Raw genomic sequence first — 243,793 nt, 5'->3', positions numbered from 1 at the left:
TTGACCTTTGTGCTTTTTGTTTTCTTATTTGGATGTGTCAGGAATCTTATGACTATTAAGGATTTTAATACACTTACAAAAATATTTACTTTTTAATAGCAAAGTTCAGATATTTGTTACTTAGATGAGGTGACATTTCTGGGGAAAGAGAGTCTGCAAAGTTGTCTTCAAATTATAGTGTGTAGATAACTCTATTCTTCTTGAAAGGCCTAGCTGGACTTTGGTGTGGGTAAGGTCACCCATAGTCAGAGCTGGGTGTGGGGTGAGTAGACTATTCCTATCCTTCTCTTGGTTAGCATCACTCATCAAGAATTGGAATAAAAATCATTCTTCTTTGACTAATTAACAATGGGCATGGTAATTTCAATGTCTGACTACATTCTTCTCTATTTGACGGGGACACACCTTTCTCCACAGCTCTGGGAGAACACATCGTTCAAGTTTGTATCATTATAAACATTTATGAGATGATCAATTTTCAAAATTTACAAATGATAACTGTGTACACGTCTTCCCATCTCTGTGTGTCCAGGATTCCTTTACCATGAGGTCCTCCCTACAGGCGGTGGCACTCTGGGGAAGGAAGGCACCTCCTCACAGCATCACTGCCATCATGATCACTGATGACCAGCAAATGATTGTGACAGGAAGTCAAGAGGGTCAACTCTGCCTCTGGAATCTCTCATCTGAACTAAAGGTTAGTGAAAACTATTACTATTGAAGCAGACAGAGCTCATAAAATAAACACAGCGTGCTTTTTATACCTGCAATGACAGTGGAAGTTTTGCATGGTTGTTAAAAAGGTACTTACCAAAGTAATAAATGGGTTTTACTTTTGAATTTGGAAAAATGAAGTATTATATGATGGATCAAGATCATATGTGAAAATTATATTATGAATAGCACCAATCTTAGCTACCAGTTAAGTGTTATCATCCTTTAAGCTATGCTGGGTTTTACTATTTTATATCCTGAATTATATGTTTAAGTAACTGAACTACACACATGTAAGTACAATTCTAAAAATTATGGCTCATTAATCTAAACAAAGGGCACCCTTGAAAACCACTATTAACTAAATGAGTAATATTTTAATTATCTGGGTGTTTCTGCCAGTTTGGCCTTCTTGCCATTCTTTTTTTTTTTTTTTTTACGGGACGCGGGCCTCTCACTGCTGTGGCCTCTCCCGTTGCGGAGCACAGGCTCCGAACGCGCAGGCTCAGCGGCCAGGGCTCACGGGCCCAGCCGCTCCGCGGCATGTGCGATCTTCCCAGACCAGGGCACGAGCCCGTGTCCCCTGCATCGGCAGGCGGACTCCCAACTACTGCGCCACCAGGAAAGCCCCTTCTTGCCATTCTTTTAGTCTCTGCTTGCCTGTGATTTTTACAGGTCACATCGAAAAGCTCTAAATCCAATTTACTATTGTCGTCCTCCTATTTCAGAACCTGACCTCACCTAGGATTTGGCCCACTGATTAGCGATTAATTGTCCTTGTCCCAACTCATAAACATTTAACATATTGGAATAGATATTTGCTTAGCTCTAGGAGCCTCTAGACCTAATTTGAACACTTAAACTAATGATGTACTTAAAGTATACTGCCCTCATTAGGAAGCCTTTTAAAGATCAAAGACTATTTTTAGCCTTTAAAGTTTGTCACTTTAAAACCTAAATTAACAATTAATTGTAATTCTATTTTATAGTGTAATTAATTAACATCTGTCATCACTGAGCAGTTACACTACAGGACTGCCAAAAACTGCAAGCAGACCAGCTCAGCTCAATGTTTATGAACATTCCTAAAAGAAGGACTGGGTATTATTGCAACAGCTGAGCTTTGAAATTGGCCCTTGCCTTTATTATCTCTTACAGTCTAAACTTAAGATCCTAAATGGCTTAAACTATCTTGCTACTTTTTTTAATGTTGGAGTGTAGTGTTTCCTGGCTGAAGTAGTTGTCTTGTAATATGTAGGTTGCTATACGCTTAAGAAATTTGGAATCCTAGCATCTATATCTTTTTACGTATGTTCCTGGTATTTATTCAACATGCATTTATTGGGTGCATTTTATAAGTTAGGCAGTACGGTGGGAACCTGAGTTCAAACGTGAATGAGAAGACCTGGTACTGGCTGCCCAACTGGTTGCAGTGTCGTAGAGGAAGGACATAGGCTAGTAACTGCCGGTGCAGTTATGTTATAATACAGGGTGCTCTTTGTGGGGGTCAGTCTGTACTTCATCTTCAGTGGGAATAGTTATTTCATGCTTTTATTAGGAGCAAGTCTTCTGCTTGGGGTTAGAGCAATGGGAAGGGCGATGCTATTGGCATCTAGTGGGCAGAGGTCAGGGATGCTGTAAACATTCTGTAGTGCACATGACAGCCCCTCACAGCAAAAAATTATTCCACCCCAAATTCTAATAGTTGCTGATATTGAGAAATCACAGTTACAAATATGAGGTGGGAATGGGAATCAGATTGGCAGGGGTGTAAGGAATAGAAGAATCATTGAGAAGACTTAAGAAGGAGATTGGATTAGTTTTATGTTTTGGAAATTCACTGTGAGGACATTGTGAAAAAGTTAGTAACACAAGTAAGATATTGATTAGTATAGGTGTGAGATTTTCCACATAAGAGTTTTCCTTAAGATTCTCTATGGCTAGTCATAGGACCAGAAAGAATGAACACCTTCTCTTATTTTTCCTTTGAATCTTGCTCCTACATGACAATGGGTCAACTATTAGCAGGCAAGATTCTAGGCTTTTCAAAAATCAGGGCATTTTTGAGTTCTCAACAAATCCTCTTGGTATCTGTAAGATAGTCACGTGGGTGTTCCATCACTGATATTTTAATGCTTAGTAGTTTAATTTGATTTTTGTTTTAGAATATATAGATAAAGGAATAATTCACCCAGAGGAAGAAGAACAGAGGCCTTGAAGACAAGAGAGATTTTAAGAGAGGTTATGACCACGTGGTTGATTGAGTGGCTGTAGGGCAGCTTGGGGCCGATGGGCATAGCAGGGGAAGACGGTAGGAAGGGGAGAAGGACACTGCAGGGAGGTGGGGTGTAAAATGAACTGGGAGCTCTTTCTTTCTTCCTTGTACTAAATGTGGAAAGCTTCTTCCCCTCTCCAAAAGGGTTTAGGTAAGAGAATAATCACGGTCTGTGGTCTTAAACGCTCACTCATCACCAAATAAAGTGGGAAAACAAACCTAAGGACACTTACTTATGCAGTCATTAGACGAACTACACAGATGCTTTTTGTCACAGGTGTAGATTCCTCCTTCAGGTTTCTCAGAGTCTAGTGTAGGAGACAGACATGTAATTAGGAAGCTGTAAAGTGGTGGGATACACACTGTCTCTATGAATTCGACCTTACTATGTATCTTATATAAGTAGAATCATACAGTATTTATCCTTTTGCAACTGGCTTATTTCACTAAACACAATGTCCTCATACATGTTATAGGATAAGTCAGAATATCCTTCCCGTTTAAGGCTCAATAACATTCCATTGTATTTATATACCACATTTTGTTTATCCATTCCCCAGCGGACATTTGGATTGCTTCCAAACCTTTTGACCATTGTGAACGATGCTGCCATGAACCTGGGTGTATAAACATATGTTTGAGTCCCTGCTTTCACTTTTTTGGGCTGTACTCATGGACTGATGGATTATATGGTAGTTCTATTTTAACATTTTTGAGGAACTGCTAAACTGTTTTCTACAGTGGCTGCACCATTTTGTATTCCCACTAGCAGTGTGCAAGAGTTCCCATTTTCTCAACATCTTCACCAACACTTGTTATTTTCTATTGCTGTTGCTGTTTTCTTAATAGCCATCCTAATCAGTGAGAAGTGTGCTCTTCAAGGGAAAGACTTTCTGAGGGTGATGCCTGAGCTGAATTCTAAAGGATGTATCAGACATGAACAGGAAAAGCAGGTGGGAGGAGATTGCAGACAGAATGATAAGTGTGTGTGTGGAAGGCGGGACTATTTTGCCTTCAGGGAACTGGTGAAAGTAGTTGAGCAGACCTGGAACATAAAGGGCAAATTAGAGGTGATAGGCACATCTGGAAAGGACAGAGCAGACTCAACGTGGAATCTGACATGCTGAGGAGATTAGATTTTTTTTTTTTTTTAACTAGCAATCGCTAACACTTTGTGCTAATTAAAAGCAGTGGTAATATTAAGGGATTTTGAGGAGATGACATAATACTATTTTATTATATTTGTAATTTAGAATATCACTTGGTATTAAGGGCACATTGAAGGGAGAAGGAGATGAGGTAAGTCCCATACTACCAGGGACTTTGGGCAGAAGGCTTCTACAGTAATGTACTCAGGAAAGTTCTTGACTATGAACTAAATCAGTGGCAATGGGAATGAAGAGGAGATGAAACCGGGAATGATATTAAGAGGAGAGTATGGACAGAACTCAGAAACCAGTTGGTTGTGAGCTAAAGGCGCAGGAACAGCCAAAGATACCTTCCAGATTTGGGGTTTGGGTGATGGGTAGGACTGCTAGAATGAGAGTATCATGTTTCTGTATAAGAAATAGAGAGGATTAGAGAATAGGAATAGGGAGGGAAAGAAGCTGATTTAAGGTCTGTACATCTTGGAGTATCCAAGCATTCATTAAGGGATTGTGTACACATCTCAGACTTTCCCTGTCCATGGGTGGTGGGATGGCGGGGTGCAGGGGAGCTGGAGAATAAATGTCTCCCTGTCCTGGGCTGCTCATCACGTGTCTAGGTTAAGCATTCTGCTTCCAGGCTCAGGGTCTGACTCCCAAAGCCCTGTGCTTTCCCCAAAACTTTGTGAGGTCTGCCAATGGGGAGCTTCTCCAAGTCCCATGCTAGGAACTTCATCACTTGGGCCTTTCGGTATTGATTGCTGGCATTCATCATACCTGCGAGCATAGCAAAAGGTGAACTCTGAACATTCTCTCAGGTATATTCTCTTATAGTATCGGTATGTTCTATTTTTCTTCCTGTTTTATACTCAGAAGGAAACACAACAGTGACAAAATGAAGAATAGCAATGTTGAGTAGAGAAAAAGAATAAAGGTCTTGGTCAAAATCTAGGTCTGTTATTTACCAACTCTGTAGTGTTGGGCAAATGACTTCCATTCTTCAAGCCCTAATTTCCTCAACTGTGAAATGGGGATTAAACCCTGTTCATAGTTGCATGAGTGCCTGGAATATGGTATATGCTCATCAAGTTGTGTGTTCTTTTCCCTTTTATATTTGTGCTGTGGTGGGAGTGAGGGGGACCAATGCTTCATAAAGGTGGAGCCCATGAATAGAAGTAAAGTTTTCCTGGATTTCATCATGGCAACGACTAGGCGTGATTGTAGAGGTTTTTGTTATTCTTCACAGCAGAACGTGTGATAAAATGAGGAGGTTATAGTGAATTGTCACAGCTTAGTCAACTACATGTGAAGATTTAGTAGCAGAATGAAGACTTCATATAAAAGGCAATGGTGTTCTCTTCTGACATTTTGTCCATAGTGGATTTTCTCTGGAGGAGGAGTATCTTTGATTTGCCCTGATTCATTGCTTAATTTGGCCTGTAATATATAGGGCAAGGGTTAAATTCATAGAAGTACTCTTTCCCAAGTGTGATGATAGGGAAAGATAGTATGTTGTTTTCTGAAATGGAACCTGTATTTCCCAGGAGGAAGGTAGAGAACTTGGATTGTAAGTGATTAGAACCAACTGCAAAATGCTCTTTGTAGCACGAGAAATTTATTCTGATAACAGATCTTTTAAAGAAATAATTCTGATTAATATAGAAATAAGAGGAAGGCAGAGAACAATTATGTTATGAAATAATTTGTTCTTATTGTTATGGTTGGATTATGAGGAACAGATTTCTTTCACACATGAGATAATGGAAGAATTAGTCCTTGGTGTCATTTTTAAAATTCACACATAGGAGAAAAAGTTGGCATTTTGCAATGGCATTTTAACTAAGTTGGCTTAGTTAAAATTTTATTTCTAATGTTGATAAGTTAATTTTTACTATTTCTGAGGCAGGAATTCAAATAAGGCGTTATAATGGTTACAAAAAGGGTAATATTTTCTCTGCATTATTTTGTAAACTCATTTCTGAATTCTGAAATCTGCACATAAATATGCTACTATTGTTTGAGGCACATTTTGTGCGTAATAAATGTCAACACTGATTTATTTGTATTCAAAACCTAGATGTTGTAAAACAGGTCCAGCAGTCATCTAGGTTTCATGACAGATGCAAAACAAAAAACAAAAAAAATGTGTATAACACAGTTCCTTTACCTAGAAGTTTATTATCTTGGGGATTTTGATATGCCATATATCAGTTTTCCTGAAACTTATGTACAGCAAAAACATAATATAACAGCATTCCTAATTAGAATTATGAATAATTATATAATGTCATGTTATATTCTTCTACTAAAAAGTTTACAGCTATTTAAAAACTTACCCTCATCATTTTCAGATTTCGGCCAAAGAACTTCTTTTTGGTCATTCAGCTTCAGTGACGTGTTTGGCGAGAGCGAGAGACTTCTCTAAACATCCCTTCGTAGTTAGTGCTGCTGAAAATGGGTAGGTAAGATGTGTGGAACTGTGCACCTGTTTCTGTTCCTTTTCCCTTTTTAAAAACTCTGATGGGATACAGAATTCTAGGGCTGAAGGAAACTTTAGTGATTAACATATTCCTTTTACATATAGGAAAAGTTAGATCTTGAATGGTTGAATAACTTGTGTGACAGTCCCAAGGAAAGTAATCAGTACTATGACTCCCAATCTTTAAACATCCCAACGTGTATCAGGCCTTGTGGCTGCCTCATTGTGTAAAGGATGTTGGCAAATGCCACCTATTATAGAACTGAAAATGGAAAAGTCTGGGCGCTTGTCTTTTTTCATGTAGTAACTCACTTTGAGCTATTAAGCAAATCCCTGCAAGCCTTCATAGTTTCGTGGAACAATTCAGCAGTTACGATCTTTATGTTGTACACTTGTCTGATATCATTTTAAAACAGAGGAGAGGACTCACTTGTAAATGGGATGTGGGAGGGAGAAGGAGAAGGAACATAGTGATCTGGGTGTAGTTTCATGGAAGGAGGTTTGTTCCAATGAAACAGGACTTAGCTGTAGGAAAAAGCCCCACTGATGGAAGAGCTACTGTGAACTACTCTGCTGATGAGATGTTTGCCAAAGTATACTCAAGAATGCGGAATCCATTCAGCATGTGTCTGTGAATGAGGGATTGGGTTGCTGGTTGATACAAGAGAATCTCCTCCTTTTTTTATTTTTAACCCAAGGAGAAATTATATGGCTTAGAATTCTGAGACCCAAAAGAAGAATGAGGAATCAAGTGTCCAACTTTTAAAAATGGAACAGTTTAACAAAATGGCTAGTGGTACAGACATCAAAGAGATACCTATTCTCATAGCTTATAGCAAAGCCATAACTGTTATACTTAGAGAGATTGAACTTTGGATGAAGCTAAAATGAAATGTCCTAGTACATTCTTTTTAAACAACTGCTTAGCTTTCGTACACTAGGGCTGCCTCGAAGCCCGCTACATAGGCTGAGATATTTATTCCCAATCTAGAGAATTTGGGGGATGGTTAGTTTTTCTGAGACTACTGGCACAGTTGATAAAATTAATAGCTGAGTGAGAAATAGATCTGAAAAGTATAACTGAGTTCCACCTTGAGGTTTTTGTCCACAGTGGTCTAGCTCCAAAAAAGAAACTAGGAGTTAATGGACATATTCTTGATGATAGATGAATTCAGCTGTATAAGTCCTGTAAATATGATTGTTAAAGAGCCAAGGAGTCTGGTTGGTCTTCCTTTTCCAAGATGATTTGAATTTTCTAGAAGTCTATTTCTTTGGGGTCTGACACCTTGCATCTATGAGATTCTCCTTAGGCAGTACCTACACTTCAGCTACTGCATACTTAGCAAATCCTAATTCAATCTGCTGAAACTTGTTAAAATTACTAGGTTCGACCTATTACTTCCTAAGTAACAATGATTTTTTTTTTTTTTTTTTAGCTTTTAAAAGTCCCAGGAAGTGACCGTTGGCTTAGCATTTCTGCTTCCAACGTTGTCAGATTCATGCTGATCATGAATTGCTTCTTGACTTAGTTTTTCATTTTTTTCACTTAGTATTACTTCATCTATAGGCAAAAATCCTAATATTCAGGAACCCCAGTGAATTTCAGGATGAATGAAAGGAAATAAACACCTGGAACCTGATGTTGAAATGATGGAATGCCGAAGAAAAAGAGAAGAGCCTGAAAGTAGGCAATGAGGAAAAGCAGATTACTTTTAAAGGAAAGTTAATTAAACTGAGAGCTGACTTCTTAACAGTAAAATGAGAATTAGATAGCAGTGAAATATCTTTTAAAAGTTGAGAGAAAATATCTATCAATTTAGAGTTATATCTCTAGCAAAAACATCTTCAAAAAATTAGGGCAAAACAGTAATATTTAAGACAAATACTGACAGTGTTCACTGCCAACAGACCCTCTATATGTAAAGAAATTCTAAATTATGTTTTTCAGTAAGAATAATGATTTCAGAAGGAAGATGTGATGGAAAAAGGAATATTGAACAAAACCCAGCAAAGTTTTAGAAAATTTAAATAAGCACAGATTATATTACAATATGGTTTATATGCACCTCCCATCCACCTCCCCCTCACATACACAAAATCCTAATCAACAACTGCATATCATAAGCGTAGTGATCAGACTCCACATGTTCTGGTGTTCTAGAGGTGGGTAAAGATGGTGATTAACCTTAGACTTTAAGCTAGATATACATGCTGACATTTCCAGGGTAGCTGCTAAGAGAACAGACAAAAGAAATAAAAATGAAAGAAACAGAATATATAACTTCCAATTTAAAAAAAGAAAAAGAATGTTGTTTAATCTAAAGGGGACAACAATAAATGAGACAAATAGCACAAAATAAGGTAATTGAAATAAACCTGAATAAACCAGTAATCTCAATTGAGTAAAGGGACTAAGCCCATCAGTTAAATTACAAAGATTGTCAGACAATTTAAAAAATAAAAACAGCATAAGGATATATAAAAGTTAAAAGTAAATGGATGGAAAGAGATTTATTGGGCAAATACTAATGAAATTAATGTTAATATAGCCATTTTAGCATTATATTAATAAATATATATAGTTAATAAAACCTTAAGGCAAAAAAGGCTTGACATTGATAAAGAGAGTTATTACTATTAATAAAATTTCCAACTACCAGTAAGAGATGACACTAGAGAGATAGGCAGGCAGGCACCCAGCCTTAGAGTCTTCTAGGATAGTGTTCATCAAACCTAAGCCTGCATCAGGACCACTTTCAGAGCTTGTTTAAATACAGATTTCTCGGCCCCATTCCCCGTGATACAGGTTTAGTAGGTCTGGGCTGAGGTTCAAGAACTTGCATTTCTGACATGTTCCTGGAGAGTGCTATGCTGCTGGTTTAGAGGAAAATATTTGAAATAGTGGGTACCCCACGTTTGGGGCAGTGAGAGAATGTGTGAGTTCAAGAATGACTTGGGAAAATCATTGGTGATGACACCATTCACTGAGAATGAGAACAAAGGAGGGAAGGTGTTATGCCTCATTTTAAGTACGAGGAGTGTGAAGTCCTGCAAGTCATCCAGGTGGAAACATCTAATTACTAGTTGTATGTGGAAATCTAGAGTCCAGTGAATAGGTCTGGGCTTCCAACATCATATAGTTGGTGCCTGCAGTCATGGGAGTAGATGACTCGTCAAGAGAGAGTGTGAAATTTGAGAATGTAAGAAAGCCTAAGATACTAAGGAAAACCAACATTTAAGAAATGCGCGTAAGAAGATGGGAGCTTGAGAATGCCAAAGAAAACCCAAAAGTGTAACTGAAGACAAAAGTGAGTTTGAAGAATGTCATGGACTTGTAATTCAAGAGGGCAAACCAAACATTCATATGTATCTCCTTTCCCTCTAGATGCTTCATTAAAATTTGAGCAAAATGATAACAGTGTTATAAGCACACAAATATGAGAATAAGAATAGGGCCAAGAGAAAACAGTGTACTTTTTTTTTTTTTTTTTTTACGGTACGCGGGCCTCCCACTATTGTGGCCTCTCCCGTCGTGGAGCACAGGCTCTGGACGCGCAGGCCCAGCGGACATGGCCCACGGGCCCAGCCACTCCGCGGCATGTGGGATCCCCCCAGACCAGGGCACGAACCCGTGCCCCCTGCATCGGCAGGCGGACTCTCAACCACTGCGCCACCAGGGAAGCCCAAAACAGTGTATTTTTGAGAGCTAGAAAGTGGATGAAAGAGTAGTGACTGATTTATGTATCCATTGAACGAATTTTTATTGAAGCGCTCAAGTGGGGATGTACAGTTGAATAAGAAAGAAAGGCTCTTTCTCAAGGAGTTTTTAGGGGGAATATAATAATATTCTAATATTATATGTTATGGATTTTTTCCTGTGTGATTTTCTTTTCATTGAAATTTAAAAAAAATTTGGAAATTGTTAATTTTTTATAATTGAAGGTGATTTAATCTATGTACAAAGTTGGGGAACAGTATTTGAAAAGAAAAAGAAGAATGTTCATTTTAACAGTTAATTTTCATGTCTTCCTATTAGATACATAACTGAGCAGTTCCAGCTAAAATGCCAATGCTACTTTTGATATACAACACATTTGCTTTTCTTTCTTTAATAGAATTGATTGGCAAGGAGTCAATTTTTACTATGTGTTATTTTTGTATTTTTTTCCAATTTAAGGTAGAAAATAAGAAGATAAGCAAACAAACAGGGAAGGCATTAGAATCCAAGAGAGTTTAGAAACATTAGTATCACTGGGAGAGCTTTTATTGATGCCCAGGCTCCAACCTTAGAAACTGTGATTTAATTAGTCTGGCTTGATGTCTAGGTTGGGTCCCAGACATCAGTATTTTTAAAAACCTCCCCGATAAGTCTAACGTAGAGCCAGAGTTTTAGAACCACTGGTTTAGAGATAGAGTTATCTAGAAACAGGTTAACTGACCAGGAGCTTTGCAAAACCCCACATGCCAGGACCACAACACAGAGCCATGAAATTAGAATCTCTGAGGAGAAATTTTTATATATTCACAGGTGATTCCTGATGCACAGCTAGAGCTGAGAACCACACTGATAAACTCAGATATTTTGTAGAGCTAAAATTTTATATTGATGGCTGCTTAAAGTTCCATTTCTTTACATATATATATATATATATATATACATACACACACATATCCTTTCTTATTTTTCACACACACACACACACACACACACACACACACACACACTTTCCCCGTTTTATTGAGTTGCATGTCTTTTCAGATTACCTCAAATCCTTTCTGGCATACAGTTGGATATAAACAGAGAGAAATAAAATCACTATGAATATTTAGTTCTATATCTAGGACATGGTTTTTCAACCTCAGCACTAATGACATTGTGGACCATGGAAGAATTCTTTGCTGTGAGGGACTATCCTGTGTGTTGTAGGATGTTTGGCAGCATCCCTGGCCTTTCCCCACTAGATGCCAGTATCGTGTTCCTAGTTGTGACAACTAAAAATGTCTCTAAGCATTGTCAAATGTCCTTTGTGGGGGCAGAATCAGCCTAGGTTGAGAACCATTGATTTAAAGATTGATTTCCAGTGTTTGGCTAATAAAACCCCCAAAGCCTGCAAACACCAAATGCATATAGCATTTACCGTTATTGGTCCGTATCTTTTGCTTCTTAATAGCAGCTCTCCCTTAAAGCCAATAAAACTTTCATTTTTCTTCCTTGGAAAATTTTGCTTATGTGTTGAAACTGTCAAAACTGAAGAATATTACCAAACAACTCTGAAACAGCCATTCTGGTTTTTGTGAACTGAAATCATACAGATTTAAACTGCCCTATACTGGATGTATTTGTAACTGTATTTCATAACTGTATCTGTATCGTTGTAACATATATGTAACCAAGTCAGAGTTTTCTAAACAATGAGAATTTTCTAACAATTTAGTGGCAAGGATGGTTTCAGGATTTCAGGAGAAGCAAAGAAATAAAGCGTATCAATGATAGACCAAAGGTGGCCTCTTGGTGGCACTGTTTATTTTTATAAAAATGATACCTGAGCTCCAGAAGATGCAACACTTGATGTATTATGTTTTTCAGAATATGTAGTTTAAATTCAATAAAATAAATCATTTTCAAGAAGATGCAGTTTCCATAGAAAGATTGTTGTACTGTCACTCTCCCAGGCTGTGATAGCTGCATCCCCACAATTTTTTGTAGGTCAGGTTGGCACTCAAGTAAGGTTTGTAGGCTGGTGGCAGGGTGTAATTACCAAAACAAAAAGACATAGATACAGCATGTCATCCCTGCTAATGACCACAACATTTTCTTGCCCAGTAATCTGTAACAAAAAGCCACATAAACAATCAGACTGCCTTTAAGTGCAGCACTAAAGAAAAACTTGGTGGCACAAAAATTATTCCAGCCAATTGAGTGGAAATGACAGAGAATAATACAAAGTTATCTCTGCTAGGGAGATGTGTGTTTGGAATGTCACCAATGGACAGTGCGTGGAGAAGGCCACACTTCCTTACAGGCACACTGCAATCTGTGTAAGTATGTTCACTTCCTTGAGAACATCTCCAGATGCTACAGCTGCTTCAGAGCATTTGCTAAGCACACATTTAAAGACATGTCTTTAGAGGAATTATTTTCTTGAATTTTTTTTTATCATTAGAATAGAATACTGTCAGTTATCATCTGTTATTTTTGGCATTTTTCTTTTCCCAAAGTAACTATTCAACCAATTATTTTTTCTTATTCTTTCTCTTATTTCTGTATCTTTCTAACATAGACAAATCTGAAAAACAATTTCCTTATTTTTCCTTAGTTACACTCACAAAACACACACGTGAAATGATTCCATTTTATTGACATACAGTTTTATAAAGCAAAAAAGTTTTTTTTTTTCTGCTTCCAGTTTAAACCTTTTTTGGATGAATAGGTTCTGAATTTCTTATTTATGAAAACAGAGCAAGAGGCACAGCTTTAATCTTTACAATAACTTCCCAATATTTAAAAGAGATTTTGGCTTTTGGTATGTGGACTCCAAGCATACGTAAGGTAGTCGCATGATTCCATGGTACTGACGCTGTTCTTTATATTGTATGCATTGCTTTTAGCATTGATGACTTGCATTGAAACATTCATGAACTCCTTTCTGGGATCAAAACCTGAATAGCGAGAGAGCTTGTCAAGGGTAGATTATATTACTCAAACTTTAATAAAAGCCATTCTCAAAATTTATTTGGCACAAAAATTCCTCAAATGCTTTTCAAACATTTTTATTTCTTCCTAAGATGCAGCAGTGTTGCTAGGGTAAGAAACCTGTTTTTTGTTGTTCAGTTCTACATAGCATTTCAGAATTAATATAATTGTGAGCTTTCCATGATTTGGAATAAGATTAATTCTTCCCAAAAGAGTCCCCTTCTCCAGAAAAATGACCAAATGCAAGTCAGATAAACGGCAAAATTAACACTTCAGAAGTGTAGAATAATTGAACTAAAAGAAATTTTAGTTGTTATTTAGCCTAATACCTTAGTTGAATAGATGATAAAATTAAAATCCAGAGAAGTCTTCACCGCAGCCAAAATTATGTTAATTGCTAGTGATAATTAAACTTTTGCTTTGAATTCAATTTGCATAGTATTACCACTGCTCATTCCGGATGATAGGAGAAGGCTGGCTTCTGTGTTGTGGAGAATATCAAGATGTTCTTATAATTGATGCCAAAAGTTTGGTTATTATTCACACTTTCGTATCATCTCAGTCTCCGGATTGGATCAACTGCATGTGCATTGTTCACTCCATGAGAATTCAAGGTAAGAGTTAGGTATTATCTAACGCTAGAGATAGCGTATAAACATATCACCTTTGAATTATTTGTTAAATTACTGGGCAAGAGTTCAGAATGCTTCTTTATGTTTACCTACTGGTAGGGATAGCTCTCTAAGCCAGATCAAGAAAAACTGAGAACATCCATCCCAGTGGTTCAAATCACTGGAAAGTCAGCAAGAGGTCATGAGGAAGTGGAAAGAGGAGACACTGTTTCCATGACCCAGTTCTGCTTTGATACATTTTAAGAGTGACAAGCAGGTGTTTGTTGTGGATTAACAGGACTCTTGGATTTGCCATGCTGTATCTTCTGGACGTAGTAATGAAGAGAATTCAGTTCCTGTAATGAGGGAAGGCTGGCTCCTAACTTATTTCTGAAATAGGAAGGTGTAATTAGTATTGCCAGCGTGATGGTTTGCAATGTGGTTCTGCTTTTAGTGGTGCTCTCCTTTTACATGGGTGTCACTTTGAAATTGCAAAACAAATTTAGAATGTGATCTAAAATGTTTACTTTTTTAATTAAAAAAACAGCTGAGTATTTTCTACCCACATGCCCTGCATAATCCTTAAATGACTATGAAATGATCTTTAGAGTAACCAGTTATAACAGTGGTCAGCTTATATATGACCTTTGTTGTTTTTACAGAAGATTCTCTCTTGGTAGTGTCAGTAGCTGGTGAGCTCAAAGTATGGGATCTCTCTTCATCTATCAACAGCATTCAGGTTGGCTTGTGAAAATATCCTTTATTCTCCAATTTCAAGCATATGTATTGACATTTTTTAAATTATAAGAGTGTTACATTCTCATTGTTAAAAGTCCAAATAATGTAGAAGTATATAAGTTTTATGTCCATGTACTTTTTCCCTATCTCTCTTCTAAGTTGTGAGCATTGGTAACAATTGCATGGTATCTTTCCAACCTTTTCTCTGTATGTATACACATGTTTTTATCTACACGCACATGTGTGCGCGCACACACACACACACACACACACACACAAACATTGATTATAATTTAATATAAAAAATTCATCGTGGAATATTTCTCTGTCCCTTACAGCAGAAGACCCCATTTCTTCTGGCTCTTTGTGAGCTGTGGCAATGGGGGTAACATACACTGGGAGTCCAGTATATTCATCTGCTCCCTGGCATCAGGCTACAAGTCGAGGTGATGGACAAAAGAACAGTCATAGAATTTGTGCGGTTGACAGAACTGTTTCAACTGCCCCATACTCTGGACTATCCTTCAGAATTTCTTGGTTGGGAAAACCTGGGAATTGTGTTGGCATACTGAGCGCAAAAAACACACACCCAGCATTATCAGAAACTTATTAAGAACATAGTATTGTAGGTGTTCTGTGCTGGCTACGCTTTTGTCTTTTCAAAACATTTTGTTTGTTTTTCTATTTTAGCAATTAAGATACTGCAAAGGTTTTTTAAAAAATTATTTTCCTTTTTTTTGTTTTATCTTTCTGCCATATCTGAAAGTCAGTAACTTATTCATATCTTTACATTTTCAGTATCCTGCAGCAAATTTCCCGACAGAATGTTTGTTGAATGATTGTATATAATGAATTCTTGAATTCAAGTGGGTTTCCTTTTCATGGTTTCTTTTGCAAAGTAACTTTCTTAGTTCAGAAAACTCAAAAGGAAAGTTGGGTGCTTTTTTATAATAACAGTGTGATCTACTTCAGGTTTAGAGGGGAGCAGTCTTCTAATACAGTTTTATATAAATTAACTAGAACTAGTACTAAAACGTTTTTATCCCTTTTGAAGGAAAAGCAAGATGTTTATGAAAAGGAATCCAAATTTCTTGATTCCCTGAACTGCCGGACAATACGATTTTGCACGTATACAGAGAGACTTCTACTGGTGGTATTTTCTAAATGTTGGAAGGTATTATAAAATAACATAATAAGTACCAGTGATACACAAATGTAATTTGATTTTTATCTTGTTCAGTGCAACAACTATAAGAATGTGTTTTAAATATGATACAAACTTTTTATAATATTATTACCGCAGCAGGGAATTACTTGTCTTTTATGACTGAATTTTATCAGTTTTCCTCTCACTACACTGGGTAATTTTCCTTCCCAGGATATTGTATATATAAAGTATATCCTAATTTTATTAATAACAAACTATTATAATAGTGAGCATTTGTCTCAGATTATTTTAAAGAGTTGATGCCTGCACTTTATAGTTAGAAAGAAAACTAATACTTTTCACCTACATACATTGGTCTTATTTTTATATTTTTTTTCTTTTTCTGCTTTGTCACTACATTTGACTTTAGGGACTATATACATTCTTTTCTTGTGAATATATTCACTGACATCTCCAAGAAGAAAGGAAAGCTAAGTTACTATCATTTGATAGCATCCTTTTTTTCTCTAATGTTTCATATACTTGGCTCAGTTAACAAAACTATATTGTCTTACTTAAAGGCTTATATTTTTGAACTAAAATGTAAAGTAGATGGTTCAGCATGTACTTTAGGGTTTCTATTGTATCAACTTCTTTTGTGTATAATAAATTTTTCAAATGTTTAGGTTTGACTATACATATGGAAAGAATAAAATTGCATAGAAAATTTGGGATTTTTGGTCTCTGTGCATAATGGGCACATTCTGGAATGATACTGTCGGATGGTTTGTCCACTGAAACCTACCTAGGATAAATGTGAAAAAATAAGTACTAGTGAAATATTATCTTGGTCCATGAGTATAGTGTGGCCTGTTATGATACTTAATACTTAATATTAATAATTAATATGTTGTTGCATTAACACTGTTATCTAAATAGTCTTGATAAGCATAATTTATCTTTCTCCTCGGTAGATTAGATTGGAAGCTTCTGTTAATGGGCATCATTCATTCTGTATTTTAGGTTTACGATTATTGTGATTTTTCTCTTCTTTGGACTGAAGTTAGTGGGAGCGGGCAGTTCTTTGCTGGTGGAGAGGTGCTTGCTGCTCACAGAATCATCATTTGGACAGAAGATGGTCACAGTTATATCTATCAGCTGCTAAACAGGTGGGCTCAGATGGGAGCGGCATACAAAACATTCAGGTAGAAAATGAACTTTGGGAGGTTTATTATGGAAAAATCCCCACATGCTGCCCATGATCAAAAACCAGAACAAAACAACTTTGGCACTAGAAGATTTACTCTGGGCTTGGTAGGCTTCAGCCTTTGTATAAAACAGCAGGGGATGAAGGAATGAGATTAACCATGTATAACTTGTACAGCTGGTGCTGGGTTTTCAAAAAGTCACTTGTAATTATTAACCCAACAATTTCTAACTAGAGTTTAGAAACTTGAATGGTACCATCCGGCTTTTGAAAGTGGGAGGGGAAAAAAATGAATAAAGAACCCCAAAGTTCTAAACTTTGCTTTTTATTTTTCACTATGCAGTGGGCTTTCAAAAAGCATATACCCTGCTGATGGAAGAGTGCTTAAAGAGACCATTTATCCTCATTTACTGTGCTCTACTTCTGTGCAGGAAAATAAGGTAATGCAAGAAAAGAATGACTGCCTCAAAGCTGTTTCACTCCACTTCTCAGATAAGTGTTGCTTTGTCTGTAACAGAGTCTGTCTTGAAAAAATTGAATTGAAGAATCACATCAAGTTGTTAACGAGAAAATTAAATCTAATTGTTAATGGCTACTGAAGAAAACTTTGCCTTTAGAAAAGTTATTTTTTAAGTCTGCTTAACTAAACAATACATATTTCTTATGGAATAATTATAAATGATAAAAAAGGAAGAATTAAAATTTCTAATTTTACCACCATACATATTCACTATGAATATTTTTATTTTTTATATTTACTTATTTTAATTGGAAAATATTCAAATATTTGAAAGGTTGTAAGAATAGTACAATGACCAGACATATACCCTTTACCTAGATTCACCAATTGTCACCATTCGCCGTATTTATTTCCTCTCCCTCTCTCATTCTCTCTCTCTCTCTCTCCCCCACCATATATATATGCATACACATTTTTTCCACTGACCTTTCTAACAGATAGTTTGATACAAAGTTATTAACATTTTGATGTATCTACTTCATTTTTTAAAGTTTATCAAATGGCTTATATCCTGCTTTTTTTTATTCTTAAGGAAGCTGGATATTGAGATCATTTTCACATGCATTTAGCTATTCTTCTGAATAAATTTTCTTGTTAAAACAAATATAACTATGATTCCTGGCAGAGAGTTGAGGATGTAATTGTGGGTTTTCACTTGACTGAATTATATCTTTGACACTCTATGAAGCCTGAAAATTTAAGCAGTTAGTTTACTTTAGTGTCAATGAAAGTGTTTTTTTTTAACCTATTGGACTTAGTCATCAGTTAATTATCCAAAAAGGTATTTCATGGAGAATGGAGGAGTTTTGAATTATTGATGTGTCAAACAACGAAGCATGTTACGTTTTACAGTGATGGTTTGCTTAATTAGGCAGCATAGCTGCGGCAAATCCTATGGTTCAGTATCACCTCTTTAACATATCTGTGAGCTTTTGTTGCAAAAACTTGATTAAGACTGTCAGCCAAAAATTAGAACTCCAAGTGCCATTAGGGCATAGGCAAACTTTAGAGTTATGGTGTGGAACACTATTTCTAAAGTCATTCGTGGGTTGCAATAGAGCCTTGTTTTGCTGTTGATCACAAAAGCTTTATTGTGGTTTACTCAGAAAGGGATTTTAAGTTATTTTTTAAAGGACTTTCCCTTTTTTTCCTTTTTAGCTCCTGAATGCATTTTTACAAAGCACAGTTTGCCCTAAAAGCTAGATATAAGAAATGTCCTTTAGGAGCTTCTCGTCTACTGCAAATATCAATGCTATACATAACTATGAGGAAAAAGAACAGCGATTACAAATTAACTTAAAAAAATACTAATCTTATGGGAAGCCACCCTGCTTTGTGTCTCAAAAGATGAAGGCAGGGCTTCCCTGGTGGTGCAGTGGTTGAGAGTCCACCTGCCGATGCAGGGGACACGGGTTCGTGCCCCGGTCCGGGAAGATCCCACATGCCGCGGAGCGGCTGGGCCCGTGAGCCATGGCCGCTGAGCCTGCGCGTCCGGAGCCTGTGCTCCACAACGGGAGAGGCAACAATAGTGAGAGGCCCGCGTACCGCAAAAAAAAAAAAAAAAAAAAAAAAAAAAAAAAAAAAGGTGAAGGTATAGATTTGTGAGTCTTCTGTCGATGTATAATTCTTGTTTAGACAACCACAGCTGTTTCTGTATCTTAAAAGTGGGAAGTACTTGGAAGCCAGTGAAAATGAACAGAATAATCTGAAACAAAAAGAAGCTGGTCTACGCATCCGTAGACCTTTGCTTGCCCTTTATCCGGCCAAGAAACTAAATTCAGACCTTGTTCTCCCTATTCAAAACATCACCAATATTCACTAAATATAAGACTTCTTACTGTTTCATGCAGTTACAAGGTAATGAAGGCATTTTCATGGTGTAGGGAGGTGAGTTTGATAGACACAATGATCTTAGAGAATTATGCTCTGTAAACATGTTTTTTGGAGTGATGCCATAGAATTAAATCCCAGTGTGTGACAGTAACATGTTCTCATGTGATGCCAGGAACTTACCTGCTGATGGAGTTGTAGTAGCAAAAATGGGGACTCCTCCTTCATTCCAACAGCTTTAGGAAAGTCTCCCTGGCTTGAAATCATAGCTGATGATCACTGAAACTTGTGGTAAGGGTCCTGGCTGCTGAGGCGAGGAACTGGGCTTCCCAGGGTCTTAGCTGTGGAGTAAAATAGCAGTGTTGAGGTGGGAGTAGATGGGATAGAAACAGCCTGAGGATTGCAGATAAGGAATTTGGATGCGTGAACTAAGAGTAATGATAATGACGATGATGGGTAACTTCTTTTTTCAGTCCTTATTATCATTAAACATACGCACTGCCTTATTTACATGAGTTTCCACCATGACCCCATTTTGAAACTGATGTTCAGGAAGGTTAATTCCCAGGATTTGAACCTAGGCAGTTTGGCCCCAGAGTCTGGGAATGGACTTTCGAGTGAGTTTCTCATTTGTTTTGAGAATGGATAATAAGAATCGTTACTGCTTATTGAGTATGTCCCACATGCCTGGAACCATACTAAGCACGTTACCTTTATCAACTCATTAATCCTGACAGTAATCCCATATAGTAGGTGCTTTTATTTATTAGCCTTCTTTCACAGTTAGAGAAAATGTGATATAGAGATGTTAAGTAAATTGCCTAAATCAAGTAATTGGCTCTTTTAATAGAGTTAGTATGTGCTAAAACCAGGATTTGAATCCAGGCATTTACCACAAGATAATTGTTTTTGTTTTTTTGCTTTTTTTTTTAAGTCTTTTTTTTTTTTTTAACATCTTTACTGGAGTACAGTTGCCTTACAATGGTGTGTTAGTTTCTGCTGTATCACAAAGTGAATCAGCTGTACATATACATATATCCCCATATCTCCTCCCTCTTGCATCTCCCTCCCACCCTCCCTATCCCACCCCTCTAGGTGGTCACAAAGCACCGAGCTGATCTCCCTGTGCTATGCGGCTGCTTCCCACTAGCTATCTATTTTACATTTGGTAGTGTATATATGTCAATGCTACTCTCTCACTTCGTCCCAGCTTATCCTTCCCCCTCCCCATGTCCTCAAGTCCATTCTCTACGTCTGCATCTTTATTCCTGTCCTGCCCCTAGGTTCATCACCTTTTTTTTTTTTTTTTAGATTTCATATATATGTGTTAGCATACAGTATTTGTTTTCTCTTTCTGACTTACTTGACTCTGTATGATGGACTCTAGGTCCATCCACCTCACTATAAATAACTCAATTTCGTTTCTTTTTATGGCTGAGTAATATTCCATTGTATATATGTGCCACATCTTCTTTATCCATTCATCTGTTGATGGACACTTAGGTTGCTTCCATGTCCTGGCTATTGTAAACAGAGCGGCAGTGAACATTGTGGTACATGACTCTTTTTGAATTATGGTTTTCTCAGGGTATATGCCCAGTAGTGGGATTGCTGGGTTGTATGGTAGTTCTATTTTTACTTTTTAAGGAACCTCCATACTGTTCTCCAGAGTGGCTGTACCAATTTACATTCCCACCAACAGTGCAAGAGGGTTCCCTTTTCTCCACACCTCCTCCAGCATTTATTGTTTGTAGATTTTTTGATGATGACCATTCTGACTGGTGTGAGGTGATACCTCATTGTAGTTTTGATTTGCATTTCTTTAATGATTAGTGATGTTGAGTATCCTTTCATGTGTTTGTTGGCCATCTGTATATCTTCTTTGGAGAAATGTCTATTTAGGTCTTCTGCCCATTTTTGGATTGGGTTGTTTGTTTTTTTGATATTGAGCTGCATGAGCTGCTTATATATTTTGGAGATTAACCCTTTGTCAGTTTCTTCATTTGCAAATATTTTCTCCCATTCTGAGGTTTGTCTTTTCCTCTTGCTTATGACTTCCTTTGCTGTACAAAAGTTTTTAAGTTTCATTAGGTCTTGAGAAAGAAAAACAGAGCTGGAGGAATCAGGCTCCCTGACTTCAGACTGTACTACAAAGCTAAAGTAATCAAGACAGTATGGTACTGGCACAAAATCAGAAATATAGATCAATGGAACAGGATAGAAAGCCCAGAAATAAACCCACGCACATATGGTCACCTTATTTGATAAAGGAGGCAAGAATATACAATGGAGAAAAGACAGTCTCTTCAATAAGTGGTGCTGGGAAAACTGGACAGCTACATGTAAAAAAATGAAATTAGAACACTCCCTAACACCATACACAAAAATAAACCTAAAACGGATTAAAGACTTAAATGTAAGACCAGACACTATAAAACTCTCAGAGGAAACCATAGGCAGAACACTCTTTTACATAAATCACGGCAAGATCCTTTTTGACCCATCCCCTAGAGAAATGGAAATTAAAAAAAAGTAAACAAATGGGACCTAATGAAACTTAATTCACTGTTAATGACTATTTTAATACCTCTTGGAGGATGGGTACTTCTTGTGATGGGTACTGGGTACTGTGACGAAAAATCAGAATCACATGATAAGGGGCTTTGAGGGAGTTTTCATGTGAACTAGAGAGGAAACTACTGGAAAGGAGGAGGATTGAGGTGTCAAGGAGTGGGTGTGAGCAAGTGAGGAATGGTAGTACAGAAGTGAGCGTAGAGGGAGTAACAGCGTATGGGGAGCATGGGCTGTAGGGGCAGCACATTTTGCTGGGAGGGAGGAGATGTGCTGTGACCAACTTCAGTAACCACCCAGCCTCTCTGGAGCGTCATCCTCATATCAAAATCATGAGAGAGCTGGACTACTCAATTTTAAGGTTCCCAAAGGTTGAGAGAGTTTGAGAAGCCAATCTAACCAAGTTTTATTGTACCATTTCTAACACCTACAAAAATGGTGGCCTTGAGAAGTATAAGACCCCAAAGTGCCTTCTGAATCTTTAAAAAAAAAAATTATTCAGAGAACTCACTTCACTGGAACTGTTTTTCTTCAATGCTCTCATTTCTTGGGACTATAGAGGATTACATATCTTGGTCTTGAATTAGTTTCTTATTCTCCTCTCGTCTTAGTTTCCTTATCTCTATAACAGAAATAATAATAATGATTATTTACTATGTAGCTTTGTTGTAAGGATTAAATGTAGCAATATTTGGGCCCTTAATATTCTCTAGAGCTACATTATAGAATTTTTCCACTAAAATAACTAAGTCTGGACCTTCAAACATGTGTTTTCTGACTAGAAACTATCATTTTCTTAGGCTTCTTTAATTCTAGCACCAGCAGTTGGCTTTCTTTTCAGGGTGCCTTTTATTTGTACATCAAAAGAGGGTTTTGTTTTTGTTTTTCTAATCACTTAATCATTTTGATCCCTTGTGTGTAATCTCTATATACAGGTCTGCCCAAAGAACCTCTACACTGCACTGAGGTACTAGGGAGATTCTGAACCCATTCACTAGTGAAAGTGTATCTTTAAGAGCTCTGGTACCCAATATTCATACTGTGCCACAACAAAACTATATATTTATATATATAAATATATTTATGTTAATTATAACTTATACATTTATTTTTACTAGTATCTATCTATCTACCTATCTATCTATCTATATAAGTTATGAATTCATTTTTCTTTGTGGCCATTTGGGAAGTTTGAAATCAAGTATGTTAAATCTGAAAAATAGTCAAAAGAAAGTAGAAAGCATAATAATACCACAAAATTACCACACAAATATTAGTTGTTGCTATTTTAACTGACAATTGGAACTGAAGGGATCATAAAGAAATCAGACCTCCTCAGTGGACGGTACGGCACTGTCATCAGGACGTGGGCTCTTGAGTCAGAATTACTGGACTCAAAAGCCCACTGCCATCTATATCACCTTAAATAAATTAACCTCTTCCCTCTCAGATTATTCATCTGTAAAATGAAGACAATGATAGTACCAACTTCACGGGATTATTGTGAGGACTACTTAACTGAATACATGCAAAGACCCTAACAGTATACGTAATACATACACTGAACGTGTTCAATAAATGTTAACTATTCTTATTAACTCTCTGAAATCTAGCTGATGACTTTGCTTCTTATTTCATAAAAACTTTTTTGTTTTGAGTAAGAGGACCATTTCACTTAATTTACTTGAAATTTTTTAAACAGTGGGACATAAATGGAAATAATTTAGTTTATCTATGAAGTCTTGTTCCTTCATTTAAAAACAGTGGCTGCCATTATATAGATTTTTCTGAAGATATTTTTTCTACATAAATGCTAACTTTTTTATTTGGACCAGAGCCTTCCCTTTGTTATGGGCTACATGAATGAAAGGAAAGAGCCTTTTTATAAGGTACTTTTCTCTGGAGAAGTCTCAGGAAGAATTACTTTGTGGCACATCCCTGATGTTCCTGTATCCAAGTTTGATGGTTCTCCTAAAGGTAAGACAATTTCTATTTCTAATCACTTGTCTTCTGAGAACTACTTTATAATTAACTCAGTGTTTTTTTTTTTTTGAGTTGAGTAATATGAGTCAACAAACAAGAAAAAGTTCTCATGTACCACTATGCATTAGATGCTAACATAAAAGTAGTGTAAACATGACGCTTATAGATCTTATACAACAACGCAACAAGTGTAATTCAAATTAACATCAACTTAACATGAATGATGTTTTATAGACTTGAAATGAATGTTGACAATATGAATATAGGATAGACTGATAGACCATATTCATATTTTTGAATTTGTCATGTCCATATCCTGTACCCCTTTTCAACCAATTTCTCTATTCAAAAGAGTTTCTCCGTTCTTTTCAGTTGACTTAAGTCTAAAATGAATGCACTAATACACATCTATTCTTCCGAGGCTCCTTGAGGGAGAAAGAATCAATAAAATAGCATTTGGAGTGAAAGCAATGGATGGCAGAACTTTTCTGCCTATAACGTACAGTTAGGATGGCAAAAGAGTCTCTATGTTCCCCAAAGCATGGTGCCTTGATAATATTTTCTATATCTATGATGAATTTATAAACCAAATTTTCCCTTATGTGTTTTCCTTTTAGAGATACCAATAACTACCACCTGGACCCTTCAAGATAATTTTGATAAGCATCATACCATGTCACAAAGTATTATTGACTACTTCTCTGGGTTTAGAGATGAGAATGGAATTGTGGTTGTCACTTCATCAGAGTATGTTCCAAGTCTTGATAAACTAATATGTGGCTGTGAAGATGGGACAATTTTCATTACACAGGCTTTGAATGCTGCCAAAGCAGGACTTCTAGAAGGCGGTTCTTTACTAAAAGGTCATTGAATTTTATTTGACCCTATTTATTTAATTTACCTAAGCTTCAACTTTAATAAGCTATACTAAGAAGATCGCTGAAGCTTAAGAAAATTACAGGCATTTGCTAATAAATTTGTGCATGTTTTAATGTTAAAGTAAAACGCACATATAGGTTTTTTTAAAAAGTCAAACAGAAGGTTATACAATGAGAAATACATTTCTCTCCTTCTTTGATCTTCCAGGAAGATCACCGAAGGCAAGTGCTAATAAGTTTCTTTATACACTTTTTGAAATTTCCTATGCATATATAAGCATATAACAAAAGAGCAGTATACATTCTTTTAATTATATTATAAAAATAGAACCACATTCTACACACTTTACTAAAATGTCCTTAATAAAATATTTTGGAGCACATTCTTTATGACTTAATTTTAAATGATTAATAATGATTGAATTCTAATTTAAAAAATCTCCTATGATGAGTGTTCAAGTTTTTTCTTGTCTTTGGCTACTATAGACAATGCAGAATTAACTATCTTTGCACATATATGTAGGTATATGTATAGTATTAATTTCCAGGAGTAGAATTACTAGATCAACCTTTATGTGTATTTTTAATTTTGAAAATATATCTTAAAATGTTCTCCAAAGTACATCAATATACATGTGTGTCCACTAACACAGATGTATGAGAATACCTTTTCCCCCAAGCCTTAGCCAACTTACTGTGCTATTCAATTTTTTAATATTTGCCAATCAGGAGAAAGTGGTATCTTCCTGTTTTAATTTTTTTGGTAATGAAATGTAAATGTGTTCTTATATATCTTTGTGCACTGCAACAGTGAAAATCTCTTAAATAAAGACCATTATGCAATAAGTTGTCTTATGTAAAGGAAAGAAATATAGGAGGTGATTGAGATTTGGGGCTGTGTAGGTAAATTTGTATACCACTTTTCATTGTATGGACCCTACTAGACTACAAGGTCCTGACAGACCAAATATCAATTAAAAAAAAAAAACAAAACCGAAACTTGTTACATTGCCTATTGCTGTTCTCAGCTTACTTTGGCTACTTACTAAATGTTCTAACTTTTCAGTGATTCAGTGATTGACTGAAATAGAGGAGTGAGTAGCAATAAAGCAAGGAGAGGTAATACATCACTTTACATCTCAATGGCTGCTGTTAAAAGTTAGTAAAAAAGCTTAAGACCTTAGCATATTTTATCTAGGCTGATTTATCTTATCCTGAAAACAAGCAGAAACCTACATTTGATCTTTAGCATCTGAATTAATATTCATCTTGGTTTGCTAGTGGATATAAAGCGAGAAGGTACCTGACGGAATAGAAGTAATAATGATTCTTTGGGACTCATTTTCAATGTGAATAAAGAGAGTTTGTGGTCTGTGGTCCTCTCCAGTTTTTTTAGGTTTAGCTAATAATGAAGGAAGAAGCAGTGTGGAAACTGGGTGTCAGTAAGCCTGTGTTCTAATACAGCTATGGTATGAAACACCTAGGTTCCTACCAAGTGCCAGTGCTAAGAAATTATGGACATTATTTTATTTATTCCACACAGTAGTCTTGTGTGAAGTAAGTGCTGTTATTATCCCACTTTTTCAGATGCAGTACCTGTGGCTTAGAGGGAAAAGGCAAGTTGTCCACAGTGACACATCTAGTAAGTGATAGACCGAGAAAAACAAAGCCAGATTTGGTTAACAGCAAAGCTGTGCTCTTAAATATTATGCTGTGTTTCTTCACACTTGGATTCAAGCCACTTAACCTCTCTGAGCCTCAGATACTTTTATCTGTAAAACAAAATGGTGGAACTAGGTAATCTGTAATATCTTTTAAAGCAAAAATATTCCATGAAACTTTGCTTTTCTTTTATACTAGACTTGGTCATGCTGTTTTAAAGGACAGCAGTAGTGTTCTGAGATTACTTTTGTAGAGACAAAATGTATAAATTGTTCACTGTTTTAGAACAGAGTTTGCTATTTCATGGCAGTGGAATTGGTAACTTGCTAACATCCTTAAAGAATTAATAGACTTTGAACAACCAGATTTAGTGCTCCATCAAAAGCACAACCTGGCTTATAATGAGGCACTTGCCTTTTGAGAGAATCCAAGGGTTGTTCATTAATTTTCTTAGTCAACTGCCTACCTTTAATTATATGTAGTTTCCTTACATTAAAAATTTATAAAAGAATATCTCTGGACTATTTCTTGAACAAAAATAACTCTTTTTAATTATTTGGTGTTTGGTTGTTTTCCAGATTCCCTTCCTCAGAAAGTTCTCAAAGGCCATCACCACAGTGTTACTTCCTTGCTTTATCCACATGGTCTCTCTTCAAAATTAGACCAAAGTTGGCTGGTGTCTGGGGACCAGGACTCATGGGTCATCTTGTGGGATATCTTTACTGAAGAAATTTTGCATAAATTCTTTTTGCAAGCTGGTTTAGTAACGAGTCTTTTGATGTCACCAGAGAATTTCAAAGTAAGTTAAGATAAAGAGTGAAACATAACACATAAATTTAAGTTATACATATAACATTTCAGAATGTTTAAAAAATGTAAGGAAAAATAGCCCATATTTCCACAGGAAAGAAAAAACCATAATGTAACTGGATGATTTTTATGAATTCCTTTCTTATATTTTATGCATTTTATTATTTTTACAGCTTATACAGATAATTTGGTTCTAAAGCAAAGGTCTCATCAATTCGTGGCTTTACAAAAGTCAGTTAATTCTCTTTAAGTACTTATACGTTTGTTCTTTTTTTTTTCCTAGTTCTACATCTTAATTTTTAATGGAATTTTCTTTTTAAATAAAAGTAATGGACACTCAATGGAAAAATAAATATGTAGGAACTGTAAATTAAAATTAACTTTTGCCTTCAACAATTTAATAATAATAATGATAGTTACACTTTCTTTTTCTTAAATAGATTTTTGTTTACTCTTTCATTTATTTAACAAATGACGAGCTTTAACAAATTTACGAGCATCTACCTTGTGCTGAGCAAAGGAAATACTTTCAGGTATAATTTTCTCATGCAATGTCAGCTTAAATTCAGTTTTCATAAAGCTGATATCTTTGATAAAATATGGACAGCCAAGTTTTGAGTTTTCTGAGTTTATAAGCTAGTTGATTGACTTGTAAACATTATTTCTCCATAGTAATGTTATGAAAAATCAGTTCCAAAGTAAAATCAGAGAAAACTTGCACTGTATTTTTGTAGTAAGAAAAAATGAAAGCAGTATTTCAGGAACAGAAATGATTAACCAAAACAGTAAAACAAAGTTAAGTGACCCCTCCCCCCCCCCAAAAAAAAAACCTATGTGGTGATTTGGGATACCTTGATATATCTTTTATTCCTGAAGTTCTCCCTTTTTCAAAAAAAATTTTTTTTCTCTCAGCCCCAGGACCGTAGTCCAAGTCAGTTCCACTCCTGACCCCTTTTACTTCTGCCTCAGTCATAGATGATTTAACTCCAAGGATCAGGACGCATTCAAAGTCAAATAAAAAGGGAGTTTATTGAAAGGGCACAAGGGGCAATCCCTAGGCATCCAAGACAAAGCACTAGAGCAAGGACCTACAGTGGAACTTAAATTCAGAAACCAAGGTTACTCTTTGAATCCACTGCTCCAAAATGGTCTGCTTTTCTGTGATTGCTCCATTCTCTTGCCTCTTCCTATGATTTCTTTTAGCTTTACAATTTCAAACGCCTAGAAAAGAGAATCTGATTGGCCTAGTGTGGGTCTCTAGTATACGTCTACTCCTGGCCATAGGATCTGTGTTCACGTGTTATGTGTGTTCTCTTGTGTTGGAGGTGTGTGTGAGTTTCCTGAAGTACACTGGGCTGTCTATTCTAGAGACTGGGGGTCAGGAAGGTTCTCCAAGAGGTAATAGTTGGGCGGCAATGCCATCTGTGCCCCATTCTACAAGTCCAGGCTCCCCATATATCACACCTGCCATTTTGTGATCCCCCCTCCCCCCCCCAGAATATCTGTAGTCTCCTTTACAAGTATTAGGAAAAATAACAAGTTCTCCAGTGCCCCACAGAGAGAGGTCAGTGATGAGCACTGGGAGATTCTTCAGGAACCCTAGCTGAGGCTTTTAACATAGCAGACGAAAGTCTGGCCAGGTGCCTTAGTCAAAGTAGGAGCATCGACATAGCAAGATGGTTAGAAAAGAAAAAAATAGCAGAGGAACTACCCACTGCCCCTTCTCACCACACCCCAGCCATACCCACTGATGGGCTGATCAGTGCATGGACCTCGTGGTGAGGCACAAAGCTGCCCTGTAAACCTCTCCTAGATGAGCCTCAGCAGCACCCAGCAAGAATAGTCTTTGTCCTAAACTATGCTGAAGGTAACCACATGCTGACATTCTTGAAAGTATCTTAAGAATCTTTGTCCTGTGAGACTATTTTTGGTCCCTGTGTCTTTGAAGCTGTACATTCAGTTGGAACTATCTAATGCTTACCTCTTTTAGATTGTGTCTACACTGAGTTTCCTGTTTGGATTAGAATCTGTATAGTTCTGGGAACAGCACCAAATCACATTTTGAGGCTCTAAGTGGAAGATATCAGCTCATGATACCCTTGGGCCTAAGCTTGTGTCTACAAATAGCTTCTTTTTGTGGCAACAAATTAGTTCTGGGGTTTATTTTATTCTGCATTATTTCCGATGTCTGCCTCGCTGCCTGAATCTGCTGAGTGATGATCAAGTCCTTCATTTATCTTATAAGTAGATCTGGCCTGGAATTCTCCTCTTTACTTGTGTCTTTTGACCTTCCTAATAGGTCTTTGAATTTAAAATCTGCTTGGTTTGTAAAGCTCCCCTGTGCAGCGTTATGTGGAGAGGTGCTAGAGAAAGCAGAACTGTCATTTTGTAAATGGGATTTTAACAAAAACTTATGTTACTAGGGGGGAAAATCTGATTTAATTTTAAAGAAAGCATTTGACTATTAGCTTACAAAGAATGCCATTTTTTTTTCCATAGCTACGAAGTCATCAGGTAATTTGCTGTGTGTGCAGTGACCATTCCGTGGCTCTCCTTCACCTTGAGGGGAGGAGGTGCCTCCTGAGCGCCCGAAAGCACCTTTTCCCTGTGAAGATGATAAAATGGCATCCCGTCGAGAACTTTCTAATTGTTGGATGTGCAGATGACTCTGTATACATCTGGGAAATTGAGACAGGTAAATTGAAATTTTACCCCTTTTCATCCTTTATATCTTTATGCATCAAAGCATTTGGCTGGGTGGAGAGTTCCAGAAAAGGCACGGTGATGCCCTCACTTGCTTTTACCTTTGGTTGGGCTGCATTTAATGGCTTCGTTTGAAGGTATGTATGGAAAATAAACACAACGGCCCAAGTCAGATCCTAACCCACTGATGATTACCTGACAGAGCAGTGCGCAGGAATGAGCCGGATATTTCTGGAAGCTATAAATAAAAACATAAGTTATCTACTTTAATTATTAACAAGAGAGAAATTTAGTGTCCTACTACTAGTCTCAGTCATTGAATTCTGCTTTCTTCAGCATACTCACCATCTCAGCAACATTTTGAGCTAATTGTTGATCAGTAATAATGGAATATAATTAATTACAAAACTCCAAAATGTTGAGTCAGGGGAACTGAAAACTGAGTGGTTCCATTGAACTTTTGATGTCAGAGCATAGAGAATGTATAGTCTGAACTTTTAAGTTTTTCAAAAAGTTTTACTATATAACTTAAGATTGAGAGTAACACATTTCAGGCCAATGCTGGGAACAAATCAAATAAAGCGAGGTAACGAATGAATGTGAGTCAAGGGAGTGCCCTGGAGAGTACATTTTACTGAAACCATTGCATGATTTGTATTGATTAATCAGTGGTGGCTTTATGCTGGGTGTTGTGAACAGACTGGATAGCTTACAATAGTTTAGAGCCATACTTCACCAAAATAATTGCTATTTTCTTTACATTTGACTTTCATGTATTAATGACGATGGCACACGGAGGATGCAAGATAATACCACCTTACATTTGTGCTTTGCTTTACAGCTTTGATGGGCCTCATGCTTATTTCCCATTAGATTATCACAACTTCTAGGGTAGGTAGAAGCGGTATTATACCCCATTGCATGGATGAGGAATTTGTTGCTCTGATCTGTAAGTGTGCCAGGTTACACACTAGTAAGTGGTGAACCAATATGAGGCCCCCCTCCCCGTTGTTCTTTGCACATATTCACAAGATTAAGAGAGTTTAGAATTCTTAGGTAATCTATCAACCTGAGTGATGATTGAGTATGATGGATCAAATAGGTTCTAATGCCTGGACTTGCCTCGAGGACCTGCAAGCAAAAACTGTATGATCTTGGACAAATAACTTGGCTTTACTGCTTGTCAATCTGCTCACCTATGAAATAGGAATAATAATACTTGTCTTCCTATTAGGATTAAATTAACAAATACCTACAATTCTTGTAAACAGAGCCTGTAGATGCCAAGTCTTTAGTAAGAGTTAACTATTATTAATATTATTTAAAAATGCAGCAAAATCTTGATTTGTGCTAGTGAAATATGAATTTGTAAAACACATACACTTATAAATGTGGGCAACTGCATTTTTTAATGGTTATGATAGCATGTATGTATGTATTTATTTATTTTAACTTTTTATTTTATATTGGCATATAGTTGATTAACAACATTGTGTTAGTTTCAGGTGTACAACAGAGTGATTCAGTTATACATATACATGTATCTATTCTTTTTCAAATTCTTTTCCCAATTAGATTGTTACAGAATATTGAGCAGAGTTCCCTGTGCTACACAGTACATCCCTGTTGGTTATCCATTTTAAATATAGCGCAACTGCATTGTCTTTAATTGTGAAATTGTAAATACTTGCTAATCAAACATATTTTTTCCTAGAAAATGGAGTCTAGCAAGAATAAAAAAAATCTGGGCACTCATAAGTGTTTATGGTTCCATTGCCCCAGCAGGACACCTTTCAGGCTATGCAACTTTTAATTTATCTGTTCCTGATGGGGCAGGCGGTAAAGAAGGGAAGCCAAACCACTAGTACTTCTTGAAACCATATTATTCCCACGTCGTATTTTAATTGTATTATTTCTTTTATGCTCCCAAGATATATGACCAAATGTAGAACAGTTGAAAAATACAGAGAAACATAAAAAAATTCCAAATAATCCTATCCCACTGCCTAAAGATAGCTGCTATTTATATTTTGATCTACTTTCTGTCAGACATCTTTCTATGTCGATAAATAGATGTCTATATTATATTTCAGTCACAGTCCTGGCCAGAAATTGAAGTCAACCCAGCTGGGTTAAGTGAAGAGACTTTAAGGAAAGGACCCTTTATAGGGATGTGGATAGGGATTAAGGAACAGACAAGGAGTGGATAGTGAGGCCATCACCCAGACAGTAGCAGTATCAGGAAGCTCTTACCACCTCTAGGGCTGAAGTGAAAGACAAGAAAATAGTGGTACTGGAACCCAGTTAAGCTGAAGCCAAAGAGGAGTGGATACTCCCTGGGATCATGGAAGAGAAACAGCTCCCACCAGAAATGCAGTACTGATACAAAGAGAGAGTTGGAAGAAATTCTCTTCTCTCTCCTTCTGCAGTCACCATCTTCATTAGTTTAATCCAACTGGAAGTCAGAAGGATATTCAGTTCTAGGCATGAGCCAGGGGCATAGAACAGGACACAGAAGGGTATTGGAAGGATGGAGTGGGTTGTCAAATGGACAATAATTGCCATATTGGCCATTATGGACACACCATACTTAAACTCAGGAATCTCCTATAGTTGGTTATATATATTGTTTCCTATAAAAAAAAAAAAAGCTTGTTTTAAAATGGCCATATAAAATGATATGCACATGTTTAGTGCCCAGTTAACTTATAGGATATTTATTCCAAATGAAGCTATGAGGCTGTTTATCTCTTGGTGATCTACTGTAATAGGTTATAAACAACCATAACTCAACTTAAGCTTATTATTGGTGAAAATGTTACCAATGATTGTATCATTGCCTTCACATTCGTGATGTGCCTCTTCACTTTTTCAAAGCATCCTCCCCTTGATAATCTCATTTGAGCCCCATGACACTCTGGAGATGGCTGACAAATGAACTCCTTACCACACTCATTCCTTCTGAGTAAGTCTATGTTGTTCCTTTTAGTCTGTGTCTGGTATTGGCTTTGTTTTGAATTGCCTTTAACCTCAGCAATTCCAATTTTGTTTAAAATTTAATGAATGACTTTTTCTTTCTCAAGCTGTATTTCATCTGGCTAAGATACTTCCATTATGTTTGCTGTACTTGATATCTTTTTTATCCTTTTTCTGTAAAGGTGGGAAAATCCAGGATCAGGAAGACTTTCCATTTATAGTTTCATAAAGTGAGGAGAAAAAATGCCGGCTAAGACCAAAACAATTAGGCCGAAAAGAGGTCTATGAGAGTATAGAATATGCTCGTTCACTGACATGCCTGGCACATGAATAAATGAACCAACCCAAGTTTTCTTGGACTTCAGTAGACTGAGTACAAATGAGTTCATCTTACCATTGGCCGGTTGCAGTGGCTCTTAGAACGTGGCTGCCCAACTGTAGATAGACCCTTAGCTTTCTCTTCCAAGTCTCCCTTAGGGTTTCTGGAATTCACAGGCACATATCTCACTTCCTTGTGTAGAAGTCTGTGTATTTTCTACGCCAGCCAATTTTTCTTCTTTCTTTCCTTTTAGCTTTGCTGAAAGGTTCAGACTTGGTTCCATGTGTGAACAGACCTATTCTCTGCTCCATTTTTCCAGCCCTCTGCCTTCTCTAAATACATGGAGGAGAATAAATTGACACTCAGGCATTTATCAGATCTTTCAGCACTAGAGCAACTCCAGAGCTCCTAGAGAGAGAAATAGGAGGTGTCAGCGGGATAAGGATTTGGGGGCAAGAGACCTAGATATAAAAGGCAGGGGAAGGGGATTAAAGCCAAAGGTAATTAATTCTCAACTGTACCAAAAGCCCACCTTAGCAGAAGGTTGGGGGGTGGGGTATAGGTCAGTCCCTGTGCCACCTTCCTCCAGGTGTGGAAGATGGGATATGAGACTTTAGTTTATCACAAACACTTTACAACAACCTATTCTCACTTTATTCATGAGATGTATTTATTCATTTATTTTATTCTCTTTGGTACAATGCACAAGCATATTCTAGAGCCACGTACCCCCATGCCTGTCTTACCTTGAAATTGTCTGAGCTGTATCTTTTCAGTGACAGGTGGCATAGCCAGATATGTACCAGGGTAAAGTTTGGGATCATAGGTGGGCACGCTCATCTCATGGGAGAAGCAAACAATCAAAGCAGAGGAGTATTTATGCAGCAGTGGGGCCCCTTGTCTTCTGGCTAAAAGTGCAGTGCTGCCAGGTTGGGAGTGATGAGGGCATCTAGTTTTGCTTATTGATTTAGCAGATGTCCCATGATGTTTAGGCCTGATTAGGAAGGGAAAAAATTGGAGATGTCATTTTGATTAATATTTGAGCTCCCACAGTGTATTTGACACTGACAACTCTGGGCAGTTTTGTCACCCTCATTGCTATGAGACACAATAGAGATAATGTAATACTGATTTTTTCCCCTAAAATGCATACCAGAAATAAATCTCTGCTCTTAGTTCATTTTTCTTTTGAGAATTGAATTTAAATTAATTCTGAGGACTTTTCTGTTCACAGCAATGGATTTACATAGCAGAAAACTTGTATAATGAATTTCTTGTGTGTTATTAAATATAAATGATATTATTATTGAAGGTCTTCTGTTAAGCTTATGGCCTGTGTTGTGAAATATGCTATATTAAACAACTGAATTTTTTGTGGGAAAAATGAAGGCTTATTTGCTTGAAAATAAAACATTTATTGGTAAGATAGGTCAAAAAAACTTTTTCTGTAAAGGGTTGGAGAGTAAATATTTTCAGCTTTGTGGTCCATATGATCTCTTTTGCAGCTACTGAACTCTGCCCTTGTATGTAGCACAGAAGCCATTGACAATACATAAAGGAGTGGGTGAGGCTTTGTTCCAATAAAACTTATTTACAAAAGCAGACAACAGGCTGGATTTGCCTTGCAGCAGTAGTTTATAGACCCCTAAGAATGATGGTAGTTTTTTTTTTCTCTTTAATTTATTTATTTTGTTTATTTTATTTTTGGCTGTGTTGGGTCTTCGTTGCTGCGCGCGGGCTTTCTCTAGTTGTGGCAAGCGGGGGCTACTCTTCATTGAGGTGCGCGGGCTTCTCATTGCAGTGGCTTCTCTTTGTTGTGGAGCACGGGCTCTAGGCACGTGGGCTTCAGTAGTTGTGGCATGTGGGCTCAGTAGTTGTGGCTCGCGGGCTCTAGAGCACAGGCTCAGTAGTTGTGGTGCATGGGCTTAGTTGCTCCGCGGCATGTGGGATCTTCCCAGACCAGGGATTGAACCTGTGTCCCCTGCATTGGCAGGTGGATTCTTAACCACTACGCCACCAGGGAAGCCTGATGGTCATTCTTTTTAAAGATCACTATTTTGACACCTCATTCTAAAGCAGTTTGTAATTTTAATTCATTATACTTCACTGACTCTCTATGGTTATACCCATTTTGCAAAGGAGGAAATGGAGCACAGAGATTTTTTGAATCCGAAGGTCCCCAGGCTGAGTGTCGGGCACTTGCACTGGAATGTGTGTCTCTCTTTCGTTCTGGTGTGTTGTTCACTGTACCGTACAACAGGAGCACCTTCTGCAGATGGAGGTCAGCTTTTTGAGACTGTCAAGCAGGGAATTACATAAGAAAAACTCTGAGAAGAAAAGAAATGGCTACCAGGAACCCCCCCACCCCGCCACTGCTCCCTTGAAGGAGAGGGTCTCTGGCTATCTCTTGGCACCTGGCTCTCAATTTACATGCAGTTCTAACAGCCCTAGTCATCAGATTTCTCAGATGACAGATTAGAAACAGCAAATTGCAAGTGGGGAGACTGTTAGTGGCAGGCACTCTGGTAGCAGAAGCAACAGCTGACGGGAAGGGAGGATAGGCAAAACTATGTGTCACTGCTCAGGGCAGTCTTTCCTGTACTCAGGGGAAGACGGTCACCCAGAAAAATAAATGCTGAGATTGTTTCCCTTGTTCAGGAAGCTCTTAGATATGTTATGGGCAGCTGCCAGTCCCCTTCCTGTGGCTCCTGCTGGGGAGCTGGGCTTTCTCTTTCCCAGCACTAGCTTCAAGAAGAATATTTAAAGGCATTATATCCAAGGTGGATTCTAGACCTAAGAAAATCTCAGAAGTGGCTTGGGGCCTGGAGTTCAAGGCCAATGAGTGGGTAGAACTGAGAGTCCATGTGAATCTATTTTTGTTCATGTCTTCTTGTGTCTGCTCAGGTAATGTGAGCTGTGTGACCTTGAGCAGGAATCTTTACTGCTGCAGTGTGGCCTGAGGATCCAGCCTCTGGTTATGACATGGTTTCTGTGGGAAAACACATTCTGAGTTTTAAAACAACCATCTTATAAACAGACCATTGGAACAAAGCCTATGAATATGAAATGAAGGAAGTAAGGAAGAAGATAATACATTTTGGAGTTACTTTCACCACAGGTGTTAAATTTCCTCTCTCTTAATTTCTTTTTCTTAGTGAAATGAGTAGCAGTTAGCTATAAAATAATTCAATCTACTATGATGCCATGTAAATGAAGCATTTGTTCTTCCGTGGTTTCAAAGTACAAGAAAAAAAGAAAATTTAAAAACTAAAACTATTAAGAGAGATAAATGAAGTTTGTCAACTAATAGCTAATAGGCCATATTTTTAGAAAACATCCAGTGTTTAATCTACTCTAGATCTGAGTTTCCTTTAATTGTTTAGGGTGAGGTCTATATAGATATATGCAAGTTATGGTCTCCCAGATATATGTAGTCATATTTTCCCTAACAGAATAGAATCATGTGTCTAAATTCCTACTTTGCCACGCCAAAATATCACAGAAGGTCACTACTTGGAGGAGTAATTTTCCAGTCCACAAATATTAGTTGGTTTTCTTCTTTTGCAGTATATGTTGGGTTGGCCAAAAAGTTAGTTCGGATTTTTCCGTAAGGTGTAACAGAAAAACCTGAATGAACGTTTTGGCCAACTCAATAGTATATTTAGTATATAGTATATAAAATAAAAATTTTAAATTCCACTAGTTACCAACTATTCCATTCTGAGGGGCAGTTTTGCTTGGTTTTCTCATCAAGGAAGGTCACCCCTTTGTAGATACAGGGGTAAAGTTATGTTGTGTCGACTGCCTTGTCAGCACAAACCAAGTATGACTTTCATTATATGCGTTTTAAAGGTAGGTTTTGGGTATGCAGCATCCGACAGGCAGTAGTCTCGCCAGTGTGTCATTTTCTCAAAGTCACGTTATTTTGTTGTGGTAGATTATAGATGGAACTCTCTTGGGATGATTGTTTTTAGAAAACAAAAATAGGATGCATTAAAGCACAGGGTGGGCTTTTTTCCTATATCACCTTTTCTTCTTTATTATAATAATTACTGATGTTATTGCTCAACGTGTATTTTTAGTTTTACTGCCTATTTTTTGAATCTTTATTTTTTTGTCCTTTGTCCTAGTTATCACAGCTACACTATAATTTGAGATTTTGATTCACGCAGTATTGTGTGCACGTGCATGCAAGTTTTTACTGTACGCACTTGTGCATATGAGCTTTGTCTGCAGTTTAGCTACTGAATAGTTGCACAATTGTCAAAGTTCAACGTCTTGAGTAGAAATTAGCATCCAGAGGGGTTATGACCATGAGCCCTGAGATTCGTACTGCTGGGTTTGAATCTTGTTCTACTCTTTCCAATCTTTATTATCCCCAGTCAACTTTTAACTCCTCAAAGAATCACTATCTCTTAATGGCAATTAGCACTGAATAAACATTAACTATTACTTATATAAGTCCTTCATATGTTACCATACCAGTTTATACTGAAAATTTCACTGTTTCTCCCTCTTTACCTCCTGTCCCCACTCTAGTTGAGCTCAACAGTTATTTCTTATTCTGATGAAAGGCATACCACTCTGAGGTATACTAGAATTATCACATATGGCCTTCCAATAAAATCATGGAAAGTTTATCCCTTTGAAACAATTTGAAAAAATATAGGGCAACGTATAAGAATGTGGTATATGAATTATGCTAAAGTGCCCAAATGTACTGACAAGTATTCTAAGCGCTTAGCTGAAGGCAGGGATGAGGGCAAATTAGTGTAGTGGAGAGTTTTGTTACTAGTTCCCATAGCACAAGGTACTTATAATTTCATACTTAAAATTTCATACTTCAGTAGCCTAAAACACCATAAGGGCAAGAACTGTGTCTGTCACGTTCACTGTTCTATTCCCAGAAGCTAGCATAACACCTAACACATGGGAAGAAATTAACAAATATTTGTTGAATTTAATTAAAAATTTAAAAAATATTTAGCTTTTGTAAACAATATGCTACTAAACAACCAATGAATCACTGAAGAAATCAGAGAGGAAGTAAAAAGTACCTAGAGACAAATGAAAATGAAAACATTGATCCAAAAGCTATAGGATGCAGCAAAAGCAGTTGTAAGAGGTAGTAGTATAGCCATACAAGCTTACCTCAGGAAACAAGAAAAATCTCAAATAAACAACTTAAACTTACACCTAAAGGAAGCAGAGAAAGAACAAACAAAACTCAAAGTTAGTAGAAGGAAATATATCATAGAGATCAGAGCAGAAATAAATAAAATAGAGACTAAAAAAAAAAATAGAAAAGATAAATGAAGCTAAAAGCTGATTCTCTGAAAAGATAAACAAAATTGATAAACTTTTTACAAGAATCATTAAGAAAAAAGGGAAAGGGCCAAAATCAATAAAATCAGAAATTAAAAAGGAGAAGTTACAACCAACACCACAGAAATACAAAAGATTATAAGAGACTACTAAGAAAAACTGTATGCCAGTAAAATGGACAACCTAGAAGAAATGGACAAATTCTTAGAAAGGTACAATCTCCCAGGACTGAACCAAGAAGAAATGGAAAATTTGAACAGACCAATTACAAGTAATGGAATTTAATCAGTAATTAAAAAAATACCAACAAACAAAAGTCCAGGACCAGCTTTATAGGTGAATTCTACCAAACATTTAAAGAAGTGTTAACACCTATCCTTCTGAAAGTATTCCAAAAAATTGCAGAGGAAGGAACACCCCCAAACTCATTCTATGAGGCCAGCATCACCCTGATACCAAAACCAGACAAAGATATCTCAAAAAGGAAAATTACATATTACTGATGAACATACATGCAAAAATCCTGAACAAAATGTTAGCAAAGCAAATCCAACAATACATTCAAAGGATCATACACCATGATCAAGTGGGATTTATCCCAGGGTTGCAAGGATTTTTCAATATCTGCAAATCAGTCAATTTGATATACCACATTAACAAATAGAAGACTAAAAACCATATGATCATCTCAATAGAGGGAGAAAAAGCTTTTGACAAAATTCAACACCCATTTATAATAAAAACTCTCCAGAAAGTTGGCATAGAGGGAACATACCTCAACATAATAAAGGCCATATATGACAAACTCACAGCTAACATCATACTCAACAGTGAAAAGCTGAAAGCATTCCCTCTAAGATCAGGAACAAGGCAAGGATGTCCACTCTCACCACTTTTATTCAACATAGTATTGGAAGTCCTAACCATAATAATCAGAGAAGAAAAAGAAATAAAAGGAATCCTAATTGGAAAGGAATATGCAAAACTGTCACTATTTGCAGGTGACATGATACTATACATATAAAATCCTAAAGATGCCACCAGAAAACTACTAGAGCTCATCAATGAATTCAGTAAAGTTGCAGGATTCAAAATTAATGTACAGAAATCTGTTGCATTCTATACACTAACAATGAAATGCCAGAAAGAGAAATTAAGGAAACAATCCCACTTACCATCACATCAAAAAGAATAAGATACCTAGGAATAAACCTACCTAGGGAGGTAAAAGATCTGTACTTGGAAAACGATATGACACTGACAAAAGAAGTTAAAGGTGACACAAACAGATGGGAAGATATACCTTATTTTTGGATTGGAAGAACTGATATTGTAAAAATGGCCATACTACCCAAGACAGTCTACAGATTCAATGTGATCCCTATCAAAACACCAATGGCATTTTGGACAGAACTAGAACAAATAATCTTAAAATTTGTATGGAAACACAAAAGATCCCAAGTAGCCAAAAAAATCTTGAGAAAGAAGAACAGAGCTGGAGGAATCATGTGCCCTGACTTCAGACTATACTACAAAGCTACAGTAATCAAAACAGTATGGTATTGGTATGAAAAACGGAAATATAGATCAATGGAACAGGATAGGAAGCCCAGAGATAAACCCACACATTTATGGTCAATTAATCTATGACAGAGGAGGCAAGAATATACAGTGGAGAAAAGAGTCTCTTCGATAAGTGGCACTGGGAAACTGGATAGCTACATTTAAAAGAATGAAATTAGGAAATTCTCTAGTATCATATACAAAAGTAAACTCAAAATGGATTAAAGACCTAAATGTAAGACCAGAAACCATAAAATGCTAGAAGGAAACATAGGCAGAACTCTCTTTGACATAATTCATAGCAATAGTTTTTGGATCTGTCTCCTAAAGCAAAGGAAATAAGAGCAAAAATAAACAAATGGAACCTAATTAAACTTAAAAGCTTTTACAGCAAAGGAAACCATCAACAAAACAAAAAGACAGCCTACTGAATTGGAAAAAATATTTGCAAATGATATGACTGAAAAGGGGGTTAATGTCCAACATATACAAACAGCTCATACAACTCAACATCAAAAAAACAACCTGATTAAAAAATAAACATTTTTCCAAAGAGGACGTGCAGATGGCCAATAAGCACATGAAAAGATGCTCAACATTGCTATTCATCAGGGAAAATGAAAATCAAAACCACAATGAGATATCGCCTGTCAGATTGGCTATCATTAAAAAGAACACAAATAACAAATGTTGGTGAGGATGTGGAGAAAAGGCAACCCTCGTCCACTGTTGGTGGGAATGTAAATTGGTACAGCCACTGTGGAAAACAGTGAGGAGGTTTCTCAAAAGACTAAAAATATAACTACTATGTGACCCAGCCATTCCAATCCTGGGTATATATCTGAATAAACAAAAACACTAATTCGAAAAGATACATGCACCCCGAAGTTCATAGCAGCATTATTTACAGTTGCCATGCAACCTAAGTGTCCATTAACAGTTGAATGGATAAAGTAGATGTGGTATATATCAATATGTACAAAATGGAATACTACTCAGCTATAAAAAAGAATGAAATTTTGCCATTTGCAAAAACATGGATTTAGAGGATATTATGCTAAGTGAAATAAGTTAGAGAAAGAGAAATATTGTATGATACCACTTATATGTTGAATCTAAAAAATACAACAAACTAGTGAATATAACAATAAAGAAATAGACTCACAGATATAACAAACAAAACTGGTTACCAGTGGGGAGAGAGAAGGGGAGAGGGGCGACATAGGGGTTGAGGAGTATGAGGTAAAAACTATTATATGTAAAATAAACTAAACGATGTATTGTTCAACACAGGGACTATAGCCAACATTTTATAATAACTATAAATGAAGTATAACCTTTAAAAATTGTGAGTCACTATACTGTACACCTGTAACGTATATAATATTGTACATCAACTATACTTCAATAAAAATGCAAAATAATTTAATCTATGGCTACTAAAAAGGAATTTGGAAAAAGTTTGGATAAGACATAAAACCTCTTCTGGGAAAAAAATTTAAAAATATTTAGCTTCTGTAAGCATAAATCACTCCATATGACTCATTATTCACTCCTAATTTATCATACTAATGTTCCTGCCTAATATTTAGCTACAGAAAATTGTGCCACTGTTAATTTGTGCACTTTTTGGCAAATCACTAAATTGATCAAAGCCTTAGTTTCCTCATGGTGACGGTGATGATACTTAATACAATGCTGCAGAAGAGATGTGAGAAGTTAGTATGTGTGAGAATGCTGGCTTTATTTTATTAATTAACCACATATATGTGTGTGTATATTACACATATATTTATATACATAAATATCTATATATCTATTTCTATCTATCCACATACATATAAATAAATAAATAAATATATATATATCTCACATGATTGTGCTAATAAAAAAGAAACCAGAGCAACAAAAGAAAAATAAATGGAACTCCATAAAAATTAACAACTTTTGCCCATCAAAGGACATTATGAAGAATGTGAAAAGACAGACTACAGAATGGAAAAACTTATTTGCAAATTATATATCTCATAAATGTTTAATATCCAGAATGTATAAAGAACCCTTACAACACAACAAAAAGACAAGCCAATTTTTAAAAGGACAAAGACTTGAATAGATATTCCTTCAAATTAGATATGCAAACGGCCAACAAGCACATGAAAAGATTATCAACATGTTAGCCATCAGGGAAATGGAAATCAAAATCACAATGAAGTACCACATCACATTCACATTTATAATAAAAAAATGGAAAATAACAAATTTGCCAAGGATGCAGAGACATAGGAACACTTATAGATTGCCAGTGGGAATATGAAGTGGTGCAGCCACTGTAGGAAACAGTTTGGCAATTCCTCAGAATTTAACCAGAAATACCATATGAACCAGCAATTTCACTTCTAGGTATAGACCCAGAGAAATAAGAACATATATCTACACAGAAACTTGTATGTGAATGTTTGTACCAGCACTGTTTATAATAGCCCAAGGGTGGAAACAACCCAAATGTTCATCAGTGGATGAAGGGATACACAAATTATGGTGTATACAATGAAATTATCATTCTATCCAAATGAGGAACTGATACAAGCTACAATTTGGATGCACCTCAGAAACATTATGCTAAGTGAAAGAAGCCAGTCACAAAAGATCTTATATTTTGTGATTCTTTTTACATGATATATCAAGAATAAGCAAATCCATAGAGGTAGAAAGTAGATTAGTGGTTATCAGGAGATGGGGAATGATTGCTTAATGGGTATCGGGTTGTCCTTCAGGGGTGATGAAAAAAATGTGAAACTAGAGAGAGTTGGTGGTTGCACAACATTGTAAATGCACTAAATGCCACTGAATTGTACACTTTGAAATGGTTCATTTTATGTTATGTCAGTTTCACCTCAATAAAAATAAGAAAACGCAGAAATACAGATAGTATAAAGGAAACATTTTTAAAAGCAGTAGAATTATAAAATTTGTTGATAATCATTAATGGTTAGCATATTATAATTTTAATTTTTTTCCTTTTACATATTAATCTATACAGAGACATGCTTATATTTATTTTGGTTTGTGAAAGTGTTAAATAAGGCATTATCCAATTATTAGTTCATTATTTTCATTATTGATATAACAACCTGGGAGGTATAATGGGGGACTTTAGAGGGTTTTTTAAACCCTAAATGAAATCAAGTATTTCTTTCCATTTTGAATGTAGGGAACATTTCACAGCAGTATTAGCAATACCTGTGACTTTCTCAACAACAGACATCACAGATAATTTTCATATCACATTACAATTGTTGCCAGTATCTCAAAGTATCATTTATGTTTATCAGTGTCGTAAACTTTTAGGCCCACCACTAGGTCTTGCTATTTAAAGACATTAATAAAGAAGCATATAATTTAAAAAAAATTATTTTGATGATTATATTTCAATATAATTGATATCCTTTATTATCCTGTGTATTTTATTTCCAACATTTTTAAATATTAATTGTGAGAAAGGGTTCATTGGCATTCCCACTGCTAAAGGGGTTCATGGCACAAAAATGGTTAAGAATTCCCTGTTGGTCTAAATGATTTGTAATGTGGGATACGTCAGAATTACTCAATGGTAGCAGTACAGTTGGGGAGTATAAATCGATATCTGCCTTTTTAAAAAAGATCAGAGCAAAAATACAATAATAATAAAGAATTTAACCTTATTTTTCAACCAAATTAAATCCAACAATTAACAGTACATCACTGAAGAGAGGCATATGAGTCTCATTGTATATTTTCTTTTACTTCCATATTAAGCCTCGGTAGACTCCTTTTACATGCATGTGAATACACACACACACACACACACACACACACACACACGTGAATGTATTGCCCACCCTCCCACAGGAATCTTCTGTAATTCCATGTAGTGAACATGAACCTCTACTTTGGTGAAATTATATAAATCTTCATTTGATTTTATAATTTTACAAGCTTTCAAAGTAAAGAAATTCCAAGGATGTAGACAAATTCAAGAAAAAAATAATCTTCATGGGGTAGTTTCTGCTGTGCTCTTTAAAAATCCATATATCACATTGAAAATCTATTAACAAAAGAAGCCCAAATAATTTTCTTTTCCCAAATTTGGATTTGTTTCTTTCTCAATCCTCATTTGTTATAAACATTTGAACAATTTTCTACATTTCATTGAAAAATTATACTTTATGTGAATACGGCTCCATATTGTTTTTAGATACCCCAGATGACTTTTAAAATTCTACAGTATATGATTAATTTTTATCTGATAACACACATACAGGAATATGCGTGTGTGTGTATACATTTTAATTAATGTATTATTCAACTTCATCACTTTTTAATCTTCTGGCATCTTAATATGTATTAGTCATATTGTGGTATTTGTAGGTTGTCTTTGGAGCATTTTGTATGGTCAGAAAAAAATATGAACATCAATACAGTCTCATTCTAATCATAAAAATAAATACTTTTTGCTCTTAAAATTACTTTCACCAATTAAGTGCCACGCTTCACTGCTTTTATTATTTCCCTTGTCAGCTGCTATCTTTCTGGGTTTTATTTTAGTAAAGAAAATACTTGCAATAATCAGTTTTAGCTTATTCCTGCAGTCTGATTAAATTTTGGATCAAGTGCTGGCTGCATATGTTAGTTACAAATCTGCATTTAATGTTCTCAGGAGCTTATTCTATAGCAACAAAAAGAGGAACACATCAGGAAGGCTGCTCTGTGGCTCTTCCTTAACTTGGCCCCTTTTGCGAGCATTTTATATGAACACTTGGAACATTAGTGGGTCTCACAGCTGCCATGTTTGGTGAAATAAACCCAAAGGAGCCATCTGCCCCTCCCCATGCTGCCTCCTTTCAATTCCCTAACAACTTCACAGTAGCCAGCTGCCACAGAAACGATTGGAAAAGCAAGACTCAGTGGACTGTAATGATTGTTATTCTTTGGGAAAGTAGGTTCTCTGATTTGGCTGAGAGATAAAGGATATTGAACGCACTTGATTCATCTGAGGGTATCAATAATATCCAACTTCCACCATTAATTTACTTGTTAGGATTTGATGGGAAAGGTCTTTTGTGTTTCCAGGGTTGAATCAGGAGAAAACAAATCCAAAGGTCAAGTCCTTGGCTTGGGTGGTGAGCAGGGAATTTGACTATGGGAATGTTGTCAGATTTTATCTTGTGCCATACAAAAAGTTGGTTGCTAATCTCAGCCTTGTCAAAAGTCCTGTGCCAGGATTGGCCCACTATTTTTCCCCTTCACATTCAAATGCAGGTGAATTCCATCCACTCTAGGCCAAAGAAGACAACGGACTTGTTTCAGCCACTTGGAAGAGTCAGAGTAACAGAAGCTCCACTGAGGGACACAGGATGTCATCTTATAGTTTGTTCATTGTTTGAGGGGATAGCAAGTCGTTTTTGTAACGTTAGTTAAATGAATTGTACTTTATGCTGACAGGTCAAAATTGAGAACCAGGAAAATAACTGGAATAAGAAGATTTGATAAGACAGTTTACCTTTAACCCATGATTTGCACTGGAGGTTAACCTTCTTTGGTCATCACATTTTTCTTACTTCCAGAAGCATCAGTTTTAAGTCTAGTTAGGATTATCACATTTTACATGTTTCTTATTTTATGTCTGTTATCTTTAAAACATATTCTTATCTTCATTTTTCACATGCATGATTGCCTTCCCAAGTTTGGCCTGTTAATGAAACTATCCCTCATCAATGATTTTTATAAAGCGAGTTTTGCTTTCTTTAAATACTAGATTTAAAAGAATCTTTAATACATTATAATCTAATAATATATAAATAAAACAATCAGCAAAGCTGGAAGTTTAGAATTAGATGACTTAGCTTATCTGAATAGAGATAAGGAGAGGTCAAATGCATGATCCAATATCCTATACTATAGAAAACTGAGCACCCTACCAACTTATTTCAGAAAATATCCTTTTCGTTAGTTCTGGCCTCCTGGCTATCAGTTATTGTGAATTTATTTACAATATTGTAAATAAATATTGTCCATGTTCTTCTAGCCGCAATTTAAAACTTAAAAGCTGTGAAAACAAAAGTTTTTTGTTTTTTTTTTATTAGTTTGTGGTAAGGCAACAAAACCAAACCTTAATTCACATGAGGTTATTTATTCCACGAAGTGTGAGTATTCTCTTTTTACTGCACGTATATGACACGTTTGATTACTGTCTGCTCTTCCAGGCTCTGCTATAATTGTTTTACAATATGCATTTGTGCATTATCTTTTTTCTGCAAAATCTGAAAAATCCTGAATTCTAAAACACTGTGGTCCCAAATGTTTGTTTGTTTGTTTTTAAATAAATTTATTTTTTTATTTTTTATTTTGGCTGCGTTGAGTCTTCGTTGCTGTGCGCGGGCTTTCTCTAGTTGCGGCAAGCAGGGGCTACTCTTCGTTGCGGTGTGTGGGCTTCTCATTGCGGTGGCTTCTCTTGTTGAGGAGCACGGGCTCTAGGTGCGTGGGCTTCATTAGTTGTGGCACGCGGGCTCAGTAGTTGTGGCTCACGGGATCTAGAGCACAGGCTCAGTAGTTGTGGCACACCAGCTTCATTGCTCTGCGGCATGTGGGATCTTCCCGGACCAGGGCTCGAACCTGTGTCCCCTGCATTGGCAGGCAGATTCTTAACCACTGCGCCACCAGGGAAGTACCTCAAATGTTTTGAATAAGGAATTATGGGCTTCTGTTATCTTTCTCTGTTATTCTCCCCCAAGTATTTGATAGCTTTCTACAAAATGCCATGTATACTCTGTGTCTTTGTTTTCTTGCCTCCCATTTATTTAACACATTTTAATCTGGCTTCTGCCTCCACTATTCTAATAGAACTGTTCTTGAGGTCACCTCGTTGCCAAGTCCAGTTGTCATTCTCTGGATGGCAAGTACTTGACTTGTCTGCACTCTGTCATCAGTGTCCTTCTCTTCTCTCTCCACCCTCAGCCTCACATGATACTGCCTTCTCCTGATGGCCAATAGCCCCTCTTTCCCAGGTTGTCCTACTTGTGTATGCTCTTTCTCTATTGTTTCCTGAGTCTGTTCTCAGTGTCCTTCTCCTTTTGTTTGTATTTTCCTTGGGCTATTTTACCAACAAAGATGCTTTTTTTTGTATGGTAAGATATACATAACAGAAATTTTACAATTGTAACTATTTTTCAGTGCATAGTTCTGGGGAATTAAACACATTTACATTGTTGTGCAACCATCCTCACCATCTTGGGAACATTTCCATCTTCCAAAAATGAAACTCTGTACCTATTTAAAAAAAGTCTTCATTCCTCCCTCCCCTCAGCCCTTTGCAAACACCAATCTACTTTCTGTCTCTATGAATTTGAATCTGACTACGCTAGGTACCTCATAAAAATGGAATCAGTACAGTATTTGTCCTTTTGTAATTGACTTATCTCACTTAGCACAATGTCACCAAGGTTCATTCATGTTGTAGCATGTGTCAGAATATCCTCTCTTTTTAAGGCTGAATAATGCTTCATTAATGTTTTCTAATTCAGAACTGGGTAGGACAATGGTTGATGCCATATGTAACTACATACAAATCACTTAGAGGAAGTGGCAGTGGATTATAAACTATAGAAACAGTGATGGTGGTGAGAAGAGTAGGATAAAATGCTCTGGTTAAAGAATAAGAAAAAGGAAATGGTTCTATAGAGTTAAGAACACACCAAAGACCACTGGCTATGTAAGTAAACTAAATAGCCATTCCATGAAAGTCCTGATCAGTAATTCCAAAGGGCATTACTGCTTCTTAACCTCAATATTGTCAAGTGTCTAGTAATGAACTTGGATCACTTGAAAGATAAGCTATGTTCTACATTTATTTTGTAAGCCTCCAGTAAAACATGGAATTATATATTTCAGAAGTACCAAAACATTTAAAAATATACATTATGGCCAGATGGATTGGAATCTTTATCATCTTTTACATGACCTGTTGAAAATTTTCCTGACTACCTTGCCAGTCAAACACTTTCTTTAGTTCTCTTCTCCTTATTGTCAACCAAACATGATTTACTTTAAACTTAGCCCTGAAGATGCCAAGCCTCAAGGTCTGTGGTGGAAATGTACCTTACTGCACAGCATTCTTCTTGCCTTTTCCTAGCTTTTAGTCAAAATACCTTCCCTGACCACTTCCTCAACCACAGCACACACAAATCCCCTGAAACTTATCCTTTCTGAACCTCTGTTTTTTTGTATCTTCCTGCATTAAGAATTCAATAAGATGTGTATTAAGTGCTAAGCAAAGATTAAAGTGTACTTAATTAATGGTAGCTAATGGCAGTTTTGATGATGATGATGTTAAAAAGGAGGAGAAAAAACATATCTTACATATGATTCGTTCTGAAATAATTCAGAGTTTGTTTTTTTTTTTTTTTTTTGCGGTACACGGGCCTCTCACTGTTGTGGCCTCTCCTGTTGCGGAGCACAGGCTCTGGACGGGCAGGCTCAGCGGCCATGGCTCACAGGCCCAGCCGCTCCGCGGCATGTGGGATCTACCCAGACCAGGGCACGAACCCGTGTTCTCTGCATCAGCAGGCGGACTCTCAACCACTGCGCCACCAGGGAAGCCTAATTTAGAGTTTTAAAAAGGCATTTTTTTGATGTGGTATATTATTGCTCAATCCCAGCTATTTAGTGACTCTCCTCCTGGTTTCTAATATTCAGGGTATGAACGTAGGAGAAGGGGATTATTAAAAAGTATGGAATGTCTAGCCAGCCTTCACGTTTATTTATTTCTATGACTATGCATGTATATATTTAGTTATTTATTTTGCTTAAGAAGCAGGACTTTCACATGTAAAATAGTGAAAACAACAACAACAAAACTTGAGGTCTAAATCTGTGGTCCAAAGTAAAAGTACTGCCACAAGTCCTACCTGCATTAGTTTCTTATTGCTGCGTAACAGATCACCACAAATTTAGCAACTCAAAACAATACCCATTTATTAACTCACAGTTATGTAAGTCAGTCCAGGTGAGCTCAGCTAGGTTCTCTGCTTAGGGTTTCAGGAGGTCAAATTCAAGGTTCAGCTAACTGAGCTCTGAACTGGAGGCTTTGAGAAAGAATTCAATTCCAAGCTCATTCAGTCCTTGGCAGAATTTAGTTCTTTATGGTTGTAGGTCTGAGGTCCTTGCTGGCTGTTGGTGCTGTCACTCTCAGCTCCTCCAGGCTACTCCCTGATTCTTCTTTGTGGCTTCCTCTATCTTCAAAGCCAGCAATGGCACTTTGCATCCTTCTTATGCTTTAAATCTCTCTAGTCCCCCTCTTCCACCAGCTGGAGAAAACTCTTGCTAATTTGGCCTGGCCCACCTGAATAATCTCCCTATTTTAAGGGAGAAACCTTAATTATATCTGCAGTGTTAGTTTTTGCCATGTAACAACATAATCACTGAAGTGCTATCATCATATTCACAGGGGAAGGAATCACATAAAGATGAGGGTTATTGGGGGTTATTCGTAGAATTCTACCTATCATATTGGTGTTCAGGTAGGTTAGTGTCTTGAGGTCCCCATGGGTAAATGAACCCATAGAATGGAAGAATGAAGAAATAGGAGAAGCTTTTTGGGTAACTGGGTACAGAAACATGGCATGAAATTGTACAAGTGGCACTGGGGTGCCAGGATTATAGTGAAGGTACACTGAGAATTGGTGCTGACATGCCTGCTGGAGCTTTGGTCACCCATTCTTTGCCTAAAGGAAACCACTGCCATGTACCAAGGGGAAATTGATTGCAATCAAAAGGTTTTTGTCCTCCCGTGACCACCATATCCCTCCAGAAAAAAGGGACTTTCCATATGACTTCACCCCTCACCCAGCCAGCATCTTTATTCAGGAGACTGTTCTCTGATTTTTCCTTGTCCAATACTCTTCCTTTTTCCAGGAAAAATTCCAGATCAACTCAGCAAATAAATACCTAATTAAATTAACTGACAACAGAAGTGAATAAATGACAGAGTCAAATCTCTAGGAATATTGTATCCCCTAAGTAACTTAACCTTCAACCAAGAAAATGAAAGGAAAAAGTCTATTTTTGAAATATTTTAGAAGTAAAAAATAAGCATGTCTGGTGTAAAAGAATCAAAAATACAGAGTGAGTGGCCTTTTACAATACTTAGAGGCAGTCCAATTTTAATGTTTTGTATATAATAGGTAATTATAAACTTAATTAAATATATTTTTTGTCTCATAATATAGAAATACTTTTCCATAAACATTCACTTCTTAAATTTGTTTTAAAATTATATGAAGTCTTAGAATGAGGTTAAAAATTGAAATTTATTCATAGTAGCTTCTATGGTGTTAGCACATGTTTAAAAAGAAGGAATATTTAATAAGTAAATACCTTATCCAAAGAACTCTACTTTCATATTTGTTTACAATTAATGCATTATTTGTAATCCTTATATCTCAACAACTTTAAACCTCGATGTATTTTGGTCCTTTTTTTTCTTTCACCCCACCCCATCCCCACTCCTTTATTCAGTTTTTCTGGAGGTCAGTGATCAGAATTAGATGTGAGTGTTGAGGTGGCCCAGCTGATAAATCCCAGTGTTTCTTTGAATGTGCCAGAGGCAGTGGCAGAGCTGGGGTTAAGGTCGTGGTGGTCAGAGACTTTGTGAAAATGTATTCTACACACCCTTAAGGTACAGAAGGTTGACATGAAGCCAATCGTGAGTTTATCATATTAGGACTTTTATATAGAGCAAAATGAGCTGCCTCCTTGGCAATCTATTTTACAGCTGAATTTATTATATTCAAATACATTTAGGAGTGAAGGTACATGTCTTTATGCCTCGTTTAATGTTTTCAGATCCATCACCTAACCCCACCTTTTCCTTATTTTCTACTTAGCTAAGTTTGATACCTCCAGGGTCCCCTGTCCCTGATCAGAACCCCCATCAGTTATACATTTTCTGGAGTAAGATGCAGTAACTGTGAAATGGTTTTGTTAGGAAGGGGGCACCAGGTCGATCTCCATACACTTCTGCGAGCAAGGCAATGAACTTCATGTGTAACTGAAGATAAATGGTAAATCTTACAACAGACCCAGTGGTCAGATTCCTTGATATGTGGAATTGGATTACAGCTGTCAGTCAGCTGTTTTGTTGAAAGGTGATTTTATTAATTTGACTACAAGATTTGGTAGCGAGGCCATTATTTTGGCCTATTCTCTTTTAGAGAGAGTCACTTTCAAATATAACTGTCCTCTTAATTACTGCCCAATATTGTGGTGGATTCAGTTAGAAAATGCCTACCTGATGTAGAAAAAAGACTAACTCTATGATGTGTCCACTCACATATTCTTAATGTTAAGCTTTAGTCATATAAGTACAATTTATATTAATTACTAATCACATAATAGGAATTATTTACCAAATTCTGATTTTTTCACAATCCCATAATAAGCACAATATTTACTTGAGAAAACATTTTTGGTTAAGCAAATTGTTTAAAATTTGTTGGTTTATAATATACGTGATTTTACTGTGCTGGGTGGATTTTATGTTTCTGTAGTAATGCTATTTCTACAGAGTTCTTCTGAAGAAAAACACCATAAGTTATAACAAATCAATTACTGTCTCAAATTTATTTACATATAATTTTTAAGGAAATAAAATGTTTCTGTACAATGTGATAAAAAGTTAACCCATCTGCATATTGTTTTTGAATCTTAATTTACTCATTATTTGCAGATGTATTCATCAAGTGATTATGTTTTCTTTTTTAACCATTTCTGTCCATTATGAGATTATAGCTATTGCTTTTCCTACAGACTTAGTTGATCTAGATGTTAAGTTGTAGAGCAAAGTTTATCTGGCTGGGGCTTTTAAATATGTAATTTAAAGCTATTCATTAATTGGTAGCAGGCTATGATAATTTTGTTGATTTTGGAAAGCACATATTAGTGGGAGCTGAAAAACTGTTTAGATAGAAGATAGCAAGTATTTAAAATATGGGAAGATTATAAGAGAAATAAAATCAAGGGGGCAACTTCTGATCATGTGGAAGGGAATCAAGTGTAGAATATTACTACTCCTTCCTTTCTTTATGTAGATATTCAAGTCTATGACATATCAGGGATATTTTATCATCTAAATGCATTCTCTTTACCCTCTGCCTTGTTTTTCTATCACAATTGAAGGCAGCATCCTTCCTAGTACATGTCTTGCTTTAAAATATCTTGATACTTCAAAATCAGATTTCATTACAGGCACATTACAAAGTGATTATTTGCCCTATTTAAAAACAAAACAAAAAAGCTATAGATGCCTTATAAATAATTGACAATCCCAATGCACTTAAAATATGACTGTATTTTAGCAACATACTGATTTACAACAGTTTCTGAATTTTCCTTCTCTCCTTTCCTCTCTATGTGCAGAAACTGCTAAAGGTTTTATGCCGGTCTCTTGACAAATCTCCCTCCAAACTCTCTTGAAAATGACATTCTTTCATTGGGATTTAATCCTCACTCATCTGCTGATAATGCTTAAGCCTTTGTCTCTCTGCTCTGATTGCTATCTGGAACTGTACTTAACTTTTCATGTCTGTTTGGATGGAAACAGAAACATCTCCTCTGTGCCCTCTTTATTAGGACCATTTAGGTAGCTAGCAAGCGGCTACTCCACAGGTCAAATTAAAATATGTCATTCAGAGACTTACTTGTGTTTCCAGTTCCAGATTCTTGGGACATCAGGAAGGACCTGGCCACACTGCTGAGACCTGGGACAGGCGTCAGGCATGTGAATGCTGCTTTTCCCAGTGTTGGCTCCTCCTGGGCTCTAGGGTTGAAGTTTATAATGGGTATAATTTGGTGTTTTCTTCTGAGACCTTGGCATGCTCTGATGCTTTCATAGCCACCTCCTTCCACTGCTACAAGAAAAGGGTAAAATTTGTTTTATTCATTCAGTGAGCACATATTGAGCTCTGCTTTGTACCAAGCTCATAGAATACATACTTGCCAAAAAGAATTTAGCATCTAGTAGAGAGACAGCTCTGCATTTAAGTAAGCAGGTAAAATATACCAATTACAAATGTGTTAAATTCTGCAAAGTAAAGAAGCTGAGATAGAAAACAATGCATCAGAGGAGAATTTACTTTAGAAAAGCCTCTCTGAGGAGGTGAGGTTTTAAGCTAATTCTTAAGGAGAAAGATGGAGCTAGCAGGAGAGAATTTATTTTCAAAGATCTTTTCTCAAAAAAAAAAAATCTAATTTGTGAGCAAGGGGAGGATGACATGGGAGGAAGCAGGGGTGAGAATATGACTTGTGGGTCAAGGAGTTTGGATTTAATCCCAAGTGTAGCCACCGTGAAAAATCATTAGCCAGGTTGCTGATGTCATATAATCCATTAAGAAGTATTTATCTAGCCTTTAATTTAGGCCAGACTCCAGCCTGGTTCACTGAGGAGGATTAAAAAGTAAGGCAAATGTATAATCCCACTCTGATTTTGATTATAACCTACCCTGAGAGGCAAGGAGGAGTTTCGAGTCTCAGGTAGGAGGCGGGGGGACCACGCTGATCTTATGCTCAGTGAGCTCAGGCCTGGTGTCAGGCAGATCCCAGAGCCACAGAGCTAAACGGCTCACGAGGGGCTGAGTGAGAACCCACTGACGTCAGAGGAGGACTGTCATATGGCACAGCACCCACTGTGTGCCAGAACCTATTCTAAGACGTTTTACATGTCTACTCAATCGAATTCTCATAGTAACCCTGTGAGGTAAGAAGGATTAATATCACCATTGCACAGATGAGGAAACTGAGGCACAGAAATGAAATGACTTGCCCAAGACCACACAACAGGTAAGGGTAAAACCAAGATTCAAGTGCAAGGCAGGCTGGTGCTGAGCCTGCTCTTACCCACCATGCAGTGATGTCTCAGGGCTATCAGCCTTGGTGGTAGAGAGGACCACAGCTAGGCACACGGTTCCAAAGGGGGCCACAGAGAAAGTTCTGGTGTAAAAAAAGAAAATGTGATTAGGGATGCTGTGGGGTGCTTGAATTAGTGACGAAAGCAGGATATACAAATGGAAATATTGTCAATATGGACCTAGGCTCTGCAAAGGGGATCTTGGCTGCTTCTTAAGTTTCTGTGCACTGGCTTTTTGAGGAATACGTAATTTTGGATCCGTGAAAACTGCTTGGAATACTTGCCAGTGCCATCTTTCCTTCATTTTCCCATAGCATGTTAATTGTTCTAAGCTCTCTTATGGTTGTTTCCATTCTTTAATGTACTATTGTATAGTTAGGATTAAAACAAATTGTATAAAACCTCATATAAAAAATGCAAGATATTTATGATTTTTTAATGATATTTTATACAATGAATATTTTACTTGGGGTAGATTTTATGGTATTTTTTGCACATCTACTTTGAGGGAGGAAATGGTATTGTCACTTTCAATAATATTTAACTCACATATGTCTCTGCATATTTCCTTATCATGTTCAGATTGATCCAAATGAAGAGTAGGTGTGAGTTCAATCATATTCGTGATGTAGTACAGTGCAAAAGAAAAAAAAAAAAACCTAATTATCATTGAGTTCACTTTGGAAAGGAAAAGATCCCCTGAAATTAGAAGGTGAATTAAGCAGTTTTGTAAGCCTTCAGTTTCTGATATTTCTTTAATATCAGGCAGTAGTGACTATTCTGTCTCTTGCCAAAGGCAGCTTATTAGAGTTGAAAAAGGCATCCTGTGTTGGACCTCCTTGGGGCCTGCCCTGCCGCCTAGGTTACTATTTACATTAGGACTACTGTTCTTGCTATTGACCCTCTCTAACAATTTAAGTATATCTCTGAAGTCATGTAAATTCCATAATTTCAGGAATATATTTAAAGGAACATCCTGCATCAGAAGTGATTTACTGTGATATATTAATATTAATCAGGATATAATCAGGAGAGAGAAATGACATAGTAATTTGAACAGAGATCATTTAACATTAAAAAATTAGTAACCACCATAAAGAATTTCAGTGGGAGGGACAGGTTAATAAGAACTAAAGAAAACTAAACAGTATAGGAATAGCAGATTTAAGGAGCAGACATTACCCTAGAGCTGAGATAGCTGCCCAAGGAAGAGACCTCCCCAACCCCAGGGCTAAGATCCTGACCTTGCTGGAGAGGTTATAGCTGTGGTCACTGGATGGTAGTGGAGCTGCTGTGGTGTGGTATAACTTGCCAGAAATATGCCCTCTAGGGGACTAGGGAAAGCAGTTCACAGGGAGATGCGTTACCAAGATTCCACTGAGTGTCATAACATTGTATTTTATAAAAACACTCTCTGCGAATTGTTTTCTGATACTTTTGCTCTATTTCATACTTGTTCCTTTTAACTGTAAATTGAAATTGCCAGTACTTTGAAATTCTGAAACTGCAAGAATGGCAGAGAAGAGGGCAAAATAATGTTTTTCTCTCCGAATAAAATAAGAAATAAAAGCCAAAATATATAACAACAACAATATCAGCAATACCACCACCACCAACAAAACCCTAGAGTGGCCTGGATTCCTGAAGCTGAGGGTACTTGGGCATCTCTGTTCTTATTTCCCCTATTCATGTAAATGCTGTATTACCAATAGAAACATTTTAAGGTTGGGAACCCAAGCAAAGCACTGTGGATTCTCTGTTGTTTGTGAGTTGGAACACTAGGGGACAGCACTAAAATATTCCATAGTTGTTTGTTATTGATCACTTGCATACTGTATAATAAGTATGAGATTTTACTGTTAACGACTATTGAATGCCCTGTTGATTTCAGTGGATGAAAAAGCACAAAGAGGAAGATGAGCTTTTCAAGTCTATAATTTCAGCCTTTGTAATATGATGATTTGAATAATTTAGAGAAAGCTCCAGGCTGTCTTTTGGTTGCAAGGAGATAGTAAGGCACGATAACTTAAAGAATCGTGATTTTGTGTTACAAGTGGTTTCTTCTTTTCATCCTTTGGGGGTAAATATTTTGCACAAATTTTTATTTCTAATCTTGTTTTCCAGGCACTTTGGAAAGACATGAAACGGGAGAAAGAGCAAGGATTATTCTTAATTGTTGTGATGATTCACAGCTTCTAAAGCCTGAATCTGTACTTCCAGTTGCCTCAGAGACACGTAAGCACAAAAGTGTAGAACAGAGGTCCCCCAGCTCCTACCAGTTTGGGCCAATACCTTGCCCTGGTCTGCAGGTGGAGTCTTCATGTAAGGTAAGTTCAAATCAAGCTGCTGCTCACGAAGAACATTATCAACCCTGAGTAAGAAGTAAAGTGCTTTCATAAATGTGTGGCCATTAAATATCAGTACAAAGATAAGAACTCAGAGATGATCACATCTACCAGAAGTACCTAGCAAGCGATCTTGGGTGAATCAGGATAACTTTTTGAGTGATTATTAGTTTTGAATGACTATAGCATTCTTTTTTGATAAGACAGGTCCTGGCTTATCAAGATTGAGCCAGTTTTATATTAATCCTTGAATTCTAGATGGTTTTCAATGAAAAGGGGGGAAAATTATATTCTATGGTCGGGATCAATTTTTTTTTCACTTGGGTATTTGACCTCTTTTTAAAATGATTACAAATAAACCCAAAACCATCAGAAAAACTGGATCGTTGTTTGGGCAGTTCTTTTGGTATACTCAGCATCTCTAGGATCACTAGCTCTTTAGGATTCCAGGCCTCAGTTAACACACAATGATGGGGTTTACATTCATTTTCTCAAGCCACGTTAACCTGTGTCACAGAAATTTGCATGAGTTTGATTATTTTTCAGTTCTAAACATGACATAGCAATTTAATCTGATTTCTTTAAGGGATTCTTCCATTCTTCTGTCATCTACATCTCCAAGTTATCCCCTCCTCAGGTTGCAACTGTGGCATTTATATGCGTATATATAATGTAGTATTTTTTATGTAAACATATTTTCATAATAATGTCGATTTCTTTTTAATGGCTGCATTATGCTCTATACTGATATGAATTATTTTCCTATGGCTTAATATATGGATTGTTTTTTATGCTTCAGTTTAGGACTAACACAACTATGAACCTAAAGTTTTCTTTTTTTTAATACTTAGTGTTATTTAATGTGATATATTTCCAGAAGTGGGGTTTCTAAGTCAAATTTTAGCTGATTTTTATTTATATGTTGTTAACATTTTCCGTTATTTTAATGATATTATGAAGACTCAAAGTAACATTAATAAGGACTTTAAATAAGACTTTATTTTATCTCATGTGTATGTATGTAGTTAGAGGCAAAAGGATGTGTCATTTTTTAGGTAAGGCCAATTGGCTGCTAAGCTCTGCCTCAAAGCTGCAGGGGGGGTGGAGGTGAGGGCACCAGCGCATGAGCCTCAGCTTTTTAGGTTTAAAGACTAGATTTCGATTTTATCAGTGAGGCCAGAGTTTGGCAACCTTTTGAGAACTGAGTCATACTAACCAAACACCCAAGAAATGAATATTTAAACTAGAATGACAATTCTTTAATGTATAATGATAAATATGATGGCAGTTCGTTGCTCAGCACAGTCTCACAGTAGCAAAGCTACAGGGCATGGGGGAGAGCAGGGAGGTGGAATTTTAGCAGAGGATTCCTTGATGGGCATGGAGTCAGAGCCCCAGGGTATTCATTCACTGAGCTCTAAGAACATAATGCAGTCTGTGCTTTCAGCCCATGGGGTACTATCTCCCTTGGTCAAGGCTGATATACATTGAAAAATTTCTAAATTTTGGATTTCTCTCTTTAGGCCAGCTACTTTTGTTTATGCTTTCTCCTGCAGATGTTAAAACCAGTGATTAGGCTGCAGCTTTTTTTTCCCTTTCTTTCCTTTTCTCATTTAGTCTAATTGTTTTTAGATTTTCCAAATCTGTTTTTCATGTTCTTAACTTGAAAGAAGAAGTCATGGTTTTTTTTTTCTTTTGGCTATGCTGTGTGGCATGTGGGACCTTAGATTCCAATCTGTGCCCCCGGCAGTGGAAGCTCGGAGTCCTAACCACTGGACCACCAGGGAATTCTCAGGAAGTCATGTTTTATAAGGACAATTATATCAATATGATGAAATTTTTTAACATTCACAACTGAAGTTGAAAGTGATAGGGTCTTAGTCTCCTAAAGTGGGAGACAGAACCACACTTCCATTACATATTTTAAGGTTGGGGTAAATAAAGCCCAGTGAGTGAGCCCAGCTGACTGCCAAGCATTCCCATCTTAATGTGGCTTTGTTGCTTTTCTTTCACAATAGAATTTGTATTTTATAGTGGAAATTATATGCTAGAATAGTGGATGAGAACCTGGATATGTCTCTTGACTTGTGCATGTCATATGCCTAAGGTCTGCAAGAGCAAATCTCATTCATCAAGTGCCTATTTTACTAGCTTAATTCCCAGAAGGTAAACTGACTGCTGTTTCTTGCAGGACCTCAGAGCTACCCTTTAGGTAGTGATAACAGTATATATAGATTTCATTTTCTTTATATAATTTTGTTTCTTTCTTGACTCCAGGAGGCAATAAAATGCCGGGGTCTTGTTTTCCTACTCTTAGGCTGATTCCAACTTCATTTCCTAGCTGCTGCCCTTTACCTTAGATGACTGCAATTTCCAACTTTTACTCTCTACAGAGGTGGAGAATTGAATTAGACAGGACTATCACCTCCTTTGTTCTATGTACTTTATTTCTCTTATTATTGAGCTTACTGTTGAGTAGAGCTATTTTTATTTGTGCTTCTCCTAAGTTATATCTTCTCCAATTATGTACTGCATATCTTCTTCTCATCGTCTTAGACTTAAGCCTTTAAGATTGTTTTATCTTAATCTTTTATTTATGAATTTGATAAGCATAACATTTCAAGAATGCTTATAAATTCTCCATTCTCCTTTTTGTTAATATAGTAAAATGCTTCATTAGTTTTCATAAGAAAAAAAATCAGATTTATAGAAGAGGAATCACACTTATTTCAGAGCTGGGAAAAATGAGGGACAATAAGCCTGTAAAATTTGGAACAATGTAGGGTTACTCTGTGTTTCAGAATTTTTTGGTATGGACTTCAGTGAGAGACAAGTGAAATATTTTCGAATGGTAGCATGAACTGTTTAAAAGGAAGAATAGTATGTAATATCTGTGTGGTGAGCTCTTTGTGTTTGGCAATACTTTGCATTTATTAGGATGCTGTGTCCACTTTTCCTTCTTGCATTTGAAGAGTGCATATAGATTTAGGAGAAGGTTTTAAAGAGAACAACAAATACAATAAAACATTTAAAAAACGGGTCCAATTAGAAAGGCCAAAGGAGTTGAATTTGTGCAGCTAGGCAAAGAAAAATCTTTGGGGTAGGAGAGGACCAGAGTCTTAAAGGATTTAAAGGAATACAATATCATATTAGTGATGGGGAACTGCTTTTCTCAGATTCTGCTGAGGATAAGACAAGATAAAAACTGTTTAAATTGCAGTGGGAGGAATTTAGCTTCAAAGTAGAAAATAAACAACCTTACTAAAATCATCTTTACATGGCAAAACTCTTCATTACCTCATCAGATTTTAACGAGGGAAGGTCTTTTTTGTCTATTATTCTGTTGGTTGGTTTTAAATTCTTTTTCCACACTTCTTGTCTGTAAAATAAGTAAAAAAATAAACAGGATTATTTTAACTGCCACAATTTAGACCCATTGTAATGTTCTGGAAATGCCTTTTAAAAAAATAACCTGATTTTCTGTAGAATGGGTCCCCAACAGCTCCCCCTGGTTGCTTTTTTAGAGTTACATGGTTTAATATGGCAGCCATTAACCATAGATGGCTATGGAGCACTTGAAATTTGGCTAACACCACATGTTAAAATGATGTTTTGGATATATAGGCTTAAATAAAATATATTATTAAAAGCAATTGCACCTGTTTCTTTCTATGTTTTTCAATATGGCTACTAGGCAATTTAAAATTACACATGCAGTTTGCATTTTATTTATGTTGGATAAATGTTGAACTAGACCAGGGATAAGTAAACTTTTTTGTAAAGGACCAGATGGTAAATATTTTAGGCTTTGCAGGCCGTATTTTTGCTGTTGCAACTATTCATTTCTGCTGTTGGAGCACAGAAGCCACCACAGACCATTCTTAAACAAATGAGTGTGGTTGTGTTTTGATAAAACTTTATTTACAAAAACAAGCAGTGGACCACATTTGATACTCGCTGGCCATTATTTGCCAATTTCTGATCTAGTCAGTCCTCTCTAGACTTGGAAATCGTGAGGTACTTGGAGGAACTAGCAAAATAGCCAATACCTACCCCCTCCCTAGATATCTAAATTTTTAATAAAGCAACTTATCCCAACTTCTGCATTATAAGGAATGTAATCCAAAAGCCCTTGTATCAAGTCTGTTTCCTGACAGCATTCATGAAATTGATGTGTTTGAAAATCCGCCCTTTGTGGAAAACAAATGTGTACATTATGCTTCCTAATCCAAGCAAGATGTTTTAAAATGAAATTTTCTTTAAATAAAGCACTTATACATGCATCATTATCTAAATATATAAAATTGATTATAAATAATGCATTTACATTTATTTACGTTCCAGTTGAGCTTTCTATAAATATGTTTGTATTTTTTTAACCTTTAGTTGACCTTAGAGTTATGCCTGTTTGGTGCCATTTGCTGAAAAATCTTATTAGAGCTTTATCCTGCTACCTCTTGTAAAACACAGATGGTGTACTGGTAGGCCACCAATAGAAAATCAGATCCCACTACTACATATTACTTTATTGGAATGCAACATTATTTCCTTTACATTTTATGAAACAAAAACATGACCAAAATGGAACTAGAGTAGTTTGTTAATTGTGCAATTTGAAAATTTCACCTGCAAATTTACATGTATCAACATGAAATAATAATTCACTGTGGCAATATTGCATGTTGCAGGTTAACTCAGTTTGCATTAAACTATCTATATTTTATTATCAAAATTGAATTATTACAAAAAGAACAAATAATATTTATTTGAAAACAATTGTGTTATATAGGGATAAATCCTGAATATAGAATGATAATTTTCCCATTTTTGATTTGTAGTTAATTTTCAGTATTCTTTTTAACGTAATAAACAACATATGCCTATTGTTTCTAATGTAGACAATATTTTGCATCAATTTTATATAATTTTAAAAGAAAACAGATTTTTATTATTAGACATGCCAGCCCTTCATGAAAATATAGGAATTTCTCTGTTAACATTGGATTAAGATTTTTGTTTTAAGTATTTTGATTTAGTGAATCCCAACTCAAAACTTAGTGCCTAAATGGTATCACCTGTCCTAGTGAGATAGAATAGAGAAATATACAATAGAGAAATATAGAAGTCAATTTGCTTTTTGAAACACATGTGAAGCGGTGCAAGTTTTTGACAGTGTAACCATTTCTCATAAGCATTTCATATGGTAATTTTAACTACTGTAAGTCAAAAAAATTGCTGTAATTCGCAATTTTTTGTAGCTGTTTTATAAAGGATATCCCTTTTCTTACTTTGTGGCGTGAGTTTAAGCATTTTTGATACAAACTTCCCTCAGTGTTGAGGAAAACTCTGAAAAGCATATCACAGCTTTGTTCCAAAACGAATTCAGGAGGTCTCAGAGTCACTGTGAAAAGTAGGAACCCCACACCGTTAAATGACTCCAGCTGTCCGCCGCGCGCACAGAAGCAACCCTGAATTTCCTCACAGTACTTCAAAGCCGTGCTTGTATCTAAACATTCGTTGGCCATGTAAATCAGAGGCACAAAAGGAGAATGCTCCTATTTCATGGTGCGCGGCTGGTCTGAGTCCGGCTTTGTGTTGCACGTGCCGGTGGGGAGTGCCAGAAACAGAAGGGCACTGTTCTGACTCGTGTGACAAATGTAGTTAACACCAGATCCATATTAATGTTGTCAAGTTCCCTTGATGTATTTAAACAGATTTTAATTATTTTCAGCGTCCAAAGGCCTGAAATATATAGCCTAATAGTTCTTCAAAGAAAGCTTACTTAATGTGTGAATGTAAAACCTCTCATAAAAATGAAACTTTTATATTAGCCTTAGTGATTGACATAGGTTATTCATCAAGTCAGCAATTTGTGTGGCAAAGTGCCATTTGAATAGCGTATTGTTAGGCTACTTATGGTCCACTTGACAAGGGCTCTTTCTGTAAATAGTGCAATTTGACTCCAGCTGTTAAAGAGTGGCTTTGACAGCAGCCAAATAGAATGGAGATGCCTTACTGCACTGCCGAAAAATCAATACTGGGTTCTTGTTCATGGTAACCTGTTCTTTTCTCTTCTGTAGATTTATAAACAACTATCAAGGGTTTATAAGTGGAAGTTTAAGTATTATTTTAAATGTAATTCACTTTGAGTTTCAAATTAAGACTTGTGATAAATGGTACAAGTGCAGAGTTTTAGGATATTATTTCCACCCCCTGGTTCATGTTTAGTCACAATTACAGTTAAGTTGAATTTGGATTCTCCAGCTACAATAGAAAAGAATTAGTGTAAAACATGGACTCAAAATTGTGTGCCTATTGTATACTGCCAGTGAAATTATTTCTTCTTTTTGATTCTCTTATCAGTTTATCTTCTGTGTCCTCCCATCTTCTCTGTGTGTGTACCTTTTTGTACAGATGGCAGGGTTCTTTGTGGCTGTGCCCATGGCAACACCCACAGATGTTGACAGGCAGTAATGTCCCCCGTGTTGTTGAAGATTTCCCTAACGCAGAGTCTTGCTGGTTTTGAAGATTTTTCTAGCGTTTTCAGCAATACAGGGTTGCTATGATACCTGGCTGGCGGTAATAGATATTGAATCTTTTAATTACAGTAACCACACACAAGGACTTTTTTCACTGGCTTTCTCTGCTGTTGCTAGCTGTTATATTTAAGATACAGAAGAGGCAGTGAAATTATATACTCAAGATGAGAAAAAAATTTCCAGAGTTTACTTCGAATTCCAATATTTAATTTTAAAAATTTCCTTGTGTAAAAACCTTTCAGCAGACTGATGGAAATATAGTTTATTTAAATTGCAGATAAAATTTATTTAAATTATTTCTAGTTTTGACTGAACTTGATTTTGAATTTTTATTGTTTACTTGAGATGTCATTAACCCTTCGTCTAAGGTGTGCTAAGCAGGATTTGAAAAAGCTGTCATTTTTAACATGGGAAAAGCTGGTGGAATGTGTACTTTCTCAAATGCCTCTTTCAGTGAAAGCTGTTAAAGTAGCCATCTTCCTATTACTGACCAACTCTGCATATATGTGTTTTGGCTGAGATAGCAACTGAAAATTCATAAAGCTGATAATATAATTGTGTACAAAGACCTGTAAGGCTGATTCAAGGTCAGTGTTATTGTTTTTATAATTGCTGATAGGAAGTTCTCATTCCTTCAAGAAGAAGGGTTTGTTCTGCTTTGATTTTAGTTGGTTTCAAAAAATGTTATCCCTTCTGTTAATTCTAAAGTAAATCTTTTCACTGAATAAATGTTTATGTTGTTCTTTAGCGCTAGATTTAGCCTAGATTTACCTCAGTATTTTTCCCCACCCCCACAATATTAGTCAATCCTGTAAGAAACATGGGAATCTAGGATTATAACTTTTCTCTTGAATTAAATATTCTGATTATAGTCATCAGTTGACTTGTGGGTGAGGATTCTATCTTAGAATCATGACGAAAAGTTAAACATATCAGGCAGTTTTATTTTGTATTTAGATTAATCTAGGGACAGAGTAGCATAATTTATTAAAGCATGTCTTTAAATTTGACACCATTTGCACAATAATTTTATAGGGATATTTTAGAAAATATATATTATGTAATAATGTACCTACCATATTACCCACCATAACCATTTAGAGACTTTTTGTTTCTCCCTCATTTCTTTTCTTTCCTACATATTTTTTTTTCTGAGTTGTAATTAAAAGCAAAACAAAAACAGAAACCCTGTGACTTGCCAAATTTGTTAAGGCCAGGTTCTTGTAGGACCTAAAGATGGACCTATTCAACTTACTGAAAGAGGTCTAAATCTTCTGGGATACAAATTCACTCCAGTGGATTTAGATGTTCTGTTATTGAGCAAATTGCTGGTTCTGATTAAAAAATGATGGTAAATGTTACTCCTTACAGAAAATTGGAGTTTTCTTGGTAACCAAGTCATTGTCTGACATCAGGAATATTTTCTGTTTATATCCTATTTTTGATGACTACTACAATGGATGATATTTTGAGGAGTAAAAAATGAAGTTTATAGAAATTCAGATGTTGAGTTAACTAAAAGGGTTAGTGGCTTATAACGGGAAAGAAATGAAAGAGAATAAAATCTTTCTTTTTGAAAGCTGGTAATGCCACTTATAGACTGAGAGTACCATCTGGACCCATTTAAAGGAATCCTAACAGGAGCACTCCTTCTGTACCAATGACTTATGTTGAAACTGGCCCTAAGAGAGCAGCAAATGCAAAAATGTAACAGGAAGCAATTCTCAGAAAAGAAAGCATCTCTTCTCATGGAATATTTCCCCTATGCTGGTAAAAACAAAGTGTATGTATGAAGACTTAGCTTTGAATCTGTATATTGCTTTGGGTAGTATATTCATTTTCACAATGTTGATTCTTCCAGTCCAAGAACATGGTATATCTCTCCATCTGTTTGTATTGTCTCTAATTTCTTTCACCTGTGTCTTACAGTTTTCTGCATACAGGTCTTTTGTCTCCTTAGGAAGGTTTATTCCTAGGTATTTTATTCTTTTTGTTGCAGTGGTAAGTGGGATTGTTTCCTTAATTTCTCTTTCAGATTTTTCATCGTTAATGTATAGGAATGCAAGAGATTTCTGTGCATTAATTTTGTATCCTGCTACTTTACCAAATTCATCAATTAGATCTAGTAGCTTTCTGGTAGCACCTTTAGGATTCTCTATGTATAGTATCATGTCATCTGAAACAGTGACAGCTTTACTTCTTCTTTTGCCATTTGGATTCCTTTTATTTCTTTTTCTTCTCTGATTGCTGTGGCTAAAACTTCCAAAATTATGTTGAATAACAGCAGTGAGAGTGGACATCCTTGTCTTGTTCCTAATCTTAACAGAAATGGTTTCAGTTTTTCACCATTGAGAATGATGTTGGCTGTGGGTTTGTCATATATGGTTGAGGTAGGTTCCTTCTATGTCCACTTTCTGGAGAGTTTTTAATATAAATCGGTGTTGAATTTTGCTGAAAGTTTTTCTGCATCTATTGAGATTATCATATGATTTTTATCCTTCAGTTTGTGAATATGGTGTATCACATTGATTGATTTGCGTATATTGAAGAATCCTTGCATTCCTGGGATAAAACCCACTTGATCATGGTGTGTGATCCTTTTAATGTGCTGTTGGATTCTGTTTGCTGGTATTTTGTTGAGGATTTTTGCATGTATGTTCATCAGTGATATTGGCCTGTAGTTTTCTTTCTTTGTGACATCTTTGTCTGGTTTTGGTATCAGGGTGATGGTGGCCTTGTAGAATGAGTTTGGGAATGTTCCTTCCTCTGCTATATTTTGGAAGAGTTTGAGAAGAATGGGTGTTAGCTCTTCTCTAAATGTTTGATAGAATTCACCTGTGAAGCCATCTGGTCTTGGGCTTGTGTTTGCTGGAAGATTTTTAATCACAGTTTCAATTTCTGTGCTTGTGATTGGTCTGTCCATATTTTCTATTTCTTCCTGGTTCAGTCTTGGAAATTTGTACTTTTCTAAGAATTTTTCCATTTCTTCCAGGTTGTCCATAAAGGGGAAGGGTAAGCTGGGACGAAGTGAGAGAGTGGCACTGAAATATATACATTGCCAAATGTAAAATAGCTAGTGGGAAGCAGCCACATAGCACAGGGAGATTAGCTTGGTGCTTTGTGACCACCTAGAGGTGTGGGATAGGGAGGGTGGGAGGGAGATGCAAGAGGGAGGAGATATGGCTATATATGTATATGTATAGCTGATTCACTTTGTTATACAGCAGAAACTAACACACCATTGTAAAGCAATTATACTCCAATAAAGATGGTAACAACAACAACAAACTTTAGCTTTATTCATTGGAACTAAGAGCATGAACTTACTGAAAAATATATCCAGCTAATATGCTCATCCATTTTTCTGAATTGGGTTTTAATAATGACATCCTGAAGGCACAACCAGTTCTCTGCATCCCCAAATAGCATTCATGACATTAAATACAAATAATGACATAAATGACATCTTTTGTAATTTTCTACATACTATGAAGCTCATATTAGTCTGGAAACAGCTTTTGTCCTAAATTGAAATATCCTGCGTAAGCTTTCGGCCCAGGTATGATTATTCCTATCAGATATTTAAGAAATGGTCATAAGAGGCTGCTGTGAGCAGCAGGGCCTTTCTTATACACGTGTTTAACTTCATGCACATCCAAGTATAACTGAAAATTTTAGTTTAGTTTTTTTTTTTTTGTCTTCACATGTTGTCTGAGACCTGCTGGTTTTTAGAAAGCTATTATGAAAGCTTACAAAATATGAAGTTGTACTCACCTTTACTACTTTCTTCCCAGCTCCCACTAGAGGTCTCATTATACAAAACTTGGCCCTCTACATTTACTCTCCGGTAGCAAATGTCTTACTTCCTTTTTTGCTCCTTGAACTAAAATAATAATCTGGATGCCTAAAATGTAGTAATGGAGGGAGACAGGTTCATCAGACCCTTTATTCCTAGTTTTAGCATTGTAGCCTGTTAGAACCAGAAGTGGTCCAATTATCTGTTCTCTCCCTTCTGAGGAGAGTTTAGGAGCCCAGTCGTGATTGAATCACACAGTAAATTGGGTTTAGAGCCGAAACTGAGACTTTCTGGTTCCTGTCTCTGCTCTCTCCGTGTCAGTATAGCTGAATCCACTTGTGGATGGATCCTGTAGCCAGACTTTGACCTGCCAGATTTCTCTCATGGCTGAGTTCCTGTGTTGTCCTCTCTTCACTTCCCCATCCCATCTTCTTGAAGATTCTTTGCCAGCAGAGCTTGGGATCTGGTGTACTAAAAGTTGGTTCTGGATATTTTTATAGTCCCAGAATTTCAGAATTCCCTGGCTTTTCTGTGATTAGTTGATAGAATTTAGCTTTTGCTTGGAGCTCTGATTTTTCTTTTCTCTGTCTGATCACCCTCCTTGGTATACATCTGCCTTCCAGGTTGCCTCTTTTTGGGAACCAGTGGTCTCACTAATGACCACTCTGGTTTCTTCTACCTGAACCCTTTGAGATGAAGGTGTTTTAGTTTTCTATTGCTATGTAGCAAATTGCCACAAATGTAAGGGCTTAGAACAAATGACACTTATTATATCACCATTTCTTCTGTGCCAGGAATCTGGCATGACACTGGGTTCTTTGCTTAGGGTCTCATGTGACTGAAATCCAGGTGTGGGCTGCAGTTGCTGTATCATCTGAGGCTGGGGTCCTCTTCCAAGCTTATTCAGGTTATTGGCAGAATTCATTACCTTCTGGTTGTAGGACAGGAGTCCCTGTTTCCTTGCTGACTGCTGACCAGGGGGCCCACACATTCCTTGACATACAGTCTTTTCATCTTCCAGCCAGCAGTGGAGAACTTCTTATGTAGGGAGTCCCTCTAGTACTCTGAATCTCTGACTTCCCCCTCAGCCACCAGCCATAAAAAACTCTCTGTTTTCAAAAACTCAATGTGATTAAGTCAGGACAACTCAGATAACCTTCCTATCTTAAAGTCAACTGATTTGGAACCTTAATTACATCAGCACAATCCCTTCATGGCAGTACCTAGATTACTGTTTGGTTAGATAACTGGAAGAAAATATGCTTTGCCAGGTTTTGAGAATACTGGGGGCAATCTTACAATTCTGCTTATAGATGGGAATCATTCTAATTCAGGGTGACTGCTGTCTTAGGACTATTACTCTCTTCTTCTGGTTCTGTAACATTCAACATCTGCTTAAGTGCCCTGACTAGCTATCCTGGTACTAATCGTTTCTGAAGTTTAAATCAAACTCTTGTTTCCCTTTGGGACCTTTTCACCCTGTCTGTTCCTTCAGGGAGTTCCACATGCTGGACACCTGGAAGCATAGTCAAAACCTAGAAAACATCTCCTTTAATATTTCAGGATGTTAATAAATTTCAAATTGTTAATCAGTATTATTTTTATGTAATTTTTATTGTAGCTCCTAAGCTGGGGACAATATCTACTGTTAGCATACCTTCTGAGCTTTAAATTTGATTTTGATGCTTATCTTTGGGTGGAGATTGAACATATTCTTCAGCTGTGTGACTTTCCAATCTGTCGAACACACAGTGCAGTTTATGAATTAGTCTTTCCACTTCCACCAGCATGACCTGGATAGAAAGAAAAGAGCCTCAGAAATGGATATTCAACTATTATTCATCTGAGTTGTATTCATCCTCAGATAAAATCCAAAATTATAAAGAAAAAGATATTGAAAAGGTCAACTGTAGATTTGGGGCCATAACCTCCAGCTACATATTTAATCTCCAGCTACTTGGCCTCATTAAAGTAACTCATATTCTCCCTACTGCTTGTCTGCTACCAGAATATTTCCCCTCTGATTCTTCACCTTGAAGTCTAAGCTTCAATGTCATTTTCCATAAAGTATGTAGCAGCCCACCTCCCCTTATTCTCTGTCTCAGCATCCTGTTTATTTCATTTTTTATTTTCCCCCCCTTCCACAACAGTATAATCTCAAAATGGGCAGTGATATGCTGTCAGTTTATCATGGTATCGTCATCACCTGCATATGTTGGACACAAGACAGATTTTCAGAAAATATTTGTTGAATAAACACATGGACTAAAAATTACTAAAGTTGAAACATGAAAAATACATGGTAAGAAAGTGAAGAATATGTCCTTTTTTGAGTTGTAACAGAAACAATGAAAATGAATGCCCCCCCAACCCCATGGGTATTTACTTTGTCAGTCAATTGCTTAAAGTCCAAATTGGGTTTTTATGTGTGACTTGATCTTACAGAGGGGAGTGATCTAGCAAAAAAAAAAAAAATGTTAATAATAGCAAAGAGGTTGTTGAAACACAACTCTTACCCCACTGATATTTAGACACAAGTTTCAATCAATTCCAAAGTTTGAAAGGCATATTGATATTTAGACCAGTCCAAACCAATACAAAAGCTTATAAGAAAAAGTTTATTAAAACTGGTCATGAAATTTAGGATATTTAGCACATTAGGGAGGAATGATTCACTATAGGTAAGATAGGCACAATGGTGAGCTGATATAGACTCACAAAGGAAGATTAAAAGGTAGTGTAGTTAAATGGTTTCTTACACCAGCAAAGTTTGTTATTGCCCTATTCACTTGCCTTAAATTTCAGACTGTTTTTTTTAGTAACAAAGTTATCTAAAATAAGCACTCAAAAATAGCCTGAGGATTGTACTGTATATCATGAGCCCTCTGCTTCCCTCAAATAATTACTTTACTAAGCCCTCCCCTTGACACAAAATCCCTGAAGCCAGCAACAGTCTAATCACAGGTTTGTAATAACTTTTAGAAATGTAAGTGTAATAAATATGAAGAGGCCTGATTTATGTTTCATTTCCCAGATGCAAAGTCTCTGGCACAATCCTCTATCCCTCAAGTGGCCGACATCACTTCCTATTTTCATAGATCATTTGAAAATTGCTGAACCTCTCATCAGAGGTTGGTGAAGAGAGGGCTGATTCTACTCCTTGATATGTATGACAGTAAATGCTTTAGGTAACTCCTTATTGTGAGAACATAGGGTAGTGTGCTGGGTTAACAGCCCGAGGAGACACCAATCCTCATGGGATTTGCTCTTCTTCCTTGTAAGATTTGCTCCTCCTCTAGGGAGAAGGTGTCCTGGTAATGGCAGGCAGGTCAGTGCCCCTCCACACGGTTGCCCTACTGATTCCACTCTGCACACATCTCTTCTTGCCTAATCTCACGTACAGGAGGTGCTCTTCTCTCCACCTAGTCAAATCCTACCCATACTACAATATCTGCATGCTATTTAACATGCACTGGTTAAACACTTGTAAGTTAACTATGGATTGCCTAGTTATTTTACAAGTATATATATGTCTTATATTCTCAACTAGACCTTAAGCTACTTGAAAGAATTGCTATGTCTATACATGATGTAAGTTTTGTAGTGTGGAATGCAGAACAGAATCTTTTATTCATTCAGCAAATATCCATCGAACACCTACTATGTGTCAGACAGTCTTCTTGATACTAAGAATTTCAACAAAGTCTTGGCACTCATGACACATTTCTAGTAAGAGGAGATGGACTGTAATTTTTTAAAAGAAGATTAGGCAGCTTCAAGATGGCGGAAGAGTAAGATGCAGAGATCACCTTCCTCCCCACAGATACATCAGAAATACATCTACAGGTGGAACTGCTCCTATAGAACATCTACTGAACGCTGGCAGAAGACCTCAGACCTCCCAAAAGTCAAGAAACTCCCCACGTACCTGGGTAGGGCAAAAGAAAAAAGAAAAAACAGAGACAAAGAATAGGGACGGGACCTGCAGCAGTGGGAGGGAGCTGTGAAGGAGGAAAGGTTTCCACACACTAGTAAGCCCCTTCGTGGGCAGAGACTGTGGGTGGCGGAGAGGGGAAGCTTCGGAGCCGCGGAGGAGAGCACAGCAACAGGGGTGCGGAGGGTAAAGCAGAGAGATTCCCGCACAGAGTACCGGTGCCGACCAGCACTCACCAGTCCGAGAGGCTTGTCTGCTCACCTGCCGGGATGTGCAGGGCTGGGAGCTGAGGCTCGGGCTTCAGTCGGATCGCAGCGAGAGGACAGGGGTTGGCTGCGTGAACACAGCCTGAAGGGGGCTAGTGTGCCACAGCTAGCCAGGACGGAGACCGGGAAAAGGTCTAGAACTGCCGAAGAGGCAAGAGACTTTCTCTTCCCTCTTTGTTTCTTGGTGCACGAGGAGAGGGGATTAAGAGCACTGCTTAAAGGAGCTCCAGAGATGGGCGCAAGCAGCGCGGACCCCAGAGACGGGCATGGGACGCTAAGGCTGCTGCCGCCACCACCAAGAAGCCTGTGTACGAGCACAGGTCGCTCTCCACACCGCCCCTCCCGGGAGCCTGTGCAACCCACCACTGCCAGGGTCCCGTGATCCAGGGACAACTTCCCTGGGAGAACGCACGGTACGCCTCAGGCTGGTGCAATGTCCCACCGGCCTCTGCCGCTGCAGGCTCGCCCCGCATCCGTACCCCTCCATCCTCCCAGCCTGAGTGTGCCAGAGCCCCCGAAGCAGCTGCTCCTTTAACCCCATCCTGTCTGAGCGAAGAACAGATGCCCTCAGGCAACCTACATGCAGAGGCGGGTCCAAATCCAAAGCTGAACCCCAGGAGCTGTGCGAACAAAGAAGAGAAAGGGAAATTTTTCCCAGCAGCCTCAGGAGTAGCGGATTAAATCTCCACAATTACCTTGATGTACCCTGCATCTGTGGAATACCTGTATACCTGAATAGACAACAAATCATCCCAAATTGAGGAGGTAGACTTTGGAGGCAATGATATATATATATATTTTTTTCGCTTTTTAACTTTCTGTAAGTGTGTATGTGTATGCTTCTGTGTGTGATTTGGTCTGTATAGGTTTGCTTTCACCATTTGTCCTAGGGGGTCTGTCTGTCCGTTTTTTTTTTTTTTTTTTTTTTACGTTTTAAAACTTTTTTCTTATTTTAATAACTTTATTTTATTTTACTTTATTTAATTTTATTTTATTTCATCCTCTTTTTTACTTTCTATTTTTTCTCCCTTTTCTTCTGAGCCGTGTGGATGAAAGGCTCTTGGTGCTCCAGCCAGGAGTCAGTGCTGTGCCTCTGAGGTGGGAGAGCCAACTTCAGGACACTGGTCCACAAGAGACCTCCCAGCTCCACGTAATATCAAACGGCAAACATATCCCAGAAATCTCCATCTCAACACCAACACCCAGCTTCACTCAATGACCAGCAAGCTACAGTGCTGGATACCCTATGCCAAACTAGCAAGATAGGAACACAGCCCCATCCATTAGCAGAGAGGCTGCCTAAAATCATAATAAGGCCACAGACACTCCAAAACACACTACCAGACGTGGACCTGCCCACCAGAAAGACAAGATCCAGCCTCATCCACCAGAACACAGGCACTAGTCCCCTCCACCAGGAAGCCTACACAACCCACTGAACCAACCTTAGCCACTGGGGAGAGACACCAAAAACAAAGGGAACTACGAACCTGCAGCCTGCAAAAAGGAGACCCCAAACACAGTAAGTTAAGCCAAATGAGAAGACAGAAAAACACACAGCAGATGAAGGAGCAAGGTAAAAACCCACTAGACCTAATAAATGAAGAGGAAATAGGCAGTCTACCTGAAAAAGAATTCAGAATAATGATAGTAAAGATGATCCAAAATCTTGGAAAGAGAATAGATGAAATACAAGAAACGTTTAACAAGGACCTAGAAGAACTAAAGAGCAAACAAACAATGATGAACAGCACAATAAATGAAATTAAAAATTCTCTAGAAGGGATCAATAGCAGAATAACTGAGGCAGAAGAATGGATAAGTGACCTGGAAGATAAAATAGTGGAAATAACTACTGCAGAGCAGAATAAAGAAAAAAGAATGAAAAGAACTTAGGACAGTCTCAGAGACCTCTGGGACAACATTAAACACACTAACATTCAAATTATAGGGGTCCTAGATGAAGAAGAGGAAAAGAAAGGGACTGAGAAAATATTTGAAGAGATTATAGTTGAAAACTTCCCCAATATGGGAAAGGAAATAGTTAATCAAGTCCAGGAAGAACAGAGAGTCCCATACAGGATAAATCCAAGGAGAAACAAGTGAAGACACATATTAATCAAACTATTAAAAATTAAATACTAAGAAAACATATTAAAAGCAGCAAGGGAAAAACAACAAATAACACACAAGGGAATCCCCATAAGGTTAACAGCTGATCTTTCAGCAGAAACTCTGCAAGCCAGAAGGGAGAGGCAGGACATATTCAAAGTGATGAAGAAGAAAAACCTACAACCAAGATTACTCTACCCAGCAAGGATCTCATTCAGATTTGACAGAGAAATTAAAACTTTTACAGACAAGGAAAAGCTGAGAGATTTCAGCACCACCAAACCAGCTTTACAACAAATGCTAAAGGAACTTCTCTAGGCAAGAAACACAAGAGAAGGAAAAGACCTACAATAACAAACCCAAAACAATTAAGAAAAATGGGAAGAGGAACATACATATTGATAATTACCGTAAATGTAAATGGATTAAATGCTCCCACCAAAAGACACAGACTGGCTGAATGGATACAAAAACAAGACCCGTATATATGCTGTCTACAAGAGACCCACTTCAGACCTAGGGACACATACAGACTGAAAGTGAGGGGATGGAAAAATATATTCCTTGCAAATGGAAATCAAAAGAAAGCTGGAGTAGCAATTCTCATATCAGACAAAATAGACTTAAAAATAATGACTATTACAAGAGACAAAGAAGGACACTATATAAAGATCAAGGGATCAATCCAAGAAGAATATATAACAATTGTAAATATTTATGCACCCAACATAGGAGCACCTCAATACATAAGGCAAATGCTAACAGCCATAAAAGGGGAAACTGACAGTAACACAATCATAGTAGGTGACTTTAACACCCCACTTTCACCAATGGACAGATCATCCAAAATAAAAATAAATAAGGAAACACAAGCTTTAAGTGATACATTAAACAAGATGGACTTAATTGATATTTATAGAACATTCCATCCAAAAACAACAGAATACACATTTTTCTCAAGTGCTCATGGAACATTTTCCAGGATAGATCATATCTTGGGTCACAAATCAAGTCTTGGTAAGTTGAAGAAAACTGAAACCGTATAAAGTATCTTTTCCAACCAGAATGCTATGAGACTAGATATCAATTACAGGAAAAGATCTGTAAAAAATACAAACACATGGAGGCTAAACAATACACTACTTAATAACCAAGTGATCACTGAAGAAACCAAAGAGGAAATCAAAAAATACCGAGAAACAAATGACAATGAAAACACGATGACCCAAGACCTATGGGATGCAGCAAAAGCAGTTCTAAGAGGGAAGTTTATAGCAATACAATCCTACCTTAAGAAACAGGAAACATCTCAAACAAACAACCTAACCTTGCACCTAAAGCGATGAGAGAAAGAAGAACAAAAAAACCCCAAAGTTAGCAGAAGGAAAGAAATCATAAAGATTAGATCAGAAATAAATGAAAAAGAAATTAAGGAAACAACAGCAAAGATCAATAAAACTAAAAGTTGGTTCTTTGAGAAGATAAACAAAATTGATAAACCATTAGCCAGACTCATCAAGAAAAAAAGGGAGAATACTCAAATCAATAGAATTAGAAACGAAAAAGGAGAAGTAACAACTGATACTGCAGAAATACAAAGGATCATGAGAGATTACTACAAGCAACTCTATGCCAATAAAATGGACAACCTGGAAGAAATGGACAAATTCTTAGAAATGCACAATCTGCCGAGACTGAACCAGGAATAAGTAGAAAATATGAACAGACCAATCACAGGCACTGAAATTGAAACTGTGATTAAGAATCTTCCAACAAACAAAAGCCTGGGACCAGATGGCTTCACAGGCGAATTCTATCACACATTTAGAGAAGAGCTAACACCTATCCTTCTCAAACTCTTCCAAAATATAGCAGAGGGAGGAACACTCCCAAACTCATTCTACGAGGCCACCATCACCCTGATACAAAAACCAACAAAGATGTCACAAAAAAAGAAAACTACAGTCCAATATCACTGATGAACATACATGCAAAAATCCTCAACAAAATACTGGCAAACAGAATCCAACAACACATTAAATGGATCATACACCATGATCAAGTGGGGTTTATTCCAGGAATGCAATGATTCTTCAATATATGCAAATCAATAAACGTGATATATCATATTAACAAATTGAAGGAGAAAAACTGTATGATCATCTCAATAGATGCAGAGAAAGCTTTTGACAAAATTCAACACCCATTTATGATAAAAACCCTGCAGAAAGGCATAGAGGGAACGTTCCTCAACATAATAAAGGTCATATATGACAAACCCACAGCCAACATCATCCTCAATGGTGAAAAACTGAAAAAATTTCCACTAAGACGAGGAACAAGACAAGGTTGCCCACTCTCACCACTCTTATTCAACATAGTTTTGGAAGTTTTAGCCACAGCAATCAGAGAAGAAAAGGAAATAAAAGGAATCCAAATCAGAAAAGAAGAAGTAAAGCTGTCACTGTTTGCAGATGACATGATACTATACATAGAGAATCCTTAAGATATTACCAGAAAACTACTAGAGCTAATCAATGAATTTGGTAAAGTAGCAGGATACAAAATTAATGCACAGAAATCTCTGGCATTCCTGTACACTAATGATGAAAATTCTGAAAGTGAAATTAAGAAAACACCCCCATTTCCCATTGCAACCAAAAGAATATAATATCTAGGAATAAACCTACCTAAGGAGACAAAAGACCTGTATGCAGAAAATTATAAGACACTGATGAAAGAAATTAAAGATGATACAAATAGATGGAGAGATATACCACATTCTTGGATTGGAAGAATCAACATTGTGAAAATGACTCTACTACCCAAAGCAATCTACACATTTAATGCAATCCCTATCAAACTACCACTGGCATTTTTCACAGAACTAGGACAAAAAATTTCACAGTTTGTATGGAAACACAAAAGACCTCGAATAAGTCAAGCAATCTTGTGAATGAAAAATGGAGCTGGAGCAATCAGGCTCCCTGACTTCAGACTATACTACAAAGCTACAGTAATCAAGACAGTATGGTACTAGCACAAAAACAGAAATATAGATCAATGGAACAGGATAGAAATCCCAGATATAAACCCATGCACATATGGTCCCCTTATCTTTGATAAAGGAGGCAAGAATATACAGTGGCGAAAAGACAGCCTCTTCAATAAGTGGTGCTGGGAAAACTGGACAGGTACATGTAAAAGTATGAAATTAGAACACTCCCTAACACCATACACAAAAATAAACTCAAAATGGATTAAAGATCTAAATATAAGGCCAGAAACTATCAAACTCTTAGAGGAAAACATAGGCAGAACACTCTATGACATAAATCACAGCAAGATCCTTTATGACCCACCTCCTAGAGAAATGGAAATAAAAACAAAAATAAACAAATGGGACCTAATGAAACTTAAAAGTTTTTGCAGAGCAAAGGAAACCATAACCAAGACCAAAAGACAACCCTCAGAATGGGAGAAAATATTTGCAAATAAAACAACTGACAAAGGATTAATCTCCAGAATTTACAAGGAGCTCATGCAGCTCAATATCCAAAAAACAAACAACCCAATCCAAAAATGGGCAGAAGACCTAAATAGACATTTCTCCAAAGAAGATATAGAGGTTGCCAACAAACACATGAAAGAATGCTCAACATCATTAATCATTAGAGAAACACACTGGTCAGAATGGCCATCAACAAAAAATCTAGAAACAATAAATGCTGGAGAGTGTGTGGAGAAAAGGGAACACTCTTGCACTTTTGGTGCGAATGTAAATTGATACAGCCACTATGGAGAACAGTATGGAGGTTCCTTAAAAAACCAGGAATAGAAATACCATACGACCCAGCAATCCCACTACTGGGCATATACCCTGAGAACACCAGAATTCAAAAAGAGTCATGTACCAAAATGTTCAGTGCAGCTCTATTTACAATAGCCAGGATGTGGAAGCAACCTAAGTGTCCATCAACAGATGAATATATAAGAAGATGTGGCACATATATACAATGGAATATTACTCAGCCATACAAAGAAACGAAATTGAGTTATTTGTAGTGAGGTGGATGGACCTAGAGTCTGTCATACAGAGTGAAGTAAGTCAGAAAGAGAAAAACAAATACCGTATGCTAACACGTATATATAGAATCTCAGAAAAAGAAAAAAAAAGGTCATGAAGAACCTAGGGGCAAGATGGGAATAAAGACACAGACCTACTAGAGAATGGACTTGGGGATATGGGGAGGGGGAAGGGTAAGCTGTGACAAAATGAGAGAGTGGCATGGACATACATACACTACCAAAAGTAAAATACATAGCTATTGGGAAGCAGCCGCATAGCACAGGGGGATCAGCTCGGTGCTTTGTGACCATCTAGAGGGGTGGGATAGGGAGGGTGGTAGGGAGGGAGAGACAAGACGGAAGGGATATGGGAACATATGTATATGTATAACTGATTCACTTTGTTATAAAGCAGAAACTAACACACTATTGTAAAGCAATTATACTCCAATAATGTTGTTAAAAAGAGATTAAATTTATAAGCTTTTGCACAGCAAAGGAAACCATAAACAAGATGAAGAGACAACCCTGACAATGGGAGAAAATATTCACAAACGAAGCAACTGACGCAGGATTAATCTCCATGTATACAAGCAGCTCATGCAACTCAATATCAAAAAAACAAAGAACCCAATCCAAAAATGGGTGGAAGACCTAAATAGATATTTCTCCAAAGAAGACATAGAGATGGGCAACAAACACATGAAAAGATGCTCAGCATCACTAATTATTAGAGAAATGCAAATCAAAACTGCAATGAGGTATCACCTCACACTGGTCAGAATGGCCATGATCAAAAATACTGCAAACAATAAACGCTAGAGAAGGTGTGGAGAAAAGGGAACCCTCATACAGTGTTGGTGGGAATGTAAATTGATACAGCCACTACTGAGAACAGTATCGAGGTTCCTTAAACAGCTAAAAATAGAACTACCATATGACCTAGCAATCCCACTACTGGGCATATACCCAGAGAAAACCAATTCAATAAGACACATGCACCCCAATGTTCATAGCACTATTTACAATAGGCAGGACATGGAAGCAACATAAATGTCCATCAACAGAGGAATGGATAAAGAAGATGTGGTACATATATATATAATGGAATGTTAGCCATAAAAAGAAACAAAATTGGGTCATTTGTAGAGATGTAGATGGACCTAGAGAGTGTCATAAAGAGTGAAGTAAGTCAGAAAGAGAAAAACAAATATGGTATATTAACGCATATATGTGGAATCTAAAAAATGGTATAGATGACCTTATCTGCAAAGCAGAAGTAGAGACACAGACGTAGAGAACAAATGTATGGATATCAAGGGGGAAGGGGGCAGGGTGGGAGGAATTGGGAGATTGGGATTGACACATATACACTATTAATACTATGTATAAAATAGACAACTGATGGGAACATACTGTATAGCACAGGGAGCTCTACTTAATGCACTGTGGTGACCTAAATTGGAGGGAAATCCAAAAGGGAAGGGATATATGTATATGTATGGCTGATTCATTTTGCTGTGCAGTAGAAGCTAACACAACATTGTAAAGCAACTATACTCCCATAAAAATTAATTAAACAGAAAAAGAATGTCAGATAGTGATTAAGGCTTTGCAGTGAATAAACAACAGACAATGTGACAGAGGGCCTGGGGCTTTACTTTAGGCAGAGTAGTTAGAGAAGGTCAGAGGAGAAGGTAGCATTTGTACTGTCTGAGTGGCTAGATGTGGCCAGCCATGTGGCTAGCAGAGGGGAGAATTTTCTAGGCAAAGCAAACAGCTACTGCAAAAGACCTATTTAGGAATCGGATTAGAGGAAAGGTGGTGTCAGGAAGAAGAAGCTATTGCATAGTTGCAGCAAGAAAAGGAAATTATTATTTGGGGCTGAGTTTTTTAACATCAAATTGGTAAAAGCCATTATATAATACATGTGCTCTAATAGACCTACATCCCAAAGTACTACTAGAACCCTGTAGATGGTGAGACCCACGCTGTTCACAGAGTGCAGAAATTTATGCTGGGTCTAAATCTTGATGCAGGAATAATTTTGCTGTGGGGAACAGCAGGTCCAAAAGCCCAGAATACAAAGGTGAGTGGTGAGGAGGGGATTGATGGGAAGTTGATATGCCTGGAGATTAAATATATAGTGGGAACAGTGGAAGCTGACTGTCTTATTGTCCAGCAGGAAAATAAAAAGAAGGCTTTGGACCTGGCCTTCGACTTCTGAGAGCAACTTACATTTAAAGTGGAAAATCACATTAGGTGGCAAAAAACATCCAATACAACCTTACGATAGAGTCCTTTTTTAGAATATAACTTACCTGAATCAAGGGGATTTAACACCTTAAATTGCCTGCTTTATATTTATATAGTGGTTTTGTCTAAAAAAATTTTTTTGTGCACATTTAAAATTCCTGTTCATTTAAAATAGGCCAGGGATTGTCAGACTTTTTCTGTGAAGGGTCACATAGTAAATATTTTTAGATTTGTGGGCCATGCAGTCTCCTCACAACTACTCAACTCTGCTTTTGTAATGCCAAAAACACCCATTGGCTATACATAAACAAATGAGCATTTCTGTGTTCCGGGGATATTTTATTTACAAAAAAGATGTGGTAGGCAGTATTTGGTCTGCTGGCCATGGTTTTCTAACCCCTGCAGTCGGCAAAGCTGTGATTAGATTCTGTTATAATTGAGTGTAATAGGCCACAAGAAGAGAAGTAGAAGCTTTCCACTGGAAAGTACTGTTTTTGGTTGTCATTAACATATAATCTTGTAATGCTCCCTCTTTGCTAAAATTTAAAACTGTTTGCACTCAATTTTGGAGCCCTGCCTTGTGAAATCTATTTTGGCCTTTTGGACATTTTTTGTCTTACTTCTCCCACTTCTTACTTCTCAAAGGTAGTCTACAAACTTGATCTTGTCAATTACTAGCTATATGGTAATTTATTGTGTGTGTAGTCATTTGAAAGAATGCATGTCCTCATTTTTAACTTTAGTTTATATTATTCACTTTTTTGTGTGGGAGTATTCTGTAGGTATTGGTTTCAATTTAATAGGTATGTGTTAAATCGAATTGACTAAAATGTTTGGTGGCCACACAGAGACATATATCCAAAATAAGTGTTTGGCTGGTTATTCTTTACATAAATACACATAAGAAGCTTTACAAAAAAAAAAAAAAGGACTTTTTTTTTGTCCTTTGATCTACTTAGTGGTAAATCAATTCTAAGTTATTTTCCTTCAGCCGACATCCTTTCTAACCTTTTGGCCAATTATAAACTTATTAGTATGATGTTTGGAAAGCATTAGCATGATACCACTGACTTAAAAGTCATAGTTGGGAAGCAAAGGTGTTGCCAGTAAGTCAAATTAGTATATCTACAGCACATCTCTTTTTTTTTTTTAACATCTTTATTGGAGTATAATTGCTTTACAATGGTGTGTTAGTTTCTGCTTTATAACAAAGTGAATCAGTTATACATATACATATGTCTCCATATCTCTTCCCTCTTACGTCTACCTCCCTCCCACCCTCCCTATCCCACCCCTCTAGATGGTCACAAAGCACGGAGCTGATCTCCCTATGCTATGCGGCTGCTTCCCACTAGCTATCTATTTTACTTTTGGTAGTGTATATATGTCCATGCCCACTCTCTCACTTTGTCACAGCTTACCCTTCCCCCTCCCCATATCCTCAAGTCCATTCTCTAGTAGGTCTGTGTCTTTATTCCCATCTTGCCCCTAGGTTCTTCATGACCTTTTTTTTTTTCTTAGATTCCATATATATGTGTTAGCATACGGTATTTATTTTTCTCTTTCTGACTTACTTCACTCTGTATGACAGACTCTAGGTCCATCCACCTCACTACAAATAACTCAATTTCATTTCTTTGTATGGCTGAGTAATACTCCATTGTATACATGTGCCACATCTTCTTTATCCATTCATCTGTTGATGGACACTTAGGTTGCTTCCATGTCCTGGCTATTGTAAATAGAGCTGCAATGAACATTTTGGTACATGACTCTTTTTGAACTCTGGTGTTCTCAGGGTATATGCCCAGTAGTGGGATTGCTGGGTCATATGGTAGTTCTATTTTTAGTTTTTTAAGGAACCTCCATACTGTTCTTCATAGTGGCTGTATCAATTTACATTCTCACCAACAGCAGCACATCTCTTTTAATTAGTTTTCATCTCTTGGGGGTGTGATTGCAGAGTAATTTAGCAACATAAAGTTGTTATCTTAGTTGATAATTATATACAGAGAGAGATACAAAAATTTAAGGAAACAGTTGCTATTTACAGAGAGCATGTAGGACTTTATTTTCTGTGCTACATATAATTTAGCTTTTAAATGAAATTGCTTTTGAATTTGATATGACTACTTTTTTCTATTAGTTTAATTGAATTTTTTATAGGATGCTGAGTAGACCACATATTAAAGGCAAAAACAATATAGCAAAGTCTATTTTTGTAATGTTAAGCATGACTTTCAAATGTCTCTTGTTTTTCTTACTAATTTTTTTTTTAAATCTCTAAATGTATATCAATATCTTTAGTCTCTTCTGTAATTCAGAATTTGGTGTCTGAGTTAACATTTCATACTCTGTGTTATCATGATTTTTACAATAGTGAAACATTTCTTTTCCTGAGATCTAGACAGATTTGCCCAGCATTCTGATGGCATCCTCATCATAGCTTTGTACCAAGATAAGATAATCTTTTCTATATTTTCTCTAATACTGGTAATACCTTACATCTTAGAGGAATGTTTTGGCTTCAGTACAAAGTTAGATAAGTTTATCAGCGATTATTTAATTATTCCTAGATTTAATAAAAACATCTTAGCTTGGGCTGTTGTTATAGCAAAATATCATAGATGGTATGGCTCATAAACAACAGAAATTTATTTCTCACTGCTCTGGGGGCTGGGAAGATTAAGGTGCTGCCAAGTTGGTGTTTGGTGAAGGCTCTCTTTCTGGCTGCATACGGCTGGTTTTTCATTGTACCTTCATATTGTGGAAGGAAAGTGAGCTAGCTCCCTGGACTCTTCTTCTAAGGGCATTAATCCCACCTTCATAGTCATATCACCTCCTGAAGTCCCTATCTCCAAATACCATCACACGGAGATTATAAATTCAACGTGTGAATTGTGGTGGGGGAGTCCCAACACACAAACCTTCAGTCCATAGCATTTGGTTATGTGAATTATTTTACACAATTCCTATTTGGCCGTACCTCAACTTGCCATGTTTTTCCTTAACTTTCTCAGAGCCTTTTCCCGAAGTCGATCTCTGTCACGCGGTATTTCATTGCCTAGAAAGAAGATTGTATTGCACATTTGTTCTCAGAATTACTTATAAAACTCTGAAACTTTAAAGCTGGTATTGATTTTTGTCCCTTTTCAGAAATTGAGGACACACCTGTGGTTGTGGTTTTTTTTGTTGGGAAGGATGCATCTGCCCCGTAACCTTTGTCCTAGTATGTTAGCCAATTCCCAGTCCAGGATGCCCTGAGATGTTCCTTCTGACCCCTTGGTAATTTTGTTTACCATCTTATTTCCTTTTCTGTATCTCTCCTTTTCTCACTAAACTAGTTAGTTGTCCCAAAGTGGTGAGTGGTTTGTTTAAATCAGATATGTCTCTTGTTTTTGCTCTTGCCTGCAACCAAATCTGTTTGCCTTATGGAAATGCAGTTGATTGCTGAGAGATTATTTTGGCTATATCATAATAGGATTCTAGTAGCATGGACTTTATAAGCACAAAATATAGAAATTTAGTCTTGAGAAAATTAGTAGTATTCTTATAATTGAGACTTTGGTTATTTTTTGTTTGTTTGTTTACTACAAATCAGAAGTTTTCAAGAATTGGAACTAAATAAATTGAACCTGAAAGTTAAAAAAATGTATCTTCTTTTTAGTCATTTAAACAAATAGACTTACAGAATTATAATTGTGATTCACAGAGCAATAGTCACATTTCAAGAGTAATACAGAAATACAGATTTTTTTTAAAAAAGAAGTATACTTGTTGCTACATTCCTTTAAGATTAGGTGACCATACATCTAGGATCACTGGAACAATCCTGGTATATGCCTATTGTTCCAGTGTAATTATTAATAGTGCACTATTTCACTCTCAAAAGTTGCCTGGTTTGAGCAATAAATTATATGGTCACTTTACTTAGAGGAGACTAGCCTTAATTCAAGTGAAGAAAAATATATACATCTTCTACTTTATGTTAAAAATTTCAAAATATTCAAATAACCATGATGATATACTAACACAAACAGGTTAATAAAATATAAAACTGATGCTTAATCATTTTCCTTTCATATCCAGATATGTAAAAATATATACTCTCCTTCTAGTAAGTGAATGACATAGTTTAAGAGAAAAATTTAAGTCTAAGGGCAATTAAAATCTTTATTTTTACTTCATCCAATACATAATCTTGTTTTTCAGTGTATGTTATAACTTTCTGGATGCATCAGAATGCATCAAAATTCAATAATCAAAAATTATTGAATTTTTAAAAAATTCAATAATATCATTACACAGTAATGAAAAGTAAACCCTGCCTTTTTAAGTGGCTTATTGTTATAGTAATCAACATGTAACCAAGCAACCCTTAGTTATGCTTTACAAAATTCTATTCCTCAGACTTATAAAACAAAACCTACCATTAAAAAAGAAGTAAGCAATCTTGTCCATTAGCAAGAGTTAGAGTATGCTCTTTAAAACTGGATATTTTGTTGGATACACTAACAATATTTTATACTCATAAACCAGTTTGAAGCCTGAAATACAATTTCATTTATCTTTACATTCTAAGCTTTATAGTGTCCCAGAAAGTGTCCATCTGTTCAGCTGAGATTGCTTCAAATAGTGAGTGGTCAGAAAGACTTAGATGATAAAGGTCAAAAGAGCCTCTTGACCCTGTGATACTTGCCAAAGCAATTGGAGCATCAGGACTGATATACTGTTAGATACAGTTCACTAAATCAGCCTCACTTTAACTGGTAATGATAGCAAAAATACACAGTAAAGTCATTGCTGAAAGAAAACAAAAAGTATCCAATATAGTAATTTATTACCAGTCAGTGGGTTTCCCGCACTCAGCTGTTTTACCCCTGCAGTGGTGAGAAAAAGCAAAAAGGTACTCTAACACTTAGCTGAAAATGGATGCCCCGCTGATACCCGGGATGCATGGTGGCCCCATGATTGCCCATGCCATTAGCTTGGTAATGTCATCTCTATTGTAAACTCAGCTCCCCATGTTCTTGTGCATCAGCTGCAGTTTGAAGCTTTCTCCTTTGTCTTCTATTTGTGCTGCCAATCATGCTGCTCTCCACCAACCCTTTGGAGGGAGATAGTTTTTACTACCAACAACTATGTTCAGCCGCCTAGAGCTCAATGGATCTAAAAATGAATGGCTGACACTTTCATTTACACCTTGATTTATGCATTGTTGGGCTATTTGTTCATTCCTATCCTTCCACCAATGGTTTTTCATATCTTTGTAAGATATATGTTTTTTGTAACTAGTATATCCCTACCTGTTTATAGTTTTCTATGAAATGAAGTTATTTGTTATAAATATTGAAATGTATTTGGTACAATATGAGCAAAGACCTTTGTATATCTTTTTCATTTAGTCAATCAATAAAAAAATCCTTTTAAAAATAGTTACTGGTTTCTGTCAATGTAGGAAAAATTCCCATGGAGAAGTATAAATGAGCACTTTGAACATCAGGGTTTTTATCCATAAAACTATCTTAAGATCAACAATATAGCACTGAGTAAAGACAGATTAAAGACGAGATTTTGCTAATTGCAAGCACAGAGATGGTAAAATAAATTTTAATTCACATTTCTAATTGTATATGGGAGGTGCAGTTGTGTTTTTGACTTCTGTTTGTGTCTGCTTTAAAATAGCTCAACCTTTATAGACTGAGTAAAAATCAGTAAACATATGGATTCTCTTACCTTCCTCAAATACTTGAGTTATTTCAAGGTTTACTTCATTTTATAACTGACAGATACCCCATTTTCCTCAAATCATAATAGAAATTTATTCCAGAAATAATTATACAGAAAGCAATATTAACGTAGCATTTACAGTTAAACACAAAACATAAACCTGATTTTGTTTTTATAATTAAGGATCTGGTAGTGTATTAAAAGTTTGTTACTGTGTACATTTTTAATGGATAAAGAAGTCCTTCATACATTTAGTTTTACATATCAAAGTAAATGACATGCTATAATTCTCCATGGAAATATTTTTTTCAATTAAAATCTAAACATTTTAGGTTTGGTTATGGAAATTGGTAAATTGTTGAAAACGGTGTAATTTTCTCTTTCTACCAAGACACATGTTTCAGCTTTTAATTTAACAAACATTCTCTAGGATTATTCTGGACTAAAACTAGATATGTGAGGAGCTAGAAAGCTCCAAACCAGAATCAGCCTCTACTCCACTAGTGCTTTTATTTTGACCAGGTTTTCAGCACTGTATTTGATTACTATGAAGGCAGTTTGGTGGGAAGCATGTCCCAAGCCAGCTCCCATCTATTTTAGAAACTGCAGTGCTCTGTGCTTCAAAACAACTACGGAGTTTATTATCTTTTTAAGGACAAATAGAGAAAGGCATTTCAGGAAGAAAGAATGTTCCTAATAATGCATTTCTGCACTGCGAGGGATTGTTTGACTTGCAGGATAAAAGTCTTCTACTCAATTAATTTGAGTTATTATTACAATTAATTAATTAGTTAATTAATTAATTTGTTTCTGGTATAGAGACAAGGCAACTCATTATACCCCATGTCATAAATATTCATAAACCAAAGAATCCGTAAGTCAGTATCTGGCTTAGCTCTTAGTCTATTTTTTAGACCAAATAATCTAAAATGAAAATTGTGTGAAAGCTTTTTAGCACTGAATAAATGTTAATTTACTGTTACCTTTATTAACAATCCTTTCACTTTTCTTTCTCACTGTATTTTCTACCTTAGAAACATCCAAAGGGCAAGGTGGCAGGCAGAGGAGGAGCTCATTCACCAGGAGTGTGTCTAGTGTCTTAGGAAAAGAGGGTAAACCAACTTGGGACTCTCCAACAGCTAATGGAAATGTGTAGTTTAAGGAAGGTAGCACAGTCCCCAGAATAAGCTGAATCTCAATGGTAAACAGCCTTCAGAGACAAGAAGGTAGATAGGTAAAACAGCATCTAAGTTGTACTTTCCATGAAATTTTTATGTGGTTATGTGTATTAAATCAGTTAAAGTAGATGGCATGTCTTGATGTATTTGAGGGGGAAAATATAAAAGCATTTTCTTTTCCTGGATATCATATCAGTAATATATACAGTAACTTGACTTTTCAGGTACGGTTTATGTTGTAATTTAAGACTTTTCAAAATACAATGTAGCAGTATTGGTTTTCATGTATCGCTAATGGATCGAGGGTGAATTTTAGGAAATGAGTGCTTGACAGTACAGGGAGGACCCTGACATTTATGAATAGTAAAGAAACCTCTCTCACTCTTCAAACCACAGCCCTGTGTTAGCCTCTGTTATTATGATACTTTTGATGTGTTCCTTTCTAGACCATAAAATAAAAACATGTGTGTAGGTCTGTGTGAATGTGTATAAATTCCGTTTTCACATAGAAATGAGATATTATAGATTCTGTTCTACAAATTAAGTCAAAAATATTTGGTGGACATTCTTCTATATCAGTACATACATATCTACCCTGGTTAGATTTTTAACCAAGCCTCCAATAAATACTATTTTAGTTTTCTCTTTCAGAAAATCTTTGATGGGGGAAGCTATTTAGGACTATATGTTAATATGCAATTGTTACTAGTTTATGTTGTTAAAATAAACCCAGTATTATTTTGTTTACTTGAAATTATTGCATAAATCAAATTTAAATGACAGGATTAAAGAGGGATGGTTATTCATACAAATGCACTAGGAAAACCATTCCAATTTATCCAATATTAAGAAAACGTATGACTCAAATAATTTTTTAAATAAAAAAAGCAATAATGATGCCAATTTAATTTATAATAATCTACCATCCCTACTATTATTTAACATTTTTTTCTGGCAGTTTTAGCAAATGTCAAATCATAAGAAAAAGAAATAAAAAGGATAAAAATAGAACAAATTACTTTTATTCAAATATAGTAATAGTAGATACGCTACATTTGAAAAAATGAATAGAACAGAAAACCTAATAAAACAAAAATTAAAGTTAAGCATAGTAGTGCCGAAAACAAAACTCATATACTAACACAGAAAACACTAGTTAGAAAATAAAATGAATATAAAAAATTCCATTCAATGAATATAGGAAATTAATAGGGATAAATATGCAAGATCCATATGAAAACACATTCTAAAAATTACTAAAAGTCCTGAAAAATATCTTGATTTAGTAACAATGTAATCCCAGACGGAAAGTACAGTATTTTAAAGATTTCCATAGTCACAAATCTGTACATTTAATAACTATAACTTCCAAAATCTCCCTGGTGGGTTTTTGGGAACCTGGTGAGTTGATTGCAAAATTCGCCTGGAGAAATAAATGTATAAAATGAGCTAAGGAAAGTTAAAAATATGAAGAAGAATGGACATGGGGCTTTTTTCTCAGATGTCAAACATTATCATCTCTCCATCCATCTATCTGAAGTAGAGTTCATTAGTGGTTCAACAACAGACAAATAGATAAATGGAAAAGAAAAAAAGAGTTCAGGAATGAGGATGTATATAAATCATAATTTGCTCTTTGGAAAAGATGGCACTTAAAATCATAGAGGAAAGTAAATAAGTGGCTTTTGTATAATTGAGAGTAATTTCTGGGAAAAATATAAAATTATATCCTACTCTCTACCTTTAACAAAAATAAACTTAAGATGAATAAAAGTTTTAAACATAGAAACATAGATTACTAGACGAAAATACATAATAATATTTTTAGTAATTGTGAAGGGCCTAAGAGTGGAAAAATTCTCTAAATATACGTGAAAAAAATTATAGTTTTACTATTTAAATTTTAAAAATCATATTGCAAAAACCCCAAAGATCTATAAATTTAAAGTCTAATGATACTTGAAAAATATTTGTAATATATTCAACAGATGATCAATATCTTTACATACAAAGGGGCTCTTACCATTTGATAAGGAAAAGATAAATAATAAAATAGGAAATGGGGCAAATATTAACACTTAAATCACAGAAAAATCTACAAATAGTCATTAAGTTTTTCTCACTAAATATCAATGCATATTTTTATAATCAAATTAGTAATTTCTTAAAAAGTGATGAACTCTTTAATGACATGATGAAATAATTACTCATTTTTGGTTCAAGTGTGTTTTGAAACAACCTTGCTGGAGCATAGTCTAACAATTTAACCAACATTTTAAAGGCACATATTTTTCACCCTGAAATTCCATTTCAAAGAATTTTTTAAAGAACCTGAAATGTGTTCTATGATTTCAGGCACAGGTATGTTCAAAGAAGGCATAGAAAACAGTGGTTTTCATTTGTAATCTATGGAGAAATGGCTTACTTGGGGAACACTTTGTGCTCTTCCAAACAACCCGAAATTCTGCATCAATAAGATTTTGAGGAGTCATAGTTCAAAGTCAGGGCAATGACATCCAAGTATGCCAAGACCCAAGAGTAGGGGCACCCTAACTGAAGCTCTGGGTAGACAGAAACCCACTGACTGGAGGCAATCTGTTAGGAAGCAAGTTGACTCTTGACTCACCCTATAATTAGGTGCTTAAATGGGCTAGTGTTGTGAGGCACTTATTTTTCACTTAGGTGACAGTTTCTTAAATGAATTCCTCTGGTCACAAACATGGGCTTGTGGAAATGTGCAGGACTAACACCTGAGGGCTGAATCCCAAGTTACCAGAAACAAAGGCATACTTAATGATTTTTAAACTGTGCTGGCTTTTATTTGTTATTTTTCAAAAAGACCTGGAATAACATCTTAATCATTATGTTTTGGTATTGAATAGTTACTAGAGGGAGGATGCCTTGAAATAAGTATGCTTGCGCTCAATGTTTACATGACTTGGCTGACCTGCACTTTTAGACTCAATGAAGTCTTCTGTAAAAGATCTCATGTTTTATGAACTCTTAACAGAACAAATTCCTGTTGGTATAATGCACTGAGGTTGAGGCACGCTCAACTATTTAGAGGTTGGAGTGGGTGACAATAATGGTATTGATACCATTGATACATATGATGAAGACAAAAGGTAAATGTTGAAAAAGAAATTAAAATGTCATAAAAGAAATCCAAGGAAGGCAAGATTACAGCTGGAAGAGGATATTAGAAAGTTTGTGTAGGGAAATCTCTTGGGGAAATGAGCTTTCGTTAGGGGTAAAATTTCTGTAGATGGGTGTTAGGGCATTCCCAGCATGAGAAGAGGCACAGAGGCAAAGAAATCAAAAAAGCTAAAAAGTCAAAACTAGCTACTAACAGCAGAAGAATCAGGCAGCAGTGCCAAGCACAGTTTGCAAATAGGAAAGAAGGTTGGGGGAGAATTTGAGTGAGATGAACTAGACTGCAAGGTGCATGCTTCAGGGACCATTGGTCTTGCTCACCACTGAGTCTTCCACATATGGCACAGTGCCTGGCATGTAGTAAATGCTTAATAAACATCTGATATATGAATGAATGAATCATTAATGAAAAGTGAAGGAGGGAACATGGTATGAGAGGCATTGAAGGAGGACTTCAGAGAAGGAAAAGATGATATTCAGATTTCAACCTGGTTCACTGGAAGAATGTTGCTGCCAGGGATGTCAGGAGATGAAGTGAACTATCTTAGTGAGGAGACTAGTACTGCACTACAGATCCAATTAGGAGAATCTGCTCCTCCAGATTTAATTTAATTTAATGGTTTAAAAGTTTTAATGTAGTTAGTCTGGATATTCAATTTAAATATATAATTACTTAATTTAAAAGATTTTCTTGTATTTGCTATTACAATCACTTATATTGTAATTAATTGTGTTTTGGTATGGTAGATCAGGTTATAATTGAATTTTACAAACATTTTCAACTTAATTTCTATAACTCCATGCTGACAGTGAAATAGCTTTAACTGAGATGTTGACATAGAAAACTTTCACCTTTATTGACAAAAAGTATGATTAAAAATTGAACGACATGCCACTTCACTCAAGACTTTAATAAAAGTTTTATACAGAATAAGTAATAGTAAAGTGTAACTTAAAGCCAGGCCACTGATGTGGCCATATACTTATTAACAGTAGTTTTCTAATATACCTCTACTGCATTTTAAATACAATCACCGTACTTTCCTAATATTTCTAATAAATGCTTTCTCATTTGTTCATTTTCTTTTTTTCTTTCATAGCTCCTTATGCATTTTTGTGAATATTATTCCTTCAATTTCTCTTTGATGATTTTTTTTTTCAGTCCATTCTAAAGCATTGATTTTATCTGGAGTAAGTATATATCTCAGCTTTTATTTTTTAGCTATTAGATTTTCAGTGTTTTGGAATTTTGGTTTATAGACTCATTTCTAGAGCAATTTTCTTGTGTTTTTTTCATTTTGGTGTATTTTATTTTCCTTCCTCCCTCTATACTCAGCTGATATTCTCTTTTGGTTTTACTGTTGCATCTGTCTACCTTTTCAAGGTCCTCAGTCCAGAATAAGGCCTGGACCATACTGATACTAAGTATATTTCTGTCTAATTAGGGAATGAGCTTGTGGGTCGATTTAGTTACAAGTTAAAATTGTTCTAGGTCAGCTACCCTCCATAGTGACGTTAACCTCAGGGGCTAAACTCTAAAGCCTGGCACCTGCTTAAAGGCCTGTGACTTCACTTCCACACTCAGCACTTTGTGTTTCTGTCCCATTTTGGCCCTCGAAGATGTTTATTTTGTTTTTGAGCTTGTCTAAACCATTTAAAATTTCTTTTAAAAAATATTTCATCCATCACTGGTATCCATTTGGAAGAAATAATTTGCTCCAAAGTCTAAACTTTGCCATCTTGACTAGAAGTCAACTGATATTTTCAAAACCTCTAGGATTTGTTAGTTTGTCATAAAACAGAACTAGTTAATTAAACTTAAAAGCTTTTGCACAGCAAAGGAAACCATAAACAAAATGAAAAGACAACCCTCAGAATGGGAGAAAATATTTGCAAATGAAGCAACTGACAAGCGATTAATCTCCAAAATATACAAGCAGCTCAATATCAAAAAAACAAACAACCCAATCCAAAAAATGGGCGGAAGACCTAAATAGACATTTCTCCAAAGCAGACATACAGATGGCCAACAAACACATGAAAAGATGCTCAACATCACTAATTATTAGAGAAATGCAAATCAAAACTACAATGAGGTATCACCTCACACCGGTCAGAATGGCCATGATCAAAAATTCTACAAACAATAAATGCTGGAGAAGGTGTGGAGAAAAGGAAACCCTCCTACACTGTTGGTGGGAATGTAAATTGGTGCAGCCACTATGGAGGTTACTTAAAAAAGTAAAAATGGAGCTACCATATGACCCAGCAATCCTTCTCCTAGGCTTATACCTGGAGAAAACCATAATTTGGAAGGACGCATGCACCCCGATGTTCACTGCAGCACTATTTACAATAGCCAGGACATGGAAGCAACCTAAAGGTCCATCAACAGAGGAATGGATAAAGAAGATGTGGTACATATATACAACAGAATATTACTCAGCCATAAAAATGAATGAAATAATGACATTCCTTAGACATGGATCAACCTAGCAACTGTCATACAGAGTTAAGTAAGTCAGAAAGAGAAAAACAAATAGGGTATAATATCACTTATATATGGAATCTAAAAAAATGGTAGAGATGAACTTATTTGCAAAGCAAAAATAGAGTCACAGACATAAAGAGCAAACTTATGGTTACCAAAGGGGGAACGGGGGGATGAATTGGGAGATTGGGACTGACATATATACACTACTATGTATAAAATAGATAACTAATGAGAATCTACTGTATGGCACAGGGAACTCTGCACAATGCTCCATGGTGACCTAAATGGGAAGGAAATCTAAAAAAGAGGGGAATATGACTGATGCACTTTGCTGTACAGCAAGAAACTAACACAACATTGTAAAGCAACTATACTCCAGTAAAAATTAATTTTAAAAAACGTAGCTATCTGAAGTTTTTTGTAGCAAAGATGTAGGCAGCTACTGTAATTTCCTTTTGTATCCATGTACTGTATTCTCTGCTTTTTGTGGCATGAGTTTTAAAGATAACTTCTTATATATTAGGTATATTAGGTCATAAATTCATCTACGTTGCAGAGTTGTTTCTCAGAAAATTTTCTACTTCAAGAAATTGTGTTACCTTTTCTGTAAATTTACCATGTTTGTTAATCACCATATAATTTCTCAGTGGTAGTGTTCAATACACAGATACCACATTTCCCCCCACCCTCCATCATCTGTGCCATCCTTACTTGAAAAACTCCCATTGTCACAAATCTTTTGATGTGGATACTTTCCCTTGAGTATAGATACATTTTCTAGAATTCCTAATCTTTTTTCTGGCATGAACTACACTTGCAATGCATCAACTGTGACTTCCAGTTTTTTGTTTATTTAAAGAATAGAAAGAATTTAAAAAATTACAGAGTAACCAGAGTGCTGAATCTTTGTATATTTTTATGATTATTTTCTGATCTGCTACATGGCTTCATCCATACCTAGTTAAAAAGAAGTTGTTAGAGTGACTCATCACCATAGAGTCATTCGGATGTCAGGGAGGAAGAAAACTTTCCTGTACCCTTCTAGGTTCTTCTGGCTGGTCTAAGAGTTAAATTGACATGAGACAGATTAACAGGAGAAAATCAAATTTAATTTTATACTTATGGGAATCCCACATACATGAGAGGGTTAGAGACAGAAAGGTAAAATGAGGTATATATGACATCCTGAGCTAAGGAAGGGGATAGGAGTCTGGGGCTTTCAAGGACAGGAGGGTCATTCACAGGATGATAAGCAGAAGAGCACATGTGTGGGTAATTAGACATTTGCCTTGACATATAGATGGAGCCACTTAGATAAAATCTGTCTCTGGTTATAACTCTTTTCTGGGAAAAATCCCCAACTTAAATTCTTCTAGCTAGTTAGGGGAGGGGCAGTAGTTTCTCTTGAACTCTCAGGGTCTGGATTACCTTTAGTTCAAAATAATCCTCATGCAAAAGTGATACATTTTGGGGAGGCTAATTCTGAACCTCTGTACAGATTACTAAACTTTGTTTTCTCAGGGGCTATATTTTACATGCAGAATTCCCCAATTTTTATATAACTTATTAAATTATGCAATTAAAGTTATAAGCCTGGGCAAGAATATTGAGAATGCAAAGGTGAAAGTACCGACAAGCAAACATCATAGTTCTTGTGATTAGAAGGCAGAAAGTAGAACATAGCCTACCAGTGGTCAGGAGGATTGTAAAGCATGGGTTAATCTGTTGAGTTAGCTGTTAAAAAGGTCCAAAAATTTTTTTAATTTTAAACTAAAAATAAAGTTATAATTATTAAAATGTGATTTATATTATATTTAACAAAATTTAGATTATGATTGTAATTATATACTACTTCTTTAGAACAAATCATGTGTTTTGTTTTGTGTATTTTTTTAAATTAAACTGTATGGTACATAATATGTTACATTTTACTTCATGTTTGAATTTTATATTGAATTATATTGAATTTTATATTGAATAGTGTAGTTATTTTAGAAAACCATTTAAAAGATAATCAAGTGAAAACAAAAAACAAAAACAAAACAAAACAAAACAAAAAGATAATCAAGTGTTTCACAGGCCTCTCTTATATACTTTATGTTACAAGTCTGTCATTTGAAGCATCTGAATTAATTTTCTCTTCCTCAGTTGTTAACTGGTCTTCTCTGCTGGATTCTTATTAGTCAATGACAATGGGTCTGACTCAGATAGTTCCAACATCCCTGTCTGGATTTAGTGTAATCCTGCATTTTTAATAGTATTTGCTATTTACTTTGCAACTGGATTGCATTATTTGATAATCAGTCAGAACCTGACTGATGGATGTTAGAAAGGGAGGAGTGTTTGGGTACTAATTTTATAAATGATCAGCTCATTAGTAAATATTTTCATATAATGATTACTTTTTCTTCCTTATACATCTCAGTGAATATGGTGTTTCATAAAAGGAATGCTTAGCTAATGAGGACCCGCTGTATATCTTAGAAACAATAAATAAAAAAACATTATTCCATTCTTTGAAAAACTTAAGTTGATAATATCATCTGAAGAATAGATAGAAAAAAACAGACTTGAGAATCCTGACTTGGCTATTTACCAAACGGGTAACTTTGAACAAATCACTTTACTTCTCTGTCCCTCATTTTCCCTTGTGTAAGGGGAAGGGATCAGATTAAATCATTTCTAAATTCTTCTTGCTCTAACAAAACTAAATATCTAAAATATTTGCCAGTTATCATCTATATGTTTTCTCACTTAGGATTTAAATGTTTGTACTGGGTATTATTGCACAAAAATCACAAGAGTGAGCAGGTGAGTGTAATTTTAAGCATCAGTTTTACCAGATGCATTTTGTATCTGTGGTAGGTTGGGCAGGTCAGATTCTTTCAAAACAAACTCAGTGGGGGATCCAATTTGTTTTCAGGAAGAAGTTTTATCAGAACATGTTGTTAGACAGTGTATTTCCACCTTCAAAGACAGAAGGTAAAAACAGTCTTTTTAAACCATTTTGTCTTTCTGAATCAGACAGGAAAAGAAGAGGCACAACTGAACACAGTAAGATGAAGAAAAAAATAAGTGAATAGACATTTTTTTAATAAAGATGTTAGACTTACACCTTCACACCTTTTACATTGTTTTCCTCCAAACGTTTGGGTCTTTTTCGGTTTTCTTTTTTACAGGTATACGGGGCTGTTGAGAGCTTGAATTTTGTGTTGTTAACTTTAGTTTTACCTGTCATTTATTCTGGGTTCTTGCTGAGAGCAGAAGAATAATTTCTGCCTGCTGTCCATCTGGGATTCTACTTGTAGACTTTCTGACTCAGTAGCTTTTCCCCAAATCTGTGTACTTCAGACAAAGAGCTCAGCTCTGTGTGCCTCCTTCTACTCCCCACCTGCTGTTTAGAGCATTCACATGTAGATATATGAGTACCATTTTACTCCCCAGCCTCACAAAGTTCAGAGGTTGGAATGGACCATTGTTCTTTAGTGCCACCCTCTTGCTGTCCTGATTGTAAACCATACCTCCACTCTTGCCTCAACCTGAATGTCAGAGAGTAAGACTAAACATGATGTGAAGTTGGGGAAAAAACCAGCACCTTCTGATGTATGCAAAACCTGGACAGTACATTTTGGGGAAGTATCTGCCAAGCAATCAGAGAGCATTCTATAAACAACATGTAAACTAATAACTTAAAATTTATATTTAGCCCTCACATTTTTGCAGTGACATAGATTGAATGAAATACTCTTGTATTTAATTATTTATTCTAGACTTTTTATTGTAACCAGATTGGTGAATGTTTCTAAAACACTCCTGTTATAATGATGGCTTACATATACTTTATCATTCTAAAAGTAATATAATTACATTTATATTTTTACACAACATCATTCAGTCATGATTTAGCAGGTTACTGTTAATAGAATTCTTGTCTGAGTAATATATTGTATATAGGTAACATATAAATATAAATAAGTTTAAGAATTACCGTAACCTTTGCTACACATTACTAAAAGTTATGTATTGCCCAGTTCATGATATGTTAAAACCCAGGAATTACTATTATAGGTATTTATTTGCTTTCTATGTCACTTATGTCTAAAACAATGGTAAATATTGTTTTTCAAATCCTTTGGTGATGTGACTTTAAAAATATACTATTTCTTAAAAGATTTTAAAATGCTCAAACAATGATCACTGGCTAGCATTATAACATTTAATCATTTTAGTACATTCAAATATAACAATGGTTTATACATATTGTCCAATGGACTTATTTCCAAATGGAAGCCAACTTTGTTGTATGTTAAATAAATTTGGAATAACATTTGTGATTTGAAAATATTGTAAAACATCCAGTTGCTCCTGAGGCTTAAGGTGATCACATTTAGGGACAGAAATTTAGGGTTTTTGTTTATGGCAGTACAATGGGCCTATTGTGGTGGTGTGGATCTCAAAATAAGAAGATGAGACCAGACCAGGGAATGTGTATACTGCTAGAATCATTGCTGTGATTTTTGAGTGGCCCAGTAATTGAGGAGGTCTAGCTGTTGTGTCCAGAGAATATTATTGCTTAGGGAAGTGGAAGTGCACAGGGGGGCGAAACCCTGTCTTCAGCCTGCTTCATTAACCCCTAATTCAAAAGAAACTATGGCTATAGTTTGTGAATAGGTGACTTCCTTGCTTAATACCCTTCAAGGGTCATAACTGCTCTTTGAGTAAATTTGAAACTCAACAGTTTGCAGGGCTTCAGTGTAATCTGGCTCCTGTCCTGTCTGTCTCATTCTGTAATACATTCCCGTACTCTACTCTGTAGACAAACTAAGATTGTCACAGTGCATGATCCCTACATACCTTCTCACTCCTCTTCCAGCCATCACTCTAGGGGGCTTCCCATTCTCTTCCCTTTGCCTGGAATACTTGGCTTCTCACTTTTCTTCAGTTCATTTCTCCTTTATCCTTCAGATCTCAGTTTGGTGTCACTTCTGCTTAGACTCCTACTTGTATCTTTCAGGCTGAGATGCCTTCTTCAGATCTTGCTAGTTTCCTATATTTTTGCTTATACTGCCCTCATCTAAGCTATGTGGTTAGTGCTTGGCACATCTGTCTCTCCCCTCTGAGTGTAAAGAATGTGAGCTGCATCCATACAGATGCTGGGTCTTGTTCTGTATTGGATGGATAGCTTCTCACACCATGTTCTACTTAATACATACTCAGCAAGGACCTCTTGAATGACAGCTGAATGAAAGAAAACCAGGCATAAACCTAAAGGATGGACTGGGAATGGTAACCTTCAAGAACATGAAGTAGCATCTCAATTAGGGAAGATGATACTCAATATTTTTAAGACTCTTGATACATATTATCACAATAATTTTGAAAAATGTTAAGGACATCTAGATCTTATCAGAGTTCACCTTGAAATGATCACTCAACAGTTTGGGATACTCTACTTTTTGTTTGTTACAAATCTGTGAAAATTCTATCTAATTTAAGGGATCAAAACTGGTATAGTATATAAAATTTTATACTTGTTTCCTTTTTACTGGACAAATGGTTTAAAAACTATTCCTCTCTGTGATTTTTTTAATCTCCTTTTCTCATTTTTTCTCTTGAGTATATGGCTAAATAATTTTTGTGAGTTCTTTAAATATCTAAAATATTAGCCTTTGATCATTTATGCTGTAATTGTTTTTCTTACACTTTTAAGTTTAACCTGATTAATGCACTTTTTTTTTTTAGAGGTACCTGTTAAAAATATTTAGATAGCCATATCTATTATTACTATTTTCTCTGTCAATTTGTATTACTTTTTTAAAACAACTTTTGTTTAGTATGGTAAAATATAAATTTTTGTAGGCGTTTTAAAAATAGATATAATCAGAAGGAGTCATAAGAAATCTGCAGTTTTGTAAAAAATCAAACTGTACTTTTCAAATCTAGATATTTTCTATCGACAATATATGTGAAGTTCTTGCTGTGACATTATGTATTTTATAAAGGACTCTTTTTAATATCTACTTAATATTTTAATGTGTGCATATACCATAATGTTTTAGCCAAATCTCTATTATGGAACATTTACTTTCAGCTTATTGATATAGAAAATTTAACAATGAGCATTCTTTTTCATATAATTTTGTGCATCTTTGTAATTTTACCCCAGGATAAATTATTTTTAGAAGAATTTCTGCATCCAAGGGTATATAATAGTTTAAGGTTATTGATACATTTTGCTAATTGCCTTCCATGAAAGAGATACCAGCTTACACCCATCACGCAGTGTGTGAGAGTGCCCATTTTCTTGTTCCATTATCAAAACTGAGTATTTTAATTTTTAGTGTTCTTTACAAACCCAATTTCTGTCTCTTTGTAGACTAATAGTCTGAACAACAGCATTGATTAATTCTCTAAAAGTAGTGAATAAAGTATTTTAAAATTCATCCTTAAAAATAATACATGTTAGTTTAAATGAAATTTAAGGCAACTCTTAGAGGTGAAAAACAAAATGAGAACACAAATCCAGACAGGAGAGAGAAAGCTGAAAGACCATTTGCTAGTCTCTGGGTTCTCTCAGCTTTGGTTTTAACTGTGACACAGGTAATTAGAGGGAATTAGAGGGAATGTCCAGGCCCAGTGTATTGATGGGAAGTTAGGTTGGAGAAAATTGCGCAAATCCGTTATTCTCTAAGAGCTGTATATGCAGTGAAAAAGTGAACCAAGGTGAGGGATATATTCCACAAATGGAGATAATAAAGATTTTTCTGTTGGTTTTAGCCCAAGATGGATGGGGGAAAGTAGGTTTGCCCGAAAATTGATAACCATAACCTAACTTTACACAGATTGAGGGTTAGGATTCACATGACTTGCAAGAAATGAAAAACTCTTAAGGTAAAGTTCTTATTTAAATAGGGACCTGCTGGTGGTACCCCTGAGTACCTGGCAGTCAAAAATACAAATACTCTCTTGAAGAATGCATCTTTAACCCATGTCTCAAAGGATTCTCACCGATAATGTTTCACACATACACACACACACTTACAAAACATATAAGGAAACAGGAGAGCATCAGCAAAATAAAAAAGAATCATATTCACAAGGATTTCAAAAATTGGAACTATAGATACAGAATGCAAAATAAGTATGCTTAAAGAAATAAAAGAAGGCTTGAAAAGTGTAAGTAAGAAATAACTGACTAAAAAATGACCAATTTGTCAAATAAAACTTCTAGAAATGAAAAATGTAAAAGTTGAAATTTGAAAATCCATGGATAAGTTAAATGACACGATAGAGACCAGGGGGAAGAAAACTGGCAAATTAGAAGAAATTCTGAAGTGATTGCCCAGCATGTGACACAGAGAGACAAAGAGATGAAAAACATGAAAGGGGATAGAGTGACAAATAGCTAATCAGAGTTCCATAAGGGGATAATAGGATAGAGAGAGAAGATATTCAAAAAGACAAGTCTGAGAACTTCACAAAATTAACGAAGGATAGGAACACTCAGATACAATGTAAGAAAGATTGGGGGAAAACATACATACCTAGAAGAATCACAGTGATTCTGTGATTGTATGCAAAATATTAAAGACAAGATCTAAAAAGCAGCAGAGAGAAAGGCCAGATGGAGTGACAGACTATCAGCTCTCTATGTGACAGGTCAACCACATCAAAGGAAACCAGAAGACTGCAGAATAATGCCTTAAAATTGCTGTGAGAGAATAAGTTAAAATAGTATACTCAGCGAAACTATCTCCTAAGAAAAACATGATTCCGTTGAGAGGATGAACAAAGTCAAAGTTGATTCTTTGAAAAGAAAATAAAAACTGAGAAACTTCTGGCAAGAAAGAAACAAAAGCAACAAAAATAATGTCAGAAATGAAAAAGGACCCATAGTTATAGGTGTTACAGAAAGTTTAAGAATTATAGGCAAATAATATAAATTATATTATAAAGCTATCAAAAGAAATTAAGCACTATCTAAGTAAGTGGGAGATATAATCTGGAATTTGATAAACATCCTCAAATTTATATAAAGGAGTAAAAGAACAGGATAGGAGAAACTACCCAATCACCTCTTAAAGTCTTTTCATGAAGCTGTTATACAATGGAGTATTGTGCAGTCATAGATAAATTGATTAATGTCCCAGGGAAAGAGATCAGTGAGAAAAGGACAAATTCACAAATAACGTTGGAATAATTGAATGTCAAAATTTTAAAAAACATGAAAATTATTCCCAATTGGGAACCAAACACAAATATGAAAGAGAAAAGTATGAAAGAATTCAAAAGTTGTGTGGAACTTTAAATTTTGGGAAAAAAATAGGTAAATAATTTTATATCCTCTGGATACCTATAATTTTTAAAGTAAATATTTCATAAATTTGATAGCATTAAAATAGGAATTCAGTGTTCATCGTAAAACACTATTAAAAATAGAGAAACGACAGGCCACAAATAGAGAGAAGTATTTGGACCACATAACCAACAAAAGATTACCTCTAGAATGAATGTATAACCCTAAAAATCAATAAGGAAAAGACAAACGAAAGTTCATAGAAGCCATAGGCAGACACTTTATAGAACAAATGTGAAAAGATAATGAAATATTGCAATGATAATTAATGGTAATAATTAAAAAAAAGAAAATTAAAACTACAAGGGATACTATCTTATATCCCCATATTGACAAAAATGAGATCCTGTATTAATAAGGATGTGGAGCATGGAAACTCTTTATACAGTGCTACTGAGACTTATAAATTGATACAATTATTTGGGAAAATATAACAGAGTTGAAGTTGTGCATATCCTATGAATTATCAATGTCACTCTAGAAAGTTTTGCAGATGTGCACCAGAAGAAAGTCTTCACCAGAAGAATATTCACTGTGCCTTTTTTTCTTTTTGTAATACTAAATCTTGAAGATAATTTAAATATCCATTTAAATGAATAAACTGTAGTTATCATATAGTATAATACTTTATAGTGGTAAAAATGAAAGAACTACAGCTGTAATCATCAACAAATATGAATCTCACAGTCGCAAAATTCAGCATAAATAAAGCAAATCATGGAAAATTATAAGCAGCATAATTATATTTTTATGAAAATTGAGAACATGCAGAATCAAATAGATTAATTAGGAATAGATATTTAAGATTAGGACACTAAATGAAAGCAAAGAAATCATAAACATGGAATTCAAGATAGTATTTAACCTCTGACAGTAGGCAGGGGTATTGACTCAGAGCAGGTTCTATTTTTTTTTTTTTTTTTTTGTGGTACGCGCGGGCCTCTCATTGTTGTGGCCTCTCCTGTTGCGGAGCACAGGCTCCGGACGCGCAGGCTCAGCGGCCATGGCTCACGGGCCCAGCCGCTTCGCGGCATGTGGGATCTTCCCGGACCGGGGCACGAACCTGCGTCCCCTGCATCGGCAGGCGGACTCTCAACCACTGCGCCACCAGGGAAGCCCAGCAGGCGGATTCTTAACCACTGTGCCACCAGAGAAGTCCCATAGTTTTACAAAAAGGATTTTTTTCCTGCCTAATAGAACACATTTTCCCCCCAAAATATAGTCGTACACCATCATTTAAATATATTTGGATGATATTCCATTGTATATATATACTAATTGTTCATTCAACAAATATTTATAATACTGTATAGTAATAATAATACTGTATAGTAGCATTATTTTATAGGCATTGGGAACAAAGGGATGCACAAAACACCAGGGGTGGAGTTTGAATGATACTGGGGAAGATACACAGTAAACAAATAAATATTTAATATAATATAAGGTAAAAATTAGTACTATGAAGAAAAAAAAGCAAGGAAGAAGACAGAGAGTAATAGGTTGGCATGAGAGTATATGATACTCAAGTAATGCATCCTAAATGAACAGGAACATAACTGAATTGTGGGAGCCCACCATGCCAGTATCTAGGGCAAAATCATCTTAGAGAAAGAACAAATGCAAGTCCACAAGGCGAGCCTTTAAAATAAAAAAAAAAGGCAATTTGATACTGGTTCACATTTAGGTTACTTCCAATTATTAAAAATTTTAAACAAATTTCGAGAGACCATTTTTGTTAAAAGACTTCTTAAATTACTGCAGGTGCTCTAACTGTTCTTCTCAATTTTCATACCCACTTTTCCCCTATTGTACGTTTTCATGGCTATACTGATAAGAAGATATGAAAGTGTGTCTGGAAGAAAGTTAATCTGATGCCATCTTACTCTATAGGCCTAATTCATATTTTTTAGAGGAAAAAATGAAAGTTTTAGAAAGGAAAAGTTTTTCAAAAAAATTAGAATATAGAATGTTGAATTTAGAGGGGAATTATTATAGCTAAGGCAAAAAATTAAAATGCCTTGGGTTGTGCTGCTACTTAATTTCTTTTTATGCCATTTTAATATCATGGAACTTTTAATAAAATCACTTAAAAATAAGAACTTTGACACATAAATTTTTAAAATCTCCCTCAGGTCGCTGATGCCAAGTGTTTCTCAGGACCTTTTAATGTCTTGCCTGTGAAGACAAAATGGAGTAACATTGGTTTTCATATCCTTCTATTTGATCTGGAAAACCTTGTTGAACTTTTGCTGCCAACTCCAATCTGTGACGTTGACCCTTCCAATTCATTCTATGGCAGTGAGATCCTGAGAAGAGCCAAAAGCACAGTAGAGAAGAAAACACTGACACTGAAAAGAAATAAGACTGCCTGTGGTCCTCTCTCAGTGGAGGCACAAGCCAAGCCTGTTAGTGAAAGCCCAGCCCAAGGAGAAAATACCATGAAGTTATCAGAAGAAAATGATGGCATTAAAAGGCAGAAGAAAATAAAGAGCTCCAAAAAGATGCACCCTAAGCAATCTAGAAAAATCAATGCCAACCTCACAATAGACACAGCTAAATTGCTCCTATCTTGCCTTTTGCCATGGGGAGTGGATAAAGAATTAGACAATCTTTGCATTAAGCATCTCAATATTTTAAAGCTTCAGGGTCCCGTTTCTTTAGGACTTGCTTCAAATGAAGATCACTTCTCATTGATGCTGCCAGGTTGGGATTCATGCAATGCTGAAATGAAAAAAGACTCTTCAAAAGTAAATTTGTTTTCCAGAAAAGTTTTGGACTTGTCAAATAAATACACTTCCACTCTTCCAAATCAGGCTGGGATGCCAAGAAGACCAGAAGATAATTCTGATTCTTTGCAAGAGCCAAACACTATCTTTTACTTATTGAGCAAACTATTTTTAGTTAATAAGTTAGTCAACATGCCTTTAGAACTGGCATGTGGAATTGACAGGTAAGACATGCTCAGAGATTTTGACTATTCTTATTTACGACATTAAAAAATTCTCATTATTTGTTATATTTAGCTCTCTAGCCTCCCTCCTCCCCCCTCCCTCCCTCCTCTCCTTCCTTCCTTCCTTCCTTCCTTTAGATGAAGAGTAAATATGCAACATCTCCTTTAGCTTAAAACAATTTTAAGAAAATCTTCCTTTTAATTCTTTGAGATTGGAGACGACTTTGGGCAATATATCTATATGTTTTAAAATTTATTCATCCAACAAATATCCATTGCTCTCATAATATGTGCCAGGAAATTCACAGTACTGGATGCTGAATGATTCAATAGATAGATAGATAGGTAGATAGATTCACACACACCTTGAAATCCATTATACTTGTTGTGAATTAAGTATGAACAAAAAACATTTAAATAAATGCCTATGATGATATACTTCATATATCATTAGGAAAGGAAAAATTTGAAAATTTCGTACCTCAAATCCCACTGTTTAATTCAGACTTCGGCATATTAAAATAGAAGAGGTTATCATTAATTCACTTATAGAAAGTACAGTTTAGTAATAATAGGCATTGTCTTTTGAGTGTTTAATATCTACTAGTCAACATGTAAGCCCTTTACATACATGATTTCACTTCATGTGCACAGCAAAGCTGGGGTTTAGGTACGATTATTTTGCTTATTGTATAGATGAGGATATTGAGGCTTATGGAGAGAAAGTATCAACCCCAATATTAATTCAGAGCCTTACAAGCTGATTCAAGGCTGGGCATCAGTATAACTCCAGAGCCTGATTGCTAATCTTGACTCTGTGTTTACCTTCTCCCACTGCTAAAATTCAATATACTTTTTCATAGTCTGATGTTAGAAGATTGGATTCAATTCATCAAGTGCTTACTGAATATGTCTTTAGCGCTAGCTCATAGAAGAAATATAAATAAATTTCTCATTTGGGTAGGAACTAATTGAAATGATGAAGATAATGCACATGAAATAAGTAGAAAACACTGAAGGAACAAGGAGAAATATTTGTAGTATAGGTAAGTATTATAGGTGGTCAGAGTAAAGAGAATAATTAGTGTGAGATGAAACCATCAGAAAGCCTTTATAGAAGATGTGCCGTTTGAACTGCTCAGTACATGGTGGTAAATAGTCCTTGACATTTCTATTCTTTGGTAAGAGCTCAGTTCAACAAATATCTGTGTCAGGTACTAGATAATAGAGTTCCTGCCTTCAGTGAACCTACAGTCTGGTAGCAAATCCATACGGATTATGTAGATTCAGTGTTAAACTCCCTATCATTATTATGCTTCTATGCTATAGGGTTTTCCATTTTCTGTTTGGTGGCCCTAATAATGAGAAAACAGACTGTGAATTTCATTATTCATATACTTAATTTTCCTCTATTTTCTTTTCTTCTGTTCATTACTATATATATATATATATATATACACACTTATATAATATATAACTTCATATTTATAATTTATATATATATAATATATATGTATTTTAATTTCAGTTAGGCACTTTTCTTTCTATTACTAAGAAAATTAAATAACACCTCAAGTATGATAAAAAAAATTGTAGTCAGCCAAGCCTGAAAACCTGAGAATGAACCCTGGTTTTGTTGTTAAACTAGTCATGTGGCTCTGGACTAGTCACTTAGCCCCTCTGGGCCTTGCTTTTCTCATTTACAAAATGAGATGAATAGAATAGGTGATCATCAAGATTTTTTCAAATTCTTAAAAACAACTTATATTTGTTAGCCTAATCACGATCCCACAGAGCAGATGAGGGACTCAGTTATTGTCGCCAGAGGTTTTCATTCTAAGTTTGTTCCAGATACTGAATACAGGATGTGAAGGATATATCTGGTGCCCTTTAGGGGAGACTAAGGGCTTTCAGCATGCTTTCCATTAAATGGCCTTAAAGTCGTTGCCACACTTTAGTTAATCTTTACAAAATTCTGCATTAAAACAAATTATTGAATGGCGGTGTCAGGATTAGAGACTGCTTCCCTAAATTAGCCATTTCAGATTTGATCTGCTATTGGAGACTGCATGTTATATTTAGGGAAATCAAAACAATGTGTATTGGATTTGTCACTCCAAGTCCTTCCAATAAATTTGGCCATTTTGCTAACATTTCACTGTGGTTGTAAAGGTGGAGAAATCTTTTTATGCTTAACAACTGAGTGTGTGACGAAACTGAATTTTAAGGAAAGAGCTATCTGCCTATGAGAATATCCCTGGATAGTATCTGAATGTCCTCTCATTGAATCACTGGACTAGGGTAAAGCCTGTCTTCATCAAGTCCTGATGGTATTTGGGGATAATTTTTTGGCAGCTATGAACATATTAGGATTCAAAAATTTATTACATTAGCCACAAATCACATGACCTAAAGTCACAAGGCCCCTCCAGTAAAAGTGGATCACAAGATAATTCTGGTAAACTAAGATTCACAATTCACTTGGGATTAGGGTTTTAGGTAAGTTAAAGTGGGGAAAAAAGATTCACCGAAGAGAATAATGTCAAAGATATTGCTAAAAATAATGTGTTCAATTCCCAAATTTGTTAAAGTGATCATGCAGTCATATCGTCAATTTATTTCTCAAAATGTTTTTTATACATCTTTAATAATATCCTTTGAATATTATTTCAACAGTTCTTTCACAATGGAGTCTGTGCATAAGAAGATGAAAAGTCCTGGGAATGATATTTTAAATATTTCAAGCTTCTACGGTTATTTGCGAAATGGTAAAGGAGTTACAGATATAGTCTAATAATTTTTTTCTTCTATGAAATAAAAGTGCTATAACTAGATAGCACCCTACAGTTTAGAATAAGAAGTGTGCATGTTTATTGTTTGATTCAGTCTGTATTTTACATGGTTATAGTTTTGTATTCTGTCTATATTTGAAATATACATGAAATTTTGTTATTAAAGTAAATAAAGTAAATATTAAAGTTAATGAAGTAAAGTAAATATCTTATAAGACATGTAATATGATAGATTTCATCAAATGATCTTTGAAATACCTAAAAGTATGAAACTTTTCAGCAAAGGAAACATTTGAATATTAAATTAAGGTCATATGTGATTTATGGGGAATTTACTATATCAATATCTTTATTACCAAATAAGTAATTATTATATTAGAGAGTTTTACAGTTATTTCAGAAGATTATATAATGGTCCTTGAATTCTTCTGAGTAACAGTCTTGGTGTTTAGATTTTCTTTTGATGCCAAATGGCTAATTCATCTCTAAAACCTGCTTCTCCAAATTTTTGACATCTCATTAAATGGCAGTCCCATCTTTACAGTTATTTAGGCCAAGAACTTTAATGTCATATTGACTTTCCCCTTTTTTCTTGTACCCCACATCCAATGTTTTAGTAATCATGTTGGTTCTACCTCCAGAATATATCCCAGATTCTGACTGCTTCTCTCCACCTACATGGCCAGCCCCCTGGTGTGAGCCTTCATCCCCTCTTGCCTGGATACAGAAGCCTCCTAACTACCCTCTGCTCCTATTCTTGGTTCCTACACTCTATTCCCAACCAAACATCCAGAGTCGTCTATTTGAAACTAAGTCAGAACCTCATGCTACTGCTTAAAACTTTTCAGTGGCTTATGTTTCACTCTGAATAAAAGCTACAGTCCTTAGGATAGCTCACAAGGCCCTGTATAACCTGGCTGCTCTACTTACGTCATAAGACACACACCCCCATCTGACCTCATCTCTTTGTACTCATCCCCTGCTTCACTCCTTCCAGCTTAGTTGGGCTTTTTAACTCTTACCCACACATGACAGGCAGGGTTTAGGGTCTTTGCACTGATTGTTCCCTCTGTCTAGAATGCCCTTTCTCCAGATTCCACAGAAGTCAACCTGCTGCTCCCCACCTCCATCCTCCATCCTTCAATTCCTCCTCCAATACCATCTTATCAGTGAAGGTGCCCTCCCTTCTCCCCCGCATACCCTACCCCTTTCCCTATTTTATCATAATCCTTTTCACTATCTGACATGCTGTATAGCATTTTTCCATTTGCCATCTACTTCCTGCTACTCAAATGTAAGCTCCAGGGAGGTTATTGGGTTTTTTTTGTTGTTTTTTTTTTTACATCTTTATTGGAGTATAATTGCTTTACAATGGTGTGTTAGTTTCTGCTTTATAACAAAGTGAATCAGTTATACATATACATATGTTCCCATATCTCATCCCTCTTGCATCTCTCTCCCTCCCACCCTCCCTAGGTTATTGTTTTTTATGACAGTTTTATTCACTGCTGTGTCCCCAGTTCCTAGAACAATGCCTGCAAGGAATTAAGCAAGTACTTTTGGATTAATGGATGAATAGAAAATAGAACAATGGTTTTGGAGATAAACCACTAAGGTTCAAGATCAAGTTCTGCCACTTACTACTTAACTTTGGCTGTATCTTTTACTCCTTTAAAAGCCGAATTTACTGCATTTGTAAAATGGGAATAAGATTCCAGAATTGATGTGCATTTTGCTTCCAAAGTTGTGCAGTACGTGATCAATACATTGGTATGACCTGAACAACACTGCACAGTGGCCCTCTCAGGGCTACTGAAAAGAATATTCATTTGGGATATTTTAAAGTGAGAGTTTATTAATAGCTTCCAATTATTAAGCCCCTAGTATGTCCAAAGAATTATGCCAATGACTTTACATTACATATTACCTCAAATAATATATAAACAGCAGTGCACAGTAGGAGGATCTATCTCTGTTTTACCCTTGAGAAAATTGGGACTCAGAGAAGTTAGATGATTCACTCATAGTCAACCAGCCGACAAGCTGAAGGGCTAGGATTCCAGTCCAACTCCGTCTAATTCCCTACCCCTGTTCTTTCCACTATGTCAGGCCACTTCTCATATTTATGATTACAAGTCATGATTCCTCTATATGATCCAGTCTGGACTGCCAGCCTTCTCCTTAGATAGTAGCCCTTTTTAGGGTTATTTGCTCTAATTTTCATTTTTTTATAACAGTGGGAAAGAGACTAGTATTTAAGGTGCAGTATAAGTAGTTTCTGCAGAGACTTAGGGATTTGCTAACCAGAGCCAAGGAGGCCCCAACTTTTCCTATGACTTCCCAACCAAAGCAGCCTGAGCAACTAGTGTTATTACTGAACAATCTCCCTGATGTTGAGAGGTGGCATTTATAGCATTTAAAATTCAGTTAGGTACTAAGGAAACATAGTTTTATGCTTTATAGTCGCCAGATGGGAGGTGGAGGGAAAGGAGGGATTCACTTCATGCTATTAATTCTATAAAGCCCAAGCCTGAGGAAGCCTGGGATGTTTTCTTTTTATCTTTCCCCCTGAAGTTATAATTAATTCTTTAACTCACTGTTATTGCCAAGAAAAGTTGGCTCTCATTTCCATCTCATATTAAAATTTTAACATCACATTAAAGTGTGCTGTGAAGTACCCCATGATGCCAGTAAGCAGTTACGGTTGAGACCGATACTTAGCTTTGATGGTGGAATCACAAGGTCAACAAAGTGAGAGAGGGAGAAAGGAAAGCGATCAAAAGAAAATGCTCTGTTACCTGCTGTGCTCATGAAGAAATGGAAAATACGACTTCAAACTCATAGTGTTGTATCATATCACATCTTTTATGTACTGTTCTTGGGCATTTCAAATTTACATCATAGGTTCCATCAGGAGAAAATGATGATATTAATGAGCAGAAGTTTCTTATATATTTCTTTCATATTGTCAGTTTACATTATATCAATACCTCCTATTACATTTCCCTTCACCACTAATATGAGATATATATACACACACACACACACATATCTATTAATATATAAAATGGTAATTCAATGAAAAGCATCTTGGACTAATTTAAATAGTTGATCCAGGATTTCAAACATTAATTTAAATAGACAATTATAGCAATTTTCCCTCCAGTGCAAGCCTGCATCACTCTTCCTTATCTCGTTCCTGGATCTGGCACCTAGATAATATACTTTAGCCATCAGAAAGCCTTAATTCATTGAGTTTTTCATTTGGATGATAATATGTTCATTTTCAATTAATGAAAGGGCACTTATTAAGTGCTTTTTTGTGTAGGGAACTGTCGGACACTCTATGGATCAATTTAAATAAACCAAGCCATAGCTCACTCTTAAAATTTCACACTGAACATTAGGGCAAATAGATAGAAAGGACATTTAAAAGGGCAAACTTAAAAAGAAACAATACATAACAAAATGAGTCAAATTAAAACGTAAGTGCTATACCTATTGATCAGAGTAGTAATGCTCGGTAAGGACAAATCAAAGGAAGTCTTTTATAGGATTTTCTGTGTGACAGATACTGCTTCATGGCAAGGTAGAATTTCAGGGATTATTTGTATGAGGAAGGCATTGTAAAATTCAGTGATCTGTTTTGGGGGGAATGTTGGTCATTGTATTTTGTTGGCAAAAAGGTACTGAAATGGGTTTAAGGTATAAAGATGGATTTGATTTGATGTGAATGTGTATTAGTATAATTGTTAGAAATATACATATATATAAGTTAATTAATGTTTCTTGACTCTGGCTATATATGAAAATCATCTGAGATACTTTTAAAAAGTATTAATGCCTGCTCCACCCTCACCCAGGGACCTATTAAACCAGAATCACTGGAAGATTGAACCTGGGCATCGGTATTTGTGGGGAAAAAAAAGGCTCCCTAGGTGATTCTAATGTGCAGCCAGGGTTGAAGATCATTGGGCTGCATCCATGTGTAATACTCTGAAGATATAAATGTGTTCTATATATTTCTAGGTAGGAGTGAATCCCATCTACCTGAAGCTGACGTTTCACTTTTGAAGCTAATTTCCTGTTGGAAAGACCAGTCTGTCCAGGTATGATACGGTTCATGTTCTTGAAGTTATTGGAAGAGTTCCTTGCTGCTGTGGTTCATTCATACTCCCCTTTACCTGAGAGTATACGTGAGTAGGTACTCTTGTCCTCACATATTTTCTTCCAGGGTATTTCATTTAATAGGACTAACGCAGAGACTAATAATGAGGGGAAAGTGGAAAATAACATGCAAGGATGCACCAAGTTAAGAGGCACGAATAGAAAGGGCTGAGGAAGGGACGTTTATGTTGTTACAGGTAACTTACTGCCCACTGAGGTTTCAGTTGGTGGCAGAAATGTCTACTATGTGATTTCAAAATTGGATATAAAAGTCCCTACGCTTGCGAATTTGGTAGGTATAATTAGAAATCATTTTTCTATCCTTTTCATCTGCGAGCTGATATAGAGAGTTGGTTTCCTCAATGTCCAATTTAAGTCTTTCTTCTTTTAAGGATTTTTTTGTGGATAGCTTTGAACATTGTACAATAAATATCTGTGCATTGATTAGATGAATATTTATTGGAACTTTATTCTTCATGGGCTTAATAAATGTCAAATTTGCAAAACAAGAATAGCAATAATTCCAATTACAAATGGTTAATTTTGGTTACAGGAAAACAAAGAAAGTCAACTCAGAACAAATTATGGGGGCTGACACCATAAAACCAAATAAACACAGTTGGGATGGTTATTAAAGCCATGGCCTATATGATTTGCCCCTCGCCTAACCTCTTTCTTCATCATTCTCCTCCATTCTCACTAGCCACGTTGATCTGCTTATAATTTCCAGAACATACAAAGCTCATTTCCACCTCAGGACCTTACTATTCTCTCAGGCTGAAATTCTCATTTTTTCCATTCATCATTTGGGTATTTGCTCAAAAGCCAACTCCTCAGAGAAGTCTTCCCTGATCACTCCATCTAATATTGTCACCATACCTTGCTGCCCCATGCTCCAGTTACCATCACATTATCCAGTTTTATTTTCTTTGTTGTGTTTGCTTTCAGTGGAGATTATACCATTTTCTTTTTTTGCTTGCTTATCTTCTGTCTTTTCACTGTAACAGAAGCTTGCTGAGAGCCGGGACTTTGCCTGTCTCACTCACCCCTTTCACCAGTGACAGTGGCCAGTCAATATATATTTAATGAATGACTGAATGGCTCTGCAAAAAGCATCTGTGATAATCAAATAAATATTAGTATATGTTGACTTTACCAGCATATTTACAGTCACCCTAAAAGAGTCTCTATCAAAGGTGGGATTTTTTTTCCCCCAGTAGCCAAAGAATTTCTCAACAGGGAAAACAATTCTTAAGGAAAAAAGAATTCAATCAAACAGTTATCCTGAGTTTCTCTAATTAAAGATCTTTTGTAGTTGTTCGTTTGACCTTAAAATAAATTTTAATGTGGTTTGGATATGTTTGGACTAATGGAACTTAAGGTTCTATGATTCTATGACCTTGTGTAAAATGCTGGCAGCAGGACAAATATTACTAGAGCGTTTATTACTCACTCTGTATGAAGTTTAAGCTTCAACATTCTCCTCTCATTTCTGCCACTAACCTGATGAATGACTCTGGAAGATAGGTTTAACTTGTTGATTATTTATTTTACTCATGTGTAAAGTGAGAATGAGAATTCCTGGGGCCCTCAGGAGGAACAGAGGCTCTTGCAAGTATCCATATAAATGCTTCATTAACCAATCCTCAAATTCCTTATAAAGCTGTTCATTTAAGCAGTTAGTCAAATCATGTTAACTTGAATCTGCTTTTTAATGTATTTTAGGAACACTAGGTGGTAATGGAATGGTTTTGTAAAAAAGAGCATAATCCTACTTCAGAAATTGAAGGGGGCGTAACTTTAAGGGAATGGGTAAGGATGAGTTAATTTCGCAGATGAATGAGTTTGTCTGGAGATTGTTTTTTGTTTCTCACACATGAAATATACACAACATAGAAATAAATGCTGGAGAAGCAACAGCAGGTTTTGGGGTTGCTAACTTGCATGTTTCTGAAGCAGCACTAACATTCTTTGGATTTTATAATCTGACACTAGTGGGTGAAATCATGACATCCAGGCCTCCTGAGAAAATATTGCCATTCCAGGAGATGATGCAAGACATGAAAGGCTCATGTGAGCCTGAGTGTTGGGAAAATGCTTTTATACCAGAAAATCTGGACACTGAAACCACAAGCAGGCCACAGGGACCCTTAAGAGTCTTTATAATACTCTGTACTATTTTACAATACTTTGCTGTTTCAAGGTGTTGGTAGAAAACCATTAACATTTTTAGCTTGCTGTGGCATAGTAATACTTCTAGTAAAAAGAATATGGCCCAGATGTGGCTCTCTTTTCCCAAACAATGGACTTTTAAAACTTATTTTAAATCTGCACATTCCTTCATAAGCGTGTAATGCTTTGCATATCTGTCTTTTCAGGAAAACTGTGTATGTGTTTGGAAGACAGCTTTATAGCCATAGTGCTTTCAATTTTAGCTCAGTATTCACATCACAAAGTTATATAAAATAATGTCTACAGATTTTATATTTTGTTGGGAAAAATTCTATGCCTACTACCTATCTACAAAATTTATCTACTCTGTTTATATGCTAGAGACACTTAAGTACTGACAGTCAGAATCTATCATTAAATTTTACTTTCCATAGTGTATATTTTTAAAGTATACAATATCTATTTCAATTCAATTAGCCTGGTTTTAGGGCTCACTGTATACCAGATACTGTAACATTATTATACGCTTATACAAGTTGTACCATTTCTCTGTGTATTGACTTCACACTGAGCACAAAGCGTATATTTTGAGTTTGTCTCCAATTGGGTATGTGCCATCATCCATAATCCCATGGGACCATATGGCCAAACTGCCCATTCTGAGGGATAGACCATAGTCTGGATGTACTACAGTTCTGAGGATTTCCTCTAATATCTTCCTGATTTTTATAGGTATGAACAGAAGCAAGTTCCATACAGCTTTCTGTGATTGAAAGCTCTCGTCCTAGCCTCTCTCAGCATCACAGACTGTTTTATAAGTATGGACATGAAGTCCCAGAGAAGTACGTGACTTGTCAAAAGTTACATTTGTAGTAACTGTCATAGCCAAATCAGGAACTTGGACCTTCTCATGTCAGATTGAGAGCTCTGTTTACCACACCATTCATGTCTTGGAAGCAGTGCTATCAAATAAATGTGTGGCAAAATTAAAATGACATAAATTCGGTGTTGTAAAATTGTCCATGAATAATTAATACAGGTTGTCCCATCATAATATCTACATGATAAGCATGATTCATTTATTGTGATATAGAATAGTATATGTTAATAGATATCATAGCTAATAGTTAAGATACAATGTATCTCAGCATATGGTAGATATTAATAAGCATGACTCATCAGTATCATAATGTGTAGAATTCTATGTTGTGTTCATGGTATGCAACAGCTTTCACAGTGTTGAGTATCTCCTCACATGATGTAAGCATTATGTACCTGTATTGTGACAGGCAGTACTACAATGTTAATAGATTTGGTAAGCGATAGTAAAATCATATCATTCATTAGCCTTTTTTCACGACCCAACCAAGCATCTGACTGGACAAGAATAGGGGGATGATCAGTGATCAGGCAGCTCCTCTGATACTTTCAGGAAGCTCCCTATATTTAAAACTCTAGAATAGAGTTTAGAACCCAGTTCCTTCTGCTCCTATAGTTCACCTAGCATCTGCCATCAGCAAAAACTCTCAAGTGTCCCTGGAACCTAAAGGTCTCACATGCTACCAGGACACATAAAAGGGACAAAATAAATATTTAAATGAATACCTACTCTGTTTTGGGCATTAGCATCTCTCGATTACCAGTTTCAGTGGTGTTGTCCCAAAGCCCTAGCTCTAGGCATCCTATGGGTAGGCTGGGAATAAGGCAGAGGGGACGATGGCAATTATGGAACATGAGTCATCTTGACAGAGGATAGGCTTTTGAAGGGAAAAGAGTAGGCATTGGGACGTGGCTATGTTAAAGGTTTAACTATTAGCCAGGGGAGGATATTGGAAAGGTGTCCCAAGTTCATCTAGATCAGCAGTGCCCTTCCTTTTCTCTCACCAGTTCAGGTCTTGGCTTTCCTTGAACTCTACCTAACTCCTGGACCTTACCTCATCTCTTACCAGGAAGGGGCTAAGGTACTGTCACTGGCTTTTTACTGAGATGTAAGAGTATAGAACCTTGGGAGGACATATACTACTAAGGACATAGAATCAGGGGTTAGAAGGCCTGTCCACCATGTCTGTGTGGAACTTGGGATGTCACATCCCAGGTTCTTCATTTTAAAAATGAACATATTGGATTAGATGCCCTGTGCTAAATATCTCCCTTCCCCTTCCCTCAACCACAGGTCCTTGACTGGGTAGGTGCAATAATCAGAAGGCAGGCTTTGCAGTATTTTAAGCCATGTAAAACCATATACACATACACACAGTTTAGTGAGATTTACTATTAAAGTCTTGTCTTTACCTTTCTGTATTCAACCTAGTTTAAATCAAGGGTTTTTAGCTAAATCGTGTTTTAGAGCTAGACATTGAGGAACTAAACCTGTCTTTCAGAATAATGTGATATATTAAAAGTTTCTTTATCTTCTGGTATAAATGAAAATATTTTAGGAGAAAGAATTGAGAACTCCCTTTAAACTTTCCTTTTACATTCTCTTGAGGTTTTTTTTTAAAAGAACAGTATGATGATTTGGGTGCCAATTTTCAGTAACTGCATGTCAATTGTTTCAGATGGTAATTTTCGTGGAATGGAGCATTCCAATTTATGTGAGACTTATTCAAATCAAAATTCTAGACTTTGGGTTTTATATAAGACTCCAAGCATTTATGATAACACTAAAAATAATTCATTAAAAAAAAGAAAAAACTTTACAGGTAACTGAAGCAATACAAGCTGTTCTTTTGGCGGAAGTTCAACAGCACATGAAAACCTTAACAAAGACACCAGTCGACAGTGAACCAGTGTCGGTGGCAGAGAATGGTGACTATGAGATGACACAGATCCTGCCAAAGACTGAATGGGCCAAGGAGCCAGAGTTACAGTGTATTACAGACACTTTGCCTCTGCAAAGTAAGTGCAAAATTTATTGGTATGCTCTTTCATCAGAACTTTTTCTACTACTCAGAACATTTTGAGAATGAGTTCACAATGTATCATTTCTGCAAAAACCAAGCCAAGTGCCCTGTTTCTGACCTTTTCTGCTATCAATTTCCTCATATGTCAAGTTTCTAATTCTAAATTCTATTATAATAAATTCTTTACATAACAAAATTTATGTTATTTATTAAAATGTTTTAAAGTTAAGTCAGTAAAAATGAAAACAGAACTAACAGTAATAGCTTAATGGGACATACATTATAAGGATACCCTGATAATAATGGGTCCTAAATTTGTTTTCATTTGATACCATGGTAATAGCCATGTGCCATTTTTTTTTTCTTTTCTGGGAGTAAGAAATGTACTACAAACTAAAATTGCACTGTTTTACAGTTGGACCACTTGATTCTTTCTGTAACAAATTTTATCATTGTAACTTTATAATCATAGTGTTTATGGTTTTGACTAGCAACTGAATCTAAACTTCTGCTGTAAAATGTCATCTGATATTTCAGCCTGTTAGTTGTGACTTAAAAATGAAAACTAAAAAACAGTAAAAAAAACATTAAGCAAAAGTTTGATTTTCAACTTCATTAGTAAGGTTTTGACGAACAAATGAATTTATAATATAATTAAATATATATATTTGTCAGGACAACATGTTACAAATTGACATGTTTCAGGTTGAAAGAGATTTTTATCTGGGACTCAGAGAAATGTTGCTATATTTAAAATGTTGACTCTTAAAACAGGTGTCATTCTTAAAAATGCATTATATTTATTTCTTATTATTTTTATAAGATTACTGACTAGAGAGCATTATGTAGTGAGAGAGTATATGCAGCAGGAAAAGGCTTTTTCAGTAAAGGGCAAAGATCAAAATAGATAGAATATTTCCTAATGCCAACACAGTCAGCAAGGCTGGTAAATTCAATAAGTAATTTGTTAAAACTCAATGGCAATTTCAAGTCATTTGTTTACTTGTTGTCAAGAAATTAGCTTTAATTGTCTGGCAAATTCACCCACTTTAAGACACTTCTTTTGGATCATATCACAGAATTGTAGTTGTATTACACCTTTCAAGCAAGAAGTAGAAAAATTCCTTTTTAAATTAATTTTCAATGACTATATTTGTGTTCTTGATTCACTTGAAGAGGCACCTGTAGTGTCATTTAGTAGGTTTCTTCCAACTCTCCAAAGACAGCTAGTGTGTTCATCATGTGTTAACTCGCATTAGGTGGTATTTCTGTGCCTTATCCATAAACTTTATGTTCTTTTTTTTTTTTCATAAACTTTATTTATTTATTTTTAACATCTTTATTGGAGTATAATTGCTTTACAATGGTGTGTTAGTTTCTGCTTTACAATAAAGTGAATCAGTTATACATATACATATGTTCCCATATCTCTTCCCTCTTGCATCTACCTCCCTCCCACCCTCCCTATCTCACCCCTCTAGGTGGTCACAAAACACGGAGCTGATCTCCCTGTGCTATATGGCCGCTTCCCACTAGCTATCTATTTTATGTTTGGTAGTGTATATATGTCCGTGCCACTCTCTCACTTTGTCACAGCTTACCCTTCCCCCTCCCTGTATCCTCAAGTCCATTCTCTAGTAGGTCTGGGTCTTATTCCCATCTTGCCCCTAGGTTCTTCATGACCTTTTTTTAATTTTTTTTTTTAGATTCCACATATATGTGTTAGCATACGGTATTTGTTTTTCTCTTTCTGACTTAATTCCTCTGTATGACAGACTCTAGGTCCATCCACCTCACTACAAATAACTCAATTTCGTTTCTTTTTATGGCTGAGTAATATTCCATTGTATATATGTGCCACATCTTCTTTATCCATTCATCTGTTGATGGACACTTAGGTTGCTTCCATGTCCTGGCTATTGTAAATAGAGCTGCAATGAACATTTTGGTACATGACTCTTTTTGAATTATGGTTTTCTCAGGGTATATGCCCAGTAGTGGGATTGCTGGGTCATATGGTAGTTCTATTTGTAGTTTTTTTAGGAACCTCCATACTGTTCTCCATAGTGTCTGCATCAATTTACATTCCCACCAACATTGCAAGAGTGTTCCCTTTTCTCCACACCCTCTCCAGCATTTAATGTTTCTAGATTTTTTGATGATGGCCATTCTGACTGGTGTGAGATGATATATCATTGTAGTTTTGATTTGCATTTCTCTAATGATTAATGCTGTTGAGCATTCTTTCATGTGTTTGTTGGCAATCTGTATATCTTCTTTGGAGAAATGTCTATTTAGGTCTTCTGCCCACTTTTGGATTGGGTTGTTTTTTTTTTTGATATTGAGCTGCATGAGCTGCATAAACTTTAGTGTCTAACTTATCCCTTGGCCCATAGTCCTCATTTCTGGGTGAGAAATTCATGGTAGGCTATCAAGGTGAAACTTTTTATGAGTTTTGCTATCACATGACTTACCCATTATTTGAAGTTTCACCAGATTGGGCCCTGTTCTGTCCCCAGTTAGTTCTCGGATATAAGAATTATTAACTCTATGGAACTCAGTTTTACTATGACTAAAAAATCTGGATCTTAATAAATATTATCTATCTTTTGATCATTATTGAGTGGTCCTTTGCCAGTGTTAAAGGAAAATTTAGGGTTGGCTTGTGATAAGAATTGGAACACAAAAATATTAAAGCTACTTTATATGTTGGTGGGTGAAATTTAGAATATTTTATTTAAAATAAATATAACATATTCACAAAATAATGAGCATATATTTTCCTGAGAAATATTCCCTGTAGGAAAATATTAACTACAATTGCAATTAAATAGGAAGCAGATAAGCACTGAAGAGGAAAATTTCTAAGCAATATTATATTGGATATTAACATTGCCATTTTTTCCCCTTTTGGAAAAAACTATTTTTTTAAACTATTCAGAGGAACTAAGTAAAATTATAAGAAAAGCTTTAGACCTTTATTAGTGGTATATACTGCATTACTTGATGGAATTTTTAAAAATAAATAAGTAAAAAGCTATTTTATTTATTTCAAATGTCCTGATTTAAAGGTTAAGAAGATGGTGTATGTGCTGTTCACCAGATATGATTATTCTTCAAATGTTATTGGGAGATTTACTTAACCCCAGTGTCACTTTAACATACATCATTTTATCAAATATTCTTACGATAAATGGTTTATGTTGTTTGATTTTATCAGGTCCTTGTTCAGTTTTCCTCTGTGAGCTCCCCATTCCCCCATCTTTTTTTTCTAATTTCTTTTATTCTTTCTTGGTTCCTTGATTTCTTGATGCATCTTATTTGTAAATCATTTGGAAAGTAATAGATGATTTTTTTTTGTACAGATACTCATAAACTTCTTTTATGCCAGGGTAGATTATGTTTGGTTTATTAGCATTATGGTAATATGACAATAATAGTCATAAGGAAAAAATAATATTAACAACAACAAAAGTTATTACATTCTTAATATGCTCTAACACTAGGCTAAGTAATTTAGGAATGCTAGCTCACTTTTTCCTTTTATTTTCACATGATCCACATGAACCCTAAGGCTCTGTTTCCAATATTTGAGTTGTCTGTGTAAACAATTTTACAGTTTTTTAAAAAATGTCCATGTTCATGGAATTGAAGTCACAAAGTACAGCTGAAAAGAACTACTCTCTGAGAAAGAGAGATTCCCATGGTGCTACCTAGGCTTTTCCTGACCTAAGTCTCTGTTTATGTTCAGGTTGACATACTAATTATGTATCTTTCTCATACACATAAAAATAAATAATATTTCAAAAAAAGTTCATCACCATAATAGCCATCTTGAAAGCCACTGGTGTTGCACATCTTGTACTTTGAGACATGCTTCCTATTATTATTCCATTTTTTTAATGAATAAACTGGACTTACAGGAGGTATGTGCCTTGTCTACAGTCACAAAATTACTAAAAACAAGGAAACGAGCCCAGATATTCTCTTAAACACTGCGTTCTTATCCAATAAGCTACATTTCCCATACTGGCAGCATGAAGGAAATTTGCTCTAAATCAGCTTGGTCTGAAAATTGAATAATTTATCGAGTGGTTTTCTTAGATTTTTATTCCCTTCTCATAAATCATACTTTCTATTAACAAAGAAAATGCAGAGTGTTCAATCATTGCCATCTCAGCCCTTTTAATAAGGAAAATCACCAGGTTCCTTGAACTGTTTGTACATGAGGTGCAAATCAGTAAAGTGAGAATTGAAGCATAATATATGTTTGAACTTTATAATTTTGTATCTTATTTTTCAGTGTTTCACTTGTTACATTTCACAGCGTGTATTTTATTTGAGGTCTTAATATTTGTGAATCAGTATTTTATGGGAGAGTGGTGGATTTTATCTGAGTTTACATTTTTATAACGATTGCATTGCTATCTTCCTTGAATCTCTTTAATAAGAAATTGTGTAATTAACACTCACATTTAAGGCTAAGATTCATTGCTTTAAAAAACAGCAGTGGTTTCTATTATTAAAATGCATTTGAAAGTTATTTCCTTTAACTTTTTTTTTTAATGTTATTTGGATCAGTTTAAACAAGTATTCTAAATTGTTCCATTAAACAAATTGCTTGAAATACAAATGGAGGCTTTGTAGATAAAACTGTCACCTTACAATTACTGGCTGAATTTAAATTCACGTTAAACTGTGTGGTTGTGAAGATGATGCATCAGATATGGGTACTGCAAATAATCTTTATTATGTGCACAATTTTCAAAGTTTTATCTGCAAAATTAAATAATGAAAATGTCCTCTTTAAGTAAAACCATTATTTTGTAGTAAATAAACATATATTCAACAGAAAAGTTTTATGGTCCTGGTGGCCATCAGTAGAAGGACTGGCTTGGGACAGTCTTCATCTGCTTGCTGAATTTCTCAGAAGGAAATCTGTCTAGTTGTAGAAAGGCTTTGAAACACAGTGTCTGACTACCTCACAGGGAAACTGTTTCTTGACCATCTTTAGTTATGGTAAATGCATCTTCCACCTCCACCTTTGTCCTAAGGCTAAGTGAGAAGGCCAATGCATTCTTCTTTATAGCCACAGAAGTCATAGGGATCGTCATAGAATGCCTTGTATATCAGAGTGAGGTCCTAGGCTTTCTCTCTGAGTGAGATGGGAAAATAGTTGAGCAGACAAAGGGCACATATTTTAATGGGATCTCATTGCCTGAAGTTCAGGGCCCTGGACAGAAGCTGGAAGACCAGTTGGGAGGCCATATAATGCTAATGCAGATGATGGCAACCTGGAACAAATATGGTGGCTTGGATGGAGAAGATGAGAAGTGATCAGATTCTGAATGCATTTGAAGGTATAGCTGACAGTGTTTGCTGACGAATTGGATATGGAGGAGTGAGATAATGAAAATCTATACTTGCATTTTTTCAAACAAAAATATCCTTGATACAAAGATTGACCCTGGTATCCTGATTTGAAACCTACGTTGGTTAGTGTAGTGTCACATAGGACATTCCAGGTATGCTGAAGGAGAGTAGAAGACTCACTTCAGAGAAGGCTGACTCTGCTATGTTCAGTTTCAAGTGTCCTTGCTTAGATGATCTACAGATTTTATTTTCTAGTATTAACTAAACTAACTCTCAGAAAATGAGCAAAATTTCCTGCCAAGAAACTACAGATTGAAGATAATTCTAATAATGCAAGCTTAAGCAAATAAGATGTAAATGGCATTGTCGTGTGTGTGTGTGTGTGTGTGTGTGTGTGTGTGTTAATGTCCTCCTTTTGAAATTTTAATTTTTGTGTACATTTTATTTATTTATTTATTTTTTACATCTTTATTGGAGTATAATTGCTTTACAATGGTGTGTTAGTTTCTGCTTTATAACAAAGTGAATCAGTTATACATATACATATGTTCCCATATCTCTTCCCTCTTGTGTCTCCCTCCCTCCCACCCTCCCTATCCTACCCCTCTAGGTGGTCACAAAGCACCGAGCTGATCTCCCTGTGCTATGCGGCTGCTTCCCACCAGCTATCTATTTTACGTTTGGTAGAGTATATATGTCCATGCTACTCTCTCACTTTGTCACAGCTTACCCTTCCCCCTCCCCATATCCTCAAGTCCATTCTCTAGTAGGTCTGTGTCTTTATTCCCGTCTTACCCCTAGGTTCTTCATGACATTTTTTTTTTCTTATATTCCATATATATGTGTTAGCATATGGTATTTGTCTTTCTCTTTCTGACTTACTTCACTCTGTATGACAGACTCTAGTTCCATCCACCTCACTACAAATAACTCAATTTCATTTCTTTTTTATGGCTGAGTAATATTCCATTGTATATATGTGCCACATTTTCTTTATCCATTCATCCGATGATGGACACTTAGGTTGTTTCCATCTCCGGGCTATTTACAAATATAGCTGCAATGAACATTTTGGTACATGACTCTTTTTGAATTATGGTTTTCTCAGGGTATATGCCCAGTAGTGGGATTGCTGGGTCATATGGTAGTTCTATTTGTGTACATTTTAGAGTGGACTTAATGTGGATATACTAATAGCATGTATATTGTTTATAAACAGACATACATATATTGGTGATGCGTGCATCAAATTCTTCCTTGCTATTTTGTGCAAGAAAGTATCCCAACCAGAGCCTTGGGTGGAATCAGAAGGCAGATATGATAAGCTTTTGGGTATGCAGGGCTGGTAACTTGATATAGTATATTGCACACCGTGCTGTCTCCAAAACTTTGAATACATCTTTATGCATCACTCCTCTAGGCCTCTGTGTACTGATCCAAGAGTTGGTGGTACACAGAGAACCAACTGAAAATCCCCAGTCGAAGACCATAAACTAGCATCAAGATAACCATAAGTGTGTCAGAAGCCACGGAATAGTCTGCAGGAGTGCATCACAGAGGTACTTAACTAAGTTAAAGAGGTACTTTAACTTTCTTGACTTAACTTTGAGGTCAAGAAATCTTCTTAGAAGAACAGTTGCCTAATGCAAGACTTGAGAGATGAACATGATTTAGCCAAGCAAAAATAGTTGGAGTAGGAGAAGACAGCTGTTTGCTAAGATCACTAAAGCCACGTAATCCCTTTTCTTCCTCGCAAGAATTATCTGCTCCATACATGCATAAATGAGGAACCTGAATGTTAGAAAGAAACCCATATGTCCTTAACTCCTCTGGAGAATATCTGTGTCCTCTTTGAATCTCATTGTGCCAACGCCTTTCTCTCCTAACCCTCAGCCTTCCAGAATAACAATGATAGTGATAGTGATGATAATAACAGCTAACACAGATATGGCTGAGTATGTTCTAAGTGCCTCACATACCTTAAATCACTTGATCCAGGCAACAATTCTGTGGGGATACGTAGTATTGTTATACCCATTTTATTGATGAGAAAACAGATACAAAGAAGTTAAGCAACTTTTCCAAGGTCTTATTACCAACAAACAACAGAACCAAGAGTCAAACCCAGGCAGTCTGACATCAAAATCTGGGTTCTTCATTACTATCTGGCATTGTCTTCCAAGTAATCACTATTTTCCTTCACTATTTCTTAATTCAGCAAATATTTACCAAGTGGCTCCTATATGACAGTTACAGAGATAGGTATAACCCGTGTTGGGGATCACAAGGCAGCAAAACCCCAGATATTTGGCAGAGCAATGGAGGAAAATACTCTCTTGAATCAAGTAATCAGCAAATATCAAATACCTAATTTCTACTCAACTTTGGATGAGACACCGTAAGCTATTTCACTAAAGATGTACTTAATACTAAGACTTTTGTTTGGAATATAAATTTATATGAATATAAGTTTTAGTGTTAAAAATTAAAAGGCTTTATGCCTGGGAACTGGCAATGCCAACTAGTAAATGTTAGAAATGAAAACGATTCGGCATATACATATCAGTCAAAAAGGGGAAGGGTTAGCAGTATATGAGGAAGAGAAAAGTGAAATTTTCATTTTAATAGATTAATTTGAACCATGTAATAGGCTTAACTGACTTAAAAAGCAAGATATTCATGTTAGATGATGATGATTTTACATATGACAAGCAAATAATTTACCACCTAGAGTACACTACATACCTTTCAAGAAACACTGTTGCCTTTGGGTTTAATACATGTTCTGTCTTATTTTTAGCTTCTTGTAAAATAGGTGGAGAAATTTTATCATTTCCCTTTTCCCCATATAAATTCTTCTGAACTCCTCCACTGCCTCTGCCCTCTCTGTATCATCTTAAAGATTGCATCGCCTTAGAAAGACTGATAGAGCTCACTGCTCTTTTTACCAAAGAGTTTCATCTTTCACAGAGATTGAGATTGATGACTTTCATCTTGGCATACGAAGAACTAGAGTATTGCATCGTCTTTTTTCCTCATGAGCAATCAGAATGCCAACCTGGCCCAGCTGGGCAGAGACGGTGGCATCAAGGAATTGAGTTAAATAGTTCCTTGGTAACAGTTGTGCAGGCACCACTTTATTGATTATTGTCTGCATACCCATTTAAAGTTATTGACAAAGGAAAAGTGATCTAGATTCTGTTGCTGCAATCAATGTGTTCTGCACTATTGTTCTCCAAACAGAGACTGGCTTCCCAACACTGACCTCTCAAGGACAGGGTTGGGTCAATTTATCTTTTTCCCTCCCATCACCTGGGATGGTCCTTCACCTAGTAGCTGGTAATAAGCGATTATTGAGTGGATGGATGAATAGATGGACCACGGGGTAGCTTGTGCTAAAGATCCAGCCAACTCCTAATTAGTAAAAGAAAAAGACAAGGAAAATCAGCTGATTGCTTTTCTTTAGCAGCCAGATATAGTCTTGAATATACACATGGAAATTGTTTTCTAAACATCATCATCCCAGGATCATGTGTATGCACATAGGCTGACAAAAAAATTAAAAATAGACACATGAATGAGTCTAGCTTGTAACCATTCAGAAAACTTCTTTCCTGATGGTTGATTATTTGGCACTTCACTACTCATTTTGTCATGATCTGGTTTCAATCTGATGTTTTTAGAGAGCCCGGAGACTTGCCTGAAACTCATCTTCTTATTCTTCATTCAGCTACCGCTTCTCCAGGGAAGTGTTTAAAGAGCTGCTGTGTCAAACACTATTTCCTCAGTATTTGGATTCACATCCTGGGTTCTGACTCATCTGCCTCTCTTTGGATTTCTGGCTCACTCGTGATCTCCTGTAGCCAGCAGCCCTTAACACTGCTAACCTGGGGTTCTGCTTACAGCCTGGCTCACTTGAGTCAGCCTCCTCCTTATTGACTCCATTCCTACTTCTGAGCCTGGCACTTTGTGTGATATTAGTTCCTCCATCTAATGCAATTCCATTAGCCAATATAGATATGCATTCCTAGTTCTGGAAATAATTTTGGTATAACTAAATTCCTTGAGAGAAAAAGCAGGGATTTTAGTCAGCTTTGTGTTCTCAGCAGATAGTACAGTGTCTGGCAAATGGCAAGGCAATTGCTAGAGAAATGGTGGTTGAGGGAAAAAATATCCATATGTTCTCATGTCGTTGGAATACCCCATTCCATCAGAATTTCATTCACCTTGCTGGCGTGACCGTTATTTTTCCATTTTAACTTGCCAATATATCTGCCCAACTTTCACCCTTGGAACAATTTGAATAACTTCAAAACATCTCTTATTAAGCACCATGTCAAAAGTTCAATGTAAGGTACTCAAATTTTTTATTACATCATTTTATACATTTCTTGTTATATCCTTCTAAATAGTCTATATCATCTAGCACTCTAATTGTTTATTTATTTGCCTTTCTTTCCCACCTCTCTGAACTCCTTGAGGGCAAAAGTTGGAACTTATTAATCTTGTGCTCCTAGCAGCTAATGCACCACGTGGCCCATGATGGGTGCTCATTAAATGTTTGTTGCCTGTGTGAGTGGAGGAATGATAAATGACAGTGACAGACATGTATCAAAGAACTCTGGTCTAAGGCAAAATGGAAGAAATGCTAAATAATATGTTAATCGTCTGTAGGCAGGAGAATGGAAAAAATCATTATAGGGATGATGGCTTTCTTCTAAAATGTTAATCCAGAAGCATTTCTTCAAATTTATTTATTTAGTTCAGGGGCAATTTATCTGTCTGTAGAGCTATCAGGAAAAATTAATGCCGACAGATGCTTGAAGGCAAAAAACAAGGCAACCCCAGAGAACAAGCCACAAGAAATGAAGACAGCTGTTTCAAAGAAGAGTTGTTCCTTTTTTTTTCTTCTACCTGATGCAGATGAACATGGGCCCTGGTGTTTCTCAACTCTTTCAGTCCTAAAATGGACTGAAATATTGCTAATGCTTTGTAATGTTCCCTTTCTAATTCTAAAATGAAGTTCATAAGTAATATAACCTATTTACACAAATAATTTTTATACAATTTAAAGGATAAAAAACAAAGAGTAAGAAATTTATAATAAAAATATGTTAGTAGGTAAAAGCTTGGGCATAACTATACTAAAAGAAATAATAAAATGCTGACCAGGAAACATTTCACTGCTGAGAATATGACAGCTGCCAACGCAGTCCCTGCACACGCATGGCGGTGCTGTCAATGACATGGGTGTCCAGATGGATTTTTCTTGGTAAGGTTCTGGACAACATCAGTGAAATGTGGCCATTCTTTGACATACAAGGTTAGTGTCCTTCCTAGAAAATTGGAGGTATAATCAAAACCTTGAAAGATCCCTGTGTGTAAAATTAAGTTAGGTTCTGGACTCAAGAAATTATAAGCAGGGCTTTCCCTTCCAGGAACGTCCAGTGGAAAATTTGGAAACCATGTGAAATATCAGGACAATTTTTTCATTGCGAAGGACCGTCCTGAACACTGCTGGACATCTGGCAGTTCTGGTCCCTGTCCACTGAATACCAGTGAGGGTCTCCACAATCATTGAGGAAACCAATGGGCCTGGCATGGAGTCAGTGTTGTTTTGTGTTTCTAATGCCATCTTAACATCTGCTTCTGGGAGGACCCAACTGACACCAGTGGGAAAGAACTTGATGCAGAAAGGGTATTTCAGGCAAAAGGAATAACATGAAGACAGACACAGAGGAATACAATGTGGTCTGGTCAGGAAATAGGGGTAAATTTTCTGTGGGCAGGGTACAGGAGATGAGGATGCTCCAGTCTGGATCCAGAAGGTGAGACACCTAGAATGTAAAGGATCTGGCAATGGGCTTTTTCTTGAAAGATAAAGGGAGCCATTACAAATTATTTTAAGAGGAGAAGTGAGGCATTTCCAGTGCAAAGTAGACAGTGAATAGAGCAGGAGCTGCAAAGAATCCTTGTTTCCAAATTTTGTCAGAATACCTCTCTGTTTGGTATTTATTTGTAAAGCAATACTTATTTTCCTTAAAATTTTTATCACCTCTTCACGAAATTAGGTTATTTAGACAGAACATTAGTGCTTTATCTCACATAGAGAAAGAAAGTATGTTCACATTACACAGAGGAGAGAAATTTTGTCTCCTTGCTTTTAGACCAAATGACACTGAATGTTCTTCAGGATCATCAGAATCCAGGTCACGTTAGTAACACCTTCAGAGTTGCTGTGGTTCTTGGTGCTAATTTGAAGTTATTTCTTTTTCTTTATATTTGGTCACTATCTCAATCTCGCATCCATCTGAGTCAGTTCTTAAATTTTTCCCAACTCGTATTTGTACAATACTTGGTCTGATTTCTCAGCTGTTTTGGATGCATTTGGATCACTTACCATAGATTGACAAGTTTGGGTTTCACCATTCATTCCATTTTTCGTTTCTCTGTATGGATTTATGTAGACATTATTGACCTACTTTTCTATCAACATCCTTTACTGAAACATTAAGTAAGACCAGGCTTATTAAGTCTTTGCTATTAGACATTTTCCAGGAATAGGATATATTACTTCTCTTTACCATTAAAAAAAAAAAAAAAAACTTGATTTAATGAATAGAATTTTAGCAAAGCAAGGTAACTTTGAGATGTGCTTTTTCATGTGTTTATATTAATAACCAATGAATAATTTCAAAGGTTAAACTTCATGATCTATCTCTTCAAGTCATCTACTTAAGTCTAGAGTCATTACATCACCTGCTTCCCTTATGCCATTGATTTAGTTTCTTTCAAACTGCTGAGATTGGGCAGTATCATTTATTTTTTATATGACAGACTCTGTACTATGAAACAGAGTTTCAGAAGGTAATGGCACAAATACCTGTAATACAGTATAGAATAGCCTACTCACCTGTGTGAATCAGTAAGTTATCCACTAAAACTTGTCTGAGGTTCTCATAATGCTGAAAGAAAATGAGAGGTTTTAATCAGTCTTCTTTTGTAGCAAATAAGTCGGGAGAATTTAGTAGTACTCAGATACCATAATGTGTCTGTGTCTAATGCTGAGGAATGCAAAGGAGTTTTTAGAATTTTCTTAGGTCTCTCCTGTTTCAAGCTCTCCAAATTATCTAGAGTCTATTCATAATGTACTGTGCAGAAATGTTCATTTCAGGACTGCCAAAATATCTATTTTACCATTAGTTTCAGAAACTAAAAAAAAACAAATAAGTGGATTATTTTCAAATAAAGTAAGCCTTTGCCCATTTCAATGAAAGGAAAACTAGGGCATGAAAGACTTAAGTACCTTTGCTATGTTGATATGACTTGTTGGAAAATGGTTTAGACTAAATTGCATGCTCCTATTTGCTAATCTCAGATTCTTTTCTGTAAATCATAGTCATGGGGCATCATGTACAGGATGGAATTTATAAAAGAGCGAGCTCACTTATTTATTCAAATTGATGTGTTTCCCTCTAGCTAAATTCCTAGGAGGATGTTGCCATTTTTATGTTTCCAGTGGCTCATTTTAAAGGAAAATATGTTACACGTTTAAAAAAATGAGCTAAACTATTTCTACTGTTAATGGCAATCCATATTATGATATTCATATTATAAAAACCAACTCTTAGTCAGAAATATAGTTTGATGAATGTAGTATGTTTATAAATTGAAGATAGTGTTTTCATTTCTTCCATGGTAAAGTTGCTTTAAATATTGGTTTATTATACATATTCACATGTATTACAAATATTTCCAGTAAGCAAACACAAATCATTTTTATATTTAGCATTTAAAATGTATCTTAACTTGAACATTAAATCATCTATTAAATATTCAATTAAACTGGGTTTTGATCCATTTTTTAAAATTAGTGGTCAGGTATTCGGGGAAACAAGCTTGCAAGATATTTCTAAAACACAATTCACTTCATTTCTTGTTCTGTATATTTTGTCAGAGAACGCCTTAATGTAACAGAAATCAGATTTGGTGTGTATTTTTACACCAAATCAAATTGTACAGGCGCCACCCTCAGCTTTCTCCAAAACATTATAAAGGATAAGATTCCACCATGATATAGCTTAAGAAACGAGTACGGCCCTGGAAGAAGTCCATGCATGGAAAGTGAAGCTACAGGAGAGTATGTTTTACCGGAAAAACCACGTGTCTTATAACAAACATCGTTACAGAACTGGATTTAAAAAATAAGTTTACTTAGCTGAGTTCTTTTTCTGGAATCTGTATGTAAGGCACATATGCTGTTTCTAGTTATTCTGCAGGAATAAATCATACATATAAAATGTACTGAAAAAAATGTAAGAATGAAACTGCAGTATAGTGGTGACTAATGGTATAAAGCACTTAGATGCTCCAGTTAGAACAACTATATGAAGAGGGTGAAGGCATCATAAGTCTTTTTATTTATTACAATTGGCAGGTTTCCCTTCCAAGTTGTATTGAATGTAGTCTCACTTTCCCTGTCTTCTCCTTGCCTCAATCCTCAATTTCCCAAATTCACAAGCCACAGTTATAAATTTTAATATTCTTAACCTGTACTTTTAATGTGTAGCAGTAATCCAAAACTGTTCATTCCTTTTATCAAATCAGCAGTGGAAAAAGTCAAGTAAACCTTCATAGGCTTTTTTAGAACAGAAGTTCTAAAATTTTCCATTTCTAATTCCCAGAAAAAAAAGCTGTGATCTGTCACTATATAAAAAATTGCTTAAATATCAGAAAGTTACTACAAAATAAGTACAACCTAGTTCATGAAGTGAGCTAGGTTGTTTTCACCTTCATATGGGATCTTCTACATAACCATAACTGAGAAGTTGCAAAATATTAGAAAAATAAAGCCAAGCTTCACCAATAACTTCCATCTCATATGTAAAGCATAAACATTTCTAAAGATTTTTACCAATGACTAGCTCCTTTTGGCTATTTAAGAAATGACCTAAATTGGCGTTTTAAAACTTTCATAAGTAACTGAATCTTTTGTAAAACTGAAACAATCTATCAAATTCTATGAAATATGAAATTAAGACAGATGGATGACGGTCATATAAACTTTTGGTCTCAACAACCAATTCACTTTAGTATATTGCTTTGGATATACTAGACTGAAAAAATTATGATTCATCCTAGTAAGCAGAATAGCACTTCAATAGCACTTGTCTGTATAATTTTACATGAGTGAAACTGCCTACTACTAAAGTAAAACACATTCATGCAACCTCTTTAATAAATGATACATTTATAAATTTAAACCAGAGATTAATCTTAGATCTGCACAGAAACAGCTATTTGGCAGAATAAATCAATGTGTTTATTTTTTCCAAGATTCTTAAAAACAGTACAATAATTTGCCTTTTAAAATCATGGTTCTTTAACAATAGCTGTGATATATATTTTAAAGAGAAAATTTGAATCAGACAGTTATGAATTCCCTCTGAGAAATGCTGAAGTTCCATGGAATGCAAGTTAGAAACCTCTGGACAGCATCATGAGGAAAGAACTGTATCATTTCTTCTGTCCACCCCTGAGCTTAGTACAAAACTGCAGCAGTGCAACAAATACTTGCCTAATTACCTCAATTTCATTTCCGTGGCCCTTTTAGTTGTATGCTTTATTTTTTAAAAGGAGACTGATCTCATAATTTGAATAATGTGACCTGTTGTCTGGCTGCCTCCTTTTAAGACTCAAGTTATAAAAGTGCAAACCATGTCACCTAGGAATGCACCTTACATTTCCCAGTACCTCAGTTTAGTGCCAGCTGGTGCCAAGCAAGCTGCTGACTTGCACAGAGAGGAATTCCAGGAAGTCGTCAGAGAGGGCCATTTTCCAATAATGCTCCCTGGCATGGACTCAGTTCAGAGCTCTTTTACAAATGGCTATTACACTGAGATCATGATGAGATTTCCTAGAAGTACACGCAATGCTTTTCACTGAAATTTCCTAATTCAAAACTTTGTGTAAAAACAGAGATTTTCTCCTGAATTCTTAATGTCACATAACCATATGTCAGTACATTTGAGTGGCCCTTTAAGATATGCAAGTGCTTAGATCTCTTAGAGACAGGCTTTTAAAAATTAAATTATTTTCACTTCACATCATTTTGTTTTAGATATTCGGCTTAAATTATATTGGATTTTTATGTCTTTTTTCAAGATGGTTGAAGACCACAGGAGTACTAAATTATTAATGATCTCTATTAATTCTGCCAACCATCAGCGGTCACTGAGAGTTTACGGTGGGCAAATGTTGCAGTAAGTACTCTAGACCTGTGGGCGTCTGTCTTGAGTGATCTCAGACTAGATTGGCCTATCAGAGCCTACCATAGTACCTGCCACTTGAAGAATCTAAAGCACATAATCAAGTTCTTCAGAGATAGATGTGATCAGCATGTTCACAGGGTAAAATACGGATGAAGAGAAATAATGTAGTCCTCAGTTCTACCTTGGATAAGGACTGACTACAGCCTTGATGTTTCTGTTATAGGCGTTTGGTATTTACTTGATTTTGAATATCCTTATGGTGGGTGAAGAGAGGGGTTTTAGAGATTAGTATAGTACTTGGCATATGAGTGGTATCAGACAATAGGACTCATAGGACCTTTGAGTCAAGATCATTTGGAGGTCATTGAGTCTAAGCCCTTTGTTTTTCTGCCTAAGAACCTGAAGCTGAGAGAGGTCCAGATATAGCTAGTTAAGGAGTGAGACAGTATTCAAAACTAACCCTTTCCAGTATTTGCTGATTTTTAAAAAATGGCCTGGTGGTATAAATGGCCATTTAGTATTTCTCCCTTTTTCTCTGGTTGTTCTTACTTGCCAATAAACTGAACGTTTTCTCCTGTACGTGGCAGATGAACCATCTACAAAAAGATACTAAAACCAGTTTACATGCCTATTAAGTCCCACTTGATAGGGTTAGAGCCACTTAAAAGCGGGGTGCTTTTCTCCCTTTTACCCCTTGTAGGCTTCCATCTTATTCCAGGAAGAGTATTAACTAACTCAGTTTAATATATTATTAGAGTAACCTGTCCTAGAGACAACTGCCTTCCATAGCTTAAGTGATTTATAAAAACACATTTGTTCAAATCAACTCTCCTATTAAGACCTTTCAATGGTGCAATGCTCCCCAGAGGTTTTTCTTTAGGATCAACTAAACAATTAGACTCACAAGATAACCACACACTGCACCTGGCACCTGTCTACTCAGAAAGACAGAGACTGGGAACCATAGCTGGCCGACTGGACATTCCTCATAGGAATCCAGCAGTCCAGCAGTTCAGCTCTGGAAGTCATCCTGCTAAACAGCCTTGTATCTCCTGTAGCAATTCCATAGGCATTGGTTTGCCAGGTCCACCGTCAAGGACACCCAAAGCTACGATAATGGGCTTTTATGGCTCATTTACAGCTCTTCCTAGTCCAGACACAATTTACCAATGAGAGGTCATTTTTGCTATCAGTAATGTCTCCTTGAACTGTTGACATTCTACCTTTATCAAGTTACCAAGAGAATCCAACTAGAGTTAGCCAAAGATCAAGTTCTTACGGAGAAAAGGCAAAAAGGTGGTTTTTTTTTTTTCCTTGTTTGTTTGTTTTCTTTAAGCGCACATGGCTTCCCTTTTCTCTTAGGATAAAGTACATATTATTTGAATGATTCACAAGAATCATTTTCAACTGGCCGCTGGATGCCTCTCTAGTCTCATCTTGCCCCCTCCTACCCACCTTGAACCCTAAAATTCAGCCAAACCAAACTCTTCCAGTTCCTCCAAAGGACCTATCCCCACTTGGCTCTCAAACTTCACACAGGCTATTCCATCACCCGTTTGCTTATTTAAAGTTTTTGAATGCCTGCAGTGAGCAAAGCCCTGAAGAGACAACAATGAAAAGGACAGCCTTGCAGTATCTACAGCCCCTGCCTGAAAAACCTTCCCCTCTCCCACCATTGCCTGAGACCTTCATGTCCCAAATTGAATATTACATCCTCTAGGATGCCCTTTCCGTTTCCCCCAAATTGGTTAGGTGTCCTACTCTATACTTCTTCTGTCACAATACTGACCACACTGTGTTGTCATTGCCTGGTTTCTTGTCTACTCCCCAGTGAGATTGTGAGCTCCATGATGGGAAAGGAATATGTCTAACTTGCTCACTATTATATCTTCAATGCTTAGGTCAGTGCCAGCCCCTGAAGATTCTCAATAAATATTTTTTAAGCAAAGAGACAGGTAACAATTCTAGGAATTCCAAGAATTCTAGAAAACCACAAATAATGTACTTCTAAAGTTAAATTTTCAGGCCCTGTTATAGGTAATGAAGAAGATATTTGGGAGCAGATGACCACCAGAATCTATGATATAAATAGAATTCTGTATATTTTTTTAAAATTGTATTTATAAATAAAAGAGCAAAGCAATAATATTATAAAAATGGAGTAAATGAATTTAAAAATATTGATGACCAAGAATCAAATCACTTGAATAAAAACAAACTGTTATAACTGGGTTATTCCCAGTTACCTAAAACCTAAAATCAGTGCTAACATTAGTGGACCAATAAATGGGGGTGGAGGGAAGAGTCAGTAAGGGCTTCAAAAACTCAGAAACAAATCTAGGATTCTTACTCTCACTGAATGTATTTTTTGAAGTTCGACCTGGCAACTAAAGAAAAAATTTCCCAGTAAGATATCATATATAGATGCATCTGTGAAGATAAACATCCTTTCCTGGAGCCATTTTTCCTGTAATTTATCACATGAGTTCCAATATAAAGCAGTATTAAGTCACACAGTAGAATATACCTCCAATCATTGTTCCAAATGGTATAAGAAATGCTCTTAAATATGATACTTTTTAATATCATCCATCTATAAAATCAAAGAACATGATATTGGGCCATACCTCAGAAGACACGTCTTTGATTGACTGAGATAATGTGGTCTAAGACACTATTTTCTGATGGTCTGAGAGTGCAGGGATAGAATTTGGAATAGTGTAGGTAAATGGATAGTTAACATACCCATATAGGCTTTTTCTCTCAAATATCTTAAATGAGCTTTGGGAAGGTGCTGGACCACATTCAATATGCAATCAAATTCCCTTAATAAGATTTTACAGTGCAGAAATTCTTCCTTGCTGATTAAAATGAAAGTCATAATTTTGAGTCAGGTACTGACCAAACTTCTTACATAAGGAGAGACAGCACAGTGGAAACCAGCCATGAACAGGCTGCGCACTTACAATTAGCATCCTAGTCTATTTGAAGGAGCAGGGGATCTTTTCAAGCTCAGATGCGTAGTAGTAATGTCTAGAGACATCCAAGTCTTAGAGCTCTGCAGCACAGGTGCACAGTGGTCCCCTGTGTGTGTTTTCTGTTTGATTTACACAGTGCTTCATGAGAAATAAAACTTAATTGCCGACATTTATAAACCAGGAGATTTCACAAAATATTCTGGATTTCTGCCTTCTCATGAAAAGTAGGAAAAGATTTTTCTCAGAGTGACAACACACTGAGTTGTCATTTTAGTGCAACAACAGTAGGCTGGAGCTGAGTAGCAGGTTGTTGTGTCAGACCACCTTTTCAGAATGAGTATGTGCTCTCCAGGTCATTTCAGTGCCCACCAAACCTGCTTTATTCAATTTTCACTAGGTTCTTACAGGAACTAAGGTTTTTGTAGGCTTTAGGGAGGAAGGGGAAAGGACAGGAATTATCATTTAACAGACATCAAAAATTTACCTAATAAGTAATAAGCACTGTACGTGTTACCATATATACAAAAAGGAATAAGACACAAGGTGTCTTAAGGTGTGTCCTTTGCTTAGGGCCATGGTAGTGGCTGCCCTGAACCTACCTGCTTATGGAGAGCTAAGAGAAGCTGAAGAGCTGGAAGCACTATACCTTACTTCTCTTTCCTAAACAGTCTTAAAATTTAACTTCAAAATGTTCATCTTACTAATATCTCAAGGAATCTGTGAAAGAAAAACATCTGCTAACAATGGGATTTCTTTCAAGAGTGATTATTTTGGGAAATGTGGAGAGGCATGCACTGGTTGATTTGCCCCCAACCAAACTCTTGTTCTTTGAGGTACAGCCCTTGGTACACAATCTAGACAGGGTTAGACCCCTGGTGAACTAATAATAACTAAAGTCAGTAAAGCAATAGCAATGTCGTAAGGGCTACTTTAGGAGTGTGAGTGCAACAGGTTCAAAGTTGGGGTGAGGCCAGTTTGTGAACTGTTTTATGTGCCATACTGTAGGTGCTAGGAAGTCAGGTTTATAATTTAGATATTTCTCACTATAGTAGATGGATCAAAGATCAAAGGGGCTCTTTGTAGGGACACTAGTTGTCTCAGTGGGCTCCAGAGATATCTTCTGAAATCTTGCAGAATTGTTGGCTGTCAGTTCTTTCCTCTGAGATAGCTTAATGAGCTAAATGATTACATAGGCTTAACATAAGCAATTAAATATCTCTGTGTTATGGGTGTTGATGTCAGTTACTGAAATGCACAGGTTAACACCAATCCACTTATGGGCACTAATAATCAAATTCAAATTTTTATCATTCTGCAATTTTAGTAGCAGCCCCCAAATTCTGTGTGCTTTGTGCACATATCTAATTTAATTTTGGTAACAATTTTGTGAGCTACGATTATTATCTCCATTTTACCGAGGAGAAAACTGAGTTCGGACTCCCTTCTAAGATATATGACCTGTTTGCATTATAAAAAAATGCATTGGGCTTCCCTGGTGGCGCAGTGGCTGGGAGTCAGCCTGCCAATGCAGGGGACACGGGTTCGTGCCCCGGTCCGGGAAGACCCCACATGCCGCAGAGTGGTTGGGCCCGTGAGCCATGGCCGCTGAGCCTGCGCGTCCGGAGCCTGTGCTCCACAACGGGAGAGGCCACAACAGTGAGAGGCCCGTGTACCGCAAAAAAAAAAAAAAAAAAAAAAAAAGCACAGGCACAGATTGTTCCTTTCAAATATCAACGTTTTAAGACTTTTGAACCCTAGGTTGATTTTTATACCTGGTAATAAAGTTGTGTTAGGAGATATACAGGGTTACTACATTTCAAAATGAGGATGTTTGTGTTAGTAATTAAAACTTTATCTGCAGAACAGTCACGGTTTTCTTTCAGTGACAGAGCATGCAGCAAACAGTATTGTTTATAGACTAATACATAAACTGTCAGTACCCAGCTTTAAAGCATCTCCTTGGTATATTGTAGAAACTTGCCATGAATCACTTCCTGTGAACATCAAAGATTATGTCCACATTTACACATAAAAGTACATGCTTACTGGGCAGTTTTCAAATACAATTAGCAGTGATTCTCCTGTTGAATTTGGAACATATGATATGTTAGCACTCACCTGAAAAAAATCCACTACTAACTTCCCTGTATTGCTTTTTGAAATATGTTTGTATCAAAGCATAACATATATAAATTATATATGCACATATAAATATAAAAAATATATATGTATTGTGTCTGTTGGAAGCTTTCCTGGCTTTGAAGTGAGGGCTTGATGTGTGAATTGTTTTAATTCTACCCAGCTCCACCATCATGAATATATATATATACTCCTTCCCCCCTCCCTATATATAATGTTCCATGTCTGAGTACAGAGAAAATAAATGGAATGTATCCTATGGAAATTCCGTGTTCATTTCTTTTATAGAAGAAAAAAAAAGGAAGAAGAGAAAGTCTGGGTTTTACATCATTTGTTACATGAAACTGCAATATTTTGCATTAGAAATTATATAATGAAAGAAACATCTTTTCAAGGAAAATATGTGAAAAGTAAAGCAGTCCCTTTGGGAGATATTTTAATAAATTTAAATGCAGTAAAAACAGTCAAGTTAGAATATCTGAAAGACCTTAAAGGTACATCATTTTTTCCTCTATTCTGAGATACATATTTTATGCACTTCTCTACATTATCATTTCTGAAATATGGTGCCTCATAATTGAAGGACATAAGCTTAATGAGAGTAAAGATTTTATCTGTATTACTCACCCTATTTCCTTAGTACCTAGGTCAATGCTCACCAATATTAGACTGTAAGTAAATACTTATTGAATGAATGCATGAGTCTAAGTTACAATTGTCAGTCACACAAATAATGAGTGTCATTGCCTATGCATGAACTTAGCCACGTGTAGAAGGCATCTCTTCATTCAGTTTTCAACCTCGTTGAATTATTTGCAGCAGTAGCATTGCTTGCAGCTAAATATTAAGTTTGGATTTTTAATCGTGACAAAATATCTTCAGAAGCATTACACTGTGATATAGAACTGAAACAAATACTGCCTTGTATGCAGAAGGCTGCCTGCCACATCAAGAGATATTTGAATATATGATTAAAGACAGTGGAAATGGGTAATCTTTCGTAAGAGATCATCACATTTTCAATCTGGGGATATCCTTACAACTGATTCATGGATTATAAAGGACTAAGAGGTTTCCAGCTGATGTTCAAGGGGATCTGCTAAATATTCTGGAATATATCATTCAATTAAAGAAATAAAAACAAATATGAAACTAAGATATTAGCAAATAGAAAATGCAAATGAAACAGTTGGTGTTAAAACTAATAAAGGAGTTAAAATTACAAGAATCATGAAAAGTAGTTCATCAAATGACATTGTTCAGAAAGGCAATGGCCAAAGCAAATCAGAAAAATCCTAACCTCTGAACACACATAGGATTAGACTCCAACATCAGTAGGATATTGGAAAAGAAAGGGGCATGTGTTGTATGAATAAGTGTACAGTATATAATTGTGAATTGATATAAAATGTGGACAATTAATGTGGAATTTCCTTTGTCCTAAAGATATAAAATTGGTAATACATTTAGAATCGATGGTGTCTTGGAATGAAGGAAATACATACACACACACACACACACACACACACACACATGCACTTACATACACATTTTGGTGGGTGTAGTTGGACCAAATGAGGTACTTAGCAAAAGAGGAACAAAGTTAATTCAATTGATATTTGAATGTCATGGGAAAAAGATAAAGTGTTTCTTAACACAACACGCGCTCTCAGATTTGGTTGGCGCTGTTTGGAATCTATGACCATTGGAGAGTCTCTCCAATGGGAGAGAAAATGTGCCACCTCCACCTCCTCCCAGCCCCAACTCTAAAGGTGCTTTCCTTTAGTTAGATTTCCAACTCATGAAAAACCCAATCACTGTGGAAAATTTGTATTTGTGGTGAAATGATAGAAAATATGGTTTTCTGAAAGGGAGAGCCATATTTGCTGCTGATGCTGATGAGGGTCAGGAGTTTTTCCAGAAGAGCAATACCTGGAGTACAACTTGGATAGTGACAAAAGACCTGGGTTTGTTTTTTTTACCCTAGTGTCAGTCCGTCATTGTCTGTAGCCCACCCCAGTGGGGTATGCAACTTCCCAGGCACCTCTAGTCACATTGGCTTCTTCAAGGGTAGTTCCCAGAGAAAGGTCAAGAGTTTCTTGCAGCAGTGCTCTCATTCTCTCTCAGAGGAAAAAAATCATTTAATTTTGATGAAGTCCAGTTTATCAATTTTTTTCTTTTACGGGTTGTGCATTTGGAGTCAAGTCTAACAATTCTTTGCCTCGCTCTAGATCCTGAAAATTTTCTATTTTTTATATTAATAAGATTTTTTTTTTTTGGCGGTACGCGGGCCTCTCACTGTTGTGGCCTCTCCCGTTGCGGAGCGCAGGCTCAGCGGCCATGGCTCACGGGCCCAGCCGCTCTGCGGCATGTGGGATCTTCCCGGACTGGGGCACGAACCCGTGTCCCCTGCATCGGCAGGCAGACTCTCAACCACTGCGCCACCAGGGAAGCCCAAGATTTTGTTTTTAATTTAAGCTTTCAGTGTGAGAGAAAGAGATCATAAGAAGAAAGAGAAAATGAGAGAGAGTATGTACCTACAAAAGAATATTGTCCTTGGCGAAAGACCAGCCCACTTACTGAGCTGTTGAGTGTGAATCACCTTTACAGACCTTTCACTGGAGACCACAAAGATGTCTACTTTAAATGTTAATTGTTTTTGTAGTTCATTTTTTCATAATTCACCAATAATGCAAAGATAAACAAACAGAAACAAAAAGTAAAAAACATATGAAACAATGCAAATTATATTCCCTCACTCACATAATGACATCCTAGGGGGACATGATGAATGAGGTCATTACTCTTGTGAGAGCAAACCTGAGTACTATGAGAGGAGAGGCTTAATTAAAGCTACAGCAACTATACCTATTTAAAGACGTCCAGGTGGCTCATGTCTTGTGGTACTCGCATTCTACATTTGGTCTTGTGGATGCAAATAAATGCTTCATAAACATGCACAGATATCAGATGGAATTCCTGACATACAGAATTCTCATGACTTGAATGGGTGATTCAGAATGAGATTATTCTATGATGATATCAGTCTAGCTCTATATTTAATATGTGTTTTAGCCAATAGACACATGCTTCAATAGTATTACAGTAGACAGCTCTCAGGATGCCTGTCTGGTTGATGCTTCCTACTCTCACAGCCTCATTCATGACCTTTCAGAGAACCTGTACATATAGTGCAGATGCATGTAACTCTGTGACCCCAGTCACCTCTAATTGGATGAGTAGTCAGTAGAGACCTGGGACAAAATGAGATTTCTGTTCCAGAAATTGGAAACTGGGAATACTGGGAATGTAGAGGCCAGTTTCTGTTTGATGTAAATCAGAATGACCACATAAAGACAGAGATGGGCTGGCTACAGTAATTCAAAGCATAGAAAGCCCATCTGCAGAGAGAGACAAAGAAGGATGATCACATGTGCAGAAAGGAACAGACCAGAAGTTCTGTAAAGAGGGAGGAAAACCTTGGACTTGTATGTTTCAATAAACCCTACTTTGCTTAAATACTCTGAATTCTTCCAATTTTCTTAATTATCCTAAGACAAATTGATAAATATTATTTTACAATTTAAGTATATCATAATTAAAAATTTCCCCTACTCTTTGTGCTGAACTCTAAAAGACAATGGAAATTTGCATGTGCCAACAGTATGTTTTGAATTATAAAAACACTATATTGCTTATAATATAGGTTGCATTGATAGAAGCTAGGTGCCCAACTCCTGGGAAATAATAACCCTCACGTGGAATTTTGTGATGTTTGAGTGAGATAGTGTATAGTCCCTGCTAGAGATGATCAGTAGTGCTCTTAGAGCAGGAATTGATGAGGGCCTTTAAAAAACACGAAGGTGGAAGAGTGACTAGAGAAAATTTTTGCCTCAAAAAATAAAATCTTAGCATGGGAGCTATGATTACAGACCACCCTAGTGAAAAGGGGGAAGGCTGTTGGGATTGTTCCAGAAGCCAGAGCAAAGACTATTGCTAGATATATAGGGAGATTTGTGTACAGTATTTAAGGAAAAATATTCAAACTCTTAAATCTGCTGAATGATGGAACAGGCTGCCCAATCAGGTAGTGAGCTCCCTCTTGTTGTTGTTCAAATAGTGGCGATCAAGAGGTCAGAGTCACTGTTTTGGGTATGAGATTGTTTGGAAAATTTCTATTTTCCATCCCGTAGAAATTGATTTCACTATTCTGAACATCTTAAGGATCTATAAAAACAAAAGCTACATGCGTAAGAGGAACTGCTCTTTAAAGGTGCTGCTGTTTGTTCCAGGGTTTCAGCACCAAAATGAATGAATGAATGAATAAATAAATAAATAAATAAGCTACTGTTTCTACATGCATACACATATGCATGATTCACATATTAAATTGTAAGGCATTATTTTGCATTTGATATAAATAACCCCATCTATTTATAAAAATTAGATATCTGTTGACTAATATTTAGAAATTAAGTAGAGTTTATTTAAAGAAAATAAACTTAGAAAAAAATGCCTAAAATCAAAGCTTGATTTCAAACATCCTAACTAATCAATAATTTTTCTTTTTTTTATTTAAGATGACTGTGTTTGTTATGTTCAGGATAATGAGCAACTGATGCTGAAGATAAAACTTGATAGAATGGAGGAATATTTAATTAAAATTTTTTCCAATAAAGCTTATAAATAATTATTTCAGTGTTTTTTCTATTAATAAAGTATAAAATCTGGCCTAATAACTAAAAGATATTTATTAAAAATTTAGCTATTAGTTTGACTTAAATATTAATAGTATACATTAGATATTTAATTGCTTTTTCAGAAGATTTTAATAATATTACAATTTTATTTACATAATTTTCAGGGCTTCTGTTCCTATAAAGGTCAGCTTAAACACCTAAAAATGTGTTTAGATTCTGTATTTCAGTCCAATTATAAATTTTCAGCTTTGGTGTATTCAGAAGTGGAATGTGATTTGCTAACACAGGAGATAGTGTTTGTAATTTACAAAATGGGTTTTATAAACTGTTAAACAAGAAAACCAGTTCCATCTCTCCAGGTCATGCCACACACTAGTTATGCTACAGAGATTGTTCAGCCACTTTCAGAGAATGTACCCTCTTTGAAAAGAGCTCTCTTTTTTTTCTTAGGAGGGAGTTGGGGAGAGTGGGCAGGTTAGAACTTCTTGAGACAAAATCCGTCAATAGACTGACAGTGCCTACATATTCTTCCCCTCAAATATATTGTATGAACTGCATATTACACAATCCAGGCAGTCTCAGAAAATCTATACTCATTTCTCGATTCTGAATGTGAAGGTCCCCCTTAAACCTAGAGGACTCCTGGAAGGATTTACAGGGAAACTATAACGAGACTGATTTTCTAACACGTGTTGGACACACAGATCACATAAACCTTTGGGTAGCCCTCCATAGATTTATACGAGGTGGTGCAGGAAAATTCTCCTAGCCACTGAGTGTGACTCCCCTGCTTCTGAGTTATGTCAGGTACATATAGGAATCACTCCCAGACACTCTCCCAGGACTACAGCCTTTGGCTTTAAATCCTCAATTTGACACTTTTCTGCATGGTTATTAGAGCTTTAAAGAAATGTATCAGGACTCTCAGCCAGCTTAGGGAAAGCAGTTTTCTCATGGACTATCACCTCCACAAGATGGTATTGGTGGGGTGTGTTAGTAACCTATTCTTCCCTTGTATTTGGGAAATATTTCATGAACGTTACTTTCATAATATATGCGGGTGGTTAGAAATGAGAGGAAAAAAGTATATCAATAATTTGTTTGTAAAATAATTCCAAGTGTTTTTGATTTAGTTTTTTTTGTTGTTTAATTTAATTTGGCTTGGGGCTAACATTTTCTTTTGGTTGTCCTTTCCTTCCTTTCTTCTTATCTCCTGGTTCATTCTTAGTCTCTTTCAAGTTCTCCTTATCTTTGGCCTGCTCCTTAGTGTTAATCCCTGGGTGATATCATCCTTTCTGGTGACTTCCCAGCACAGTGGCTATATGCTGCTGATGTCCCCATCTGCATCTCCAGACCAAACCAATCTCCTACTTCTAAGATGGTAGAGACGTCCTTGACTTGATCTCCCACTGGCACCTCAAGATGAAAATCAAATTTACTCCTACCCCATCCCTGGCTTTCCAATTTTAAGTGTTTTTGAGTTCCCAGTCTTTGCAGACAATGCTGATCTGTTCCTTTTCTTTATGTTCTGCATACAATCAGTTGCCAAATTCTGTCAATTCTACCTCTTTGATAAATCCCAAATGCATCACATTTTCTCCATCCCAAAGATGATATTGTAGTTGTTAAAAGCACTTGCTTTGAATTAATACTTGCCTGGATTTGAATCCCAGTTTTGTTATGTACTGCCTGCATAAACATGTATCCATATATATATATGGTATCCACAACTAATTAACTTATGAGCTTCAGGTTTGTTTTATTTTTTTTGTGTGTGTCTGAAATCCGAAATAACAATAGCTATCCATCAGTGTTGTTGTAAGTAATAAATCACATAATGCAGTCTACATGCTCAGCACAGAGTCTGGCATATAATATACGCTCAATAAAACATCTTTGTCTTTCCACATGATAGATACTGGGTTATCTGTTCTTGGCTAACTGCTGCAAAGATTGCTAACCACCCTTCTTGCTTCTGGTCTTACCTACTCCAATCCATTCATTTTCCACATTGCAGTGGCGGTGTATCTTTCTAAAATGTAAGCCTAATCAAGTCATTCCTTTTAAGTCCCTTGATTTACTTCACAGTGTTCTTAAGATAAAGGTCAAATTGCTTTTTGAAGAGAAGGAACAGTCCTCTCTTACCTTGCAAATGGGATTGCAAATTAGTACAGCCCCAAGAAGAACAATCTGACAAAATCTACCAACATGTTAAATATGAATGCCCCTTGACTCCAAAATATGTTTCTTGGAATTTAGCATAGATGAATGTGTTTGAAATTACTTAGGTACAAGTTTATTCTTTACAGCATTGCTTATAAGATAAAAGGTTAGAAACAAGCTAATTGTTAATCAGCAGGTGGATGGTAAAATAAATCATGGTGTATGTATATAATGGAATACTATACACAGTATTTACAATGAATAAGATGTGACCAAACCTCCAAAATATGTTACGTCAAAAAGCAAGGTGCTGGGTGTAGTATACCTTATTCTTTAATTTATTGGGACAGGGTTTTAGGAATACATACTAATCCAATATTGCATATGTATTCAATACCTATGGAAAGACACACAGAAACTGTTAATAGATTTTTCTTTCCAGTAAGAGAAATGAGTAGCCGGGGAAAAGATGGAAGAGAAACTTTTCATTGTATATCCTTTTTACACATTTTGACCCATGCACATGTGTTCAAAAAATAAATTATTAATACTAGAAACATATGTCCTTCGTGATAGGCTCCTTCCAATTTCTTCAAATGCATCCCTTGTCTCGGCCTCGAGTTTTCTAAAGAAAGCTGCCTAAGGTCCCCATGTGCTCTCTTTCTCATGCAGTTCCCTTGCTGGGAACACGTTCCCCTCTCCTCCCTCCATTGTGCCTAGATTATGCCTGTGAAGTTTCAATTTCTCTACCTCATTTCCCAAAACCTTTTCTGGGCTGTTAAGATTGACTCAGATGTTTTTCCTATATACCTCCAAAGTACTCAGCACTTACTCTGTGCACTTGGAAAATTCTGTTGTAGACCATTGACTATCTGAGTACATGTTAAAAACGTATGTACCTGAGCCCACCTCTAGATCTGTTGACCCAGAATTTTCATTTTTCATAAGTACCTGCTTGGTTTTTCTGCACAATGTTTTCTATTGCACTTGCCTGTTTTCTAGTCTCCTTCTACTAGGCTATCAGCAGGACTTGTGTCTTCATAATTTTATGCACCTTAGGAGAGGGGTTGGAAAATAGGGGTGTTCAGTAAATGCCGAAGGAATGAATGCCATTCTCCTGAATAGATCTTTGGCTAGACCAGCAAATATCATTTTTATAATACCAAATATAGATACTGATGGTAAGAGCAGCTTATCTAAGGCACACTGAGACACAGAACTGGAGTCAAAGCCAGGCCTCCTATTTCCTTTGCCTGTCTTCTTTTGGGCTGTGTAGTTGACCTGGGAATAATTTCTTTAAAATTAAATTTTAAGTTCTAGTTCTCTTAATCTTAGGAAAGAATGCAAAAGAAATACATAATATATAGCATGTCTATCAGGTAATTTGCTTGATATCTTTAGACAGTTCTGAGATATGAGAGCATATGTATTGAATACATATGCAATACATAGCATACAACTAGAAATTTTAGATAGACATTTGCACAATTTAATTTTTTAATGTAAAAATTTAAATTATGAGGAAGTTGACATTTCAGGTTTATATTAATAATAGTATATAACTATTCCTCTGTGTGAATTTTACTTCCCCCCCAAATAATTATCGTGTTAGACAATTCTAGCCATGCCAAGATGATAGCCATTAGACACCTGGTTTATTAAATTCTGTTGCAGATAAAGGTGCCAGAAATAGATTGACTGTTATAACGGCTCGGCTTTCTTCCTACAAGAAAAATACCTTGACATATTTTTTGACTCTGTGATTGGTCTACATTTCAAGGGTATAAATTAATCTTTAGAAGACCCTAAAGAATATCTTCCCTGGACACTTCACTTATACATTAAGTTGGCCATGTTAGCAATCTAATCACAAACCTGTAATTCAGTGGACAACAATTTCTTATTGTGAACAGCATAGCGGCTTTTACTATCATTTAGGTCAGCCCAAGATTGCTGATACACCGTATGTTTCAGGCCAGAGATGATGGATGGCTAGCTGTGATGCCCATCCCTAAGTGATTGAAAAGACTGAAGACACACAGTTCACTTAAGCTTGCTTACTATTATATCAAGTAATCAGTGTGATAGGCAAGCCTGTGCTCTTTATGTCATCCAACCAACTTTGTGCAGGAACAGTATTTCACATTTAAAAAAAAAATCCTAAGAATTGTGTTCCAGCTGACATTCCCATTACTAGATCAAACAGCTCCACCTCACACCTGGGTGTTAATGAATATTTTAAAAATACTTTGTTATAACAGGCAGATCTTGCTTTTCTTTATTTTAATAGCTGAAATAAAGTACATGTGTCACTGAAGTTGTAAGTAAAATATGCCAATTTGTTTCCTTTAAACTTTACTCAGGTCAGAAAAAAAGAGGCTGTTAAAATAATTTCATATTTTCTATGCCTAATTTCCAATTTAATAAATTAGTCTGCTTGTTAACTTTAAATCATAAACTTCTGAAGATTTGTCTTTGCCAAAATGAATCCATGTAAATAAAGTTTTCTGAATCTCATCTGACCGATATCCAACACAAATAATTAGGGGCATCTTCCTAGCTACTATTCTGTGGTATGGAAAATTTTTTTTGTAAGTGATGAAGAAAAACCAAGTGTATATCTTAAATTGTCAATTTTGCAATAAGAGCATAAATCACTGTGATAAACTCAATAATATTCCCTTGCTTTTTATTGTTTCAGACACTATAATTTATAACTTCAAGCAAAATATCTCATGGAATAATTAAATATATCTTGATATGATTTAAGTAACTTAGAGAACACAATGCATAGTAGACCTTAAAACTGTTCATAATTGCTCATTTTCTTTCTAAACAATGTCATAATGTAAGGTTCTTTGACTTTTAGAATACTTGCGTTGCCTGCCATCACACACCAAGTCTAATTTTAACTACATAGAGAAAAGAATGCTGAAGTCCATTTATCTCTTGGGAAGGGTTTGCAACAGGGGTTAAGAAATCACTTCTTACTTGAAGTTTTATTTTATTATCAATTCTAATTAACACAGTTTATATATCATCATCCCTTTGTCCTTTCTTACCTATTTATATCTATACGTACCCTTTTCTATTTACATAAATGATTTGAGGAAGCTCATAATGAAGGTAACATAAGATTCATTACAATTAATGCAGCCTAGTGATGTTTAAAGCATGGTCCAGCAGCATCAGTGTCACCTGGGATTTCCTTAGAAATACAAATTCTTGGGGCCCCCACCGAAAGCTTACTGAATCAGCAGCCTGTGTTTTAATAATCTCCCCAAATGATTCTAACTCACGCTAAAGTTTGAGGGTCACTCATCATTCTAGGGTCTAAGCCAAAGCTAGGAATCAAAAAGACATAAGATGTGTGTGTGTGTGTATGTGTGTGTGTGTGTCTCAGGAAGAGAGATGGCAGTTAAGAGAAAACTATTTTACAGGTTGAGAAAAGCTGCAAGAATCAAATACACAAATAGATTTAAGCGTGTAAGCTCTGTAGTCAGACACAGGTGTTTTGATTCCTGGATGTGCTGCTACCAATGAGCTATCTGACATTGACCAATTTATTCAGCCCCTCCTACTCTCAGTTTGCTTATATGTAAAATGGGAAAAATAGCATCGCTTTGAGAGCTAAGTGAAAAAAATGTATAAGAAAAAGCTTAGTGTAGCGACTAGCGTAAGATATATGTATATTACTTTTTAACTAACTGCTCTTAATATAAAATGATGATAAATACTATGTATGCCTCATTCATGACAACATGGATGAACCTTGAGGGTATTAAGCAATTGAAATAAGACAAAAAGAGAAAGACAAATACTGCTTAGTATCACTTCTATGTGGAAACTTAAAAAGAAAGTCAAACTCTTAGAGTAGAAGAGTGGTTGACAGGGGCTGGGGCGTATGGGAGGGGGGACAGGGAGAAGTTGGTAAAAGTGTATAAACCTTCAGTTGTAAGATGAATAAGGTCTGAAGAGCTAATGTAGAATATGGTGGCTATAGTTGATAACACTGTATTGTACAATTGAAATTTGCTAAGAAAGTAGAACTTAAATGTTCTCACCAAAAAAGAAAAGAAAGCAAGCAAAAGAAAAAAAATAAATATGTGAGGTGATGGATGAGTTAATTAATTAGATGGTGGGAGTCCTTTCACAATGGATAGGAATATCGAATCACCACAATGTACCACAATTGAATATCTTTCAATTTTGTCAATTATATCTCAGTAAGACTGAAATTAAAAGAAAATATATTAAAATTTAACTAAGAAGATTCATGTGACTACTTGAGCTTCCTACTAGCTGCTGAAAAAGACAAACACAACAGGCTATATAGCTTTTGACTAGAATGGTGGAGTTTTAGTGGTGCTTAGACCCTCCTGTCAGAAATGCTGATTTAATTGGTCTATAGAGGAAGTCTGGTATCTCTATTTTTTAAGAGATCCTCAGGTGAACCTAAAATGCAGACAGGATTGAGAATTACTGTATTAAAGCAGGGCTTTTCAAGCGTGATTGCGCATACAAATCACCCAGGGAACTTGTTAAAATGCATAGTTCTTACTTTTGTGGGGTGAGGGCTGAGATAGTCTAAGAATTCAGTAGGTGACAGGTACTCTGATTAACAAGGAATTCAGGTATTGGGGAAATATGCAGATTCCTAGGGAGAACCAAACCATTTTTCCCATTTGGCTATAAGAAGATATACTAGAGCCAGAATGCAGCAAAGCATGTACTTGTTTTATGTGGAATACTCACATTGCTGACAGTTTTACACAAAGTAAAACTAGGTTATACTTTCATTATGTTTTGTACTTACTTTGCTTTATATTTTTATATTTGGGATATGAATTTTGTTCTGAACAGATTAATAGCTTTCAATATCTTTGTTTTCTTTCTCAGGCAATTTAAAGATAGGGTACAATTTTCTTTTTTTTTTTACAATTTTTACAAAATTCCTAATTTTCTGGAGGGGAAGAGGTCTAATTTAGGTTTTCGTTACAAACTTAAGTTTTAGAAATGAATATATCCTTATCAGAATTAATTTCAGATGAAGTCCTTTTTGTTTAATGTGCTATATCAGTCTATTTATTAAAGATAGAAATCCAAGTGTTCTAAATAATGCCATTTATGATACTCAAAATTAAATAATACAACTCTAAAATGCCAATAAAGAAACAGAACTTGAAGATTTTTAAAGTTCTAATCTCACATAAAGGAATATGGTAATAATATCTTTAGAGAGTGAACTCTATTTGAGAATGATGTATAAAGAAAGTGTAGAAGAATATATAGCCTCTTAAGATGATTCTAGAGCAAGTCTCTCTCTCCTCACTCAATCTCTCTCTCTCTAGAGGACACATAAATAAGAATAACTCTAAAAGAATGGAGAATGATTATTTTGATATTAATAAGTTTAGTTGACAAGAATCAAGCTAGGGATGAAGATCAGAGCATTTTACTATTTCCTGTTAAATTCCTTAACAAAGCAAATTTCAGTCACTGAAACCTACTAAAAAGCAACTGCAAAGTTGATGGCCTTTTCTTAAGACTACCGAGAGTGTCCTTGCCCTATCTAAAATCCATTCCCTATTTTAAAGCACAGTGAAAATAAGAATAAATGAAGCATCTTGATTCTTGGGGGAAAATATCAGCTTGTAAATTGGGGTCATGGTACTGAGCTTCCTTGCTTGCGACTCTCTGGAATTACATGTGCATGAAGAAAGCAGTGGCTCAGCATGGGAAGCCTACCTTAACATTCTTCCTTTACATCACTGTGGTTAAGAGTTGCTGGTAAGGACAAGTAAAGAATCGGAGCTTTTAACCAGTTCAATCTTTTGTACTTTATGTAAGGCCAACTGGCTCGAGGCAGGGGAACACAATCAGATTCACAGGTTGCATCAGACCGAAACTCTCCGGACCACCCAATTCCAGAAACTGACCTGGAGACATTCCGGACCACCCAGTTCCAGAAACTGACCTGGGGACTTTGCACCCGGCCCAGCCTTCCCGCCTTTCGAGGGGCGGGACTAACGGTCCCCCAGGATACCCGAAAAGACCACCAAATAAGGAATACCCTGCGCCCTCCCAGATTCACCACACCCCTTTCCCCTATAAAATCTTGCCCAGCCCTCGCCCGGGTGCGACTTCTCTGGCCCCTTTCTCTCGGGCCAGTGAACCTCGCCCGGGAGCGCTCCCTAATAAAGCTCACTTGAAGCTTTCCTCTGTTTCGCGGTGCCGTTTGTTAAGATCCGACCTTACACTTTATAGTAAACCTTTTTTAAAAAAAGTGAAGATGGCAGACTGTATGTTAAATACGATGGCTGGTTGGTCAAGTCAACCATGTGCATCAGAAAGTGGCAGACTATGGAGCAAGGTGCAACCTCAATCTGAGCCGTAATAAAGTAGCTGTTCATCTGTGGTCAGAGAGCACCATGAAAGACCTTGAGTTCCTTCACTTTATTTTGCAGAAAGCCATCAGACAGCTTTGCATCATCTAGCTCTATCAATCAAGGGCCTCAACCACTGCTTGCTGCTGAAAGCTTTCCTGTTTGGCTCTGTTTTTTCACAGACAGCTCAATAACTTGTCTGTGGAGCTGTGATAAATGTGCCATGAGCTTCTAAACTGTCTCTTTAACACTGGACTGCATTTCAACTTATAATGCTTGTGACTAATTGCTTGTATCAAAGGCTTTTTATTTATTTGTAATGATTATCCAATAGGCTTATCATTTATGTTTCTCACATTTCTTCATGAAGTGGTTTTATTTTAAAGTTGCACGTAGCCGACTGTCAGCTAACTTCTAATGTAGCAGCTCTTGCTCGATGAATAAGCTGTCAAGTTAAGAGAACATAATTGGCAAAACCTAGTATAAAACCAGAACAAGTGCAAACTCCTAATGAATTTTCTTCTCTTTTTGTGACCGCTGCACATCAGCCATAGTTTTAAACACCAACGTTATGGCTGCCTACTGTGGCTGTCAGAACAGAAATTTCCCAGTGGTTTTTGTCCTCTTGTGTAAGAACAGTAGTCAGGATCATAAAACCTTCTTATTTGGGCACAATTGCCAGTTTCTGCTAAGGAGGCCCAGAATAGAGCTATTATGGTAAATGAATAACTTCTCATTTTGAAAGAAGGTAGTTCTTTCAGATCAGGTTGGAGGTCAATGACAGGGCAAGGAAAGGAAGCTCATATTGCAGCTGTCTGCAAATGAGCTTTTCCTACAGATACTGTAAGGAAAAATAAGAGTCTATTAGGGAGGCTGATCTTCACCTAATCTTTAAAAACGTATTTTAAAAAGAAAGGAAAACCTGTATGCTTTTTCTTAAACTTTCATTGTACTTTAAAAAATACATGTATTTGTCATCATTAAAGGTTGTTCATATTGGGAATGAAAATTATTTCTTTTTTCTAGACCTTGGCTAAAAGAAAAAGGAAATACCATGACAGTAGTCCATGTCTTTCAACCCTAAAAAAAAGTGTTAACATTCAAGAAGAAAAAATACACTAACAAGTTATAAGTAAATACCCATTTAAGGTTGCTATTGCCTTTTGGTTATATTTCTGTTGACTAAATGCTTGGTTTGATTCAGACATCGATAAACCAAAGTGATAACTGCGTATCTGCATGCCTGAGATTCTAACTCTTCAAGAAAGTGGATTTAATAAAAATCAGACATATTTTAAGTATGCAAATAGAGGAAGTAAAAAGTAGAACGTCCTATTTTTTGAAAGGCAAGAAAAAAGTCTCATTAAGAAACTTTTATTCTGAAGCCATTTTCTTGCTTCACAGTAAAAAAAAAATCCCGTCACAGAAACGAAATCAAAAGGCAGGTGCCATTTACTACTGTGAATCAGAAAAAGCTAGCTTTACTCATTGGCTCAATTGGAGGAAGAAGTTGCACATAAAATCAGGAAAGCATCTATGTAAGGTTTTGGAATGTATTACAAGGTCTTCTCGTATACAGCAATGTAGTGGGTAGACTTTAACTTTTTTGAATTTATAAATTAGGAAATCAATTCAACATTCCATTAAACATATTTTAATGGAATGTTGAATTGCTAAATCATCATTTTGAGAGGTAATCAAATAATCCTGTTCTTCCTTCACTCCACCGCTAAGTCATTTCCCTAAAGATCAGAGATAGAGAGTAGTATCTATGGAATAATATTTAATTAGGTTTCAATTGTCTAATGAAATTTGATACATAGAATTATTTTATAGCCATTCTTTTTTTCAGAATTTGTTTTTGCTTTTTTCTTTAAATTCAGGGCTACCTTATTCTATTCGTCTAACTTGGTTTAGCTTGAATAGTTGGTATCTGCTGGAGAAATGGCAAAAAACTGCTAGGTGACAGGAAGAGGTAATCTGGGATTAAATATGTCATGGATAATGTTCAAAATGTGGAAAATTAAGGACATAACATTATAGGATAATTGTTTGCTACTAACATTGGATAAAACATTAAAATCAATATTGATATCTATAATAGATTTCTAATATAGACTGCGTGATAGATTCCAGAACACATCTATGGTAGAAGTGGAACTGTGTCAGTCAATGACTGTGGAAAGACAATGGATTGGCCTCTTGACCTGAGCTCTACCCACTTCTTCATAGTTCTACCATTGCTACTATTTCATCATCAACAGGGAAGATGTCATTTTTAGCCACTATTCCATATAATCCTACAATAGGGAAGACTCTGGAAGCATTTTCTTTCTTCAAGTTTATATACCAAGGACGTCTATTTGTTCAAGTCAGCCTCAACAAAGGTAATAAACTGCTTCCTCTAATGCTTTTCAATGACAGCATTATGGTTCAGCTCATTTGTTCTCAGGACCCACAAAGCAGACAACAGGATCTCAAGGAGGAAAGCATCTTCTGCTTCACCTTGTCTTCTGAGCTTCAAGGTTTGGCTGTGGCTCATTGTTGGAGAAGGCCAGGAGATTGGTCTCTCTTAAGTGAGAACCTATCAACTGGTTGTGGCTCCAGCAGTGATGTGTTGAAGAATCTCACACTGTGTCTGGGCTCAGCAAGAAAGGCTGCCATCATATACCCTGAGAAAACCATAATTCAAAAAGAGTCATGTACTACAATGTTCGTTGCAGCACTATCTACAATAGCCAGAATGTGGAACTAAACTAAGTGTCCATCAACAGATGAATGGATAAAGACGATGTGGCACATATATACAATGGAATATTACTCAGCCATAAAAAGAAATGAAATTGAGTTATATGTAGTGAGGTGGATGGACCTAGAGTCTGTTATACAGAGTGAAGTAAGTCAGAAAGAGAAAAACAAATACCGTATGCTAACACATATATATGGAATCTAAAAAAGAATGGTTCTGGGCTTCCCTGTTGGCGCAGTGGTTGAGAGTCCGCCTGCCAATGCGGGGAACACGGGTTCGTGTCCCGGTCTGGGAAGATCCCACATGCCGTGGAGTGGCTGGGCCCGTGAGCCATGGCCGCTGAGCCTGCGCATCCAGAGCCTATGCTCCACAACGGGAGAGGCCACAACAGTGAGAGGCCCACGTACCGCAAAAAAAAAAAAAAAATGGTTCTGATGAATCTAGGGGCAGTACAGGAATAAAGACACAGATGCAGAGAATGGACTTGAGGACACGGGGAGGGGGAAGGGTAAGCTGGGATGGAGTGAGAGAGTGGCATTGACATATATACACTACCACATGTAAAACAGATAGCTAGTGGGAAGCAGTTGCATAGCACAGGGAGATCAGCTCAGTGCTTTGTGACCACCTAGAGGGGTGGGATAAGGAGGGTAGGAGGGAGAGGGCAGGGATATGGGGATTTGTGTATATGTATAGCTGATTCACTTTTTTATACAGCAGAAACTAACTAATACAACACTGTAAAGCAATTATACTCCAATAAAGATGTTAAAAAAAAAAAAAAAAGAAAGGCTGCCATGATAGATTAGTGCTCCATCCTGTGGGCAAGGGATGGGATCCCCTAGGGGGAGGAATCAGGAGATTAGCACTGGACAATCTGGCAGTGTGAGGTAGGAAATATTGTTGTCATGTCCGTAGAAATGTATATTTTTATATGTATGAGGCAGCATGTTAATTAGATGAAAACTAATGCTTGAGTCCCTGTACCACTATTTGTATTACCTTGGTTAGCCTCCTTGAGCTTTAGTTTCTTTGTCTAGAAACTAATAATAATGATACAAGAAATTAATATTTATATAACATTTTTTTGAATTGTAATATTGCTATACAAATATTAGGTGCTAGTAAATTATCCCAGCACTAGTAGCACCCCCTTCATTTAAACGTAAGGAAACTGAGCCTCAGGATGGTCAATAGCCATTTTCCCAGGTTCACAGTGCTGGGTATCTCTTCACCCCAGCCCAGATCTCATTAGATGAGATCACAGAAGGTGCCATGTGAGCTTCCTCTTCTTCATTCCTAGTTTACAGCAGACGTTGCTCATTGATCAAGGCATTGTTTCTTGTTGGGTCTAGATACAGCATTAGAAATCTTCTGGACATATCCTTCTAGCTGTCACTATAATGTTGTTGGATGTGGCATGTGAGATGGAACTCTTAGCCATCTTAATGTCTAATTGACCCTGAAGCTGATGCAAAATAAGTTTACATATAGTGCTTCCTACTTGAGATGCTCTTATTATTGTACTAAAGGCATCAGGAAATTTGTTTCCCCAAGATAATCTGACAGTTCAGAAAAATTGAATGAATGCTGAACACAGCGTGGCTCCTTCCATGGAGCCATGGAAAACAGGAAAGAACTTCCTAACGTTAGAAAACTAAGTATAATGACACTATAATTGTTCATTTTGCTCTGACTGCTGCGGCATTCCCTCGTGGCATCTAAGCTCCCTGGATAGCCTGATATACTAAAAGTTAGTAAAGTAAATTACCTTTTAAACTGCAGTTTCTTATTCTGGCCTAGGCAACTTTGGCAATATCCATTGTTTAATTGTTGAAGTCAGATTCCTACTGTCAATGGATCTTTTATTCCTCTTTTCTTTTTGACCTACTGAGAGGGAAACTCCTTTTCCTTGTTTCTCTAATAACCTTGATGTCTTCGTTCAGGTTATTGTGTGTGTTTAGTATATGTATACATTTTTATTGTGTTGTATGGGTGATATATATTATATGACGTTAGTAACTTTTCTACATGTGTTCAGCATATTTTATACCAATAATTAATTTTTTCCAAAGACCTGATTTATGCTATGTTTTGAACCATGTTGTAGAATATCCATTATAGCAGTCTGTATTTTTTGTCTTACTTTAGATGGCTTGTTTGGCCTGCTGTTGTGAATTGAATCCAGTCAAGATATTGCATTTTGAATCATCAGAAAGTATTCTCCATGATTTCCCAATGCATTTTTATTTATTCTTTGAACTTTTATCAGTCTAGGCAGTTTACTGGGCTGGGTTCATCAGATAATTGCCAGCTAGGTGCCAAGTCAGCCTTCTTCACATGGATGATTTGGGTGATATAGGTGACAGTTGATAAGTCAGTTCCATCCATCCATGTACAGGAACACTGCTGAATGTCACCCTTGCTGATTTCCAGACCCTAATGCCTCTAGAAACACATATGTGAATTCTGTGAAGTACCAGATTAGGAAAAAAAGTGACTTCTTTGCAATAAAAATAATGAATAACAAAACCTAAAATGAAGATGGGAACCTAAACCCTTAGTTCTAAAAACCGTACTCTATCTTAAAGTGTTTTCCTATGCTGAAAAGTTTAAATTGTTTCATCACCATAACCCATATCCTCACACTAATGTTAATTTACTCACACTAATGTTAATTTAATCACTGTCATTATTTAACTACTAGTAAAATATTTTCTTCAAGAGACGGATATTGTATGAGCCTCACTTATACATTGTCTCTTCATTATGCCTTTGTTAAACATTTACATTGGCAAGTAGAGGAGAGAATTATTATTTGTTTTCTCCATAGAGAAATGACAGAATATATTCTGACCCATTTATCTTTAAAGAAAATGTGTTTAAATATTTACTGTATATTTTGATTTTGAAACAGTGTATTATAGTGAAAGATATCATAGGATAATAATAGAGAAACAGATTCAAGGCTCAGTTCATTTCGCTATATGATAAAGAAAATTACCTCATGTTTTTTGCCTTCCCTTAATTTGTAAATTAAAAATAATAGCCCTTTTTTTTCTGAAGGAGTACTATAAGACTTTTAGGTAATGGATGTAAAACCACTTGTCTTCTTTGCAAAGTAATACTATCACGAAGGGATGGAAAACATTTTTTTAAACATCTTTATTGGAGTATAATTGCTTTACAATGCTGTGTTAGTTTCTGCTCTATGAAAAAGTGAATCAGCTATACATATACATATATCCCATTATCTCCTCCCTCTTACGTCTCCCTCCCACCCTCCCTATCCCACCCCTCTAGGTGGACACAAAGCACCGAGCTGATCTCCCTGTGCTATGTGGCTGCTTCCCACTAGTTATCCATTTTACATTTGGTAGTGTAATATATCCATGCCACTCTCTCACTTTGTCCCAGCTTCCCCTTCCCCCTCCCCATGTCCTCAAGTCCATTCTCTATGTCTGCATCATTATTCCTGTCCTGCCTCTAGGTTCTTCAGAACCATTTTTCTTTTTTTTTAGATTCCATATGTATGTGTTAGCATATGGTATTTGTTTTTCTCTTTCTGACTTACTTCAATCTGTATGACAGTCTCTACGTCCATCATCCATCCACCTCACTACAAATAACTCAGTTTTGTTTCTTTTTTTGGCTGAGTAATATTCTATTGTATATATGTGCCACATTTTCTTTATCCATTCATCTGTCAATGGACACTTAGGTTGCTTCCATGTCCTGGTTATTGTAAATAGAGCTGCAATGAACGTTTTGGTACATGACTCTTTTTGAATTATGGTTTTCTCAGGGTATATGCCCAGTAGTGGGATTGCTGGGTCATATGGTAGTTCTATTTGTAGTTTTTTAAGGAACCTCCATACTGTTCTCCATAGTGGCTGTATCAATTTGCATTCCCACCAACAGTGCAAGAGTGTTCCCTTTTCTCCACATCTGTTCCAGCATTTATTGTTTGTAGATTTTTTGATGATGGCCATCCTGACCAGTGTGAGGTGATACCTCATTGTGGTTTTGATTTGCATTTCTCTAATGATTAGTGATGTTGAGCATTCTTTCATGTGTTTGTTGGCAATCTGTATATCTTCTTTGGAGAAATGTCTATTTAGGTCTTCCACCCGTTTTTGGATTGAGCTGTTTGTTTTTTTGATATTGAGCTGCATGAGCTGCTTATATATTTTGGAGATGAATCCATTGACAGTTGCTTCATTTGCAAATATTTTCTCCCGTTCTGAGGGTTGTCTTTTCTTCTTGTTTATGGTTTCCTTTGCTGTGCAAAAGTTTTTAAGTTTCATTACGTCCCATTTGTTTATTTTTGTTTTTATTTCCATTTCCCTAGGAGGTGGGTCAAAAAGGATCTTGCTGTGATTTATGTCATAGAGTGTTCTGCCTATGTTTTGCTCTAAGAGTTTTATAGTGTCTGGCCTTGCATTTAGGTTTATAAATCCATTTTGAGTTTATTTTTGTGTATGGTGTTAGGGAGTGTTCTAATTTCATTCTTTTACATGTAGCTATCCAGTTTTCCCAGCACCACTTATCGAAGAGGCTGTCTTTTCTCCATTGTATATTCTTGCCTCCTTTATCAAAGATAAGGTGACCATATGTATGTGGATTTATCTCTGGGCTTTCTATCCTGTTCCATTGATCTATATTTCTGTTTTTGTGCCAGTACCATACTGTCTTGATTACTTTAGCTTAGTAGTATAGTCTGAAGTCAGGGAGCCTGATTCCTCCAGCTGTTTTTCTTTATCAAGAGTGCTTTGGCTATTCAGGGTCTTTTGTGTTTCCATACAAATTGTGAAATTTTTTGATAACACTTTTTTAAAATTGCATATTATGGATCCAGCAAAATAATCGAATAAGTGGTTTGAATGTAAAACAAACTAAACCTCGTTTTAATTTATTTGCTTTGTGGGTGATAAGGTGGAAATCTGGGAGAGCTGAGAGGAATATGAAATATTAGGTGGTCTGTAGTTATATTAACATGGATTAGAAAACTACAGAGAATACCACAAGTGAGAAATATATTTAATAAAGTATGAATTAGAGGAAGAGTAAAAGTGGGAAAATGGCAAATGAGCCAAAAGGGAAAAACTAATATACACCTAAAAAGAGAGAGGTGAAAATGTTATGGAATGATAGCCCCTACTTGTGATATTTTATATATTATAGCCGAAAACCTTCAACTATACCTGGCCTTTTACTAATTACAGGAATAAATCAGGATATTATCTTTAATCTGCCTTATTGCCCAGATAAAATTAAGTCAATTGCCAGAGGTTCCTCAGCCCTGCTCTTGACATTTAATGTGGAATCCTCTTCACTGTTCTTCAAAATCTAAACAAAGCTCCGTTTAGTAGTTCAAAATCTACTAAACAAAGCCATTTTGGTACCAGATTTGTTTTACACTTCTGCCAGATAAAAACAAATTTAATTATTGTCCTGTTAAAATGGTTTTATTTTGCTTTGCTTTGCTTTTGAGTAAGTGGATTGGACCATTTGCCTCCTTCCTGCCCTACACCCCTACCCTAAATTTTCATTCGGTATACAATCTCAGATGACTATTTCTCTGCTTCTCTCCCCCCACCTTTTCCATCTTTCCCCAGCTCTCTCTACTGTTCTCTCCTCTGTGTCTGTATCTTTATTTCACACGTTTCTTTTCTTTGTGCCTGTATCTGCACTGAGGCCTCTGTGTCAGTATGCAGTTTCCTTACCCTTCTGGCACTTTTCTTTCTTTTTTGTCATAACTGGCTTCACAGTATGGAAAAGGGAGAAAAACTCAGAATCTGGTAGTAAAAGTCATCTAGTATCAACCCTGCTGTTTTTTTTTTTTTTAACCTCTCCATCTCAAATCAATCCCTTAGTATCTTCACATCAGTTTTCTAAACTCCAAAACGAAAATGTTAATATCTGTCCTATATCCAGTGGTGTGATGGAGCCAGCTACCACCGGCTCATGAGAGCCAACTGTTTGCATCTCTTCCTGGCTCCATGATTAGTGACATCACTTGGTTCCTTGAAGCTAGTTATGGTGGGAGTATTCACACCATAAAAATGAGCAAATGGTACAAATGAGGGTTTTGGTTGTTTGGTTTTTAGAGCAGATTGTTAAACATTTATCAGCACACAACTGCAAATATCACATGAGGTTGCAGTGAGGCTAAAATGAAAATAAATGTGAAGTGCTTTAATGGGATGAAGAAGTGCTTCACAATACTCACCAGGTGTCATTTTATTCTCCTCAATCCTGTCAACTCATCCCCTTTCCTTCCTGTGCATGCCTATATAGCAGTAGTATTTTATATTATTAATTAGAATATGTCCCCACCATAAATCTAGGTCATGTGCTTTTACTGTGGAAAGTTTGCAACTTTGTAGAAAAGTTCAATATGCACAAAGGAAAATGTTTTCACGTAACACAAGGAGGCTTTGTGAAGACCCTGCATATCAAAAGTGTTCAATATGTATTTATTCAGTTGAATCAAGTTGAATAAGCTTGAAACCAATTGAATAACAACTAGCTTTGGCTGCCATTTTGCCTTTCTATTTTTGGCAGATATGGGGAATTGCGATGAATTTGTGGTGAGGTTGTCTCCAAACCCTCCATTGTTAAGGTTTTTTTTCCCCACTTTATAGTAAATAACAAAAAAATTGGCTCAAAACACTTCCTACTCACCTGTGTTATATTACTACAAGGGGAGATAACATTATTTTTACTAAGTGGCCCTTCTGCAATTCACAAATTGGCAAGAGTTTAATATGAAGAGTGAAGAAGAATATCATTTTCAATTGAAAGCTGAAAGGAAACCTAGTAAGATAAATGTAATTAGCTAAACTGGAACTTGGCCAGACTCCTGACATTTTTTTATTTAAAAGAATACCAAGTAAACACAAATTAAATGCACTGTGCCTGTTCTTAAGGATGTCAAAACAAGACATATTAAAGGATATTTATTAAAATAATGCAAGCATTTACCAGGCTGACTTTATAAGAACTGATTTTTCCCAAAAGCAATGCTGAAAATTTTAAACATTAAAGTCATAAGGATGAATAGTTTAGTTTGAAGCCATATTTCTGTTTTTATTTTTGTTGAATTTTTTAAATTTCTAGATTAGATCACTGTGTCATCCAAATAAGCTTAAACATTTTAACTAATAACTATATCAGCCTAATACTGTGTATATCTCAATCCCTTATCTAAATACGAGGACTATTTGCAGCAAAACAAAGGGCAAAAGTCACATCTTTAGAGATAAGTAGGCTCATTCCTATATTCAGAAAATTCTTTTGAAATCACCTTACTGATAATACAAATAAAATAAATATAGCAAAAGAACTTTTTTTCTAGTGCTAAAATAATAAAGGAAATCAGAATTAGAAGGAAAAATTGGCCAATACTTAGGTTTCTACTAAATTTTACAACTAAATAGAATCCTTAAAAACCAGGAAAGGAGCCTTCTTAAAAGCAACAATAGAAATATTTCTATAAATATCTCTTTACATAACACAACAGCTTTAAAAACCTATTCTCTCTTTCATGCTACATAACATGAAAATACTGCAGCACCTACAGCCTGGGTTGAGGCAGCTCATTAGCTGAGCTGTCTCTGTATGTGTGTCTGCCATCAGCATCTGGTGAAAGGGGAAACACTGACCCTGCCAGATTTGGGTCATGAGGTCAACAGGTCTCATTTATTATTCAAAATTGCTTTCTGACCTTTTATCTGCTAGGTCAAAGGATGTTGTATTCTAGTTGGCTGAATTTTTTAATGATGAAGCCACTATCCTGCCAGATAATAAAATTACTTCTCCCTTCTACTGGGCTATGATATTCCCTTCACCTATCTAAAAATGTAATATTCTGAATCACTGGCTGTGGAAATTCCTCAAAAGAAAGCCATTAGTTTCAATTTTTCTTTTTTTCATATCTAGAGATTTAAATGATACTGACTGTTGACACTGGCTGAAGTCATTTTCTTGGCTGTGATTTGAACCTCTCAGCCCACATTTGGAATTCCACCACTTCCTGTGGGGCTTCTGTACTCCACAGAAACTAGAACACACCATACTGACTCTCTCTGAGTTTGGATAATCATATTATATATTTCCAAAGCAAAAGAGGGTGAAATCAAATGGTGTTAGATTTCTACTGGTTAATATTTGTTTCAGGAAGAAAAATTAAGTGACAGACAGATATGTAGCATGTCTTCCAACTCAGAGGATGTTTGGGAGCATTCTGTATTACACAGGTTTTTCATCATCCAAGAAAAAGAGTTTTATAAACCACTTTGTTATTTTCTATGTCTCATCTCATAAAGCATAAGGAAAGAGAAGCAGTTTAAAACCCACTCAAATAGAGAATAGATTTGAAATTATCTGAGCATCTAGCACTACACTATAAAAGTAACTATAAACATTTAACAAGCTATTTTGCAGATAATTGAGACTCCTTTAATAGCAGATTGTGTAGTTGTGCAAATAGACAATGTTCCTAAGGAATGATTTTATCTTTTACAACACAGAAAGTGAAAGGTCACATTGGTGCTGACCTTGGAGCAGACATATGTGATGTGACCATGTGCTTTGTGACACAGTGTATGATGAATAACGCTGACAAGCTAGTAAACAAATAGTGGAGAATATGTGGCATTCATGAGCCCAGTGAGGCATTAATATACTATACAGATAAAGTTACAACTCTAGTCTTGAATATATAGCTTTGTCATCATTATGAAATTACCTGCTACTGACTCTGTGTCTTTGTGTATTTATACATAGTAGTGTATACACACACAAACACAGAGATAGATGTAGAACAGTTCATTTGGGGATAGTCTAAAAATGTCAGGTGACACTTATGGGACATTCCAAACAACCACACTCTGTCCTTTCTCTCAGTATGCTCAGCAGCAGGGCTTCCCTGGTGGCGCAGTGGTTGAGAGTCCGCCGGCCGATGCAGGGGATTCGTGCCCCAGTCGGGGAAGATCCCACATGCCGCGGAGCGGCTGGGCCCGTGACCCATGGCCGCTGGGCCTGCACGTCCGGAGCCTGTGTTCCGCAATGGGAGAGGCCACAACAGTGAGAGGCCCGCGTACCGCAAAAAATAAATAAATAAAAATATGCTCAGCAGCAGATGGCCAGGTGGTCACTTCACTTCCTCCCTTCCCCACCCTGATCTCACAGGACTGTGATATTAAATGGAGAGCAACTGCCAGACAGGTCAGAAGCTTCCTGCCCAGCAGATTATGTGTGTGCATGTCTGTGTGTGCGTGTGCGTGTGTGTGTGCGTGTGTGTGTGTGTGTGTGTATCTATTCTAAGTCTTCTTCCATATCTGAATTTCTTCCGTATCTGAATTACCACCCTATATCTATTTTTTACCACTCCCTTCATTGGTGCCTTTCATTAGCAGAATCCTCTTCAAGGGAATTTCCACCTCTGGTTTCCTTTCTTTGTCCAGATACCTACTGTTTGAATCTTAAAGTAATTGTTTTTATATGGTGACTCTATGATTCATAAATGGAATCCTGATTTTTTAGTTTGATTTGAATATAGCATTATAATTACGTGTTTGTACAGGGAAACAAATTTACGGTAAAAAAAATATGTCCATTTATACCCTAGAAAGGGAGATATGACTTTCTCCCTGTACTCATCTCTGTACTCTGTACATAGTTGCTTAAAGGCACTTTCCCCAGAGAAGGTGCTGGAAAGAGGAAGGTGGAGAGTGGGTTTGATCAGATCTCCCCTCTAGCTATTTTTTACACAGCAGTCAGAATTATCTTTTCAAAATGTAAATCTAATCCTGCCACTTACTGCATAAATTATTTTGATGTCTTCTCATTGCAGTTAGGATATGACACAAAATACTTAATGAGTTCTGTTAGGCTTATGGTTTGATCCCTATGTCTCTCTAGCTTCAGTCCTTGCCAGTTGCTTTCCCATTTTCTGTGTTTCAAGCATGCTGGCCTTCTCCCAATTCCTAGACTGGGCCAAGCTGCTCCCTGCCTCAGGACTTTTTAAAAACTTTGGCAGGGTGCTCATTCAACCCGTGATCTTTCCCATCACCCATTTTTCACCTAATTTCTACCCTTTCTTCACCTAATTTCTACCCTTTCTTCAGGTCTTACTTTACAGGTTGCTTCCTTAAACAGGCCATCTCTGGCCTCCAAGCTTCCTTATATTTACTTCATTATCCATTTTCATAGTACCCTGTGATTTTCTTTCGGATCACTTATTTTCATGTGTAATTAGTAATTACTTTCACATGTAATTAGTAATTATTTATACTTTTTTATGTTTATAGAGCTATTATGATGTGTGTGAGTAGAGTCTGCTACTTTCAGTACCTTAAGTTTAAACTTCCTTCTTGATAAGTGGAGAAATATGTACCTACTTGGCAGGGTTGATTTAAGGATTAAAGGACATGATATGTATAAAATATATATATACATGTATGTGGCAAAAACCAAACCTTCTGAGAACTGACTTAATAATTTTTTTGACTTCCTAATTTTTAAAGAGTCTATCTGCTGCATTCTAGTTATCTTAAGAAACAAAATGGTCCTGCCATTCCCCTTGTTACATGTTCCAAAACCATTCTGTACTCACACAGCGTGACCTTTATCACGTGATGGTAATTCCTTGTTCAGTCTCTTCCCTGTTAAACTGTAAGATCTATGAGGACATCAACCATGCCTATCTTTTTTTTTGTTTTCTCCTCCCAGCACCTTGGATAGTATCTGATTTACTAAGGTCTCCCAAATATGTAAATTGTTGAATGAATAAAATATTGAATAAATACAATGTTGAATGAAATAAAATCCCTAAGAATAAATAATGTCATACATACCTAACTTCCATGTAAACTGTTCTTACCTAGATGTGTATGTGTTCTGTATGCTCAGGGCTCAGCTGTTGGTTCTCTTTCTTCCCTAAGTTTCCCCAGATTCTTTCTAGAGCTTCTTGCCTATCATTGCCAGCCTTCTCTGTGTTGGTATTAAGAAGATGAACACACAAATGTAAGAACTATTTGCATTGCTCTCCATATGCTAATATCTCTATGTTAATTTTGAATCCTAAAAATGTCTTCTGTAACTACCTATGACTTACAAATCCCTTCCAGCAAATGGCTCTTCCATTTTTAAGTACCCAGGACTGGCTTTTTTTGAATCTTATAATCAGTTATAAACTACCGAACAATATGTAATGTTTTACAATCAAGCTATACACGTTTCCCCAAAAAAGCACAGTTCATGACATGGTCAGAAAATGATTAACATTCACTACAGATGGTTCCTTCAGTGCTTACTTTTTCACCTCACCCCAATTCCCATTGCCTTTATAAATTAGTAAATGGAGCTTGTCAAAGATTAATGCCTTGCTTTCTCTTTTCGGTGACTAACTCTCTCTCCTCAAAATCACTTTCTTTGAAGTCAGCCGAAATTCTGCACATGGTCCAGATGCACATCAGGAATTCCAAACCTGGCATATGATGGAAACTAAGCACACGGCATCACAGAGTTCTAGTCTTCACATAAGGCCTTTTCTGCTTATTCCACAGGAGGAAGGTGGCACTGGCTATTTCCATTCTATTTGGGAAGTCTAACATATGAGAGATATCTTACCACAGGTACATTTAGAAGGAAGGTCAAGGATATGGTGTGATGCTAACATATTCTACTTTATTTAGGTAGGAGATGATTAGCACAGCGCTCTAAACTACTATAGGGAGTGAGCAGAACTGATGAATGCCCTATGATCAATTTTATACTTGTCATTTTTCACTGCATAATGTGGCCTCAGATTCAGTATAGATTCACACAGCAGACAAATCCAAATGGTCAGTTACAAAGAAGTCATACAGCTTATCATATCAACCTTGGGAAATCAGTGACATTTGTTGTTTTTTTTTGCTGCCCAACATTCATTGCTGCCATGAAAGCACCCCATTTTGTTCTGTGCATTTTTGCAAAGACAATAAATTCATTTGTCCTCCTGCTTCAGATGCCATAGGCGTGCCTGTAGCACCTACCACTGGATCAATTCCTCTATCATTACCACAGAATGGCCAAAGAGTGGGCAAGCGCCATTCACTCAACCAATCAATTAATCTTCTGAGGCTCAGAACTTTAAGCTGAATGGGGCAAGGGCAGAAGAAGTGGGTGAAATCCATTCATTCCAGGCACAGCATTCAGTAGAGACTAATGCAGTTCTTGATGCAAAGAAATTTTGGACATTCTTTGTTCTGTCTGCTCTGGGTCTGGGTTTTCAGCCTGCCATTTTACACTATAGTGAGTATCCTAGTAAACGATCAATGTTTAGTGCTTAGAACCACTGAAACCTAAGTACAGAGATTACCGCTGAAATGCAGAGACTGATCACCACTGTGCACCCAGCACCTTGTATAGGACTTGGCATTCAGTCAGCACTCATTCTATATGGAATGAATGGTATCATAATAGTAATGCTTCAATTATTCTGCAGTATTACAGCATGAACTATTCAGGTAACTCAATTCTAGCAGAAATCATTTGTAGACATTTTAATGAAAATACCCACTCTGTTTCAATTTTATGCTTAAAAGCTGTATATATATTTTTTAATTGTCTATTTTCTCATGTGATAATTATAATCCTTGGGAGGCTGAATGTATAGTGAACACCAACTCATAAGTTCAGATCTAAGGCCATGTTCTCCCTCTAAAAAGGAATCTCTGTGACTTAACATCCCTAAACATTTTTTTTAATACCATTATGTCATAGGACTAGATTCAGAGAGTTAAATAATTCAATTACTTATTCAAAGTTTTTCCTTACAAGAATAAAGTACATCTTGCTGTTTGTCCAAATCTACCTTTGTATCTTTTAAGAGTGCTTTAGAGTTTTCCTCATATAAAATTTGGATATTTCTTATTTTTTTAATTATTGTAAATAAAGCCTTCTTTTTCATTATGTCTTCTAACTGGTTTTGTTTGTATTTTTAAAGACAATTTATATATATATATATATATATATATATATATATATATATATATATGCCATACTACTTTACTAAATTCTCTTTTTGATTGAAATTTTTTTTCCATAGATTCTTTGAGTTTTCCAGATATGTAATTGTATTTTCCATTAAAAAAAAAGATTTTCCTTTCCAGTTGATGTGTCTATAATTGTTTTCATTTGGCTAACTGCATTGATGAATACTTCCAATACAACGTTAGATAGTAGTTGAAAAAAGTTATTGTTTTCCTTGCTTTGATGAGAAAGTCACTGGTGCTTCTACACTAAGTAGGATACTGACTTTGAGGCTGAGGCGTATCATATTAAATAAATATCCAACAACTCTATTTTACTAAGTGTGTTTACATAAATGGGTGTTAGATTTTGTCAACTGAGTTTTCTTTCCCTATTTCTGCTATGGTAATTGTCCATTTACCCTCTTGATCACTACCAATTTGTCCATAAAATTACTGATTTAATTTGGATTTTCAGATTAATTTGTTTAGAGTTGAGTACCATCGTCTCTTATGACTTTAACAAATTTCTTGTCTATTGACAGCTATTTCTCCTCTTTCATTTTGATTTTGTACGTTCATGATTTTTTCCTTCTTGAACAGATTTGTTAGTAGTTTGTTGGTTTTATTGATTAGTTTTTTAAAAATAGCTTTTTGATTTCTTTCCTGGTTCCGTTTTAGCGGTTTCTCACTCATTACCTTTATTAATTCTTTCCTCTGGATTTCTTTTGGTTTACTTTATTGTTTTTTATCTACCTTTTGAGTTGACTATTTAATCCACTTTCACTTCTATTAATTAGATTTTAATATAATAAAATGTCCGTTCATAGCTGGATTAATTACGCATTCATTTCATGGATTCTGTTATGCTTTCATTATTGTAATTTTGAAAAAGTTCTGCAATTCTGTACCATATTCCCTTTTTTTTTTTTTTTGTGGTACGTGGGCCTGTCACTGCTGTGGCCTCTCCCGTTGCGAAGTACAGGCTCCGGACGTGCAGGCTCAGCAGCCATGGCTCATGGGCCCAGCTGCTCCGCGGCATGTGGGATCTTCCCGGACCGGGGCACGAACCCGTGTCCCCTGCGTTGGCAGGTGGACTCTCAACCACTGTGCCACCAGGGAAGCCCCATATTCCCTTTTGAACCAAGAGTTATTTAGTAATATGTTTTGAAATCTCCAGGTGGAAAGATCTTTTTGCTTTTTGATATTCTTATTAATTTCTACTTTTATTGTATCGTGATCAGAGAATATGGTCTGTGCTAATTCTATTCCTTGGACTATTGTAGGACTTACTTTGGGGTTTAAAATGTGGGCAATTTTCATGAATGTTTCATGTGCACTTAGAAAGAAGGTATGCTATTATTGGCATTCAGACTTTGATTTTTAGATCCACCTTATTGACTTAGTTGTGTCAGTTTGTCTCTATCATCTGTCTTCGATTGCGAGAGGTATGTTAAAGTTGTCTATTATTAGTTTATGTTTCTCTTTGCACTTCCTGTAGTCTCTGCTTTATTAAAATGGCTGTGTTATTATGTGCCTATATACATAGTTGAAATAACTTTATTGTGAATTGTAGCTTTTAGCATCATGAAAATACTCTTCCTTGAGTTCTTATTTAACATTCTTTGATTTGCATTTTACCATATTCAGTAATACTTTGACTGCAGGTTTCTTTTTATATATTTATATCCTGTCCACCCTTTTATTTTGAATCCTTCTTAATCTCTGTTCTCAGTGTATCTCATACAACACAGGGTTAGATTTGACTTTGTTAGCCAATCCGATTATCTTTTCTTCTAATAAGTTAAGACCATTAATATTTACTGATACTGTTGGTAAATTTGTGCATACACACAAATATATGAAATTGTACATATGCTTTCACTATGTAGTTTGTTTTATTTGATTTTCTTCAAAATCTCTCTTCTTCTCTCTCTGCCTTATTTTGGTGGGGAGGAGTCGGGGAGTATTTGGGAATGTTTATTTTTTTGTTCCAATGCTTACCTTTATGCTAATACTTTTATATAATACTTTTTTTTTTGCCATTGTTGATTGGTTCTCAGCTATGAGAAATATTGAAATAACTTTGCTAGTAACATTTTGGCTTCCTCTCTCCCAGCATCTAATTTGAAATAATATTCTTTAATCCCAAGTAATACTTATAATGTAATCAGTGAGCTCATCTTGCTTTTTGTGCAGTCTCCATATCCTTCCAATCCCCTCTATTTTTCATACTTCTATCTGTGCATTGTCAGAGCATATAGTCATATTTCTATAACCATCACTTAGCCTCAGTCCTACATGAAAATGTATATTTAGTGCTTACCTCCTGTTCTTATGCAGATATCTCTTCAATTATGCTGGTTATCTAAAGTGTTCTCTGGTAGATTCCTTAGGAAAAGTTTATGGGAATAATAGTTGGAATAATATTTCTTATTGCATGCCCATATCAGCTTGAAGCCTTTATAGTTAAAGATAGTTTTGCTGGATAGAAATGCTTAGCTCAAATTTTTCTTTCCCTGAATTTTAAAAACATCTTTCTCCTACATTTTCTGGGGTGAAGTGTTGTCATCAAAATCTTACTACAATCTGATTTTCTTTCCTTTGTGAGTAACTTGACCCACTTCTTATTTGATTTCTATTTTGAACTTTGCTCTAATTTGTAATATTGCTAATGTCACTAAGTTCATATTAATACCTAAATGTACTTGCTAAGATCTTGCCAATCACAAAGTCTCTGATCCAGTTATTTCAACTGCCTTTACAGAGGAATCAACCATGTAGAGATCTGATCAAATTTGTGATCTACTGTATGTATAGGGGCAGGGAGAGCAGCAGTGAAAATATCTATCTCGAATTAGATATGTTTTTAGCTATGGCCAAAGTTGAATATAAAATAATCTTAATTTATCGTACCTTGCATTTAAAAATAAAATTTTATGATTTATGTTTATGGAACCTAATAACGAATTGAAATATATACTTTTTTTCAACTTTGTGATTAAGATGGATATGCACGTGCTTTTTTCATGGTTTAACCTAATTTTCAAGGGAAAGAGTTGTTTTATTGTTATTATTATTTGATATGGTATTTTATGGTGCTATCTACCCTAGAAATGAGAGAGAAGGAGAGAGTCAGTAGCAAGGAAACCACTATTTCTATGTTTTAGTTTTGTACTCCATCAAATGACCACCATCCAGTAATGTTTCTGTCTTAGGTGGAACTGAGTTAGATTAGACTTTTAATTTCAATATTGGCACATTCTTTTTCTTTTTCTTTTTCTTTTTTTTTGCGGTAAGCGGGCCTCTCACTGTTGTGGCCTCTCCCGTTGCGGAGCACAGTCTCCGGACGCACAGGCTCAGCGGCCATGGCTCACGGGACCAGCCGCTGCGCAGCATGTGGGATCTTCCCGGACTGGGGCACGAACCCGTGTCCCCCAGCATCGGCAGGTGGACTCTCAACCACTGCGCCACCAGGGAAGCCCCTGGCACATTCTTAAAACATATGTGAATGGGAACCAGTAAAAAGCCTGGCAATCAAGGATTATGCATAAGTAAAGCTGAAAGATCTGTGAATGGTTTCCCTGAGTTATGAGAAACCAGTTTTACTTCTTTCCTCAGAATTACAGATGACTTTGTGTGGGATTTTTTTGGCTATAGATATCATCAAATGTATACAAACCCACATGTCCCCTTAAGCTATTTTTTTAAATGAGTCACTAACATTATCTTCTAGAGTTCTACAATTTTAAGTGAAGTTCAAGATTATATAACTATTTAAAATATTTCTTTTATTAGGTCTGAGAAATCTTAAATATTACTATATCGATAGTAAAATTAAGTACCTTGATCTGAAGGCTAAACATCTTATTGCCATTTATACACATTTCTAAGCAAGGACATATATAATAATAGTAATAATATCAGATTTATTTACCTACTGCTTTCTAACCACTGGTCTACATTCTACCTTGGCATGTTTTAACTCATTTAATTGTGACAACAATCCATGCATTCGGTAGAATTATTACTATTAATCATTATTACTGTTATTACTATTTTGTAGATGAGGAAACTGAGACACAGAAAGATTAAGTGACTTGACTACAGTTACCCAGTTTGTGGATGAGCCACAATTTTATTTGAATTGGCTATTTTAATAGCATATGGATAAATTCCTGTAACAATAAGCTACTTGTCTTTCAGTTGTGAAAGCCTTTTTTTTTTTAGCAGAGTCCTAAAACTAAACAGTGATTTTAAACAATGTTGAAGGAAATACTTATAAGAAACTAGCCAATTACAAAAGAAAAGCAACATATGTAATTCTCTCAACATCTAATCATACTATATCTTTCAATTAAATCATCACTCTTAGTAGAATCCCTGTATTGCCAAGTACAATCCTTGCCAAATAACCAGACACAATCATGGGCTTTAAGGATTACAAGTGACATAATAAAGGATAATGACCTAAAATTAAGCACAGCAATATAGAAAGCTAGGACTGCCATGCTCTGTATAAGTCAGCAATCTATTAGATTTAATGTGAGATTAAGGAGCTGTGTAACCCGCAATTATGCTGTTTTTCATTAAGAAAAAATGTGATGATGGTGCTCTGTAAAATTCTTCCTTCTATTTACCTCTGTTTAATTGGATTGGGGACTGCTTAAACATCTTTGAGTTGGAGCTCATAAGTAGATGATCCCAGCTGTTTTTCAAAGCTTAAGGCAGCAGCCGGACAACATGATCATGTCAAGGCTCACGCAAAAGCCTTAATCCTACTTTTTTCCATCAACAAGCCACTGCAGCCCAGTGTTTAACCTTCTAAGTACTAAATATGCTTTGTCACTGCTTTGGTAGATTTGCCACTGAATTGTTATTGTTTAATGCTGTTAACTTCCCTTCTTATTTCCCTCTGCCTTTGGATACTGACCATGTTACCATTAGGAGTCTCAGCATGCAGTTGATATAAATGCAGCTGATATAAAACAAGCATAGAAATTTTGAATCATATTCAAAATATCAACTATATGTATATATACACACATAGATATCTTTATATATACGCTTTTTAAAACCCCTTTGTTTTGATTCATTAAAAGAAAAATGGCAGAGTCTGAATTCTGACGCCATAACCCATACCATTAGCCACTCTACATTCTGCTTGTAATAAAAATACACACACACACACACACACACACACACACACACGTAGTAGAGAACAGTGACTTGTTCGTTCATACATTTATCCAGTCACTTTATTCATTTGACACATATTGAGCCCTTTTGTATCTTTCCCCAAGCTCTACAGTAGATATGGGAGAGCAAGCATCAAGATGGTAACCAACTAGCCCCACAATCATAACATCTCATTTACTTTCACCTCGTTGTTGAAAGTAAATAAAACAATTCAGAGTCTCTTTTTTTTCTAGCTACATTTTGCCTCATCCAAATATCCAGCATCTTAACCTCAGGAGTACCAGCTGTAGTTTTACCTAGATCAGCAATATCATAGTATTTAAAGAGTAAAGGTTAAATGGTCAAATTAGCTTCCCCTACAGCTACACATGCTACTTGGATGGTGATGCACTTTCTTTTCTCTTTTCCTTTGAAGGGTGAGTTGTAAAGGAAAGAGGGAGTGGCTCTCTGATTTGTCCCAGTGGCAGTAAGCAGCCAGCAGAAAAGCAGACACAGTTAATGCTCAGCTGCTCAGACCAGTCAAGCAAACTACCAAGTCCCAGCTGTGCCTCTTGATGTTTTCTGATTGCACCTACTCCTCAATCTGTGAACTGTTTTCTGGACTCAGATTCATCAAGCGCTGCTGCTTTAAAAACACATGCAGGCAGGCGTCCTAGGATATGCCATTATAAGCTGCTGCCAGGGGTTCTTCTAGGAGATAAATGGAATCAGTGTGAAGTAAATTAGTGTGAACCAGTCAATCTGAGTGTCAGCCTTGAGCCACTTCCATGGATAACTAGCTGGCTGAGTGCAGGCCAGGGTCTTCTGCCATATGTGGGCTGGAATCTCTGACACTCTGTTCCACAGGATGGGGGAACACTGGGGGGGGCTGTTTATTCTTGGAAGAAGGCCAATTTGATCTATGTTTTAGATTTGTCAATGAAAAGGACTGGTAAAGTATTTTTGTTTACCTCCCTACTCTGGCAGTACTGAATGTCTCTAAGTTGGACAACTCCTTTCCTGTAGGAAATATGAGAGAAATGCCCTGGAAAGAACTGCTTCCTCCCTGCTTGAGCTGCCATTTTTCAAACTCCAACTGTTCTATGCTTGGTCTGAGCCTCCTAAAATCTTTAGGATTTTAAAACAAAGTAATAACCGTAATTTGGCAAAATGAGTTTAATACAAATCTCTTCTCCCTATTTGTTTTTTGAGGAATAAATCTGTGTCATCTTTAATTCATGAAGAAAGGGAGATTCTATGCAAAGCCTGATGATTGTGGTTCCCTGTAGATACCCAGCGTGGAAAATCAAATTTTGGCCATCAGAGGAGGTGGGGGAGCCCCTCAATAGCCAATAGAATGAGAAAACCTTTTAAATAACGTAAATGTTCCATGGCAAGAATTTAGAGAAGAAAAAGCATATGAACAAATAGAGCAGTAAGATTATTTAATATGATTAACTGGTAAGTGAAAATGGTTCTATTATGTAAAAATCATGTTTCCATAATTCAGTATTCCTTTAGAGATCATAGTCTATTCTTACATTAAGATCACAAGAATTCATTTTATCTAGCTAAATTATGACAGATCTTTATTTCTTTTTCCCTTTATTACATTAATAAAAAATTTTTATCACCTTCTCTGTAGAATGAAATATCAATGAGATGGTTAAAGATGGAATAAAAATGTGTAAAATAGAATGAGAATAATTTTAGACCTCATATTTGGGGGAAATTTTTAAGAACATTTACACCCCCACCTCGAGGGAAGCATTTTGTCTTTCATAAGAGGAAAAGAAATCTATCTTGGAATAGAAACTTGGGCAAAATAATAATTGCTTAAATATTCAAAAAATAAGTTTAGGGCTTCCCTGGTGGCGCAGTGGTTGAGAGTCTGCCTGCCGATGCATGGGACACGGGTTCGTGCCCCGGTCCGGGAAGATCCCACGTGCCGCGGAGCGGCTGGGCCTGTGAGCCACGGCCGCTGAGCCTGCGCTCTGCAATGGGAGCGGCCACAGCAGTGAGAGGCCCGCGTACCGCAAAAAAAAAAAAAAAAAAGGGGGGGGGGTAAGTTTTGGGCAAGCAGAGAACTAGAGATTGGGGTGACAGAGGATATCTCAAGATGGGGATCTTCACAAAGGTACCAATGTAGAAAATAAATGGCACAGCCCGGGGACAATGGGTAGTCTTGTCCAGCTGTAGTGTATGGTATCAGAGTCTAACACTCTCACAGCATCCAGTGAGAAGCCTCTAAACGTGAGTTGAGACTGTATCCTGAAAGGCCTTGAAATCCATGGCTCCAGAATCCCCCATTGCTGACTGAATAGAGGTGACTGCAGAATTTTCTACACAGAAGCTACATGATTAGACCTTGGTTTTAGGGCTATGACTTTTCTCAGTTTAAAGAATTACTGCAGGGAGAGATACCCTTATCAGGCCATAAAAACAGAGGTGTGACGGAGAGTAGGGTGACAGTACAATCTTCTTGAAGGGTTGGAGGAAGTAGAGGTGAGAAAACTGTGGTGATAGATAGATAGAGTTCCTTGGCAATTTTACAAGTATCAGTCACTTTCTTCTTCACTTTTACTTCCATGCTGGAGTCTGGGTCTTCCTAATTTCCTTCTGAGATATTCTGATATTATATAAATTCTCCTCCCCTCAACTTGCCCCCAGACCTTTGGTTGTGTCCTGTATTGGCTATAGTCCCTGGAGACATATGCAGGGTTTCAGGTGCAGAGGCAGGGTTTACTTGTTGGTTTTCTTGTGGTTGGTTTATTGTGTTTATCTTTCCCTTCCTAAAATGCCAGGCTTCTGTTAACCATTTGCTTACGTTTTTATATTGGCCTAATGTCCTTAGTCATAGCAAACGATAGCTCAGTCATGTTCTTGTTACATATACTTTGGATCATGTTTTCTTTCAATGTTTCCCAGAATTTACTATTCTGAAATGTGTACACAGCATGTATTCCCACTGATTCAGCCTTACAATTGTTTTCTATAGTTAATCTAATCAACTGAATTTCTAATTCAGTTCCTGGATGTAAAATAGTTAACATTTCACATTCAGGAACCCTTAGTTTCGTCTATAGTCCTGGAGATTCTACCATGTATTCTTCCAAATAATTTGAAACAATTTATTAAGAGAAGTATTATACACTAATCCAGGACACTGTTTTACACTGTCTTAGCTAGAAATATCTGCTTGTCTCTCACCTTTTGTTTCCTATATCTTAGTTCTCTAATTATAACATCTCTTTTGTATCGAGCCTAGTTTTCCGAAAGTCTCATTAGATTATGGTTGCTGGTCTCCCTTTATCCACTGCATGTTTGCTCTTTAAAGTTTTACTTTCTTTAGGTGTGTTTCCTTTATCCTTTATTTATAGATGGTAATGTCTAGTATCAAAATGAGACTCTCTACTACTTATCAAGTTTATTTCTATATTTTGGGCAACCATCTCTTAGAGATACTAGCACAAACACTGTTACGCAGTGACACAGCCTGAGGATTTGAAAAGGCAACTTTCCATTATTTATCCCCCAGAAAAATTAATATTTTTAAATGAATGACTACAATTTATATGCATGACCATAAGAGGCAATCAATGCCAACAGATCACCTATGCTTTCTATGGCTGGTGTGAGTGCGTGTGTGAGAGAGTGATGCTTGCTACTGATTACATTATAAATACAGTGGTAAAGCACATTTTTATCATCCAAGCATGACTTCCATTCAATTTCAATAATTTCTCAAGATATCACTAAGATGCCATTTTGATGTCATTCAAAAAAAAATAAATCACATTCAGAGTACCCAAGCCTAATGATACAAAATATGGTAACGTAGACCTTTTCTTCCTTGCATCCTTCTTAAGGTTGACAAAGAATCAGAAAATGAAGGCATAGTCTAGATAATTTGATTTCCTTATTTTCCATTTCCTACCTAGGAGATGAAAGAGCTCTGACACTTGACTAACCATCTGAGACAAGCATTTTCCCCTGAGATAGAGACGGCTATCAGCTGGGGATTTGAGACTGCCTGCCAAGCATTCTCCCCACGCTGATGGTGTCGTTTTAGGTTCGGCCTGTGGAAAGGTTGCTACTCTTACAAATTCCAGTGATAGTGCCATTTGACGGTTTCTTCTTCCACTGATTCTAGAGGAAAATGTTTTTGGTATTTTTCCTTATGGATAACTGTAGACTTTGCTCTGGTTTAAATTGCCCTATGCTGTGAATCCTTATCTTAAGCTCATATAAATCATGTTTATCTCTAGTCTTAAATGTTTATCTCTAGTCTTAAATGCTAGCATTGATTGAAGGTCTCTTGTTTTCCTGAACTTCTTCTAAATTTTCAAATGGAAGCTGGGAAGTTTACTACAAATTCCTCTTAGAATTCTCCCTTTACTGACTATTCTTCAGTTTATCAATATGTGGGAATCTTTTTGTTTTCTTCTTTGGAATCTATTCCTGCTTTCAACTTCTTGAACTTCTGAACAGTAAAATTAATGCATTTCTGTTTTTACCATAGATTCAGTCCTTATGAGAAAAGTCATATGAGTTTTACAAAATCTAAACTGCCTGAAGAGTGTGAGAGTTAATTTCTATACTTTCTTAGAACTCATTCATCACCTATACTTCCTTTCCGTGATGAAGGGGTCCTTTCAGATAAGATGTTCCTGAGTCCCCCTATCCTGAATAATTATCTCTATGGTTTAATGTAAAAAGCTGGAATTGAGCTTGCTGATCTGACCAGCTTATTTCTTGCATCTAGAAAATCTCTTCTTTACCAAAGTATAGATAAATACAAAAATAATACTAAGGAATATTTCCCTGGATTATTTCCACTCTGAATTTACTCAGTATTGACCAGGGACCAAAGCTGTGGAAATTATTTTGATTTGATGATTAAAAAATAATAAAAAAAAAAAAGGTGCTTGCTCATCTACTTACCACTTCTCTCCTTGGAACGCTGCTTGCCAAGGAGCTGGTACTCTAAAGGAGCACATAAAGAAATCCAGGCAAACCTCTCATAGGTAACTCTGAGAATTGCCTTTTGGGGAGGGTGGAGGAAGAAATGCAGCAGAAAAAAAGGAAAGTTGCATTTTTCCCGGTTATTTCCTTTTCTACTTCCCAGATTGCACATTTCCTTTTTCATATTCTCCCCATCCTACATCCAGTATGTCTCTACAGTCTGTTTCAGTCTGAGAGTTTAAATAATTTGATTAGAGTTGGTTTTCATGCCAGGCTTGAGTAAGACAAAGTACTTCATGGGCTCCAGTTTTACATATAAAAGGAATAGAAAGAGTTGGGGTTCTACTGATTCTCTCTGTAAGAGGTTTGACACGAGGAAAATACTATTCCATAGGAATACCACATCTCTATATAACACTGTCCATTCATTCAGCAAACAATAATTGAGAACCTCTTCATGTCTGGGGTCATGAAAACAAGATGGGGCCAGTCTTCAGAGGAGTCTAATGCCAATTCAGCCCAACCCAACCCAGATCTAACTTCCAGGCCATGGCTTGTCCACTGCAGGTTTGCTTCTTGCAATTACTTCATGGACCCAATTAATTTAGTTTAGGATGATTCATCTTGTACTGAAGTTCATATTTGCCAAGTTGATCAATGAAGAGAGGGATTGTTTAAAGAAATTAATAGCATAAATATGATTCTAAGAAGGGTAAGGTATAACTTATTTTTTTTAAATTTGGTTTTAAAGATTTTTTACACCATTGGTAAATATCTGATGGATGTTTCTATGCCAAGGAGTCACCTTGTTTGTTCTCAGGAGTAGCCATACTGCAGCCTCAGTCCTTTCTTGGTCATCTTTCGATAAGGCTGCCTCACCCTGGCGTTGCAACTACCAAAGGAGCTCTCTGAAGCTGCCCTGATTTCCTCTGTCCCTCAGTCAGATGGAGATTACTACTTGTAGGAAAATATCAATCTTAATTGAGAAAGGGCCTCAAAAGCCTTCATTATTTCCAAGGTTACTGTAGTAGCCACTTATCTTCTTACTATCCTGTTCAGTGATTGGTTGGTCTTGGATTCTTAACTGGCAGGAAGATGTCAAGGAAGCTGTCCAGTCCAATTCTCTCATTTTATTAATAAAAGCACCCGAGTCCAGGAAAGTGAAATGACATGCTCAAGGTCACACTATTAGGAACAGAAGTGGAATTTAAAAACAGATCTTCTATTAACTGAGCTTCTTTCTAGTACAACATGCCTCCCCCACCCCCACCCCCACCCCTGGGGAACTAAGAAGTTCATCTCTGTAATGAAGTTGTTGGTATTCACCTTTGTTTCAATTAATACATATATTTGGGTAATAAAAAATGAGGAATTTTATCTTCCCCAAAATAAGGCAGGTAGGATCGCCTTCTTTATGTAGTCTGCCTGTTGGCATTAGTAATAGATTGTGGAGGTGTTTGGGTATATTTAAGCTATAAACCCTATGCCTGACCTTAAGATTTCTCCCTTAAACTTCAAGTGAAATTAATCATTGGTTTTTTAATTCTTAGAAATTCTTGTTAGATGCTTTACTCAGTCATTTCATAAATAGTCCAAGTGTCTGTCTCATGTCTTACATTAGGCTAGAGATGTATTTGCTTATTTACCAGCCTTACCAAAGCAACCCATTGTTCAAACATCCTGGATAACAGGAATATTTTTATATCTTAGAGGAATAAAACATTATTTAAAAAGATGCAGTAACCAATTATTACTTCTTTCTCATTCACATTTATCTTCCCCCAAATTAGACATTTAGCTGTTTGTGTCACTGTAGAAGTTAGCTACAAATTTTTTCCCCTTAGATAGTAAAGAATTTGATCCTCTGCATATGTATATTATATATCACAAAATATTTAAATAAAATAATAATTCCAATTCTATATATCTAGTTAGGATACCAAATTTCCAGCATTTGGAAAATTTATTTCTTTACCAACTGAAAAAACCTCATGTTTAAAGCAATTCACACTAGAAAATGTCAGCCAGAAAATAATATTCTGTGTCAGATTACATTTCAGAAAGATAGTAAAACACATAAATCTAATCTTAACTCATCTTGCTGAACTTGCCCATAAAACAGTTATTTCTTAGTTATAAAGCAGCATTAGATATTTTGTTTAATTCTAGGCATTCCTATATGGTATTTTTTTCCAGTTTCCAGTCCACACTGAACACAAAGTAAGCCTGAAGTCTGATGCAGGATGTAGCTATTGCTATTCAAATGTAATCAGGATGTCCTATCACTTGATTATCTCAGTAGATACTCTTTAAGTAGGGGTAATATGTACATAGCTCTTTAGCTGGATATGTTTTTCTGATAAGACATCTGTCCAGAGAGAGCCACTTTGTAAACTGAATTTGTGGTCTGTTCAAATGACATCCTCTTTGTTTACAACCTTAGTGTTATCACTTAAAGTCTTTTCCCTGATTATGCCTCCTTCTAATTTAAAACATACTGCAGTTTTTCGTGATCTGTCAGGATTGCATTAGTATTTAATTCTATTGTACTTGAACTTACTGTAGTTTTTCTTCCTTCTAAACCTGTAGAAAGATTTTTTTTAGTTGATTCATAGTGATGCCTTATTGAGAGGAGACCTAAATTATCAGCCAAAGAAGTGATCAACTCTTGTCCACCATATTGAGCTAGTAGATTTGAACTCAGGTCTTTGACTTCTTTTCCACTGCTCATTCCTCAAATCTGAGTGGACTTTTAATCTTTCATGACCTCTGTAACATGCACATTATTTTTATGCCTTTGAATAAGATGCAATTAAGATTTTTGTCTGAGTTTTATCTGCTAATACAGTGGTTTATTCTATTCAATTGACCAGCATTTCAAACTGTTATATCTTTTTATAAATGATTTTCCTATCAATATCTCCAGTGCTTCCTAAAACTCCATACACATGCTGGATGGGATCTATTTTTTAATCATTTATTAGTCATCATACTGAAAACATTGTTTGGGCTGCAAATTTTATTCACACTGAGAATGATATGGATTTTTACACAAGGGCTCTATATATACTACAGTACTGGCCTAGGTTGGTAGAATGAGCTGCCGTTTGTGTAGATGGATGAAGATTTTTCCCAGTGGTCACTCTCTCACTGGGAGTGGGGAGGATGTTTCTTAAAGTTGTTTGTTGCCTTGGCCTAGCCACCTTCAAAATTTACTGAAAATTTGCATTTCCACAAATGATGAGAAAAGGCAGGAAGGAGTTTTTAGACATTAACTGAAAACAAAATAGAGAATAGAGGGAGGTAAAGGAGCATAACCACTGCTGACCCTGTCACCACATTTTTTTCCAGTAAATTCTTCTATAGGGTCTTTGTCATACAATTTTCTGTGCTTCCCCATTATATGTTCTTACGTGTCATTTAAAAACTGATTTTGTATTGTCTACAGTTGAACCGTTTATTTCTTTAGGAATTTCTTTAACACTAATTAAGCACACCGTAGTCAAAAGCATCTTTACAAAGTACGTGGACTTCTCCCTCTATCTAGCTTCCGAAGATATTACAAAGATATTTAGAACACTGGCCTTCTAGTTGTCAATATTTTGAGGTATGTGATGAATAAATGGAACAGCCTTACATCTTTCAGTGGTAGAACTGTCAAGAAGTGTTCGTCTTTTTGCCCCTCGCCCCCCAAATGCAGACTATTTCAGAATGCATTACAGAGGAAATAAACAGTTGATTTTAAGTTAAGGGTGAGCCTAGCAACCATTTGCACTGTATTGATGTCAAAAGTACCTCTCTGCCAAGCTCTAAAATGCATCTTCAAAAACTACTGAAAATATCCAAGAACTTTAGTGACGAGCTACAAATGGACTTTAGTATTGATAAATAAAAGTCAATATGTATAGTGAAAGGAGAGCTTACTGTGATAAATGGGCCCACCATCAGTAAAGATCAAATTATTGACTATCTACGGCGAGGAAAAACCTGTCTATAGCTAACTTCTACAGGTGAGGAGAATTAGCCACAACAGCAATTCAAGAAAAGCTCAAAGAGACATGTAAGGAGAATTCATTAAAAATACATACAAAAGTAGGCAGTAACAGTCTGTTAAATATATCTGTGACCCCAGGCTAATGTATTTCTTTGGCCAGGCCTGGGTTCACACCTTCCCTCTCAAGATTTAATTTAAATTTCACTTCCCAACAAACCCTATTGCAGGGGAATTACCTCTGCATTCCTAAAAACCATGTCACTCTTGGAATATTGTCTCTAATGCTCCTACTAGTTACTTTGTATTATACCTCAACTAGATCACAAGTTGTATGCGGGCACATTAAAAGTGCTTCGTGTTTTTTGTCCCTCACATGGTCTAGCACAGAGCTCTACCCATAATAATGACTAGATCAATATTTGTTGATTTCATCAGTTTTGAAATGATTCATTTACAGAAGCCTAGGCCACACATCATGTCAGAGTTTACCGATGAAACATCACAAGAAACACCCAAAAGAATAATTGCAAAGATTGGCCTATCAAAAAAAAAAAAAAAAAAAGTGGAATGGCAGTAATTAACCTCTCCAATTTCTGTTGTTCCCAATTGACAGAATGTAGGGATTTCTTCCACAGTAGATTTAATTGGATACTCTATAAACTACCCAGTAAAAAAATGGCACATCTTGTACCGTCTCAGATTTGGAAGCTAAAGTGTAATTAAGCAAAATATCTGAAGAACAACCCTTCCTCTCTCCTACCCCCACACAAAGCACACCCTCCAAAATCAGAGGTGGAGACAAAAATAGCTGCATTGTACCTTATACTGTGAGTTTAATAAAGATCATGCAGTTAAAGCTACATCTAACTTTCCACTTTTCTTGAAAGATTTGGTATGTCAGTTTATCCTGGGACCACTTTATTGCCACTAAAAATGGTTGCAAGCGTTGACTTCATTGTTCTAATACCATGCTCTCTTCAGCTCTTTGAGGACCCTGTGTCTAGAAGAGTCTTTTGGAGGAATGAATAGATAAATGAATAGATGCAAGTTTTAGATGAAAGAATAGTGTATGGGATCACAAGTGTGATGCAGTTGCCCAAGTAAACACAGATGCTACTTCATTCGTTGTTAGTAATAGATTTAGTTGTATGGTTAATTCCCTATTATAAATACCAATGTAAGTATTTCAGAAAATTAACAAGGTATATAGAGAAGAAAAACCATTAAAGTAGGCCAGAATATTCTGACCAATGTAATAGTACTCTGCAACTTTGATGCATTTAATTATTCCACTTAAACCTTTCACAAAAATCTATGGATTCAAAAATAATCTGTAAGTATGATCTAAACTGAGGAAAACTAAATTAAAGGCAGTGACACCAAAATAACTACTTAGGCCATACATACTACCCATACATACTACTTAGGTGTCTCCTCCCAAGTCATGGACTAACCCACACTACTATTTTGTAAATATGCATCTTTTATCTCAAGTGGGCCTAACAAGAAACCGAGCAGATCAGGTTGAAAGTAACTCAAAGCACATATCCTCCTGGTTCGGGAGGACATCCAGCATGGCACGTCTGCTTCATTCATTTGTTCATCCATTCACCCATTGCACAGATCCTTCAAGAATACTTTCCATAGCCCAGGGCATACAGAGGTAAATAAAACAGACATGGTACCTACTTCCATGTTTTTTTTTTCAGAAAAATCAAATGCAGAAAAGGAAACATTTGGTATGTTTTTTCAAAATCAGAATTTTGTATATTTTTTCTCATATTTTGTTCCCATACAAAAAGTTTTAGAAAAGCAGTGAGTTCAAATGCTATGCTTGCCCTTCCACAGAAAAGAGCAGCACTATCTGTGTTTTGAGAGGGTGGGTGAAACTGGCAAGAATATTTGGACCAGAATCATGTTAAAAGTCACCTTTAAATCTGTATATGTGGGCCTCAGGTTATGGTCACCACTGTTATGCACAGTCCATGAAAACAAGACAAGGAGTCTGGGAGGTGTGAGCTCTCCTAAGGTTGCTTTGGACCTCAGGCGGCCCTCCTTTGTATCATTTATCGAATGTGTGAAGCAACACAAGCTTTAGCCTCTGCATTTGCTCCCTTATCTCCTAAGGGAGGCTTACGAACAGCGGCCAGGCCCACTCCCCTGGGCCAACAAACACATTATTTCTTATAAATATCTATGTTAAATATATATAAACATATTATGACTTATAAACCTATATTTTCTCTATTGCATTTATGGCTTATAAATAATATGTTGTGTGTGTTATCAAGACCTGAGAAGACAGTGGTACTTCTCACTGAAGCAATTCGTGATAGACAAAATTCAATTTTGTTTGGCTTCAGACAAGTAAGTATGACATAATTTATATTATTGAAGGCTTGCTTTGTTTTGTTATTCAGAGTGTATTCATGAAGACCATGTCTACTTTTCCTGACAAATGATTCCTTGAACAAATATAACAGGGAAATATGTTACTTGTGGAGAGAATTTAGACAAAGTAGTACAACTCGTGGAAAAATGTGGAAACCTAAGTCTGTGTTTCTCTAACAGAGCTAGTAGTTTGTAATGTGTTTATAGGAAATTTTAGATTCCTACGCTGGCTTCTGTTTCTGTTCATAATTCCTACTCAGAAAATATATCATGACTGAAGACCTACCATTCAAAACACCAGCCCTCCTTATTATCATTTGCAATGTATTCACCCTATCTTTTTAAAGTTATTCTTATAGGGCTTTTTGTGTTTGGAACAATAGTTTTTAATTTGATGAAAGAGAACCAAAATGCATAAAAAGTGTTCATCCACTGTGATTTGTGTGACAAAAGGAACCACTGCAACAGCATAGAGCTGGTCTAATTGAACAGCCTGATGTTCTTCCTTCTGTGTCCTGTTGCTGTTAATTGACTATATTGTTTTAGATTTATGCATTAAAAATACGATTTCTACTTCGAAGGGATCACTTTGTTACTTTGTAGCTTTTAAGCTGATGCCATGAACTTATTTTTCTTCTAAGATAAAGTCTCATCTATAGATTTTTCAACTAATTACATGTCTGCCAATACATACTTAGAGGATACATTTTATTTCAATTTATTATTTGTGTTTACATAGTGTGTCCCTGGAAATATCTGTGGAAATGAAAGGAAATGTTTAATGGTGTTTATTACTACTTTTTCATCGCTCTCTTTCTCTTTCTTTGCTCTCTCCTTTTTTAATAGCTCCAGTCAGTCCGGTCAAGCATGACAGCAACTCAAACTCGGCAAACTTCCAAGACACCGAGGACATGCCTGACAGATGTGTCCTGGAAGAGTCTGAGAATTCAGGTGAAAGCCATTTAAAAATAGTCAAGTATAAATGATAAATTTGACACAGCTTTGGGGTCCTTGGAAGAGAGTGGGGGGAGAGGACATTGTAATGCTGTTTTCTCTTAGCAGCTGCACTGTCAAATTAATGGTCACCTCCAGGGGTCACAGTGTGGAGCTGTTATCTTTTCCTCTTTCATCAAGAATTCAGCTGGAGGAAGTACAAAGGCTTTATGACTGAGAAGGGAAGCTGACACTATTAGTTCATTATCATCAATTTTAGGCTAAAGTGGTTAATAGGAGCAGAGATTGGAAACTGGAAAAATGGCAACATTTTAAATATTTCAAATAATGGGATCAAGTGGAAATGGAGAACTAGGGGGAAAAGAGAAACAAATCGTCATCATTACTATCTGTTTTACCTCTCTAAATACAAACTGAACTCTAAAAGGGATGAGAGGATTTTAGCATAACAGTAATGAACAAATGGACAGTGTCAACTGTTTAGAACAAAACAAAATAGTAACCCTTCCTCACTCAATAAGATTTACCCTATGTCCAAGTTACTAATGTTTGTATTCTCTTTGTGGGAAGAACAGACAGAAATGTGCTGGAAGGATATGTCCAGGAATGCTTAAGCATGAATTTTTGTTTTGAAGCATGCCTTGTCTTTAACAACTAATTAATTAAGAGAAAAAAAATCTTGTGAGAGTTGAACGACAATTCCTGGTTCACTACAAAGCCATAAGGTGCTAGAAGATGCCTTATTACCACGAGCGAAAGAGTTAACTATCTTCCCCCACTGAACGTTTTTCTTTCCTGTTTTCTCTGGCCGCTGTGTACTCTCTAACCTCTCACATCTTTGTGTGCTGATCCGTGTATCAGATTTTTGATTCATCCTCTCTGTGGCCTGTCAGCTTAGTTAAGAGATTTCCAAATCTTGTAGCCTTCGCTGACAGGGGGCAGCTGCAAACAGTCCCCTGATCCTTCCCCGAGGAGAGCTACTGAGATTTAATTTTCAGTGAAAGGTGCAGCCTGCAATCTATGTCAGGTCCCCTAAGTCATCTCGGAACCCCGATAGGCCCAGTCGCAATGGCTTGTATTTCAGTCCCCTCCACTACACCAAGATTCCTCAAAAGATGAACTGCTGCTGGGTGTCTGTTCTCAGCCACACTTCTGCTTCAGGAACTGAGAAATGGCATCTTTAGCAATGAGAGAAATTTTTCATTAGCACATTAGCCCCAACCCCTGCCATAATATCCAAACGACAAATGTAGATGTGTCCCACGTGAAAAGGGAGCGGGTAGTGGTAGCATCAGATTTCTATTAAAATTATTTTTAAATTACTTTTAGTTCTGACTCAAATTTTGTCTAATTTTCACTAGGTTTTTAAACTGTTTTAAAAACAGTTTAAAAACCTAGTTTTTAAACTAGGTTTCTATCAATCATTTAACAGGCAGTTAAATCCACGAGGCAAGTTTTTAACCGAAGGGTTCATTGCTTTGGGCAAGAATAAATAGATCAGCTTTATACTGTTCCAAAAGTAGAATAAATTTCAGTCATCCCTCAATATGAGTGGAATTGTAGTGAGATTCAAATATAGCATAGTCTATCTGATTGATATAAACAAAAGGATATATCAAAAAGAAAGATCAATTAGAAAATATAGGTGCTGATAAAGAATCTTAACTTAAAAAGTGAGTACCATTCTATACATTGGACATCATTAAACTGGTAATAAAGAATGAATTACTCTGGCTTTTTCCTCTGTCCATTCCTGCATTTTAAGACATCTTGCCTTATAGGCCTAGAAACCTCTGGAGAGTTCACTACTGGTCTCACTGCCTTCCACTGAGAATTTGTGGCTTGGTTGTCATGGAGACATCGTATTTCTCCAAGAATTGCTCATATTGATCCGTGGCCAGGCGTAAATGGCCAAGCGAGTGTGAGGAATAAAGGGGGCTGGGCAGTCCTATAAAATGACCAGGGCTTGTGGGTTGGAAATAAGCTCATAGCAAACACTTAGGTAAAAAGAAAGAAGCAGTTTTATTTTGTTTCAAGATTTCTTTCTGCACTTTGGGCCATTGTCTTCCTTCTCTATGAACTGAAAGAAACTTGTTAGTCACTTGTCATGTCAGATCTTTGGTGCTTGTCCTGACACAGCTGTCAGCCTTCCAGCTCTGTGCGGTTCAGGGACACACAACAAAGAGGCAGTGACATGAATTATTTATTGCTCCTTGTGTGGATAAAATTCTGTGATAAGAAATTAAGACACTTCTGACAGGGGTGCTTGTTTAGTAAGAAAGATTTTGATGAGAGAGTGCAGTTCCTTGAAGTCTGAGCATTTGAGAGGCAAAATTCTTAAAACTGAGCATGAAGGAAGATTTGTGAAATTGGTGGCATGGTAGGACTTCCTTGTACTGTGAAAATATGACTGTCCACTTCTCAGCGTCCAAAAATTAACTTCAAAATATCAAGTCATTCAAATGTAGGGCCTCCAAAACTATAAACATTACTTTGGTTGTTTAGTTAACTCTATTTACCATGTACAGGTGGTGTTTCTCTGGAAAGCATGTTTAACCGCCTTTGTTAGAAGAAAAAACAAAATTTGGGATTTTTAAATGGTAAGCTTTGAGAAGATGTTCTCAAACCAAGAGAACTGCTTCAGTAGCTAAGCTTATAATTTCATTAGTATAGTCATTATTTCTTGTATGGAAAGGAGTGTATTTAAATATGAATGAATTATTCTTCCCATTTTCACCTGGAATATTATCACTTATTTAAAATTCTTTTTAACATTTTCATGTACATGCAAAATCCCCTAGTTACAAAGTTGAATGTGGTCAGTCTTTTGGCTTTAATGGATATTGACCTTACATGGTTTTTATCTATGTAATTCTAAATGACTAATATATTTATTATATCATTTTTAGTTAATAGCCCAGTTGTTCAAACAGCATCTGGAAAATGAAAACAAAAAAATCATTTTCCTATTCAAGCACAGTTCAAGAATATTGCCTCATATATTCTTCTCTCTAAAGAAAGATTTCTTGGCAGATTCTCTACACATCATATTACTTTAGCTCATATAGCTTTATATTGCTCATATCAACTAGTTTGCATTTGCAGAGAGTAAGAAAACTTGAAGTACAGAAAAACTAAAACAATTTTTTAAAAGATGAAGTTGAAATGTTTTAAATGTTGATAGAGCATTTAAAAATATCAGTAATAAAATCAAACTTTTAGAATTTATATGAAACAGTAAGGTTGACTTTGCAAACTGACTGTCTTTGAATAAAATGGGTTTTGAACTCAGTATGTAGATTGTTTATTTTTTCATTGACATCACTGCTTCTCCAGCACTGAATTGACTAGGATGACCCATTAGTAAATGGCCTGGAGTGTGCATATAGGTCACAATTTAGATACCTGGTGGAGTGGTCATTCACCCAGTCTCTAAAGCGCTCTACCTTATTCATCACGCCATTGTGATCTCTTTATTGGTTCAAGCTGTATACCCAGGTGGGTGCCTGCAGTCCATTAAGGTTGGCAAAGCACCTTTAGACCAGAGCATTCTTGTTACTCTGAGCCAGCTAGTGAACCTGGAGGTCTTGTCTGATCGGTTAAGGCCTCCCTCAGCAGTGTCTTTTCTTTGGAATAATTCATTAGCAACGAGTTTTGACTCACAGGTGAATCCCAGATTGAAGTTTCTGGCTTAGACTCTGTGAAGTCTACTGGCTTCTTCACCAGCATTTATACATTCCTGGAACCTGTGGGAATAACTTCAATGTCTAGTAATAGAAGCACTGAGACAACCTGTGAACTTGCAGCTCCCTTTTTTGAGTTTTTAGGGCCATTAGGCTTTCTTTCTTTGGCTCTTTAAGGCCTGGTTGCTTTTGAAACTGAAAGATGTTATCACAAAAATAGTTCAGTTTAGTCTTTTGATGGTTAACTTCTTATTAACTGTTTCATGCACAGTGATTATAGCTCAATCCCCAATCTCCAGAATATTAAAAAAGTGTTCCTTGCCCCTCATCTTTGTACTCATGATGATAAAAAATTTAGTGTGACATTCACAAATTTTATCCAAGTGTTAATGAGAAACCTTGAGCTTTTGTCACCTTATTGGCTTGGAAAATTAAGAATTTCACTTCCTAGTGCACCAGGGATAGTGCACTTAAATATAGCTTCAGCTGAAAATAGTAGTGACGAGAGAGAACTTGGAAGTACAAAAAAAAAGGATTCAGATAAGCATTTTTATGTCATTCTGAAGTAGTTTATAATCGGTATGCATCTGCCATTAACAGAACACTTTAGTGGTTTTTATATAGCACGTTATGTAGATCTACATACATCATTGTTAATCAATATTGCATTTGCATGAATCTGATGAACAAAACTAGATTTCTTACAGTTTCCTAGGGGATACTACGTTGTGAAAAGCCAAGGTTGTTTTTTTTTTTTTTTTTTAATACTATTCTTGCTCATGAATCACCAGCAAAAATCAGGTAACAGAAAGTAGGACAGACTCAGGAGTGGAGTGTTGGAGATGGCTGATGATGATGTGCGAAGCAGAAAAAATGTAGAATGTGCGAGCAGCCCATCAATCATAGCCATCAAGAACACACTTCTTATGTTTAGTGGTAAAAAAAACGTTCCAGAAGAAGTAAGAACAATTTCAGTAGTAAAAACATGTACGCTCTGTCTTCCAGTTGCGTTTAACAATATCAATATTGTAAATAATTTACCCAAAGGGAAAATTTTAAGCATTAATCTAATAACCTTTAAAGGACATAAAATTCTAGGCATATATATGTAATACATATATAATACAATTCTGAATATTGGTTTAGCTAAAGTAAATAATCAGCTTTTTGAGTTTTTGCCAGTAGGAGTGGGAGTTACTATGATTAGTCACAACATTAATATAAATGTGTTTAGAAGTAGTTTACTGAGGCACAGTGCTCCAATTATTCAAATTAATTTAATCAAGTGATCTTTTAGCCTGCAATAATCATCCAAGTAGTCTGAGAAGTATGTGCGATTATTTTTATTCCATAGCTCAAACCATATTTCAACTGACATTTATAACATTTGGTCCTAAAACTGCAGTTGTGAGTTTCTCTAAGAACAATTCAGCTGCTTGAAATTTATGGAAATTTACTAATTTCAAACTTGATTCATCTTGTTGACAACTTTTTACCTTTCTCGGTGATTAGAAAAGACCTATACCAATAAGACGTGCAATTAAAATACATTTACCTGAGGCCTGGTTTATAAGAATTTCTTTATTGTCTTAACATTTTATTTCATATAGAAAAAGAAATGTAGAAATTATAGGTAATTCCTTTCTTCCTTCCTTCTTCCATTTCTTCACTTATTTCTTTCCTCATTTCCTCCCTCCTTTCATCCTCCCCTCTCTCCCACCCTTCCTCTCTCCCTTCCTTCCTCCTGCCCTTTCTTCTCTCTTATTTCTTTATTTTACCATATAACCCAAGATAATCTGTTTTCTTTCCAGGTGAACGAAGGCATCATTTATGGATAGCAAAGGTGTGCTCCTGCAAGCTGTGCTAAATGGAATCTCATCTGTTGAACTGGATTTGGACAAATTAAGAAACCCCAAACATGCCAGTTGTTTATCACTGTGTATAAGCTATGTTGTTATTAGTCTAGTTATTAATTTGTAGTAAATCTGCTGATACTTTGGCCAGAGTCATTACCGATGGAAAATATTCAAATTCATCTAATTTTACAAAATCATTGTCTAAATCATTCAATGCCTCTTACTTTTGCTTGACTATTTCCAACAAGGAGTGCCAGCCCACAGACACAAATTTAATACCATTTTAGATTTTCTTCCATTTTTCAGTTCCTGAATTATATAACCCTATTGCTTTTAAACAATGTAACAATGCTTTTAAATTTAATGTTGCTTAAATGTATTTGATCTAAAACTTTACCGAATTTGTTTCATTTATTAGGTTAGGATATTTTGTCTTAGTAGATGCTTTAATTCAGATCAATCACCCTATGGTAAATCTCATCCTTAAACATGAAATGTCAACAAATAGCCAATTCCATTTAGTCATCAATTAGCCCAAATAAGTGATACACAGTATAACAGGGACCAATCTTGTGCAGTCAAGTTAATTTAGACTTCTAATGACATAGAGGCTAATGTCTTTCACTAAAGGTTGATCTTGTTGGCCATATACATGTAAACTAGGGAAGGGGAATCTACTGATAGCACATCACAACTGATCTTTAATAAGTAAAAACTCTTGTAGTTCTGTTCCCAGAAAGAAGCTTGACTAGCAGGAATTCTCAAACTAAAATATGGGAAGCAATATAAATAAGAACAGACATAAAGTGCTCATATATTAAGGCCTTTAGTGATCTGATTTATTTGCTGTGATTTATATTGTATAATTCCTGAATTTATAGAAAATCATCAAGAAGATTATTAGTGTGCATATGAATACAAATATTGACTGATCCATAGAAAAATGGAAATAAAGTGTTAAATATATGATATATATCTTTATATATCTATCTAATAGGGAAGTTATAGTCACTTCAATTCAACAAACATTTTTTGGGGCATCAGCATCAGGTTCTGTACAAGGGAGGATGCAGTGGGCAAGGGAGAGGGGGAGATTAGAGAATAGAGCTATAAAATTGAAATAGAATGGTTTCTACCCTTACAGAGCTTATAATTAATGATTGGAGTAAATGAATATACCAGAACTAGAGAGGTGAGTGTGACTGTTTTAAAATAGACAAAAATGTGTGTTCTTTTCTTTCCTAAAAGATGATATTACTTGAAATTACTTTTGAGTTGTATGTCACTAACAATAACATATTGTTAACATGAATAATGATGGAAAATTACCATCCTTTGAAAAAATATACATATATGTGTGTGTGTGCGTCCCTCACCCCTCTGAAAATTGTCAAAAGACATGTGGAACAAATTTCAAAATAAGGGAAGGTAGCAAGCTAGGCAATGGAACACATTTTCTTGCACGCTGTATTCTGGCTCTGAAAGCCATTACAAGGAGGACTCCCAGAAATATTATTAATGATAGCAATATCAAATAAGGATATATCCTCTCACAAGGGCAATTTTAATAGTTGAAACTAATTCAGATGCTCAAGTTCTGTTATGCTTATTAAAAATAAACTTCTTTGTTTTTATAGCTATGTCCTATTATTCTTTTTTCAAAGAAGAATAAAAATAAGTTTAAATAGTTGCCATATTTAGCATTTTTTCAGGTCCAAGGAAACCAATATTGAATTCTTGATAAATGTTTTATTATGTCACTAGCTATAGGAAATTAGAAGTAGCATAACCCTGACATTACTAAATGAAAATTTTAAGATTTTTTTGGTAACACAGTTTATAGTTGCTAAAGTTTAAAAATTCCTATCGAATGACTAATTAAAATCTTTTATCAATATGAATTTTGGAGACCAACACCATTAATTATCAAAACTTTTAATTCCTAAAAATGAGAGTTTTAGAGATAGACATATAAATAATGTTCCCTGATATACATGTGCAAGTGTATTTATGACACAGATCCACTAGTCTGTTTAAAAATAATGATATTGACTTACTTTCAACATGTTTCAGGAATTTCTGTTGTGAGGAGAATTTGAAATAGTAAATTGCCACACAAGTAAATGGATCACTCATATCGTACCTAGAAACTCAAAACTGACTGCCTCTTAATTAGGTATTTGTCCCTTTGTATGTACAGTCTTAGGTAAGAGTGGAGTAATTGTATTAGCAAACAAATGTGTTTGTATCCAGAGTCTTCCTTGGCATTGTAATAAGTAAATCATTTAAAAATTACATTGGGCTTCTTTCTTGGTAATCATCTTGGTGATGTTTATGATTACATATTTTCCTCCAAGGAATATCATATTTTCAAATTTGCAAGCCTGGGTTCTGTTATTCATTGTGGAGTTACACACTGGCAATATTGCATAAGGGAAGAATCTAGGTTTAAGAGCCAGAACTTCACTGCCATGTGTCTAGGCAGCATGTCCTTGCTGTGCATCTCAGAGCCTCGCTTCCCCATCCATGTAGAGAGCTCCCTCAAAGGCCTCGTCCAGAGGCCCTGTACGAGATGGTTTATGGAAAGCAATCTGAACACTGTAAAACACTTCAAATATAAGGTAAAATTTATAGCATTATAAACACGGAACGGTGGCCTCAGGCCTGAAATATTCTGTTGCTATTTTAGAAACTAAGTTAAGGCTACTTTAAACATGTCACTATTAGAAAAACGATAAGAAATATTTTACTAAGTATTAACATTCTATCTCAAGATGGTAGTATTGGGGTATTTTTTGTTTCCTTCCTTGTACATTTCCCTCCAATGTTCTGTATTTAAAAGCCTTTTATAATTATTAATATGAAAATTTTAGAAATTTTCTCTTCAGTCTTTAGAGGGCACATTATAATAATTGAAGTTTTAAAATTTAAGTTTTATGCCAGATGTTTAAAAAGAAGGCTCAGAATTTATTAATTCCAATTGACTTTAAAGTCATTTTTACAGAATGGGCTCTTTCATGTAATTTTAAAATTTCTATTGCATACATTTTGATTACACAGTTATTTAAAAGTAGTGCTATATATTCTTTGGTTCTCCACAAAATGTTATTTTACGTGTAAAGTGCTCAAAGTTGTGTCTAATCTCATATGGAAGTCATTACTTTGTAAACATGTACCTAGTTAGCAATGTAAAATACTTTCAAAATGAACTGTGACCAAAAAAGTTGCAAAGTTAAAACTTTCTTGAGTGGATATCTTTCTGATGAAGCTACATGGCTTCCTGTACAATGGTCCCCAGACGACTTTGCACTGTGATTTCATCAACAAGGACCCTACAGATAGCATGTATGAGAAAAACGTAAACTAAAAATTAACAGATCTTCCAGTAAGAGCATGCCACTGGAAACTCTCACCCAACTGTGACCTCTGCAGACAGCATGCGTCACTTCATGTCATTGGCAGGGCAGGGACTGGGGTGAGGTTGTCCTAGTACCACTCACTCACTCACTCTCACCCTCATCAGACCTTATCAGATTCTAACTTCATTTAAGATTTCAATGTCATGGATTTTTTGCATTAATTTGATTTTTATAAATATTGTGTTAAAATATATTTATCTTGATTACTGAATTTTTTGCCACCGTCTAGCCTTAGGCTCTATTCATTAAGTCTGGGATAAATTCACTTTTATCCCAGAAAGCAGAGTGCAGGTATATAGACTGTGACAACTTCATCATTATGAGCATGATTATAATGATACAAATGGTAAGAAATAGTTGTTTTAATACCATGTGAAAACCGAAGCCATAGACCATTGAAAATGTTTTAAATGGCTTATTTCTAGTGGTATACAGGGGGAAATGTCGAGCACATAGAGTGCTCCCTTTTGACATTGTTTTTCCAAATGCCCTTTTTTCATTGCACAGACAAGGTTTTCCCATCGTTGTTCTTAGGGATCCTTCTGTCTTCAACTTGTTACTAACTGGAAAGGTAGCAGTGATTTTTTTAATTCAAGGATACAAGGTTTTTAACATCAAAGATGACTAGTACATGTTTAGTACAACACTGTGCCTAAATCTGGAAAGTGCCAAACGCCAGCAAAATGCCAATATTCATAACATGATGCAATAGCGGTAACTGCTTGGTACTTGCTTACAAAACCTATCATTTATTCACTTAGCAATTATTTTAATTGCAATTATCTGTAAAGTCATCAATCGGCTTTTCGATCTTGCATGTGTATCTTCTAGGGAGAATGTGTTTCACACAGCCTCAGTCACTGAGCATCATGGCCCTCAGATGATGCCATCCAAGATAAAAGGAAGATCTATGACATGTTCTTGACATATCACAAGTTTCCTTTAGACTTTTAAAGAGATTTCCTGTTAGTTCTGAAGTGGTAACTGCATTTCCTATCAGAAATAACCATTCTTATCTATAGCAAAAGAATTCTTACATTCATGTTATCACCATTTGCATCAACTTATAGTTATAATCAACTGAGGAAACATTTTATTTATTTCTTCCTCTTATATTTTAAAGCCTGCAGGCTTGGGGGGGGGTGGGGGGAAACTATAGGACAGTAAGATTGAGAGCCTTCATCCTCTCCCTGAGACAGTCATTGTCACAGGGATCAAGTTGCACTTAGGACTGTTTTGATGGTAAGGAAGATTTCCTTGGATCAGCCCCTATTTCATACAGTCAGTGTATTCCCACCAATCTACACAAAACTGCTCCAGTTTCTACAAGAATTTGAGACAAGAAGTGAGGTGAAAATAGTGAACACTATCACTTCAGTTGTGATTGGGATAGTCAATTAAAGGAACAAATATGGAGATTTCTAAAGTATGTTTTCATAGAAAGTATACTGCAGCTGATGCTTGTCTGGATAGGGGTTGGGTTTTGTTTGTAGTCTTCCCGTCATGTAGGTGGCAGCAACACTCAAGGCTAGAAATTTTCTTTCACAGTCTCTGAGCTGTAGTCCATAGCATATACTTACTAAAAATCCTTGTGGAAGAGAAAAGGTTTAAGTATAGAGACAAATATCTCTGTGTCTTCACATATCGCTAATGTGCTATTTTAAGGGTGTGCTAAAGCTGTTCCCATAATGTGAAAACATTCATCATTTTTCTTAATACAGAAGTCATATTCTACCCTCATACATGTTTGCAGTATTAGGTTCCTGTTTATTTACTAGGATCTTACTTCTTTACCTTCTCTCAGGCTAAAGACTCTCTGAAGAAAAAGGAAGAAAACTCTGCTTTATTTCACTACCACCTAAGCTTTCCTGGGAAATGGTGAAAGTATGTCCCTTTATTCTTTGTAAGCATCTAAGAAGCCAGGGTATATAGTAAATGTGGAGAGATTTTACTTTAGTCATCCAAATAAAGCCATTTTCTCTTATTGTCCTAACTGGAGGTGACTGCATTCAAGTTAGTTCTGTGTGCAAATCAAATGAAGGCTCTGTCTGAGCTGAGAGGGCACCTGAAAGTGAGGCCAGAAAACAAATAGAAGGTGTTGAGCCATTGCATTGATGGGGGTCACTGCCTTGAGAAAGCTGGTGAAGTGAAACCAGGATGCCTACCTTTATGTAAATAAGTGTGCCCTTCCTTAGTATTGGAAACTAATGAGCAGTGAGATTTTCTTTAATTCCTGGCATTCTGCTAGAACTAGGATATGTGATAGCAAGCATAGGTAGCTTTTGTGAAGGAATCTTCAGTGTTCTTTTTATACAGGGCTGGTCAACGTGTCCAAAATAGCAAGCAAATATATACCATTCCAGGCACAGGTGAAGCAAAAGGTGAGGAGAGGGTTCTATATCTAATACCTTTTAATCTGGTTTTCACTGTTCCTCACTTCTTTTGTTCTTTACATCCTTGATCACTTTCTCCAAATACCTATGTAGTTTAATGCAGGTATTTTGCATTGCAGCAGGCATTGCACATGGAGTCTTCAGTACTATCATTGCATGTCATACCTTCACTTTCTTACTAGCTGTTCGACATTACAAAAGTAGTTTCATATACTACCCGGAACCTCAATTTTCTCATCTATACATTGGGACTAACAATTCCAATCTCTCAATTACCATATGCATGTACAGTATTACTGATACAATAGTACAAATCACTGAAATTACTACACATACCAAAAATGCCTGGTTTTAGAATCTTAATTATAGCTAACTATCATGGCACTCCAGTGCTTGAATAAGTGCTTTAACTCAGATTAGGGACAGCACTTTGGCATAAACATTCTAAAAAGTCTGTTTTAATAAAAGCCTTTTCTTTTAAAATGTTTCATGTTAACTTAGCACTCCCAGGATCAAGAACTAGTTTAGAAGTTTTCAACAGTTTATTTTAAGGTCAAAGCTGGAGGCAACTTCAAGATGGCGGAGGAGTAAGACACGGAGATCACTTTCCTCCCCACAAATACATCAAAACTACATGTACATGTGGAACAACTCCTACAGAACACCTACTGAACGCTGGCAGAGGACCTCAGACTTCCCAAAAGGCAAGAAACTTCCTGTGTACCGGGGTAGGGCAAAAGAAAAAAGGAAAAACAGTGACAAAAGAATAGGGACAGGACCTGCACCTCTGGGAGGGAGCTGTGAAGGAGGAAAAGTTTCCACACACTAGGAAGCCCCTTCAGTGGCGGAGACAGGGTGGTGGGGGGAAGCTTCAGAGTCATGGAGGAGAGCACAGAAACAGGGGTGCAGAGGGCAAAGCTGAGAGACTCCTGCATAGAGGATTGGTGTCGACCAGCACTCACCAGCCTAAGAGGCTTCTTTGCTCCCCTGCCGGGGCGGGCGGGGGCTGGAAGCTGAGGCTCAGGATTCGGAGGTCAGATCCCAGGGAGAGGACTGGGGTTGGCGGTGTGAACACAGCCTGAAGGGGGTTAGTGTGCCACAGCTAGCCGCGAGGGAGTCGGGGAAAATGTCTGGACCTGCCTAAGAGGCAAGAGACCATTGTTTTCAGGGTGCACGAGAAGAGAGGATTCAGAGCCCCACCTAAACAAGCTCCAGAGACAGGCGTGAGCTGCGGCTATCAGTGCGGACAGCAGAGACGGGCATGAAACGCTAAGGCTGCTTCTGCAGACACCAAGAAGCCTGTGTGCAAGCACAGATCACTATCCATACCTCCCCTCCTAAGAACCTGTGCAGCCTGCCACTGCCAGGGTCCCGTGATCCGGGGACAACTTCCCCAGGAGAACACACGGCGCGCCTCAGGCTGTTGCAACAGCACACTGGCCTCTACCACCACACGCTTGCCCCACATTCCATACCCCTCCCTCCCCTCGGCCTGAGTGAGCCAGAGCCCCCTAATCAGCTGCTACTTTAACCCCATCCTGTCTAGGCGGGGAACAGATGCCCTCAGGTGACCTACACGCAGAGGCAGGGTCAAATCCAAAGCTGAACCCCGGGAGCTGTGTGAACAAAGAAAAGAAAGGGAAATTTCTCCGGGCAGCCTCAGGAGCAGCAGATTAAATCTCCACAATCAACTTGATGTACCCTGCATCTGTGGAATAGCCGAATAGACAACGAATCATCCCAAAATTGAGGCAGTGGACTTTGGGAGCAACTGTAGACTTGGGGTTTACTTTCTGCATCTAATTTGTTTCTGGTTTTATGTTTATCTCAGTTTGGTATTTCGAGCTTATTATCATTGGTAGATTTCTTTATTGATTTGGTTGCTTTCTTCCGTGTTTTTATATGTTTCTATTTTTTTCCTTTTTCCCTTTTTGTGAGTGCGTGTGTATGTGTATGTTTCTTTGTGTGATTTTCTCTGTATAGCTTTGTTTTTGCCATTTGTCCTAGGGTTCTGTCTATTTTTTGTTCTTTTTTTTAGTATAGTTTTTAGTGCTTGGTATCATTGATGGATTAATTTTTTGGTTTGGTTGCTCTCTTTCTTTCTTTCTTTTTTTAAATTATTTTAATATTTTTATTTTGAATAGTTTTTTAATTTAATAACTTTATTTCATTTTATTTTACTTTTTTTCCTTCCTTCCTCCCTCCCTCCCCCCGCCTCTCTTCTCTCTCTCCCTCTTTCTTTCTTTCTCCCTTTACTTCTGAGCCATGTGGCTGACAGGGTCTTTATGCACTGACCAGGTGTCAAGCCTGAGCCTCTGAGGTGGGAGAGCTGAGTTCAGGACATTGGTCCACCAGAGACCTCCCGGCCACATGTAATATCAAACAGCAAAAGCTCTCCCAGAGATCTACATCTCAATGCTAAGACACAGCTCCACTCAACGACCAGCAAGCTATAGTGCTGGACACCCTATGCAAAACAACTAGCAAGACAGGAACACAACTCCACCCATTAGCACAGAGGCAGCCTAAAATCATAATAAGTTCACAGATACCCCAAAACACACTACCGGATGTGGTCCTGCCCACAAGAAAGACAAGATCCAGCCTCATCCACTAAACACAAGCAGCAGTCCCCTCCACCAGGAAGCCTACACAACCCACTGAACAAACGTCACCCACCGGAGGCAACACCAAAAACAATGGTAACTACGAATCTGCAGCGAGCAAAAAAGGAGACCCCAAACACCGTAAGTTAAGCAAAATGAGAAGACAGAGAAATACACAGCAGATGAAGGAGTAAGGTAAAAACCCACCAGACCAAACAAATGAACAGGAAATAGGCAGTCTACCTGAAAAAGAATTCAGAGTAATGATAGTAAAGATGATCCAAAATCTTGGAAACAGAATGGAGAAAATACAAGAAACGTTTAACAAGGACCTAGAAGAATTAATGAGCAAACAAACAATGATGAACAACACAATAAATGAAATTAAAAATTCTCTAGAAGGAATCAACAGCAGAATACCTAAGGCAGAAGAATGGATAAGTGGCCTGGAAGATAAAATAGTGGAAATAACTACCGCAGAGCAGAATAAAAAAAAAAAAAAACGAAAAGAATTGAGGACAGTCTCAGAGACTTCTGGGACAACATTAAACACACTAGATTCGAATTATAGGGATCCCAGAAGACGAAGAGGAAAAAAACGAGACTGAGAAAATATTTGAAGAAGTTATAGTTGAAAGGAAATAGTCAAGTCCAGGAAGTGCAGAGATTCCTATACAGGATAAATCCAAGGAGAAACATGCCAAGACATATTAATCAAACTATCACATATTAAATACAAAAAAAATATATTAAAAGCAGCAAGGAAAAAGCAACAAATAACATACAAGGGAAACCCCATAAGGTAAACAGCTGATCTTTCAGAAGAAGCTCTGCAAGCTAGAACTAGGGAGCGGCAGGACGTATTTACGTGATGAAAGGAGAAAGCCTACAAGATAAGTCTACCCAGCAAGGATCCCATTCAGATTCGACGGAGAAATTAAAAACTTTACAGACAAGCAAAAGCTAAGAGAATTCAGCACCACCAAACCAGCTTTACAACAAATGCTAAAGGAATTTCTCTAGGCAGGAAACACAAGAGAAGGTAAAGATCTACAATAACAAACCCAAAACAATTAAGAAAATGGTAATAGGAACATACATACTGATAACTACCTTAAATGTAAATGGATTAAATGCTCCAACCAAAAGACACAGACTGGCTCAATGGATACAAACGTAAGACACATATATATGCTGTCTACAAGAGACCCATTCAGACCTAGGGACACATACAGACTGAAAGTGAGGGGATGGAAAAAGATATTCCATGCAAATGGAAATCGAAAGAAAGCAGGAGTAGCAATTCTCATATCAGACAAAATATACTTTAAAATAAAGTCTATTACAAGAGAAAAAGAAGGACACTACATAATAATCAAGGGATCAATCCAAGAAGAAGATATAACAATTGTAAATATTTATGCACCCAACATAGGAGCACCTCAATACATAAGGCAAATGCTAACAGCCATAAAAGGGGAAACTGACAGTAACACAATCATAATAGGGGTCTTTAACACCCCACTTTCACCAATGGACAGATCATCCAAAATGAAATTAAATAAGGAAACACAAGCTTTAAATGACACATTAAATGAGATGGACTTAACTGATATTTATAGGACATTCCATCAAAAAACAACAGAATACAATTTCTTCTCAAGTGCTCATGGAACATTCTCCTGGATAGATCATATCTTGGGTCACAAATCAAGCCTTGGTAAATTTAAGAAAACTGAAATCGTATCAGTGATCTTTTCTGATCACAGTGCTATGAGACTAGATATAAATTACAGGGAAAAAACTGTAAAAAAATACAAACACATAGAGGCTAAAAAATACGCTACTAAATAACCAAGAGATAACTGAAGAAATCAAAGAGGAAATCAAAAGATACCTAGAAACAAATGATAATGAAAACACGACGACCCAAAACCTATGGGGTGCAGCAAAAGCAGTTCTAAGAGGGAAGTTTATAGCAATACAATCCTACCTCAAGAAACGAGAAACATATCAAATAAACAACCTAACCTCACAACTAAAGCAATTAGAGAAAGAAGATAAAAAAAACACCAAAGTTAGCAGAAGGAAATAAATCATAAAGAGCAGATCACAAATAAATGAAAAAGAAATAAAGGAAACAATACAAAAGATCAAGAGAACTAAAAGCTGGTTCTTTGAGAAGATAAAGAAAATTGACAAACCTTTAGCCAGACTCATCAAGAAAAAGATGGAGAGGACTCAAATCAATAAAATTAGAAATGAAAAAGGAGAAGTTACAAAAGACACCGCAGAAATACAAAGGATCATGAGAGATTACTACAATAGAAATAGAAGATATAAACAGACCAATCACAAGCACTGAAATTGAGACTGTGATTAAAATCTTCCAATAAACAAAAGCCCAGGACCAGATGGCTTGACAGGCAAATTCTATCAAACATTTAGAGAAGAGCTAACACCTATCCTTTGCAAACTCTTCCAAAATATAGCAGAGGGAGGAACACACCCAAAATCATTCTACGAGGCCACCATCACCCCCGGTACCAAAACCAGACAAAGATGTCACAAAAAAAGAAAACTAGAGGCCACTATCACTGATGAACATAGATGCAAAAATCCTCAACAAAATACTGGCAAACAGAATCCAGCAGCACATTAAGTGGATGATACCGCATGATCAAGTGGAGTTTATCTCAGGAAGGCAAGGATTCTTAAATATATGCAAATCAATAAATGTGATTCACCATATTAACAAATTGAAGGAGAAAAAACATATGATCATTTAAATAGATGCAGAAAAAGGTTTTAACAAAATTCAACACCCATTTTTGATAAAAACCCTCCAGAAATTAGGCATAGAAGGAACCTACCTCAACATAATAAAGGCCAAATATGACAAATCTACAGCCAGCATCGTTTTCAGTGGTGAAAAACTGAAACCATTTCCACTAAGATCAGGAACAAGACAAGATTGCCCACTCTCTCCACTATTATTCATCATGGTTTTGGAAGTTTTAGCTACAGCAGTCAGAGTAAAAAGGAAATAAAAGGAATCCAAATAGGAAAAGAATTAAAACTGTCACTCTTTGCAGATGACATGATACTATACAAGAGATTCCTAAAGATGCTACCAGAAAACTACTAGAGTTAATTATGAATTTGGTAAAGTAGCAGGATACAAAATTAATGCACAGAAGACAGTTGCATTCTTATACACTAACAACGAAAAATCTGAAAGAGAAATTAAGGAAACACTCTGATTTACCATTGCAACAAAAAGAATAAAATACCTAGGACTAAACCTTCCTAAGGAGACAAAAGACCTGTATGCAGAAAACTATAAGACACTGATGAAAGAAATTAAAGATGACACAAATAGATGGAGAGATATACCATGTTCTAGGATTGGAAGAATCAACATTGTGAAAATGACTATACTACCCAAAGCAATCTACAAATTCAATGCAATCCCTACCAAACTACCAATGGCATTTTTCTCAGAACTAGAACAAAAAATTTCACAATTTGTATGGAAACACAAAAGACCCCGAATAGCTAAAGCAATCTTGAGAAAGAAAAACGGAGGTGGAGGAATGACACTCCCTGACTTCAGACTATACTACTACACTAAAGTAATCAAGACAGTATGGTACTGGCACAAAAAGAGGATCATAGATCAATGGAACAGGATAGAAAGCCCAGAGATAAACCCACATACATATGGTCACCTTATCTTTGATAAAGGAGGCAAGAATATACAATGGAGAAAAGACAACCACTTCAAAAAGTGGTGCTGGGAAAACTGGTTAGCCACATGAAAAAGAATGAAATTAGAACACTCCCTAACACCCTACACAAAAATCAACTCCAAGAGGATTAGAGACCTAAATGTAAGGCCAGACACCATGAAACTCTTAGAGGAAAACAGAGGCAGAACACTCTATGATATAAATCACAGTAAGATCCTTTTTGACGCACCTCCTAGAGAAATGGAAATAAAAACAAAAATAAACAAATGGGACCTAATGAAACTTAAAAGCTTTTGCACAGCAAAGAAAACCATAAACAAGACCAAAAGACAACCCTCAGAATGGGAGAAAATATTTGCAAATGAAGCAACTGGCAAAGGTTTAATGTCCAAATATACAAGCAGCTCATGCAGCTCAATATCAAAAAAACAAACAACCCAATCCAAAAATGGGCAGAAGACCTAAATAGACATTTCTCCAAAGAAGACATACAGATTGCCAACAAACACATGAAAAGATGCTCAACATCACTGATCATTAGAGAAATGCAAATCAAAACTACAATGAGGTATCACCTCACACTGGTCAGAATGGCCATCATCAAAAAACCTACAAACAATAAATGCTGGAGAGGGTGTGGAGAAAAGGGAACCCTCTTGCACTGTTGGTGGGAATGTAAATTGATACAGCCACTATGGAGAACAGTATGGAGGTTCCTTAAGAAACTACAAATAGAACTACCATATGACCCAGCAATCCCACTACTGGGCATATACCCTGAGAAAACCATAATTCAAAAAGAATCATTTACCACAATGTTCACTGCAGTACTATTTACAATAGCCAGGATATGGAACAACCTAAGTGTCCACTGACAGATGAATGGATAAAGAAGATATGGCACATATATACAATGGAATATTTCTCAGCCATAGAAAGAAACAAAATTGAGTTATTTGTAGTGAGGTGGATGGACCTAGAGTCTGTCATACAGAGTGAAGTAAGTCAGAAACAGAAAAATAAATACCATATGCTAACACATATATATAGAATTAAAAAAAAAAACGGTTCTGAAAAACCTAGGGGGAGGACAGGAATAAAGATGCAGATGTAGAGAATGGAGTTGAGGACACAGGGAGGGGGAAGTGTAAGCTGGGACGAAGTGAGAGAGTGGCATGGACATATATACACTACCAAATGTAAAATAGATAGCTAGTGGGAAGCAGCCACATAGCACAGGGAGATCAGCTCAGTGCTTTGTGTTCATCTAGAGGGGTGGGAGAGGGAGGGTGGGAGGGAGACGCAAGAGGGAGGAGATAATGGGATATATGTATACGTATAGCTGATTCACTTTGTTATACAGCAGAAACTAACACACCATTGTAAAGCAATTATACTCCAATAAAGATGTTAAAAAAATAAAAAATGTGAAAGGGTAACCTTTCTATTTTTATTATAGAAAGTGCAATTTAAACCTATGCAAGTAAATTTGTGTTAAATTCCTACCAGCAAAAATAAATAAATAAATAAATAAAGGTCAAGGCTTTTCTCAGTTTGGTGGGTGATTATAAATGGTAAATCGTTTTTCTTCTGGGTCCTGAAAGACAATACTCTGGGAATGTTTTATGTCAGAATAGAACAGGCCATGGTCCATCTAAGCCTGTATGAAATGACAGGTAACTTGCCTCCTGACTTCTATCAATCTTCATATTATCAGATGACACTAACAAGCATGATTCTATAGCTTTATATGAGTATGATGAAAAAGACCAAAACAAAACATCTAAGTACTTTTAAAACAGTATTCCAAAACTTAGAAAGTCTCTGAGTTTCTGAAGGATTTTGTAAAGCAAAACAGTGTATATCGAATTTTACTTTCCTACTGAGGATGGTATGTAGTAGAAATGCTTTCCTTTTAGACAAAAATCTGAAAATAGATGAACTGAGCAGAAAATCTGAGTCAAGGAAGGGTTAAAGTGGAAAGCTGACCATGGCATCAGGGGTATCAAACACCAACAAAATGTACCTGGGGAGAGATGCTCATCCTTGCTTTTCCTTTAATAAAGCTTGGTGGAATGTCTCATGACAGATCTCTGCTTCTGTCTCTTTCTTTCCCCTAAATGGAAAAAAAAGAGTATTGATTAATAATGATAGAAATTAACAATAACAATAAACATAACAACAATAGCAAAATGACAAGAGGGAGTTTCAGTTAAAATGGCAAATTAAAGACACACGTTTATCTCTACCCTCTGCTGAAGCTCTACTGAAATAATGTGATAAAAGACATAACTGCAGAAGAAAAAGAGACTGGGAAAAGGAGGTACCAAAGCAAAACTTTAAATACTGAAAGGTAAATAAATGCCACAGGGATGATGCCAAAAAGTGAGCTGGCTGGTGTTGCAGAGTTTCTTAAAGGCTCAGAAATTAGAGTCAACTGTCACCTCTAAAAGTGCAGGTACCAGTATGGCTGAAATAGGAAAACTGAAAGAAATAGTTAATATCCTTGATTTCCACCCCCTCTTCTCTCCCTGGCTATTGCCTGGAGGTTCCTTCCCTGAACAGTCTGATCAAGAGGGACTCTAGACTCAGGACACTAAGCCTAACTGAGAGCAGGGACATAATCTTGAAAAGGAGGGATGGATAAAAATCTGCACACTTATGGCTACACTCCAACTCCAACTCCTTTCTGCTTTGTTTCCGAAATGCTGATAACCGTTCTTATTAACCCTGAATAAGAGACAGAAGTTTTTTTTTCTGATAAAATAACCAGCCTAAGGCCAATGGGCACATAAGAAGATCCTCAACATCACTAATCATTAGGGAAATGCAAATCAAAACCACAATGAGATACCACCTCACACACATTAGGATGGCTACTATCAAAAAAACAGGCAATGACAAGTGTTGGTGAGGATGTCGAGAAATTGGAATTCATGCATTGTTTGTGGGAATGTAAAATGGTGCAGCTGCTGTGGAAAACAGCACAGTGGTGCTTGACAAAATGCAAAATAAAATTAACATATAATCCAACAATTCCACTTCTGGGTATATATTCCAAAAGAATATCTGAAAGCAGGATCTCAAAGAGATGTTTTTTGTACACCCATGTTCATAGCAGTATTATTCGCAATAGCAAAGGGTGGAGGGAACCCAAGTTCCTTCATCTATCAACAGATGAATGGATGAACAATATGTGAGTCATATATAATTCAGCCTTAAGAATTCTGACACAGGCTACAACATGGATGAACCTTGAAGACATTATGTTAAGTGAAATAAGCCAGGCACAAAACGATAAATACTAAACGATTTCACTTACATGAGGAACCTAGAGTAGTCAAATTCATAGAGACAGAAAGTAGAATGATGGTTACCCGGAGGCGGAAAAGGGGAAGGAAGGGAAAAATGAGAAGTTGTTGCTTACTGGGAATAGAGTTTCAGTTTTGCAAGATGAAAGAGTTCTGGAGATCAGCTGCACACCAATGTGCACATACCTAACCCTACTGATCTGTACTGTAATGTATAATTAAAAATGGTTAAAACTGTAAATTTTATGTTACGTATGTTTTACCACAATTAAAAATTTTAAGAACAACCTGAGAAAAAAAGGTTTACAGCTGTGTACCTTTCAGGCTGCTCCAACGAAACATCAAGAGCCAGATAACCTCAGGGTGAAGCCCGGCACTCTAGCCTGCTCAGGAACACAAGATATTTTCATGACTCACTAGTGAAAGCTAAGGATCACCAGATATGAAGAAAGCTTTCAATATGAAAGATAGAGACCAAAACAAACAAGCATAAAAAGACAGCAAAAGCAGTCAATACAGGGTATTTAAATATCCCAATGAAAACCATTTCCATCCTGGAATTCTTTACTAGCCAATCTGTCTCTTCCATGCACCTTTTCTCATAAAACTGCTGAAGGGGATGATCCATCTTCAAGATGGAGTAAACCAAGAAAGAGCAGCACATACAGCATAGGAGACAGGGAAATTCCCCAGGGGACCAAGAAGGTAGATTGCATGCCTACTGCAGTCTGCAGGCCTAGAAAGCAGCTGGGCCAGTCGTAGCAGAAAGTAAAGGATTTCAGTAGAGGTATCTCCAGTACAGCAACAAAACTGGTAGATTACTGATAGGTCTGACCATACTGAGAATGATCTCAGAGTTCTATCAATGGGCTTGGTAATGGATTAGTGACAGGTATCACGTATGACATACAACTAAGCAAGTGAAAAGAGAAAGAGAAGAAATGTAATCACAGTGTACTATGCGGTCCAACTGTGAATAATACAAGTAATAATTATTACAAAGTAATCATTACACTAACAAAAATGATAATATAACTATCAGGAGGATGAGGGGATTGTGTGAGGGGAGTGGGGAATGGAGGAAAGGAAAGTTAAATGCTAAGGAATCACTAAAATTGAGAACTACAAATAATCTGAAATAGTAGGTAAATTGCCAGTTTACAAATTTTGTTATAGCAAGTGTTGGTATATTGAATTTATGTACAAAAAGAGTTATCTGGAATCTTTGAGTGTCTCACCTCTGCTTGCCCTGTATGTGTTCCTAACTTTGTACCTCTCTGGTTGTTTGGGATCATAGCTCAAGAAATTACCCAGGTTGTATGGTTTCTCTGAACTCCACAGTGATGTCACTCATTTGATGCTGTCCTCCCACAGCCAGCCATAACCAGTGTGCAGAGTAATCCAGCAGGCATGACTTCCAGGCAGGGGATTTTCCTGCACATCTGGTCACAGTTGTTAATGATCCTCCTTTGCAACGTGATTAATGAGTGCAATGTGTGATTAATGAGTGTGAGTAGGTAGTTATTCATAAGGTATTTTGGAAAGTATCTAAGAGTATTGGTCAAAAATATCCTATGCCTGCATAGCTGTCCAGTGGACTAGAAGACCACCCATATCTATGCTTCTCAAAAGTTCACCAAAGTATTCTCAGAAGAAAAGAAAAATAGTACACAAAATAGCCACAAAGTAGCACGCTATAAATGTGAAATTTCTCTGGCATCTTAAAGTTCATCTTTAAAAATTCATTTAAAGTTTGCATGCATGTACATTTATGTTTGCTAAATATGTAAAATTTTAGTTTTTATTTAAATTGACTTTTATTGAGGTACAATTGACATGCAGTATTATATTAGTTTCAGGTGTACAAATGGTGATTCAACATTTGTATACATTGTAAAATGGTCACCATACTAAGTCTAGTTACTATCTGTCACCTTACAAATGTAATACAATATTATTGACTATATTTTCCATGTTGTACATTATATTCCCATGACATTTATTTTGTAACTGGAAATTTGTGTTTCTTAATCTCCTTTACCCATTTCACCTCCCCGCAAACTCCTGCCCTTATGGCAACCACCAATCTGTTCTCTGTATCTATGAGTTTGGGGGTTTGTTTTGTTTGTTTGTCTTCTTTTCTTTAGATTTCATGTATAAGTGAAATGATGAGGTATTTGCCTTTCTCTCCCTGACTTTTCTTTACTTAGTATAATACCCTCAAGGTCTGTCCATGTCGCAAATGGCCAAATTTCATTCTTTTTTATGGCTGAGTAGTATTCCATCATATCTATATCTATATCTATGTCTATATATATATATATATCTCACATCTTATTTATTCAATCATTTGTTTATGGACACTTGGGTTGTTTCTATGTCTTGGCTATTGTGAATAATGCGCAGTGGACATAGGGGTGCATATATCTTTTCAAATAAAGATAGATACTCAGTAGTGGAATTGTTGGATCATCTGGTAGCTCTATTTTCAATGTTTTGAGGAATGTCCATACTGTTTTCCATAGTGGTTGCACCAATTTACAATCCCTCCAACAGGGCTTCGGGGTGTTCCCTTTTCTCCAAATTCTTACCAGCACTTTCTATTTCTCATCTTTTTGATAACACCCATTCTGGCAGATGTAAGGTGATATCTCACTGTGATTTTGATGTGCTTTTCCCTGATGATTAGTGATATTAAGCATCTTTTCCTGTACCTTTTGGCCATCAGGATGCTTTCTTTGGAAAAATGCCTATTCAGATCCTTAGGGAAAAAAATCCTCTGAAAAAAATTGGATCGTTTGTTTTTAGTTATTGAGTTGTATAAGTTCCTTATATATAGGATATTAACCTCATATCAGAAATGTGATTTGCAAATAACTTCTCCCATTAAGTTGTCTTTTCATGGGGCAATGTCATGGAGTGTCACAACTGCCCACGTGCACAGACTTTAGCTAGGGAACAATATAATGCTGCCACTGTTCCCATTCGCCCACCCCTGCCAGGAAGCAGGGAAGTGCTGCAACTGCCTGTCCTATTTGGCTCCAGCAAGGCATCGGGATAGTGCCTGAACTGACGAATCCCTTCCATCTGTTTTAGAAAGGTTGGCGAGTGGGGCTGGGGAGGGTGCCACATCCAAGCTCGCAGCTTACACCACCAGGTTAGGTTGAGGGGGCAATAACAGCATTTGCCAGCGCCTCTGTCACCAGGGGGCATTTTGACTACCCGCGCCCCACCTCCAGCCAATGTTTTTAGATTAGCAAATGAATTTCCTTCCATATAGTCTAGGCTTCTTTCAAACTGCTGTTTTTTTCACTGGGTCTCAGGCCAAGTGAGACCTCATGCAAGCCCTTGAAGAGGGGAATCTCAGTTTCCTACAGCACTTAGGTCCCTTGGATGTCAGCCCTGTTGCTTTTCTAAGCCAGACATTTTGGGGGCTTGTCTCTTCAGTACAGCTTCCGGGGTTGGGGTGCCTGATGTGTGGCACCAACCCCTCTCTCCTCCAGGAGAAGCACCTGCCTGGTGAGATCCCTCCCTACAGTGTGCTGATGCACCAGGGATGGGTCTTGATGTGGTCCTTTTATCCCTTATTGTAGGGAGCAGTTCATCTAGTTTTCAGATATTCTTCAAGGAAAATATCCATATATAGCTATAGATTTGGTGTGTTCCTGGGAGGAGATGAATTCAGAATGAGTGTCTATTTTGTCATTTTGGACTCCCCATAAAATTTTAATAGCTAACATTTACTGAACATTTTGGGGGCGTGCTGTGTCTAATACTTTACAATATCTTTTCTTTGCACAGTAGATATCAAAGGTAAATGCATATTTCAATTCTATACAATAGGAAAGGAAATAAAAAGAAAGCATCAATTACTTTTTAGACAAAAAATTTTATAGTTGGACAGAACCTCTAAGGTAATTGAATACATTAATTGAAACTAATTGCTGGAGTTTATATTTTTCTCTACAAAATTTATTTTTTTGTTTTATTCAATTTGCTTAAACTAAAACAAAACCAAACAAAAACCAGTTCACCCATTAACTGTTTCTTACTTGATCTTAACAGCCATTTTAAGAGATATTTTCTAATCTCATTTTATAGATAAGGAAACAGAAACACAGAAAGGCTAAGTAATTTTCCAAAGGTCATACAGCTAGTAAGAAGTGAAAAAAGAGTTTAAATATTGCAGTGCAATTTGTATGCATGCAGGCTCTGTATTCAGATTCTTTGTAATAATTTAGTCTTTTATAACTGCCTCTCTTATGTGTGGTCTTCAGTTTTTCATTTACGGGTATGAGAACTACAATTTGAAAAGCATAAATCTATTTTATCTACTTCCATTCATGATGGCAGAGGCTAATAAAATCAACAGCAAGAAGGTCACCACATTTAAAAAATACTGGTCAGCAAATAACTGATTTGATTAAAAAAGAAACAATAGATATTATCATAATCCCAACATTAATACTATAAATATCTTTGTGCCGTTAGTAGAGGATCACTTTGGAAGCAGTAGGCTAAGGCTAGGTCTTCTTTTGCTCTATTGATAACACACTTTACTTGCTAGGCTCCCAGAGCTCATGTAGATGGGATTTACTGACAGTCTACCATGTGCCAATCACTCGGCTAGCTGTGTGTGTGTGACATTTTACTCCCATACACAGCTCTTTGAAGCAGGTATTATTTTTGTACCCATTTTACAGATTAAAAAAGTACAGCCCTTGGGAGGACAAGTAATTTGCTTAAGATTACTCAACTAATGAATCATAGGAGCAGGAGTCTTGCAAGCTCAAACAGTTGGACTCAGCAACTCGTGCTTTTAAAAATTATTTTACATTGCCGACCCCCTTCACCATCTTTTGTCCTCATATCTGATAATGCAAAAGCCAAATTTAATGGTCATTTTCAACCTTCCATTTTTATGTCTTTAGCAGTATATGGATTCCCACCCACTCCATGCTATAGAGCTTGTTATCTTTGCATCAACTGCTAACCTATATTGTGGGATTCAGTGGGTAAAAGTGCTGTACTTTCTTGGAGCCTTCAGTGTGGTGTATGGCCAGAGTGCTTCTGTGTACCCAAGAGCTTTTGACCAGATAGGTAGCCTTTTGAGTCAGAAAAGCTAACTGGAATGGACTTCCCAGCCAGAATATCAAAGTTCTTTCATGCATTACATCGAAGTCCTTCAGTGATGTTTCAAGATCAAAACAGCAATTTAAGGATGATTTCAGCTCTTTCAACAAAATTGTTAGCTCAGTTGTCTAAGGCAGAGGTTTCTCAACCTCAGCACTATTGATATTTTGGACTCAATAATTCTTTGCTAGGTGGGGGCTGTCCTGTGAATTGTAGGATATTTATCAGTAGTAGCATCCCTGGACTCTACCACCAGATGCAGGTAAAGTTATGATAAGCAAAAGTGTCTCTAGACATTGCTAAATATTCCTTGGTTGGGGGTGGGGGGACAAAACTGCCCCCAGCCAAGAAACACTGGTCTAAGATAAGATTCTTTCTACATACATTTCCAAGCAAAAGCTCGTCGGGTGTTATGTTGTTTTATTTATTTCAGAATAACACCTTCTAGCCTGACTTCAACATAAAGCTTACTCAGGTTAAATTTACATCTACTAAGAGACTAAGAGAAAGTAATCACTATATTGCTCTTCTTTTTTTTTTCAGTGCTTACTACCATCTTTAAATTGTATATGCCCATGCCCCCAAATCACACGTCCCTCACACACATCAAGCACCAAACCTCAAAATTCACCTACAAAGCCATCATCTCCTCCTAAACATCCTACAGGAACCTCAAGACAAAGTGTCCCACACTGAACTCATTCTCTGCCTCCACAAATCTCCTCTTTGTTCCTCACTCCCAGGATAAAATTGGTGTCCAGATATTTTCTATTTGATTTCCTTAATGGCTCGCAAATCTGACCTTTGGCATCCCCATGGACTTCCTCCGTTCACACTCATTTCCCATTCAAATTGCCACAGGAGCCTGCTGACTAGTCCTTCTACCTCCAGGCCATTGTCCACACTGTTGCCTCAGCTAACTCTCTAAAACACAAATCTCATTCTTTCCCTCCTGTGAAATTATTCCAAACCCCCTTAGCTGGGCTTTCGAAGACCTTCACAAAGTAGCCCTTGCTTTCTTCCATCTTATAACAATACATTAGTGAGGATTACATTTGCTGCTAGAATAAAGGCACCAAAAGAACCTGAGACAGATATTAAGTACATAAAACATATATCCTATTGTATTCAAGTAATGGTTGTGCGCACTGTAACAGGTTTGAAGATGTAAATGCCTGAGGTTTATGTGCCTTTTATATTAGGAAAGATGTGAATTTCAGTACACACTCTCAGGCATGCCCAAAACTCAACCTATTTTCTCTATAAATGAATCTAATTTCTATTTTAGATTTTCCCCTGTATTTTTCCACTTTTTCTCATATGTTGCATGTAAGTTTTGAGCACTTAAGTAAGTCACATAGTTTTTAGTGCAAAATAAGACATTTTCTATGGTGAAAGGATCTGCTATTTAACAATTATGCACAAGGCAACCAGTATAAATCAGGAATATTCCAGGTAAATGGAGAAATATGGTCACCTTTGACTTAGGTAATGTTAGTCTAGTAGTAGCGGGGTGTGGGTATCTGGAGAGTATTCAGTCACCATTTTCCATACAAGATGTACAGATAATATTATATCCAGATGTCCAGAAGAAAAAAAAATGTTCTGCCTCATTCTATCTGGTCTTTGGTCATCTGTCCATTCATCTCTCAGCTGTTTTCACCCTCTTTTCTAGCAATAGGCATCTCTAGTCTGGCTAATAGGTCCTCTCTAAGCCCTGCTGAGGTGGACAGAAAAGATTTAACTCTATTGTTCTTCACTGGAACATGATTATGCCTATCTCAGGCATTTCTATGCAACCATGTCTGTTTCATGCTACATGCTGCAACATTTTCTGAACATGCAATCCTCTTGAGCTCCACCCAGAAAATAGGTCTCCACCCTCCACCGTTCTTGAATGCTGAATTCTCTCAGGTTTCTATTCACCACCCCACCCCTAACTAGGAAACAGATTATGCATGAGACACAGGATTGCTTTTTCAGGAATCCATCTGAATCTAAGCTATTTGTCATCTTCTCTTTGCCCTCCCCATTAAGCTTTACCTCTTTGGCAATGAGATAGCCTGACTTGTTATCTATTTTCTTAGATTTGTTGTTTGTGACATAAACTTTTTACCCTAGTATTATAGGGCTAAAGACTTTAAAATGCAAACTCCTATTGACACTTAAAGTTGTTTTCTTTACTCATGTGTCTTGTCATCTTTCCCCAAGACAACGAATACTGCTGACAATAGGGTGAAAAGCAAAAACTCCAAAAGCAATACAATCCAAATCCTTGATAAGTATAAAAGCATATCCAATTTTTTCATCTACTAAAGACGAATGAATTCAAGATTAGAAGAAAAGAGTATGGGAACTGCAATGGTTAATTTTATATGTCAACTTGGCTAGGCAATGGTGACCAGTTATTTGGTGAAATACCAGTCTCGGTCTTGCTGTGAAGGTATTTTTTAGATATGATTAATTTTGGTAGACTTTGAGTAAAGCTGATGAATGTGGGTGAGTGCCTTCTAATCAGTTGGAGACTTTAAGAGCAAAGTCTGAGGTTTCCCAAAGTAGAAGGAATTCTCTTCAAGACTGCAGCACAGGAACGCTGCCTGAGTTACCAGCCTGCTGCCCTGTCATACAGACTTCAGACTCTCCAGAACCAGCCCCCACATTTTCATGAACCAAGTTCTTAAATCTCTCTCTCTCTCTCTCCATCTCTATCTATCCCATTGGTTCTGTTGCTCTAGAGAACCCTAACTAGTACAGGTGTATAAATGGAGTTTTATTGAATTGTACATATCAGTAGACCTGAATTGTTATACATAGCCCATGGTGATCAGCAAAAATTTTCGATAGTGGCAGAGAGAGTGAGTGAAGTCTGTTTAGAAATCTCAGTCTTGGCAGGACTTAAGGAGTAAGGGGTGATCCATGCTGTCAAAATCTATATGAAGTTAAAGGAGAAAAAATAATGTCAATAAAGCTTTTGTGGAGAGTCACTGCAACCAGACTGATTAGGTCCAGTTGAAAATCAAATGTTAAAAATAGGTAAAATGAGAAGAGAGATCACTAATTCTAAGACTTGAGCACTCAAAGTAAAAAGGACGGAAGAGAAGAGCAATAGTTAGAAAGAACTACCAAGTCAAAGTTTTAGTTTCTCAATTATTTGGCTTGAGAGTAGGGCTATCAATCCAAAAATCATCACTTTTTCCCCTGCCAAGAAGGAGGCCCTGAGACACTGATGTGAAGGAGCTAGTTTCTTCCTTAGGCTAACAGTGAGAATTCCATAGAGTACCACTATTGGCTTGGTTGAACAGTAGCTGATGGAGAAGAGTTCAATGATACCAAGATAAAGTGATGGGCACATCTCTCTAGTGGCTTCTTACAGAAGCTTGAAGGACAGGAAGCTAATGAACACAGGTGGGTAACACAACTGGCCAAGCCACGTAATTCAGGGTCCAGATGATTGTCCTAAAAGGAGATTTCAAAATTAAAATGAAAACATAAAGACGTTGCATTATATCATGTTTTCTACGAATAAAATGTGTACACTTCCAATGGTAATGGTTGCACTCTCAGAAGATAATAGCATGTACGTTACATGTTTTAAAATCAAAATATTACACTCTAGTAATGTTTTTAACTTCTTGTGGTCTAACTTTGTTAATGATTCCCTCATGGAAATTCTTTCCTTGCTGTTGACCTTGACCTTAATAAGAAAAATCATCATCTTCCTATTTTTAAGCCTTGTCAGCAAATATCTTCCTTTCTTCTTCCAGTCCACTCTGGATTATAAAGCAAAAACAGTAAAATATGGAGCAAAGTATAGCAAAAAAAAAAAGTCATTTACACTGCTATTCTGACAGCTATTATCAGCAATAACTATCTTTTCTAAGCTGTTCAAAAGTGAGTCCACACCGATAAGTGGAAACATTTTTTATAAGTGCTGTATAATAATATCTGACATTTATATAGCACCTTTCATCTGCAAGAATCCCGAAGTACCATGTGGAGTATCCTGGGATCACGTCACCTACTAAAGAAATACAACAATCTCTGGAGTACATGTAATATTCCACAGTACTGGTATTCTTGGGGATAGGGCAAAAGTAAATACATTTTGCTCTTCAGAACCTACCTAGTCTCTCCAGAACCAACCTGGCTTACCCTCTAGTTTCATATGTACAACCCGTGGCCCAAGAAGGTAAACTTTACTAATTTCTTCCTTTTCTGCTTCCATGGGAAGGCTGATTCTTGAACAACTGTGGGTTGTTCAAACCTTATCTAAGCACTGATTTGTTCGGACTGCTCTTTATATATAAACGAGCTTGTGGAAATTAATTAAAACCTAACATTAGTAGAAATGCCTTTGAAATTTGGACCACTTTTTAAAATTGAAGTATAGTTGATTTACAATGTTGTGTTAGTTTCTGGTGTACAACAAAGTGATTCAGTCATTCCTCTATATACATTCTTTTTCAGATTCTTTTCCATTATAGGTTATTACAAGATATTGAATATAGTTCCCTGTGCTATACAGTAGGTCCTTGTTGTTTTATCTATTTTACGTACAGTAGCATGTATTTGTTAATCCCAAATTCCTAACTTATCCCTCTCCCTGCTAACCCCTTTGGTAACCAGAAGTTTGTTTTCTATGTCCATAATCAGTTTTTGTTTTGTAAATAAGTTCATTTGTATCATTTTTTTAGATTCCATATATAAGTGATATCATATGATATTTGGCTTTCTCTGACTTACTTTACTTAGTGTGATAATTTCTAGGTCCATCTATGTTGCTGAAAATGGCATTATTTCATTCTTTTTTATGGCCGAGTAATATTCCATTGTATATACGTACCACATCTTCTTTACCCATTCATCTGTCCATGGACACTTGGGTTGCTTCCATGTCTTGGCTATTGTAAATACTGCTGCTATGAACATCAAGGTGCATGTATCTTTCCAAATTAGATTTTTTATCTTTTCCAGATACATGCCCAGGAGTGGGATTGCTGGATCATATGGTAGCTCTATTTTTATTTTTTTTAAGCAACCTCCATACTATTCTCCGTAGTAGCTGTACCAATTTACATTCCTACCAACAATGTAGGAGGGTTCCCTTTTCTCCACACCCTCTCCAGCATTTATTGTTTGTAGACTTTTTGATGATGGCCATTCTGACTAGTGTGAGGTGATACCTCATTGTGGTTTTGATTTTCATTTCTCTAATAATTAGCAATGTTGAGCATCTATTCATGTGCCTGTTGGCCACCTGTATGTCTTCTTTGGAGACATATCTATTTAGGTCATCTGCCCATGTTTTGATTGGATTGTTTGTTTTTTCATATTGAGCTGTATTAGCTGTTTGAACATTTTGGAAATTAATCCCCTGTCAGTTGCCTCATTTGCAAATATTTTCTCCCATTCCATGTCTTTTTGTTTTGTCTATGGTTTCCTTTGCTGTGCAAAAGCTTATAAGTTTGATTAGGTTCCATTTATTTATTTTTGTTTTTATTTCTTTTGCCTTGGGAGACTGACTTAAGAAAATATTGCTATGATTTGTGTCAAAGAATGTTTTGCCTATGCTGAACCAATTTTGACACTTACTTCTGCTACCTTCTATCTGTAGATTTGGGGCAGGTTTCTTAATTTCTCTCAGCTTCATTTTTTAAAATGGAGATGCTAATATTATACTTAGTCCAAAATGATCTTATAAATTTACAGTGACTAGCAGAGTAGTTATGATAGTGTAGGCACAAAATGAATGTGTTTTTCTTCATTTCCACAATATATGTCTATAGGAAACAGTTTATGTCTGTTGATTAAATCAAGGTGGGGGGTTAGAGAGTGAGGGTTCTATTATTTCTTAATAGAGAAGTTAACTTTAGTAATGGACCCATGAATTTGATTTCACAATCTTTGGGTTTATCAGTTACTTGATGCCTCCAATTAACCCTGTATACTCAAAGGAAAAACAATAACCCCTACTCTCCTTACTAAAGACTTAGGATAAATTGAATAGTGTTTGTAATACAATTCTGCTTCCTCAGAAAATGGCAGAAAATGGTGCTGTGTAAAGATAATGCAACATTACTCTGGCTATGATTGTTGACCAAAAGCAAAGTAGAAAGAAATTAATGAATGTAAGGAAAATATTCATAGAGTTTATAGTAAACAGTTTATATTAGTGTAAAGTAAATGAAAAGCAGTACAAATTCTATCTTAAAATGACCCCCATCACTCTCCGACCCTTCATTGTAAAAGATCAGAGGAATAGAGAAAACCAACAGACGGCGAGCCACCTGATTTTTCTAGACTACATAAGATATTCATTTAGCAAATATTTATTAACAACTCATTCTTCAAAGCATGGCAATGTTTCATTCTCAGGTCAAACAAAAAGATACTCAGTTCAACTAGTATTCCTTGGTACCTACAACAGAAAAGTGCCATGCTTAGTCTCAGTAATAATGAGCTAGAAAGATGAGAAAACCTTCATCCTCCAAGAAAGGTACCCATAGCTATGTCATAAAAGACAAGATGTTAAAAGTTATGACATAACTGTAAAAAGCATGAGCTTTGGAACTGGCTAGTTATCTAAAAAACAGCTCTGCATTTACTAGCTATATGATTTTCTCTAAATTCTCTGTTTTCTCATACTTAATTCAGAGATATTAAGCATGTAATAAGTTTACATGAGAAAGTACTTTCCAAAGGGCCTGGCCTGTGGTATTCGCTCAATATACATTAACTTTAAAAATGTTAAAATTTTTGTCATTATTTACTAATAATTGGGGGTATAATGAATTTAGATCAGTGACTCTCAACTGGGAGTGATTTTGACCTCCAGGAACATTTAGTGATATCAGAAGATATTCTGGGTGTCAAACTTGGGGGAATGGAGAGGGAAAGGACAACTACCCAGTGGGTAGAGAGAGGTCAGGGATGCTATTAAACATCCTGCTCTAAACAGGACAACCTCCCACAATGAAGAATTACCCGGCCCCAAATGTCAATAGCCCCAAAGTTCAGAAACGCTGATTTAGAAAGTTATCTATTTATCTATCTACCTCTCTATCTATTATCTAGGTATCCATTCATCCACCTATCAATCAAAATTGGTTTTTATCAACTGAACTAATTTAGTTGCTGTTAGGTTGATTGAGAATTAAAACAAAACAAAACAAAAAACTAAAAAAAACACTACATCTCTAAAATGAAGTTTAGAGTAGGTGTGAATCCTAGAGATGAGAACAGAACCTAGGATCCAGAAAAAATATTGGTACTGCTGGTGATCAAACACTGAAGTCCATTATTATTAAAACAATAAACATAGAAACCATGGTATTGCTATTGGAAAGTATAACAATATTAGTGATACTTGCTACTCTGTCAATGAAGGGAGAACAGAAAAAAAAAAGTAAGAAAAAAAATCAGTCAAAACAGAGGCTACTAAGGCCAATGAATCTCTTATGGAGAGTGACATGTTTTAAGCCCAGCCTCAGGAGCCTGCTACTTTACTAAAGGGAAAATGAGAAAACCTGAAATACCATAGAAAGAATGTCTGGTCTGTCTCCTGGGGGAATGGGCCTTCCATTCAAGTAAATAGCTCTTTTTGATATAGAGAGTGAGAAAGAGAAGGATGTAACAATACAATCGGTCTCCCGTGGTGCAGATGGTAGGTAGAGAGGCTGACAAAACTTGTAGCTGAATGTCTGGTCTTGGAAGGGCAGGAAGCCCCAGGAAAGCAGCCAGGAGTCAAAGGGAATGAATGCAGCAGAGTCTAAAGTGGAAAGGAGTGAATGCACAGGGAGGGCCAGGATCCCTGGATTGTGTTTTATGTAACTGCAGTTAAGAAAGCTGCAGATGAGAAAAGGAACTGGACTAGGGTAAGGAGTGTTGGGCAAAGGGGAAGTAATCTCTCTTAAAAGGATTTGTAGCCAGGGCCCAAAGCTCTAAAAATATCATACACAGATATTGAGTAATCATAGAGAAAATTCCTAAGTGCAGTTAGAATACAGAGAATAGGAAGGATCATCCCAACTGTCTGAGACAGCAGAACAGAGGCACTTTGAAATATTCTAGCCTAAAGACTTTTTACCCCCTCACTGTGCTTTTGGAAGAGTTGACAGTAAAGCTTAGCAGGTTTGATTATAACTAGTTTTCATATTACGTCTCACAAGAATGTTCAAACGCAGCAAATATGTGCCTCTGTTATGACCTTAAATACAGGTCTCGGTATTTAAGATCAGAGTCAGGGTCTAGTGGGATGAGGTGCAATGTTGGTAGTGGCATAGGGTAGGGCATAGGGAGACAAGCATAAACTCCAAGGTAAATATTAAGCTTCAAGGTAAATAAAATAAATATTTTAAATACATATACGATACTCTGAATCTAGAGAAGACAGAAAAGTTAAATCTCACTGGAGGAATTGTGAAAAGTATCACAAAGGAGGTGACATTTGAACTAAACATTTATCCTTCCATATGATGAAGACATTCTAAGGCAAATATATTTTTGATTATAGCTAGTGTTAGTACTTGAACAAGTTAGTAAGTACAACATGTCTGGAGCCTGAACTCACATCTGGGACCTAGAGAGAAGAGAATTGAGAAAAGAGAAAAATTGCTAGTATAACATAAAGGTACCCAAATTTGGACAAATTGGCAATTTTCCTGATTGAATCTATGTTAAGAAAAAAAAATGTCAGGTCAAGGAGTTACTACAGAAATGGGTACGAATGGGCATTCATGGACTTTCTTCATCAGAGAGACCCGTAGCTCTCCACTTAGCTCTCAGTTAGAAGAGGGCAGAGAAGCTATTGGCAGCCCCCCTAGTAACAACCAGGAATAAGGTAAGAGAGAGAAAATCTGTACATTTGCAACATTTGCAACCTAAGGCCACTTAATATAGAGGCAAATAAGACTTTTATGCCTAAAAATCTTATTCTATTTTATAAACTGTCAATTAGTTAATGCTCATAAGTAAAGACTCTGAGTCAAAGTGAAAGACAAATATTAGGCAGTAATGTCTATTTAAAAGCTAAGGTAGGGAGATGCAAAAGGGAAGAGATATGGGGATATATGTATATGTATAACTGATTCACTTTGTTATAAAGCAGAAACACACCACTGTAAAGCAGTTATACTCCAATAAAGTTGTTAAGGAAAAAGAAAAGCTAAGGTAGTATGTAATACATTTTAGACATATAGGTAAAAGAGACTTTTGTTTTCCAGTTCCACTTGTAATGAGCTTGGAAGTTGCCAGTCAATCCTAACAAAAAGTAAAAAGCTGAACAGACTGAAAAATCAACAACTCTTCTTGGATCCATAAGAGAGGGAAGAAAACAGGGCAAACCTCTGAGACTGGAGAGACAGACAGGCAAATTCAGGGAGTCACAGCTGACCCGAGCAGAAACTCAGGACTGGAAATGGCCAGGGGAACCTGTACTGGGTAGGAAAACCTGAAATGTAGTTGACAAATTGCTGGAGGCTCAGTGGACAACTCTGAGAGTTAAAAACTTTAGGGGGAACCCAGTCATCGAATATCCCTCACAATATTGTCAGATTTACCTCTAGGAGCTTGACCAGATCCCCACAGTATATCAGAGAAAAAGTCCCTCATGCCTCTGGCAGGGGGAGGGAAAAAGGAACCATATTTAAATACACCAGAGCACTCTGTTCTCTTTAAGAAGGGCTGCCCCTAAGAGAAAGAAGTGCTCCAGAGCCTAGCCTGCTGGGGTATTATAAGAGCCTAACTGACGGGGGAAAAGAAATACACAACTCCAGCCCACTCCAGCCATCCTGTCCCACTTAAAGTGGGGAATAAAAGAAAAACAAAAAAAAAAGCCCTGAGAACCATTTGTGAAGTTCACAGTCCAGAGACACAGGCTCACTAAAAGACTCAGACCTAATCATAAGATTAGAGAATGCTTCCCCTACCCCCACAATTCACCATCACATTAATAAAGGCCTATTTACAGGGGTTCCTTTGACCTGGTACATCATGTTCAGCTATAAAGAAAATAAAAGTTACAAGTCATACCAAAAGGCAAAAAGCACAATTTGAAGAGACAAAGCAAGCATCAGAACCAGACATGGCAGAGATATTGGAATTGTCAGGCCAGGAATTTAAAACAACTGTGATTAATATGCTAAGGACTCTAATGGATAAAGCAGACAGCATGCAAGAACATATGGGCAATGTAAGCAGAGAGATGGAAGTTCTAAGAAAGAACCAAAAAATAAATGCTACAGATAAAAAAATAAAACCACTGTAACAGACATGAAGAATACCTTTGATGGGCTTATTAGCAGACTGGACATGGCTGAAAAAGGATATCTGAGCTATGGAATGTATCAATAGAATCCTTGAAAACTGAAAAGAAAATAAATACTGAAAAAAATAAAAAAACAGAACAGAATATCCAAGGACTATGGACTAGCTACAAGAGGTAAAACATACACGTAATGAAAATATCAGAAAGAGAAGAAAGATTGAAAGGTGCAGAAGAAATGTATGAAACAATAACAACTGAGAGTTTCCCCAAACAATAACATCTGAGAATTGTCAGATATCAAACAATAGATCCAGGGAGCTCAGAGAACACCAAGAAGGATGAATGGCAAAAAAATCCAAAACACACACACACACACACACACACACACACACAATTACACTTAGGCATATGATTTTCAAATTACAGAAAATCAAAGATAAAGAAAAAATTTTAAAGAAGCAAAAGGGAAAACAACAACAAACACACCTTACTTATAGAGGAACAATGATAATAAAAGAGGCAAAAATCTTCAAAAAAATATTAGCAAATTGAATCCAAGGAAGTATAAAAATAATTATACACCTCAGCCAAATGGTATTTATTCCAGATACGTAAGGCTGGTTCAACATTTTAAAATCAAGTAACATAATCCATCATATCAATAGAATAAAAAAGAAAAATCATATGATCATATCAATAGATGCAGAGAAAGCATTTGCAAAATACTTTCCCATTCATGATAAAAACTCTCAGTAAACTAGGAATGTAAGAAAATTTTCTCAAGTTGATAAAGAATATCTACCAAAAAATTCAGTTAACATTATGTGAAACACTTGAAGCTTTTCCACTATGATCAGGAACAAAGCAAGGATCCCCTCTCACCACTCCTTTTCAACACCATCTGGAAGTTCTTGCTAATGCAATAAGGCAAAAAAAGGAAATAAAAAGTATATGGATTGAAAAGGAAGACATAAAACTGTCTTTGTTTGCAGATGACATGATTGTCTAGGTAGAAAATCTGAAAGAATTAAAAACAAACAAACAAACAAAAGTACTTCCTGGAACTGGTGAGCGATTATAGCAAGGCTGCAGGATACAAGGTTCATATACAAGTCAATTGCTCTCCTATATACCAACAATGAATAAGTGGAATTTGAAGTTGAAGTTAAAAACACAATATTATTTACATTAGCACCCCAAAATATGAAATATTTAGGTATACAGCTAATGAAATATGTATAAAACCTATAAGAGGAAAATTACAGAACTCTGATGGACAAAATCAAAGAACTAAATAAATGGAGAAATATTCCATATTCAAGGATAGGAAGAGTCAATATTGTCAAGATGTCAATTTTTCCTGATCTGATATATAGATTAAATGCAATCTCAATAAAAATCCCAGAAAGTTATTTTATGGATATCAACAAACTCATTCTAAAGCTTGTATTGAGAGGCAAAAGACCCAAAATAGCCAACACAACATTGAAGGGGAAGAACAAAGTTGGAGAACTGACACTATACAACTACAAGACTTACTACAACGCTACAACAATCGTGACAGTGTGGTATTGGCAAAAGAACAGACAAATAGGTCAATGGACAGAACAGTGAGTCCAGAAGTAAACCCCCCAAAATATAGTCAACTGAGTTTCGACAGAGGAGCAAAGGCAATTCAACTGAACAGATAGCCTCTTCAACAAATGATGCCAGAACAACTGAACATCCACATACAAAAAAAAAATGAATCTAGACACAGACATTATACTCTTCACAAAAATTAGCTCAAAATGGATTTTAGACCTAAATGTAAAATACAAACTTATAAAACCCCTGGAATATAACAGAGGAAAAAACCTAAATGACCTTGGATATGGAGATGTCATTTTAGATACGACAACAAAGACATGATTCATGAAAGTAATAATGATATGGACTTCATTAAAGTTAAAAACATCTGCTCTATGGAAGATAATGTCAAGAGAACGAGAAAGACAAGCCATAGATTAGGAGAAAATATTTGTAAAATACACATTTGATATATAAAGAACTCTTAAAGTGCAACAATAAGAAGACAAACAACCAGATTAAAAATGGGTCAAAGACTTGAAACAGATACCGCATTAAAGAAGATATATGGAAGGCAAATAAGCATATGAAAAGATGCTCTACATCATATGTCATCAGGGAAATGCAAATTAAAACAACATGACATACTACTTCATACCTATTAGAATGGCCAAAATCTGGAACAATGATAACACCAAATACCAATTAGGATGTGGAGCAACAGGAAATCTTTTCATTGCTGGTGGTATGTAAAATAGTACAGACACTTTGGAAGACAGTTTGGTGGCTTCTCACAAAACTAAACATACTCTTAACGATACTATCCAGCAGTCATGCTCCTTGGTATTTATCCAAAGGAGTTGAAAGCTTATTTTTCACACAAAAACCTGCACATAGGGCTTCCCTGGTGGCACAGTGGTTAAGAATCCACCTGCCAATGCAGGGGACACGGGTTCGAGCCCTGGTCCGGGAAGATCCCACATGCTGCAGAGCAACTAAGCCCATGTGCCACAACTACTGAACCTGTGCTCTAGAGCCCATGAGCCACAACTACTGAAGCCCGTGCACCTAGAGCCCATGCTCTGCAACCAGAGAAGCCACCGCAATGAGAAGTCCACACACCACAATGAAGAGTAGACCCCCTCACCACAACTAGAGAAAGCCCGTGCACAGCAACGAAGACCCAACACAACCAAAAATAAATAAATAAATTAAAAAAAAAACCCTGCACATAGACATTTATAGCAGATTTATTCATAATTGCCAAAACTTGGAAGCAATCAGGAAGTCCTTTAGTAGGTGAATGGGTAAATAAACTGTAATACATACAGTGGAATATTATTTAGAGCTAAAAAGAAATAACCTTGAAAACAATAAAAGGACATGGAGGAATCTTAAGTGCACATTGCTAAGTGAAAGAAGCCAATCAGAAAAGTCTACATACTGTATGATTCCAACTATATGACATTCTTGAAAAAGCAAAAATACAGACATAATAAAAAACATCAGGGGTTGCTAGGGGTGTGAGATGGGGGTGGTGTGGTGGTGGAGCAGAGATGAATAGATAGAGTACAAAAAAATTTTAAGGCAGTGAAAATACCCTGTATGATATTACAAACATGGACACGTGTCATTATACATTTATCTAAACCCACAGAATGTACATGCGTGAGCCGTAATATAGATAATGGACTTAGGGTGATAATGATGTGTCAATGTATGTTTATCAATTGTAATGAATGTACCACTCTGGTGGGGTTGTTGATTATGAGGGAAGCTACGGATGTGTGACGGCAGGACATATATGGAAAATATCTGTACCTTCCTCTCAATTTTGCTGTAAACCTAAAATTCCTCTTAAAAAATGTTTAAAAATATATTTAAAGGAGGAGACATTTCGACTTTTCCAGGCTAAAGCCTAAATAAGAAGTTGGTTCATTAAGAACAAGTCATATGTGAAATTTTGAAAAAGAACAATAAGTGGTACCCCTAATAGCTGAAAATAAAATATATTATAAAGCACCGATAATTAAAACAGTGTGGTATTGGCTCAGGAATAGGTGAACAGATCAACGGAATAGAACAAATTTTCAAAAGGAAACCCAGGTGTATAGGGACATTTAAAATATGATAACGATGATGCCTCAAATCAATGAGGTGAAGATGGACATTTTATTAAAGGGTTTTTAGGACCACTGGTAGCCACTTGGAAAAGATGACGTTCTACCTATTCCTCATATTGCTTGCCAGTATAAACTCCAAATACACCAAAGTTTTTTTTTTTTTTTTTTTTTTTTTTGTGGTACGCGGGCCTCTCACTGTTGTGGCCTCTCCCGTTGCGGAGCACAGGCTCCGGACGCGCAGGCTCAGCGGCCATGGCTCACGGGCCCAGCTGCTCCGTGGCATGTGGGATCTTCCTGGACCGGGGCACGAACCCATGTCCCCTGCATCGGCAGGCGGACTCTCAACCACTGCGCCACGAGGGAAGCCCCAAAGTTTTTAAATGTAAAAATGAAACCATGAATGTATTTATAGAAAGCATGTGTGAATTCTTTCATAAACTGAGAGTAGGAAACTGTAACTGTGTGACAAAGAAAAAAAAGTCAAAAGCTAAATTCAAAAAGAAGTGACAAACTGGGAAAAATATTTGCAACTCCTAGAAACTGGAAAAAAAGTGAATAACAGCCCACCAGAAAAATGATTAAAAGATATGAATAGAGACCACAGAAAAAGTAATGCAAATGGCCTTTAAACATATGAAACAAAAGCACAACTTCACCCAGAGAGGCTATATTGACATTCTATCTCTCGACTATCATATGGCAAAAAGTCCAAAAACTTTCACAACACACTTTCTTAGACAGACTATAAGTAAAGAGGTGCTCTCTTGTAACGCTGGTGGGAGAACAAAATGGCACAACATCTAGGAAAGAAAAATATCCACCAAATTTGGCAACATCTACCAAATTTACAGAAGCATTTACCCCTTGTCCCAGAAATCTGACTTTGGAGATTTTTATTTCAGCATTGTTTCAAATAAGAAAAAACTGAGTAAGAAAAGGTGGAAAATAAAAAATAAACGTTCATATTTACTTGTGTTTAAATTAAGAAACACTAAAACCTTGAACAAAATAAAAATGGTTATCCACAGGAGTCAGGAGAGAATGAGATTTCTTAGTGTTTACCTTTTTAAATCATTTTTTATATTGTAAATGTATTATCAACAATTATTCAAAAACTTTAAAAATTCATTTCTAGACTGTTTTGTTTTTTAAAAATCTGGCTATTCTGCTGCAGTTCTAACCACTTTCAATATTTTTAAAAATCAAAACATAAACCTAATTATGCCAGATTAAAACTATTGGTATGTTTCTCATTGCCTTCAGGAGAAAAATCCCAATTCCACATATCGCATATAAGACCCTTCCTGATTTGTTCTTCCATAGATCAGCGTCTACCTACTTTCCTTTTCTTTGTTTAGCAAATCGCTACTCATTTTTAACATTTGGCTCTGGACAGTTTCTCTCCCAACCCTCCTTCTCTTCCCTATACTAGTCTATATTTCTCAGTCACCAACTATATCACATTCCTCTTTTTTTTTTTTTTTTTCTCTCTCTCCTTCCCCTTGCCTGCCTTTCTGGAGAGCAAATAGTGCATCTTAGCTGCCAGTGTTTGGCACATGGTAGGTAGTTATCGTATATTGGGTGGGTGGATGGGTGGAGTAGACAAGATGCCACTGATTAAGCTGCTGTCTCTCAACACCACACGCAACCTCCTCTACTCCGCTTTGCCTCTGCCTGGAATGCAAGGATACAAACTACCTATTTCTGCTCAGCCAGAGGCTCCTTCTTAGGTGTCTCCAATAGCGGGCGCCAGAGGAAAACTGCAAGGCTCCTGTGGGGAGAAGGGACTTGCTCCTTCCTTCCTATGGGTTTCCCGTTCCTGTTAGTGGCACCCCAGCCTCATTTCTTCACCCCAGCAAATGTCTGTGTTCTGTTAGCAGCAGCTGGATCCTGTTGGCAGTCCGTTTTTCCCACACTTGAAATACCAGATACACGACCCCCCTCAAAATCTCCAGTGCCAGCCTAGCAGTGTCCCTCCTCAGAGGCCTGACTTTCAGCTCCAAAGGCCCCTTCCACTCGGCTTCTAATTTAGAACAATTGTAACTTCTTCCCTTGGTTCCCTCAACCCAAGGCTTGAAGCTGAAGTTGCTACCTTCTAATACCTCAGAGTTCCCTTTTGCCTTTTCAGTTCTTCGAAACCTAATTAACAAGTCTTTATATCATATTCCCTCTGTTAAAATAGCTAGTGTGGCTTCTGCCTCTTGCCTAGAGCCTGGGTGAAGCTGCAGTGTGTCCACCTTCAGCATATCCACACCTGTACTGGGTGTGACCTTGGACTGGATTTCTCCTCACTATTGGCTGCACAGATGAGTCCTGGGATCTTCTCCCAGGTTCTGTACTAAAATCCTCCATGTATTGAATAAGCTGATGGTGTCTCCACATGGGCCTGGGTGGAAAGGAAGGACCAGCTTTCAGCAGTTCTAAGTGTGGCTTTTGTTCCCTGCCTTCTGCTATTTGGCTCCATTTGCCATCTCAAAGGACCCATGTCCATTGCCCATTTTGTTTTAATTCAAGTGCCCAAAGTACCCTCTACCCTTGCCCAATTTAACCTGCTTCCTTCAGGTGCCCTATGTTTTACAAAATTTTTGCAGTTTTTGAGAATTTTCTATCATATGTAACAGCATTGCAGAGGGACACTAATAATATTACCTAGTGTTTATTAAGCATTTATCTCAAAGGTGAGAGATCCTTTTTTTAATCCACAAAACAATCTTATTTTATAGATGAGGAAGCTGAGACACAGACAGGTACAATGATTTGCTCTGGGTCATGAAATAAAACAAGATTTGGCCCCAGGATGACTGACTTATTGCTTCCTTAATGACCATTAGAGTAACATTAATTGGGGAACATTTCAGTTGTTTTTCAAAAGGTGGTGGGGCTATGAGGTCTTAACTAGGATTTGTTTGACATATGTATATGTGAGGTATATATAAGCTCTAGATTTTGAGGGGCATAAATATTTAGAATTTGTGGGAAAAATAATCATTTCTGAGGCTTTTCAGCAGCATACTGTAAAACCAGAGGTCAAGAGTGGGGGAAGGGAGGCAAGTCATAGAAAAAATATATGTAACTGCCCATTTCTATTGGCAGTACTTGGATGACTGCTGGCTCCTTGGCATTAATCGCCTGTCAGAAATTACCTTCTCCACACCTGACACTGCTACCTTGACAATTTTTGCCTCCTTGCTCATGAGTGATGGGATGATGGTTAGGCTCTATTCATCATGCATTTTGATCGAACTGTCATCCCTGGGTGACTCACATCTCCTGGCTGGGACCAGGTCCCAAAGATGTCAGCCCCAAACTGATATCTTGTGATGGTTGGGTAGATGGTTCTGGGAGCAGATTGATGGTAATCAGGGTTTGCTGTATGTCAGCGCCAGGTTGCCTGCTGTGACACATGAGCTGAGCACTCATATAAAAGTATAGCCAAAGACCAAGATGGCCCAGGCCTACCTCTTTAGCATAAGAATGAGTCTAATTGGATAGGTGCCCAGCTGTGCCTCATCTGGGTCAAGGATGGGTCAGAGAAGGACAGAATTCTAAACTAGTAAGAAGGCAGAGTTTCTATGTTGTCTTAACAAATGACTCAGACACTTATCAATGCCAACTAGGAAATGAAAGAATTGGAAATATAAGAGAAGATTTCTAGGGCTCTGAAGACCAAAGAACCCCAAAGTAGAAAGATTGGAAGAGTAAAATCATGAAGATTTGAGTGCTTTCAGAAGAAATAATAGTTTATATTTAGCATTATACACTCTGGGTAACTAATTTCATTATTCAAGGTCAGTAAAATCTTCCTCCAATGGGGAAGCCCAAAGGCCTTTTTAAAAACCATTCCATATGTACCTGATCTTTTATTAGCGTTAGATACTACTGCTTCGGCTCCTTCTTGATATGTTCTTCTCATCATCATCATCCATTTCTTAATAATCGAGACCAACCTAAAGTTCCTTCTCCAGTCCTAAATCCTTATCAAGCCATTCTTACTCAAATTTATTTTGTAACTTTGGTCTATATTGTATCATTTATGTACTATGTTTTCATATTATACCTTACTGGATATGTTTTATTAGAACAGCAGTTTTTATAAATCTGTCATCTGAATGTATAGTTGTATTTGTATCATCTTCCTCCCAGTTGATAAGGAGGCCTTTGAGATTAGGGATATATCTTATCCATTTGAGATACTCTAGTACATAGCACTAGTGGGAATTCCCAATAAACTCTGGGAATGTTTATTGATTGAAGGTATTTATGCTCAGATGATAACACGTAGCACAGGACTATGTACCTAGAAGCTAAGTAAGAGATTATGGACAGGTTCAGGTAGGGACTGATGTCTTGTTTAGAACTGTGTTAGCAAGCCTTCGCAAGACACATTCTGCACCTCTTTCTAGATACACAGATGCCATTTCTATTCTCGAGGTCACAGAATGCAGCAAATTGAAAACATATCTTGGGCCTCACTCAGTAAACTCTTTGCAGTTGAAATGGTATCTGTTTCAAATGCCACTTATAAGCGCCAATAATAATACAAGAGCTTGATCTTGACAGCAGAGAAATGTGTGAACTTTCCCAATGTGCTGTATTTACTGTAATCTTGAGTAAATTTCACTCTTTTTTCTTTACTCTCTCTACTTCAAACTCTCGCATTTAGAGAGTAATTTCTTTGGAATATTGCCCAGTCTTGTTTTAGTTCCTAGTGTTGTCCTTAACCTAAATGCATCATTTCTTTTTACTTTTCCAATGCCTAACATCAATCTCTTGTTCATTCATTCTGTTCTCTCCTTCACTCATTCACTCACACATTCATTCAATGTTTAATAAACACCAGTTGTTGCCACTAACTCTCCTAGTTTTATTCTTTACTAGCTGTGTGACTTTGGCCTTCTCTGTGACTCATTTTGTTTATCCATAAAATAGGTATAATAACAGTGCCTGCGTTATAGGGTTATTGTGTAGATTAAATAGTTGTGTGTGTGTTGTATTTGTGTATGTATGTAACACTTAGAGTAATCTTCAGAGGCACCAAATGCATTGGAAAGGAAATTTTAAGTCTCCAAGAGCATAGTTTCCACTCCTTTGAATCTAAAACATATGCAAACAACAGATTAATATTCCTCAATACAACTTGTATCTCGCCTCTCTCCTCACAAATCTTTACCAGCAACAAAGAGAAGAGAACATTAAGATGGAGGGCTGGCTACTGTGAAAATCCAGAGAGCTCAGCATAAACTCGGTTTCCATGGAACACTTGCTCATTTATTGATCTTCTAAACTGTCCACGTCAGATAATTTATAAGCACCTCCGTCTGTGGTCATAATTCCCTGCTGGGTTATAGGAATGGAAAACCTGAGATACAGACAAATGTAAAGAAGCAAAATAAAAACATCCAAAAAATGAGCAGATGTTGAGCCAGCATTCCCCAAACTGAGTCCTGATGAGTTATTGGAATATTATGTATGGAAAGAGGGTTCCATGGTCAAAAAATTGGGAAACCTTAAATTTAGCACATTAGCATTTCCTACTGCTGCCATCTATTCCAGGTTTTGAATTATCTCTGGTGGGTTACTGCTCTAACCACCTGCTTGTGCTCTCTGCCTCTCACTTTCCTTCCCCTTCTAGTCCAACCTTTCTACTCTTGCCAGAGAACCTTTCTAAAACACAGACCTGATCACACCACTCCGTTGTTTGAAACCATTGGTAGTTCCTCATTACCTATAGCATAGAATCCAAATATCTTAGAATGACTCACAAAGCTCTTCAGGATCTGGGTCACAAACCGTGTTTCCAATCTTCCCTCAAATCTCCCTCTCCAAACACACCCTGTTTTCTCTGCCTGGAAGGACATTTTCATGTTCATATGCACAAACTCATTTAATCCTCATGGCAATACTATGGGGTATGTACTATATTATCCCATTTAACAGTTGAATAAACTGAGGTGAAGAGTTGTTAGATAATTTTCAGAGGTTACACAGGTCCTAAAGTAATTTATTTAAATACAGTCTACCTCTGGAACCAGTGCCTTTAAGTCTTAGGCTTCCCCGCATCTGGGAAGTTGACAGAGAGAGACAGATCTACTCCTACTGATCCAGCTCAATTTAAGCCCCTTTCTAACCAAATATACTCTATTCCTCCTCCAAGAATAATGAATAAATGATCCTATTATATTTTCTTCCACCAAGTATATATTTATAATGTTATGCATACACATTAGAACTACTTAGCATCCTCAATTGCAATGCTTATTTATTTACCCCACAGGACTGTGAGTTCTTTATGAATAGAGACCTTTTACAAATATCCTGACATCCACCTTTATCCTAACAGCCAGGCACAACAACTGGTGCATGGTAGGCATTTAAATCTTTGTGAAGGTGAATTAAAATGAATCTGCTTGAAGGTAATGGGAGGCCATGCTGACAGTTTGGTTATGATTTCTGTCCAACAATTCTCATACACACAACTGATAAATGCAAACCCCTTGACAAAAATGACAGTATCTGCTAAGCTGTGTGTTGCAAGCAAGTGTTTCTGAACTGTAATTGTCACAGCAGGGTTTAGAAATGGAACTCAAAGTACTTTTGAGAGAGAGTCCACCTTAGTCAAGAACTCTTTCCCCTGAAATGGCCTTGGAAAAATCAATTTGGCTTCCTGTCTGAGATTTCTTGGTCACTTCTAACAGAAGTAGGTGTCCTTGGTATGGACAGTAGCTCTTCCACAGTCCTTTCAATATCAAAATCAATCCCAAGCCCCTTGATCTGGCTCCCACTCGGTGTTTCATGTCACCAGAAGAGCTCTCCAATGGTTCAGAGGGCACGATTCACCCACACATTTGATATCTATTGAGTACCTCTTATGCACTGGGCTCTGTGCTCAGGCCAAGGACACAGAAATGGACAAAACACAGCTATTGTCCTAAAAAAAGTTCACAGTCTCATAGAAGGCAGGCAAAGGAGTCAATATTATGGTATGTCACACTGTGGAGCCATGTGACAGACTGCTCTGAGAACAGGAGGGGGCGTCTAACCCTGTGGGGATTGAGGGACTTTCAAAGTAGCTTCATAGGAGAGGTGATGCTTGGGTTGGGACTTGGAGGTACCAGGAATTAGAAAAGAAGGAACTTCAACTGCACTGTTATCTCTACCCTCACATATCTCTGGAATGCATCCACTGTCATTCCTTTTCTGGTCTTCCAGAATAGCCTCCTAAAGTCAATGTTGCAACTACTTTCTCTCTTGTCTTTCTCTAATTCATCCATCACACAGATGCCACACCAATCTGTTAAAAACATAAATTGAGCCATATCACAGCTTTGCTTGAATCCAACCAATAACTTCTAATTACACTTGGAATGAAACTCCTTACTGTGAGTTCCAGGCCCTGCTTGATCTGACATCTGGCTATTCCTTCACCTCCACCTCAAGCTGTGTCTCCCACACCATTCTCCAGCTACACTGGCCTTTATTCAATCCACTGAACCTGAGAAAGTCTTGCATACATTAGAACTGCATAGGTTGTTTCCTCTGTCTCGAAGTCTTGGCCCTGGGTCTTTACCTGGCACACTCTAAATGTCACCACCTCACCCCTTCATCCCCTTTCAATCTCTATGTCAACACTCTGGGTTTTGTTTTCCCTTCTCAGCACATATCACAATCTGTAATTATTTTATTTATGTTTATTTACTTATTTTTGTGGGGGGGTATTCTATTTTTCTTTGTTATCTCCACTAGACCATAAAGTGTTATGAGGCCTTGGATCCTGTTGCCTTGTTTATCATTTATTCTTAGCCCTTGGCACAGTATCTGGCACACAATGTATACCTCCCAATTTTACTGAATGAGTAAAGAAAGGCATGGGGGCTTGGGGACACAGTCCACTTAGGATCTATGATAATTAACTGTGATATACCTGTGGTGATGGATGGATGCATGGGTATCGGGATAAGAGACTGAAAGAGGCAGCAAAGATCAGGTTGTGAAGTATCTTGTATGCCATTTGGAGTGATGAGAACATCATCCTCGAATGATGGGGAACTGCTGAGGAATGGTAAAGCAGTGTCCTGGCACATAATGAAGCTTTGGTGTTTTGTTCAAGGTCACCCATGTAAGAAAATATGGCCTTGGGAACAAAGAACGGTCAGCAATTGCCATGTCTCTGCCTTGTATATATCTGCAGGACTCTGAAAGGAAATGCTACATTCTACCATTGGCCTAAACACAGCAATTACTTCCTGTTGCTTGTTAACTGCTAACGATATTATTGCTTCTTTTCTTCTTCCAATGCAGGACAATTTTGGGAAAGGAAGTAAATAGGGCTGTTTCTGATCTTATTTGTTAAATGGTGCAAAGATTTAAGAGAAAGTATGATCATGGTACACCATTCTTTGCCTCCATTCCCACCTGTCACACTGTGACAAACCCTTTCCATGTTCTTATTACAAAAACACTCTAAAGTGTACAAAATGCACATGATATAATTGAAGGCTTTATGTTGCTTTCCAAACCAGCTCTATTGCAAAAGAACCAAATAGGCTATCTCTCAAGATACATTTGAGTACACGGATTGGAATAACATGCAATGTATTCTGAATTCTCCCTCTGCCAACCCCCAATTATTTGACCAATGGGTAGCTTTTCATTATTTAAACTTAAAATATCCTTTGATTAATTTATACAAGTTTCAGCTTTATTTAGGAAAGACATCTGCTTTGAGTATTTTCTAGGAAAAGCAACATGTCAAATCTGAAAAAAACATATTTTTGCTGGACAGTATTTATCAAGAAGTAAATCACAAGAGAATCATACAGTAATGACCTGATCTAAGTCCTGTTACATCATTGAATGTAACTAGTATACAGTAATTGAGCAGTGCTATCTAAAACCCAAATTTTCTACCACCCTTCTATCTAATTTCTGACAGTGAATTATATTTTTTTCTTTTTTCCTTTTACCCCAATTTTTAAAGCAATTCTCATAGCTTTATTTTCTATCAAATTTAAGCATAATTGAATTCTAAAGTATTAAACAAGAAATTTTGATTTTTAGTTTTTCTTGGCTAGTTTTTATACCTGAGACACCTCTAATAGCACTTGCATCCCCATCAGAATCTAAACAGTCCCAGAGAGTATCTACAAATACTCAACCACTGTCTTCCAACCTGGTCCCCAAAGCGAAGGACTTATAGTGACTGTTTGGGACAACTTCTTTTCAGGAGACCATCTGGATCTGTTCTCTGGGGTAGCACAACATAGCTTTGCCCTTGATTGTCTTAGCTCTCCAGCTGGATACACAACAAAGAAAACCCTCTTATATGCAAAACTGGAGAAATTCAAGAACAAAATATGTGACTCCATGAGGGCCTATTTGTATATATTTTGAGTCCAAATGCATGTTAGATTTTACAGGAGGTTAGATACGTGAATCTGCCAGGCCATGCAACGCTTTTGCTTTTAGTTCTGTGAATTTCTCAGTGAGATTCGGACATTTCTGCTACAGTAAACATTTGGCTGCACTAAAGAGGTTCCCAGAAGATAACTCACTGTGTTTCTACTGATGATGCTCTTCACTCTGGAAGAGGCTAAAAGTCTACAGCAGGGTAAGTGGGGGTATCCAGACTTCATTTTCCGCTTGCATTTTTCAAGGGCAAACATGTTATTGTCAAGTAACGCTGAAATTCTACTCCGAGATAAAGCTGAAATTGAGCTCTGAAAACCTCCATTGAAAACACCAAATTCCAGGGGAATTTATGTTTAAATACCAGACTTTCTAGTTTTCCATTAGTTCCTCCTGGGTGAGGAGGGAAAAGTGTGTACACAGAATCTGGGCTGAATATCTAGACCATCCCCCCTTCTCCAGTCATAATCACATTGATTTCCCCAACATCATGGTATTTCATATCCTGTAAATAGAGTGTGCATCTCCGATTGGCAACTTGTTGCAGGCTCCACAACACATATTAATAATGAAACTCTCTTCAATACATTTAACTTATCTTAAAAAATTGAATATTTCGACTATCTAAAAAAGATGATGCAATGTTTTATTGAGTATGAATGTTTAGAATAAAATTGGAAAATATATACTTCACATCAAAGACAGTACCAGATGGCTGCAGGAAAAAGAGACAATAGGAAGACTGGCTGCCTTGAGAAAAGGAGCCAATCAATTCTGATAAAGCATTTTGGGAAGCAGGAGGTTTTATATATCTCGTATTACAAAACTCTCTTAAATGGATCCAAATATTTGGTTACCACTGAAAATTACCACTTTTTCTTTTAGTTTTCATAATCAGTAGATAGAACTCTTCTTTTAAAATAATGATTGTTTTTAATCCTATTTTAGAGCCAGTTGCAAGTCTTGGTCAATTAAATAGGCTCTGCTTGGAGGTATATTCCAGGCTACAAGGATAACAGGTAGTAAATGGCTACCTAGGCGTGTGCTATGAGAGAGGCCAGTGCTGGGTCTTTTCTGCTGGTCTCTCCATGTTCACTCTGCAACCTTCTTCACTACTCTGTTGTCCTCTGAGACTGACCCACGTGGACAGCATCAGCAGATGTCTTCACCCACTGGCTTCTAGTTGGTTCTTCCAATAAGAGGCACTATTAATAGGTGACAGAAAGTGGGAGGAAAATGAGGATGAGGGAGTTTTCCCTCAGCTCCATTCTTGCCAGCTCACAGTGAGTTTGGCTTAGTCTCTCTACCAGAGGCCCAGCTCCATGTAGTCATTCTTTTCATATGTGACCCTCATGGGGTGTTTGAAACTGTTCTTTCCTCTTGCTTCTTCAGGATGATAACTGCACCAACTACTATTAGACCCTGGGTTCTGTACAATTTATTTCCCTAAACCCTCTCCATATCTTTTAAAATATTTCCTATATTACACTAAACTCAATTATGAAGTTCGAGTACGCCATTTCTTTCTCCCTGATAAAAATACTAGAAGAGCTCATGAAAGAGCAGCACAATCCCCTTCACAGAAATGTGGCAGGGTCAAGGTCCTTTGGCACAAAATGTTTCATATGTATGCATATATATATATATATATATATATATATATATATACACACACATATACACATATATATACACATACACATATATATGCATATATATATACACATATATATATATGCTTTATTTTTTATAGAACTCTTAGGTTCACAGCAAAATTGAGAGGAAGGCACAGAGCTTACCCATATACCCCTGCCCCGCACATGCATAGCCTCCCCCATTATCAGCATCCCCCACCAGAGTAGTATTATGTTTTCTATAAAAAGAAAAACTATAATGATGGATACACGCCATTATACATTTATCCAAACCCACAGAATGTATGACACCAAGAGTGCACTCTAACATAGACTCTGGACTATGGGTGATAATGATGTATCAGTGTAGGTTCATCAGCTGTGACAAATGCACCCCTCTAGTGCGAGATGTTGGCAATGGGGAAGGCTGTGCATGCATGAGGCAGAGGGTATTCGGGAAATTTCTGTACCTTCCTGTTAATTTTGCTGTGAACCTAAAATTGCTCTATGAATATAAAGTCTTAAAAAAAATAAAAACTGACAATTTATTTTAAAATTCAAGAGTTTATAAGAAATTCAAGGATGTCTGGGTTTTCACTGTGGGAATACATTCTTTCTGCTTAAATGAGGAAAAATAAGGAACAATTAAGAATACACCCAAAGGGATATCCAAAACCAATAAATCTCTGTTTGACTGTTGGTGGAGGTATTCAAGAAAGCTGGTTTAGACAGTCTGAAAACAAGAAAGAAAGCTCTGAGCAGGGTGCTTTGCCACGACTCCTAAGACCAGAGAAGATCTGCAGCAAAAGCTGTCTGAAGTGTTATTTTCTTAAATGCCCCTCTACTGCTTGAACTCCTACAGTGACAGCTCTGCCAAAGCAGAGCTCAGCCTTCGCATGCACATTTCTGGCACCTAGGAGCTCCCTACCTCCTGAGGCAACTCACTCCAATGTGAACTGATCTAATAGCTTAGAAAGTGCTTCCTTCCACAGAGCCTCAATCTGCCTCCCTCTGGCTTCCCCGCTCTGATCCTGTTCGGCCCTGGAGGGCAGCACAGAGTCTAATCTGTCTTCCCCCTGACAGCTTTTGCAAATGTGAAGACAGCAATCATGTTCTCCCTACATTTTTTCATCCTCAGGCCCAAATCCCTAGTTCCCAGTGGTGAAGGCAAAATCCTCTGGACACGTATGATATTTGTTTTATCAAGGTCCTGAACGGAAAGTGGTATTTGATAAGTGATCTTACCAGCACAGAATGGTGCTATCCCCTTCTACATTCCAAATACTGTATTTCTCTCAAAGCAGACTCAGAGTATATTCTTTTTAAGATATCCCTGTAATACTGTTAAATGTCAGGGGTAGAAAGGCATGGTTTTTAATATGATGGGCTAACAAAACTTGGAAGAAGTTTTACAATATTCCTAGACATGTAGAGCATCCTACCCAGGTAGACAAAGTGCTAAAATGATGATAAGGAGAGTAATAAATAAGTTGTGATGTTTGGGAACTTCTTTGTGAATTTCCACAAACAAAATTGGTGATAAGGTGACTCACATAGAGTATCCAAGTAACTGTGACAATTTTTCTGTCACCCAGTGCTAGGTCCCCTTTCCTGGGAACACAGGCTGATTTGGAAAGTCACCTGCAAAGGCCTGAGAGACAGAAGACCTGAATTCTAATCAAGGTCACTGGGTCTCTGAATATCAATTCATCCTTGGGAATTATCCTCTATGAATTGGAGATAATAACCTTTGCTGAGTTGTTGTGATTATGTAATGAGAGAGTTCTGGGGACGATGCTCGGTGAACTCTAAAGCTCAGTGCAGACAAGCATGTCACAAGCGAGAGGGTGGGTGGCAGGGAACAGGGAAAACAGCTATGGAGATTTCATGGGTATTGGGTTCAGGGAGAAAGATCTCTTTTTATTCGGTGATACTGCTGACAATTACCTAGCTCAGGTCCTGAACTAGGACTTTACATATATATCAGAACACTGGTAGTGGGGTAAAAATTATTTGACATAATTATGGGATTCTTTTCTGCCTCCTAAATGACCCATTTACATGCAAGAAGAAGCTTGGTCATTGATGAGAAGCTAAGCCAGAAAAGAAGGAAAAGTGATTATACATCGAAATTTTCTCCTTCATCGAGCAACTACCCAAAAGTAAAGTAAGAGATCCAACCTTCTTTCACCCCTGAGCTAGAAAGATGCATGCTAATATTCTGGCTACTCTATCAACTGAGTTTACAACCACCCAGCAATGCCTTTTTAAAGACAAGCCTTGGGCTTCCCTGGTGGTGCGGTGGTTGGGAGTCCGCCTGCTGATGCGGGGGACACGGATTCGTGCCCCTGTCTGGGAAGATCCCACATGCCGCGGAGCGGCTGGGCCCGTGAGTCATGGCCGCTGAGCCTGCGCGTCCGGAGCCTGTGCTCCACAACGGGAGAGACCACAACAGTGAGAGGCCCGCGCACCGCAGAAAAAAAAAAAAGACATGCCTCTTTGCCTGAAGGTAAGGAACTGGGAGGCATCTTCATAAAGCATGGCAAATGTTGCACCAGTGCAAGGTGCACTCTGAATCCACCTGGACACATTGACATTGATGAAGCGGGGCTTTTCGAAAGACAAGAGGCAGCATCTGTACCAAGGAGCAGTCACTGCAGCCTTCTTTATTACCATCTGGACCCATTTATGAACAACAGATCTTTTTTCTTTTCATGTGATAGATTCTAAATCTGATATTTTCTATTTCAATAATGGGATCAATGGAATCAGACTAATTCCAATTGATATTTGACAGGTTTCAAGTAAAACTGAACCACATATGGAGTGCTGAGAGCACTCAGGGTGATGCCAGAGTGCTGCTCAGAGTTTCAGTAGTAGCTGAGAAGATCAAAAGATGGGGTCTGCGGTAGTAATGTCAAGATAATTACCACATTCTTTAGACCCAGTTTAAATAAGTTACATGAATTTATGTTTATTTTTTAGAAGAAAAGATACCTCCATAGTTCAGTTCCTTTTTACACTCTCTCATCTTATTCTCTGTAGACCTTACAAAGTTGTTGGCATAGGAAATGCCATCCCCATTTTGCATATGAATAATCTGAGTCACAAAGGTTTAAGACAGTTGTTTATGCTCACATAGAGACTAGAATATAAGTAAATTTTTCAAAAAATTTTGTTGTGATGATTGAATGTATACATTAATGACTAAATGAGCAGTTAGCAATAGGCAGAGACAGGACCTGAGGCCAGCTTCTCTGCCTCTGGTTTCCAAGTCTTTTCCATGACACCATCATTGTTCAAACTTAAGGAATATGCAAACCATTTTCAAGAAAGGAATCTCCGTTGGAGTTATATCTGTCATAATGTTATAATGGACAGTGTGGTATTAACTTTCCTCAGTAAGAAATCAGTGAAACCATTTTGTATTTTCTTTTGTTATTAAAGTTTTACATTGTCTGCTCGTTCTGAATTCTTTGATTTTGTTTCATGCCATTCTGCACTTCATGGCAATTGCAGAGAATTCTTAGCCTTTCTTTCAGCAATTGTGCCTGGTTCATATTTTAAATAGATTTTTAGTTATTCCACAGCCCTGTTTCTACCCACAATTCATGATACTAAAACAGAAGGATAGAAGAATGTCAACACCAGAAACCTCATTTCCCTGTTTATCCAGTGATACAATTCCATTTTCCATCTTTGCATTTTGCAATCTCCATTTCTGTATGTTTGCTGCCCTGTGGAGACCTGAGGGTGGGAAGGGGTGGAGGGGGGTACACTCTGCTCTTTTGGTAGGGGATGCTTAGAACAGTTCTCAGAATAGAACTGTTATGTCCTTATACATAAGTCATGGGCACCATTGATACTACCAGGATCTCCCTCTGTCACCCCCCCAACCCCAACCTTTGACAGCAGGCAACCTGGGTGCATCCTATTTAAACAGCTCACAACCACTGCCTTTCTAACTATATTAAGACTGCAAAAATTTACGGAATGCATCATAAGATGTAGATTCTTCCCTCAAGAAGATTATTAAATACTTGGATTTTAAGACTAAACATATATAAGATATACAGAAAACAATCCAGTGCCATACCATGTTGTATTAACCATACTTTTAAAAGGAGTTGAGAGAATGGAGAAAAATCTGGGCTGAAGTGACTGGTAAAGGATTCTTGGGTCCTCTAGGGCCTAAGCAAGATCTTGAAGAGTAAATATAATTTATACAGGGGACAAGAGTAGTAAGGGCATCACGACTGGAAGATGGTACCAATAGAAGAACACAGTGTGTTCATGGCCCAGTAAGCAGTTTCACCTATCTAACTGGAAAGTAAAACACAGAAAGAAAGTCGGAGAGTAAAGGTAAGGACTGAAAGGGATAGAAAGCTGGGTACAGCTTTTGTAGATCCTGGAACAATGGAGTGACAGGTGTCTGCACTTAGAAAGTGCATGGATTTCAAGACTGTTCATAATCTGGCCCAAATTTCGTCATTTCTTTCTTCCCATCCTAATATTTAAGATACAAAGATCACTTGACTTGCCAAATATTCTGTGAAGTTTGATGCTTTTCTGTTGTTACTTCTCATCTTCTTTCATCCTGACTTCCTATTCATTCTTTAAGGCTCCTCTTGAAATTCTAATATCTGTGTATTTATTAGCAGTTATTTATTGAGCATATACTATAATGTATTAGGTGTGAGGCACTAGGAATGTTTTAAAGGATATGGATATAGATACACTTAGATATAGATATAAGTGTAGGTATAGATATAGGTATAGATCAGAGAGAGAGAGAGAGAGCAGTCCTAGGCTTGGAATTGACACAACATTACTTCCAATGTATTCTTTTGGTCAAAGCAAGTCACAAGTCCCCACCAGGGAAACAGGCTTAACGTTTTGATGGGAGGCATAACATAAGTGTTCTGGACTGGGAAGAATTCTTGGTGGCCATCTTTGCAGACAGCCTATGGAAGCCACTGATAGATAAAGTTATTGTAAAATAGAATTGACAGTTGGATTTAGCTCCATGGAAGTCATAAGAGACCCTGTCTAAAGTATTTTCAGTTATATAGTTGGGGCAAAAGCTTGAATGGAGTGGGTACAAGAATGGGAAGAAAGGAATCAAAAGCATCAACTAAAGGAGAACAGAGAAACTAAGGATTAGGTGGGAAAGACATAGGGCAAAAGACAAAAAGTGTCAGGTTTTTTTTTTTTTTAAATTGAGAGAAATAATAGCACATTTATATGCTGATGGAAATAAGTAGGTTGGAAAATTGTGATGATACAGAACAGTAACTGTAGTGAAGCCTTTGAAGAGACAGGAAGGGATGAAGTGCCATGCACAAATGGAGGATTTTGACTTAGCCAGGGGCAAGGACAGTTAAAATGGAGTAACAGGAAGGAATATGCAGAATATGGATTCAAATGCAAGTAGGTGGATAGATATGAAGTAGAAGTGCTATGCTGATTGCTCTGTCCCCTCAGTAAAACAGGAAGCCAGGTTAACATTAAGAGTGTGAGGAGAGGAAAGGTTTGAAGCTTTAGGAAAGAGGAGAAGGCATGAAGCAGTAACATAGGAGAGAAATAATGTACTAGGAAAGCATAGAAGTGTTGCTGGGTGGCACTAAGCATGTATATAAACTTAAAGACTGAATTTAAAGTGAAATCAGGTAGTCTGAATCTGTGTTTCCCCAAAGTTTCCATTTTGTGCAGGTAGTCACAGAGTAAGAGGAGGGTTGGATTTAACCAGAGCTAGGGACTTCTAAAGGAGTGTGATAAAGGGAGTTGGACAAGAGAAACTGGGACGTTATTTTTCCAGTGGACTGTGAGTTCCAGGCTGGGAAGGACTGCATCATCTCTGTGGCCTTAGCCCTTGGACACAATGCCTGGCACATAATGGTCACTTTAAAAAGGGGGAAAATAATTTATAAAGATATGAATTGGATCAGACAGAGTCCAGAAGAATCTAAGAGTCTAACCAAGGTGTATTCCTGTTTTCCAGATGATGCTGATAAAGTAGCTCAAAAATACAACCTCATGTCCACATATACATTTGGTTCTGACCCCCATTCTTCAGATTTTCAGTCTGGACTAGAACTTGAAGCCACCTTGATCACTGATTTCAATTTTACTAACTGGTACAATTTCAAAAAGGAAAACTCTTTAAATGATTTAGGCCAATTCCCTAAAATGTTGCTTTCATTGAAAAATCTGATAACATGCTGTCCTTTTTGTGGGCATTCCCTCCTGTGGCACTTTTTCAGGTAATTGATATTGCCAGTTCAGATTAAGACTAAATTTGGGGTGTCAGCTCTAGACTGCTTCACTCGCCATGATCAGTTTACCAATTTGTGTTCCACTGAGTTGAACAGTAAAAGGCCTTGGTAGTTTACCTGAAAGGCTATGAAGATGACTTATGGGACACAGCACACAGTATTTCTCTTCTGTACTTTATCTAGACAATTAAATGCTTATAACTGGATTCAGGGAAGACTGTTTATTCTTCAGAACTGACAGCCCATTAAAAAGAAAATAAATAAGCATCAGGATTAGTCCCCTAAGCTTCCATCAAGTCTTTTGCCATGAATGTCTGTGTGTTTTTCCCTGTCAGCTTCTGATACCCAAAATGCAGTTTTCTATGGAAGATAATATCACGTTACACTTTTCTCTCCCCTCTACATTTGCCACTCTTCCCCTACCACTCTTTTTTTTTTTTTTTTTATGCGTTACGCGGGCCTCTCACTGTTGTGGCCTCTCCCGCTGCGGAGGACAGGCTCCGGACGCGCAGGCTCAGCGGCCATGGCTCACGGGCCCAGCCGCTCCGCGGCACGTGGGACCTTCCCAGACCGGGGCACGAACCCGTGTCCCCTGCATCGGCAGGCGGACTCTCAACCACTGCGCCACCAGGGAAGCCCCCCCTACCACTTTTGTAAAAAAAAAAAAAAAAAAAAAAAATCAAGCCATGTATTTTTAAAATAATAAGAAATGAAAGCTCTTGTGGAGCAAGAGTGATATCAGTACCTTTAGCAAAAAGTCCCCTCACTCTCAAGAACTATCCGTCCATTACTATTAGGAAAGAGATACATGGGGCAGACAAGCTGAGCAATGTTACAGTCACTGTAGGCAACCAAGAAGAGGTGAGAGGTGAGGGAAAAACAAAATACTATTTTACAGTGCTAAATGCATTTTCCTGGAATAGGCAGCTTCTTCCTTATTTTTTATTAATCAAATCAACCTTTTAGCTATCACTTATGTCAAATGAAATCAGAGAAGCAAGAATGTACTCTAGTCAAGTAATTATAATGCAGTGTGACTAAGTCCTGGATTGCAGGAAAAAAGAGAACTTGGGAAGCCAATGACTTGTCCTGGTAGCGTGGGCACCAGCCAGGTTCTGGGTGATAGAATGGCTATTACTTATCTGGATTTCATCTGAAGCCACCTGAAATCTACCCTCTTGTTTCTTTGAGGTATTTTAGCAGTAAATAGAAGGTTCCATTATCCATAAGTCAGAGGCAGGGCTGTTGTGATTTCAATGAAAGAAGCCCTTTGGAATTTTGTATTTTGGTGGAGAATTGGGTACCTCTCTCCATCATCCTTTGGAGTGCACACCCTCAGACTCTGAAGGCGATGAGGCAATGGTACTGTGATGTATAATTTTATGTGTCAATTTGACTGGGCTAAGTGATGTCTAGATAGCTGGTAAAACATTATTTCTGGGCATGTCTGAGAGGGTGTTTCCAGAAGAGGTTAGCATTTGAATGCATGAACTGAGTAAAGCAGATGGCCTTACCCAATGTGGGTGGCAATCATACAATCCATTGACCACTGGAATAGAACAAAAAGTGGAGGGATGGTGAACTTACTTTCTCTCTTTTCGAGCTGCGATATCCATCTCTTTCAGTTTCCTGGTTCTCAGGACTTGGGGGTTGGACTGAATCACACCACCGGCCTGCCTGGTTTTCCAGCTTGCAAACAGCACATGGTGGGATTTCTCAGCCTCCATAATCAAGTAAGCCAATTCGTATATAAATATATACTTATTTATTTACTATAAATTCCTATATAAATATATATATGTATCTGTGTCTCTGCATATCCCTGACTACTACAGTTTCTTATTATCCAGCAGTGATTGGCAGCTGGGAAGCAGCTGATATTTAATTCATAAGGCAACCAGCAATGGGTATAATATACAAACAACACAAAGCGTCTACTGTGTAGCAGATACTTCACTGAACCCTGGAGATATGATGAACATATGTAGGCACAGACCTCAGTGAACTTACAGGAGATAAAACTGGCATGTGTCATTCCTTTCTCTGAGCCTCACTTTCCTCACTGTTAACATGGACATAACCACATCTTAGTGGGTCAGTGTTAAGATTAAATTATTTAACATATGTGAATCCTCCAAGTGCAGAGAAGCTACTTAAATAAATGTAGGATCTGAGCAGGTTTGAAAGCAAAGATGAGCTATAGAGTTTCAGGAGACAAATATTAGCTCACTAATAATAGACATCTCGTATCAAACTCATGTTTCTGTGTTACTTATTACGAGTTTAAGAGAAAACACATTAACTTGTTCAAATATAAGCTGTTGAATTTAGCTCCCACTTTGATTTACCTTTCCCACAGAGCTGTTGGTACATAAGATCCAAGTGATAGAATGCCCTTAGTGCTCACTTCTTGTCACCTGAGGGGAAAGTCAGTTTCTAGGCATCCCAACCTTGCATAGCTCTACCTAGAAAACCAGATAGATGGGATGGAAAGATGAAAGTGTACTTAATAAACCATTCAACCAATGCATTCTCATACTTTTAGCCACAGACTCCTCTTTCATGACACTTTCCAGAAACTTGTCACAGCAATTTCAAGCATATTTTCCTCAGCCCTTACACAGAGCCAAGATCATAGCAGACTATGAGGAAATGAATGATAGTACAAAGACATTTTAAAAAGCAAGTCTGTGGGGCTTCCCTGGTGGCGCAGTGGTTGAGAGTCCGTCTGCCGATGCAGGGGACACGGGTTCGTGCCCTGGTCCAGGAGGATCCCACATGCCGCGAAGCGGCTGGGCCCGTGAGTCATGGCCGCTGAGCCTGCGCGTCCGGAGCCTGTGCTCTACAACGGGAGAGGCCACAGCAGTGAGAGGCCCGCGTACCGCAAAAAAAAAAAAAAAAAAAAGCAAGTCTGTGAAAAGTGGCTATGAGAAAAGGAGGTTCAGATTTCTTTGTGTAGACAACACATTTTAATTTCCCCAAATAATTAAGTAATTCTACACTGGAAAATTCTCTACCATTTTCCCCCTAAAGTTTCTTTAAAATAAAACAAAACAGGGGCTTCCCTGGTGGCGCAGTGGTTGAGGGTCTGCCTGCCGATGCAGGGGACATGGGTTCGTGCCCCGGCCCGGAAGGATCCCGCGTACCGCAGAGCGGCTGGGTCCGTGGGCCGTGGCCGCTGAGCCTGCGCATCCGGAGCCTGTACTCCGCGATGGGAGAGGCCACAGCAGTGAGAGGACTGCGTACCGCAAACAAATAAAAATAAAATAAAATAAAACTTTCTTAAACTGACTTAAGAGACATTCTCCACTAAAACCCTGCTTCTCTGCATCTCCTCTCCAGACAGGGTTCCCCACGCAGAGAGTTATTTCCCAGCACCCAGGAAGCTCTGCCAGGCCTCTGCCTGCCACAGGGTCTCAGCCTACACAGGAGGATTCTCCTGTGCCCTGAGACCCCCTTCTCCAGGGGCCCCAGAGCCTTCAGGACTTGGCCAGGCACTAAGGCTGAGGTGTGGGCAGCAGTCAGGCAGTGTGGTATGGGACAGAGAAAGTGGACCTGGGCTTTCAAGTCAGGGGCCACTAACAAGTAAAGGAGTGGTTAGAAAACTTCTTTAAATTCTTGAAACTTCATTTTCCACAATCCATAGAATGGGGAGAATATTGCCCACCTCCTAGAGCTAAGAATGAGAAAACACATGCAGGTAGCAAGCATGAACAATTACTGGAGAATTATACGAACCTTAATGTTGGACTGAGTTAGTCCCCACTGCCAATTCATATGTTGAAGCCCTAACCCTCAATGTGA

General features: G+C 36.7%; 1 protein-coding gene across 1 annotated transcript; it reads left to right on the top strand.

Annotated features, from left to right (window-relative positions):
* Window positions 1–544: 544 nt before the first annotated feature.
* Window positions 545–188,116, top strand: WDR72 (WD repeat domain 72). Its single transcript, XM_065871729.1, has 19 exons — window positions 545–697; window positions 6,486–6,592; window positions 12,574–12,652; window positions 13,747–13,921; window positions 14,584–14,657; window positions 15,711–15,830; window positions 16,827–16,972; window positions 17,354–17,450; window positions 23,767–23,908; window positions 24,532–24,777; window positions 27,033–27,253; window positions 29,764–29,959; window positions 56,214–56,416; window positions 102,452–103,269; window positions 105,946–106,037; window positions 110,091–110,170; window positions 115,103–115,298; window positions 182,459–182,563; window positions 188,061–188,116. The coding sequence occupies exons 1-19, from the start codon at window positions 545–547 to the stop codon at window positions 188,114–188,116; spliced, it is 3,306 nt and encodes a 1,101-aa protein (XP_065727801.1).
* The last annotated feature ends 55,677 nt before the right edge of the window (window positions 188,117–243,793 follow it).

This window comes from Phocoena phocoena, chromosome 2, assembly GCF_963924675.1.
Source record: "Phocoena phocoena chromosome 2, mPhoPho1.1, whole genome shotgun sequence".
NCBI classification, from domain to species: Eukaryota; Metazoa; Chordata; class Mammalia; order Artiodactyla; family Phocoenidae; genus Phocoena; species Phocoena phocoena.
This window is presented reverse-complemented; position numbering and strand designations above follow the sequence as displayed.

What these genes read in the sequence shown, in the direction of transcription:
- WDR72 (XM_065871729.1), top strand. Translation starts at nt 545, where the DNA reads ATGAGGTCCTCCCTACAGGCGGTGGCACTCTGGGGAAGGAAGGCACCT. An exon ending in TATTTTCTAAATGTTGGAAG is followed by an intron (nt 15,831 to 16,826) that starts GTATTATAAAAT and finishes TCTGTATTTTAG; the next exon opens with GTTTACGATTATTGTGATTT. An exon ending in CTACGGTTATTTGCGAAATG is followed by an intron (nt 106,038 to 110,090) that starts GTAAAGGAGTTA and finishes ATATATTTCTAG; the next exon opens with GTAGGAGTGAATCCCATCTA.